The sequence below is a fragment of the Zalophus californianus genome, chromosome 17, assembly GCF_009762305.2.
Source record: "Zalophus californianus isolate mZalCal1 chromosome 17, mZalCal1.pri.v2, whole genome shotgun sequence".
NCBI classification, from domain to species: Eukaryota; Metazoa; Chordata; class Mammalia; order Carnivora; family Otariidae; genus Zalophus; species Zalophus californianus.
The window spans coordinates 1,904,912-2,186,701 of NC_045611.1; the positions used below are offsets into that span (position 1 = coordinate 1,904,912).

At 54.5% G+C, this 281,790-nt stretch overlaps 4 protein-coding genes across 15 annotated transcripts in view; 2 read left to right on the top strand and 2 right to left on the bottom strand.

Annotated features, from left to right (window-relative positions):
* Nucleotides 1–6,270: 6,270 nt before the first annotated feature.
* On the bottom strand, nt 6,271–165,364 carry JPH3 (junctophilin 3). Of its 6 annotated transcripts, XM_027618534.2 has the most exons (9): nt 164,818–165,364; nt 164,230–164,422; nt 160,771–160,881; nt 152,715–152,808; nt 97,684–97,904; nt 51,950–52,727; nt 13,379–13,503; nt 10,621–11,519; nt 6,271–8,712 (listed from the first exon to the last, which is right to left on the bottom strand). In XM_027618534.2, the coding sequence occupies exons 6-9, from the start codon at nt 52,696–52,698 to the stop codon at nt 8,632–8,634; spliced, it is 1,854 nt and encodes a 617-aa protein (XP_027474335.1). In that variant the 5' UTR covers nt 52,699–52,727; nt 97,684–97,904; nt 152,715–152,808; nt 160,771–160,881; nt 164,230–164,422; nt 164,818–165,364; the 3' UTR covers nt 6,271–8,631. The 6 variants fall into 6 exon arrangements, 4 of the variants coding, with proteins under 4 accessions (XP_027474335.1, XP_027474337.1, XP_027474336.1 ...); XM_027618536.2 differs by lacking the exon at nt 164,230–164,422; XM_027618535.2 differs by lacking the exons at nt 164,230–164,422; nt 164,818–165,364 and adding an exon at nt 161,418–162,587.
* A 728-nt stretch (nt 165,365–166,092) lies between these two features.
* Nucleotides 166,093–223,144, top strand: ZCCHC14 (zinc finger CCHC-type containing 14). 2 transcript variants are annotated; one of them, XR_004819754.1, is made up of 14 exons: nt 166,093–166,659; nt 188,098–188,221; nt 197,787–197,860; nt 205,834–205,905; nt 208,682–208,791; nt 209,527–209,621; nt 209,704–209,758; nt 210,728–211,007; nt 212,933–213,024; nt 213,689–213,816; nt 214,706–214,846; nt 214,930–216,405; nt 217,473–217,919; nt 220,557–223,144. XR_004819754.1 is itself a non-coding variant. In XM_027618531.2 (13 exons), exons 1-13 carry the CDS (start codon nt 166,096–166,098, stop codon nt 217,526–217,528), a joined length of 3,267 nt encoding a protein of 1,088 aa, XP_027474332.1. In that variant the 5' UTR covers nt 166,093–166,095; the 3' UTR covers nt 217,529–223,144. The 2 variants fall into 2 exon arrangements, 1 of the variants encoding a protein (XP_027474332.1); XM_027618531.2 differs by having other exon boundaries at nt 217,473–223,144.
* MAP1LC3B (microtubule associated protein 1 light chain 3 beta) lies at nt 217,840–236,363 on the bottom strand. 2 transcript variants are annotated; one of them, XM_027618543.2, is made up of 5 exons: nt 236,183–236,363; nt 228,618–228,673; nt 225,251–225,357; nt 224,266–224,436; nt 217,840–217,915 (listed from the first exon to the last, which is right to left on the bottom strand). In XM_027618543.2, exons 1-5 carry the CDS (start codon nt 236,220–236,222, stop codon nt 217,840–217,842), a joined length of 450 nt encoding a protein of 149 aa, XP_027474344.1. In that variant the 5' UTR covers nt 236,223–236,363. The 2 variants fall into 2 exon arrangements, with proteins under 2 accessions (XP_027474344.1, XP_027474343.1); XM_027618542.2 differs by lacking the exon at nt 217,840–217,915 and having other exon boundaries at nt 223,330–224,436; nt 236,183–236,355.
* Nucleotides 236,364–242,546: 6,183 nt separating this feature from the next.
* FBXO31 (F-box protein 31) overlaps nt 242,547–281,790 on the top strand; it is a 40,800-nt gene continuing 1,556 nt past the window's right edge. Inside the window, exons 1-9 of one of the 5 annotated variants that reach the window (XM_027620175.1) lie at nt 242,574–242,922; nt 254,720–254,791; nt 258,104–258,190; nt 264,591–264,667; nt 271,088–271,255; nt 271,913–271,987; nt 277,650–277,759; nt 278,393–278,546; nt 279,675–280,075. In XM_027620175.1, coding sequence (XP_027475976.1) covers nt 242,574–242,922; nt 254,720–254,791; nt 258,104–258,190; nt 264,591–264,667; nt 271,088–271,255; nt 271,913–271,987; nt 277,650–277,759; nt 278,393–278,546; nt 279,675–280,075 — 1,493 coding nt within the window. Of the gene's footprint in view, nt 242,923–243,216; nt 243,272–254,719; nt 254,792–258,103; nt 258,191–264,590; nt 264,668–265,538; nt 265,676–271,087; nt 271,256–271,912; nt 271,988–277,649; nt 277,760–278,392; nt 278,547–279,674; nt 280,076–281,790 lie in introns of those variants that run through there. The other 4 variants (XM_027620176.1, XM_027620177.1, XM_027620178.1 and 1 more) reach the window with 4 other exon arrangements.

Below are 281,790 nucleotides of genomic sequence, written 5' to 3' on the forward strand. Positions count from 1 at the left end.
GTGGGGGTCATCACGGTGGCAGCCTGTGGTGCGTGCACATATGGAATGGTGCCCGCTCCAGGGTGCATGGCTGGGGTCAGCATTTGGGCCTTGAAGTCACACCTGGTACCTTTCTTCATCTTAAATACCTGCTACAATGAGAATGTGGTATTTTTAGTTCTTAGCGACAGGGCCAACGTCCCCTTTGTTCCCTGGAATAGGCCATCCCCATCACTGTCTGGATGCTAATAGACAAGAGTGGCAGTGCGCACTTCTGGCAGAGCAGGGCCTGGCCCGAGAAGGTGGTCATGGAAGGACGAGGGCTGACCTGCCCCGGAAACGCCCCTCTCTCACCCAGCCTTCTCACGCTGCTCAGCCCCCACCAGCTTCGACAGTGGGCCCTCACCCATCAGACTGGCGAGCCTCTGGAATGGAGCCTGGAGGGGGTGGGCTCTCAACCGCAGACTAGAAGTAGGACCCTATCCCCTGACGGTGGCCTGTCTGCTCGTCTGCCTGCCGGAGCCCCACTCTGGGGGCCATGCGCATGGGAGCTCTGGCCGTCAGAGAGGCCAGGCCGGGGGTCAGGCGTCATGGCACCCTTTCAGTAGATGTGGGCTGGGTTTGGTAGAAAAGCTGGGTGCTCGGGCTCCAGTGGCGTTATTTGTGGCCCTTCCCTTGGATGCTGGGGCAGTCCGGGTCTTCCTCGGACACTCGGGGCAGAATCTTGCTGCAGGGTCCTCAGGCGTGGCTGATGGGATGCCGTGGTTCGTTCCCGGGACCTCTCGGGTCCTCCTGGGGCCCACTCTGCCCGCTCCCGGCACGTGGCACTCAGCCCCGGCTATGCGGCCCAGCGGTACAGCTGCTTTAGGAGGAGCTTGTTGGCTCCACCTCGGCTTTCTGTTGTCAGAGGCCAGAGTGTTACTGATTGTGTCTGTGACAGAGCAGGTTTGAGGGAAGAGGGTATTTGTTAATCAGCCAAGTTGAAAGAGAACTCACAAATCCCCTGAAGAAACTTCTTGTACAAACAAGTCTCTGTTTTGCTGTCATGTCCATAGGGTTATTGCTAAAAAACTCAGTTTGAGTGGACCAACAAGAATAAATAAACAAGTTCCAGAGAAGGAGCTGTGCCTGCTGCTTAATGCTGTGATTGAAGCACCGGGACGGGCGCACCTTGGAGGCTCAGCAGTGGGAGAGGCGGCGGCGCGCTCTATAGGATCAGGAGAGTGTGCCAGGAGCAGGACCAGCACACGCACCCTGCGGTCTGTCGGTGACTCGTGTGCCCCACTGACTCCTCTGGACACCCTGATGCCCACCACAGGCATGAGTGGCCAGTACGAAGCCCAAGGCCTCCATTCCCTGCGTTGCTGGAACCAGAACAGCTGGATACAGCTGTATTCCGAGTCAGCGAGGGCCCTGCAGTCACACGTCCTGTCTTGTCTGTCCCTTGGTTGGCTGAGTTGTTGGTAAGCCCCCGTACCACCGGCCGGGTTGTTGGGTTCTGCCCCTGTCTCTTACGGTGCCCATCTGCTGGCCGTGCCCTCTCAGGCACCAGCAGAGCCCCTTGGTGGGGGGTGGGGGGTTTTGAATGTGAAGACTTCTGTACCCTCCCTGAGTCCCCGGGGCAGCCGAGCCGCTGTCTGGGTCATGCAGGAGGAAGATGGATTCCAAAGGGCTGGTCAGCGATGGTAGATTTCTGGGGTTGGCTTGAATGGAACAAACATCCTTACCATTCAGAGTGTTTCTCCGTTTGTCTCTAAAAGATGACAAGAGTGGTATTTATTGCAGTTCGACACGTTTTGGGTTCCTTACCAAGTTGTACAGACAGGGAGTCAGTGGCTAGCTGACAGTAGAGACACACTGAGGGGCCAGAGGCTGACCAGGGCCTGCCGGTGACAGATGGTCTTCTCAGGGCTGTCCCCTGGGGCTAGAGGGGCCCTCAGGCTGCCACCCAGGAGAGTTTAGGCACAAGCTTGGGTTCAGATCGGGTGACCCAAGTGAGGTTCACACTTGGGAACCAGCCCCCCTCCACATGTGTTGGGGTGAGGAAGAGGTGACACGGTGTTGACTGGGGCCTGGGGAGGGGCAGCTGCTTCCTAGGGCGGGGGTGGGGGGAACGTGCCCCACTTCAGCTTGAGGGAGCATGAACTCCATCTACTGTCCACTGCTTACTTCCGTGAGCACTGAAGGAGCTTTCTAGTAACTACTGCTTTCCCGGGTGTTCTGAGCCAGGAAGCAGGCTGTGTGCAGGCCTTTGGTCACCAGAGACCAGTGTTGTCTTACTGGCCCATGTAGCTCCTGAGAATAGAGCAGAGGCATCTTCATTTCTGTTTTGCGAGAGAGCTTTGGCAGTGCTGGGTTCAGGCTGGGCCTGGCCATCCACCAGTGGTCTGACCGTTGGTGTCCAGCAGGAAGCTAAGGCACTGACCGGCGCAGCCAGTGGCCAAGGACGTAAGCCATTGGGGTCTGAGGAGCCTTCACGGGCACAGCCAACACTGGGCCTGGGTTCCTGGTGCCGAGCAGGCTTGGGACCCTCTGGACCAGACCTGCTTGTGGAGCTGGGCAGCCGTGTGCCCAGCCTGGCTCTGGACTGGGGAGGCTGGCCTAGAAAGGCCCAGGTGTGTCTGGGGGGCATCCCAAGATGGGAGAAACTCTCATCGGAAAGAAAGGCTGAGTAAACTCCCCCCATGAGACACTTAAACTAGGTTTAGCACAGCAATACCGTGAGGCCCCTGGGGCAGAGCCTGTGGAGGGGAGTGTGCGGGGCTGCTGGGGCCGGCTTTGGGAGGAGGGGGCGCGCTTCGGGCTGGGCTCCCAGAGCCCTCCTGCCCGGGACCTAGGCTGCAGGGCTGCTGTCGGGGGAACACAGCCTCTGCCCCAAGAAGGAATTCCATTTCTCCGTCTCAAAATTTTGGCATTAGGAGATTTTAGTGAAGACCTTGATCTGTAATGAGATGATGCAAGGGACCCAGAGTTTTCAAATGATGATGTTTATTACTAAAAGGAGCAAAATTATTTTAAATCTTGACAGTGTCTCTTGCTTTCAGATAGCGAAAGACATAATGGTGTGACTTAAAGTGTTACATTCATTAAGGAAAAGTATTTAAGTTTCACTTTGTAAGTAACCAAGCTATTTTTCCCAGCTAAAAGATAAAATGGCGAGGTAACATTTTTAGCTGCTTCATCAATAAGAAAAATCAAAACATAGTCAACATTCCTTTTTTGTCAATGCACAAACGATTGCACTGTATTAAAGTTTACATGCACCAGGGAAGAAAGTGAGAAAAGAAAATGCAGATTGAGACCAATTTATGTTAGAATTCACAAAAAGGCATCTATGTCAGGGTGAGTGGTCTCCGGTCTAGTGTGAGGGCGAGTGTGCATGTGCCGCTCACCTGAGCAGTGAGGGCCGTGTCGGTTTTATTTCAATCAGGCTACAGCAGGTGGTGTTTCTTTGGACGTGGTGAATGGTGCAAATAAGCCAAGTCCGGCTGTCGGGTTTGGCTCTGTGCACGGGAGGCTCCAGCAGCTGGGCGGTCCCTGACCACGCGTGAGCCGCAGAGTGCCGGTGCTCTGCAGCACGGGGCCCGCCCACCACCAGCGGGCGTAGGGCAGAGAGTGCAGGCCACGCTGCTCTGGTGGCGGCAGTGACAGTGCTGAGGAGGGCAGGGCCCTGTTGGGGCGGACGCCCCACCTCCTGCACCCGGACCCGTCTTCTCCCCGAAGCCAACCCCACGTGGAAGCCCCAGCTGGCTGACTGGAGGGCAGCCCTCCTCCTGACTCCTGCCCTTCGCAGGTGGGTGGTGTGGGTGCCGCTCACTGAAGAGCACTTCGCTGCGTGGTGTGGGGTGCCCTGGGGACTGACAGTGTTTAGGGAGGGAGACCCCCTCAGGCGGCGGGTGTGCTCTTGGCCTCATGGTTGAACAGTGATGGAAAGCCCTTCCTCTGTGACGTGTGTCCTCACACAGGAAGCACTGGGAGACGGTAACTCTGATCTTAAGGGACTTGAAATCTGATCTTTGTAGCAGGCGTGGGATGAATCACCGGGGCAGGTGCTACCAGCACGTGGAGGGGAGCGGGGACCCAGCCAACACCTGCCCTGCCGTCCCTTGGGGCCTCCTGCCCTTCGTGGGTTTGGGCTGTCGCTGTGCCCTCGTCACCAGGTGGTGGTGGCACGGATGGGGAGGGTGTGCGCAGACGCAGCAGTGAGGTGTGAGTCTGGGTCTTCGGCAGGTGGGAGCGGTAGGGGCCGACAGGAGTGAGGTAGGTATGAGGTGTGCTGCTCACTGCCTTCCCTGCTCTGCCATCCCCCGAAGCCCCGGGCCCGGTTCGTGCACCCGGACTGGCCCCGGCCGGGCTGCCTGCTTCTCAGAGGTCGAGAACAAGCTGGAACAACACGTGTTGACCCTTTTGTATCTCAGGCACCTCCGTGTTGGGGTTTCATGCAGAGGCAGACTGGGAAAGTGCCCGTTGTTCCTAGCTCGTGGGCTGCACTTTTGGAGAAGGCGTAGGGTCCTCAGGGGTCTCCACCGTCCAGGCACCACACGTGCTGGTGTCTCCTGTCTGTGGCTTTTCACGGAGCCCAGCGTCTTCCCCCATCCTCTCCCGCAGAGGCTCTCGGTGCCTGTGACCCTTGGTCTCCCGAGCTTTCAGACTGTAAAATACAGTGTCATCTTTCTGTTTTTGAACGAAGGTAACTGCACTTTTTCTTGCTGCTTTTAAGGCTGAGTAAGTTACACTTCTCGGGAACGGATCTCAGGGACACTTGGGGACAGATCATTTTTCCAGTCTTCCCTTACTGACAGTAGCATTGACACGTGGCCGGGCCTGGACAGGGAACGAAACTAACAAGACAGCTTGACTTTGCCGACAAGAGCGCACCTCACTCTTACGCCTTATTTTTGTCTGGAATGCTGGTCCTGTTGCTTCACATTTATGCTTAACTGATGTGAGCAAATCCTGTCCGAGGCAGGACACCGTGAAAACATGAGCCATTGTCTGCTCTACTCAGTGCTGGCCGTGGATTGTCGGGCCCGGCAGCACATGCGGCTGTGGACAGAGAGGCTTAAAATCTAGTAGGCACCTTTATGTTAAGTTTCTGAGACCAAAGGCAAGAAAAACTGGAAGACAAAACCCATAGGAGTTGAAGAAAGTGAGCCTCATCCCGAGCCAAGGTTGGCCCTCTCCTTTGTCGAGAGGTGTTTTCTTGTATCCTCCAGCAAGCACCTTCCCCTGGAGGACAGCGCTGCTGGTGTCCGAGGCGTGTCCCCCCATTGGTGCAAGTGAGACCTGCCTCAGGAGGGGACCCCAACACTGGTGCTGATTCAGGAGGGGATCAAAGAAAGGTGGCCAGAAACCCAAACTGACAAATGTGAGAAGCACCACCACTTTATTTCCTTCACTCCCCCAGATGTTCGTCCGTGTCAAGCCTGTAACGTCTTGTATCTGCACTGGGCTTTCAGTAACATCCTTTGGTTTTAAGAGGGGTGGCCATATAACGGATCGTCCAAACTGGGACTCTCTTGAAAGGGAAAGGGAGCACTTCTAGGACCGGGATGTGGGGCCGCCCTGTTGGTGTCCCCTGTTGGTGTGGGCACCAAACGGGCCCTGAGGGGTGGCTGCAGGCTGTGGGGACCCACCCGTGTTCTTCCTACTTTGCTGGGGAATCTGGGTTGGTGCAAATGGCAAGGAGCCTGTCATCCTCCAGTGTGTGTGTGTGTGTGTGTGTGTGCATGTGCACAGCCCCGTGCAGTCGTTTCAACAAAGACATGACTGTATTGGCTGGTAAATGTGGTTGTGGACTTGTGGGGAGAGCGATTTTGGCAACGGGCGTCGAACTTCTGTGGCTACCCGGAAGTTTCCTCCAGCGACGTACGCTTCCTGTCAATTACTTAGGCTTGTATATTGCACCCCTGCTCTGTGTCTTTGGGAATCCCATGTGCTAAGCTTAAAAGTGTGGATAATTTTTCACGTGCTTGAAATTATCCAAGCACTTGACAGGCACTGAGCAAATGTCAGAAAGCACAAGTAGCCCGCCGTCTTAAGTTTCCTCACGTTTCTGGTAGATGCAGCAGGTGCTCTGTGGGCACAGACGAGCTCACCTACTGACCCCAGAGGGCAGTGTCCTTCCCAGGTCTTTCAGGGTGAGGTGTGAGTGCAGGTTTCCCAGCCCAGGGAAGGCGGCAAGAGCTGGGCATGGAGCGGTGACTTGCTCGCCCCCCCAACCCCACCCCCGGGCCCGGGCTCAGGAGCTCCAGTCACTCAATTTCTCTGCCTCAGCTAGAGTGTGGAAGAAGCTGTCGGGGGAGAAAAGGACTCTCGTGAGGTTGCTCTGGGAGTAATTAGAACGTGTTCAACACTTTGTACCACGCACGCCTGGGCTTCCTGATGGTCCTGTGGGGCCTGGTCTAGCTCCGCCTACGTGCCTACCAGGAGCACGCAGAGAGAAGCAGGTTAGCTGCCCTGGCCCCACAGGAGGACTGGCACCCACTGGGGGAACCTGACGCTCTGGGCCAGTAGGAAAGCCAGCCCCGCGAGCAGAAGCACTCCCGCTGCTGAGCTGCCTGCTCCCTGATCATTGGGGAAACTAATGAACAATCAGCTTCTAGAGTCTCTCAGACCCAGGACGTTGTGGTCTTGGTGGAATCCACAGGGAATTCCCTGGGCGTGCAGGGAAAGGGCGGGCGATGTGGTGGTACAGCCGTGGGGTCAGGGCCAGGTGCGTGATGGGACACGAGCCCCTCATCACGGAACCACTCCTGCTTTCACGGGGCGGCGACTTGCGATTCTCTGCGCTAATCCCGGGGGTGTGTGTGTGTGTGTAGCCTGCAGCTCTAGGCCCCATTTTGTGTCATGCTGTTACCGGAATGTACAAAAAATCTGTCATCTTTACGAAGAGTCACGAACAGAACTCTAAAACCCAGGCCCCAGCATGGAGGACTCTGAGCTGCGAGGAGCAGGAGTCTTTATTTGGTTCACCTCAGGTCTGCAGCAAACCACTCGACAGTAAAAAAGAACGGAAAGTACGATGTACAAAAAGATGTAATTTCCCTTTAGAAAGCGACATTATTAGCAATGTATTTCTTACGGATCCTCGCTCGCCTAGGTCCCCACTCCCCCAAAAAAGACCCCCAAACTAAGACAAAATGAGAAGAAATGGGGAGTGAATGTAGAACAGAAAAAATAAAACTGGATTTAACTGGAACATGCTCTAATCTTTAGTTTATTTCTGGTTAAAAATATAGCAATCCAGTGCAGTGTAGTAAAGAAATCTGCTTGAAAGGTAGCAGAGAAACAGCTAAACATAAGCAAAGCAAGGCAGCGTCCATAGCCGGGCTGCGCCCAGGACGGCCGTGGAAGCTCACGGTCAGGACCGTCCCAGGCGTGAGCTCAGAGGCCTGTGTGTGGACGTGGCCATGCCGCACAGACACGTCCATACACACAGGCTGGGGCTGGCTCCAGGGCTAGGACCACGGGGCGCCCAAACATTCCGGAACCTGGTTCTTTCGTTTGGATGATGGAGCGACACTGGTAGAGAAGGCAGAACTGACTGAAACCAGTGACGTGGGGTGTGCGGGGCAGAGGAACAGGCTACGAGTGCTCAGGAATCTTTAAGCCCACATTCCTGTCCTGGGACCAGACCAGCTCCGGCGCGTGAACGAGGCCTCCGGAAGGAGTGTGCCTATCTGGGGGCGGGGAGTGGAGGCCGCCACAGGACCGAGATGTGAAAACCCGTGTGCTTAGTGACTGAGGGAGGAGGTCACTGAGGGCCATCTGACGGGGACAAGGGAGCCTGGACACACCTCCCGCATGCCCGGTGTAGAGGTGCCGCACTCGGAACCAGCCGTGCTGGCTAAACGAGCCTGCAAGGCTCCCTGCCCTCTGCCCCATCCGCAGCCCTCCTTCCTGGGGGTCAGGGCGGGGGTGGGGGGAGCGGAGAGGGGCCAGACTGGAGGGAACATAAAGACTTTGCTTTCAGACTCGGGGGGCAGCGAGCCTCCCCGTGAAGGCCAGAGGGGGCAGAGGGCGGGGTGTGGCGTTTGGCGGGGGGGGGGGGAAGAGACGAGGCGGAAGGTCCCTGCTTCCTCAAGTACACAGCACAGATTCAAAACAGAGGCCCAGGCTGCCGCCAGTGGGGACGGCATGGCCTCTTCCCCCTCCCGCACGCCCGTAAGCATCCCCCGCTCGCTCCTCCAGGACCCAGAGGAAGAGCAGAGGTAGCTGACTTCCCGCACTCAGCCTCCCAGCGGCTGCTTCCCCATCGGCCGGGCACAGCTGGACACGCGGGGGTCTTCCTCCGGCTGCCTCCTTTTCCAGTCCCAGGCGGGGGGTGATGGCGGCGAGGACCGTGGCCGTTTGAGTTTTTGGCCATTGATTTGCTGGGATCCCTTTCCTTCCACACCAAGCTGGAGGGTCGGCGTGCTGGCCTCCTTCTGCCATGCCACACAGCATCGTGTTATACAAGCAAAGAATTTTGGCTAAAATCCAAAAAACATTACCCAGAAAAAAAGGCAAACTGTGAGTAATACCCAATCACGTTGTTCTGTGAAGACTCGGAAGTGGTTGTCGGGCCGTCCGAGTTATGATCCTTCCCTTTCGTCGTGGGTTACGTCCCTTCTGTACACCAGCCGTTGTTTTTGCTAACGTTACATCTCATCAGATGAAAAAGTTAATAAACAAAATGGCGACTCCGATGTTGAGCAAGATCACCATGGCCACCAGGATGGGAGCCGAGCCCTGCAACGGGAGGACAGGAGAGGTGAGCCCGCTCCCGGCCTGCCCCTGCCTCCCCCTCCCCCGGCCCCCTCCCCAAACCAGGAGCGACGAGAGGGCGGCTGGGGGGGTGGCCCAAGTCCAATAGAGGGTCCTCTTGCTTCTCGGGCTGCAGTGACTGGTCCTGGAATTCCCTCCCAGCGCCAGGCCACTGTAAGTAAATGTCCTCTGCAGCTGGGACAAAATATCGTCCCTGGGATTCCTGATGTGGCCCCTCCAGAACGGCCCCAGCCTTCAGCCTGAGCCCCCAAACCTGGTGATGTCCAAGCCCTCAACACTGGCTTCCCAGCAGACCCCTCCTTCCTCCCATCAGCTGCTCAGCTCTGTGCCTAGTGCTGTCCCTGTGCAGCCTCAGGCTGCCTCCAGGCCTTTCCCGTCCCTGGAGCAGAGGCTCCAGTGACCCAGGGCACCCAGACCCTAGCCTCCCCTCCCTGGGGCTGGCTGTCCTTGGAGCCTCAGTGCTGAGGGCTGCAGAGGCCACTCTGTTGCACAAGGGGCACCAGCAGAATAAACACAGGTGTCCGCTGGAGGCCAGCCGCTTGCTCGCACCTCTCGCCCGGGAAGCTTCATCTTGCAGCACCAACATAGTTGAGGAGGCCACGTGTAGAACCCCCTCCCACACCTCCCACTGTGTCCATCATCCGGCTTCCTATCGTAACTGCACGTGCACCGTGCACACGTGTGTGCACATGGGTACACACACTGCAGAGGCATGCAAATGTTTCTGGCTGCCGGGACAGGGAATGGAGCTGTGAGTACAAGCCAGTCTTCCCCCAGCGGGCACTCACAGGGCCGAGCTCCGGTGGGGTCTGGGCACAGGGAAGCAGGAGCACTCGCTCACAGTGGTTTCAAGGGGAAGGCACCTGCCCCCAGAAAGCATCTCGTCCAAGGAGCACAGGGCCCTGATCTGCCAGACGATGCTGCCCCTCCAGGGGGCAGGCATGGACAGGCTGGCCGCACTGCTGGGTCCCAGAGGTGTCCGGGGCTCTGCGTGCCCCATGGGGCAGGTACACAGCACTCCAGCAGCAGGGGAACAGGCCCTCATGGGCTGATGCTGCAGGTTCCAGAGTGGAGCGTATGGGGGCATGAGCCCTGGGGTGGGGCAGAGAAGCTGTCTGACCAGGGGCGCAGGACATGTCTGCCCCTGGGAGGCAGCCTCCAGGTGGAGGGTCCCAGAAGGTCCGTCCTGTGCGTGAGAACCCACCCGGCCCCACACCATCCAGCCCAGGGGCCTCCGTTACCCTTCAGACTGCCTGCCGTGGGAGGCATGCTCATATGAGGACCCATGAGTGAGCCCCAGTGTCCCCCACTGGCCGTGCGGCCACAACCCACGTGTCGGATCCCGAGGTGGGTGAGCCAGGGAGGCCGCGTCCTCAGGCTACGTGGGAAGAACTAGAGCTCTGGTAGGGAGGGAAGCCTTCGCGTGGACGGCCTCCACAAAGTTTTACCCTGTCTATCTTGCCCATGAGAGCGGGCTTCGTGGGAGGACCCCAGCGCCTGCCCCCATGTAAAAGGTGTGGCCTGGACACAACAGTCCTGAGCCAGTCCCTGGCCCCGTGCCCCAGCGGCTCTGGCTGATCCTGACTCCAGGACCGTCCACCAGAGCAGGGGAGGACCCTCCTGGGCCAGGGGGAAAGACGGGCTCCTGCTACGGCCCGGTTTCTTTTGGGAGCTTCGCTGCTAGGACCGAGCCTGGGAGGAGTAACTCTCTGGGCTCTAAAGGGAGGGGGATCCCGTCGCCCACAGAGGCTTCCTATGTGGAGGGTCCCTTCTCTGGGGAGGGAACCGCTCCCCCCGTGCCCAGAGCCACCCCTCAGCTGGAGGTGGCAGGGCACTGCCTGCCCCCATCGCCAGTGGCTGGCGACCACTCACCGTGCTGGACTTGAGCTCGTCCCCATTCTCCTCGTCCGACTCCAGTGCCACGGGTGAGGACCTCTGGGGCGGGGAGAAGGCCAAGTCCCAGCGCAGCAGCCGGGGCTCAGCCCGGTCCCCCAGCCGCAGGCTCTCCAGCCTCTGTACCGCGGGCTCCACGCAGGGGGCCGGCCTGGCGCTGTCCTTGTTCTGGGCCTTGGACCGCAGTCTCTGTGCCCCAAAGCCCCGGTCGTCAGTGCGGTGGTCCTCCCCCAGGCCCCGGCAGGCTGCCCCCTTGCTGTAGCGTCTCTTCTGGGGGTGTGCCTCCTGCACGTACGCATCCATCCTCAGCAGAGGCTTCATCTCCATCTCGTAGTTGCTCAGCTTCTCCTCCTCCAGCTCTAGCAGCTTGGCGCCCCCGGAGCCAGGATTGCCTGCCCGGTGGTGGGAAGTCCAAGAGAACGTAGGGGGCGACTCCGTCCGCCGCTCCCGGGACTTGGGGTTGCTAGGCTGCTTGTGGCCTGAGCCCCGGCAGCGGAAGTCATCCGTGGGCTGACCACTCCGGAGGGCGCTGCCGCGGATGCCCCTGGGGCCGCCGGCCTTCTCCTCACCCCAGCTGTTGCGGGCATAGTCCCCTCCCCGGCCCTCCAGGAGCATCTGGATGTCCCCGCCTCGCTCCTCGCCCACCGAGACCTGCCGGGAGAAGTGGGCGACCTTGTTCCGTGAGGCAGGGGCCGGGGGCGGGGTGGCCGTGGGACTGGCGGGGAAGCTCTGCAGGGGACTGTCGTCGGGGGTCAGGTCCGAGGGGGTGGTGCCTTTGCGGTACAGCTCGGGGCTCTCCTGCTGCAGGGGCGTCCCCGTGGAGGCCACCTCGACGTCACTGCTGGAAATCGGGTGCTTCGGCCGCTGGTACTCGAGCCCTTTATGGAGGGGCAGGAAGCACAGAGGTCGGGTTACTCAGACCCTCTGCCTCGTGGGGCCTGACCTTACCAGGAGACCGCGGGAGACCAGGATTAGGGCCTGGGCCAGGTGGGGCAGCGGCCAGGGCTAGGGCATGTGCCGTTCACCAGTGGGGTGCGGGCAGAGTGGTTCCCAAAGCCCTTTGGTAGAACCCCAAGCCCCCCACCCGACAAGCATTTGGAGGGTGACCAGGTCCCGAGGGTGCAGCAATGGACAGAGGCTCTGGGCCGCACACACCTCCCCCCCCCGCCGGCTACACAAGAGCCCCAAGGCTCAACACGCAAGCACAGGGGCCGGCCTGCTCCGTGCTCTCAGGTCCCCTGTCCCCCACCCCAGGTCCCTCTGGAAGGTGGAAGAAAGCCTCTTGGCATTAGGTGGTCTTCTACAGGGGTCTCAGGACCTCCCTGGGTGCAGTGTGTGAGAACAGGAGTGGTCTCTCCCCTCTCTATTTCTCTGCTGGGGCAGGAAGGGCCGCAGGAGCCATGGCCTCCACGGGCTGGCAGGGGCTGGACCCAGCCCTCTGTTTATGGAGGAGGAGAGGTGCGCCATGCTGTTTCTGCCACACACATGGCGGCCCGAGGCTCCCGCTCTTGCCTCTGGGGATTTGGAGATGGGGTAGTGAGCAGCATGAGGCTGAGCTTTGGACACGGGAATAGTCATCATGGCTGGTCCATGGAACGGTGACCAAGGGAGGCCCCCTAGGGGCCTGCGGGGTAGGGATCTTGGACCTGTGAATGCTGGCCTAAGTGGTCAACCCCCTCCACCCCCCAAATCCATGCACACCCCATCTGGCACGTGAGGCCAGGGGGTGGGGATGGCAGTGCACCCCTTCAAGCACAGGGGGTCTGAAGCACTGGGTGCCCTGCCACAGGAGGCCAGGGATCACTGCCCTGACCTGGCCTGCTTGCGCCGGGGATGTCCTCGGGGCCAGGGGAGCCCGGACACCATGCCCCGTGGGCAGGCCAGGAGGCTGCTGATCCGGCTGCCTTGTGAACCCCGTGCACCAGGGGGAGGCCCGTGCCCTCCTGGTCGTGCTGCCCGCCACGAGCTGGTTGCAGAGCACCAGCCCTTCCTGGAGGCGTCCCTCTCACAGCCAGCGTCGATAGTGCAGCATTAGCACTTGGACTCCCTGTGCCCCATCGTGGGTCCTGGGGGCACCAAGGCCACTCAAGTCCTCCTGCCTCCCGGAAGCAGGCCTGGCCTCTCTGGGCTGCCCAGAAGGCCAGACCCCCTCCCAGCAAGGCCTAGAGCCATGGGCTCCTGGAGAGTTTGGGGTGGTCTGGGAATGCTGGCTTCTGCTCACTCCTGGGTCCTAACCTGCCGGGACTCTGGAGATTCCAGGGGTGGAGGAAGCTTCCGGGGGCAGGGGGAGCAGGAGATGGGGCAGCTAGTCCAGCCTGAGGGCTTCAGCAGCCTCTGGTCATCACTGACCCCGGCTCCAGGCCTCCTTCTGGCCCCGAGCTGCGTCGAGGCTCACTGGGCTAGACACAGCTGTGGCCCAGCTCCCCCAAGGGAAGGAGGAGGGTCACGCATCTGGCTGCCGTGCAGTGGCTTCTAGCTCCTCCCCGTGCGAGAGCTGCGCTTTCCCACCTGGCCGGCCCCCACGTGGCCCCTGCGACGGTTCACGCGGTGTAGACTGAAGCCTCGGTCCACAGCAGCTGGCCTGATAGCCCCCCGACTGGACAGAGTGGTTCCACAAGAAAGGTCTAGAACCGCAGGAGCAGGAAGGGCGGGGAGAGCGGGAGTGCGCCCGGATGTGGACTGGAAGCCGTGGGCCGCGGCCCTGCACGTGGACGCCCCTGGGGGGATGCGCACTCACCGTTTTCCCGGTGCTGGAAGGAAGGCGAGAACTCTTTGGCAGTGATCCTGGCGATGCGTGCTTCCTCCTGGGCCTTCTGTGCTGCAGTGAGGGCGGCCTCAGCCTTGGCCCGGGAGTGGGAGGTCCTGGCAGGGGGAGAGGGAGGAGGGCCGGTCAGGGCTCTGGCCGCAAGGGCGAGGGCCAGTGGCCTCCGGACCTCATGCACACATGCATTCATCCAGCCACCATACCACCCACCCATAGCAGGCTCGAGGGCCTGCCAGTGCCTCCGGGCCAGGGCACACCCCAGCGAGGCCAGGACCTGGCCTAGGACGGATGTCTGTGCCTGAAGGACGGCCCTCGGCCCCGGGCGAGCACCAGGTCCTGCTGAAGGAGCCCCCCTCCTGCCCGGGGTCGCGTCCACACGCTAGAGGACAAAGCGCACAGCCATCTTGTCTCTGAGCCTCCAGACACAAGCAGGAACTTGGTCCATACTGGTCTGTCCGGGAAGGAGGAGTTGGGGGGCAGCTGTGCCCAGCCACACGTGTGGGGTGAGCAACTGGCTGGCCGGGCTCTGGAGCAGGAACGGGCCAGGCGTGATGCCCAGACCGGTCGGCTGTCAGAAGGTCCAAGGGCATAAGGAACCAAACTCCCCGTCCCCGGGACGAGGCTTGGCTCCGGGCCCAGGGCGGGCACCGGCTGGCCGTGCTGGAGCCACACCTGCCTCCCAGGGCAGCGCCAGCCCAGCAGCTGCCGGAGGGTCTCCAAGTCCGTCTGCCCCACTGCCCCTCACATGGCACCTTCGGGGCTCCAGGAAAGGAGGCTGGGGTGCGTGGGGGCTGGTGGACTGGGGCTGGACCCTGGCCACCCGACCCTCTGGGCCATCCCCTGGACCCTCTGGAAGCTGCTCTCCACTAGCCCTGTATGTGTGGAGGAGACCAGCGCAGAGTTGGAGAGATTTCTCCAAGTCAGCATGAAGCAGGGTCTCCAGATGCTGAGAGAAATCACGTCCGTCTCCCACGGGCTCCGCCCAGGTCCCTGCGGCTCCTGGGGTGTCTGCCACATGCAGCACAGGCACGGCCTTTCCAGGGAGGTCACATGCTTCTCTGTGACTTAGCTTTCCCCCTCGGTCCCACGGACTCCGGCAGCAGTGACCTCCTGCGTGGGGCCTACAGTCCCTGAGCTCAGGCCGGAGCTGGGAGGCTCTTCCACACACACGTGCCGACAGCCCTGCCCCGAGGATGCCACACCCCAGTGAGGACGCTGCCAGCCCCCCTTCTGTGTGTGACGGGGCTAGACAGGGTGTCCGAGGCAGGACAGCCCCAGGCATCCATGCCTCTCATCGGCCTGGCATCCAGGCTCCAGGGCAGCGCATCCCACCCAACCCCAGAGAAACCAACGTGCTGTGGCCTGTCCCTGAGAGGGGCAGCCTGTCACCAATGAAACGTCACTTGACAAATGGTCACTGCTGCCTGGGGACCCCTCCCCGAGTGCCAGGGGCTGCCAGGAGCCCCGGGGGAGCCACTTCCGCCATACCCTGCCCAGCCTCTGGGCTGCAGCCCCGGCCCCTGATGTTCTGCTCCAAGTGCCCTGCATGGCGTCCTGCCCCAGCCGTGTCTATGGCCTTCACCAGACCGTGGCGCCCCGGAGCTAAGATGCGCAGCCTGAACACAGAGGGACAAATGCCCAGCCGGGCAACCTGGCCCAGGAAGGAGGGATGCTCTTTCTGACGGCACATTCTTGATGTGTGCCTGGACCAGGGCAGTGGCTGAACGTGGCTCTGGGGAAACGATACAGATTTCCCTAGAATGGTCCGTAGGTTGCCTCGGTTTGCCCTAATGACCATTTTGTCAAAGCTGTACCTTACTTGCCATACAGTTCACCCATTTAAGGTCCACACTGCAGTGGTTTTCAGGTTCTAAATGGCATGCACCCGCACGGCTCGTTTAGAATGCCTTCAGCGCCCCAAGACCCCACACCCTTTATCTCCAGTGACCCCAGTGCCCGACCCCTCCCCACGGCCCTCTCTGTCAGTGGGCCTGCTCTGACTCTGAGCGAGCACGTTCTCCAGGCTACCGGTATTTCCGTCTGGTTCCAGGACGTTCCCATCACCCCGAAGGAGGCCCGTCCCCATGAGCAGTCCCTCCTTGCCCCAGCGTGGGGGCTTCTCCGAGACCATTTGGTGCTGACGAAGCACCCGCCATGGTCATGGGCCCGACCGCACGCGGCTGCTGCTTGCAGCACTGGCACCCCCCCCCCCCCATCCTGGGACCTAGGGTACTTGGCTGGCAAACGCGTGTGGCCAGTGCCTTCCAGTAAGAGGCTGCCCCGTGGGCTTGTTCACCAGCAGACCAGATGAAGGACAGCAGCTGAGCTGAGCGTGTCACACAGTGTGCCCGAGGGCTCAAGCTCCCTGGAGACCAGGCCAAGCAGGGGAACGTCACGGATGCCATTCAGTGCACACTTGAGACACAAACCCGGGGCTCGGGAGAGGACAGCCAGCCTCTGGACCTGGAAGAACCTCCTCAGCCTCACAGGGCTCTCGGGCTTCCCGGCAAGACCCTCGATGCAGGCTGCTGGGGCCGTGCAAGGTGAATTCAAGGAAAACGACCCAAAGACCAGCATCGAGGGTCTGGTACAGGGCCCATTGCTCTTAGGCTGTGGTTCCTTCTCCAAGTTGAACTTGGATGGCTCAGGGCAGGCACACACCCCCTACCCAGACCCCGCCACAAGAACATTCCTAACAGTTAATGTTGCCGACCAGGTAAATATGGGCGAACGTGGAACCCCATCAGCTCTGGACCAAGAGACGGGACAGGCCACCCCCCCAGAGATGGGTGGAAGAGCGTGGCCCGTAGAGGAAATGCCACGGCGGGTAACGGGCAGCTACGGACGGTTGTTGAGGAGTGGCTAAAGTGTTGGGAGCGACAGCCAGCCAAGCGGACCGGATTGGACGAGGCTGCTCGCAGGATGAAGTTACAGGAAGAGATGAGGAACATTCTGTGTTGGTTAAAGCAGCGACTTTGAGGTTTCCTCATTCAGGGGAGCGACGTGAGTGCGAGTTTGTCATATAAGAGCCCACCTCGCAGGCCTCTGCTTAAATCCTCCTGTGTCGGGCTAGTGGGCATCGTGTGGAAGCATTTCTGCACACACGTGCCCCAACGGCATGCATGTCAACACGTGGGTGCCACGCCTTCCTTCGTCCCCACCAGACACATGGCTTGCCCATGGCAACCTCTCCCACGGGGGAACCTCCCTAAAAGGTCCCCATCTGTTTCTGTCCCAAATCCCTGTAAACAAAGTCACCAGGGTCCCAAACCCCTTCCCCACCCCCTCCTCCTCCAGGGGAGACAGCTGCTGCCAGGGAGGGTCCACGGGACACGGCATCTCTGGCAACATCTGCGCCTCACTGGTGTGGCCTGGGCCCCGACGGACGGCGAGAGCCTGGTCACTACCTTCACACTCCCCACGGGTGCCCGGCCTCAAGCCTGCAGACTCTGGGGCTGTCCTCCAGGCCGCATGGCGGGGTGTGCCCTCCCCCCGCCCCACACGGGACCCTTCCACGGTGGACACACTCCCGGAGAGCAGGGCGTGCCCACCCCTGGAGGGGCTGCTGTTTGGTTTCCACATCTTCGCTTAGTAAAAATAGCACAAACGTTAATTCACCAACATCGTACGTGTATTTACATACATACGTTCACACATAGAGAAAGAATGTGCTGTGCCAACCCTAAAATAAAATCGAATCAAGAAGAGCGCATTTAATAGAGAAGAAAACCTCCCGGCGCGCCACGAGGGCTGACGCTGAATGAGACTCAGGGCCGGGCCAGCAGTCAAGCTCTCCAGGTGAGCACCTGGGCCCCTGGCCCCCACAATCAGCGTGGGGACGCAGAGGAACGGGGGGGAGGAAGCAGCACTCCCCACCCCCGCTGCCCCAGGCTCCCTCCCACACGCAGAACACTCAGGACCCGGGCGCGCCACCCCAGGGGCGGCAGAGGCCCATGACAGGATGTGGGGTGACCTGCCGTGGCTGGCACCCCCCCAATTCTACCGTTGGCACCGGTACTGGACCAGTGTCCCCCTCTTGCCCCTGCCCACCCGGAACCCCGGGACCTTGGGAAATAGGGTCTGCGAGGTGCGGCACCACCGGATGTCCTGGCTGCCCCGGAAATCTGCTTCCCCAGTACTCCCAGGTGATGCTGCTGGCGGTCCAGGGACCTTGCTCTGAGAACCACTGTGCCAAAAGCTGGAGACCCTAGGCTCTAATCCCTGACCTCGGCCCACTCCCCCTGCTGCCTGCAGCTGTCCTACATCCAGCCCTTCTTCGCGGAGGGCCCCCACCTTCTGTCCCCTGTGCGTCTGATCCAGACCGCACAGCCGGCCAGCGGCCCACTCTGCACCCTGGACTGAGGGCGTCCTGCCCCCCAGCACCATCCCAGACCCAGAAAGGTGGGGGCGTGTGACCCAGGATGGGCTCCCCAGCTCGTGGGTCTCCAGCCATGCCAGACCCTCCCCACCCAAGTCAGAATGTGGTTTTCTTCAAAGTCAGCTGTTCCTTGTTACTTCTTGAGGGCAGGTCTTCCCGCAACGAGGCCCCCGTGCCCTATCTCAGGTCCTTGTAGGATTCGCCGTGGGGCACCCAGCTGTCCCCAGCGCTGGTAACTGAGGAGCGAAAGCGGGCCTCGGTGGGGCCTGGGGGTGCCCGGGGGAGGTTCATGCGGGTGCGCAGCGGTGGGCCGAGGGGGCCAGCCCTTGACCCGTTGCCTCCTGGCCGGCGCCCTGGCCAGGTCAGGTCTTCCACAGCGCAGCAGGACACCTGCCGTGTGTTCCAGAGGGCTCATTTTCATACCAGAACAGACGGGGACACCGAAGCACAGAAATCTGGGCTTCCACACACCCCAGTGATGCGGCCTGATGAGCCTCGTCCTCCTCCAGCTCAGAAAGGTGCCAGGGGTCTCCGGTAAGTGACTCAGGCCGCCGCCTTCCTAGTGCATCTGCTTTGGGAAGGGGCCTGGAGGGGGTGAACGGCATCCCCCCGCCCCCGAATTCACATCCATCCGGCACCGATGAATGTGACCTTAGGTGGAAATAAGGTCTTGGCAGATGTATTTAGCTCACACGAGGTCCTACTGGATTAGAGGGGCCCTGAGCCACAGTGAGGACAGAGGCGGAGACAGACGTATGGGGCCAGCAGATGCTGGAAGAGGCAAAAGGACCCCCCGCTTCAGCCTTCAGAGGGCGTGGCCCAGTGACTCCAGGATTCAGACTCCGGCCGCCAGAGCTGGAGAGTAAACTTAGGTTGTTTTGTCCTTGGTTAGAGCTGCCCTGGGACACTACGTCAGGCCGGGGCACGGTCCCGGGGGCGCCACTCTAGGGCTGTGGCCGGAAGCAGGGGGAAGACACGCATTTCCTGGGCCGCACATGGGCTTGTCTTTCACAAGTGGAGACATGCTTTGGGCACATTTAGGAAGGAAGACTCCAAACACGTCAGGTGTTATGAAGTCCTGAGCTGCCCAGGCCCCACAGAGTCCCAGGGCGGCCCTCGGGGACTCAGGCCTCGGTGCAGAGGACGCCTCTGTGACACCAGGGCACCTGCCCCGTGCCGTGCCTTCCCCTCCCACCCGGGACGTCCCCGCGTGGACAGAGGGGCCACCAGCCCTGACCCGGAGCTTATCCTTCCCAGCAGCCTGCCAGGTGGAGCCCAGGGTTCCCGAGAGGCGACCGCGGACAGGTCACGTCGGAGGGGGTGTCCAGACGCCGCTGCCTGTTCCCTGTCTCTCCCACCACACACCACACGGCACACAGGTCACCCTGTTACAACGTGGGGCCTTTTAGCACATCCAGAGAGCTGTGCGGCCATCACCGCGAATTCTTGAACATCTCCCTCTCCTCCGAACCCCCGCCCCCATCAGCAGTCACCCTGCCCGCTGAGCCTCCCCGGGCCCTGGCAGCCACCCCCTGCCTTCTGACTCTGGCCCCTTCCTGTGACCAGGTCCTGCGACACGCCAGCATCCGTGTCTGAGGTTCGCCGCGCTGAGGCGTGTGCTGGTGCTTCCCGGGCCACACACGCTCCCCAACCTGACGCGGGTCTGGGGGCCGCCGCCCGGGCGGGGTAGCCCCTGCCGCAGGAGACACCTTCACCCTAACTGGGTCTGTGGGGCTGTGCCTGGCATGCAGCTTGGCAGCACCGGCCCTCTGTCCCTACCCCACATGGGGCCCAGGGAAGGACGGGAGTCTTTAGGGCAGAGCCTGGAGGAAAAGCTGACACACAAAGTCGGAGTTTAGGGATAATCAAACGCCGAATGATTATTTCACATTAATGCAAAATCCTTCCTTCCCCCGGCAGCATGCTGGTGCCGTGCACCCTGTTTCTACAAACCCGCCGGAGACTAGTGGGTCTCAATAGCAGTCAACCAACGGACATGCTAAGGGCTGTCACAGGAGAGCAGCGTCTTGCTCCACAAAGTCCCGTTCCTGCACCCCCCCCCCGCACTCCCATCTGAGCCAGCGTGGCACTCGGGGGTCCCCCCGCATGTGCCAGGCGCCCCACCACCACCCGGGGTTCGGGCCCGTGGCCTCCGGCGCGCTCAGGCCCTGTGCGCTGTCGCCTGGCACCCCCCAGCTGCAAGAGGGGCCCCCACAAAGAGAAGAGAGGGCGCACTGGGCCCCGGCACGGGCAGCAGAGGCCAGGGTCCGGACAATGGGGGTGTCTGCATTTTTAAGGAGGGGCCTGACGTCGCTAAACCGGCACGCAGCCCCACGTGCCGTGTGGTCCGTCACCCAGCCTGCCAGGTGCCTCTGGTTTGAGGTCTTGCCCCCTCGCACTCGCGGCTGTGTCCCTGGCCCTGGAGGACGGTGGCAGCAGCGGGAGCAGACTGTGGTACGGAGGCACGCTCGCCGGCACCCGGAATGAAGGGGCGCGTGCCCAGTGAGGCACCTGTGGAAGCGGGGTCCGCTCTCAGACCCTGTGTGACAAAGCCGGGCTCTGGCAGCCACTGAGAGGCACGGACAACATGCAGCTTTTGTCTTCCTCGGGCCTGGGAGGCTCAGCCTCCCGGAGGACGTGTGCATAAGCTAAGGACTAAGTTGTGTCCCCAAGAGACATGCTGGGTCCTAACCCAGGTACCGGTGCATGTGACCGCGTTCGGGAGGACGTGATGGAGTGAGGACGTGGTTGTCAGGGTCCCCCCCCCCCCCCCAGGGAGCAGACACCAGGGCACAGACACACGCCGCCTGTCCGACATCCAGCCCCGGGCCCGAGGCTCCCCACGCCCTGCAACCCAGCGCCCATGCCCCTCACAGAAGAAACCAAGGCCCAGAGGAAGCCGAGCCAGCATCCGAGCCCAATATGCCCACTCCTGGCCTGCTCTGCATGTCTGCCCACAACATGCCGTCCTGCAGCCCAGGGGTGCTCAGGGCCTCCGGAGTGGGACCACCGGCCAGTGCCCCGGCCTCGCCCACCTGCCCTGCCCCTTCAGTCAATGCCAGTGAACAGAGGTTGCGGCTCTTGCAAACCCACGTGGCTTCCTCACCACCAGTCCGTGGCTCTGATAAACTGAAAGCGGGGGGATGGTTTCGGGGTTGAGCTGGAAAGGAGCAGGGTCAGGGCTGGTGCCGGGGAGAGGAGGGGAGGGAAGGGGAGAGAAGCTGGCAGGGACCCGGTACGCGCCTGAGGGTTTTCAGGTGAGAGCACAGCCACAGTACCACCCGGGAGCTGGTCGGAAATGCGGGTTCTCAGGCCCCACCAACCTGCAGAATCACAGAAGCCCAGCTCAGAAAAGGCCACGCTGAGCCTCCAGTGTACCACCTCTAAGACCAGGACTCCACCCTTTGTCCTTCGGGGGCACCAGGCAGGTGGGGCTGCCCTGGGAGGAGACCGGAGACCCGCCCAGAGAGCCCTGGAGGGGCAGTTCCAGGCCTGGGCTTGAGGCAGACAGTTGGGCTGGTCACCAGGCCCCCTGGGGACCCCAGCCTCCCTGCTGGGAACGGACAGCCATGCTGCCAGCAGCAGCCCAGCCTGCGGGAGGCCCGGGAGGACCCACAAGCTGGGCGCTCACCGCCCTGGTTGGCAGCCGCGCCCATCGTGGGGAAGGGGGCTGTAGCTGCCAGCCGGCCTGGTCCCTCCCGGGGCCCGCGGAGCTCTAGGCACAGAGCTGACCCCTACCACCAGGGCTCAGGTGCCCCCCTCCAAGGGCGGGCAGGGAGGGGGCACCAGGAAGGACAGACAGGGAGGCCCTGGTTCCGGGCTCGGCGATCCTGGGGTGCAGTCCCGGGGCCCGTCCTCTCATTTGCAACTGGAACATCCCTTCTTGGCAGAACCCCGAGGCTGCGTTCTTTCGGGAACCACATGGGCAACTGCGCTGAGGGCGGTGCTCGGGCCAGAGGCCTCTCCCACGCGGCCTCCAGCGCAGACGGCACTGAGCAACCTCGGCGTTCGTTCCAGGGGCCTCTGGCCACAGCCTGGGAGGCCTCTGTGTTTGCCGCCGCCCCAGGCAGCCGTCAGTCAGGCAGCCGACCAGCTGAGTGCCGCGAGCCGCGCCTGGTGCTGCTGCGCCTGGTGCTGCTGCGCCTGGTGCTGCTGCGCCTGGTGCTGCTGCGCCAAGTCGGACGGCCCTCAGCGTGCCGCAGACCACACACCCTCCCGTCCAAAGGGACCACTTGCCCGCCACCTGTGCCCACCCCCCCCTCCCGCCAGGATGGGACACGCCCACTGGAGGATGAGCTGTGCCTGGGGGCCCACAGAAACGCAAACTCTCAGGCCCACCAGGCCCTGCCGAGTCAGGGGTTCCCCCTGCACCCCAGCCCTGATGAGGCTACCCTGTGGGCCCCGAAGCTTATGAGGCTGGGGGGCTTCTCAGGGACAGAAAATACAAAATGCCCACGAGGAGGTGCAGTCAAGGCTCTGTCAGCTGAGCTGCATCAGCTCCTGGGACCCGCCTCTGGGGCAGGGGTACAGCAGGTGCCACAGGGGGGAAATGCGAAGGCAGGCGCCCAGCCTGGGCGGAAGGGTGGGGGTGCTCATGCTTGTGGGGGCCGCGGCTGCAACCAACACCCGGGACAGAGATAAGCCATCAGGTTACTTCAAGAGTCTCTCCTTCCCCGGACGGGACAGGGGCTGCCCAGGTAGGTCCCGCGCTTCTGCAGGTGGGCCAGGCACTCTGTCCTGTGGTGGGGGGGGGAGGGGGGAGAGACAGTCCCACAGGCTTGTCTATGCAGAGCTGGGTGCCTGACCCTGGGCCCCTGGCGTGCACCGCATGGGACGGGTCACGCCTGGCGTTCTCTGGCCGTTGTCCTGTGGACAGCCAGCCGTGAAGCCCGGCAGACAGGCCAGAGGCTCTCAGGTGTGTCCTCGGCTCCGAACCTGGCTTTCCTGCCCTCCACCAACCCCAGGAACTTCACACTGTAGCGCCAGCAGCTTGGCCAACAGCGGGTGGTCGGGGAGTGCCCAGCGGCCCCTCTCAAGGCGCCCAGCAGAACCCCCAGCATCTGCACGTGGCGATCCACGGCGTGGCCCCGTGGCTGACGGGCAGCGCCCCCAGCTCACCGTGACAGGTGGGGATGCTGAGACCAGAGACGGGAAAGGCCCCGGGTTTAAGCCACTCCCCCGAGTGCCCCACGGTGTCAGACCTGTACCCGTGTTGGAGGCACGGGAGAGAGAAAGGCCCAACTCTTGCCCCTGGAAGGCTCAGAGAGCAAGACGGGCCTTCACCACAAGGCCGCTGGTTCTAACAGCTGCTGAGAGTGCCTCCCCAGGGGCCACCACCAGGTCAGGGAGGGCTTCTTGGAGGAGGGGGACAGTGAGCTGGGATTTGAAGGACAAGGAGGAGAGCTGTATCGGTGAGTGGGGGTGGGGCCTGGGCGGCAATGGAGACCACGGAGCCCCAAGAACTTGAGCAGAGAAAGGGGCTGGGGCAGGTGCTGGAGCTCAGAGCCCTGTCTCCCCCGAGACCAGCAAGGGGCCTCTGCAGGGCCATGGGCAGGGGGGGACCAGGGCTCAGGAGCATGCTGAGCGGGCCCCAGCTGGTGTGGGAGGGCAGGCTGGGGGCAGAGGGGATGCAGGTGCCCCCGGAAAGCTACAAACCCAGACGGGCCCGTTCGGGCAGACACTGTGCACAGCCCCCAGCAGCGGAGGCAACAGCACATGCCTGCCCGAGCCCATCCACAGGAGGAAGCGGGGGGACCGGCGGGGCTTCTCAGAACTATTCAAGTCAGACAAGAACTCAAACAGGGCCAAACGGGAGGAGAGGAAAGTCCCTTGTTGCAATGATTTCAATGGGGTTTTCTACGGGGCCAGGAAATGGGGCGGGGGAGGCTTCTGTAGAGCCTGAGTCCCACCTAAGTCTCTGGAAAGCATGTGTCATTTGGTCAGAATGACAGAGACATCCGGTGCAGCGGCCTGCAGAGCCAGAGAACATTCTAGATCAAACCACAGCAGTGTCTTCTCTTTCCCCTGCCCCGTCTTTCCCTACCCCCATTTTTTTCCTATTAAAAATCCTCAAAGAAAGAAAAAAAGAAAACAACCCAGACTAATGAAGCACATGATGCCCCATGCGCCGGTGGGGTCGAGCAAGGCTGACTCACAAAAGCAGCCAGACGCCGACGGGTCATGGAGGTGCCGTCAGAGAGGGACAGCTGGCCACCAGCGTTCCGCACGCGAGCCCAGAAATGGCCTGTGCCTGATGCGGAGACCGCGCCCAGGGGGGCTGGGGGCCGTGCCAGTGTCCCGGGGCGGCAATAACGACAGACCCGTGTCCTCCCCTGGCTCTGGGGGGTCCAGAAGCTGGAATCGTGGGGCCGGGCTCCCCAGAGGGGTCCAGGGACGAGCCACCCCTGGCTGGCCCCCAGCGCTGGTGTCGCCGCCACCCTCGCGCTCCTTGGCTTGCAGACACGCCGCTCTGATCCCTGCCTCCGGCTTCCCTGTCTCTCCCTTCCTCAGGACAAGGACACTTGTCATTACATTTAGGGTAACGTCAGCTGGGATGACCTCATCTCAAGATCCTCAATTACATCGCAGTTACCTCATTCTAAAGCAGGGCAGTCTGAGGTTCCTTTCGACAGATCTGAGGTCCAGCGTCCCACCTGAGACAGGACGTGAGGGCTCCACCCTTCAGGACCCTCCGTCCCAGGCCAGGCTCACCCCAGGAGGTAGTCCTGACCGCCCCTCCACCCCGCAGCACCCCGTGCTTTGCTAGGGTCGGGTTCTAGGAGCAGGAGCTGCGGAGTGCACCATCCACCCGCTACTTCATCTGGGGCAGGTCCGGCCTCCGTGAGCCTCAGTTTACTCAGCTGTAGAGCGGGTACAGTAAGGGTCCCTGCAGGAGGGACCTCTCCAGGGCATGAGGAGGTAGGACACAGACCGCACACAGCCCGCTGCTTCTTGTTAGTGGCTATTTTGTGGGTTTTATTTTTTAGCAGCTTTATCAAGGTACAGTTCGTATACTGTAACACCCTCCTGTTCAGAGGGTACAATTCAGTGGTTTTTAGTGAACTTGGAGCTGTGCAGCCATCACCATAAGCTAATTTTATAACAGTGTCCTTACGAGAAAGCTCACGCCTGTCAGCGCTTGCTCCCGGCTCCTCCTACCCCCAGCTCCTGCACCTGCTCGTCTGCTTTGTGTTTTGGTTGCTGGTCGAAAGCACTTTTCTCAGGCAGGAGCTGAGGGCCTGAGGGCTGGGGCTGTGGTGCCAACCTGGAGAGGCCCTGCCCGCCCTCCCGCAGCACCCCGGCCGCCTCCCACCTCGCATCATGGAGCGCTCCTATGTGAGGTCAAAGGAACTCTTTGCTATAAAAACAGACAAAACTCTAGAAAACCACCCTCCTGGAACAGCACAGAAGACGGAAGTGGGCTCAAACACACACCCCAGACACAGAAGCCCCCCCTGCCACGGTACTGCATGATCACCGCAGGCTGCCAGCACCCCCGGCCCCGGGGAGAGTGGGTACTGGTGCGCTCATCGACCACCTGCTGGCAGGGGGGACTCAAAGCACGAGGCAGGTCCTGCCCTGAGGAGGTGGCATGTCTGAGGGTGGACGGCTGGTGTGCACAGAACGACAGAGCAGTGGGCACCAACAGTGGCCTGGGGAGGGACACGGGCCTCCCTGGGGTGGATACGGGCATCCTGAGCTGGAGGTGAGGAGGGGCTGGCCAGGGGAAGAGTTCCGGGATGAAGGAACAGCAAGTGCAAAGGCCCAGGGGCAGGGAAGCCAGCAACAAGAGCATGTCAGAAAACAGGGAGTGAGGTGGGGAGAGAATGGGTAACGAAACCAACCCTAAAGACGGCAGATCTAAAACCTTCCCGTCTGCCTATTATGGCTGGATATATACATTTCTAAATTTACAAAAACAATATGAATTCTTTAAAAAAGTTTTTTCAAGTGTAGAGAATGTAAATTTCCCCTTCCAACAGTTTGCACACCTATTCAATGTCCCACAGGTGACTACTGTTAATTCTGGCGGACTCTCGTTCAGCTCAGGGTCCACGTGCTCAAAGGCACGCACATCTTATTTTTGGAAATCTAAATGGCGCGGTAGTCTACGTATGTTTTGCCCTTAGTTGTTCTGCCCCTAATACGTCACGGACAGGTCTGCACACAAGCTTGCGAGGGGTCGCATTGTCTCTGGCACATAACGTCGAGCCGCTGGGCCAGGCAGCACCCCCCGCCCCCGCAATCACATGCAGCACAAACTTGGGACACAGATGCTCTCACACTGCACGCGCTCGGCTCTGCCTCTTGCCTTTTTGTTGTTGGGTTTTTTTTTTTTTTTTTAACCTAACGCCATTTCTTGGAGATTGTTCCACACCAGCAAACACAGAGCTCTCTTGTTCTTTTTAATGGATTTTTTTTTTTTTCCGAAATAAACTGAGCCTGGCCTGCTGATGGACATGGAGGCTGTTTTTGGCTGTGTGTTTATAAATCACGGTCCCGGTAGTTTGGTTCTTCACACACGCGTCTGTCTTCAAGGCTGCCTGTTTTCACACATCTGCTCTAATTTGGTGATTGTTAATTTTTTTAAGAATCCCTTCCCAAGCTGACAGGTAAAACACTGCGTGATTCCATTGTTGTTCTAATGTGCATTTTGGTTCTTAAGAGTGAGGCTGGGTTTCTCTTGGTTAACGTGGAGGAGTTTATGAAGAAAGAGGGAGGCCCTCCCCCATTTCACAGGTGGGAACACTGAGGCTCCTGCAGGGAAGTCCCCCCTCCCCGCCGGGTGCACGATGATGGTGCATTGGCCACTTGCAGCAGGACCTGCAGCCAAAAATGCCTGTGGGGCCCCAGCCTTCCTGTTGGGGGGGCCGGGGGGGGGAAACTCATCCTAGTTGCCATGGCAACCCAGAGGCGCCTCTCCCCAGGCACCCGCTTCTCTTAAGGAGCCGATTCTCCAACATCATTCTGCCCTTCTCCCCGCCGCCTCGCCGCCCCTCCCGGCCGCGGTCTATGTTTAGACCGAGCGTCCCCTCTTCTCCTCCCTCACCCCACACCCAAGCCCCCGCACACCAGGAATAGCAGGCGAACCGCCACCCTGCGAGTAGCCTACATACCCATTGAGCAAGTGGAAAGATGGCTAATTCGGGTGCTGCGCTTCCATCACAGGCGGGTACACAGGCCACCTCTGCCTGTGACTGTGCGGGGACGGGAACTGTGCAGGGGGCCGGGGGGGGCACCAGTGCGGCTGGCGGGGCTGGGGGGCAGGGGGAGGGGGCAGGGTGATGGGGGACAGGGAGATAGAGGGCGAGGGGAGGGGGGCCAGGGAATGGTGGCCAGGGGGGTGGGGGGCCGGGCATGGGCATGTCCTGAACGCATGAAGAGCTAACACACATGGTGGCGTCGTCCTTCTCGGGCACAAAAGGCTGGGCTGGGAGGGTCCGCCCCCACGGAACACATATTTACCCAAAACCCAGTTGGGGAAGCTCATACCCGGTCGTCTGTGGTTTGCCTACCTAGTGCCCTGCCCAAAACCTGCTCTTGAAACGACACTCGGGCACATTCAGTTAGTAAAGGAACCCATCTGGCCATGACGTCTGGGCGCGCTCCCCAGGAACCTCGGCGCGGCAACACCAAGGGGTGGGGGCACAGCACGGTCCGGCCTGGGGCCGCATCCAGTGGGGCCAAGTCAGCAGGGCAGCGAAGGGGATCACGCACTGAATGTGCCCACGGGGGGCCCAGTGCGAGTGACAAACGGGCCCCGCGGCTACTCTCCCCTCCCTGGGGCCTGCTGTCCTAGACTCCAGGCAAGTGGGAAGGCAAATCTCCACGCCCCGAAATGCCTCTGCCTGATGGGGAACAGGGGCCCCTGCCACGGGGCCCCCCAAACGTGCTGTGACCCCGTCCGCTCAGGGTGGCCCCCAGTGCCAGGACCCCAAGGGGGCAGTGGGCACTGGTGGAACTTGGGCTCCCTTGCCCACACGACCCTAGTCACCACTGCAGGATGCTGAAGGGGAGGCCAGGGGGCAGGAGAGGTCAGGGGCTGGTGGCCCAGCACCTGTCCCATGGGAGCTGAGGTTCCAAGACTGCGGCTTGTGGCCCCATCAGACTACATTTTTTTTTTTTTTTTAAGATTTTATTTATCCGACAGTGAGAGACACAGCAAGAGAGGGAACACAAGCAGGGGGAGTGGGAGAGGGAGAAGCAGGCTTCCCGCAGAGCAGGGAGCCCGATGCGGGGCTCGAACCCAGGACCCCGGGATCATGACCCGAGCCGAAGGCAGATGCCCAACGGCTGAGCCCCCCAGGCGCCCCCATCAGACTATATTTAAACGACGCAGCCGCCGAGGCTAGAAATTTCAAGATGGGCAGGCGGGGCACTGAACCCCAGAGCAGGGCCCCTGTGGGTGCGGGGCTGCAAGTGCACTGTCCTCACGCCCATGAAACCCACCCCGAGGACCACCTCGCTGCCCTCTGGTAATGTCATGCTGCCTCCGACTCAGAAAGGGCCAGGATTAATCCCCCTGGCCCTTCGATCTCTGACCAGGCGCTTCCCCTGGCAAGTCCTTCCTGCCTGGTCCTCTCCCCAGGCTGGGGTGGGTCCCCACCCTCTCCCCACCCTCTCCCCACCCTGCTTAGAAGCTCCCAGAGCCACGGAGGCTTTTATCTCCTACCTTGTACTCCTAGTTAGTGCACAAGCTCCAGGAGGCCGTGCATCTAACCCCGGGCACCAGGCGCCAACATGGGCACTTGTCGAACCGCTCAATCAATACACTTCTGCCGTTTTCCAGGAACATCTCCTTCCCCCAGCTCCTCGGGAGCAGCACCGTGACCATCCAGCGGCAGGCAGAGTCTGGCGCACGGTGGACACTCGAGATACCCACACATGGAGAGGAGGATGGAACAGCAGAGGCATGGATGAGGGCTCACGGGCGCTCGCGGAGGATGCCGTTCGCATGGACAGACGCTCGCCTGGGGTCCACCCACGTGGGTCCTGGTACCCGGCACAGCACTGTTCACACAGCGAATCAACACGTTTGTTCACAGGATAAGCAAGGCCAGGCCAGGCCCCAGGGGACCCCCGACAGCAGGGATGCCACGAGGCCTTGCTCTGTGCTCCCACCTGCGCCCCTGTGGGTGTCCGCCCTGGGCCTGCTCCTCCCAGGGGCTCAGTGATGGGATAAATGGGGGCAAAGGCCATTTACAGGAGGCACCAACTTCCTAGCAGCCCGCCCCTCCCCAGGCCTCCATCCCTGCTGCTGGGCACCCCGCGGCAGTCACCCACCCATGCCCCTCCAGACCCCTCCTCAGCCCCTCCCCCTTTCCGTGGGAGGGATGCCAGTCTCGGTCAGGGCCTCGGGCTTCTAGCCACCAGCTGCCCAAGGGGTGGGCCCAGCTTGCTACTGGCCCAGCACCGCAGAAAGCTCCCCATCGCCGTGGCTCCATCTGTGGAAGGGCGGCGATGTTCTGGAGGCAGGCACATGGGCTGGCCCAGCGGCAGCCCCCACGCAGCCAAGGAGGTGGCTGGCTTCCACGTGCAGCCGGACACATAAAACGGGGGATCCAGGGAGTCCGCACACACGGCCCCGCGGGAGGGCCAGGCCGCTGCTGCTGTCACGGCCAGCATGGATCCAGCCTGGCCTCCCCTCCCGCCAACCGGGGTGGCACTCAGACACTGGCCACTTGGCCCCAGCCACCCCCTGAGCCAGGCTGGAGCTTTCACCCTCAGCTGCAGACCGCCAACACCCTGCCCTTCCCACATGGCCCCCGTCCGGGCACCGGTGCTGCGGTCACAGCCCAGCCGTCGGGGCTCACTGTCCCCTTGGCCTCCACTTCCCCATCTGTAGAATGGGAAAACAATACTGCCTGCTTCCCAGGCTCACTGTGACTGTCGGGAGGGGCACCACGGGGCACGCTCTTCTGAACGTCAAACATGCACCCTAGCTTTGCCCCTGCCGTCTCTGCACCTACCCTGCAGGAGGCGAGGGGGGCACCGCCCAGCGGCCTGGGGGCAGGGGTCAACAATGCAATGCGACTTCAGAGCGGGGGATGGAGTCATGAGGACCCGCCTTCCAGCTAGGGACAGAACATTCCAGAGAGCAAAGAAGGCGCTCTGTGAGAGTGGCCTCATCAAAGGAGGGGGACGTAGCCTGCCAGGTGCCAGCAGCCGGGCTTGGTGGGAACATGGGGGAGCGGGGCCCAGGGCAGATAGGAGGAAGGGGGCAGTTTTAGGTACCAAGCGTCCCTCCCAGCTCCTGCCTCCCGGACCCTCGGGCCCCAAGCCTGTGGGGAAGGGGTGCTGAGAGCATCGGTGATGAGCAGCTGACCCCACAGTGTTGACCCCAGATGCTCACAGGAGACCATTCCTGGGGCGCATCGGCCCCACCAGTCTGCGGGCTGCTGTGTCTCATGGGCCCCACCCTGGGACTGGCCTCTCGGGGAGAAATCGAAGCCTTTGTCAGCCCCTTCTGGGTCGCCCACTGGAGCCAGCCCGAGAGAAAAGAGCAGGCTTCCCCAGGCAGCCAACCCTCGTGGGGTTCTGGCTCAAGGGTCCCGGCTTGGCGCCCTGGGTGCCCACCCTGCGGAAGAAGGTTCTAGTGGGGCACTCCTCAGAGGGCCAGGGGGGCAGGCTTGCTACCTCCCATCCCCATGTCCAGGGAACGAGGGGCTTGGGGCTGGGGAGGAACGGGCTGCTAGCGCAGGGCCTCGGTTTCCCCCCGTGTGCAGAGTGGACCATGACGCCCATCTCACTAGCATGATGGTGATAAGGGCATGTGGCCAGCCCTGGGGCTTGACATCCTGCCAGCAGCCGCCCCGGGAGCCGCTGACTCAGGGACAGCCGTGCATCGGCGAGGCAGCCCATGGGGCACAGGCAGGTCCAGCAGCAGAGACCGGGGCACCTGTGAGCCACCTGCGGGGACCAGTCTCCGCCCCGTTTTCACAGGGACGCTGGTTCGGTCCTCCTCGTGCCCTTGGGCGGCAGCACCCAGCCAGACACCTGGGGGTGGGGCGGGGGGGGGGGGAAGGAAGCCCAGGCCTTCGGCTGCACACTTGCAGGTCTGTCTCCTCATCTGAGGGCGGGGATGGTGACATCATGGGCGAGTCACACCCGTGACAACTGGGACGGGGCAAGCGCCGGCCGCGGCCAGACGACCGACAGTCAGTGGACGGCAGGAGCCACGCAGCCAGGCGGGGAGGTGGGACGTGGCCCCGGAGCAGATGCGGGGGGGCGGACGCGGGTCTGTGTGGAGTGGGTCGTGCCTGCGGATGACCCTGTGCCGGGACGCCCTCCCGTCGCCGCCCCGGAGCTGGGCCTGCACCCCGAAGAGCGGGCCAGGAAGTACCAGAAATCTAAATGTCCGTCCAAGTGTTTCATCGTTACACACATGAACTGAAACAGCGAAGTCTGGAGAAGACCAGCAATCAAGTCGGCAGAGACTACGGCTCTGAAGGCCCCCAGGGAGGTGCCAGGAGGTGTGGGGTCTCCCCGTCCAAACCCCATTTGGGGCTCTCTCCTCACCAGCTACCCGGGGAGGCCCAGCGAAGCCAGCAGCTCCGTGAAGGTAGGGGTACCGGGCGCCACAGCCCTCCCCTCGCCTCCGCCTGCCCCCACTCCCTGCTGCACCCCCAGACACCCTCAGGGCCGGAAAGCAAGTAGGGTTCAGGCCCCCGGGGAGGTAAGAGCTTTAAGCTCTAGATTCTTCAGCATTTCCTGAAATCAAGGGCATCCCCTCCCATGAACACAGTGCGGTCAGTGCTAAGACACGGCACACATGTTCCTAAAAATCACCCCGCCGCGGGGATCCCCCGACATGCTCCGCAGCGTCCGCGGGGGAACCTCAAGCACCCCATCGGTGACGCGTACGCTCGGGAGCCTGATAAGACGGCAGCCTGGCTTCACGTGCGTTCAGGGGTCAAACGCATAAGCACTGCAATAAGCACGGCCTGGCTCGCTGGGATCGCGGGGCACGCGGGCCGGGGAGGGCGGCCGCTGGGGGAGCTGGTGGTGGCGGCAGGAGGCGGCTGTCAAGCTCGGGGTGCGCCCTGTCCCTGCTCAGTGCGGCAGCTGCCTGTCCGCCCGTGTTTACGTGTTTCAACACGTAATTTATGTTATATTCACATTATTCCCTAATCTGGAGCAGACAATGCACAGAATTGCCACCCAGACCCGCCCTGCAGACTGGATCACACCTCACTTCATGGCCCCCCGCGTTCCCAGCGCACAACGTGCCAGCGAGGCCGCTGAGCGCCGCCGGGCTGGGAGGTCGGCAGTGCCAGACTGCGTGGGCCCCGGCTCGTCCCTGCGGGCAAGAGCAGAGCTGCAGCGGGTCACGGGGCTGCCGTGAGGGTGGATCTCAGAGGGAGACCCGAGGAGGCCACTGGGCCCTTGGGTGGCAGGTGATGAAGGTCAGAGCAACATTTTTATTTAGAGGCAAATGAGGAAGAACCACCAGCCAACCGTGGGAGATAACATGCTCCTCACCCCAAACCATCAGCAAGGCTTGGCGGACACGCGGCCATAACCCAGGACGGACTGCGGAGGGGCCGAGGCTCACTTTCCCCTGGTCTCCCGCTCAGAGGACCTGATAGGACCCAGACCCAAAACCAACACCCTGAACATAAGCCAGGACACCGGTGCCCAAGTCTACCAAAAACAGCCACAACCCAGGGCTGTTGGCGGATGGTCCCGGGAAATCCGACACGAATCCAGCAAAATCAGGAGGTGGGGGAAAAAAATCCAGCTGTCCTTTTGGTTTCAGGGCTGCCTCGAGTCTGCTGCCAACAGAAAAAAATGGGCCTGCTGGTTCTCGGGGGGCCCCCCAAGGTCAGTGCGGCATCTCCCAGGCCAGGCACCGCCCACAGCCGGCCTTGCCCGAGGCGCCCCTCTCACAACCGGGCCGCGCTGTCCCAGCAATGCAGGGTGGTGGGCCCAGAGACGCGGGGAGGCCCAGAGTCGGAGGACTTCCCTGTGCCCGAGGTAGGCAGGCGACGGCCCCCCTTAGGATGGTTTTCGATATGGGAGCCACAGCTCCTGCGGCCACCAAGAAGACCAATTATTTAGAAATATTTACAAATCACATCTGAGAGCCAGGCACACGCTATGCCTCTCAATGAACACATGAAACAAGCCATGTTCGTGGCCTATGTGGCCCCATGACCCAGTGGTGCTAGGCCAGTGCGACTTCATGGCCCGACACTCCCACCACCGGGGCCAGAACGCCCAGCTGGGAAAACGCCAAGTTTCGTGGAGGCTGGTGCAAGCGCAGATGGGACCCCTTCCCAGCCAAGCTGGTCGTGGGCCCTGGGCACCGACCCCGCCCTGACCCCTGGTGGGCTGGGGCACTCGGGGGCGAGGGGCACATGCCCCAGACAACAGCCCTCACCCCAGCTACCCCCAACAGCCTGACCCCCCGGAAGGCCAGTCCACGCTCGGGGCCGAGGCCTCGCTCCCTCCAACGAGGATCCACTGTCGCCCACAGACGGTGGGCCCGGAAAGTGGGTGGTCACAGCACAATCACGGCCCCAAATGTCCGCGCCCTGGAACCTGGGTGTCCCCTCACACAGCAGAAGGATCCCCGCAGGTGTGCTTTAGTTAGGGATCTGGAGGTGGGAGAATTTTCTGGACTACCAGGGGGCTCCATGTCTCCGCAAGGCCCCTGGTGGACAGAAGGCTCAGAGCGAGAGGACGGAGAGGGCCACGGAGGTCGGCGAGTGAGCCCAGTGACCAAGCTGAGCTGCTGGCCGGGAGGGCTGAGGAGGGGCCACAATCCCTGGAAGCCGGAAAAGGCAGTCAAGGGATGCTCCCGGCGCCTCTAGGAAGAACCAGCCCAGCTCACAGTTGATGTAGGCTTCAGATCCCTGGAACCACAAAATAAACATGTTTCAAGCCACCGATCTTTCCATTTGTGCGGCAGCCATAGGCCACCATAGGAGGGCCCAGAGTGTCCAGAGCTGCAGCCCCGCTGGGGGTGGGGGCACGAACACCCCCCAGTTCCCGTCCCTTGCTCCGTGCCCGGCACTGTTCTAAGCCCTGCCAGACCAGTGCTGTTGTCCCATTTAACAGATGGGAAAACTGAGGCTCAGAGAAGCGAGGATGGGTTGCACGAGATCCCACAGACGCGTCCCAGGAGGACACAGGATTCCCCGCAGACGTGTCCACCCAGCTTTATGTGGGCTCGTCATTTAGTGCCCAGGATGCCGTGTGGGGTGGGCACTCTTGTCCATCTCATAGACAAGGACAGTGTGGCTCAGGGAGGGGAAGGGGTGAGGGCTGTGTGTCCGGGAAGAGGCGGCTGGGGGGAGGCTGGAGACCCACCTGGGAGGGTGTGGCTTCCCCTCTGAGGCTGCAGGCTGCAGTGGGGATGTGCGTGTGGACGCTTCCCGCAGCATGGCCTGGGGCACCATGGGACAGCAGCTGGGGCCGCGGTGCCCGGTTCTGCCTGAGCACGAGCTGACGTCACAGACCCTTTGGGGTCCTGGGCACAAGGGGAGGGCAGACCCGATTGGCCGGGCCCCCTGGGGCACGGAGTCCTGGGCGTGAGTCTCGGGCACCCCCGGCTCTGCCTGCACCCCCGGACGTCCCACTTGGGCTCACGCGGTCTGCCCTCCCCACCGATGTCCGTCCGCCTGTGGGAGCATCACAGCCTGTGCTGGGGGAAGGCCCGCTGCCCTGAAACAGGCTCCGGGAGCCCTCTGGGAGGGCGGTCCCGCTAACAAGACACACAGCCTGGGGGCAGGCCGGTCACTGGCTCCCCTACACACAGGGAGACCGAGTCTCAGACAGGTGATGCCACTCCGCTCGCTCTCCAACCTCTGCTGCCCTTGTCCTATCTGTTGTCTTCTGTCCCCACTCTGACCCTCCTGCCTTCTCCAATAAGGACCTTGTGGGGTAGTGAATGGATGTCCAGGGCCTGAGCTTCCTCCCACCTGTGAGGCCCAGGAAGCCTTCTCCTCCAAAGCAGAGAGGGCTGGCCTAGAGTGGGGACAGGTGGGGGCCGGCACCCCAACCTCTCACCCAGCCCGCACTGGTTCACACCTATGGTGGGCGGTGGGATGGGGTGGGGTGGGGGGGACACGGCACTGCCCTTAAGAATGTTCACAGACCAGGAGGGGTCCGGAAGGAGTGGTGCCTGGGCCCCAGTTAAGGACGGCAGGTGGGGCACCCAGCCAGAGGGCATGGCTGCAGGGTGAGTGCCCCAGACGGGCAGGGTGGCGGGAGGAACGCCAGAGCTCGGGGGGTCTTGCTGGTGGGAAGCACTAAAGGTTCTAAGCTGGTCCCACAGTGAAGTCTGCCCTTTGGGAATGGATTCTGGCCACAGAGAAGGGGAGTGGGGGAGGCTCCAGAGAAGACGGGACTGGGGTAGGCGGCCGGAGGAGGGGCTCCTGCAGGGCCTGGTCAGGGTGAGCCGGGGAGGGGAGGCGCCCGGCTGCACCTGGGTTTCCCGCCCGCCCCGCTGGGTGCGTGACGGAGATTTAACACAAGCTGGACAAAGTGCTACCAGCACATGCCCATTAGGACAGCCACCATCAGAAAACCAGAGGGTGGCGAGTGTTGACAAGAATGCAGAGGAACTGGAGCCCGGCGCCCCGTCGGCAGGAACAAAGGATGGTGCAGCTGCTGTGGGAAACAGCCTCGTGGTTCCTCAAGGACCGGAGCCGAGAACCACCGTGTGGTCCAGCGGTCCTGCTTCCGGGCACGTCCCGTGAGCGTGGAGAGCAGGGTCTCCAAGAGGGAGCTGTACACACCTATCCACGGCAGCACTGTCTACAGCAGCCACGGGTGGAAGCAACCCGAGTGTCCTTCGAGGGATGGTGGCCACACGTGGCCCATCCCTATGGCATAAGGACGCCTCAGCCATAAAAAGGCCAGAAACCCTGACACCTGCTAGAGCCAGAGGGACCCTTAGGACATTGTACCCAGTGAGAGAAGCCCATCACAGCAGGACAGGCACTGTACGATCCCACGGATGTCCACATGTCCATAGATGTCCCAGGGATGTCCACAGATGTCCCACAGATGTCCGTGAATGTCCACATGTCCGCAGATGTCCACAGATGCCCCATGGATGTCCACATGTTCATGGATGTCCCATGGATGTCCCATGGATGTCCACAGATGTCTCATGGATGTCCACAGATGTTCCACGGATGCCCACGAATGTCCACATGTCCGCAGATGTCCACAGATGCCCCACGGATGTCATGTCCATGGATGTCCCATGGATGTCCACAAATGTCATGTCCGCAGATGTCCACAGATGTCCCATGGATGTCCACGGATGTCTGCGAATGTTCACATGTCCGTGGATGTCCACAGATGTCCCATGGATATCCCACAGATGTCGCACAGATGTCCATGAATGTCCACATGTCCGCAGATGTCCACAGATGCCCCATGGATGTCCACAGATGTCCCACGGATGTCCACAGATGTCCCACAGATGTCCGTGAATGTCCACATGTCCGCGGATGTCCACAGATGTCCCACAGAAGTCCACATGTCCATGGATATCCACAGATGTCCCATGGATGTCCGCAAATGTCCACATGTCCGCAGATGTCCCACGGATGTCTGCAATTGTCCACAGATGTCCACAGATGCCCCATGAATGTCCACAGATGTCTCACGGATGTCCACATGTCCACGGATGTCCACATGTCCACGGATGTCCACAGATGTCCGAGAATGTCCACAGATGTCCCATGGATGTCCTTGAATGTCCACATGTCCGTGGATGTCCACAGATGTTCCATGGATATCCACAGATGTCCCACGGATGTGAGGTCCGGCATCATCCATCTGTGAAGACAGAGCTGCTGGGGGGCAGTGGGGCCGGGGGAGGCAGGGGTCAGTTCTGCTGATGGTGGCAGGGACAGCCGCATGACCATATGAATATATGAAGCACTGCCAACCTGGTCACTTAAAAATGGTCAACGTGGTAAAACGTATGTTCTGTGATTTTCACTACGACACAGACTTTGGAAAAACCTGCCACAGGCACCAAGGGCCAGAGAGGGCAGCTCACTGGAGAGAGCTCCACCCGTGTCTGCTTCCCTGCAGTCTCCTGAGATGGCCGAGCGAGGACACATACGCATCTCTTGGGGGCCCCAGTCCGTCAGGGCCCATCCACTGAGCCCTGGCCTGGCCTCCGAGGCCTTCAGGACCCAGAGCCCTCGGCAGCCACACCTGTCGGCGGCCAGCGGCCAGCGCCCACCCAGAATGTCTCCCGATGCAGAGCAGGCTGTGATGCCCCGCGTCTCCACCAGTCTAGTGGTGACCGTGGTCTCGGCAACGGGGCCCTACTAGGGACTGCTCCCCATCCAGCCACTCCACGTCCTCTCCCACCAGCCAGGCAGCCAGCCTGCCTGCAGAGCAAGTAAGTGAGGGTGTGGGGAGCAGACGCGATGCTGCAGAGCCGCCCGCCGGCAGAGGTTCAGGCCCAGACCCCGAAGCAGGCGGTGAGAAGGACGAGGGTCAGCACGCTCCCCCACGGTGGCAGCACAACCCTGTCTTTCCCAGCCGGCCGGCTGGCCTCACACAGGAGGTGACCTGCAGCCCTCGGGCCTGTCAGAACCCACAGGTGGAGACAGACAGAATCCCTGTCCAAACGCTCCTGGGCTCTTCCCAGAAGGCAGAGAATGCCGAACTCTCCATGCAGAAGCACTGCACATGGTTTCAAATCCTGGCCGGCGCTCAGGGGCTCTGCGACCTCAGGAAGTCAGTCTCCCTGTCCGGCTCTTGCTCACCCGTGTGGTATTTGCTGAGCACATGCCCAGTGCCGGGGTCATGCCAGGCCCCGAGACACAGCCTCACGCGCAGGCAGCGCCTCGGCACCCGGAAAAGGAGCAACGTCGGGCAGGTGGGACAGACAAAGCCAGCCACATGGCCTTGTGGAGACGGGGACGAAATACAGCCCCCATGTGCTCGGGGCAGGCTGTGCACGGCGGGGACACTGAGGTCCTCAGGACCGACCACACCGTGGCCAGTAGGCACCCACCCCTCAGCGGGGCGCACGACCTCCCACAATGGGGACTGTGTGTCCCAGCCTCCCCTGCAGCCGAGTGGCCGTGTCACTGAGTTCTGGCCAATGGGGTGTGTGCACGGGGCCCGTTCACCCTCTGGGCGTTACCCGTGAGTAACAAGCGTCTGTCTTGTTCAGGCCACCATGAGCTTTCTCATTGCGGTTTATGTTCTATGCGCCACCAAATTCGCCAGGTCAACCCGCTATGTGCACAGGTCAGCAGCACTATCACGTCCACGCTGTTGTGCACCCGTGAGCCCCCTCACCGCCCCACCGCAAGCCCCGTCCCCACTAACAAGGAGCCCCCGGTCTGCAATAGCTCACGGCAGCCTGAGCCGGACAGCACAGCGGGCCAAGAGGGAAGAGATGCGCCAGGACCACAAGAGGCTCAGTAGGAGCATGGCTCCACCTCCTCAGCTGTGACACGGGCCTAACAGGTCCCACGTGGCCCCCGAGGAGGGACAGAGACCCTGGGGCGCCTGGCTCGCAGGGACCAGCTAGAGGACGGAGGTTCACGGTCACAGCACCCTGGCTAGTTCACCTTGAGGGGCCCCCCGAGACCCACCATTGAGGCCCCACTGGGGGGGGGGGCGGTGACCTCAGCACAATTTTGCAGAAGCTGCCGGGTGGGTGGGAAGGGGAGCTGGTTGGGCTGCGAGGGCAGCGAAGGGGCACCGTGATCCCCCAGCGTGTCCCTGGTGGTAGGTTCCTGTCCCGCAGACTTCGTCTGGAGCCGCCACGGAGGCGAGCACAGCAGAGTGTGGACCTAGGATGGCCACACGGGTCCCCTCTGCGGAGCCGGGATGCCAGCCGGTGCTACGCTGGGGTGGGGCGTTAAATACATCACCCCGGGAAGTTATAGAATCCAAAGAACAGCAAATGAAGATTAAAATGGAAGGGAGGGAGGCAGGGAGATGGAGGCCCAGCGGTGAAGCGCCTCTGCCCAGAGGCCCGCACGGGAGCCAGGTCTGGTGGCCTCCACATGACCAGACAGCTGCCGACCGAGGTCCCCACCCCGTGTGGAGCAACAGGATCTTCAGGGACAAGGCAGAGCAGGGCCGCCACGAGTGCCCAAGAGCGCCACGCCTCCGGCTCCCGAGGCTCACGGCTGGCAGCAGCCACGGCCAAGGTGAACAACAGCGACCCGCCAGGCACACCCTTCAGGAGCTTGCAACAAAGAGCAGCTTGTCCACGGGGACACCATTTTCCAGGCTCGGTGGGGATTTGCTGCGAGTCTCTGCCAGGAGGTTGCCAGGTGAGCAGCGCACCTGCGTGGTGATCAGAACCCAAGGAAGCAGCATCTGGGTGTGGTGAGACAGGAGGCAGAGCCCGCTGCGGGGTCATTCCGTGAGCTGGCTATAGGTCGGCACCAGCCTGGAGGATCCCAGGCTGAAGACTATTGCAATCCCGGAGGGCTTTCCGGTGGCAGGGATGTACCGAGTGTTCCATGAACATCCTCCTGTTCCATTCTGCTGCCCTGGGAGTGGTGCCCGACGTACAGATCAGGAAACTGAGGCTCTGACCCTTCAGCCCATGACGTGGACTCCTCAGATACAGTCACCTGTGTCAGCAAGACTCCCCTCCCTCCCCTCTTCCTTCCTGTACCTGCTGCAGAGAAGCAAAGCCCTGACTTCAGGGAGCTCGTGGTCCCAACAAATTAAAAAATCCTGCACCTCAAGACAGATGCCAACACAGAGGGACCACAGAAAAGGAGCAACCGACCCTCCTCCTCCGAGTCAGGGACGAGTTCAGAGAGGGGCATCCGAACTGGGTCTTGAGGATTGTGTAGGAGCTCACTGGGCTGAAGGAAGGGCATTCCAAGCAGAGGGAACAGAAGGTGCAAAGGGGAAGGCTGCCCAGAGGGTGGGGGGGCACCTGTGCAGGATGTTGGCCAGGGGGTGGGGGGATCCAAGGCCAGAATTCGAGGAGGACCGTCGTTGAGCGAGGGAGTCCGGACTGTATCCTGGAGACTCAGAAGCGCCGGAACAGAGACCAGACTCCTCTTACAGCTGCTGATGTGCCAGTCTGTTGGCTGCAGAGATGACCGGACAGGAGGCACTGAAGACATGCAGAGGTGGGCTCTCCCAGAGGAGGGTCCTCTGTCCCCCAAAATTCTCTTATTCCCAGTGCCAGCAGCAGGTGCTCAGCTCCTTCGAGAAGAGCAGGGCCCACAGACCTTGCCTCAAAGCCTGTTTGGGGACTGGCCTCGGCAGTCACAGTCTCCAGCTCAGCCAATCCCTGGGGCCTAGGAAGAGGACGGGGCACCCCCTCCAGGGGGCTCGTGAGTGCGGTTCCAGGCCCTCCATGAGCTGAGGCCTCCTGGGCCCCGCCTGTGCCATGGGGAAGGCAGAGGGGAGCAGGGCACGTGGTCCCCGCGGCAGGGACCCCTCCCGAGGCCCCGCCCTGCTTACCACACTCAGAGCCGACAGCACCATCCCGGTCACGGGGAAGGCATGGGTGAAGTTGGGGCGCTTGGGAAAGTGACAGGGACTCAGCCACAAAGCCAAAACTCGATCATCTGAATGTTCATCAACACATACATCTGTTTTCCTTTGCAAAGACAGGATCCCACTGCACATGGGGTGCTGAGTTTTAACTGTAGCCTCACATCAGAAGCCCTGGGCGTGGGGTCTCACACACCAGTATGGCCCCCTGCTCTGCCTGTTGGGGTCACGGCAAGCGGGCTCTGCGGCCACGTCTGCCGGGACGTGAACCAGCACACAGAGGGGCCTCCTCCCTCAGTGTCCTAGGGGACTGACCAGCAGCCTCGAGAGTGTCCAGCAGCCTCCCCGAGGGCTGGGCTGGCTGCGCCAGGATAGATTTCAGCTGCAGTGACCTGTGCATCCGTCAGACTGGGCCAACTGTGTAACAAACAGGCCCAGGGGGACGATGGCTCGAACGGGACAGACACAGATTTCTTGTTCACGCCAAGTCAAAACCAGGTGTTCCCGAAACAACGGACCAGGCAGTGGCCACGGCCAACCACTGACCGCACCAAGAGGGACGTGTCCTTGCGGGAACAAGCCAACAGAATCAGACTCTGATAAGGCCTCCTGGTCTAACTACCAGTTTCAGGGAATCCACGGGACCGAGCAGCAGGTTAAGACCACCCTGGATGCACTCAGCCAATCCCAGACTGTGGAAAATTTTACAGAACAGTTTGATTTGCTCAGCAAACACACCTGCCAGGGGAGGAGGCTGGGGGGCGGGGAGAGGCAAGTGCAGCTTTAACAAGACTCAAGAGACCCATGAGCCAACGACAGCAGAATGAGGGCTCGGCTGGATTCTTTTTTTTTTTTTTTTAAATGTTTTATTTATTTATTCATGAAAGTCAGAGAGAGAGAGAGAGAGAGAGAGAGGCAGAGGCAGAGGGAGAAGCAGGCTCCCCGCCTAGCAGGGAGCCTGATGCGGGACTCGATCCCAGGACCCTGGGATCATGACCTGAGCCGAAGGCAGACGCTTAACCATCTGAGCCACCCAGGCGCCCTCGGCTGGATTCTTAATAGTATTAGGTGTTGGTGCTATTTTTTCAGGTGGGAAGATGTGGAACGTATGTTTTTAATTGTTTTTATCTTTAGAGAGGAGATGGCAGGATGCCCAGAATTGGCTCCAAAAGCGACCCTGGGGTGCAGGCTGGGTCAGGGGTCAGGTGAACAAGGGGAGTGATGAGCTCCGAAGGGCTCAAGTCAGATGAGTGGCCCACGGTGTCAGAGACGCTTCTCTCCACTTTTGTATTGGAAATTTTCCCCCATACCAAGGAAAAATAAAAGGACACGCCCATGTTCACAGCAGCCAAAAGGCGGGAGCAACCTGCGCGGCCACTGCTGGGTGCACAGAGCGGGGTCAGCACGGACAGACCTGGCGAGCACCACACCCAGGGAGGTCAGCCCGTCACGACAGGACAAACACTGCAGGATTCCGCTCATACGAGGTGCCCCGCCCCGCCCCGGAGGAGTCAGATCCACAGAGACGGGGAGTAGATGCGGGTGGGGGCTGGCGGTTGCTGTTTCCCTCGGACAGCAGCTCCACTCTGGGAAGACAAGAAAGTTCTGCAGATGGAGGGTGTGGTTGCCCAACTATGAATGTACTTAATGCCGCTGAACGTCCACTTAAAAACGGTTCTGATGGTAAACTTTATGTTATACGCGTTTCACCACGATTACATTTTTTTTTAAATAAATAGGTGTTCCTAAAGGACCATGGCTCCCCTCCAGGTGGGGACGTGGGACCCCAGGGCCGGTGATCCTCAACACTGGCCCCCAAGGCTGCCATGTGTGTGAAGCCGCGGGCCTGGAGGGGAGGGTCATTTCTCCCCGGCTCCCGCTCCACTGGCCTGTGGCCACCCGGCCGCAGGGTCTGCGGTGCGCCTGGGAGGAAGGGGGACAGGTTGGTGGGCCGCGAGCCGGCCCTTACGGTCATGCCGGACCAAGTACCAGCAGAGCAGGGAGGGAAAGGGCCCCGTTTTAACTTTTCTCGTTGCCCCAGGAAAATTCCTGCTTGTGGCAGCTTTCAAAGCCTAGAGAGGAAGTGATGAATCTGCCCAAGCCAAGAAGGGCAGGGGCCAGGTGGCCGTGGGACCTGGGAGTGGGGCGTGACACCTCCCGCCACAGCAGAGACCAGGGCTGAGAGCACCAGCAGGGGGTAAAGGAGTCATGAATCCCAGCACCTGAGCCGCCCCTCTGAGGCTCTGGAGGGATGTGAATCTGGGGGCACCGTTCATCACACCGCCAGCCCCTGTGACAGACAGCACCACGGTATGCACACACACAGCCTCTCGTCTGCCGCAAAGGGCAGGTGGTATCAACTGCCAAGGGAGGCCCGGGTGGCAGAGCTGGGACGCTTCTGTCTACACACCCCCCAGGGGCCCAGGGCTGGGGGCTCCCGGGGAGAGGCTGGTGAGATGGGACAGGGGCCGACATCCTCCTGCCTCCCTGACATGCTTGTACCTGCCGGGTGCTTGGGGGGCAGCCGAGGGCAGAAAGGGGTCAGGGTGCCAAGCAGCTGCAGTCTCTGCCCTCGAGGGACCCACGCTGGGGACGCCCTGCAACGACATCTCTAGCAGATGAGCTCAGCAGGGCCTCGGGGCAGGAGGGACCGAGTCACCCTGGTGACAACTGCAGAGACTCAGGTCTGTCCCCAGGCTGGCCCACAGCTCCCAGAGGACAGCACCGTGGGGTCGAGGGCTCAGAGCCACGTAGGTCAGCGTCACGTAGCTTCATGGTCGGCTCCAAAAGGGGTCCCTCCCTCAGTGCCTCCCCAAGCCCTGGCTCAGGTCCCCCCTCCGCCCCACTGGATGCTGAGAAACAGGGCAGCACGCAGTGCGCGCCCCCGCCCCGACCGCCACCGGGAGCTCAGCCTCACGCAGGAAGCTGGACTCCAACAAACAAGCGTAGCCGACAGGGCAGAGAACACAAATATTAAAAACCCAGATTGCAGCTCCCCCAAGAAGTGGCCAACAGGTGCATTCTTACCTCACCATTGTCAGCCATCAGGGAGATGCCCCCTCGTGCCCCCGGGGGCTGTGAGAAGCCGACCAACAGTGACGAGAGCCAACGGGGACAGGAAAAAACCAGAATCCACCCGCGCTGCCGGCGGGAACCTAACACAAGGCGGCCACGGCTGCAAACAGCACGGCAGGTCCCCCAAGAGTTAAACCTAGGATCGCTGCGCGGCCCAGCAATTCCGCTCCTAGGTGGACACCCGAGAGAACTGAAAACACGTCCACACGAGATTCCATATGTGAATGTGCACGGCAGCAGAATTCGTCACGAAAGTGCGAACAACCCAAATGCCCACCCACGGGGGAGAGGGTACACGGATGCGGCGCATCCGTGCGCGGGACTACTACTCGGCCACAGAAAGGAACGACGCTCTGATACCTGCTACAACGTGGATGAACCTGAGGACGTCAGGAGAACACATCTCGGTAGGAGGAGATGGGCTGTGGCTCACCCATGTCCATCACCCACACGAGGATGTGAATTTCTGCCCTGCTCCCTACCGAAGCCGGGGCAGGGTTCGTGTGCCCGGACTGTCCCTCCCCCACTCCACGTCCACGGGGCGGCACTCAGGGCATTGGTCCTCCACCCCCTGCCTCACGCTGGAGGTACACACGTGACCCAGTCTGGCCGCTCAGAGCCTTTCCGGATCATTCTGACGTGCGTGCTGGTCAGAAGGCTCTCTTCTTCCCTCTGGATTGAGAACTACGAGGATTACGTGAGCACAGACCTGCTGGTCTTTCCTGCCCCATGCAGGGAACCTGCTGGAAAACGACATGAACACACAGAGGGAAGCAGAGCCGAGAGGGAGAAAGCTCTGACATCATCTGAACCCCTGGACCCAGCTGTGCCTGATGGCAGCCCACAGAACAAGAGCCAACCCAGCCCCTCTCGTCTTGAACTGATTTGAGTTGTGACTCTGTTGCTTGCGATGGAGTCCTGATTACCACGGCCAAGTCCCACTTTACACAGACCCAGGTTGGGAGAAAACCACAAGTGGTCCAACTGCTCTTCAAAATCCCCTGAAGCCTACGTTTAGGAGCTGCCATGCCAACTATAAGGATCCTTCCAGAGCGGAGACTCAGCTTAGCGGTGTGCTCCTGCGGGGAGGGGTCCCCACCCCCCAGCCCGTTCCTTTCATCCCTGCCCACTCCTCCCTCTGGCCTCGAGGGTGGCGGCCTGGAAGCCGTGACTCTCACGCTCAAGGGTGGCCCTTCCCTGGGTGCTAGCTGGGCTGGGCGGCTCACTGGCTGGCAGAGCCCATTGGTTGGACTTAGGAGAGGCAGGGGGACGCCCAGGTCACAGTCTGGGGGCGGCAGTGGATGGGTGGGAGGCCTGAAGCTCAAGTCGGAGGAGTGGCTGGGGTGTTTTGAGAGCCGCGGCAAGTTCCGTCAGTGACGGGATAACCCCCCTACCATCGCGCCATCGGTGAGGTCCACACACTGCATGCCTTGGGTGGATGGTGCTTCATGGAAAACTCCAGGAAAGCTGAGGCAGGGCCGTGGGACCCCAAGAACTAAAGACACTTTGCAGGGAAGGGGGACGGGGCCCTGAGTGAGTGTGTGGTGAGCTCCGATCCCAGCTCTCTGGAGAACAGGCTGACTCGCCAGACAGGAGCTGTGACCTGCAGGAGGTGAAGGAGCAGGTGCACCGGTGTTCATAAGCATGGGAAGAGCCTAGCTGTGGAGCAGCGTGCCATGGGTTGAATCAGGATGCACCTCTCCCTCCAGCCACCCCCGGATTCACATCCACCCAGAACTTCAGCGTGACCTTACTTGGGATAGGGTCTTTGCTGATCTAATTAAGAGGAGGTCAGATTGGGCTAGCGTGTTCCTCAATCCAAGGATGTGTCCTTGTAAGAAGAGGGGACAGAGACACCCGCACAGGGAGGGGGCAAGTGAGGACAGAGGCAGAGCCTCGGGGGACGTGGCCACCCGCCAAGAAATCCCCGGGACCCCAAAGCTGAGGCAGGAAGGACCCTCCCTGGGAGCCTCCACAGGGAGTGCAGCCCCACCAACACCTTGTTTTCAGACCTCTGCTCCCAGAACTGGGAGAGATTAGCTTCCTGTTGTTTCAGGGCACCCCCCCCCAGGGGCGGCACTTTGTCATGGCAGCCCCAGGACACTCACACGGGGAAGATCAGGAGTGTTGCCCCCAAAGGGTCAACAGTGCAGCATGGCTGGGGCACAGCAGAGACACTCCTTCCTTCCAGAACCACCCGTGGGATGGTGTGTATCAATCAGCTATACACCAGGTATCAATCCCCCATAAAGAAGGTGGCTTAAAGTAACCATTTATTTTTGCTGGTGCATCAGGGTCTTCCCGGGGTCTCCCATCCCCAGGTCATGCTGTCACGGTGCTGGCAGGAGCCCAAGAGGGATGAGCTGGGGGCCGGCCACCACGCCCACCCCATGCCACTGACCAAAGCACGTGGCCGAGCCTCTAACAGGAGGGACCCCAAAGTCACACGGCAAAGGGCATGGCTGGGGGTGGGGGTTGGAATCAGGAACAAACGTGAAGTTTGCTACAAGCACCCACCGGATTCCAGGCTGGACTGAAACGAGCTCCAGTGAAACCACACTGTCCAGGTCTGACTGACGTGGATGTGGACGTGGCTGTCCCCGGCACCAAGGGCGCAGTTCCCTCGGCGGGGGCGGGGTCACGGCGGCTCAGTGACCACCAGGGGGTCAAGGGCAGGGGGTTCACTCTGCTCTTTGCACCTCTCTCCCTGCCTGCTCTCACGTGCCAGGAAGGACAACCCGGCATCCCCTGCCTGTCCTTGCGACCCTATCAGGTACCTGCTGTTTTCAACCCATTTTACAGAGTGGAAGACACAGCCCAGGGAGTTCACGAGCCTTGCCGGAGGCCGGAGAGCTACACACAGCAGGACCACGTACCACGTCTCTCCAAGAGGAGGAAACGGGCTCCCGCTGCAGCAGGAGTGCTGGGGGTCCCACTGCGGGGGAGTACCCCATAGTCACTAAGTCTGGACTCAGATCATGGAGACTGATTTGAAGTCCCTCCCTCCAGGGCCCTGTAAGAAGCACCGGCTTCTCTGGAGAGGCGACGCGCTCAGGGGAGGACGGGAGATACGGCCCCCAGCCCCGCTCTGGGCCCCGGGACCCCCGGTGCAGGGCTCTCCTGGATGTGGCCAGTGTGGGGCCGGCTTCCTGTCTCCCACGCCATCCAAGGTGCCTTGTCTGAGTGCCAGGTGGGAACGCTGCCTGGGGCTGAGTCACAGGCTCTGTGCCTTCTGTCTGATGAGTGGTACACAGTGGAGCAAAGCAGGCCACGAGCCTAATCACATCCGACAGCCCGCATCCCCTGACCCCACATGCGAGGGTGAGGCACCACGGGGCGCAGCGCGGCGGCAGTGTGGGCAGGAGCCAGCCCCCGCCAGGCACCAGAGGACACAGGACACAGGCCCACGCTCAGGAGCCCCTGGACTTCTGGGGCAGGACTGAAAGTTTGGGGGTGCATGCAGTCTGGGAAGCAGGAGCCTCTCGCCCCCAGGCAAGCCCTCGGCCAGCCCCGGTCCCTTCCCAGGATCTAGCACCCCACTCCCCAGCATCTCCTCCGGTTTTCATGTCGGGAGGCCAGAGCCAGAACAGATGGCTCTCGCCCACCACAAGGCCGGTCCTCAGCAGGTGGCCGGCCCTCCCCCAGAGGCAGGAAGCTCACGTACCCTGCACAGAGAGCCCAGCTCCGCAGGGCCTGGAAGAGCTGACTGCCTGGCGGCAGGGGAAGGGGACGGGCTTGCCCCTTCTAGAGAGGGGATGGGTGGGGGGGGGGGTGACGTCCCCGCCCCCGGCCAGCGCAGGGAGTGCAGGCCCTTCCCAAGAGGCTGCGGCAAATCACCGCACACACATTGGGCTTCAGCATGCACTGACCGGCTTGTCTCTGGAGGGCAGAAGCCAGCATCTCAGCGGCCCGAATCACAGGGCGGGCGGAGCTGGTTCCTTCTAGAGGCTGGGGTGGGGGGGCTCAGTTTCCTCCCTTCTTCAAGAGGCCGCATCACCCACCTCTGCCTCCAATGTCAGGCCTTCTGACTCTGAGCCTGTGCGCACCTCCTCTAGGACACTTATAATCACACAGCCCCCCAGTCCTGCATGATCCCCTCCTCTTAAAACCCTTCACGTCTGCAAAGTCCCTTCTGCCACGGAAGGTCACATACCCACAGGGTCCAGCGATCGGGAGGACATCTCTGGGGCATTCGTCAGACTCCAACAGGGACAAACAATGACAGAGCAGTCCGTCGAGGCCACCCCACGTTGGGCTGCAGCCCTCCCTCCTCACCCCACCCCCGCCACGGTAAATCGGGCCACCTGGCAGCATCCACCAGACTTGAAACGCATGCATCCCTCAGCCAGCAAGGCCTGCTCCGGGAGGCTACGGGGCAGAACTCTGCAAGCCGGCAGCAAAGTGGGTCAGACAAACACAGCCTCTGCGGCCTCGTTCGTAAGACCGAGAGATTGGATGCATCCAAAACTCAGTCACAGAGTCAGGGTTGGACCCATATGGTGCATCCATGTCATGGAATATCGTGCAGCCAGCAGAGAAACACACAGGTCTGGATATCCCGACATAAGTGAGGAGAAAAGTGGGCCACAGACGGCACGGTCCCATCACTGCAACAGGAAACCATGAGGGGGCGAGACCCAGGTCTGCATAGACACAGAGAAAAGCCTGGCAAGAACGTACAGTCATCAGGGGCGCCTGGGCGGCTCCGTCAGTTAATTATCTGACTCTTGATCTCAGCTCAGGTATTGATCTCAGGGTCATGAGTTCAAGCCCTGCATTGGGCTCTGTGCCGGGGGCGCAGCCTACCTAAAAATTGCACAGTAGTCTCCCCTGGTCCGAGGTTTCCGCTGCCCACAGTCAGCCGAGGTCTGGAGGCAGGTGATCCTTCTGACGTGTGGTCAGAGGTGGCCTCATACTTTGTCCCACGCCCAAGTCATTCCACGTACTCCATCTCCGCACGGGGGCACGTCCCCACCCCGGCACCGAGAGGAGGGGGACGATGACCACATTCGCATAACTTCTATCACAGTATATTGTTGTCGGTGTTCCATTTTATTATTATCGTTAATCTCTTTCTGTGCCTAATCTATAAACTAAGCTTCCTCACAGGTACAATGTCTAGGAAAACACAGTGCAAGGGACTCAGTTCTGTCCACAGTTCAGGCATCCACCGGGGATCTTGGAATGGATCCCCCGAGGGTAAGGGGGAGTCACTGTAATTGCCTCTAAGGAGATGAACCAGTCTTGATGGGATTCACTTACCATACACCAATCTGTTTTATTACTTTACTATTTTTGCATGGATTTATCATTTTAATAAGAAATAAAATGTTTTTAAAAAGCAAGCCACACATGCACACACACGTTTCAGGTCCTGAAAGGTTTTGTTTCCTTTAAGGAGGAGGGGATGCCACAGGTAATCCCTGCAGGTGATCTGGCCGACTGCTTGGACGTGGCACCCCCAGCCCACGACTGCACTGAGAACAGGGCAGACGGCGACCTCACAGCAGCCCAAAGCCACCGGGCACAGCTGGAGTAAGACCGCAGGACCCCCGAGGCCCCACTGCAGAGGCACCAGCTCGGCCTGGGCATACAGCAGGCGCTTGAGATGCGGCTGGGGGGGGGGGGGTTGGTGATCGACTAGTCATGTCTGCCACGGGCCCCAGGAGGCGTGATGGAGAGGCAGCAAGCACGGAAGGGACACCTCTGACATCCCATTAAGGATGCTTCACGGAAGGGCTGGAGCGAATGACAACCGGGGGCAACTACACTGAGGTCCATCAGAATACACGCTGCTCAGAGCAGGCTCCTCGAGGGTGCCCGGGGTGTCCCCCCATCGGTGACAGGGCAGGGGGCGGCCATCAGTCACAACGGGGGAAGAGAATGCTACAGAAAGTCACAGAGAAGGACAGCAGTGCCCTCTGCTCTGATTGCGCCCCCCCCCCCCACTGACCCACCAGGCGCGCCCTCCCCCGCCCGTTTCCCATCTCCTGCAGGGCCTCTGCCCGGGGGGCGCACTGGTGGTTCTAGCATGCCAGGGGCTCCTGAGGAATGCAGGACCTAAGGCTGTACCCAGACCCGCCGAACCAACAGCTCTGGGGTGGGGCCCTGGGATGGCATGTTACTACCCCCGGTGTTGGTGACACCGGACGATGCCTGGAAAGCCGTAAGGAGCTCTGAGCCCAGGCGGCACCCCAGACAAGGAACCTAGCATCTCTGGGGGGGGGGGGGCTGGGCTCCGTGTGCCTTAGAGCCCCAGCGATTCCTGTGCACAGACTAGGGACTGGGAACCGGGCTGTGGGCACACCACCAACCCCACCACCCCTTCAGCTGTGGGCCCATGTACAGGACCCCCTCTCAGAACTCAAGCTGTGTGTGCCCCCCCACCCATGTTTTGCAGGAAAGCCCGTGTCCCCATCTGCTGGGCAGCTGTCCCCACAGAGCTGCCCCCCAGGGGAGGAAATGCCACATGGTCTCTCGTGGACTTGCCTCGGTAGCCTGTGCCCAGCCGGGACCCAAGGAGGGAGTGGGGGCCCCTCTCTGCTACCGCCTGCATGGCCTGGGTGTCTCGCGGCCGTGACCATGACCAGGGGCCAGCTGGGGTAGTCACCGGCAGCCGCCGAGGCCACTTTCACGCTCCAGTGGGCGGGGTGCCTCAGGGCGTCTGGGACACGGACCCAGCTCTCATGTGTGAGCTTTGCTGTCGAGGGCAGAGGCCCGTGCCCTCTTTCCCCCCAGCATGGCCCCCTCCCACGGCCTGGAAGGGAGGCTCATCCTTGTCCCTATTTGCAGGGACAGAGGACGCTGTCACCCCTGCCCCCGATGGGTGATCCTGGGCAGCAGAGGCCCACGCGGCTCAGAGTCTCACTGCAGGCACATCCACTCCCCCAAAGGCCTCGGGGTGGGAGGGCTGGGAGGGTGACAGGGGCCTGCGCCGGGCCCCACACCGGTGGAGGGCACCGTGCAGTGCTCCCTCCTGTCATTCCACAGGGAACCCAGCCCAGAGAGTTCACCTTCCCCAGACTGCCCAGCAGCAATAGGCCTCAGCAGGACCAGGGTCGGCAGCCCCCCTGAGCCGGCCCCAATACTCGGCGCGGTCGTCACCGGAGTCCTTGGACCTTTGCCGCGGGCCGGGGCCATCACTCCTGGTTCACAGACTGAAACCTGCCCTAAGTGGAGCTCTGCCCACGACATGACTTCGAGCCCCCGTTTCCATGGGATTTGTCAGAAAACTGCCCTGTGTCCCACGCCTTCAGTCCCAAGGACGTTCTCCTGGTCGCTGGACTTTAAGGTCACTTCTGCGGGAGACCCGGAGGCCGAGAACGGACGGGCCGCCCGGCGGGAGCTGCCGCGAGGGCCCCGGATCCTCGGCCCACGCAGTCCTCCAGCCCCGGAACGGCCTCCCGTCCATGGAGGTCAACAAACCACACCACACACAACGGGACAGCGGGAAATGCACCCAAATGCCAGGCCGTCGGACGCTGTAGCCAACCAGAGCCAACGACACCGTCGTACTCCTATGTTCTGTGTTCTATACAAGCAAGTGTCACATTTAGGATGCAAAAAATCACCATTACACCTAATTTCATCTTAAACCCCCAGGGGAGTCGTCAAAAATGCTGGTCCTGTTTGTTTCCATGCCTGGACGCGTCTGGGTGAGGACAGGGGCACGCAATGTGGGACCTCGGTGCTCAGGGAGCAGCCGCATCTTTCTCTTGGCTTCTCAGAATGGATTTCCTCTCCCTCTAAAACCTCAGACATTGGGAGCCGCGGATATTCTGCCAATAAACCCCAGCTATGGTTTCTGTTCTGCTGTGGATCAAAGGTCACGGAAAACCAGAGCCAGACGAATTAAAACTTAGTGACAAGGCTGGGCAGCCTGAGCCTTAACAGAGCCAGGAGCTCTCCTGACCCTGGCTGGGAACACAGAATCATCCAGAAAGACGCCGGGGCTGTCCTCCCAGACGCCTCCAGCCTGGGTAAGTGTGGCTTCTAAAGCTGTCCCCAGGATGCCCGCCTACCTACCCCTGCAGCTCCGGGAAGCCGGGCCCTGAGCCCCTTCTTCCAGCTCTGAGCCTGCACCCTGCACCAACACCAAAGTCCCCTTGAAAGCCAACATGGTGCCCACCAACAGCCAACTCGGGTTGCTCAGTGCCCGGCAGCCCCATGAACCCCAATTCAGGAAGGGCTGCATCTCACACCAGCTGTTGGCCCACGGCACCAAGTGTCCTGTGGGCCCCTTGCCAGGCCCCTGCCAGTCCCCGCACTTGGGGCTGTCTCCTGGGGCCCATGGACAGCCAGGGCAGCTTCCTCCCTCCCCCACATGCCCGTGGCACTGGGAGCGCAGCCGTGGCGACATCACACCTTTGTGTCGCCGGCAGAACGGTGCACCCTCTTTACCCACAGCTACGCCACGTGAAACACCGGCACATGGAACAAAGGGCACTCTGCTCTGTTGGAGGAACGGCTGCCAGGCCCAGAACCCTGTCAGGCCAACTGCTGCCCGGCCCCCACGCCCCAAGAACCTCTGGGGAGCCCCTGGGTTCCACAGGGCACAGTTTGAGAAACACCCGTGCCTCATCCTGAGGACAGCGCAGCAGAACAGACCCGCCCACCGCGCCTCCTACCTGGAGGCCGCGATCTCCGCCTTCTGCTTGGCAATGGTGGCGGCCCGCTCGGCGGCCTCCACCGCGCGGTCCACCTTCTCGCGGATCTTGCTGGCGCGCAGCGGGATGAGGTTCTTGCGCTTGCCGCTGACGAGAACGTTCTGCTTGTACTTGCCCTCCTCCTTGGTGCCGTCGGGGAAGGTCATGCAGCCGTAGCCATGCCGCCGGTTGCCGGCCCACTCGCCCTCGTACTTGAGCCCGTCTGAGCGCTGGCTGACGCCGAAGCCCGAGCGCTTGTCACTCTTCCACTCGCCCACGTAGGTCTCGGTGGTGGTGGCGTCAATGTCATCCTCGATGACTGCCAGCTCGGCCTCGCCCTCGCCCAGGCTGATGGTGGAGTGGATGTCGCTGGCCGTGGAGCTAACCGTGCTCATGCCGGCCTCGCTGCGGAACGAGCTCTGTTTGCTGCGTTGGCTGGCCAGGCTGCTCTTGGACTCGGACTTGCGCAGCTTCAGCCCGCTCAGCAGCGAGCGCCGGAACAGCCCCTTCTTCTTGCTCTTGAGGATGTCGGAGTCGCTGTGGGCCACGAGCACAAAGCCCCCGCGGGACACGGCCGGGCTGCCGGCCACGGCCGGGGAGGCGTCGGGGTGCAGCGCGGCGCCATTGGTGTGCTCGCTGCGCAGAGAGTTGATGGATGTCCTCAGGGGCGAGCGGATGACTGCCGCCATGCCGTAGGGGACGCTCTGCCGCACACCGTAGCCTTGGCGCATGCCGCCGACCCACTGGCCCTGGTAGGTCCCTGCGGAGACAAAAGGAGAGAGGGGTGAGTGCGGCGGGCGGCCGGACACAGTGGACCCAGCCTCCGTGGTTCTGTCTTCGGACAACGTGGTGTTTTCATGATTATATCCCCTATGATCTTTGGTGAAGACACTTCCACCCTGCTGCCCACGGTTGCCTCTTTCTCTTAGAGGCTGGGGAGGGGAAAGGGAGGTGTCAGAGTCTGACGCAGAGTCAGGAGTGAACTGGAGAGCTCCCCCTGCACGTGGAGGGGGAGGAGGCACACGCTGCTGGGGGGCCCGGGAGTCCAGCCATGGGGACACAGACCCGGGCTACAAACTGAGTGTGAGGAGGCTGCCCCGGGAGTAAGTTCCCAGCTGCTGGAGGCATCCAAGAAGGGTTTGGAAGAGCAGTAAGTGGGGACATCTTAAGCACTTGGGGACATGAAGGCATTGCAACCAGCAGACCTGACATCCCCAAAAGAATGAAAAGCAGAAACTCAAAGAGATATTTGCACATGTTCACAGCAGCATCATTCAGAACAGCCAACAGGTGGAAACAACCCAGGTGTCCGTCAATGGACAAATGCATAAACAAAATGGGGACCATTCATACAATGGAATATTACTCAGTCATAAAACTGACACCCACTACGGGGATGCGCCTGGAGGACCGGGTGAAAAAAGCCAGTCTCAGGATGGACGGACACCACGTGAGAACGCTGGCATGAGGCCCCTCCAACGGTCAAGTTCAGAGACAGGAGAAGGGCAGGTGCCAGGGGCTGGGGGAGGGGGGAATGGGGAGTTGTTCTCTAATGGGGTCAGTTTATTTGGGGTGACAGAGAAGTTTTGAAGGTAGATAGAGGTAATGGTTGCACGACACCATGAATATAATAATGTCAGTGAACTACGTAAAGAGTGGTTAAAATGGCAAATTCTACGATACATAGAATATCTTCCCATAACAGAATAAAAAGGAAAAATAAATAAAAAAAACCAGGCTCATATCCTTGCTCTACTTACTGGTTGAGTGATGAGAACCCTCTGACCCTCAGTCTCTTCGTCTGTAGGAGTCTGAAAGCCCTCATTCCCTAACTCACTGGGAGAAGAAAACGGCTCTCGGTGTGGAGTCCATCCTGTGTTCCTAGACTTACTGCCAGGCCTCAGCTGGGCTCCACTGAGGGGCTCCCCGCCCTGGAAGGGCTTCGCAGGGAAAATGGGGTGAATCTGTCCCACCACTCCTCCAACTCACCACCACAGGGGCTGTAAACCGGAAACTCACCAATATACAGGTTTTATTTGTCCGTGTTTTTATAAAAAATGAATTGCCAGCATTTCAAAATCAAGATGTTTCACATAAAAGTTCAGCTCTTCTTTCTCCTAAACAGTTACAGGATCTGGCAACCCTAGATCTTTGTGTTCGGATGGCAAAACGGAGTGCAGTGCAGCAGCAGGCTCCTTGAGACGGGGTGCCCCTCCAGTTTGCCCCACTCCCCACTACGCCCTACTGTCTCCCACCCAGGCCCTCTCCTTCACACGCCCGCCCCACGCCAGAGGTGAGACGCAAAGCAAGTGTGGAATCCAAAGCCTTGCAGTGTGGCCCCCAAGGACTTCAGTCAGGGATGTGTCACCCCTGTCCCTGTCACCCACAACCCCAAGTCAAAACAAGTCCTGACCTCTCACTGGCTTGCCTAAGATGTGTCCACACAGCCTGCCCTTACTCAATCCCCACCCCTGCCATTCGAATCCCACCCAATCCAACCCAGCTGGTGCCCCCTCCTCAGTAACACCTCGGGGTACCCCGGCCCATGGTGCTGACCGTGCACCCACCCAGGACCCGTGGCATCCAGGTCAACACCCAGCATTCCTCAGCAGACTCCGGGGGATGCCCGGCTTTGCAGGACGTGTCTCTCTGCTCAACCAGGTTGCAAGCTCCCCAGAGGGGGAGGGCCTTGTGTCCTGACACCTTATTCTCATGACTGGCGCCTGGCCTCAGTGGGGAGAGATGTGGCTGGGGCGAGGCCCCAGGCCAAAGGACCTGGGAACCCTATGTTCCAGGAGAGAGCAGCCTATCCATTGAAAGTGACCCATAGGCAGGTACTTTCTAGAAGCAGAGCCTGAGACCAGTGTCCTCCTGAAGGTGTCGTTGAGGGAGGGCGGGGCAGAGCCAAGCCAGTGGTGGTCTCAGCCGCATGCACCCCTCAGTGTCACCCCATAGGATTCACCCCACCCCGAGGTGAAGGCTTCTGCACCCCCACACAGTGCTCGGTCATTTGGCAACCCCAAAGCTGGGTGGGGGTACGCCCTGCCGGGGGAGGCAGTCCTAAGCCCACTGCCCCAAGTGGAAGGGCAAATGTGGAGCAGCAGGGGTGCTCCCCACCCTCTCCCCTCCTCCCACCCCTGCCTGACCACAAGCTCTTCCTACCTTGGGCTGCCTGTACCAGGCAGTGAGCACCTTCCCCCTGGGGGGGGGCACCCACCTGCCCCACGGCATCCACTGCACCCCTTCCCAGAGTCAACCTGGCTATAAGCAAGGGACAGTCATGGGGGCGGGACAAAGGTTGTGGGTGATTCTGTGCCAAACTGCATGCCCACCCTGAGACAGGGACCCTGTGCCTGGCACCAACCGGGGTTGTGAGTGGGAACCTGGGACCAGGTGCAGTGGGAGTGGGCAGGCCTGGGGGTAGCGGGCCCATTCAGGCAGGCAGACCTGCTGCCCACACAACGGCCCTCCTGTCCAAGTTGAGGCTGCGAACGGACTGCCATCGCAGGGACTCTCTCCCGGAAACCCAGGGTGCCCCTTCTACTTGTGGCGTAGGGACAGGGCTATGAGATACGGCACAGGATGCTGTTAAAGCTGAGTCTCACAGGAACAATGAGTAATTTGGGGGAATGAAATGCCTGGGACATACTTATACAAGAAGTACTTTCGGTGATGATCTGAAATTTGAGTTTAGCTGGGTCTCCCATAGGTTTATTTGCGGGATCTGGCCAGTCGGCTGCGACCTTCCATGATGACACCCCGGGTTTTGCGATGGAGGGCCCCCCAAAGCGCAGGACCTCCCATGAGGGAAGGGAGGCTCAGCCCCTGCCCCCGCACCCCTCCTTCCCCTTAGAGGAGGCCGAGGTGTCACTGATATGCAAGATGGGGTCCATGCACGCAGTAGAGTCTCACTCAGCCTTAAAAATCAGGACCTTCTCACACCTGCTACAGCACGGATGGGCCTGGAGAACACGACGCTCCGTGAAATCAGCCCGTCCCAATAGCACAAACACTGAACGGTTCCACTCACACGAGGGCCCTGGAGAAGCCAGAGCCACGGAGACGGGAAGCAGGTGGGGGGGCGCAGGGGGCCAAGGACAAGGCTGGGGAGCGGGTGTGCCATGGGGATGGAGCTCCAGGTCGGGCAGAGGATGACAAAGCTCTGAAGGAGAATGGTGAGATGGTTGCACAACACGAACGCACTTACCACCAAATTGTACACTTCAAATGGTCAAGATGGTAGATTTTATGTCTATTTTGCCAAAACTTAAAAAATGTAAACAGTGAAGGCACTCCCGAGAGCTTCATGTATAGCCTGGTGGAGGCTGTGACGGGCAGGGGCTCGGGGAGGCGTCAGGAGCGGGGCTGACCTGGGTTTGAGTCCCGGCCCCACACTTTCCGGATCTGTGACCTTGGGAAAGTCTGCTTTAACCTCGGCGTCCTTGTCTGTAAGATGGGGAAGGCAGCCGTGCAGCCGTGGAGGTGGTGGTACAGAGCATGGAAAGGTCGTCAACACTCACCCTAACTCTTCCTCATCCAAACCTCAGGGAGCTGGTAACACCTCCCTTTGCAGGTGAGGGAACGGACGCCCTCCCAGGGCAGGATCTGAACCCCGGGCTCACCACCCTTCCCTCTCTCTCCCTGAGCCCCGGAGCAGGTGCACCGCAGGTCAGGCAGCCCGAGTCCCCATCTGGCAGCCCGGGTGACAACCGTGCCCCCGCTAGGTCCGTGAGTAGCACACATGCACATCAAGAGCTGGGAGTGGCCGGAGCCCGCAGTTTGGTTGTATGTGCATGTTTGCCCCCAGTGGGAACTCATCTCTGAGGTTGTGGCCGGCGTCGGTAAGAAACTGGATCCGACGTCGCGGGAACGGCAGACCAGCTCTGCTAGGACCCGCCTGGGAGCATCACAGGAATCAAGAAAATGGACCCCAGACAGGCCTCGGGGAGGCAGCTTCTCCCAGGGAGGCTCCCGACCTCTGCCCCCTGCCCTCCCTCCCAGCCTCCTCCCTGCGCCAGTCCTTTGCCTCTCTTTCCTTGCTGGGGCTGGCGGGGTGGGGGGACAAGGGTTCAATTCAAGCCCCCCGATTCCCAATGGTTGTTTGAATCCAACTGGTTATTCGCAGAACGTTAAATCCAGTGTTTTGTTGTTTCGTTTGACACCCCAAGCAGCCTGTGTGTGAAAAGGCAGAGGCCAACACGCCCAGTTCGAGGGGAAGGCCAAGCAGGCCTGACAGGTGCTGTCCCGCAGGATGCTGGGAGGGCTCCCAGAGCAGAGTAGCTTCCCGTGTGCACTTTCACCCTGACCTCAGGCCGCCCCTCACACAAGACGCCCGGATGCAGATGGATCACTCGGGGCATCCCTGCTTCCCTCTGGATAAGCTCAGGAAGGCAGGTGACCCTCCCAGGTATTCTGCCACCCCCTCACCTGCCCATCACAACAAAGATAATGGACCAACCCCTCCATCCCATCACCTGGAACTTGGAATCAGATCTAAGGGGACCACAGGTGAGCAAGCCAACTTCCCTGAACGTCGCTCATGAAATGCCATCCAGAGCCAGCGAGACTCACACGCAGGGAAGAGCAAACCAGACAAGGCCAGTGAGGGGGGGCTCACACTTGAGCAGCATTGGCATCCCCCACATGAGGCATGCCAAACCCCCCTGACCTTCTGACTCAGGTGGTGCAGCCTGAGCTGCATTCCTAACAAGCTCCCCAGGGAGACGGACACCACGCTTGGGACCCCATGGAGATTCAACATCTGGTGTGGCCCATGCGATTCAACGCCACAGCCCAGGCTGCGCTCTCCTCTCCGGAAGCCTCCCACACACCTGGACAGGCCCACCTCCTACAGGGCCATTCCCTCCTGGGGGCACCGGGGGCAGCCCTTCCCCTCCCGTCACAGGTGACTGGACCCCAGACTGGCCAACCACCTTCTCCCTCTGGGACATCGGCCAGGAAGTGAGGAAGCTTCCTGCCAGAGGAGGAAACGGAGAAGCAGCCTGGATCTTCTTCCTCAGAGCAAGACACGGAGGTGGGAGCTTCTCCAGTGCTGGCTCCCCAGACACCCCTCACTCCTTCTAGTGAACCCACATGTGCCTTGGGCCCAAACACTCCCTAGGACACGCCAGAATCCCATCTGTCCTCTGGGTGTCTGCGTGCCCCAGGACATGTCAGACTGGCCGTGAGAGCCCCATGCTTAACTGGTGTCTCCCTGAGAGTAACAGCCGGTGTTTACAAAGCTCCAGGCTTTGTCCTCAGACGGACAGAACACCCTGCATCCCAGCCTTCATGGTGGGGGGGGACGCAGAGGCCCCCCATCCCTGCGCCCCCACCTTCATGACTGGGGGATGCACAGAGGCCCCTCCATCCCTGACCCCCCACATTCTACATCCCATGCCAGGGGGATGGGAATGCACAGAGACCCCCGCATCCCTGCACCCTGGCCAGGCCGGGCGGGCAGAGGGGCCATTGACGAGCAGGAGGACACACCCAGCAGTCAAGCTGCATCCGTGTTTACACACACAGGGCCAAGCCCAGAACCCCCAAGCCAGGCAGGACTCTAAAACAGGTGCTTCCCACATGCCCCATAACACGAAAGCCACCTGCTGCGATTTTTTTTTTTTTTTTTGAGAAAACCAGAGTTCCAGGCACGAACTCTGACCTATTGAATCAGCACAGTCAGAGCAGGTGGCGTGCCCCTGCCACCACCCCCAGGTGATTCTTCTGGTCGGAGCATCCCTGGGGTGAGGGATGTGGCAGAGGGGGACCAGGAGGTGAAGAGCCTAGTCCAAGGACACCCAGCCCATGAGCCACAGAGCCAGGGCGCCAGCATCACTGCACACGTGGGCATACTAGGTTCTAGAACCTTCTTTCACAATGTACCCTGGACCTCTTTCAACCGTGTCTCCATCATTAGTGATGGTTGCGGCTAGCCCAACACACGAATGTTCTACAACACAGAAGCTACAAGCCCATCTTCTGTGCAACATCGAGGTCATTCCTCACTTTTGGTAGCTTATCTTCGTACGCAGGTTATAGCCTCAGGATAAACTCCTAGAATGAATTTGCTCATTCAAAAGGAAGTTTTAAGGTTTTTGATACACTGCCCTTGGAAAAGACCCCAAAAGAGTGACCATCTTCCCCCTCATCACCAACACCAGGAAGTATCATTTTTAAAAATCTGTTTTAGCGGGGCTCTGAAGAGTTACGGCTGGTGGGGGGGGGGGACAGAATTCAACCCCCATGTCGCAGTCCTGCCCCCCAGTACCTTAGAACTAACTGTATTTGGCGACACGGCCTTTGCAAACAGGATTGAGGTAAACAAACAGGCACACGGGAAGATTCTCAGCATTGCTCGCCATCAAGGAAACCCACGTCAAACCACAGTGAGACCCCACCTCACACCCACCAGGACGGCCACTGTCAAAAACACGAGAAACGGTGTCAGTAAGAGCGTGGAGAAAACGGAACCCCTCTGCACTGTCGGTGGGCACGCGAAATGGTGCAGCTGTTGGGCGACAGCACGCGGCTCCTCCAGAAAATAAACCCAGAACGACCGTAGGAGCCCGCGGGCCACTTCCATGCACCCCCCACCCAAATAGGACACACAGCAGGGTCTCCGAGGCCTCCGAACACCACACTTGCAGCAGTCAGGCAGCGCAAGCAAGCCAAGGACCCAAGGACCGATACGCGGATAAAGAAAACCTGGTCTATGCACACAATGGAACGTTACTCAGCCTTAAAAGGAGGGAATCCAGACTCGTGCCAGGACACGGGTGAACACTCGGAACGCTACACTAAGAGACACAGACAGATAATTATTGCACAATTCCACTTATAGGAGATACTTAAAGAAGTGAAAATCCAAGGCAGAGAGTAGGATGGTGGGTGCCAGGGCCTGGAGCAGAGTCGCCAACGGGAGCAGGGGATTTTACGGGAAAATGGTGAAGACGGTAAATTCTATGTGGTCTTTGACCACAATAAGAAATAGGAGGCTGTTGGTCTGGGCCCTAACCCTGTAAGAAGTGGGGGGTGAAAGCAGGGGTGTGTGCACAGGGGAACACCCGTATGAAGAGGTGGCGGGGGGGGGCCCACCCAACCCGCCGGCACCTCGATCTGGAACCGCCAGCCTCCAGACTGGGACCCAGCACACGGCGATGGGTTGAGCCCCCCCAGTCTGCGATATCCAGTTATGGCAGCCCTGGTAAACCAATATAAAAACCAGGGTGCTGAGAACACATACAGAGGACGCAGAAAGAAAAGCTCCCGGAGAAGCAGAACCAGGAGATCACACCTGGGGGACCCCCGGCAGAGAGGAGCCAGACCCTGACCTCTAGGAGGAAGTCCCTGTTCTTAACAGGGACCCTGCCCGCATTCCCAGACAATCCAGGGCCGGGCAGCTGGAATCACCACGGCGGGCAGGAGGAGGGAGTTCCTCTGAAGGGGCTGAATCAGCCCAGTCAGCTGTTTGGTATCTTACTTTAATAAACCAACAGCCAAGGGGCACCTGCGTGGCCCCGTTGGCTAAGGGTCTGACTTCGGCTCAGGTCAGCATCTTGGGGTTGCGGGAGCCCCAGAGTCTGCTAGTCTCTCTCCCTCTGCCCCTCCTACTGCTTGTGCTCACGCTCAAATAAAAAAAAAACAAAAAAAAAAGCCAAGGGTCATCAGACATTTGGAGAAAGCCTCCAATAGGAAGAAAGACCCGAACATACAAAAAGTGTAGGGGGGAGGGGAGGCATTGAAGAGAATCATGAAAAATGCAGAGTATGGAAGACATCAGGAGCCCAGAAATTAAATCCGTAGAGAGAAGATCCTGTGTCCACAAAGTGCAAATAAAATGCAACAACAAAAAAAGGGAAAAGTCAGAGACAAAGAATGAGCTCCTGGAAATTAAAAGCATGATGGCTCAAATATTAATTTTGGTGAGTTGGAAGATAAATTCAAGAAAATCAGAAACTGGAACAAAAAGAAGAGGTGGGCAAAGTAGTGAGAAACAGTGAGAAGAAAATCAGAGTCGAGCATGAGTCAGCCAGGGGCCCCAAGTCTGTACAGCAGGAGTTCCGGAAAATTACCAAAGGCGTACGTCAGGAAAGCATCCCAGCACCAAAGGGTCCGGGCCGGAGGGGCTCGCGGACGCCAGCGCAATGAAGGGGAAGGACTCCCACCAACACTTGGCATAGCGGCGTTTCAGAACCCCCCCGCCAAGAGCAAAGATCCCAAACACTTCGGGGGACCAGGGGCGACCGCACTTGAAGGACAGAGAATCAGAATGGTATGGGTGTCCTCTGCAGCAGTGAAGCCGAGCCATCAGGGGCAGCTGTCCCCCGCCCCCAGGTTCTGGACGATGTCAGCCTAGAACTCTGTACACGACCAATGTATCCAGCAAAGTCATCAAAACGACCTTCCAGGCACTCTTCCTTACAAAGCTACTGCAGGACGTATGCCAGCAAAGTGAGGGAGTAAACCATGAAAACACAAGAGGTGGGGAGATTCCACATCCAGGAGAGGAGCAGAGGAGGTCCAGGAAGCAGAGGGGGAGCAGGGGACAGACAGGGGACTCCCCGGAGACAAGGGAGGGAAATCTAGAAAGTGTGTATTCCACAGAATGTGTGTGTACGTACGGATATACGGGTGGGGAATCTGGCGGGTATGTTCCCGTGAAAAGCCGCACGGAGAGGTATCTCACGGAGCCTCGGGAGGGCGGGGAAAGCTCGAGGAATTTAAAAACCACCCAGTTGAAAAGAGGCGGCAATCAGGAGGTTCAGCTGTGCGGAGGACGCGGAGAGGGGTGCGGGGAATCGGCCGCGGCCGGGCGCCCCCAAACGCGTCCGCCTTGCAGTTACGACTGAAAATTCTTCACGGAGCACAGGAGCAAGTCCACACGTGCCGGCAAGAGCGTGAACAGTAAGTGCACAGGCGGGGCGGGCGGGGGCCGTGGGTGTTTGGGGCCCCAGTGGACACCTTCAACTCTGGGCGCACGTTATCTTGATGAAGGTGACACGTTTTGGGGTGGGGAGGGGAGGAACACCGGCCAGAGGGCTCTTCAGCACTCATCATGTCCTCACCGCTCTGCTGTGGAAGCCGAGGCTCGGGCAGGATTCAGACCTCGTGGGGGTGCTGACGCGGGGCCCCGCTCCCCACAGACGATGCCGGCCTGCGGAGTGCTCGGCCCGGGGCCTGAGCAGGCTGGGGCGGGGGGAGCCGGAGAGAGGGGGCCCAGCCTCACTCAGGGCAGCGGTCTCCGTGGGGCGGCGGTGTTAGACAGGTACAGACTGGAGGCAGGAAATGGATCCAGGTGGTCACAGGCAGCGCCAACAGGGAAGAGTCATTCTGGCCGGGAGAGCGGCACTCGAGCCAAGAAGCACCCTGGGGTCCGCAGGGGGCAGAGCAAAAGCCGACCCCAGCAGGGAACAGCAGGCACAGACTCCATGTTCATCCTCCTTCCATCAGCAGAAACGGGGCCCAGGTGTGGGCAGTGCACGCAGCCTCTCAGGTGCAGGGGGCGGCACGAGGAGCCACGCGGGTGGGTGGACCGTGGAGGGGGGCACACCTGAGTGTGCTGGAGGCACGAAGGCCAGGGGACTGGGCCCGAGACAAGCATCCCCCCGTCCTCAGCATGTGGGTCCACAGCAGGTGTCCACGGTGCCCCTTATACTCCCCACACCCGTCCATCACGGGAAGAGGTTTTCTTTCTTTCTTTTTTTCTTTAATTTAAGAGCAGTTCCAGGTTTACAGAAAGACTGGGCAGTACAGGGCGCCTGGGTGGCTCAGTGGGTTGGGCGACTGCCTTCGGCTCAGGTCATGATCCTGGAGTCCTGGGATCGAGTCCCGCATCGGGCTCCCTGCTCGGCGGGGAGTCTGTTTCTCCCTCTGACCCTCTTCGCTCTAGTGCTCTCTCTCTCTCATTTTCTCTCAGATAAATAAATAAAATCTTAAAAAAAAAAAAAAAAGGACTGGGAAGCACAGAGACTTCCCGAATGTCCCCGCACACCATTTTGGTACCTTGCATTAATGCAATGCATTTGTTCCAGTCAGTGGGCCAATATCGATACGCTAATGGAAGTCCATAGTTTACAGCAGGGGTCACGCTCGGGGCTGGGCATTCCGTGGGTCTGGACAGATGTGCATGCACCCTACAGAGTCTGCCGCCGTCCTACAAGTCCTGTGTTCTGCCTGTTCCTCCCTCCCCCGAACCCCAGGCAGCCACAGACCCCTGCCCTCTCCCCAGAGTGTTGCCCTGCCTGGTGTCCCAGAGCTGGGATGGTGCACGGTGAGCCCTCCCAGCCTGGCCTCGTGCACAGGGCACCCAGCACTGGAGGCGTCCAGCTCTGCTGTGGCTGCGTCGCGTGGTCATCCACCCCCCGGGGAAGGGCAGCTTTGCTGCTTCCAAGTCTTGGCAGTTACAAATGCAGGGCATGTGCTTTTTCACAGAAGGAAACAAAAACCTCATCTCAGAATAAGGACTGTTCTTTCAAGTCAGGGATCTTGGTCATCACGAAGACCTCCCTCCATCCATTGCCCTCTTGGTGTGGATGCACCTGGAAAACGCTGCTGGGTAGCCCAGCGGTCAGGAACCACAACCACGGTATCTGAAGGACAGAGTCTACTGATGCCTGTGAAGCACTCATGATAGAGTGCCACGTGTGGTCACTCCACAACGGTCCACGGGGGTTCAGAGAGACAAGGGCACTTTTCCGAGGCCACACAGCAGGAAGAGCAGGGAGATGGGACTCCCCTCCTTGGCTATCCCCAGAGCTGGCAGGAACCTCTGACTCCTCATGGTCTCCATCCTAGGGGGAGGCCCACACTCAGTGAGGTCAGCTGGTTGGTGCAAGACCAGGGCAAGTCTGAAGTAGTGGTGGGTCTGCGGACCCCAGCCGGGGGTCCCCATGTCGTTCCTTCCAAGCCACACTCCCTAGGGAGACAGACTCCGCTCGCCTCGTCACCCTGACCTCCCAGAGCAGGGCGGAGGCTCCTTCCCCCTGCACCAGGAACAGCACTGCCCAGTGCACACAGTGTGTCCGCACCACGCCAAGGGCTTCTCCCGCTGGGTGCCCAGAGTCACTTGGCCACACTCCTGACATGGAGGACGCAGCTGATCTAGGACCCTAACCAGGTGTGCCCGATAGATACCCAGGCCCGTGTTCTGGACAATTACCTCCACTACCCGCTGAAAGATACGGGAGAAGTCAGCAACCAGGAACGCGGGCTCTAGCTCCAACCACACACGTCCCCCCAGGGCCTGCCCGTTCTCACACCCTCGTGCACAGAGCCGCTCCCACAGGGTGGCAGAGAGGACTCGTTCTGAGTGAGGGCCCGGGAATGGTTCCGACATGCAGGCTGACCAGACCTGGGTGTCCCCCCCCCCCCCCACCAGCTTCCAGATTTCAGCTCCACCTCTTGCCGGGCCTCGGTGAGCAGGGGCCACCCGTGTCCCCAACCCAGACTCCTCCATCCCCTAGGGCGGCCAGCCGGACCGAGTGCACCACAGAGAAGGTGCTACTCCGAATCCCGCCATCCGGAGAGCACCCTCCCCGGACCCACGCTCCCCCTCTGGTCACCCAGTGGGCACGGAGGCTCCGCAGCTGCCCGAGGCCCGCAAGGTTAGTCCCTCTGAGGTCAGGGGTTAGTGGAGACACTTGGGTGGGGGCAAAAGGGGGTGGGAGCGGGAAATGAGGGGTAGGCCACTCTCAAGAAAGGGTCCCCGACAGAGTGGTCAGAAGTCAGGCAGGTCTGAGTGTGGCCACACGACCCTGGGTAGATTCCCTGACCCCCGAGCCTCATTGTCCCCATCTGTGAAATGGGCATGATAACAGCCCCCCCCACCACATGCTTCTTATGGAGAATATATCAATTCATACTTGCAAAGCACTTGAGAATGGTACTGCACACATGACAATCACCGTGTTTAAGTAAAATTCATTAGGAGGCCTTGGTAGTCTGAGAAGCAAGCAAGCAGAGGGGCCACTGGAGGGCTGTCCGTGTGTTGTGGCTATTGCCACACACTCTGCCATGGGTCTCCTAGGCAGCATCTGCACCACCTGGGAACTTGCTGAAATGCAGATTCCCAGGCCCCCAGCCCCCATGGGAGGAGAGCCCCTGCAGGTGGGCCGGCACCTGCGTGACCTTCCAGGTGACCGATGCCACTCAGGGTCGAGAACACGTGTTCTCCCATGAGAAGCACCTGGAGAGCTTTGGGAACTGATCACGGACACTCCGTCTGCCCAGAGCACGGACTCGGGGGGTCTGGGAGGAAGCTGGGCAGGAGAGAATTGTAACTGCTCTGAAGGGAGTCTTGCTCCAGCAACCCCATAACTTTCTCATTTACAGAATGTCCTTTGAGAACCAACGATCTTGTTGCTGGAAAGCCACCTGCCGGTCAAGCTTCCATCCTGCCTTCAGACTGCAGCCTCCACCCTCCCTCTCCTGGGAAATCTCCGCCCTGTGTCACTCTCAGGGTCAAGGCGTCATATACACGCCAAAGGTACACCAGGACCACAGCGGAGCACCCCGCCTGGGGGCCCGGGGGCCGCACTAAGACAAGGCTCATAACATGGCTTATGGGCCACCATCCCAGACACGCACCGACACCCACACAGTGGGGCACAGGGTCCCAACCCCCTCAAGGCTGTCACTAAGCCCCCGTGAGACCTCCACAGGCCTCAGTTTCCCAAGCTCTGTGCCAGAGGACCTGGGGCAGGGGGTGTCTACATGGGGCTGCCTGTTCCAAGGGACGGACTCCCACGAGGCCACATGGGTCCAAGTCTAGCTCCACCATCAACCATGAGCCTGGACGAGTTACCTACCCTCAGTTTCCACATCCATAAAATGGTAACAATGGTACCTAATCCACAGGACTGCAGCAAGACAGCGACTGAACATGGGAACCTAGGAGGACTTGGGCAGAGAGTGAGGGATGGAACCCTGTGGGTTCTTTAATCAACTGAAGGCCCCACCTTCTGGCTACAGCCGGAGGCCGCCTGTACCTGCTACAGCCCCACAGGGGACCCTGTACCTGCTACAGCCCCACGGGGGCCCTCCCTGCCTTCTACGGCCCCACGGAGGCCCCCCTGCATGCCACAGCCCCACGGAGGCCCCATGTGTCTGCCGCAGCCCCACAGAGGCCCCCCCATGCCTGTTATCTCCTCTGGGGCGTCCCCCAGAACTCTGTCATCTTTAGCGGGTTCCCCAGAGTCTGCCATCTCAGAGAAAAACTGATCAGTGGTTGGGGCTAGCTTGTACATCAGTGTCATCTCCCTTCCCAAGACCTCTCCCGTAGAGAGCGGGATCATGGTCACCACTCAGCCACGGAGCTTCCTCTAGCCCCCTCCCCACACCCTAAGCCTCCATTTTCTGCAGCGTGGGGAGAAGACCCCTACTCTAAATGACTGTTCATTCACCTAACCAGTGTCTGCGAAGAACCTACCACGTGCTGCGGAGGAGAACCTGCGTAGAACAATGCACCCTTGGACCTGAGATTCAGAGGGACAGAGACACATGACGGGAACACCACCGGTAGGAGAAGACAAGAGCAGGGCTTCGGGTGGAGGCAGAGGGGCAGGACTGCGGGGGGCCCACCTGCAGGAGGGGACGATGAGTGCTCCCCGCCCCTGGCACGACTTCCGTCTCCACCATCTCCAGCCTTGTTAGGGTTTTCTCCAAACACAGACTTCGCCACAATCCAAGAATAAATCCATCCCCCCACCCCCACCCCAGGCGGGATGCTGGTAAGGACTTCTCAGCTTCCAGATGATTCTTTTTAAAAATAAGCCGAGTGGAAATGTACAGTGGTGCAGACACGCTGGGACGTGGTCTGGCAGTTCCTCAAACAATTAAACCCGGAGTTACCATATGACCTGGCAATTCCGTGCTTAGGTACACCCCCTAGAGAAAAGGAAACACCTGTCCCACAAACACGCACACACCAATGTTCACAGCAGCATTCTTCAGACAGCTGAAGGTGGAAACGGCCCAGAAGGCCGTCAGCAGACGACCGGATGAGCCAGATGGGGTCCGTCCGTGCCCTGGAACACCGGCAAGTCTTAGGAGGGACCGCTCTGGCACGCGTTACCGCATGGACAGACCGAGAAGATAGTAAGGGGGCTTGATGCACGTACGTGAAATGTCCAGGGTTGGCAAACCCAGCCACAGAGAGAAGATTTGGTGGGTGGCCCCCTGTCTCAAATTAATAAATCTTTTAAAAAAATAAAAAAGGCGCCTGGGTGGCTCGGTCGGTTAAGTGTCCCTTCGGCTCAGGTCATTGATCCCAGGGTCCTGGGATGGAGTCCCGTGTGGGGCTCCCTGCTCAGCAGGGAGCCTGCTTCTCCCTCTGCCACTTCCCCATTTGTGCTCTCTCTCACTCGCTCACTCTCTCTCAAATAAATAAAATCTTAAAAAAGATTTGGTGGCTGTCAAGGGGAGGTGGGAGCTACGGGGAGGACAGCTAGGTATGGGGTTTCTCTCTGAGGCCATGAGAGGCCCTAAAGTGGATGGTGGTGATGTGTGCATGACTCTGAACCCACCAGGAATCACTGAATTGCGTACCTGGAGTGGGTGTGGTGTGTGCTTGGTGAACTCTATCTCAATAAACTAAAAAATCAAGCCTTGGGTTAGTAGAGCTACGCTCTGGGGCCCCAGCGAAGATCCGGCCACGGTGAGGCGGCTGCAGCCTTCCTCGGGAGGGAGACTTCACTGCCGTTGGGAATGCACCTCCACTTCCCGGAACTGCCAAATACCAGCCCTCCTCAGTCCCCCGGGGGGCTCCCGCTCCATGGCCCAGGGGGTCCCACGGCTGGGTGTGTTTCCAGGTGGTGCCCAAAACCCCACAGGATGGCCCAGAGGCCCCCACGGCCTGTGCAGTGGAGAGTGCCCGGGTCAGGACTCCCCTCAGGACACAGAGCAGCGTGGGGAGAAGACCCCTACTCTAAATGACTGTTATTCACCTAACCAGTGTCTGCGAAGAACCTACCATGTGCTGTGGCAGAGAACATGTCCCCCTCAGGACACACAGGTGGACGGTCCGATTTCGGCTCTGAGATCTCCCAAGGGACGAGGTGGGAGCAGAGGCCCCCAGCCTGGGGTGTGCAGACTCCCAGGAGGTCCCTGGATGGAACTGGGGGTGGGGCAGAAAGGACTCCCATCCTTATTTTCACTAGCCTCTACTTGAGGTGTAGACGGGCAGCAAACCACAGTGCTCAGGCGCCAAAGCTGCGATTTTGTTGGCAATAAAACGGCACGCCCCGGGGACAGTGGCTGCAAACATCCTGGGGTAGCGTTATCCCCCAAGCCTGCCCCCCGGAGCAGGGCCCGACAGCCCGGGATGAACCTCACACCCACCCTGCTGGATGTCAGTGTGGCCGGCCAAGGGTGGCCCAGGCCAAGGCCACGCAGGGCTCCAGTCCCCCCGCACCCCCGTCTGCCCCTGCAGCCTCCATGGATGCCAGCTCCAAGTTCGTGCCGGGCCTGGGGAGGGACATCCAGCAGTGTGTCCTCGTGCCCCCAGGACACTGCTGCCCAGACCAAGGAGGGGTACGAGGGGCTCCGCGGGCGTCTCCGGACAGAGCAGCTCCGAGGGGAGACCGGGAGGGCAGAGGGAGGGACAGGAGGGGCCCAGCCAGCCGGCCAGTGCCCAGTGGCCGGCACAGACGCCTCCACCAAACCCCCGAGATGACTCCTTCCAGACGCCTGTCCCAGTCCAGGCTGACCGGCCCTTGAGATTGGGTTTTCCCAAAACTACTTCCTCAGCCATCAGCCAGAGTCCCTGAGGCTCAGAGAGGAAGAGCAGAGTGAACCCCGCTCTCAGACCCGCCCCAAGCGACCCACCCAAAGCCCCAGCCTGGCCCCCGGCCGCAGGCTCCAACAACTCCTCGCTCCAGGCTTCCCTGCAGGAATTCCTGCAACGCGGAATAAACCAGACTGTCCCACCTCAGGGCAGGCAGGCTCCTGGCTGTCTTGGCTGGAGGGCCTTGACACCCCCGAGGGAGTTCTGGATGTTTCTGCAGGAACTCCTCTCCTCTGGCTGCTGTGGGTGGAGGGGAAGGCCTGGAGCCTCAACGGAAAGGTGCGTACGAGACGCAGGACGCGCCAGTGAGCAAGAAATGGCCGCTTGAAAACAAAGAGCAATTGCCATTTGCAACGATGTGGATGGAACCGGAGGGTATTATGTTAAGCGAAGTCAGTCAGAGAAAGACAAGTGTCATATCTCAATGACACGAGGAATTTGAGAAACAAGACAGAGGATCACAGGGGAAGGGAGGGAAAAATGAAACAAGACGAAGCCAGAGAGGGAGACAAACCATAAGACACTCAATCTCAGGGAACAAACTGAGGGTTGCTGGAGGGGAGGGGGTGGGAGGGAGGGGGTGGCTGGGTGGTGGACACCGGGGAGGGTACGTGCCATGGTGAGCGCTGTGAATTGTGCAAGACTCACGAATCACAGACCTGTGCCCCTGAAACAGGTAACACATTATATGTTCATAAAAAGAAAACAAAGGGCAAGTGAGAAGTACTAAGGGATGCATCCCTCCTCCCTCTCCCCTGCCGGCGGCCCTCCCCTCCCACCCCCTGCTCCTCCCTCTGCCCATCTCTCCCTGTCTCTCCCTCTCCATCTCGGGCTCTGTCTCTATCTCTGTCTCTCCAGTTTCTGTCTCTCTCTATCTCTGTCTTTCTCCCTGTCTCTCCCTCTCCCTCTGTCTCTCCAGCTCTGTGTCTCTCCCTCTGTCTCTCCCTCTCCGTCTCCCTCCCTCTGTCTCTCCCTCTCTGTCTCTCCCTCTCGTCTCTCTCCTTCTGTCTCTCCATCTCTGTGTCTCTCCATCTCCATCTCCCTCCCTCTGTCTCTCTCTGTCTCTGTCTCTTCCTGTCTCTCTCCATCTCTCTCTCTCCATCTCTCTCTCCCTCTCTGTCTCTCCCTCCCTGGTCTCTCCGGCCTTCCCTCCCTCCCTCTCCGTCTCCCCACCATGCTCCCCTGGCCGGCACACTCCTGCGTTCCCCTCCTCCTGCTCAGGCCTCCGGCTAACAGGACACTCTGCGCTTGTGGACACTTCATGGTCACTGTCGCCAGGGCTGCCTCCAGTCCCGCAGAAACTCTGACCTCTGCTATATTTCTGCCGCATTCTCTCGGGGATCCACGATTAATTTCCTCCAGATTGGGCCGTGTACCGCAGACACAGCCCCTCAGCCCCCACGCTGTCCACATGGCATGGGGCGCCAGAGTCCAGGGAGGCTCCAGGCCGGGCTTCGGGCCGGGGCCTTTGTCCCCACTGGGTTTGCAGTCAGGTTGGTTCTGTGCAGACCCAAGGGGTCGGCCTGAGGCCTCCACAGCCAGGGACAGCCTGACTGCTCAACATGGCCCCATGAGTCTGGCAGAGACACAGCCCCGCTGGCTCCCCATGCCCCCTGGCGTGGCCCTGCTCCCTCCGCTCCTCCTAGAGCATCTGCGACCTGCCCAGCCTGCCCAGCCTCCCTCCCCATCCTCTGGGGCTCTCCCCGGCAGGCTTTCTCACACCTGCCCAGTCTCACTGTGAGCCCTGGCCCTGCCCCCTCCATCCCGTCAGCAGTCGAAGGGGAACCATGGAACAGGTGCATGGACGTGGTCCCCTCAGCTGGTGCAACAGGACCATAGCGCCCCGGGGCCCGCTCATGGCCAGGCACACAGTCGGGGCTCAACAAGTGCCTGTGTGGGTCCCACCTGCCCTGCGGACACCATGGCTGCTCTGCCCTGCTGGTAAGCAGACCCTTCAACGCCCCTGCTGCAAGGCCCAGACAGCATCCCCTGACCTCCTCGCCCATGGGCAGTGGTCCTGATTCTGTCAAGTCATCACTGCCTAAACGCCTACTGTGTGCCTGGCTCCGTGCTCGGTACTCTGCGGGCAAGAGAGAGGCATTGGGTTTATTTCAAGGAATGCACTGTCCAAAGGGGGAGGCAGCAGGCACACAGGAATCCGGGGGGCGGTCAGGGGTCAGGCGCTGGATGTCCAGTCACTGTGCTACCTACAGTGTATTTTAAAAATTTACAACTCAACAACAGAAAGACAAACAACCCAATTTTAAAGTGGGCAAGGACCCGAGCAGACAAGTCTCCAAAACCATGCGCGTGGCCCATGACACGTGGACAGACGTCCCTGGCCAGTCCTCAGGGAGATGTACGTGCAGACCACAGGGGAAACCACATTACGCCCACGAGCGTGGCTGGGGTGGAAGGGCGACAGGAGCAGGTGTTGGTGCGGACGCGGAAGGGCTGGGCCTGCAGCCCCCTTGGGGGGAGCGCGGTGGCAGAACGTGGGACCCGGCCATCGCCGCCCCACCCGGGTCTCTGCCTGTGCCTGCAAACCGCACGTCCACACTAAATCTTGGCCCAGGGGCAGTGCCCCCCCAAAGTCCCCCGACAGATGAACCGATAAGCAAAACCCGTTCTTGCCGCGCCGCGAGTCTTAAAACGGAATCGCGTCGTGGCACAGGCTACAGCCTGGGCGGGGGGGGGGGGTCCGTGGACGAGCCCCGAAAACCTCACGCTGACCGAGAGGCCAGCCACAGAGGCCACCTTGTGGGACCCCGTCCACACCAAGGGTCCAGACCCAGCCGATCCAGAGAGCAGATCGGGGGTTGTCCAGGGAGGGCCTTACCGCACGAGGGGTTTCTTTCTTGGGGGAGAAGAATGTTCTAAAATTAGGGGGTGGTGACAGTTGCAGAACCCTGGGTACATACTAAAAACCGCTGAATTGTACACTTCAAAAAGTGAACTTTACTACGATCCGTCACCTATACCTCCACAAACGTGACACCAAAACCACGTCACAGCGCGATCGTTTGTCCCCTCAGTGCAGGCGTGATACGGAACCGCCGTGTCCCTAACGGGTTTACAGTAACAACACGACGTCCTAGCGGCTCACGGAGCATCTGCGTGCAGCCGGCACACGTGCAGAAACCTCAAGACCTATGTCGTGTGATTCCCTTGCTGCTGGAACCTGAAGCTTCCGAGTCTCTCTCTCCCCCAGCTGTGGTCTCCTCGTCTGTGAAATGGCACAGCTGGGTGGACCTGGCCTCAGGGGGTGCTGGGACGATAAGGTGGCCTCATGGATGAGAAGGGGGAACACAGGGCTGAGTCCCTGTCCATCTCCGTCCCTGCGTCCTCCCCCGCCCCCCAACCCCCCAGGAGCGCCCTCCCCCTCGACCAGCCTGACTACATCCTCCACTCTGTTGTCCTCCCTCTCCTGCCCAGTTCTGAGTCCTGGGGCTTCCTCCCTTCAGTCTACTCCCTCCTGACTTCATGCCCCCTCCCAGTGGACGGTGCCCCCACCTAGATCAGATGCACCATCCCCCTGCACCCGCCACCCTCACCCTCAGAGTCCCATCTGTCTGAGACAGGAGGTCCGTCCCGCCCTGGGAGCTGGCTGTCCTGAGCTCCACCCGCCTGCTCAGCCTACCTCCAACCCTCAGGGCTCTGTGTCTCCCCGACCCACTGCCCCCACCCAGACCCAGCCCAGCACCTCCCCTCCCCTGGACACAAGCGCCCTCCCAGGGGTCCCCAGCTTCCACTCCGGTCCCCAATTCCTTCCCTGCCCAGCAGCCAGCGTGAATACCCAGACACAACCACACAGACAGCCAGGGTCCAGCAGCTACGCTCCTAGGCCTGTATCCCAGAGACAGGAAGGCTTACGTTCACCTAACAGCCTCTCTGTGAAAGTCTGCAGCGGCTGTATTCCTCGCGACCCCAGACGCCCCTCGACTGCACATGGTCACACAAGCCATGGTCTGCGCACATGCACCCCCAGGACCCTGGTCAGCAGGGTATGCCCTGGGTGGATCGCCAGAGAACCACGGGGAGTGAAGAAAGCCAGTCCCGAAAGGTTGCATCCCATAGGATCCCATGTATAGAACCTTCTGGAGATGAGAAGATGCCAGGAGGGAGAGCAGCTGGGTGGGTGTCAGCGATATAGGAGGGAGGAGGCTGTGGCCCTGAAAGGCGGCTGGGGGTCCCTGCTGATGAAACGCTTGGTGTCCCTGTGGACATCCCGGCCGCAACATTGTGCGGTCCTCACGTCAGGTGTCACCTTTGGGGAAACCGCGTGGAGGGCGCAGGGGATGATGCCTCCACTCTTCTCACAACTGCGTGTGAGTCTACAAGCGTCTTGAAATTAAAGCTTAATTACAAAAGCACAAACACCAGCCACTGCGGCTGCCCTGCTTGAATCCTTGGGCGCCCTTCCCTCCAGTGGCTGGGAAGCTGTGCTCAGATCCGCGCCCCCCCCCCCCCCCCCCCGCCCCTTGCGCTCCCCCTCTGGGTGTTTAATGAGCCACACCTGGATCTGAGCCACACCTGTTCTGGCCTCCTCGGAGCCTCTGCACGCCCTGTCTCCGGCTCTCCACACCTCTGCCACTCCTACCCTCCAGCTCTCCGCGGGTTTATCATCCACTCGTCAGGCAACCAGGATTTCTGGAGCTCTCTCTGCTGCAGGGCCCAGTGAAGAACCCGCCAGACCCAGTGTCTGCCACCCCCGACCCGGGGCTCCAGTCCACAGTGAAGGGACCTCTACAGAGCATGTGTGCACGGAGGGCCCAGAGGCGCTCTGGGGGCCTGGCGCCCCACGCCATCCTCATCGAAATGCATTCAGCGCTTGCCTTTTCTCCCTCAGAGCTACCCACAGACAGCCAGGCCTTTGACCTCACCGGGAAGCAAGCAGACAGCTGGGGGCCGGGGGAGGGCACAGAAAGGTGGTGCCCAGAAGTTGGCTACACAGGCCCCACGCGGGCAGTGGGGGGCCAGCTCACGGCCCCTCGGCTTAGCTTCTACAACCAGCCTCCGAGAAAGCCTGCACTGGTTTGCAATGCATGCCTCCCAAGGAGGCCCCCCCACCTGGGCCTCCCCTATTACCTGAAACCATCCCCACTGGAAATCCCTCCCAGGCTCCCTACAGTGAGACCACCCCTCTGCCACCTTCAGGGGTCTCCTCTTCTCCCCTTAATGGTCCTCACCCAAGGCAGAGGCTGACAGGGAGGGACAGGGGCTTCTGAGGTGTGGTCCTCAGGACCCCTGCCCCAGATGGCCCCAGATGTGTGCCCTCTGCTAGATTCCCTCCTGGGGAGCCTGTCCCGGGAGCCCAGGGTGGGAGGTCTGGAGCAGACCACTATTGAGCTGTTGAGACCCTGAGCCAGCACCCCCATTTCCTTGGCCTCCCTGGGCCTCAGTTTCCCCCTCCAGAATGGGGGAGTCATGCCTTCCACCCAGGCAGACCGAATGAGAGAAGGCACAGGCAGCTCCCAGCTCATGCAGAGATGCTTGCTGAGACTCGAGTCTCATTGAACTGGTGGGGAGGGTGCAGGATGAAGAAGTTTTGAGGGTCAAATGCTCCCTGGGGAGGCAGACCGGTGAGTCCTGCAGGAGCAGCTGAGGGCCCTGGGGCCCCGGAGTGGCGAGGGGCGTGTTCACGGGAGAGGAGGCACGGGGAAGGCCAACCCTGCCCGCTCCAGTCCTTGCTCTGGACTCGTGGGCTGTAGGAGTCCGCTGGCTCTGGACCTCTTCCTGCCCCGCCCCGGCCCCGCTGTGCACAGTGATGATGGTGTCTGGGCCCCCAAGGAGAATGGGAGGGTGTCTATCCTGGGGGGTCCATGGACACATCTCGGGGAGCCTGTGAACCTCCACCAGTACCCACAAAATGCCTCGTGTGTGCAGGGACCTTCATGTGTCCTGGAAGAGGACCCTCAGCTTCCCCACACTCTCAGAGGAGTCTGGAAGAACCCACGAGTTTATGCACTGCTGAGCGAAGAGCCACGGAAAGCCCGGCTTCAGGAGACCGGGCCCCCCTCCCCTGCCTCTGTGTTACTATTAGACAGTGGGCGCCTCCCTGATCTTCAGCTTCTTCAACTGTTGAGCAAGGGAGTGGCCATCAGACGACTGTCCCACCAAGAGGAGCCCCACCGGGTGCTGCAGACAGCGCTAGGCCCGCCCCGCTGCCCAGGGGCCCCATGGCCTCGCCAAGCCATGCCTCATATGTGGGAGCCCGTGCCTCACCTCAAAGCACGGCTTTAAGGACCAAAAGGAACAAGGTCTGTGGTAAAGCGCGCAGGCCGGTACTTGGAAAAAAGCAGACGTTTAAACGAGGTGAGTATCCTTCTTTCAAAGGACACTCCGTGGCTTTGGGATTCTAGGTGACCATGTCTGTTTGGCCCATGCCTGTAAGACATGGTAGTGTCTTCGTCCTAACCCCAGTGCCCTCACACAGACACAAGGTCCTTGTAGGTGCAATGAATTAAAGATCCTGAGAGATCGTCCTGGCTTTTGGCGGGGCCCTAAACCCAGGGACGGGCGCCCTGTAAGGAAGGAGGAGAAGAAGATGGAGGTGAGGAGGGCCCGCAGAAACACGGTAGCTCTCCTTGCTGGAGCATCGGCCCGTGCTTGAAAATCTGCAAGTCTGTTTGATTTTTATTTTAATGAAGCACAACATCTACTTCATGAGCCATTTGACCCGGCGCTTGAAGGACCGTCCAGAGCGGCGGCTCTCAGCCCTGTCGGCTTTTATCGCAGACCTGGGCCAGGAGGCCACCCTCCCAGAGCCCAGCGGGGACCCCAGCCGGGTCTTCGCTGCCGCTCTCCCGGCGATACCCTGGACGAGTAGCCTTCCACCTCAGCTGAACATTAGGATCACTCGGACCATTTTCAAAGAATCCCAATGCCCAGGGTGCACCCGGACCACCTCAGTCAGCATCTCTGGGTGGGGCCCGGGCATCAGCATTTTCCAAAGCAGCCAGATGACTCCACGTGCGGCTGAGATTGGGACTAGTGTGCTAGGTCCTACATTCGAGCCACCTAGACATCTCGTAAACATGGACTTCTGGCCCCGGAGACCTCTGGGCTGGGGGGTGGGGTGGTGTTGAGATTCTGCACTTCTTTTTTTTTTTTTTAAAGACTTTATTTATTTATGTGACAGAGAGAGACACAGTGAGAGAGGGAACACAAGCAGGGGGAGTGGCAGAGGGTGAAGCAGGCTTTCCGCGGAGCAGGGAGCCCGACGCGGGGCTCGATCCCAGGACCCCGGGATCATGACCTGAGCCGAAGGCAGACGCTTAACCACTGAGCCACCCAGGCGCCCCTGAGATTCTGCATTTCTAACGGTCTCCCCGGCAACCATCCTCAGTGGCTCTGCTGTGCAGCTGGGGTTAAGAAGCAACAGCCTATAACAGCCACTCTGGGAAACAGTATGGAGTTTCCTCAAAAAGTTAAAACTAGAGCTAAACTACGACCCAGCAATTGCACTACTGGGTATTTACCCCAAAGATACAAATGCAGTGATCTGAAGGGGCACATGCACCCCAGTGTTTACAGCAGCAACGTCCACAACAGCGAAACTATGGAAAGAGCCCAGATGTCCATCGACAGATGAATGGATAAAGAAGAGGTGGTATATATACACAATGGAATATGACTCAGCCATCAAAAGGAATGAGATCTTGCCATTTGCAACGACGTGGACAGAACTAGAGGGTTTTATGCTAAGCAAAATAAATCAATCAGAGAAAGACAAAGACCATGTGATCTCACTCAGATGTGCAATTTAAGAAACAAGACAGATGAACAGAAGGGAAGGGAGGGAAAGATAAAATAAGAGGAAATCAGAGAGGGAAACAAATCATAAGAGACTCTTAACTCTAGGAAACTAACTGAGGGTTACAGGAGAGGAGGTGGGTGGGGGGGATGGGGTAACTGGGTGATGGGCATTAAGGAGGGCATGTGATGGAATGAGCACCGGGCGTTACACGCAACTGATGAATCACTGACCTCTACCTCTGAAACTAATAACACACCGTAAGTTAATTAATTGGATTTAAAGAAAAAAGAAGCACTAGCCCAGAGCCATGCTTCTAAAGGTGGGGTCCCCAGACCAGCAGCAGCTGCACCAACTGAGACGTGTTAGAAATGCACATTATCAGGTAGGATCTCGGGCCAGAAAATCAGGGCTGGGGCCAGCAAATCTGCTTTCAGCACCTTCCAAGTGATTCTGACACTGGCCTTGAGGAGTGACAGTGGTGGGCTGGTCCCCTGCCCAACCCCTGCTCCCCCAGCAGCACAGAGGACCCCGGGTTCTTTCCGAGACCTCCAGTAGCAACAGGGAGACCCCCGGACACCTGGGAAGGTAGGAGCCGGCACACAGAAAGAGTGTCTCCTGCAGAATCAGCAACCCAGTCTTAGAGCCACAGCCCCCAAACCAGCCCTCGTTCAGCCTGAGCTCAGCTGTCCCCTCCCCTGGGACGGCTCTGCTGCTCTCAAGGACACGCAGTCCCCCTTCCCTTCTCAGAACCCTCCCCTGCAGTGGTTCCACAAGCGTCCCCAAACTCTGGAGTGAGAAACCCCGGATTATTTTACACATTTTAGTTTCACATCCAGACTTCTTGGTAGAAGTCACGTCATCCTGCATCTTATACATCGCTGCAAACTGTGTACCTCATACCTTATGCTAGAAACTGAACGTCTCTGTTCCCCAGAATCACAGGTTAGAAAGGAGATGCTGTTAGGAGGTGGGGATTTCGGGGCGGGGGGAGGGCGAGGAGGGCGATGAGGGTGGGGCCCTTAGGAATGGGATCAGTGGCTGATGAAGGAGACCCAGATGCTCCTCTGGCCGTTTCCCCACATGAGGACACAGGGAGGTCGGCAGCCTGCCCCCAGAAGCAGGCCGTCACCCAACACAAGCTGCCCACCCCTTGACCTCAAACTTCCCAGCCTCCAGAGCTGTGAGAGATACACACTGCTGTTTAGAGGCCCCCCAGTCTATGGGATTCTGGGACAGCAGCCCCAACGGATGAAGGCCCAGTCTGGCTCAGCAACTATTTCCAGGTTGACTCACTAAAGGTCGCCCTGAGCTTTTGTGTCTTTCCCCCTCGAACATGGTAGGGACTCAGGAAATGCATCTCAGTGACTGGACGAGCCAATAGCAGCAAAGAGTGTGACAAAGGGGATAGAGGAAAGGCCCCTTGTTTTTCTGCGTCTTTCCCAGCGCTTTGCCACGAACGCTGCTCACTAAACAGTGCTCCCCACCTTGTCCTGTGGCCACGACTGCACCACGCCCTTGGGACGTCAGCACACCATCACAACGGGTTCCCTTTATTCTACACCATCCGTCTCACGGGAAACAACAGCAGAGCGTCTTAGGAGCAAGGACAGAGACAGGAGCCAAAGCAAAACCCTCTAAATGAGGAACCCACAGGTGCTGACTCGAGGAGGAAGGTGGCAGAGTAGTCTCTCACTGGCTGCTACAGACAAGATCATTCCTTTGCCTGCCTCTGGTCGTGCACGTACAGCCCCCGCAAGCCCCGCGAGCACAGAGGTGCACTCAACCTGAGACGGGCGGGAACGGAAAAACTTCTCCTGGCCAAGGGTGCTGGCCAGGAGAGTCAGTTTGGCGGCCTGGCTGGAAGAGGTAGTCCGGAGAGAAAGAGAACAAAGCCAGGGCCCCGTGTGGGGGCGGCGCTCTCCATGGTGCTGAAGCGACCCGCTGCTGCTGCTGCTGCTGCTGCTGCTGCTGCTGCTGCTGCTGCTGCTGCTGCTGCTCCTCCGTCCTAAATGAAGACACAGAGGGTCCAAGAGAACCCCTGGTTGGATGCACAGAGCCTGTCTGAGGCAAAGCCAGGACCCCAGGCAGCGCTCACTTCACCCACCGAGTGCCTCGCACGAGCCAGGAGACTATAAATTGGGGGAGTGGCTGATCTAAGAGGGAGCGACCACTGTGGGAAATCCAAACACACACCGTCCCCTTCAGATCCCACGAATCCACATGCCCTGTTGTCACCGAAGGACGCTGTGCTAGGTATCCGGCTGTCAGCTCAGAGATGACAGCCACTTATCTTTCGAGTTGTGCAGGCCTGGGGAAAAGCGAGGAGGAAAGTGAGCCTCGAGGCAAAGCGGCAGAGGCTCCTGGCCGTCCCCCAGCAGCCCTCAACACCCTTAGTCTTCCCGGCCATGCTCCCTCCTCCTTGGGTCAGCTGGGCTATCTGTCACCATCAGCCAGGGCTCCTCGCTAACTCCGCGGCAGAGCGGCTATTTCCGCAGGGTGCTCACCCTCATCCCTTCACCAGCTTGCGGTGGGGTTCCTGATCTGAAGCACCCACGTCGCTCCAGGGCTGTGTTGGGTGAGGGGAGCGTGCAGTAACACTTCTTTATCAGCTATTATTGGCAACAAAGAACTAGTTATTTGCTTTTTCTTCCTCTTTTCACCTCCTGGAGCCTTTTCCCTTGCCAAAGTGGCTGAACCAGAATCTCCGAGGAGATGCTTTTATCTCTAGTGGCTGAGTGCTTGCTTTTGTTTCTGAAATGAATTCCCGTTGGCCTACATCACCCGTGTGTCCATGGACCTGCTTCCTTCCTCCCTAACCTGGGCGTTTGGATTTTTTTTTTTTTTAAGTTTGCTTTCACATATTCATAGTCTAGTATCAAAAATACGCCCCATGGTCATTTATTTTGTTTGGATGAGGGCTTCTTCCCCCCTTCAAAGGGTCATTAACTGCATAAACAGGTGTTTAAAGTGGAAGCAAAACATCGCGCGCTCCCTCTGTAATCTGAGCCCTCCTGGAAGGCGGGCACTCTCCCTTTGCTGGGACTCCTGCTTCTCAGAGCAGGAGTCGGGAGGGATTTGAAGGGTACACGTGGCTGTGTTTTGGGGGACGGGGTGGAAACGTCTCTGGGTGACAGGTGTATTGTGAGTGCATGTGCGCACAGGCGCAGAGGGCCTGGAATTTTGACTGTGGGCGTGTGTGATTTGTGTGGGCCGAGGGATCTGGGCCAGTGAACGGAATCTGCATTTGAGGGGGGAGGCCTGGTGTGTGAGATGACTCACATCTTTCAGGCTGTGGGAGGGTTTATTTGTGGGGGTAACTCTGGTCCGAGGGGTCCTGCGTACACGGCACCAGCAGGAAATATTTACCTGTGTGGCCAAGCGCAGGGGTCTGGCGCGCGGAGAAGGGGGAGTGCACCTGTGCCTCTGCCTACAACCCCAGGCTGCCGCACCCAGAGGAGAAGCGGGGTGCGGAGGTAGGGGAAGGCATGAGGAGGTAGTTCTGCACAAGGGTGCAGGGAGAACGTGTTCCACAGAAAAGCAGAGGCTCTGGAATCGCCGTCCTGAGCGCGAATCCTGGTGCTGCCTGGCACCCACCAGCCAAGTCAGCCCCCTCTGAGCCTCGGCTTCCCAGTGTGGGAAATGGGAGAAACGAGAAAACCAACCCCGCAGAGGGACAGGAATTAAGGGCTGGAATTCATGCAAACACTTGCCCCATGCCTGGCACATGGTAAGTGTTTAATATTGCCATTTACCCTCATCATGACCACGATCACACCTGGCTATCGGTTCCAGTAATGATCATCCTAAGTGGCATTCAATGTCCACGTCATGGGAGAACAGAATAGTGGTAAGTGATAAGGAAGACTTACTATAAATCTAGCATAGCCGTGCATGCGTCTCAATTAATCCCCACCTACTTTACAGATATTATCAGCCCTTCTTACGGATGAAGAGACGGAAGCTCAGAGAAGTTAAGTAACTCGCCCAAGGTCACAAAGCCGAATGGTTCCAACTCTACAGCATGTGCTCCTGCTGCACTGCGCCCCCCGGGGCCTCACCATCTCCGAGGGGACCCCTGGCACACCGACCGACCGACCGACCGTGGAACTCAGTGGGCTCACGCTGGTAGAAAGAGCCTGTCTTACTCGGGGGAGGATGAACCCAGAGCAGAAGGAGTTGGCGGAAGGGGCCCCAGTTGAAATGGAGTCCATAGCAATTCCAGCCAAATGGAGAATACATTTGCCGTTTGTGCATTATTCATGAACATCGCCGTTTCCCAAAGTCAGCACTGGGAGCTGGGCTGGAGTTCAGGAGCTGTGCGGATGCCTGCCCAATGTTCCCATCCCTCGTGCAAAGCAAAAGTCGGACTGGAGTCAGGACCATAAACTCATTAAGGCCCCGCCTGCCCTCCCCAAAGCATGAGCCGCCACGCCCACCCACTGCCTGTGGAGAAGACGTCCAGACCCACAGCTGCAACACCCCACCTAGGTTCTGCTTGCCTGATGGACTGCTGGAGGGCACACCTTCTCAACAGTCCCTTCCTTCCTGATGAGAAGCACGGACCATGTTGCCGAAAGGTGGCCCCAGATGTCTGGCCTGATTACCCCAATTTTCCGTCACGCCATGTCGCCAACCAAGAAGGAGCAGTCAGCCCTGGCGCCCTGCTACCTGGCTGGCCTACAGGTGGTGTGGTGTGGGGAGTGGGGGCTCCATTCTGGACAAATCAAGCTTTCAACCATGACTCTGCCACCGCAGGCTGGGAGCTCTGGTCTGTCCCGTGGGCTCCTGGGGCTCTCTGGCCTCATCTGTAAACTGGAGCTGACCCCCTCCTCTCCACCATGGGAGGACCCAAGCGGGGCAATGTAGAGGGAGGTGCTTTAGGGAGCAGAACCCTATGTAGCCACTTGGATGGGGGCTAGAGACCCAAGAACATCTATCCATTGAAGGAAGCGTTTCTCACATCAACGTATCAGACCCTAAACTCATGGCCAGCCACAGAATCAGGGTCTCTCTTCCCCTGGTGAGCACTAAGGAAATTACTACTCTTCCCTCTGAAATGGAAGCTCTCTGAGGACAACGACTTTTGTCTGCTTTGCTCACTGCTGGTTTCCCAGAGCCCAGAGCACCTGCTCATAGCACCTGCGGGCCACCCAAGATGTCCGGGGAAGGTAGGCAGCCTGGAGGGCTAGACCTCACTCTTAGATATTCTGGGGAGTTTCACATAGACAGGGGCCTGGCTCCTCTCCTCCCCAGGCTCCCACATGAGGCCGCAAAGCTGCTTTCCTGGCTCAGGCACAGCTGGGAGCACCTCTGGAGGGACAGATCCGCAGAGCAGCAAGGCCAGAGCCCCCAGGGCGACAACTACCCTTGGGATCCCAAAGAGCCTAGCTGGGAGCGCCAGGCTGCTGAGCCACCCACCTCAGCCACCCACATCTGCTGCCCGAGCCTCTGTGTGTGTGAGTGTGTGCGCGAGCACACACACACACACACACACACACACACACACACACACACACACGGCCTAAAACCCAGAGAGGGCTGTCTGCTCAGTCCAGCCCCTGCGCCCCAGGGTCAGGGATGCTCTCCAACCTGCTCCATGAAAACAACAAGAGCACAGAAGAGGCCGCCTGGGATGAGGCTGGGCACAGCTTTGACAGGCAGGAGCATTATATAATTAACTGCCCCCCACGCCTCCTCCCCTTTGAGTAATAATGAACCCTGCCTCTCAGTTGCATAAGCCAAAATAATAATTACTCTCCAGCCCTCCATCAGTCCTGGATGTGGCCGGGGAGCAGGTGTTTAGTGCCTGCTTCATGAGACGTGAAGGTAGCAAGCAGGCGGGGAGAAGACCACACGTACGTTCATGATTTCCACGCCCGGCAGAAGCACACAAGTCACTGCTGTGCCCCACACCTTCCCCAGGCATCCATGCCTGAGAAATTACCCAGAGGGAGGCACAGAACCACTTCTGAGGATAAGGTGTCAGATGGGGGAAGGGGGGCCTCTGGAGGGCAGGCTTGTTTGGGGTCTGGCTTCCAGGAACAGTAGATGCTCCATGCCTCTCTCTTGCACAGAGGAGTGGACACTGGAGTGCCCGGGACAAGGGGGCAGCTGCAAGCTGGCCAAGGCTCCGTGCACAGAAACCATCTTGCAGCCAGGGCAGACAGGCAGGCAGGCTCAGCCCTGAATGTCGTGGCATGCTGGAATGAAGGCACAGAGCATTCCCTAAACTACCGGTGAAAATGATTCAGCCACTGGAAGGCAAGATTCCTGGGCTCTCGCTAAACAGATGGGCCTCCTCCTCCCTCCAGCAGCCTCTCTGGCTGCGCCAGCCCGCGTCCAACCACCTAGAAGTTTATTGCTGTGTTGTGTTGCTTTGGGTTTGTGTCCCTCTCCCAATCGCTCCCTTTCCATTGGCTTGGGTTGATCAGGACTAAGGGAGGCCCTTCAGCACCGCAGGAAAACAAGGAGCTGAGCTGGGGCCTGACTCCTGGAGGCCCAGCACCAAGGGAGCTCTTCCAACAAGGGCAAGGGGCCCCCTCCCAGCTCCCCTCTGCCCTTGGTGGGTCCCAGATGAGGCCCGGGGCCCGGGGCCCAGTCTGGCCTTTCCAGCAGGTCTGTGGCCTGCGCTTGGATCATACACTGACACTCTGCTCAGCCCCGCAGCTCTGCGCCTGCCTCTGCTCCGGGAAAGCCCCCAACACCCTTCAGCTGACACAGGGGTGCTGTCCCCCACCAGGCAGTGGGGCAACCTGTAGCCAGGGCAACTGTGGCCTCCAGGAAGCCCCAGGAAATGCCCCAGGTGCACACGGCCCCACTGGAGGGAGAAGCTCAACTTCCCCAGAGGTAAACAGAAGAGGCAAGAGAGAAAGGTCCCTCCCCCGCCCAGCCCCCGGCCCGGCCACCCGAGCGGCACCTACCTCCATCTGAGTACGTCTCCGTGCCATAACCGTCCTGCAGCCCGTTGCTCCAGGTGCCTTCATACTTGGCCCCGTTGCCCGTGCACTCCCGCACCCCGTAGCGCCCCTTAAATCCGTGCGTCCACTCGCCCTTGTACACCCACTTCCCCTTGCTCTCCAGGCCGATGCCGTGGCGCTTGCCCTGCGCCCAAGTGCCCTGGTACGTGTTGCCGCTGGGCCAGGTGTAGACGCCCAGCACCTCGAAGCCGTGGCTCCACGAGCCGGTGTATTCGCCTTGGCCCTTGGGGCCGGTGCAGACGCCATGGCCGTGCGCCTTGCCGTCCTCCCAGCCTCCACAGTAGGACCCTCCATCGTCAAAATTAAACCTACCCCCACTGGACATGCATGTAACTCGGTTTGCAAATCCCGCAAACGGTGAAAAAAAAAAAAAAAAAAAAAACCAAGGCGATCAACAAACCGGATTCTTGGTTGGCTGGCTGGTTGGCTGGTTTTGTTTTGCTTTTTTTTTTTTTAAGGAAGAATGGAGAAAGCAAAAAACACAGCGAGCAGATCCCGGGCGGCGGGCGGCCGCGGCGCCGGCTTCGGCGGAATTTAAGTCAATTGGGGGCGATTATTCCTTTTCGAGCTGCGCCGCGGAGCCTGACCAGCGTCTCGCGCTCCCGCTGGAGACAGGACCGGAGGGGGAGGAGGGAGGGGGAGGGGAGGGGAGGGGGAGGGAGGGGGCAGGAGCAGGAGCGTCTGGTGCAAACGGCTCCACCTCAGCGGCAAGTGCCCCTCCGAGGCGAGCCCGCCGGGCTGGCCGCGCAGGCCGGGGCGGGGACGGCGGGCGGCTCAGGCCCGGGGCGCAGCCCCCCACCTGCGGCTGCCACGCTGCGGGCGCCCGAGGGCGGCGGCGGGGCCCGCGGGCGGCGGCGGCACGGGCGGCGGCGCGGGCGGCTGCACCATATTGGGGGCCGCGGGCCGGGCCGGGCGGCGGCGGCGGCAGCAGCAATGCGGCGGGGCGGGCGGGCGGGCGGGCGGCGGCGGCGGCGGCGGCAGCGGCGGCGTGCGCTCTGGGCCCGGCTCGCGCGCTCGGGCCGGCGCGGCGCGCGCCCGCACCCGACCCGCGCCCCCGACCCGCGCGGCCCCGACCCGCACCCGGCCCGCGCGCCCCGCACCCCACCTGCGCCCCCCTCCCCGATCCGCTCCCCGCCAGCGCCCGTGCGCCCCCGCCCCGGCCCCCGGCCTCGCGCGTACCCCTGCGCGTCCCCGACCCGACCCTCCGCTCGCGCCCCTCCCCACCTGCCCCGACCCAGTCCCCTGCCCGCGCGACTCCCACCCACACGCCCGCCCCACCCGGACCCGCGCGCGCCCGAACTGGCCCCTGCCCCGGGCGCGCGGGCAGGCTGAAGCGGGGCGCTGCCCCGCCCGGTGGAGGGCGCAGGGAGCGGGCGGGGACCCCGGGCGCCCGCCCTCCCGCACCCCCCACCCCGCGCTCCCGCCCGCCGGGCTTCTCCCTTGCCGGGGCTGGCGTGGAAATAGGGGTCCAGACAGGTCGCCCCAGCCCCCCCTTTCCCGGGACTTAGATTTAAAGGGACAGGAACTGCGTAACGGGAAGGCGCCCAGCACCCAGGGCGCTCTCCTCCCCCCTCCCGGGAGCCGCGAAGTGAAGCCTGGCAGAGCAGGCCCCGGGCGATCTGGGGCGCCCCTCGGGTTTCCTCTCTCCCACCCTGCGCCTCGCCCCTGGCGCCTGGCTCCTATCTGCGACACCTGTCCCTGGCTTGACTGGAGAGGCTCTTGGCAGACCACAGGTGGTTTTCTCTCCGACAAATAATCCATCCTTCTTCCTTACGGGCAATTTTATGTCCACATGTGGGAGGAAGGGAGGAGAAAACATGTAGGTGGTGAATGTCCCCTCCCCATAAATTAACAGAAAGTCCGGCGACACGAACATGTCTTGGAGTAAAGACGCCCAAATGCTGCTCCTTCCCTGCGCCCTGACCAACAGGTAGCCCCCAACTCCGGGAGCGGTTGTACTTTGGGGAGCAAAGTGGGATCGTCACTAGGGCGTTACTAGGTCTTTCTCCATACATACTCTCCCCCCGACACACACACCCCATCCCCCCATGTGATGGTGTCTGATTCCTGGTCTGAGTATCCTGGGACCAATTTAAAATGCATTTCCTGGACCATAAATCCGCAGGCAGGAGCCGGGTTCTCAGCTCTCCGGGAACATGTTTGGCAAATGGCAGCAGCGGAGTGCCGCTGGGGGAGAGGGGAGATTGCACAGGGTCCAGGCTAATTGCAGTGCCAGCCCGAGACTCCGCCGGCAGGGAGACAGGAATTGCAAGCCCGGCAGTAGAGCCTGAGATTTAGCCCAGGGAAGAGGTGTGATCTGAAGTCTCCCAGTCAACCAGGGGCCGAGCTCACACCTTCTCCTGCCTGCATTGTTCCCATCTTTGGCTGAACAGGCTCTCACGGGACTATCAGCCCCTTCTAGGATGCCCAGAGTTCAAGCTCAACTTTCTGTCTTGCTCTGGGCACCAAAGCCCCCTCCCTAAAGCTCCACTGGCCCGGAGAGCAGTTACCACCTTATCCACCCCACCTCTGGAGGGAATTTTCAGTTTTGCTTTGTGATTTGCAATATTCAAGGCGCCTTCTAGTTGGTGTCTGCCTCCCTGTGCTACCTGGAAGGTTTCTCTAAATGCCTAGGGGTGGAATTGTTGGGTCAAGCACATCTTGGTTTTAATAGAGATTAGAGCACTTTCCTTCTCCCCCTGCAGTGCCCCATCCTTCTGGCTCTCTGTGTTCTGGCCACCCCTTGGTATTATCAGACTTCCTAACTATGTTTCCATTTATTTTCTTTTGTTAATCTAGATGGGTAGGAAATAGTGTCTCAGGACTGTTTGGTGTAAATGAAAAATTATATATTGTGAATGTGTGCACAAACCTGCCACTCCTCACAAGATTCAGGTTCAAATCCTGCCTCCAGACCTGGCCAGCTGTGTGGTGTGGGCAGTCACTTACTACCTGTGAGCTCAGTTTTCTCATCTGCAAAATGGGCAGATACTAGTTCCCATAAATTGCCATGGGGATTCAAGGAGCTGACGTCCGGGGCATGGTAAGCACTGGAGAAGGGGAAACAGTGGTGTTATCAGGAGTCCAGCCCCTCCTCGAAGGTCGTGGATTCCTACAGGGGACGCCCGACTTTCGGCCTGCTCCCCCCAAACCTCACTGACATAAAATTGCCATTACCTTTACACTCTGCTCTTCCTTTCTTCATTTCAGTCCCTACCCAGTTTTTGCTGATTCAGCAGCCCTTCCTCACACAAGCAGTGGATCACAACCGAGATCTTGTTGGAAAATGAGGACTTGAGGTTTCCAGCAATTTCTGGTCAGCACTCTGGCTAATACACACCTTCCCCCGGCAGTTCCAAGGAACCCCACCTGTAACCTCCCCCAGCTGACCCTCTCTCCTCTCCCACACATGGTCATATGAGCTTCAGCACCGATGGACTTTATCCTCCGAAATGCAGATATTAGAGACGTTCATTTTGTGCCATTTGGAAATCATTCTCCCATCACATATGGCGGGTGGTATTGATTTCATTTTGGAGGAAATTCTGTAAGGCTACAAACACAGTACTACCCAGCAATGTCAAAACAGAAACCAGAAGAAAAAAACAGAAAGTCATACCACCATGCAGAATCTCATGGCTCTGGGCACCAGGCTCTGGGATAAGTGCCTCCCCTCAGGGACCTCACCGGCACTCCTCAGCTGACCTGGGCTTCCATACTCACCTGTCAGAAAGACCAGCTTGAGGGCTGCCTCTGTGAAGTGCCCGGCAGAAGGGAATGGAACGACGAACAAAGCAGCACTGCTGCCCAAGCCGACTGGTCTTCCAGGCTAGAAGCTTTCTGGCCTCTGCGCATGGGCACTGCCTCTCCCTTGTCTGCTCCCTCTCCCCGTGGCCCAGAAGTTTTCTGGTCTCAGCTGCAGAAAGGCTCCTGGGTTCCCCAGAGAAGGGATACCTCTACCCCACTGCTGAGTTTTGGACACTCCTCCTGCTGCTGAGTTTCGCCCAAGTGACACAATGTGACTCTGAAGGTCAGGTAAATGGCAATATGACCTCTGCTCATGCTCTCAGATGCTGGCGCTTGGAACCGAGTCACCATGCTGTGGGGAAGCCCGAGCAGCCCACAGAGAGTCACACGGGGGGAGAAACGGGGCTTCTGGCCCACATCCCCAGCTGGACCCCCAGCAGCTCAAAAGTAGATCCTCAAGCTCTGGGCGGGTCACCCCAGCTATTGCCCCATGGAGCAGAGACCCCACCCATGGAGCTTTCCTCACCATGCCTTGTCATGGTTGCAATTTTTAAAAAATGGAGGTATAATGCCATACAACAACATATTAGTTTCCGGTGTGCAACATAATGGGTTGATCTATGTGTGCATTGCAAAATGGTCAACACCGTAAGTCTAGGTAACACCCATCACCACACATAGTGACACAATGTGTTTCTTACGATGAGAACTTTTCAGATCTATTCTCTTGGCAACTTTCAGATAGGCACTGCAGTATGAGCCACTGTAGCCGCCATGCTGTTCATTAGATCTCTGTGACCTGTTTATTTTATAGCCGGAAGTTTGTACCTTTTGACCCCCTTCACTCATTCAGCCCACCCCCCACTTCACACCTGTGGCAACCACCAATCTGTTCTTTAGATCTATGAGCTTCGTTTTGTTTTCTTTAGAATCCACATGTAAGTGAGATCATATGGTATTTGTCTTTCTCTGTCTGACTTATTTCACTTAGCATAATGCCCCCAAGGTCCATCCCTCTTATTGCAAATGGTGAGATTTATTTTTTTATGGCTTAATAATATTCCACTATATATATATATATATATATATATACACACACACACACACACACACATATATAATATATGCCACATTTTATTCATCCATCCATTCATCCATCAATGGATACTGGTTTCCATCATAATTTCAATTTCTGAACAAAATAAATGACTCCTATTATGTTAAGCCAGGCAGAGCTCATGCAAACTACTCAGCCGGGGGCCAAATGCTTGTTTTTAGGGACAAAGTTTGACTGGGACAACCATGCCGCCCGTGTACACACAGCCACGGACGCTTTCACACTACAGTGTCAGGGCTGAAGAGTTTTGACAGAAACCACATGGCCCATGAAGCCTACGCTACTCACCATCTTGTCCTTTACAGAGAAAGTGTGCCAAGCCCCGTGTCTTAGTCTGCTCAGGCTACCGAAACTAAATACCAAAGACTGAGTGCCTTCCATCATGGGAATTTATTTCTCACAATACTGGAGGCTGGAAATTGAGCTCAGAGTGCCAACAAGGTCAAGTTTTGGGGAGAGCCGTGTTCTTTCTCACCGCGTCCTCGCATGGCAGGGGGCTGGGGGTGGGGTGGGGGGGGAGAGAATGAGAAAACCCTCTGGTGACTCTTCTTATAAGGACACTAATCCAGTGGGATCAGGGTCCCACCCTTATGATCTCATTTAATTTTAATTACTTCCTTACCCCAAATACAGCCACACTGGAGATTAGGGCTTTCATGTATGAACTGAAGGGCACAAACATTTAGTCCATAACACCCGTTTTAAGCCACTAGGTTTTGGGGTGGTTTGTTACAGAGCAGTAGCAACCAGAACAGACCATATGCTTCATGAGGATGGCTCTGTGTCCCTTTCTCCTCACCTGTAAAATGTCACCAACACAATTCCTACTTCCGAAGACTGGGGCAAAGGTGACTAAGGTGTTTGGGGGTCCCTAGTGCCTCACTGGTCTTCAACAACTCATAGCTGTATTTCCTTGCCCTCTCTGGGGGTGGTCATTCCCGAGAATGAAGATCACCCCGAGGGTGCCGGAGGTGTCCCCCCTGTCCCCTTCCCAACCACCACTGCTCATCCTCTGGTTTTAATGTTCCACCTGTCCATGCATGTATGGACCAGAATACCATACCATACAATATGACGATTACTGGGAGGTGCCATGAGATTGTGCTGGGACTCCTGATTCTCCCCAAACCAGAGGCAGAAAAAGATGCCAACCGTGGGTGGGAACAAATCAAGAGTAGTCAGGATCATTGGATGTTGTTGGCCAATGTCTCTGTGCCAGACCTGGAATGCCTCATTTCATCTAAGTCTTGGCATGGCCCTTTGGGGTCCAGACTGTGACCATCTCTTCCTTCTTAAAGATGGGGAAACTGAGGCTCAGGCAGGTAAAGGGGGTAGCCCAAGGCCACACACAGCTAGCAAGTGCCAACGCCAGGGCTTGACCCCAGAAAGGTCAGGTGAACTTTGACAGAAACGTCCTCCTGGGCTGCAGTCTGCTGCCAGCACCCGGCCTTCGGACAGGCAGGCCATCCCCAGGGACTGATCCAGGAGACAGACGAATCCTTTGTTCTTGATTAGCTGCTGGCCAGCTCCAGGGTCAAAAGTCTGCTAAGGAGAAAAGTTGAGAAACCTAGTTTGAGCTTTGAAATTACACCCTAAGACACCCTGCTGGGAGTGTTTTTTCCTTATGCTGGAGCTGGCTAGATCCCGTCGTAGTTCCGGGCAATGCAGGGGTAAGAGTGGCTAGCAGGAGTGCCAGTGGAGTGCCAGTGGTTAATTCATTTATTCCTCATAACAACTCCAAGAGATGTTGTTATCCCCACGTTACAGATGAAGAACCTGAGGCAGAGAACAGATAAATGAGTTGCCTAAGATAGGCAAGTAAATTCTCGAGGAATCAGATCTCCAAGCTTGCCATTCCAAGTTCATCCAAACTAACTGTCCTCTCCACCTGGAGTGCCAGAAGCCATCCTCCATAAGGATAGCCAGGGGTGCTTGCTTTGAGCTGGGCTCAGTGCCCCGAAATCCCTACCTCCCCCAAGACATATCAGCCCCTAGGGTGGGCGCCACTTTACAGATGAGGAGCCAGAGCCTAGGACAAATGAGCTAGCCTGCCAGTAAGTGGCCGTCTGGGTTCCCAGCAGGCATGTGGCCACCCGCTGGCCTGCAGCATCCCCTCCCACTGAGCCGCTAGACTCATATAATATCCGGAGCCAGCAGCAATAACAGCAGGAATTGTGCCCTGTCGCTGCTCTTACTGGGGCCCACCCCATGCAGGTACCAAGCATAGCGGTAATAGTAGCACCATGTGGTTCAAGATAGAGAGCGTCTCTCTCATGTACCTCCTACCAATACTCCGCCGCCCCCCACACCACCACAGGGAACAGCTACGTTGACTTGTATCACCATAGATTAGTTCTGCCTTATCTTTGAGACTCACGTCCATGCTCTCATACATTTGTATCTGGCTCCTTTCATTCAACATCACGTGTCAGATTCATCTGATGTGTTCATGTGTAACTGTGCTTTGTTCTTTTCGGTGCTGTATAGTATTCCATTGCATGAATATACTATGAATTATTTTTCTCTTCTCTGTTGATAAACATGTGTGTTGTTTCCAGTTGGGGGTTATTTTGAATAACCTGGTACAAGCACCCTTTTATGTGTCTTCTGGCAGACACCCATCTCTAGAGTGTATGCCTAGGAGTGAACTTCCTGGGGCCTAGGGTAGATGTATATTTAATTTTAGTATTTAGTTCTTGAAAGTGGTCCAGTCCATTTACAACCCCCACCCCCCAGCAGAGGGTGAGCATTCCAGTTGTTCCATGTCCTCACCAACACTTGGTAATATCAGTGTTTTAAATTTTAGCCAGTCTAGTGTATTATAGTGGTATCTCATTGTGATTCTAATTTGCACTCCTGAAACACTTTGTAAATAAACTAGTCTTCTTTTTCTACTTATAGATCACTACTTAATTTTTAATGTAATAGATATAAACATATCTATTTTTATTATTTATTTGTTGTATTTATTTTTACAGTCTCCTGAAAGTATCATATGCTACTAATTTTCTATTTAGATTACTAATGTAAAGTTTTCTTTATAGATAAATCCATCCAAGTTAAAAAAAAAAAAGGAGGTGGGGGGAGATCCACTTAAAGAGAAATATTATGCAACTAATAGACCAGCACAGGTGGGAATGTGGCAGTTGTTGAAGAGCTAGAGATCTCTCTGACCTTGAAGATAGAGGGGAAAGCAGGTTCTGGACAGAAGCCAAGAACCAGGAAGTCAGAACCCAAATCTGTCCCTCATCCTGGGCCCCCTGTCTCTCCTCTTGGCCCATCTGCTCTGTGTGTCTGCTCTCTGTAGTCTGCTGTACTCTGCTCTTTCCTTTAGCTCTCAGTCCAGACCCTGACAGTCAATAAACCAGACTCTATAGATCCAAATTCCTGGGAGAGAATCCCCTGGGGTCATCTTGAGTCAGGCACTGATTCCTGACCATCAGCCATGGTCAGGGAGTGGGGACCTGCCTTGTGACAGCAGGAAGAACGCATGATTGGCCTTTCCAGCACAAGTAGAGGAAGCACATCCAGAGGCAAAAATGGGGATGTTCCGTTGATGGGACAGATGATTTAAAATTGAGAATGGAAGAGCTTTGAAAAACAATAGGCATAATTATACTTCCTTATTTGTCAAGATCTAGAGCTGTCTATGACCCCAGGGGCACTGTCACTGGCCATTCAATTTCTAAGTGAAGATTATTACGAAAGAGAGGTGGAGGAAGGAAGGTAGAAATGGAAAAGGAAGATAATGTGAAGTGATTTGGATGAATTAGCAAGAAGAAAAAAAGAGAGGCTGTGGTGATGGTGGTGATGATAATGGTGATGGTGATGGTGGTGATGATGAGGATGGTGGCGATGATGACAGTGATGATGGTAGTGATGGTGGTGGTGATGAGGATGGTGGTGATGATGGTGACAGTAGTGATGATGGTGATGGTGATGATGAGGATGGTGGCGATGATGATGATGATGGTGGTGGTGATGATGGTGGTGATGGTGGTGATGGTGATGGTGATGATGAGGAAGGTGATGATGAGGATGATGGTGGTGATGATGGTGATGTTGGTGGTGATAATGGTGACAATGATGACAGTGATGGTAGTGATGATGGTGATGGTGAGGACGATGGTGATGATGGTGATGGTGAGGATGATGGTGGTGATGGTGATGGTGAGGATGATGGTGGTGGTGAAGATGATGGTAATGATAGTGATGGTGAGGATGATGGTAATGATGCTGATGACAGTTACATTTTTTTGCCTGACTCTGTGTTGAGCACTTTACATTATCACATTTCATCCTAAAACAATTTCATGAGGCTGCTACTATTGTTATCCTCATTTCACAGATGAGGAAACCTGAGGCTTAGACTGGTCAAGTCACTTGCCCAAGTGGAAATGAACCCAGGCAGCTGACAGCAGAGCATAAGCATGTAACTACCATGTTCCTCTGTCTCAAGTACTTAAATGTCCCCCCACTGGGGAAGATGAGCTGTTGTCTGTGCTCAAGCCACATATTTGTACAATTTAATGAACGGTTATATAGCAAATGTCCACGAACAATCAAGCACCAGGGCCCAGGAACTGAACATTATTCACATCCCCAAAACCCGTCGCGTGCCCCTCCCCAGTCATAACCGTCTCCTCCCTGAGACAGAACCATTTGTCTGAATTTCCGATCATCTTGTTTTCCCTTATAGCTTTACCCCCGAGAATGTGCATCCCTGCGAACTGCAGTTTAGTTCCGTCTGTCGTTGGACTTTATGTGGCTGGATTTGGACAATCCGTGTTCTTTTTTTGCCCAACATCATAACTGTGGGCATGATGTTGGGTGTTTCTAGGGTTCTTTGTCCCCTTTGCTGCACAATATTCCATGGTATGGATGCCCATTGCACTGAAACTGGACCTTTGGGTTGTTTCTAGTTAAGGGCTATTGTCTGTGTATCCTGAAATGTGTGCACAGGAACACTTACCATAAACCTCCCTCTCCAGGGATCCCCCGGCCCAGTGGGTGCCTCTTCTCTGGGCTTTGTCAGCCCCTGTGCTCCCCCCATAACCGCGTATGTCCCTCTGCCAGGTAGCTGTCTTTTAATTCATGGCCTCATCCACGCACATGGGGCGGGGGGTGCTGCCAGCTGGGACCCTGTCCGGTTCCTCTCGTCGCCACTCAGCCCCCAGCACAGTGTCTGGCGCTAGGAATGCAATCATAGAATTCTGAGTAAATGATGAATGAGCAAAGGAATAAATGAATAAACTGTCAGCATTCCCTCAACATTTGCTGAATCGAAGCGCATCACCGATGTGAATGCTGGAGTCCGGAGGTGCTGTTAGGACACTCAGGTGTGGCTTTGCCTGATCTGCATGTTGACCTTGTTTGACACCTGCTGGTATCACCGACATGGCACGCGGGGACACAGTCTACTGGCGGAAGAGTGGGCGGAGGTTACAGAGGCCAACAGAAGCAGTTGGTGCTTCGCACATCAAGACATCGAGAGACACGCTTCCCAGCTGGATTCCTTTCCTCAGCTCCCCCTCCTCCTCTGCTTCCCAGGGCTAATAAGTGTGATTAGACCTCCTCAGAAGGAGGCAGCTGGTGGTTTCCTCAGGCCTTTTCCTTACCTACCCTGTATCCGATCTGTCCCTCCCCGGGAAGATGAGCGAGCTGGGCTGCGGCAGGTGGCTCCCGGATCTGCTCCTTCATCGAAGCAGAAGATGAAACTCATGGAGGGTGAACAAGGGCTCTGGACAGGGGCCTGAGCTCCCATAGGTTGGGGGTGTATCTGAGGGTCCAAGCCGACGTGGAGAGGCTCAGAGGCGGGGGACACGAATCCAGAAGTCCCAGTGGTGGGTCAGAGCCCTGGCTGGTGTAGACCAGCTTTGTTCTACACGCAGGCCAGGCCAGGTGCGTTCACACCGTCCTATCAATGATAGGTTCCATCAGAGCCCACTGGCCTGCAGATCATGTCCAGCCTCCTTAACACAGTTTATAAGGCCTCCCTGACCGGCGCCCGCCAACCCCTCTGCTCCCCCGGGCTCCACTCCGTACATCCTGCTCCTCTGCCTCACCCTGCCCGGGCTGGTTCCGCCCTGGCAGGTCCTGCTCCCCTGCCTGCTTCACTCTTGTATGGCTCAGCTTAGTGACTGCTTCTTCCAGGGGGCCGGCCTGACCCCCACCCTGTCCAAGGCCAGGCCGGGTGCTCCCAAAACGCCTTGGACCTTCTGAATCGTAGCACCTGGCACACTCTATGGTCCAGGCTTGTTTCCTCAGCACCATTCTCTGCTGGATGATTAAGAACAGACACCAAAGCTGCTGGATTGATATTCTATCCCATCTCAGGGTCTGGACACAGCAGGTGCTCAGTAAATATGTTCTGGGTGACTGAATGAATAAGGTGATCAAGTATTTGCATAGCATCATAAGATGACTCAGAGGTAACCAGGTGTGGGGAGAGCTTCTTCCCTCTTCCAGCTCGGTCCCCCAACCTTGCCTTCCCTATAGACAAGCCAGGAGGGCCTCCCTCTCCGTCTCTCAAGTGGCTACCTCCTGAGCCAACTCAAGCCTGCAATGGTTATAGATAGGGTTGCTCAGGATCCGTTACCTCCTAGTCAGGCAAAAGCATTCAGACCGCTCCCCAATTCTCAGCCCGGGTGTTGGGCTGATGACCTGTTTTAGCCCCTGAATCAAGCAGAACCTGAATCCAACCTGTGTTTGAATTTACTCGCTTACTGATGTACAGAAGCTAACAAATTCCCTTTTTGCTTATATCACTCTGAGCTGGGTTTCCAGGCATTTGCAAAGGGATTTTTTTAAACAGCTTTATTGAGATATAATTCACATGCCATATAATACATACATTTAAAGTGTATAAATCAGTGTTTTTAGTACAAACATAAAGTTGGGAACTACCACCACAGTGTAATTTTGCCTTTTCATCACCCCAAAAAGAAACCTCGAGCTATTACCAGCCACTCCCGGTTCCTCCCTCCCCCAGCCCCTGGAAAGCATGAATCTGCTTTCTGTCTCGATGGATTTGCCAACTCTGGACATTTCATATAAATAGAATGATCCAAGAGGGGCCATTTGTGACTGTCTTCTTTCATTGAACCCAATGTCCTCACGGTTCATCCATATCATGGCAGGTGTCAGACTTCCTTTCTCTTTATACCTGAGTCATATTCCATCGTGTGGATGGACCACATTTTGTGTATCTGTTCCTCACGTGATGGACATTTGGGTTGTTTCCACTTTGGGGTCCTGTGAATGATGCTGCGGTGAACATTTGTGTTCAAGCCTTTGTGTGCATATATGTCTTCACTTCTTGTGGGTGTAAAGCTAGGGATGACGTTGCTGGGTTATGTGGCGGCTCTGTTTCACCCTCTGAGGAGTCACCGGTCCATTTTGGAGACTAGCTGCCCAGACGCTCTGGTGCTTAGTGATGAGGAGCATCTCCATGTGCGCTTACTGGCCTCTCCTATGTCTTCTGTTGGAGAGATAGGTATTTGAACCTTTTCCCCTTTTCTAAATGTGTGCTTTTAGGGGCGCCTGGGTGGCTCAGTCATTAAGAGTCTGCCTCTGGCTCAGGTCATGATCCCAGGGTCCTGGAATCGAGGCCCGCGTCGGGCTCCCCGCTCAGCGGGAAGCCTGCTTCTCCCTCTCCCAACTCCCCCTGCTTGTGTTCCCTCTCTCGCCTTGTCTCTCTCTGTCAAATAAATAAATAAAGTATTTAAAAAAATAAATGTGTGCTTTTATTGTGAGTTGTAGGAGTTCTTTATATAGTCTGGATACAAACCCCTTATCAGATAGATGATTTGCAAAAAATGCCTTCGTTTCTGCGAGTTGTCTTTATACTGTCTTCACAGAATCTTCCGTTGTAACACAAAAGCTTTTGATTTTGGTGAAGTCTGTTTTTCCTTTTGTCACTTGTGCTTTTGGTGTCATTGCTAAGAAAGAATCTTAACACGCCCACCTTCCCCGAGAGGACTGCTCCCCCTCGAGAGTCTGCCCTGCCCTCTGTCCCCCTGGCCTGGCTTCCCAGTGAGAACCTGAAGAAGGGGGTGTGTCTGAGCCCACCATGTCAGTGTCGCCTGCTCCCACAACAGTGTGTTCTCGGTGAGAGCACAACTCGGGCACCTGGGGAGACCAGGTTCTGAGCCACACACTTCTGGCCCCACGGTGGCCAGAGAAGATGGACATTTGAGGACTTCCAGAAGGAGGTAGGTGACAAGGGAGGGGGCCAATCATGGAGTGTGAGCCTGAGTCACACTCCACCCCTCTGGGGGCTGAAGACCCTGGAGTTTGCTTGAATCAGGTGGCTCTCCCAGCCCATTGCAGCAGCTGTGAGCTCCATCCACCCCAAACAACATTCAGGCCTCCAACCAGCAGGAGCCAATCTCTGCCCTTTGCTAACTGAAGAGCTGACCATGTTCGCTTCTTTCTGTGCCCTGCTCCCTCCCCACCCACCTTCCTGCCTCCAAAACATAGACCCTTCACCCTGAACAATTAACGGCTTGCTCAACATTCACTCAAGAAACCCAAGGCTAGAGCTGGGGACACACAGAGAAAGAAACAGGCATGGTCTTTGTCCATGTGGCCAGAAAGCTATCACACTGTAGAAGCTGACACATTCTACTGACAAATGGCAATTAGATTTGGGTGATAAGCAGTTATGTCACTGAAGGAATCCCCTAACCGAATGAAGAACTGCCCAAAAAAAAGGAGTTCCAGAGACCTGGAGCGGACTCAGAAGGTGTGTGCTCTGTCCTAACCTTGCCCCACACCAGCTGTGCAGCATTGGGCAGGTCACTCAGCCTCTCTGAGTCTCAGAGTCATCCCCTGTCCCAGACACAGGGGGAGGTGGTGACAATCTCTCTGTTCATGAAGAGCTATGTACCAAGATCTGGCCTAGGCATTGCCCAGGGACTGTGCACAACAGCCCCACATGGGAGGCACCCCCGGGAAAGGAGACAAACACCCCCGAGTGGGAGAGGCAGGGCGAGAGAGTGGTGGTTGTCACCCCAGCCCCACTCCCTCACCCTGCGGAGGGGCCTCGGCTCCCTGGCAGAAAGGGTTGGGGACCCCTGAACTACAGCTTTCTTCTTTGCAGAGCAGCTATTAAGAATGTGTTTCGTTCAAATCATAGCCATCACACTTACTATACACGTTCTGGGAAACGCAGAAAAACATGCACGAGAAATGAAAGTCCTCATTATGCCATTGCCCAGCGCGTACACAGTTAACGACTTATTTCCTTCAAGTTGTTTTCTTCGGGACACAGTTAACATGGATATGTTTTACAAAATCAGCATCATACTGAAAAGGCTGCTTTGTACTTACTTTTTCTTCAGTTAGCAATATGTCCCAGACATTTTCCCATCTCGTTAAAGGGTCTTCTACAGCCCAACTTCCTAGTTGCTGGTGTTCGTCTGTGGCCATTAATAACAGCAAATGCTTATACACACGCGTAGTTTATATCGTGCTTTAGAGCCTTGTCATGTCCCCCTCGCGTTCGTATGTTCTCAGTGCTCTTCATATCCGATCTCATTTAATCCTCACACCTGTGTGAACAAAGTATCCTATTAAGACCCATTTTACAGAGGAGAAGGCTGAGGTGCAGAGAAGTAAGGCCACTTGTGCCCAGGGTCACATAGCTGCTAAGTGGCGAGGCCAGGATTTGAACCCAGGAGTCTGGCCCCAGGGTCCACCTGGCCTCTGATGTGCCCTCATCGTGAGCACAGATGGGACAGGGATGGCACTGGGGGGTGAGGGCAGGCTGCCTCCTCTTCAGAGCTCTGGAAGCCTCCTGAGAGGGGGCAGGAAGACTGGCCAACTCTGTGCCCAAGCACGTAACTGATGCTGGGCTGTCGGTGCCCCCGCCGCACAGTTCCCAGAAGCCTGCGGTGGGGAAGGTGGCTGCACCTGTCTCTGTGGACCCATGTGCCCTCCTACACCTGTGAGAAGCGCTGCAAACCCACTGGACACAGAGCTCGCATCGGTTTTAGCAACAATTCGCCACCCCTTTGGTCCCAAGCATCGTGTTCTAGAACGAGGACTGCCCCGGGCTGCCTGTGGCGATGCTGGCCTACATCACTGCAGACAGGGGCTTCACTGGTCCATGGAAACCAGCGATTCCAGTAGCAGCCCCAACAGCAGGAGCCAGGTCACAGGCCTCGGCGGGCAGAACAGGCACCCCTTCCCCTGGGAAGCCACATGAGCCCCTGGGGCTCCGGGACTTTTGAGAGGGCAGGAAGAAGGGAGGAAAGCATAGGCTTCAGGCCAGTGTGGAGGGGTGTTGTTCAAGTGTCCATGAGAGTCCCCTAAACTAGGGAGCGGGACACCCAGTTCTACAGACAGACTGCATCCTACGTGGCCAGCTCCCAGGGTGGGAGATGCATCGTCCCGCCCCTCCCGAATACATAAAGTCACTCGCACATGCAGGCAGCCGGCTGCTGAGGCGGGCGGGCTACCGGTCTGCAGGCGACCGTCTGACCTTAATTCCTAACCCTGCCGTGTCCTGGCTGGGCCACTCTGGCCTCCCTAGCTTCGGGAGGCTCAGAGAGCCACACCCCAGGGTTGCTGCAAAGATGGAACAGGACATCCACGGTAAGTGCTTTGTCACCAGACCAAACATTTCCATGTATACACCCCTGATCGCTTCTGTTGAATAAATCCCAAAGTGCGCAAGGGCCAGGTCAAAGGGCACCTGTATTCTGCAAGCCTGCTGCTGCCACCTGATGGTCCCCTTTGTCACAGTGCTGCTCAACCTTCCACAGCACCAAAATCACCTGGACGCTCATGAAAAAGCAGACACTGGTTCAGCGGGCTGGGCGGGGCCTGAGCTCTGCATTTCTCCTCCCAGCGGAGGGGTCCCCATGTGTCCATGGGTTCTCTGCCACTGCCCATCCACGGGAAGCCTACTGCTCAATGGGGTCGGCAGACCCCAGCCCCGGGGGGGGGGGGGTGTTAATGGTCAGCTGCATTGGCTGTGGGGGCTGGAGAAGGCTGGTTCTTGGCATGCCGCCTGCGTCCGGCACAGCTCCTGCCCACCCCGCAGAGCCTGAACCTCTGCCTTTGGCCGCTAGCCCAGCCTGGCCGTTTCCGCAGCCAATTTCTGTGAATCTAATCCGCCCAGGGAGGATTAGAGAGTCCAGCTCTCTGCACCAAGGCCAGGCAGGGGGGGTCCAGCCCTGTGCAAGGAGGGTCTTTCCAGCAGCCTCCTGGGCCTGCAGGCTTTGGTCCCTGCAGCTAGCAAGTCCAGAGAGGATGGTGGGCCGAGGGAGACCCCGTCTGGACGGGAGTGGCCGTGCAGCAGGCTCTCTCCGCTGCAAACCCCAGCAATGGGAAACCGGAGACTGTGTACGCACGTGGGGGTTTCCGTTCTACCCCCAAGAGGCTGCTAATGCCTGTGCTTTCCTTGTGTTGGGGTTGGGGGAGGGCAGAATCAGACAAATAAATAACTTTAGTCCTGGTAAAAGTTGGGGGGAGGGCACAGAACATTTAAGAGTGTTTTGCTTTCCATGCAAACCATATGAAATTGCTGATTTGGTCCATTTTTGCCCTCCAGAAAGGCAGTTTCAGACGGTTCAATGTTAATGCTCAGAGCAAAATCGGGGTTGTTTTTATAAGCTCCCGCATTCTTGGGACATGCAAAACTGGTATATTTGCACACAATCACATTTCTCACACATATTGCTACCCACAGGTGCCATATTTCATGGAATCTGAGATGCCACCAAGTGTCAGGAGCTCTGGGTCCCTCTGTCCCTCTGACAGCTAAGGAATTCCAGGCAGTGCTCCTATTTCCTCTTTCCAGCATAACAGGGCTGCTGTGCCTCGTGGTACACTTCCCAGAGCCACATGTCTGTGAGGGATGATGAGCTAACATGGAGGAGGCCCCTCATGGGCCTGGTGTCTGTCTGTGGTTTTCTGGGACCATCTTCCTCTTTCCTCTCCCACCAAGACTCTGAGGGTCAGCCCCAGGGAAGAGCAGCAGGGTGGGTGGGGAGGGAGGCCAGACCAAGGGCTCCATGCCCTGGAGAATGCTAACCCAGAGGTGGGGCTCCCAGGAGACAAAGATGCTACTATGCTAACACATAGCCAGATTACTGTCTCACCTGGCCCCGGCCTCCCAGAATCGGGAGTTGAGAACTTCCCAGGTGTCACTGCGCTGCAACCACACTGGAGAAACAGGGAGGACCCCCACCCAAAGTTGTGTTCGGATGTCAAGAGTGATGAGACACACACAGGCTCCGAGGGTAGGAACAGGTTGTTACTCCTGTAATGAGGCTTTCTGGGGAGAGCAAGGCAGCTCCCAAATTGCTCCAAAATGGCTGGAAGGAGCAGGGGAAGGAGACTGGCCTGGGGTCTTCCTGTGGTTGGATGATGGGGCCAGGGGGAGGGTTCCTCCACTCAGAAAGGAGCTGTGGGCGGTGAACCTACTATAGCACCAAAGGACGGAGCAGCTGGGCTTTTTCCCAGCCAGCTGGGCCATACGGCCACGGGGCACAGGGAAATGGAATTAACCACTGCCCGTAGTGCGGCATCTCTGATGGAGTCAGCCGCCACCACACGTTGGCATGCCTGCTTCCCGGCTCTGAGACACTTGGGGACATGCATGGCAGGCATACGTGTGCGCAAGTGCGCACACAACGCACAGGGAGCATGATGACCCCTGTGAGTCTCCAGCATGTTAGTGTCCGTGGGGGTGTATTCACCCACCTCTCCCCGAGCATCCTCACAGCGGCTCCTTTGTCAACTCACACTCAAGATTCCAAATGACGGATAGTTCGGCATGTACCAGACGCCCATGTACCACCACCCAGATCGAACAAATGTTAATTTTTTTCATATTTGCTTTGAATGTTTCTTAAGGAGATCAAAGTTAGTGTTGACGTGCTCTCTCTTCTCCCTCTTTCTCCCTCTCCCTCTCTCCTTTTCTCAGGTTACTCACTCTGGGAAGCCAGCTGCCAGGTTGGGAGCCACCCTATGGAGAGACATAGCAAGGAGTAAAGGCCTCCGGTGAACAGCTAGCGAGGACGTGGGGCCTGTCGACAACCACAAAGTTAGCTTGGAAGTGGACACTTCTGCCCCAATTAGAGCCCCACATGACCCCCTGACCTCAACCACACAAGACATCAGGAGCCAGAAAACTCAGGCAGTTCCCAGATTCCTGACGCACCAAGACAAGGAGCTAATACATGTGTATTGTTTTAAGCCCCTGAGTTTGGGGGCATTTGTTATGCATCTGTGGATAACTAATACACCCATTGGCATCACTCAGAGGCTGGGTGCTAGGACACAGATGGACTTGGGCATCCACCTGGCCCCACCACCAACAGTCTCAAAGCGTCTGTTCCTCGTAGTATCCTGGCATTGGATGGGGTGGTGATGACACAGGAGCCACCAGTGTGGACCTTGACGCAGCACGCTGAGCTGTGCCCTGGAGGGCTGAACACCGGCAGCATGTCTGTATGAGTCCTGGGGGCAAACGCCTCCTCCTGGTCCCCCTCCGGTCCTCCAGCCCACCTTCTCAGCCAGTTCCCTTACAGTCCGACCCTCTGCCCCTCTAGGGACTAACACCACGGAATGAACTCAGACCAGCTCTGATCTGCAGCTCAATCGCCTGGCCCAGCTTCCTTCCCAGGGTCACTTCTGACACAGAACCCAGCAGTCCTTGCCACAGAACATGCTTGGAATTTTGCCCCCAAGTCAAGAGTCTGTTTGGAGTCAGACAGACTGGGTTTCCAATCTCCTCCCACCATCTCTGCCCCCGAGGCTCCTTCTGGAAAGTGGGCTCCATAATCAGGCCTATCTCCAGGACGACGGAGAGAATCGAGGCAGACGAGGAGGGCCAGTGCTTAGCGGAGGGCCCTCAGCGAATGTGCTGCGCGGGTGTCATGCCTTTATTAACACAATGACAGGAGGTGCTCGGCAGCCCAGCCCTGGGGGAGGCCTGGGACCTGTGGCTGAGCCTGGCTTCCGCAGGAGGCCTGGGGTGGGGTGTGGTGGGGTGAGGCAGGGGAGGCGCTCCCGAGCAGGGAGGGTCCCTCCCGTGTCCCACGGGGCCTTCTCTAGGCTCCATATGGAAACACGCTGCCTCCCACCCCCTGCTAACTCTATTTTTTCTTTCTTTTTTTATTGAGGTAAAATTCACACAACATAAAATTAACTGTTTAAAGTGAACAATCCAGTGGCATTTAGTACATGCACAGAGCTGTTGCAACTGTCACCACAATCTAGTTCCAGAACATTCCATCACCTCAAAGGAAACCTACCCCCTCCCCCAGCCCCTGGCAACTACAAATCTACTTTCTGTCTCTACAGATTTGTGTCTTCTGGACGTTTCCTATAAAAGAAAACAAACACTATGGGACCTTCTGAGGCAGGCTCCTTTCACGTCGGAAAACATTTTCGGGGTGCATCCACATTGCAGCCTGCGTCAGAGTGCCATCCCTCTCTATGGCTGAGGGACATGGCATCGTATGGGTAGATGCCCTTGCTTGTCCATTCCTCGATGGGTGGACATTTGTTTGTCGGCACGTTTTGACTGTCATGAATAATGGCGCTGTGAACACTCATTCACAGGTTTTCGTGTGGACCTGTGGTTTCAGTTCTCCTAGGGAGATACCTGGGTGCAGACCCCCTGGGACTGATTGCTTTTGAGAACCCCACCCCCCACCTGCCCGCTCCCACCATGCTCTTGGCGCGGTGAGAGCTCATGATTGCGCTCTCTCCAGGGGTCATTTCCACGGGACTTTGGGGAAAGATCTGCATGGGGGTCTGTGAGCCCCATGTGAGCAGGGGAGCTTGTTCACCCCGCATCCAGGCCTGGTGCAGGGAGATACTCAGGGACACCTGTTTATGTGAGAATGGACTGAGCCGACAGCCAAGCAGAGACGTTGCCGGGAAGCCCGAGAACCCAGGCACAGGTGACTCAGCAGATGCGGCGCACACTCAGGTGGGCTCAGGGTGCGCTGAGGTGCTGGGGCTTATGCGCAGGTTGTGCACAGGGGCAGCTCCTACTGAAAACGCTACTGCATCCTACACTGGCCCCAAGGACAATAGTGGGATGGCATCCTAGTGCGGTTAGAATTAACACGTCCGTGTCCCTCCTTCCACACCCCGCCCCTCAGATCTTCCTGCGTCACCTCCAGATTTACTGAACCCACTGGAATCCTGGCTCAGGGTCCATTCCCAGAACCCGGTCTAAGATGGAGGTGTGCCCTCTGGTCCGGCTGAGGACCAGCCTTGCCATTAGGAGGGATGCCTGATCATTTACAGTAAGGATTAACCAGAATCAAGGGCTTTCCCGAGGTTGCTGCATTAGGCACAGTTACACTCCGGTCCCACGGGGCTGCCCGGGGCTACACCGCCTCACCTGGAAAACACAAATCAGGTGGGACCAGGGGAGGAAAGCGAGACGCCCCCTCAGAGTCCTGCAGTGCAGGCTTACACCTATAGGGGGCAGCACCCCCTTGTCCTGGTGGCCCTGGTCCTGAGAGTGGATAACGCCCCTGTGGACAAAGGTGTGCACACGTGCGAGCATGTACATGCATATGCCTGTGTGAACACATATGTGTACATGTAAGTGTGTGTGTTTGCATGTTTTGCACGTGTGGCTGTGTGTGCACGCATATGTACATGCATGCATGTAGCGCACGTGTGTGAGCGTACATGGGTACATAAGGTGAGTGTATGTTGGTGTGTGTTGCGTGTATTTGTGTGTATGTGTGCCTGAGTGAATTGTGCGTGTGTGTGTGTTTGCACACCTCACAATAGCTACTGAGCACTTGTCGTAGGCCCAACATAATCCTCGGGGCTTTACATGTAGTAACCCATTTAATCTGCACAACCCTTTGGGGTCGGTCCTACCATTATCCCCATTTTGCAGATGGGGAAACTGAGGCTCAGAGAAGCCACACAGCTGGTAGATGTGGGACCGGGATGCAAGAGCAGACAGCCTAAGTCTGGAACCCACACTCTGAACCTCTAGGGAAGGTACTCGATGATGTAAATCTATCTTCCCCTCCGAGCTACGGATCAGTGATGCTCCTTCCTTTTGTGCTGGCTTCTTCGCAGCCGAGGAGAGCAAGAAATTCCAGAGTGTACCAGGTACGTGTGCTCACTTTACAATCAAGATGAAGGGCTCCAGGGAGAGACGTGACGCGCCCCCCCCCCCACAAGCTCACGGGGCCCTCGGTGACAGGTGTGGCTCCAGACCCGCCCAGAGCCTGGCGGTCCCAGAGGAGAGGCGGACCCTGCATGTCTGCCAGATGGCAGGACCTCCTCCAGCCCAGCCCGCACAGACTGTGTCCTTTCTCCGACGGCTGCCAGGACCCGCTCTGTCCCACTGAGGTGAGCCTCTGCCCACGGCACACCAAGCTGGGCTCACTCCCCAGGGCATCTCCTGCCCGACCCCTCGTTCTTCCGGCGGGTGGGTTCCCCTTCTCACCTCGCTGCCAGTGTTAGTGGGAAGGAAAAGGGCCAGCAGAGACCGAAGCCTGGGGGTGGTGCCTCTGGAGCATATGCTGAGCCCACGAAGAGGAGCAAGGCTGCTCCCTCCTGGCTTCAGGCCTTGTCTGCCCGAGAGGGTCGGGTCACGGGACCGGAGAAGGACGTCGCCTGTGGCGACAGCTGCCCGCACTCCCCCCCCCCCCCCCCCGCCCCGCTCTGGCCGCCAGACAGGCTGGCCTTGGCCAGAAATGCTATGTTCTGAAGCTGTTCCTGAACCAGAAACCCCAGGGCACAGGGGTTTGAATTCTCCTTGCAATCAACTTGCTTCTCCCCCCTGCTTTGATTTTTCAAAACTGTGTTTCACCATGTAATATGTATGCATTGCAGAAAAATGGGAAAATGTAAATAAGCATCAGGAGGACTTGAAAACCCCCCAAGTCCACCGCACAGTGAGGAGATGAACCGCCCTGATCTACGCACACAGCGGTGGCACTCCTGGAGGGAAGCCCGGCTCCGGGGCTCCGTGATCACCACCAAACTTCAAACGGGACTAACTAAAGTTTGCTGGCACTGGAAGCTGGGGTGGTGGCCACCGGGTGGAGGAGCGGGGCCCGGCAGGGAGGCTGCACCTTTGTGCTCCTTTGACTTACAACGTACGTTCAGCAACGTCTTGACCAAATAGACACTCGCCGTTTCTATGTCCAGGGATCGCCGCTATTCACCTTTGCAGGTCCCCTGGACCTTCTCGCATGTGTTTTTCTTGTGGGAAGATAAAACCCACCATGCCTGCCGTGTTTTCACTGGTCAGACGGCGGCGGGCGCGCTGTCCCGCTGCAAGCCCCCCGCCCCCCCCCGAAGGCCCCCTGCTGCGCCGTTGCGGGAGGGCAGCAGCGAGCAGGCGGCGACAGTACCCTCCTGCTCTTCACCTGGCTCTTTCCCCCTGGTCTCTGCAAACAGCTTCCCAATCAAGAAATCACACCTGTGCCTACATATCAGGAAGCCTCCAACCCAGGGAAATGCCCAGTAGAATCCTCCAAATTGGTTTCGGTCCAACCTGAATATAGAAATGTTCTGGATGACAAAGAAGTCGTCACAGGAATGCTATTGAAATTTAATTTGTTAGTTAAATTAGAAATGCAATTATAGATCATTAATAAGGGTCACAGAGAACATGTGGGGAGGCGCCTGGGTGACTCAGGCGGTGAACCGTCTGCCTTCGGCTCAGGTTGTGATCCCGGGCTCCTGGGACCAAGCCCCACATCAGGCTCCCTGCTCCGCGGGAGTCGGCTTCTCCCTCTCCCACTCCCCCTGTTTGTGCTTTCTCTCTCTCTGTCACACTCTCTCTCAAATAAATAAATAAATCTTAAAAAAATAAAAAAACGAAACAAAATAAGAACATGTGGTGGAGGCCGGCAAGCTGTCTACCCCACAGCTCCCCTCTTACTCCTGGGGACACACGTGCCATCCACCCCGGCAGGTAGCGCAGGTACACAGCAGTTTGCTCGGCGGGACTCTGGCGGTGACATCGTGTGCCATTTCCGGCCTGGCCTCAGAAACCTCCCGAGTCCAGCCTTCCCCAGCTTGCAGCCCACGTGTTGCCCAGACGCCGAATCCAGCCCAGGATGCTGACGCCCCGGGGACGGTGGACCCACCACATAATGGGCCCTCGCCCCCCGAAGACCACCCGCCAGACACCCAACCACGACTGAGGTGAGAAAGAAAAAAGGCACGGCTCACTGCACACGAACGTCTCAGTGTTGGGTGCGGTGCTGGACCTGCTCTAACTCAACTTGTCAGCTTAGAGGTAGAGCTTCCTCTGCATCACGTCTCCAGACTCACGGCGCGTGTCGCCAACATGAGAGCCACGCCGTGAGCCTCCACGCTCCGTTCCCCAGGCGCGGCATCTTGCTCTGTCTTCCCGTTCTGAGGTCGGGATCCACTCCGGGGCTGTTGATGATCCCTTCACCAAGACACACGTCTCCACTGACGGAATAGGAGAGCGGTGTTCTCCCAAGTCCACTGGCAGGTCTGGATGCCTGGTCTTCACCACCTCGGCGCTCACAGGATTTCTTTCGAAAGAGACCGCTAGAAGGCTTAGTCACTGCGGCCCCTACACCTGGGAGGTCCTCCCCACCGAAGATTGGCTAAACCCATGTCTGCGTCCTCTTTCATTGTTTCCCTCCCGTTACCCCCAAAAGGGCCTCAGCTGAAGTCATTTCAGAAGAAGGTTTTTTGTCCAAATAAATGTGCTGGTTCAAAATAAAATAATTGAAAGACTGACCTGTAAATATACAATTGTTAGGTGACTTTACTTTTAACCTGCTATGTTTTATTTGTATTATTATTTACTTTTTACTCTGGGGATTTCCAAACACATACAAAAGCAGGGTGGAGTGTATAATGGACACTCACGTGCCCACCACCCTTTGGACAATCTAACACTCTCTGCCCTCCAGAAGACGAGGGGGTCCTTCTCGGAGTCAGTTCAGGAAGAAGCTGTTAAGTAGCTGAGGTTCAGGAGGGAGAAGTGCCTTTCCCTCTTCCTTTATCCTGTCATAGGCAGCTCAGGGCATCGCCAACTTTTCCTAGGAAGGGCCAGGCAGTAAATATTTGCGGTTTTGCAGATAAACGGTTTCTGCGGCACCTACGGGGCTCTGGGCCCTGGGGTTGCTGTGTTCCAATAAAACTTTATTTACAAAACCTGGCAGTGGCTCGATTTGACCTGTGGGCCATCGTTTGCCAATCCTGATACAGCCCATCTCAACTTAGAGAAACACAAGTGTCCACCTCGGTTCAGCTGCTTCAACCATCAGCGACAAGACCCCACAGCCAACAGCTTGAGCACTGGGCCGTGCTGGGGTTTGAATCTGGCCTCGGAGCTTAACTAGGGGTGTGAGCCTGGGCAAGTTAGTAAGTCCTCTAGGCCTGGATGGTGAAGGGCCTTTGTAAGTGTCCCTGCCTCTGGGCAGAGTCATGGGAGTGACCAGCCGACCTGGGCGGCGGGCTTAGCCCAGCGGCTGCCATGGGCTACCTGAGGGCCACTGTCATTAAAACGGGGGCATGACAGGTAGCCGGGAACACGTGCTTCTGAGCATGAGGGAGGCGGCCCGGGAGGGAGGCAGAGGTAATTAATAAATCAGGCCCGTTGGGGGCAGCAGGGATTTGCGCTGAGAGCGGGGAGGAGGAAGCGGACAGAGGGCTGCTGGTCCTTCTCCATGCGAGCGGCTCTTTTTTCTAAGGCCGTGTTTCCCACTTGACTATGCTGTCCATGCCGCCAGGGACAAGGCGAATTTTACTCTAGCCCCCCAAGTGCAGGCTGCACCCCTGATCACTGGTGACAAACAAGCTCTGTCCAGAAACCTCCAGCTCGGCCCCTAGGGGAGGCAGCACCCACTGCATTGGGCAATCCACCAAGCCGTAGGGGTGCTGGCTAGGGTGCGTCAACCAAACAGCCCACTCTGTGCCTCCCCCTCCCCTCCCCCCACCCGTGACGGTGCCCAGCGGGAAGCCAGAGTGGGTAGAGACCACAGTGGTCACCCAAGCCAGGGTCTCCTGGGGCCACCTGTGCCCCCGGGAGCTGTGGAGAATCAGGTGGACCTGGCTTCTCAGGGCTTCTTCCCGGGAGGGGAGGCAGAGGGGAAGCCAGGGCGCAGGCCACGGGCTGGGGGAGCAGGGCCATGCCAAAGGCTAGCTGCCGCCAGGCAGAAGGCAGGGCTCTGGAACCAGGCGGCAGCGGGACGAGGCGGCCCCTCGAGCCCTCAGTGTGGTGGTTGTTAATATGACCGACGGGAGGCAGAGGAGGTCAGCAGGCAGAGGTCACGGCAAGGACTCGCAGGGGTCGGGAGGAAAACACCGGAGAGAGAGGTTCCAGAGGGCGAATCACGTGGCCTCGGGGGGGCCCGTTTTTGTGTCCCCGGCCCAGCAGCTCTCTCAGCCCCACGGTGGGTCTCACCCCAAGAACTGACCTGGACCCGGACTTCCCGGGCCATTCCCCGGCCCCGCCTCACCCAACTTCCTTTTGGGGGGCTGTCCCGCTGGTCTCCTTGGGCCGAACAAGCGCCTCATCAAGCGCTGCTTGTCCATTCAGACAGAGCAGCCCGTCGCCCTGGGAAGACGTGACCCTGTCCAGGCTGGGAACACGACTCAGGAGGGAGGCAGCCGCACTGCTCCAGCGGCAGCCAGGGCCGCCGTTCGGAAGTCTGCAGGCCAGAGCCACCCCTGCCCCGGGCTCCGCGCCCCCAGGGTCCTGCCTCCGTCCCTTGCACCCCTCGCCCCCGTGAGATGAGAGTGCTCCGTGACAGGAGGCCCTGCTTGCTTCTGTGCCACGGCCTCGTGCCACGACCTCCCCCAATGGGCGCGCTGCTCTCCACCCCCCAACGTGGGGACTCGAGTCCCAGGAGAACCAGCAGGGGTCTTCCTTTGAGGGCCTCAGCCGTGGAGGCCCCTGAGTGAGTCCAGGCTGACACTGAGAAGATGGCCATTGTCCCTTGTCAGGAAAGCTGGGGAGGCTAACGGGAGTCGGGGAGGTTGTGGGGCCCTTCCAGAGGACATGGAGCTCTCCCAATGCTGTGCCTCTCACCGCCCAGCAAGCCAAGTGTATTGCGCACCCATTCTACAGATGCTGATCAGGGTCAGGACCCGGCCCCAGGCCAACCCTGGGACCAGGACGAGGCCCCGTCAGCCCCTCGGGAGCCCCATCAGGAGCCCCATCAGGAGCCCCATCAGGAGCCCCATCAGGGACAAACGAGGTCGAGGAAGTTGGGCGTGGGGCATAAACTGGGCACCAGCAAGGGCTCCTGCTGTCGGGATCTCCACCGTCCCTGGGGCCTCACCTTGGGGTGACTCCCGGCTCACTGAGCACTCTGCTCTGGGTCTCACCCTGCATGGCAGGAAGAAGAGGCCGAGACTCTTAAGTTTCCAGATCCTTCTCTGGCCACCTCTAGTCCTTGTCCACGGAAGGGAACAGTGTAGATGGGCATGCACCCCCTGGAGTTCATGATGTCACTGTGCTCGGCTGGCTAATAGCCCTGCAGGATGTCCCCGTCCCAATCCCTGGACTCTGTGACTGTGCCACCTCACAGGGCAAATGTGACCGAGGGATTGAGGATCTGGAGGTGGGAGGGGAGCCTTGTAAATGGGAGGCCAGAGGAGGTCTGCCTGCGGGAGAGGCAGACGGCAGGGTGGTGGGGATGCAGGGAGAGGAAAGGCCGTGGGGTCCAGGGCCACGAGGCAAGGAGCATGGATGCCTCCACAGCTGGAAGAGACAGGGAAATAGACTCCTCCAGGAGCCCCCAGAAGAAGCCAGTCCTGCGGGCTCTTGGACCTCAGCCCCAGGGAGGCCACACCTAACTTCCAACCTCCAGCCCGCCAGAGAATAAGCCGTGTGGTTCTAAGCCACCAGGTCTGCGGGCTACACTGCAGCAGCCCCAGGACGCCCATACGGCCGTCACAAGCCAGCTTTGGAAGGCAGCGGAGGCCGCAGGGGGGTTGGGTTTCAAATGATGGGATTCTTCTCCAGCCCCTACATAGAAGCTCCTCGGGTCAGCGCCCTGATGCAGTCAGCAGGTCACCACCACGCCAGTGGTCGGCGGCACTGTGGTCCTCACCATCAGACTAGCTCAGTATCACTGGCCCCGAGACCTGAGTCCCCCAGCCCCATTCCATCTATGAAGCGCGGGGCTCGCAGAAGCCCAGTGTGACAACAGGCCTTTCCAAACTGAGCTCTTGGGACACCTGGGTGGCTCAGTCGTTAAGCGTCTGCCTTCGCCTCAGGCCTGATCTCAGGGTCCTGGGATCGAGTCCCGCATCAGGCTCCCTGCTCGGCAGGAAGTCTATTTCTCCCTCTCCCTCTGTGCTCTCTCTCTCTCTCTCAAGTAAATAAATAAAATATTTAAAAAATAAATAAGCCGAGCTTTGCTAAGTGCCCAGCATTTTCTCATGGCCCTGTGAGATGGGGACCACCGAAGCCCTTGTGCAGACGGCCTCACCAAGTCTCCCAGAGTTCCCTCTCCTGCACCGGGGCCCGTCTGGCTACAGAGAGGTCCAGAGAGTGGCCTGCTCTGCAGTGTCTTCCCCATACTCCTCGGGGCACAGCGGGCCCCTCACGGCCTTCCCATAGCACACAGGTGTCCCCATTACACCACCCTGCCTTGGGCGGGGATCAGAGCATGGGCAGGTGAGGATCACCTCCTGCTTGGGCCTGGGGGGTGGGCACCGTGGAGCAGAGAGGGTCCTGAGGCAGTCGGTCCTGGATCCACGGCCCTGCCCCTCCGCGCCCGGCATTCCCTCCTCCTCAAGGGGACAGAGGGACACCTGCCTCTCGAGGGCCCTGTGGAGGCCAAACTAGAGGGCGGGTGCAGACCCAGCCCAACACGGCCGCTGCAGCCTACAGATGCACCACCTTTGCGGCCAGTTTCTGACCACAGACTTCAACGTTGTCATCGAGGGAATGAGTGAGTGAATGTATCAAACAGGTACCGAGTGTAGGTCATTGAGCTAAAAGCGAAGTAAACGAAAGAAAGGAAAGAGAATCTCACCACTTTGGGCAAGTTCCTACCTTGGTTGAAATGGAAATGTCTGGGGACACCCAGGTGGCTCCGTCGGTGAAGCGTCTGCCCTCAGCTCAGGTCGTGACCCCAGGATCCTGGGGTCGAGGCCCCGCGTCTCCCTCTCCCTCTGCCCTCCCCCCACCACTCCTGCTCGCTCTCTTTCGTGCTCTCTGTCCCTCTCTCAAATAGACAAATGAAATCTTTAGGAGAAAGGAAGGCAGGGAGGGAGGGAGGGAGGGAGGGAGTGTCTGGAGCTTCCCACGAGCTGTCCCTTCTCCCTCCAGCCACTGGGAGGCCCAGGGGCGCCACGGATGCCTGGATGGGCAGTCCCTGGTGGACAGGCAGGGTCGCCAGGGCGGCCCGGCGCCAAGAAGCAGGCATTCCTCCGCTCCAGAACACAAACACATTCCATGTGGCCTCTGGGAGGGCCCCGGGCCCTGCTAGCTGCCCAGGGGGAGGAGTGCTGTCCAGGGAACTGTGTGCAGCTGGGGCCCGCTTCCTGAGCTGGGAGCGCCCAGAGCATCATCAGGTTGGCCCTGTGCTCCTGCTGATGGGCAAACTGAGACCAGGATGGCCAGTGACCTGCCCAAGGCCCCTCAGGAGTCGGGGCAGAACCCAAGCCCCTGCTACTCAGCCGAGCCCAGATTCCGCCAGACTGTGTGCATCTTGTTAGAACAAGAGGCCCAGAGCTCAGGTGAGGAGGAGGGCCTCCTCTGCCCCATAATGGTGCCCACTGACCACCAGCACCTGGTGCCTTCATGCCGAAGCTGGTGTCCCCACTGACCAGAGCCCGCTCGGACCCCTCTATGCTTCCATCCAAGCAGCAACGGCCCCCTGGGAAGGCTGACCCCTTTGCAGTCGGAAGCCAGAGCCTCTTCCTCTGTTCTGGGTGATTTCTCCACATCAAAGGCAACTTCTGGAACTTTCTGTGAGTGATAGAACCAAGGAGCTGTTTTAGTCCCACCCTCCCCAACAAGCAAAAGCTGGGCTTCGGCAAAACAGGAGCATGGGCCTGCCAGGCGGGGCTGGACAGCATTTCTGGGCAGGCCTGTGTGACATTCCCTAGAAACCACAAAATTAATCAAGCCTGGCCCCTCCAACCTGTGTGAGGAACTTGCACCGATCGTCCCCCCTGGGAGATGTCTGCCACCAGAGAAACCGCGGCCACGGGCCACAAATCCCACTGTTGACTCTAGGCCTGCCACTGCCTCGAGACACTGCATGACCACTGCGTACACGGCCGCCCCCAAGGGCAAACTGGACTTTCTCCAGATGCCGGCCGTCCCAGGCTGTCCACGCAATGGCAGCACGGCTCCCCGCCAGCGTGCACACGGAGACAGGATGCTGCCTTCCCTGAGGCTTGCCTATGCTCGGCCCCACCTGGTGGAGTGGCATGTCTTGCTGGGCACAGAGATGGCTGCTGGGGACGATGGACAGCGGTGCAGCCACTGTGGAAAACAGCTGGGCACCTCCTCCAACAGTTAAACACGGAGGGACTGCCCCAGGAATCCTGCTCCCGGGTCTCGACCCAAGGGAAATGAAAACATACGTCCACACAAAACCTTGTACCAGAATACCCACGGCAACATTATTCACAACAGCCAAAAGGTGGAACCAACCCAAGTGGCCAACACCCATTGAGCGGAAAATGGAAAGGTGAGCTATCCACACACTGGAGTATTAATCAGTCACAAACAGGACTGACGTGCTGAAGCGCGCCACCCAGCCCGGGGCCTTGAACACTATGTCAAGTTAAAAAGCAGTCATAAATGGGGTGCCTGGGTGGCTCAGTCGTTACGCGTCTGCCTTCGGCTCAGGTCATGATACCAGGGTCCTGGGACCGAGCCCCGCATCGGGCTCCCTGCTTGGTGGAGAGCCTGCTTCTCCCTCTCCCACTCCCCCTGCTTGTGCTCCCTCTCTCGCTGTCTCTCTACGTCAAATAAATAAATAAAATCTTAAAAAAAAAAAAAAGCAGTCACAAAGACCACATCCTGTATGACTGCACTTGTACAGAAACAGGGTAAATCGGAGATGGCCCAGGGCTGGATGGAATGGGGGCTGGAGGATGAGAGCTAGGGCATGCAGGGATCCTTTTCGGGGTCTTTAAAAAGTCCTAAAGTTGACCATGGCGGTGGCCATACGGCCCTGTGAGTACGCTATCCACCACTGAACCGCACACTGGACACGGATGCATTGTATGGTCTGTGAATTGTATCTCAGTAAAGCCGTAAACAAAGCTAACATTAATGGAGGGTGAGGACGCGGTATAACGGGCACTCTCAGGCACCTCCGGAGCCTTGAGTTATAGAGCTCGGTAGAGCCGACCGTGCCTACTGAGGCTGAACACGCATGCACCATGACTTCAAGTCCCACTCGCAGTCGAAGTGAATCCACGGACACGTGCTAGGACGTCCACAGCAGCGCAGCTGGTTACGGCTCTCACTCAGAGCAACCCGCTGTCCATCAACAGCGGGAGGAATAAATAAATGTGGTCTGCTCATACAACGGAGCACTGTGCCGCGATCACAGAAGCCGCACGCGGCATGGATGAGTCTCACACAGCGGTGAGCAGGAAAGGCCTGCTGTGTCAGAAGCCAATCTTCTGCGCTGAAGGTCACATCAGTGCTCACTCCCGGGGGGGCAGCCGGTGTCAAGGAGGCACAGGAACGGGGGCTACGGGGGCTGGCCATGTTCTATTTCTTACTGTTCCATGAGTGCATTCGTTCCGAAAACGCAACCCATGGCACATGCAGGATTTGCGTGCTCTTGGCTGGTATGTCATATCTCAGTAAAAAGCCTGCTAATAAAAATGTTTCCAAAGTTAGCGGAAGGAGACAAGCCAAGTGTCCATCACCTGAAGAATGGATACACACAATGCGGCGACAGTGGGGTGTTACTGGGCAGTGACAAGGCAGGAAGTGCTGACCCATGCTACACAGGGAGGAGAAAACTGGGTGCAGATCCCCCTGCCACCCGCTGTGTGGGTCCATCCACACCAGCTGTGCGTGCCGAGGAGGCAAATCCAGAGATGGAGAGCAGGCGCGTGGGTGCCAGGGGCTGGCAAGCGGAGTGGGGAGTACCTCCTGATAGGGACAGGGTTTCTATTTGGGGCAATGAAAAGTTCTGGAAGCAGGTAGTGCTGATGATTGTCCCAACTCCGAGAATGTGCTAAAAGCCACTGAATGCCCCCTTGAAACGGTGAGTTTTGTGTTTAAGGAAGGAAGTAGAAGAATCAAGGAGCTAGCTCAATCTACAAAGAGCTGGGATTTCTAATCAACACACCCCCTTTCGATGGCCACTAAGTGTGTGTTTTGAGTCCTTGCTGTGTGCCAAGTTCCAGGGTGAGCCTCTTCCCTACAATCCTGTTCCCGTTTCCAAAGCCATCCTAGGGAGTCATCACGGTCATCACCCCCACGTTCCAGATGAGGGATCTGTAATGGCCGGGGGAGGGGAGGCAGGATGGGGCTCGCCGTTCAGTGCCATCCTGCAGGTAGGTGGGCCTATTCCTCCCTGGCGGCCGGCCTTGACGCAGCCCTTAGGGGAGATGTTTGTGGGGGGGGCATGGTGGGAGAAGACGCCGACGAGCAACCGGGCAGACCACCACTGCCCCCCAGGCCTCCCTTCAGTGAGCCCGTGGCAGGGCCGAGGGAGGCTGGCCTCTGTGGACCGCACCACAGTGCTGACATCGTGGATGTCCTCCTGATCACCAGGCCTCTCAGAGCCTGTGCACATGGCCTCCTGGCCTCTCGCAACCACCCAGGGTGTTCTCTGTTCAACAGCTGAGGGAACGAGGCACGTTGCTCCCACAGCGCCCAGTGACAGAGCGTGGACTGAAAACCAGAAAGCCGTGGGCTTGACAGAACCTCCCCACAGGGAGCCTGGGCCCTGAACGCACTCCCTCGTGATGGCAAAGCTGATTTGGCACCGTAAACACTTGGTAAACATTTGGAACCCTCCTGGGGGGCAGGTTACATAACAAGGGAGGGAAGCCAAGCCTTGGGCCTCAAGGTCAATGTGTGGAGACACACAGCTCCACAATCTCCCAGAGGCGGTGGTAAATGCTCACACCTGGGACTCTTCCAATGGCACGCAGAGCTGGCGGCTGCCCCGGGGAGGCCACCACCACACCCCGCAGGGCTGGACCCCTCTGCTTCTGCAGAGCAGCGGGCAGGTACCCAGCTGGCCCCAGTCTAGACTGGTCTCCCTCCAGCAAGGGAACAAACGGGAGCCCAGGGCTGAGGCCACAGCAAGAGGTGACCAGCAGGGCAAGGGCTGGTCTAGGACATGGCGGGCTTTCCCGTGTCCGGGCCAATGCCCATCAAAGAGGATTCTGCCCTAACAGAATCGGGCCTTGCCTGGCCCCAACAGGGTGGGTTTATTTGTTCAACGAGTATCTACCCAGCACTGTGATATTTGATTTTATGTCAAGGTGGCTGGGCCACAGTGCCCGGACAGTTATTTAGTCCAACCTTATTCTTGATGTTTTTAGATGAGACTAGCCTTTAAATCGGTGGGCTGAGTAAAGAAGGTCGCCCTCCATAATGAGGGTGGGCCTCATCCAATCAGCTGAAGGCCTGGAGAGAACAAAAGATTGACCTCCTCCAAGTCAGACGGAATGCTGCCAGCACACAACAGACTGGGACCCGTGGCATCAGCTGTCCCCTCTGGGTCCCCAGCCCAGGCCAGCCCACCCTGCAGACTCTGGACTGCTAGCTGCCATAAGTGCATGAGCCAATCCCTCCGTATACATATATATATATGTATGTATGTGTGTGTGTGTACGACATAGATATATATAAACATATAACGTGTGTATATGTGTATAACGTGTATATATGTAATGTATATTGGTTACACAATATTAATTCTGTTTCTCTGACAAATACAGGTGCCTACAGTCTGACAGGGCTGGAACTCAGAGTGAGGACACAGCCCTATGGCGTCAGTCTGCCCTCCTGCTGAAGAGAAACAGCAATGGGACACCTTCGGGTCATGGAGGTCACACGGGCCAACAGGCACAGGCTTTGCAAGGCTCTGCCAGCTCCTGAGAGCGAGCGTGTCTGCCAGGATAGAGGTTCCTTCCAGACCGTGGTGTGACCCTGACCGAAGGACTTCACATCCTAGGTTTCTATTTCCTTGTCTGTGAAGTGGGCTAATGACAGTTTTATCTCATGGGTGGCAGTCCCAAGGACTGGACGAAACCTAACGCGTATAAAGGGAGTTGTGCTCAGCCTCCCATAGGCTCTCAGCAAAACTCCTCTGGATATGGTTCTCAGGTTGAGCCAGGGACCTGGATGTGTCAGAATCACCTGGGAGCTTGCCTAAAAAGGCAAGCTGCTGGACCCCTCTGACCTGCTGAATCTTCCTCTCCGGGTGGAGAAGCCCAGGATCTGCCTTTGAAGCACACCTATCTCTAGGTAGCAGATTTGGGAATCCTGGCCCATCACGGAAGGGTACCAAAGGACCCTTTGCATGCAGCAGGGCTGTGCCTTCTCTAGACAGGCAGGACCAGGCTCAGGTCTCACGTCCCTGGGCTGAGTGAGTCGGACTGGGGCTGGGCTCTCAGCCATCAACAGAAATTGCCTGATAACGAGCTACCTCATTACCTTGCAGACTGCCAGCCCCTCAGCCACCATCTGCCATCTCACCTGTCCCTGGCATATCCCCATCCTCCCGCTGCAGGAAGGGGGAAGACCATGCTGCCTTGAGCCTCCTCGATCCACATATTGCCTGCATCCTGCTCCCACGGGGGGCCGTGTGCGGAGGCCAAGGCTGTGGGACAGAGGCAAGCTGGGGGTGACGGGGGCAGGACAAGCGGCTTGCTCTCCAGCACACCCTTCAGCCGTTCTGGGGAGGGCTGTTTGCTTTAGATAGGCGATGGAGTTTCCTAGAACAAAATTCAAAAGGCACACAGGGTGCCCATCCTGCCTCCACGCCTTCCGTCTTCTTTCCTACCAGGGCTCCAATTTCGTCCAGGGCATCAAGTCCTTGCTGAAAACCCCCATGTCCCAGCCTTCCCTGAAGCCGGGTTGGGCCGCGGGACCCAGCACCGCTGATAGCACATGCATGTCAGGAACAGGCTTCTGGAAAGGCCCTTCCCACTCAGCTGGTTTCTGCGCTTTGCACGGCCCTCCTTCCTGTGTGGAGGCCACAGAGGGTGGAGGTGCAGCCGCTGTCGGGCAGCCATGACAGCAGGAGCTGGTGAGGTCACTGCTGCCCCAGCCAGGATGCCCACATCTGCTCGCCTCTGGGTCCCATGATGAAACGTGCTCCTTATGCACTATGCCCGAGCCTGGTTCTGTTCCCGGAAGTGCACACAGGCTGCTCCCAACCCACTCAGGACGAAGGTGAGAAGTCTCTTTCTCCGCCCTGCCCCACGGCCCAGCTTCCCCAGAGGCAAGCAATATAAGCAATGTGGCCGGGGTCTTGGGGTCATCCCAGAAATCTGGATGCCCATACAAGCACATAGCATCGTGGGTTGTTCTCTTTCTCCATCCGAATGGTGGCACGTGGCACACGGTTCTGTACTCTACCAGAGTGCCTAGATTCCCTCCCGCCCAGGCGCAGTTGTGGGCTCCATGTGAGACATCACCCGAAGTGACGTCAGCAGAACCTCACTGACGGACACCGGGCTGTCTCCAACCATTCCAGGCACATGCTTTCCAGGCCAAAGATTTCTAAGGTACTGTTTGGCCAGATGGCTCAGGCTAGGAGGGTAACACAGGTAGCCCGTGAAAAGCAGGCTGGGAGACAGCCAGAAGGCCTGCAACCCCCAGGCTATATGGCTGCACCCCAGGAGGCCCGGCCCCGCCCCCGAAAATATATGGCTCCACCCTCAGGATATATGGCCCCACCCCCAATATACGGCTCCCTCTCCACCTCCACCCCAATGCCTGGCCCCACCCCAAGGACACATGGCCCCACCCCCAGGAGGCCTGGCCCCTCCCCAAGAATACATGGCCACTCCCCCCAGGACATATGGCCCCCACCCTCAGGATATGTAGCCCCATTCCCCCCACCCCTGAATGCCTGGCCCCACCCCCAAGCTATATGGCCCACCCCCCAGGAGGCCCTGCCCCCCCTCCCCACACACACACTTCCTGCTCCATTAGAACCTGTTCTCCCTGTTTGCTTTCCTGCTGCCCAGCCCCTCCTCTGGCCATCACCACTGGGCCCAGTCCTCACTGCCCCATTCCTGGACGGCTGTAACTGCCTCCCACCTAGCCCCACTCCTACCCCCTTCTCACTCCCAGTGTATGGCACTCACCCCTGCTTAAGGCCCCCTAGGGGGCTTGTTGCCTCCAGGGGCAAGGACCACGCCAGAGCAGGTCTATCTGCAGCCACAGCACACTGTCAAGCTGTCCACCTCTGCTCGTGCACCCCCTTCCTTCATTTCCGATCGGGTGTCAGCCCCCTAACCCGCTCTCGGCAGCGAGCCCCGCCCCACTGGCCCCAGCCACTCGCGTTGGCTGCCCCTCCTCCCCTGCAGACTTTCACCCCGATTCTAGGAGTGGACCGCATTCTGCACACTTTGCCGGCACCTCTCACTTAATTCCCAACCCTGGAGGTCAATGACTGTCGCTCAGGTCTGACTGGAGAGGAAACTGAGGGCTGTCTGTGGTGGCATCCCCCGGGCTCCACACATGGGTTTTGTTGGTTGAGAGAAGGTATAAATGAGGTGGGCAAGGAGATGGAGAGGCAAGAAAATGCCCAGTTTCCATAGCAACGGAAAGGCTGCAGCACCGTGAACAGAGGATGGAGGGGGCTGTCCTGGGAGGAGACTCCGTCCTGGGATTTGAGGACAGAAGGGAGCTTCAGTTCCTGCTAGGTCAGGTGTTCTCAACAGGGTGCGAGTTCCCCCCGGGGGACATTTGGCGATGGCCGCAGACATTTCTGGGGGCTCATTTTGGTTGGGTGGGAGGTGCTACCGGCGTCTAGTGGACAGAGACCAGGGACACCACAAAACAGCCTGCAGCGGCACCCAGGGCCGAGCAGCAAGGCTATCCAGCCCAGAATGTCCACAGGGCAGAGATGCAGAAACCCTGATGCCGGCAGGCCCTGTTCTGGGCTCGAATGTGCTCTATGACATCTTCCCACCCGCTCCAGAGCTCGTTTCAGTCTTTGCTTAACTGCCTCCAGTGACAGAGGGCTCACTACCTATGGGAGCAGCTGGTCCAAGGTAAGGAGCTTGGCATTGGTACCAGAGCCGGTAGGACACCTGGGGAAAGCTGTTGCACGTGTGTCTCTATAGCACAAAGGCAGCACTGGGCTTGCGCTGAAGGCTTCTAGAGGAATGAAGCCAGGCAAAAGCTAAGACACCAGCTTCTGTCCTTAGACTGTCCAAGGAGGAGGGTCCTCCAGAAACTAGGGGTCTGGGAGGTGGAATTCGGAGGGTCCTGCTGGTTCCTGGCCCAGGATCTCTCAGCCTGTGGCGGCAGGGTGGGAGTGGGGACAGGCAAGAAGAAGGCAGGACATCTGTATTTCCAGGTAGGGAAATGTACCTGCCCTGAAATATATCCAAAATAGGAGGAGATGGATGAATAGGTGGGGTTAGATGGACCTGTGTTGGGATTCACAAGCTGGAGTCTTGTCTCCCTGCCGACCCTTGGCTCTCTCATCTGTAAAGTGGGGATGATCGCAGCACCTGCCTGGAAGGTTGGAGGTGAGGGTAGCATTTCTGAGATGTCTGCCCTGACACTGGCTGATATGACCATCTGAAGTCTCGTGGGAGGCAAAGTTGCCTCTTGAGCCTGTCCTTGCCCTGCCGGAGCAGTGGGGAGCCAGAGCGGCGGCGGGAATTTCCAGGCTGTTGGAGGCGATGGCCTCTGTGCCCCAGCCCATCCCACCCCGAGTCCCAGCCTGGAAACCCTTGGGGTCACAGACTGAGGTTTGCTTTCTGTTCTGCCCAGGAAGGAAACAGGGCCAGTCCTGAACAGAGGCCAGGCAGGCACTCAGACCTTGAGCCTGCAGCTGGGCGATCTTTTAGCAGCTGGGGAGAAGCTAGGCTATTTCTGTGCCCACCAGGTCCCCGGGGGCCCAGCCAGCCAGGAAGGCCCCTCAGGGCCAGGCCCGTCCAGTCACCAGCCATCACACTGGTTTTCCGGAAAGTGTAGGCAGGATGGGACAATGCTGTCTGGCTGGGAAGTGGAGATGCTACCCAGCTGTGAGAAAGTGGCCACCATGCCCGGGGAAGCTGGGTGTGAGCAGCATGGCCCAAAGCTGGTTGGCAAGTCCGAGTGTGTGGGAAGGGACGTTGCCCACGAGGCAGCACATCCCCTCCTCCCCACAGGCAGGGCGGAAAAGTGAGGGTGTTTCAGGCAAGGGAACGGGCTGGATGCAGGCAGGGCAATGGCGTTCAGCAGCAAGGACTGAACCGTGGGCCAGGGCGGACGAGCCCTTCCTGGAGGCAGCAAGCGTGGGCGAGCATGTGGCCTCGGAGTCTGGCTCTGGACTTCAAAGCCTGCTTCTGGCTGTGCGGTCTTGGGCGAGTTGCATAATTGCTCTGTTTCAACAAGATGGGGATTATCTGAGCATCTAGTCTTAAGAGCTCTTGCAGGGAGCCCATGTGACAACACTGAGGGCACAGCGAGTGAGGAAGGAGCATGAGTGCCTCTGGCCCTCGGGTTCCCCATGTGGGAACTGGGAGACCGGACTCTGTCCCATCTACGGGACCCTCTAGATCCGACGTGACCCCTTGCTCTTGTCTGGAGACAGCATCCAGCTCCCTTCCTCAAAGCTGAACCTCTCTGCCCTCTTTGAAAAGCCTGTTTGGGGGGCGCCTGGGTGGCTCAGTTGTTGAGTGTCTGCCTTCAGCTCAGGTCATGGTCCCAGGGTCCTGGGATTGAGCCCCATGTTGGGCTTCCTGCTCCGCGGGAGGCCTGCTTCTCCCTCTCCCACTCCCCCTGCTCGTGTTCCCTCTCTCGCTGTGTCTCTCTCTGTCAAATAAATAAATAAAATCTTAAAAAAAAAAAAAAGAAAAGAAAAGCCTGTTTGGTTCACTTTTTGTGCGGGATTCTTACAGAAAAGCTGAGTGCAGAGCAAGGGGGCAAAAGCAGCCCGTCAGAGGGCCACCCTGCATCTCCTGCCCAGGCAGGGTCCCCTCTGTCCACACACGCCATACACACAACAGAGCACGCGCGGGCAGCCCGCCGTCTTGTCCTGCTTCACTGCACCTCCGTTAAGTGTCTGCCCACACTGTTTTGTAATCCTGGTAAACACTGGCTTTCCCTTGCAACATTTATTTATGTATTTATTGCAAAATAGCTATTTCTCTCATTGTAAGAGCAGTACAGTACTCATTGCAAAATATCAGAAATAAAAAGTGTAATGAAGAGAGAGGAAAAAAGATTGCCTTTAACCCTCATATCCTGGGGTTGTCACTGCTAACCCTTTGGTGCCCACCAGGCCAGACTGATTTTTAAGAACCATCTCTGTAGAAAGGTACTTGTTGACTTATTTACAAACTTAAGATCATACCTACATATGTGCTTGCTGTTATATTTTTCACTTTAAATGTACGTATACACATGTGTGTGTGTGTACATATCCACACATACATATATATTCATAGGTACGTATATTCATACGTTTTACTTTGTTGCATAGTCTCATACCCCCCCCCCCCGCCCCGAGAGGTAGGAGAGCAAAGACACTAAAATAAATCACATGTAGGAGTTCTGCAGATACTCAGATCCACTGTGAAATGCCACGGCCTCTGTCCTGGGACCCTGATACTCTGCTGTGCGGGGCCCCTTCCTCCTCCACCCCGGGCGGGCAGGGGACTGCGTTCCCGGAAGGCCGGGGCTGCTGGCTCCTGCACCCTTTGTTAATGGCCTTGAGCCCCACGCGCACCTTCACAAATCGACCCTCCACTGCACTCTTTGGACTTGCCCGTCTGTTTCTGCTCTGCATCCCGTGCTCCAAGTTTGGAAGCTTATTCAACCACATCTCTGCTGGGTGTCAGCGAGGTGGAGTCCGGCTTTTCACAAGAATTGTGAAACGCTGTATTCGCTCCCTTGGGTGTGCCTGGGAGAGGGATTCTGGGAAAGTGCAATCACGGGGTCCCGAGAGCACACGTTAACATTTCTAGCCGCCCCTGCGGATGGTCCCTGGACACTGCCTGGAGACACGGCGCTGTTCACTCCGCCATCCCCTGTGCTGATCCCAATACTCTTCCCATTATAAGTAACTCTGGGGGGAACACCTTCAAGTGCAAAGTGGCTTCTGTGTCTGGGACTGCTCTCTGGCCGGCCTGGATTTCCCAAATTGGCTACAGACAAGATACCCAGGGAGCCTCCCGCCGGGGTTGGACGGTTCATTTAAAACAGCCATACCCGCCAAAGTTTGCATTGGAGTGACAAACCTGACAAGAATAACCGCTTTATTTCATGATCTATGTGTCCACTGACATTAGGAGGACAGCGCCCCATGAGACGCCCAGCATGTGAGTCCTACAGAAATATCTGACCTTAAAAAAGCCACAAAAATCGAACCTCAACCTCCCTCCCCTGGGCTCCAGCTGCCTATTCCTGCTACAGACGGAAGGAGACACTTCTGACTGCAGAGGGGCATCCAGCGGGCCAGACCATGCAGCCCCCCACGCACTGCGGAGAGCAGGAGACCTGGCACCTGGGGATACCGTCGGTGTCCCCCCCCACTGGACTCCCAGGCCCCCCCGCTCGCTCCTGCCTGGGCGCTTGCTGTTGCCCCGGAGTTTGGGGTCGGGGCCTGTACTCATGTGAACGGATTTTAAGGTCAGTCCCTGAAACTGGATCTCTGACACGCGTTGCTAGAAAATCACGTGATCCACTGTGTGCTGTTCACTCCACCCTGACTTCAGGAGCCTTCCATTTGGATTCGGTGGGTCCAAAGTGCTCATGTTCCGCTCAGGAACCTCACAGCATCTGTTCATCCATTTCCAAAGTTCCTCCAGCAGAACCTCTGTGTTCTCTTAAATACTCAGGTTTTAACCCACACAGTGTGTGGGAGCTTTATGTGTGAACCTTATCTGTGGGTACACTTTTCTTCTCTCAGCCCTCGGGCTGCCCCAGGGCCGCCCCTCCTGCCTGACCCACCGCCAGCTCGCAGGTGGGAATCCAGGAGCTGCTGTTCCGTCCCTTGGCTCATTCACCCTGGGTTCTAGGCTGCACGCCACACTCACAGTCGGGATCCACCATTTACTGAGCGCATGCTCTTGACGTGCAGGACAGCAATGTCTGGTGTCATCTTTACGACAGCCCTGTGGGCCAGCTAGGAGTAGCCCCTTACAGATGGGACAGCTGAGGCTCCGAGGGCAAGTCCCTGCCCTGTGAGTGGCAGGCACAAGACCCCTCACTGTGCCTCAGCCTGGAGCGCCACTCAGGTGTGTGCTCAGAGCATGCACGGGCCAGAGCCGGGGGACACTCAGGGACACGTGTGCGTTCAAGTGGTGGCTGAGGGGTCCACATGCAGCTGCTAGCAGAGATCTGTGCCGAGGCTGGGTAGGAGCCCCAGAGGTGCCCGCCTGGCCATGTTCAGCCACCTCTGAGCCAGGTCTCAGAGGGAAAGGGAGCAGGGGGGTGGCAGCCTGCCCCTCAGGGCTGCTGTGAGCCAGAGGCTCCTTCCCGATCCTGGGCATGCCCTCTGCACCAGCGCCCTGGGGCTGCCATAGCAAAGCACCACAGACCGCGGGCTTAGAACAACAAAAGTCTGTTCTCTTACATTCTGGAGGCCAGACGTCTGAGATCAAGGTGTCAGCAGAGGCCACACTCCTTCAAGCCTCTAGAGAGGATCCTTCCTGTCTCTCCCAGTTTCTGATGGTGGCTGGCAAACCAGGGCATCCCTCTGCCTGTAGACACGTCCTTCCAGCCCCTGTATCTCTGTTGCCACGTGGACTCTCTTGGTGTGTGTGTCTGTCTCTGTGTCTCTTTTCATAAGGACATTTGACATTGGATTTAAAGCTCACCCCACTCCATCCAACAGGACCTGAGCTTAACTTGATGACCTCTCCGAAGACCCTAATCCAAGTAAGGCCACACGCACAGGTAACAGGACTTGAACACCTTCTGAACACACCCCTTCCAATATACCAGGTCAGGGCTCGCTGAGGCGCCTGAGTGCAGTGGTCCTAGTGCCTTTGCAGGGTGTCTCATATCCATCTGTGTCCCCATTCTTGTGCACTGGGATGTGCTGCCTGTCCCCAAAACACATGGAGACAGAAGAGACCAGGGGCTAATGAGGGAGATGAGACGCACAGCCATAACCGCAATTCCCAGAGGGGGCTCGGGGTCAGCCAGCGCTGGGGTGCTCCCAGGCACAGTGTGCTGGGGACGGGATGAGGGCACTGTTCCAGGGCCAGGCACTTCCCATGGGGCACACACCTGTCCTGGCTCAGGGACACGAGCTCCAGAAGGAGCCCTGGTCTGCTCTGCTCCCCACTGTTCACAGCCCTGAGCACGGAGCAGGTCCCCATGAACACTTGGAACCTGTGGGAATGAACTCCCTGGTGTGGAAGGAAAAGCCTCTGGGGCAGGAAACTCCTGTCTCAGTTTCCCTGTCTTGCCCCCACACAGGGGGTTGGGCCCAGACCCAGACATCCTGCTGCAACTGCCCAGGCAGCGCCACCTGCTGGACAGCCAGGTAGCGCACCTGGTGGGAACATTCCCAAAGAACTGGGGGACGACACAAGGTCCTCATGCCTGGGGCCCCATCACTGTGTTCTTCCCTTAAAACAGACTCCTAAGGAGGCCAGTGACCCTGTTCCTCGGGTCCCCCCCCGGCTCTGGCTGGAAGAGTGGCCCGTGCCCAGCGATGGGAACCTCAGGGATGGCCCCCAAGTCACCAACACTGGGGGGCTGGCGCTCAGGGCTTCACACTTGTGACCCTGAGACTCAGCCTCACTTTAGCACACACTCATACACCCCCGTCACACACTGCTCACGCTATCACAACGCACACCTGGCCATACTCAGACTCACACGCTCGCTCATATGTAATCACACGCTCACACACATCACTCAACCACTGTCACACCATACACTCCTACACACCACACACTCCTATAAACCACCCACTCACACTCATCCATATATGTGCACATGTGTACACACACACTGTTCCCCACCGACGCTCACCCGCGATTGTGTACACACCCCTCCATCTCAGCAGGGCAAACAGCTCCCAGGTAAACCCTGGACCACCTTTGCTGGGCTTCCTTTCAAACTGTATGGAAGTAACGTGATGCCACACTTGCCATTCAGCTTTTTTGATTCATTATGTTGGGAGATTTACCAGCTTTTGTTCATTTATTGTAAAAGCTCCAGGATTCCATTGTACAAATTTACCATAACTGAGTGATTCATTCTCCCACTGACCGACGCTCCCAGGCAGCTTGCTATTATAAACAATACTACAGTGAACACTGGTGCGTGTGTCTCTGCACACCCGGGAGCATGCTTCCCTTTTTTTTTTTTAAAGATTTATTTATTTATTTACTTGAAAGAGAGAGAATGAGAGAGAACACATGAAGGGGGGAGGGTCAGAGGGAGAAGCAGACTCCCTGCTGAGCAGGGAGCCCGATGCGGTACTCGATCCTGGGACTCCAGGATCATGACCTGAGCAGAAGGCAGTCGCTTAACCAACTGAGCCACCCGGGCGCCCGACGGGAGCATTCTTCCAGGGCCTGTCCTCTGAAGAATAGTTACCGCCGGGCCATGGCACATGCGCGGCATCTCCTCTGCCGGGGGCTGCCCGCGGGGTCTTCCTGCAGTAAGTGCCACATGCCTACGTCCCCCATCCTGACCAAGTCCGGGGCTTTGCTGACCTGCTGGGCATGAAACAGCATCGCTCTGTGACTTGTGTGTTCCCACGGACTGCAGTGTGCAGCACACGGGGTCCAAGCACATTCTCTCTTCCACTTGCCTCGCCGGCTTGTGCCCTTTGCTCATCTTTCCATTTGGTTCCTTGTCTTTTACTCACAGGTTTTCAGAAGCTCTTCAGATGGTCTAGTTGCTACTCTTTCATCAGTTGCTTACACTGCACAGACTTTTAGTCTGTGACTGGTGTTTTCACTTTGTAAAAGAAATTTTTACATGTTTAAAAAGATTTTATTTATTTGAGAGAGAGAGCGCGCGCGCGCGCGCGCGCGCATGAGCGGGGGAGGGGCAGAGGGAGAGGGACAAGCAGACTCCCTGCTGAGCATGGAGCCTGACGTGGGGCTCGATCCTAGGACTGCGGGATCATGACCTGAGCTGAAGGCAGACACTTCACTGAAGGAGCCACCCAAGCCCCCCCCAGAAATTTTTACATTTTTAATGTCAAAGCCACCAATATTTTCTTCCACAGTTTGTACTTTGGGGATCTTGTTAAAGAATTCCTTCCCAGCCATAAAGTCAGGAAGATACGGCTTCTTTTCCCCAAAGTTGTATATATTTTGCTTTTTGCCGTCATAGGCCTCTTTGCTATTAAAGGCAGCATGCCATCAAAGAGTCAGACTGCTCCTCACCTGCATTCCCACCCAGGCCTCCTGCCCTCCTGCTGGCTCCTTTCTGCCCTCTCCGCCCTCCCTCCTCACGACCTCCTGCCGTCTGTTCTCCCACCTCCACCCCCAGTCCTCCATCTATCCTGCAGAACCGTTCCTCTCCCCCCAGGCCCTCCTCCTGCACCCAGCTCCAGGCCAGAGAGTGACTAACACACCAGCTCTGTTACGTGCCCACCGTTGTGATTTCGGCCGCATCCCCAGCCTGCCACAAACACCTGCCACAAAGCTTGATGCAAATGCCCGCGCAAACACCTGCTCAGATGGCTGCCACCAAAACCACCCTGCCCGTCCACACCCCCATCCACCATCCACCCTGGTCTCTGCCCACGGAGCTGACCTGTCCATTCTGCAGAAACAGCCATCCTTGCTCTCTGGCTTCTGGATGCCTATAGGGTGCCCTGGTGCAAAGGTGAGTGTGACAGTGCAGAAGGAGGTCCGAGTGTTTCCTTCTCTGGACCCTTCCCCAGGGTGGACATCTGTCCAGGTCCCTCAACTTAAGGGCACCACCCCCCTCAAGGCTACGGCTTCATGCCCCCCCTACATTTCAGCCCCACTCCCCTGCAAAGCCCAGGCAGGATCACTGCGTTATCCTTGTGGCCCTCTACCTGCCACGCCCCCATGAATCACACCCCGTAAGCACCTCCTTGTGCGGTCCTATGGTGGGTGTGCAATGGCCACCCGCCCGCCTTCAGAAACCCCAGCTGCTCTCAGTCGAGGCAGAAACCCCAGGAAAAGTCAGAAAGGCAATGGCAGGCAACACCAATGGGTTCCAAAGATAATTTTGCTGGTGATGACCAGTTGGGCCACTGTTCTCCTCGAAATGGGATGTCGTAAAGATGTGTGGTGACGGTCAGCATACTCCAGGGCCAGCCTGGCCACCAGAGAGTCAAGCTGTCCCCTCTGGCACTTGCTGGGCCTTGAGCTCTGATGAAAGCAGCTAGGTGGTGAAGAGGGAGAGGTCAGCAGGAGGGCATGGTGACGGGCCCGGGTTTTCCCGAGGGCTTTGTCAAGGCCAGAGGAGGAGGTGGCCTCCTCCCACCCCCCCAGCCAGCCTGCTGGAAAGTTAAATTCCATCAGAGAGCAGGGACTGCTGCCAATTAGAGATATAGAGGGGACAGCGCGAAGGGCACACACTCTGAAGTTGGGTCGGCCTCTGCCGCGTGCCCAGCCCTGACATTTTCTAGCTGCGTGGCTTGGGCAGGTCCCTCGGCCTCTCTGAGCCAGGTGTCCTGGTCCACGAAGCAAGGGCGGCATTCCTGCCCTTGTAGAGTTTTAGAGATGTGCATATGAGCCGTTCAAACTGTGGCACACTTAGTTATGGTTAGCATGCATAGCCACAGTCGGGAGCATTCCTAGGATTAACACGAAAACAGCACTGCTAACTAAACACGCTCTTTGAACTAACATGCATCTCTTTTAATGTTGAAACTACTGACCGTTGACCTTTGCTGCTTAGTCACACAAATGAGGACGCTGGGGCCCAGAGAAGGTGAGTAGCTTGTCCAAGGTCACACAGCAGTAGCAGAAATGGGTCTGGAACTAAGGCCTTCTGAAACTGTTTTCACAGTCTCATGCTGTGGCAGACACCCCAGGGTGACTGGCAATGAACCACACCCTGTTGGGGTCCCCTCCCCTCAAGTGTGGGCAAGACATGTGAGTTGCTTCTTTCTTTAAAAAAGATGTATTTATTAATTTGAGGGAGAGAGAGAGAGAGCAGGGGGAGGGGCAGAGACAGAAGGAGAGAGAGGATCTCAAGCAGACTCACACTGAGTGCAGAGCCTGATGAGGGGTTCAATCCCATGACCCCAAGATCATGACCCGAGCTAAAACCAAGAGTTAGACGCTCAATCGACTGAGCCACCCAGGCGCCCGTGACTTGCTTCTAACCAACAGAATATGGGATACCCCTACATTTCATCACATAAGGCTCTGTCTTAGCTGATGGAGGGAGATCCTCCCGAGGGTCTTGCAGAAGTAAACAGCTGTGCTAGGAAATGCCCGTGGACAGAGCCGTGAGGCGGGGCCTGAGCGTGGCCTCCAGGTGATACCCAGTGATGCAGTAAGGTCCTCGGTCCCTCAGTCACAAGGAAATAAACACGGCCAACAGTCTGAATGAACCTGGAACCAGCCTCCCCAGCTGATTCTCCGGATGAGAGCACAACCCAGCCGGCACCATGACTGCAGCCGGTGAGGCCTGGAGCAGAGACCCCGCACAGCCGAGCCTGGACTCCTGACCCACAGTAACTGGGTGTTTTCAGCCACTAAGCTTGTGGCAATTATTATGCAGCCTAGAAAACGAACACACACGGTCCTTCTGAGTGCTCCTAAACATCCTACCTTCCCTACCTGCAGCAGACAATCAGGGCTTAATCTCTCTTTTGCCGTCATTGATACTTGGGGCCCCTGGGCTCTGGGCTGCCCTGTGGTGGCGCAGGTGCCTCGATCTATCTCCCCGCCGCTCTCACACCAGAGACCCCTGGCTTCCAACAGGTGCACGTGGCTCAAGGTAAACACCACAGCACCAGCCTCCTTGCAGGGAGACACAGCCACGGGACTGAGTTCCCACCAGGGGCTTGAGCAGAGGTGATGCACACAGCTCCCGAACACCTCCTTAAAGCCTTGGGGAGCGCCCTCCCTTGCACCCCCTTCCTGCTGGCTGCAATGCAGCCCGAGGTGAGCCAGCTTGGTTAGGTGCTATGTGCCCCAGTGAATGGGGCGCTTTACCTCACTCCGCTTGCTGCTGGGAGGTGGCCCTCCGCCCTCAGCCCTCTCCAGGAACGCCCTCAGCTGAAGACGGAGGCCTTGCTCAGAGCCATAGCCCCCTGTGGTCCCTGCAGGAGATGAAGGCCCAGCCCCTCACCTGTGCTTGGGACACCTCAAAGGGCCACCCCACCCCATGAGGTTGCATCACAAGGCAGGTGCTCCCTCTGTCCGGCAGCATCTTGGGACCCGCTCCTGCATGCATATCTCCCCCTGGGGTCGGCCTGCAGTCTGGTGAACAAGTCAGCACCAGGGGACTCGGAGAGTTATAAGTGAGGAGGTGCCTGAACCCCACCAGTTTGACCTTGACATGAGAGAGACAGAAAGAAACCCCCACCTCTGCTGCTTTAGTTTTCTTTGTTAGAGTTAATGTATCAGGCTGCCTATATGGACTGAGTCCCTGTCACCGCATGCACCTGTAAGTTTCCTGCACCCAGAGGGCTGTGCTTTTTCCGATTTCCCCTAAGACATCCCACAGACTGGTCCGCGCCCCATATGACAAATGGCCTTGAAGACTTGCAGGAGAAGTCAAGGAGGGCCCCTGCCTGTGCGCGGCAGGATCTGCACGGGACTGGGAAGGCAGCGAGGCCGGTTACAGCATGACAGGCGGCCAGCAGAGTCAGAAGTCCTTATGGGAAGTTTCTTACAGAAACGCAGCTCACCCGGGAAGCGTGCGGCTTGCACAGGACCACAAAGCCCCTGCTGGCACCGGGCCTCCAGCTGCAGGATAATTTGCAGAGCATGCACGGCAGGCGGGCTGTGTGTGGGCAGCACAGGGTGATTGCAGAGGCCTCTCAGAGGCCTCGGATGATGCAGTCCATGCTAGCATGTTCAGGATCCTGGTATCTGAAAGACCTTAACCTTTACTATCAAATGTGGGGAATTGATCACCAAGTTATTACCAGTAACAGTGTATTTTACAGTGATGACACAACCAGATCAATAAAACATGGTGACCACTGGAGTGATTTCGGCACCGGGGCTCCGCGCACATCATGGCTGGCAGAGAGAGCGCCTGATCTCGAGGCACTGGCTGCAGGGTGGAGAACGGGACCAGCATGTCTGATCGCGCTCGCCTGCTGGGCACCAGGTGTCTGGAGGAAATTGACCTGTACCCGGTGGACCCCTCATACTCCCTTGTTCATGGAGGTCCCCCATAAATAAGGGTGGTCCCTGAGCTGGGGAGAGCCTCTGGGAAGCCGCCTGTCTGAATCAAATACAGCAGAACCAGTTTTGGTTCAGGGGAGAGTGTCCGGCCTTCTCCCTGGTTTGGAGGATCCATTTTTGCCATTTCTGTGAATCCAGAGTTTGGTGTGTTTACAGCTCCCACAGCCAGGGCTGTGGTGATTATGTGGAGGATGTCCTTGGCTCCTGCAGGCCCTCTGCCTTCCCCAGTGGAAATGCCTGCAGGTTTACATCACTCTAGGCAGCCCTTCACCAAGACGTGGGCATCCTGTGTGGCCTCCTTCCCCCACGCCTGTACCCACTTCTCCAGGGGACGGACACTTCTAACAGTCACCTGAAAACAAATCTTCATGTTAGGTTCTGCTTCTGGGCAGCTTGTCCTAAGAAAAAAGATCCGGGGAAGTATGCAGGACCTGCACACAGAGGGGACAGCACTGTGCGGTTTTTAAAAAACACAGCAGCTGCAGCTACTTATCTGGGGACACCTTTAAAATATACTGTTGGGGGGGCACCTGGGTGGCTCAGTTGGTTAAGTGTCTGCCTTCGGCTCAGGTCGTGATCCCAGGGTCCTGGGATCGAGCCCCACATCGGGCTCCCTGCTCAGCGGGAAGCCTGCTTCTCCCTCTTCCACTCCCCTGCCTGTGCCTCTTCTCGCTGTGTCTCTCTCTGTGAAATAAATAAATAAAATCTTTAAAAAAATAAAATAAAATAAAACATGCTATTAGGGGCACCTGGGGGGCTCAGTTGGTTAAGCGTCTGCCTTCGGCTCAGGTCACGATCCCAGGGTCCTGGGATTGAGCCCCGCATCAGGCTCCCTGCTCGGCAGGAAGCCTGCTTCTCCCTCTCCCTCTCCCCTGCTTGTGTGCCCTCTCTCTCTCTAATAAATAATCTTTAAACAAATACAAAAAATAAAATAAAATATACTGTTAAGTGAAAAAAGGAAGGAAGGTGTCTACGAGTGCATAGGGTATCCTTATGTTTTGAAAGGGGAAGTATAGAACTTACATAGTATGTGTTTGATCTTCATCCAGAAAACCGGCAGAAATTGAGACGCTAACGAAAGTGCCTAGGACAGTGAGTGGACGCAAGCGCACGTGTGTGGCATTCTGTGGGGTTAGGTCACTGAGTGCCATGGGTTTCCACCAATCCAAAAAGTAAAATACAGACTTCTGGGCCCCATCCTCCCGGGAGCCTGCTGCAGCTGGCCTGGGGTGAGGAGCCAGAATCTTGAAAGGCTCCACGGCTGGCCAATGCTCCACCAGGCTCGGGGGCCTTGTTCTGGACGATTTCATCAAGAGGCTTAACAAAACCCAACCACTAACACCCTGGTGGTGCTGCTTTCCGGGACATGTGCCAGCCCTCACTGGAAGCACAATTGAAAGCCTCCTTTCATTTCTGGTGACCCCCGATAGCGTGTGGGAGCTGGGGGCTCCCGGCTGGAGATCAGCCGCCTTCACCGGCCTCCGTGGTCCCTTCAAGCCCAAGCTTGCACCACGTCCCTGTTGCCGCAGCAACAGCAGGCACAACGGTTTCTGTGGATTTCGGGTCTATAAATAATGTCTAGATCAGTCGTTGTGGTGTGAATGGGGTGGGCTCGGCAGGGCGGTTCGTGGTGGCAGCAGGCCGGGCCACCGTCCACGGGAAATGGCCATGCTCAGGAAGCAAGGTCACAGCCCTGTCCTGTCCCGCCGGGCAGGGGCAGCCTAGGCTCATCCTGCTGCAGTTTCCGCTTCAGAGAACGTACCTGGGGTGGTTCCATCTCGTCTGTGAACCCCAGAGATGTTCACCTCCGAAGTGGCCGCGTGGTGGCAGGGACGATGTAGGTGTTCAAAACACCTTCTGGTGACTTGGGGACTAAGGAAGGCTCAAAGGAGCGCAGGTGTGGATCTCGCTGTTTCTGAGCTGGCAAGGACAGTGCCTGTTGAATGCTCTGTTGGGCCGGGGGAGCTCGGGCAGAGCCAAGGGACCGGGGTCTGCGGGTCTGGGTTCTAGTCTGCCTGGCTCCCTCGGTGCAGGAAGCAATGCTTTCCACGTTCTGAGGATGCTCTTCTCCACCGGCCCTCCTTCTTCTCCTTCTCCGTCCTCTTCTTTCTAATAGTGTCTCCAGGGAAGGACTCACATTCACAAGCCAAGGGCTGAGGAGGTGGATTTGGTGGTGAAGTCATTTGAAAATCCAGCTGACTGAACGCCTTTGCTCTCTGGTCAGAGTGAGTCCCCGGTGGGACACTGAAGGGCCCCCTGGCCCGTGGCCAGCTGCGTGGTGTGGCAGCAGGGCGTCGTGCTGACCCCCTGGGGTGGGAGCATGATGGCAGGTCCCCCGTGCAGTTCCGCCTCTGAGGTTCCTGCTGTCCATGGCACATGGCACATTCCACGAGCGTGCCGGAGCCACGTTCCATGCAGCTCTGTTGACTACAGTGAAGACCCGGAACGGCCTCATGTCTCTCCGGAGCGAGGGGGGGACACATTCCTCCTGGAGCCTGAGTATCAACAACCAGCATGCAGTCAGAGAGAAAGAAGGGGTGGGTCTGTCCGAGGTGAGGCAGAACAGTCTCCGGGATGAACAAAGGAAAAGGAACAGGGCACATGGATGCTCCCGTTTGTGTAGGAAGAGATGCATGCCATGGTGTAAACACACACCTGTGTACGTGCACACATGTTCACGGATACACATACACACATGCACGTGGATAAAGACTATTTCTGAGGAGAAACGGATGACCTTGCTTAGCTCTGGAAAGGTGGGTCTGGCACCCCGAAGGTTTGGGGTAGAAGGAGACTTACTTTTCATTGCACACCTCTCTGTAGCATTTGGGTCTTATCATTTGCATACATTAATTTTTCAATTAAAAAAAATGAATGGAAGCATGAAAAAAAAAAAAGAACGAAGGGCAGAAAACGAAAGGAGCCAGGAAGGGAGGCAGGAATCTTCATTTCTTCTGGCTTTCAGGGGGTTGTGCCTGGGAGGTCAGAGAGCAGGAGGCCCCGTGTGGAGAGCAGGAGGCCCCGTGTGGCTTCAGTCTGGGCACCCAGCACAGGCAATGAAAATGCAAATCAGATAGAAGAAGGCTTCTCTCTGCCTGCGTCAGCCCCTGGGCTGGTAGGAAATGCATTCTGGAGGGCAAAGGGCAAACTGTGAACTTGTGTTCCCCGACTGCATGGAGGCTGGGGTTTGGGCTTCGGGAGCAGCCGAGTGAACTGGGAAGCAGGCCTCAGGGCGCTGCATCCATCCTCAGCCCAGGCACAGCCCCCCGTGCCAGTGTTTTCCACATTTCTGGAATGAACACCAGTCTCAGGCAGTCGGACCTCCCGAGCGGGTGTCTCTGCTGACCGGCTGCGCTCACGGTGAGGGAGACCCGGTGTCAGCAGTGAAGGGTCCAAGGGCCAGCCTTGCCGGACACGGAGAACACGGGAGCACCCCTTTAAACAGAGGTGCTGGATGCAAGAGCATCGGTTGGCAGCGCGGGAAGAAACTATCATAATTTCCACTTCAATCCATCTCATCCTTTTACAGTTTCTCAGTTATGTTTGCTAACGTGCACAAAGCCACAGCAGCACGCAGATCCAGGCCTTCTGCACGATAACACAGTGACGGCTAGCCCCTCACGCTGCCCGCGCTACACAGCCCGGTCCCCAGCCACTCAGACGCATACTCATTCGCCCCTCACAACTCGTGAGGTGCTCTCGCTCCTGCTGTGGACAGAACTGGGCACCCCCATCCACCCGTCAAAGTCCTATCCCCCAATGTGGCTGAACTTGTGGCAAGGGTAGCAGATGAAAGGCGTTCCACAGGGGGCCCTGACCCAAGAGGCTCAGCGTCCTTACAAGAAGAGACATCAGACAGCACGCTTGCTCCCTCCATCGTGTGAGGATGCAAAGGGAGGGTGGCGGCCTGTGAGCCAGAGTCCTCCCCAGAAACCATGATCTCGGACGACTGGCCTCCAGAGCCGTGGGATGGTCCGTATGTGCTGTTTAAATCACCCAGTGTGTGGTGTTTTGTTAAGACACCCACAGGACGCGAGCAGCCCTTGTACAGGTGGGGAAACGGAGGTGTGGGGAGGTTGAGGAGTGCAGCCAGGGCAGCCGGCAGGGGGTGTGCCTGGGAGTTGGGCTGAGGAGCCGAGGCTTTTCATTACATAGAGTAGGGCATGCTCTCTTTTACTTTTTTAACCTCATATGGCAATATGTTAGAAAACATCTGGAAACTACCAGATTAGAAAGAAAGCATGTGAGAATCTGTGCTAACCACCCCAGTGATGTCCAGGTCCCAAGGCCCTGGAACCTGTGAATATTTACCTCACCTGGCAAAGGGACCCATGTAGATGTGATGGAGGGTGTGTCGAGACGAGTGGATTGTTCTGGACGATTCAGGCGAGCCCTAAATGCAAGCCCAAGTGTGCTCATGAGAGGCAGGCAGGGGGGTCAGACGGGGGTGAAGACGCTGAGCTGCCGGCTGGGAAGATGGAGGGAGGAGCCGCAGGCCAGGGAGCATAGCACCTCCAGAAACTGGGAAAAGCAGGAGAACACATTCACCTCCAGAGCCTCCAGAGGAAACGCAGAGTTGCAGACCATTTTAGACTTCCGACCTCCAGAGTGTTAATACGAGGCTTGTGGCAAATCTCTGACAACAGCTGTAGAAAATGATTCAGAGTAAAAACTGCAGATTTGGGGGGTAGATCATCATGGGGATGGTATGGTTGGAAGGAGCTGAAACACGCGGGCCTATGGACCTGCTCCTCTGCAATGAGACCTGGCAAATCTGCAAAGGGCTTTGGCCCACACAGTGTGGCAGAGTGATGTGCGACCTCTGACCTCGGTTTCAAGGGGCCCTGCAGGCCCCACTCCCACTCTCTCGGATGGCCGCAAGGAGACCCAATCTGCCGACGGAAGATGAGGCCACGTGGAGCAGAAGACAGCCAAGCAAGCTACGTGAATCACCAGGCGGGTGGCAGCAGCCACGTCTGACCACGCAGCCCCGGTGAGCCACCAAATCACTACAGCCACGTGAGTGATCCCACGCCATCCCACAGAAGAATCACCAGCTGAGCCTAACCCAAACTGCCCTGCCCAAGGATCAGGAACGTGTAAATGCTGTAACCAGATCCCACCCCTTCGGGCATGAAAGTGGGACCATCTCCCCATTATTCTCCACCTCTTCGGCCCCCAGTGCCACCCTCACTCCTGACAGGTCAGTAACAACGCCAGAGAGAAGCCCCATTCAACCTGCTCACCCTCACCACAAGCCTCGCAGGTGGCTGACCGCGGTATCACCATTTGACAGGTAGGGCACTGAGGCCGAGGGAGGTTAGTGGACCTGCCCAAGATCTAAAAGGCGGTAAGAGGAGGGAGTGGGCTTAGAACCCAGATTTATCTGACACCGGACCCGCTGTCACGGAGCCTTTTGCTAGTCCGCTCCGCTCACTCATTCATCCAAGATAAGTTTATTGAGAGTCTTTTATGTCCAGTGCTTGGAAAGATGAACAAAAGAGACGTGGTCCCTCTCTGAATATAGCTATTCAAATAGAGTCGCCATCCACGGTGATCCTGGGCTTTGTGTTCGCTTCAGTGATGAACACAGCGTGGATGTGAAAGTGGCTGTTTGTTCCGAGTATAAACTAGGATTGTGCTCGGCTGTCACAGAAAACCCACTCCCGTGGCTTGTCCAGCTAAGCTGTCATTTTCCTCAGAAGACCCTGAAGACAAGAGTCCCGGGTGGACAGCAACAGGATGGCATCATCTGTCTTTCTGCCACGCTGTCCATTCCCGAGACAGGGTTTGTGGCCGTGGGCTTGCTACCACTGCGCTGGTTGGGGTCACGGGCCCACTCCTGGCCCGATCCCTGCGGCCGGAGAGACCGTGTGTTACACTTAGCCCAGCCTGGGTCATGGGCTTCCTCTGTGGACAGAGGATGGCTCTGTCAGACAAAGGGGGAGGCCGGGAGCAGGAGAAAGGAGTTACAGGTTGTGTTTTCCCAACAATATCTCCCACCCACACGCTCTTCTTATAGTAGGATTTTTCTGCTCCTCCCAAAAGAAGTGGGGACTAGATCTCTTTCCCTTCAGTTGGAGCGGGCTTGTAACAATGGCCAAAGTAACTCTACCCTAGATCTGGTGCTGGGTCATAAAGGTGATGCACCTTCTACCCACTTCTCTTGGGATGCTTCCTCTTGGAACCCGGCTGCCACGGAGAGGTCACATGCTGGTGCCCAAGTGAGGTCCCATCAGCCCTGTGAGTGAGAGAACCTTCAGCAGATCTCAGCTCCCAGCCACTGAATCACCCTCAGACGCCGAGCTGCCCTACCTGAATCTACATAGAGCACAGACCCGCTGTCCCTGCCAAGCCCTGCTCAGATTACAGATTTGGTTGTTTTGTTTTTTTTTTTTTTTAGATTTTATTTATTTATTTGACAGAGAGAGACACAGCGAGAGAGGGAACACAAGCAGGGGGAGTGGGAGAGGGAGAAGCATGCTTCCCGCGGAGCAGAGAGCCCGATGCGGGGCTCGATCCCAGGACCCTGGCATCACGACCTGAGCCGAAGGCAGACGCTTAACGACTGAGCCACCCAGGCGCCCCCAGATTACAGATTTGTCATGATGATGCATGATTTCCTTTTTCTTCTGGTAGTTGGTTAGGCAGTAGGTTACTGCCTAACCAACAAGAGGAGGTGAGCACGGGTGAAGGACAGGCGTGCTCAACCACATCCTTTCTTCTGGGAGGTGAGGGCCAAAGGGCAGCAGGCACACAGAGATGGAAGGAGAAAGGCACAGAGATGCCAGGCTCGCTGGTAGCAGAGCAAGGGCCTGGGGCCTGGGTGTGCTGTTTCTTGCAAACATGAAAGAATCTAAGCTGACCGTTTGGTTGCAGGCTATAGCTGGATCGGAAAAAAACCAGAGACGGTATTTCTGGGAGCAGTGGAGTGTAAAACATGGGATTCGTGGGGCTAGCCCCAGAAAACGTTTGCTCCCCATCCTGCTGTGCCTCCTCTCTGACCAGGTGGAACCAGACCCACCCACATTCTTGCACCAGCTCTGGCCTTGGGCCCAACCCATCCTGGGGACCAGTGGCTCTGTGACAGACTATGCTCTCAGGCCTCCGTCTAAGTCCTGCCGTTCGCCGCTCTGTTCCCTTGGCTCTGGACATAACCTTGTTAAACTCTTATCATTCCTAATTATTTTTTTCCTGTAAATTCAAGTTTTTAATAGTCATATCATCTGAGAGTAATGATGGCTTTGTTTCTTCCCAACCCTGAGAGTTTTTATTACTTTTCTCATTCCCTTATGCTGGTAGCTGCCCCCGTACAATGTTGAACAGAAAGAAGAGCCGTCCTTGCCTTGCCCCTGATTTTAAAGACACTGCTTCAAATGGGCACTGTTAAGAATGGTATTTACCAAAGCATTCTGGTAGGTGTGCTTTATCATATTAAGAAAGGTTCATTGTGTTCTTTTTAAGAAATTAAAAAAATTTTTTTATTTTTATCTTAAGTAGGCTCCATGCCCAACGTGGGGCTTGAACTCACGACCCTGAGATTAAGAGTCATGTGCACCGCTCACTGAGCCAGCCAGATGCCCCAGGTAACATTTAATTCTGTTCTTAATTTACCAGTTTTTAAGATAAAAGGATGTTGAGTTTTAGCCACTGCTCCTTCTGCATCGGTGCAGATGATCACCTGGTTTTTCTCCTTTAATCTGCTACTGGGATAACTGACATTTATAGATTCTCAAATATTAAATCACTCTTGTAACCATGGTGTAAATTTACATTTTGTTTTGAAGCATCACCATTCTGTATGGCAAAGATTGGGTTTGCCAGTATTGTAAGACTTTTGCGTCTATGTTCACGGGTAATGTTGACATATAATTTTCCATTCTCCCACTATTGGCATCAGTATTCTTTTAGTACCAAGACTACACTGGCCTCAGAGAATGAGTTTGGAAATATTCCTCCTTTCTGTATTTGCTGGAAGAGTTTGTGTCAGACCACGACGGTAGACTTTAAACGTCTGGTAGAACTACATCTGTAAAATGCACTGGGCCCAGTGTTTTCTCTGTGGGAGGATTTGGAACGACTGTTCAGTATCATCCTTGGTTGCAGGACTGTTCAGACTTCCTCCTTTGTGAGCTGGTTTTGGCTGATATGTTTTTTCTAATACTGTTTCCATTTCCCTGCTGCTGCCTGCACTGGAAGAATCCTTATCTGGCCAGCTCTTGGGGACGGTCCAGCCTCCTGAATCTGAGCTGCCCTTGACTCTCTGGGGAAACCCAGTCTCCTTCTGCTCCTTTCTTCCTATGTTGGCATCTGAATCAGGATGATGCGGGCTGCAGGTAGCAGAGCGTTGGGCTAAAAATGGCTTAAACAGCAAAGAATTTTTACGATTTAGTGTGAGCAGCTCAGAGTCGGGCAGCTCCAGGGCTGGTTCGGGAGACTAGGGTGCCACTGAGGACCCTGCCTCTTTCTTTCTGCTCCCTCATCCCCGGCACATTCGTCTGCACATGGAACACGACAGCTGCTGTCCCTATAGGCATCACGTATGTGGACACGGAAACACCCAGGAACAGGCACAGCTCAAGCTTTGCAAGACTTATTATGGGGGAGGAAAGCATCCCCCCAAAGCAGCCCCCACACCAGGCCCTATTGGCTAGGGTCAGGTTCTGACGGAGGTCTTCACCTCTACAGTGGGGGGCAGGCCTTGTGGCCTGGAGGGGGAGGGGCGCTGGGCAGGAAACTGCGCCTGCCCCAGCACCCTCGGGCTTCACCCATGGACTGTCCCAGCTGACCCTCTCCTGACCTCTCTGGCCTGCTGCCACCCAGGCCAGCCCGACAGAAAGTACCAGCACCCATGGTGTGCCGGTAAATGTTTAACAACAGGCTCTTGGGGCGGGGGGCCTCATTTGAAGGTTTGCAGATTTCCAGGATATAAAGACTCCCACTTTGGTTGATTTCAAGCTACCAATCAAAGTCATTGACTGCAGAGTTGGGAAGAGTGCATACAAGCACACTCCAGAGCATACCTCACTAAAACCCACTGGATCCTATAAATGGGAGCTGGGTTGAAGGGGGACGCCCTGCCCTAGCCAGAGAGCAATAATTAGGCATTAAAGGGGCTGCCCTCCGGTGAATGAGACCATGTGTTGAGCACCTACTCTGGACTAGTCAGGTACAAAACACTGTCTTGATTCCTCTTGACTGTCCACTAACTCAACGAGGAGATGGAGATGCAGAGATGCTAAGGCACACGGGGCCTTGTATGGAACTGGATCCCAACTCAGGCTTGTCCCGTCCACGTCCTTCCCCAACAAACAAAGGCCCACATGCGGCATGGACTCAGCTCACTCTCGTTCAGCCCCCAGGATGTGCCGGGGGTAGTGCCGTCAAAGGGGAGTGTTATTCATAAGAGCCCAAAATGTGGGGAAAAAACAACTATCCAGCAACTAATAAACGGATCAATAGTGTGGTCTACCCAGTGGAGTATCATTCAGCCGTGAAGAGTAACGAAGTCACGACTCTGGCTGCAATGGGGATGAACCCCGGAAACATGCTGAACATGGGGATGAACTGAAACATGCAGTCAGTCATGATGGACCAGGCATGGTGTGACGCCACGTACGGGAAATGTCCAGAACACACAAATCTACAGGGACAGAAAGTAGATCAGCGGTTCCAGGGGCTGAAGGGAGGGGGAGTGGAGAGTGACTGCTACTGGATATGGGGCTTCTTTTGGGGGTGATGAAATTCTGGAAGTAGGTAGTGAGGATGTTTGTGCGACTGTCTGAATATCCTAAAAGCCACTGGATTATAAAGTGAACAAAGTGCAGGATTAATTGAAAAGGGATTCTGCACACACACACACACACACGCACACACACAAGCACACACCCAGCTGAGGCCTTCTACAAACCTCTTGTGATCACTGGGTGGGACTGGCCAAGTCGCCCGGGGTCCTGGGCTAAGGAAGCACTTCACATGCATGTTTCCCACTAAGTCCCTCAACCCCCCTTCAGGTGGGTCGGATTATTAACCCCATTCCACAGGTGAGAAAACAGAGGCTCAGAGTGAAATTAAGCAACTGGGCAGTTGACAGCAAGAGTCAGGACTTGGACCCTGGTCCACTGGACTCCAAAGTTTATGTTCCAAATGCTTCACTGTTGTAAAGTGAGCTGTGGGTTGCTGGGGGACTCCTCTTTCCTCCTCCAGGATGCTGGTTCGAGTGACTCTGCAGCTCACAAGGCTACCTAGCCTGGGAGCAGCCCCCATCTCTCAGCAGGAAGGACTGAGTGCTGGAAGAAAGGGCCCTCTGTTGCGGGAAAGAAGCCTGTGCTAAAAGGACAGGGTCTCCGCTCTGACACTCAGTGCTATGGCTACACCGCTGGGTGACCTAGGTAAGCCCCATCCCATCTCCAGCCTCATTTTGCTTACCTTAAAAAATGAGGGACCCCACACATCACTGGTCCTCAACAGGGGCACTGCTGCCCCCTAAGGAATATTCTGGAAATTTGCAGGTCTTCCATGAGTGGGACAATTCCCCAAAATGGAGAATTCTCCCAACCCCTCCACTTTCCAGTGTCCCACCAGACCTTCATGGAAATGAAAGATCTTCTTGGGATTTATGGGTCAAGAACCTAGCTCCGTTTTCTGTTTGTCTGCTTTTTTGCAGAGCTGTAATGTGCACTGGGTCATCCAGGACCACAACTACTGTGCAGTCAAGGGGAAATGGTTGCTTCTATTTGGACTTGGCAAGAGTCGGTCACCATTTTGGAAAATCACATCACCGGAACAATGCCTCCATGGGACACACCTGTGTCACCAAGCTTCTCCCTCTGGTGCAAGCGACTGACCACTGTGTTGTCTAGTAGGGTCAGCCCCAAACATTTATCTTTGAAATCCATACTGTTTAATTTTAGATGACCTCTCCTCTATGTTACAGTTAGGGCCTCATGATGGTTGTTTTTTGCAAGGGGTGTGTGTCCTATGAATTTCATTTCAGAATAAGAAAAAGAGCATTTGAAAAAGATTTTAAGGTGTTAGTTAGGGCTGAAATAGGTCTGGGGACCACTGAGCTGTTTGATTTCTTCAGATCCCTTCCAGCTTCTAAATAATGAAACCTGACCACAGAACACTTTTTCCACAATTCTAATAAAACCGAGTGTGTAGTGCCTTTTAAACAATTTCAAAACTGTCGCTGCACCACAGTGGCCCATGTGCGTCCAGAAGCTGGTCTCGACTAACTGACCCTGTGGACTCTTGAGAGGCTTCCTTCTGTGCCCGTGTAGACCACCAGCTCATCGGTAACCCACACTCACAACCAACTTCCCTTGTGTGCTTCCTTCTCACCTCAAGAAAGAAAAAAGCCAATACCCCAGACTCAAACTCTTTCTTATGCCATTTCTTTGTGCTCTAACAAGTTCAGTGCCTAACTGGAATGTTTACTGAAAGAAAAAAATAAAATAAAAATAAATAGAAGACGATTTCCGAGGAAGTCAGAAAGTTCCGATTTTTGTTCTGATTTTCCTAATTTTGCTGTGCTTGAGTGAGCTCACGCTGTGTGCCATTCCTTCCTATTAATTACTGCTCCCAGGCTTATCTTCTCTCATCTCTTCCCTAGCTTATTATATTCTAACGGCAGCTAGCAGAAGGGTTTGGGCACCGCCTTTCCCATCTGCGTGGAACAGAATGTTCAGAACGGCTGGTGTCAGGGATGCCACGCAGAACTGGCAGATGTGCCAGGGAGTGGAAAAAGGCAAAAGCGAGGAGGTGAGGAGCAGAACCCACCAAAGCCAGGCAGGGGGCAGACCAGGGGAAGGGGCACTCCGTGTTGAAGAGTGGCCCCCCCCCGCAACATTCGCATCTGCCTGAAACCTCAGAATGTAAGCTTGTTCGGAAACAGGGTGCTTGCACTGCAAGACTCTGCACCCACTTAGTCAGGCTCTGAGGAGGTCGTATGGGACTGGGGTGTGCCCTAAGATGGGCCTGCTTCTTGTAAAGGGAGGACAGGACACAGAGAGATACGGAGGGGAGGCCAGGTGGCGGCAGGGGCAGATGGTGGAGGGACACGGTCACAAGCCACGGGACGCCAGGAGCCCCCAGAAGGTGGAAGAGGCAGGCAGGACCCTCCCCTGCAGCCTCCAGAGGGAGCATGGCCCTGCCCACACCATGACTTCAGATTCTGGCCTCCAGAACTGAAAGAATACATTTCTCTTGTTTGAAGCCCTCTGGTTTGTGGTAATTTGTATGGCGGCCATAGGAAGCTCTTCCAGGGCTTATGATGGAAAACCAAGAAGGTAAGTGTTGTGGACTGAATGTTTGTGTCCCCCGCCCCTCGGCCACATTCTTATGTGGCAACCCTACCCTTGATGTGACATGACGAGGCGGGGCCTTTGGGATGTGCTATGGGTTAGGTGAGGCCATAAGGATGGAGCCCTGGGAATGGGACCCGTGCCCTTCTGAGAGTGGGGAGGGGCTTGCTGCCCCACCTCTGTCCCCCATCATGGGAGGATACAGTCAGAGGTCACCAGAGCCCCACCATGCTGCACTCTGCATCCAGAACTATGGGAAATAAATGTGTTGTTTATAAGCACCACCAACCCCCACCCCAACTTGTGGTATTTTGTTGGAGCAGCCCAAGCCGACTAAGATAATAAGTAGGCTGACCCCATCCGCTCCACCCAGCCACCAACTGCAAAGTTGATTTTGAGAACCAGAGTGGTGTGCAGGATGGAGGAAGGACCTGCTGGGCTCTTGCCTTGCTGAAAGGTTGGGGGGGGGGGTGGTTGTAGACTCACTGAGTCCTGGGTGTATGTCAGCCCAGGCTGGTTGAGCCACATCCTTCTCCCCTCTGGTCATGCTTGATACCAACAGCGGCCGGCATTTACTGAGTCCTTCCTACGATCCTGGCAGTAGCCAAGTGAAAAATACGAATACTGACAACTGCATTCTTTATAACCTACTGATAATTCTATTCATAAATAGAATGAGTTGACTCCATATTTTATCCTCAAAACAATTGTATTTCATCAAATATTAGACGCCAGGAGATGTAAGATACATCGTTATGTTCTATACTATTTAGAATCAAAGAAACTTCCAGTGAAACACGTCCTTACTTGTAAATACATTCCAATTTTAGAGATGTTAACACGTGAATCTTCAAATCGATGACACGTGGTGCTATTGTCACCCCTATTCTATGGATACGAAAATCGAAAATCAAGGCCAAGTTTACGCCACTCAAGAGCCACAATGAAAGCCACTGGAAGTTTGGCTCTGGGGCCCGAGCTCTTAGGGTACACACTGCACTTCCCACAGAGAATACTACCAACTCTACAGCTTTGAGAGTCTTAGGCCGAGTCTCCTGGTTGTCACTCAAGGGCCATTCTCCCCCTTTTTCTTTAGCATTACAAACCTCGAGTTTCAGTGAGCACACGGTCACTGGCTACAAACTACACTTCCCAGCCCCCTTTGCAGCTAGCTGGGGCCATGTGACTGGGTTCTGGCCAATGGGATGTAGGCAGAAGAAAAGAGTAAAACTCCTGGGCCTTGTCCTTACAAAGAGGAGGGGGCGCCCTTTCCCTCCTCTGGCTTCCCTCTTTGCCCTGGCTGGAACGCAGACGTGCTGGCAGGAGCTGGAGCAGCCGTCTTAGGTCTTAGGGTGGATACTACTTATTGGGGTTGGCAGCGCAACAAGACAAGATATAAAAGAGCAGCTAGGCTTGTCACGTTAGCCTGAATTGTTTAGTCTTGGGCAATTGTGAGAGAAAGAAAGAAACCTCTTCCTTGGTTAAGCCACTGTTATTTTGGCCTCTGTTTGAGCAGCCGAGATGTAATCCTAAATCATACACACCATTGTGTGCCGGATGCTGCCCGGGAGGTTCGGTCCCTGCCCTCTAAGAGCTGTGGGCTCACTGAATGAGAATGTATATAAAACACCCAATGCAGTGCTGAGTGCAGAGGAGGCCCTGGGGAGAAAAAAGTCAGTTCCTCACATAAACATGGCTAACTGAGGCATCAGTTTGCATATTGTGACGTTCTCCTGCTTTCTCCGAATCCTACCCAGATATGGCTGGAAAAGCAGCATGACTCTCATTTTGCTGGGTTCCTCTGCCCAGCGCCCTACCACATACACCTTAACAAATACGACGTTTTCTTGGTAGGCAGAGCAATTCACAACGAAGCTGTGGGGCTGCCTTTACACCCCAGAATGCTTACGCCTTCCTCGAATAGCCACACCCCTCTTCCTTCCTGAGCCGCTCGTGGCCAAGTCCCTGCAGTCCTCACCAGGCCAGAGTGGGGCTCACGACCCAGCCTGAGGGCCAGGGCTCTTCAGCCCTCTGGCCACAGCAGCCGCTTTAGATGAGACTCGTGCCCAAGCTGAATCAGCCTGCAGCTTTACTAAGAACTGATACTGGATGTTGGGGGAGGGAAGATCTGGCTCCTCACTTAAGATTTGGAGCTGCAGTGGTCATGAAATCTATTGCAGTTGCTACAGCTACGTAACAAATTACCCCAAGCCTAGTGACGGAAGACCACCATTTACTATGCTTATGGATCCTGTGAGTCAGGACAAAGCACAGCGTGGATGATCCTGCTGCTCCACAATGTCTGGGGCCTCAAAGCTAGAGTCTGGAATTTACTGAAGGCCCAGCCTTTCATATGGGGCAGTAGTTGCTGTCAGCAGGGGCCTCAGGTCCTCTCCATGTGGTCTCTTTGTGAAGGCCAGCCTGGGCTTCCTGACAGCATGGTTGCTGGTTTCCAAGGGCTAGTGTCCCCAAAGAGAGCAAGCCAGGTAGACGCTGCATGCCTTTTAAGGCCTAGCCTCGGGAATTACATGGAACTTCCACCAGTGTCTGTGGACAGAGGCAGTTCAAAGGGCATTCAAGGTCAAAAGGAGGGACCATAAACCCCAGCTCCTGATGGAAGTATGTTAAGGCCACATTTTAGAAGAGTGTGTGGGATGCGATGTGTGTAGATGTGGCCAAATTTGGAATACACAACAACATATCACAGAAGCCTAGCGCTACTACCACCCCTAACCAAATGTTGAGGCTATCTACAAAATGAGGCCAACACAGAGGAAAGCAGAGCAAAGAGAAGGAGAGCCCCCTGGATTCAGTTGTACCTGAAGCTTGACTCACCAGTAGATTGTCTTTTCCAGAGAGTGAGCCAATAAACATTATTTTTCCTTTAGAGATCTGGGTTGAATTTCTATCATTTGCAGCCAAAAATGTCCCAAGCAACATATAGACTGTAAGCACGGAAAAGCTCGGCCAAGGCAGGACTCCAGCAGTTAGCAGCATGAAGCACTTGCCTGTGCTCTGAAATGACGCTTTCCTCTGCTCTTGGCTCACCAGAGTCCCCAGGCCAGCACCCCCAGTATGAATTTGCCACTCCCTTTAGAGGGTAAGAATTGATGACAGTCAGTTTTTTGCTTGGCTTAGGCTTAAGCAACCAAAATGTTCCCTTTTGCCACGAATGCAATACAGGGTAGCATCTGGAAAGTGCGATCTAAATGACCCAGATCAAGGTGATGGTTAGCACAGGAGAGAGCAACCCTGGGGCCTGGAACATTTCTCCAGGCTCATCCTGCAGGGAGATGCCAGGCCTTGGGCAGAGAATAAGAGCACTGTAGCTGGCATCTGCTCTGTGCCAAGCATTGGTGTCTGCCCACCTTACTCCCAATCTTTACAGTAATCCTGCAAGGGAGGTCTTGTGTTACCAAGGAGGAAACAGAGGCGGAGAGAAGCCACGCAACTTGCCCAAGATCCACACCAGGAAGCTGTGAAGCCAGACGTGTGGGTTTCTGACTGCCTGAATTCTTTCATGCCAAGCTAGTGGGGCTGGGAGGAAACCGGCGCAGGGCGTTCTAGGCGAGATGGACCACATGCTTGCCTCTGCGTGGGGAGGGAGGTCACGTGGCCGGAGCAAGGAGGGGAGGGGCTCATCACGGAAGCAGATGCTGACGAGGGGGCTTGGTCAGAGAGGGTGGTCAGAGGGGCAAGGGCTGGCATCCTGCCAAGGCCATTCTTCGGTGACCTATGTGTAAATCGAGGCCTGGCCACTCTGAGCAGGGTTTCGGTTGCTGGTTGGTGGCTGTCGACCGGCTCCTGCTTGCCAGCCTCTCTGTTTGGCACTTGGCTGGGTAGACAGAAATGAGTCACACCCCGGTCCTGCCTGAGCCCCCCTCCCTCTTCCTGGGGCGCAGGCTGCCTGCCAATCTGAAATAAGCAATGCGTGGCCCGAGGGTTCAGGATCTGGGAGGGGAAGGAGCCCTGGGACAGGTGCTCCTGCTGGAGGACCTCAAGCTTTGCGGGGTGGACCCTGGCGGGGGCCCCGGACTTCAGAGACCTGGGTGGTCCCGCTGCCGTCAATGGACTGAGGTCCAGGGCTGGCTGCCCCTCTGGTGAGCCACCTGGCCCTGGGCAAGTCCCTTCCTCTCTGACTCTCAGGTGCTCGTGTATAAAATGGAGCAAACTGATACCTGCAGCACACTGACCTCCTCCACCCCAGGCCTCTTGCTGATCCTACTCCCAGATCCTGGGCGCTGTGCTGCTCCTGTCTGACCTGTAATTGGGTATCCACTTTTCCTTTCTGTTCGGTAAACTCGCCCGTCTCCACCCAGTAACCCCCACCCCTGAACCCAACATGGTTAGCAAGAGTCAACCCCAAAATCCTGGGTAACAGAGTGACCCAGGTGGGCATCGTGCCCCGCCCCACACAACTGCTAACATCCCACAGGGGACCGGCATCCTTGCCTCAAAGACTGCAAGGTGCTTTATCTGCTCCTGGTGGTGGCCAGATCCCCCCCAGTCCCCAGAGCCAGGCAGAAGGGACACATGTCGGGGAGGAGGGGGGAGGGCCCAACACAGGAAGTGTGGCCAAGGAGCACCCTTACAGTCTGAGTGGGGCACTTTCCAGAAGTGGGATGGGGCCTCATGTGTCAGAGCTGCTGGGGAAGGCAAGGCAGGATGTGATTAATGTCGGCCGTGGGTGTGACAGCCCGCCAGCCTGCCAGCCCGCAGTCTCATTGTTAGAGCAGAACAAATGCAGCCCCCCGCCTGCTCCCCTGCCTGCTGCCTGCCCAGCTCTGCCCTGCGTTGAGTCCCCCTCCTCCCTTGGGGTGTACAAACCCACAGTGCCAGGCTCTTAAAAATAGCATCCTACCCAAAACGTAGGCATGAGACGGAACTCCAGAAAAGGAGAAAGCGTCTCCTCCCTTGACTTGGAGCACGTGGACTCTGAGCGAGCTGTGCCTGGCGCTGACAAGGGGCCTCTCTCCATGCCTTCTGTTCCGTGTGGGGAAGGGAAAGCCCATGTGGTAAGCTCCCCCGCCTAAAGCCAGCACCACGCTTCAATGGGGCTGCTGCGTGGGGCATCACTCCTCGCACCCAGGGTCGCTCTGTGCCCTGGCCGTGAAGGAGGCGCTGACCCGAGGAACAGACACTGGGAGCTACTCATTTCCTACCTTCCTCCCAGAAGGTCACCACAGGCTGGCTGTGACCTTGGCCTCTCCAACCAGCCTCTCCCGTGGGGTCAGTGACCCACCTGATTGCAGTTTCTGCCATTTTTTTTTCCCTCAGCTTTGTTGATGATAGTGAAAAACCAGAAGGAGCTAAAACATCCAAAAATCAGGGTCAATCAAGGTAATTATGGTGAAGGCACCAAAGAGTACCCTGTGGTCTTCCAGAAGCCTCTTCAGAACACCCCATTTCTTTGAGTCTGAGACACTGTCATTTGTCACCCCGATCGCCCATCCCGTGACCCCCTTCGGGGGAGAGAGAGAGAGAGAAGAAGAAGCTGGTACATTTCTTTTGACAATGATTCTAAAACACATCCCTATTTCAGAAACATCAAAGTGTGGGAAAATATGCAATCTGGTGAAACGGAATGATTTGGAGAAAATGTTCTCGATACATTTTTAAGTTTAAAAGAAGTGGGTTAAGCAACATCATGCCCAGTCTTAAGAAAAACTAGCACGCACCTACAGACGTACGCTGTGCTCATTCAACAGTGATTCGAGTCTATGAGACACGCGAGCCTACAAACAGGCCCGAGGGACACGTAACAAAAGCTATAGCAGTGTGCGTCTCCAGGCACCAGGGCTACGGGTGCTGTGGGTTCTCTTCCTTGACGTTTTCTGCATTTTCCGATTTTCTGATTTCACAGTCAGGTGACTAAAATCCCAGTGGTTCCTGCTTCTGCCCACCCCCCTTGTGTCCGCGCTCACCTGTGCAGAACGCCCTGCAACGGGGACCCATTCAGGCCTCACAACCCCCTGTGGCAGCAGGAATCCTTGTTGTTGCCATTCTGCAGGTTGGAAAACTGAGACTCAGACAGACTGAGTAATTTTTCCGACGTGGTGGAGCCTGGTTTCAAGCTCCGGTCAGCACGATTCCAGAGCAGAAGCTCCTAACCGTTATGTGTGGACAGGAGCCTCACTGCAGGCCCCGCATCTTCATGCCACAGGGCATCTAAGGACAGTGCCATCTCCCTGCTGGCCAGGAAGGGAGGCCTTGATGTGGAGCCCAGAGAGGGTCCCTCACACGGCTACCGAAAGGCGGGGAGCTGGGGCTCGAGTCCCCCAGCCCCTTCGGTCCTGAGCCACTAACGTGTTTTGTGGCATAAAATGAGCATGATGAGGTTGAGAAAACCAAGACCCAGACCACTAGCCCAGCCCACCCAGCCCCTCTTGCAGGCGGACAGAGGAAACGGATATTCCCATAGCACCACATGAGGATGCTTTGGCAAACCCCCCTGCACCCCTTTTCATGGTGTATTCTTGTCCTGCTGAAAGGAGTCTCCAGCTTCCCCAAGAGATAAACATTCCTGACATCATTTCTTCTCAGCTGGGCAGCCGAGGGAGCAGCTGGGAGCCCTCCAAGCAGGGGGGTAGGGAGCATACTCGTTTGCTGGCACTTAGCTGAGAATCTTTTCTCTAGGAGACCCCAAGAAACCGCTCCAAACAAACAAAAAGGCTGCTGGGGAAACTGGTGGCCAGGAACCCCGGGGCAGCCACTGCAGGCCTAGAGAGAAGGATAGAGTCAGCAAATTCCAGTGTCGCTGGTACTGGGCATCGCCACCAACCACGGAGCTCCCCGAGGCACCGGGCTGTGCATCCATGGCAACAACCCGAGTGGGGCAGGATGGTCCCATTGTCCAGGCGAGGGAAGCTGAGGCTCCGAGAGGTGAAGGACAGCACCACGGCCAGAACGCTGCCTAAGCTCAGAACGATGCTCTCCCAACTCTGTAATGTCCCTCGGGTCTCAGACTCCTTTGGGGATGCTGTGGAAGCCATATACCCTCTGCTTAAAAAAAAATTGCGCTCAGGCTTTTCATGTAAAACATGGCAGATAAATTCAGGGAGGTCACGCTCTCCTCCAAGGTCTTTGATAAGAATCTCTGTTAACTGTCTAAACACATTCACCTCCACCCTGTGTCCCTGGGCCAGCACGGTGGTCAGGAGAAAGGGGCAGGGGTAAGGATGTTCGTCTCCACCTGCTACCATAGCCTTGGAAGGGAGAAGGACCCAGAACTGTGTTTTCCCTGTAGCGGCCCTGTGCTCATAGGACCAGGACTCTGTGCACAGTGGGAGAGCCAGATCTGGCCCCCCCTCCAACATTTCTGGCTATCAGGAGCTCCAGTCTCACCCCCGTTTCTAAACTTGTAAGACTTATGTCAGACTTCGGACCTCCAGAATGGGGAAACAGATATGTGTGCTGTCTTAAGCTCCGGAGTTTGTGGGCATTTATTACAGCCACCACAGGAAGCCAAGGCACCCCCTGAGAAACAAACCTTTGGGGCTGCTCTCCCGGTTTCCCCGCACAGAGCAAGCAGGCCCACAGACCTGGAAGCCAGTCCCCATAGGAAAATTTAAGCTCTCCTTTTGAAGAACACCAAGATGTCAAGTGACCCCTAGGAGATCGGTCTGCTTTATCTGAACCCGCCGTGGCCACCCCCCAATCGCTGTGAGAAAGCGTCACTGATCACAGGCGCCAGCCACTTGCAGGCTGCTGTACTCATGGTCCCTGAGCCACACAGCAGCCCATTACGCAGATAGTAAAAGTGAGGTGCAGGGAGACTGAGTGGCATGCCCAGGGCCACGCAGCCACAGACCCAGGTTCCCCAGGCTCTGGGCTCTTCCAGCTCGCTCTCATTTCCAACACAGCCAACTGTGAATGAACGCAGACATGATGAAGAGGGTGCTGGTATGGTCACCGCAGGGCGGAGGCGGGGCACAGGCAGTGCCGCGTGCATGCCCAGAGGCGCGGCGCCTCAGTTATCTGTGGCAATGGGCCAGTGACAGTGAGATAATCCAGGGGTGCTCCTGCCACACCAGAGACAGCCCCTCAAACCTCCCAGAGGAGCTGATGGGGGACACGGAACCAACAAGTCCCTTCCCTCACTCCGGAGAACCAGCCCCGGGGTGGATGGGAAGGCAGAAAGTGTCCCGAGAGGCCACAGAGTCCATCCCCGCTGGTAAAGAGATGAACCAGGCAGACTTGGCCTCAGACAATGCTGGAAGGTGCCCAGGGGGTCATCTGGGCTAGCTGTATCTGCCCAGCTGCGAAATGACTGATTATAGAGCACAGACATGATCAAAAGCTGGCTCTCATGGAGTATGGTGGCCCCCGCGATGATGATAAAGGGTGACAACAGCCCAGTCATGATATGAGCCCCACTCCACCCACACCTCATATTGCACGGCCACGCAGCCTCGTGGAGACAGAGCTGGGGTCAGACAGATCCAAGTTAGAAATCTGGCACGAGGGTATACCACAGCTGACTTCCTGAGCCTCACGGTCCTCCTCCGCAAATAGAACCCTCATGTTGTTCTGGCTTCCACACTCTGCACGTCCAGGACTTCAGGACAGGCAGATGGCATATCCTGATGGATCAAGGGCCATCACGATGGCTCTAGTCCTCTTGTCTGCTGTTACTTTCAACACAGATATGTGACACAACCTAACCAATGAGCAGAGGGGCTTCAGTGAAAGATTTTTTTTTCCCTTAAAATTGATACACAAAGCAAGATAATCTTTCTCCTTCTGTTGGAAGCTGTGTGTGATGCCTGGAACAGCTGCAGCCACTTGTGAGGTCAAGGCTGACACTCAGAGGATGGCACAATGTATGAACAGAAGGAGGCTGGGTCCTCGATGGTGTCTGTGAGCCAGGGCATTAACCAACTCTAGAGCCTTCCTGTCTCAGGACTTTTTGGCTTTTTGAGCTGCTAGTTAGCAGGTTACATGGATAACATCACATGCCAATGTCAGAAGCATGGATGGGTAGTGAATAGGATGTATTACTGTCAAATGTTATCATACATTTAATACAGAAAAACGTGGCCAAACACAGGTGATCAAAAATATGAAGATGTTGTGAATCATACCAACCATTTTCTACATTAGCAATCAGCTCCCAAAGGTAGGTTGATAAGTAGACTGGCTGGGTGATCCCCAATGGCCCCTTTGCCTCTTTTCTCATCTGCTAATTAAGTTAACCTCACATGACCACCAAATTCTCTTCCAGATCAAGTCTTGCCCGTCCTGGGATTCGCACTATGTTATAAGGAAATATTAACAACATTTTGGAAAAAAATTCCACTCTGCAAGCACGAGGGTAGAAACATAATTACACATAACAAATCATCTCTGATAGACAAGATACTGTACTAGTTGGAGAAATTAGCATGGTACCACAATCTTTACAAAAGAAAAGGGAGAGCTTTGGAAGAAGCACTGCAAAAACTTATTTGGCAAGTCAGAACAACCATCAGCAAACATTTAATAAGTGCCTACTGTATACAAGGCGTCCATCTAGAGCTGGAAACCCAAAGTGACAAACACGTATCGGACCTAGTCTCTGTTCTCGGGGAGCATAAAATTTAGTTAAGGCTCTAATAGATGTGTGTCAACAAGACTGACCTTCCCTTGGGATGCGCTGGCATGGCCCTCCCGCATTTCACAGCCAGGGATGGTTCTGATGGTTCCGTACCAATGTTTTTGTGGCACGCTGTCCCTGCGTGAAAGAGAGTGAGTCTCAGCACCAAGGAGCCAATGCATGAAAAGAATCACACGTATGGCATGTGGACCAGTGGTTTAAAAAAATGTCAGCTATAGAAACAACTCTTCAAACAAAATCTGAAGCTGACGTCAAACACACATGACCTATGCAAGCATGCAAACACACATATGTATCCGGGCCGCTGTGGTTAACACGTGAGGGCAAGACCTCCACTCGGTCAGGAAACCTATAACGTGATTAGGGTCACAGAGTGGCCAGGACATGGGATCTATCCTAGCCGGCTGTGTGCAGAGGGAACACAGCCTCTTTATCTGTGAAAAGAGAGCCGAGGGACACGATGCAGAGCACCGAGCCTCTGGCAGGTCCCCGGAAGGGCTGTGAGCTCTGTGACACCGGGGTCACCTGAGCCATGTGGAAGAAACACTTCATGATGACCTTCCTCATTATTCAGCCTCCATCTGCGCCATTCTGGAGGGGACAGGGCAGCGGGACTGGGGACCGGGAAACCTTTGTGCAGGCCCCGCTCTGCCAACACCCGCTCTCCTTCCCCAAGGCCTGATCGCCTCCCTTGCCAGGTGAGGATAATGATCTATTGATTTCCAAGGCATGTCACAGGGTTAAATGAGGCATGAAAGTGCTTTGTCCCCTGGCATTTCTGCCTTTCCTGCTTTTGGTGCCAAAACCTTTAGCTTGGCTGGGCTCGGCAGGAGACACAGTGAGCTCCCAGCCTTGAGGCTTAGCACTGTCACTTGCTAGCTGTCTGTCCTTTATTTATTTTTTTTTAAAGGTTTTATTTATTTATTTGAGAGAGAGAATGAGAGACAGAGAGCATGAGAGGGAGGAGGGTCAGAGGGAGAAGCAGACTCCCCGCCGAGCAGGGAGCCCGATGTGGGACTCGATCCCGGGACTCCAGGATCATGACCTGAGCCGAAGGCAGTCGCTTAACCAACTGAGCCACTCAGGCGCCCCCTGTCCTTTAAAAGTGACTTGAGACTCTGTGCTCTGTGCACCGAACCCACTGGATAAATGATGGCAAGTATGATAACATCCTGTTATTTTTGTTCTGTGACACAGAAATGACTTGGGCCAACACACACACACACACACACACACACACACACACACACATCAGGGGGACTCGTTCGGCATCAAGAACTCATTCAGAGGCCAGGTGATGTGGAAGACTTCACACACACACACACACACACACACACACACACATCAGGGGGATTCGTTCGGCATCAAGAACTCATTCAGAGGCCAGGTGATGTGGAAGACTTCACACACACACACACACACACACACACACACATCAGGGGGATTCGTTCGGCATCAAGAACTCATTCAGAGGCCAGGTGATGTGGAAGACTTCACACACACACACACACACACACACACACACACACACACATCAGGGGGACTCGTTCGGCATCAAGAACTCATTCAGAGGCCAGGTGATGTGGAAGACTTCTCACCCTGGCCCTGTTTGCACTGTTTACAGCACCAAGCCTGTTGTGGGACCCCTACCTTCATCAGAACACAGAAAGAAGATGCTTCTAGAGATGCCACCAGCCACCATTTCTTGAGCACCTGCTAAGCAGTATCTCATCTCATTCCCCAGCCACCTTTTGAAGTAGATACTTTTACCTCCATTTTGCAGGGGAAGGGGGACACGGGAGAGGAGGCGAAATGCAAGCTGGGGGTGAGAGCCAGGATTAGAATCCGCTCCCTCTGACTTCTGCAGCTCCTGCCCTTAACCTCTCTGGTCCACCAGAGGGGAGATGGGCTCAGGAAGGCTACTGTGGGCAAACCATGGTATTGGCTAGGAATGCATTCAGCAGCACATCGCAGAGAGCCCGACTAACTTGAGCAAATGTGGGTTTATTTTTCAAAAAGGAGCTTGGTGGAACAGCTGGGTGGTGCCAGGCACGAAGTCTGGGCTGAGTGTCCCTCCCGTTCATCATCACAAGGTGACAAGATGGTAGGCCATGGCCCTCCAACACGTGGCTGCACTGTGTTCAAGAGAGCTCTGGTGGGCAGGGTGAAGAGCTTTGCCTGACGCAGTTCCCCTTCTGGTAGAAAAGCAGTTTCCCAGAAACCCCTTGTCAGGCTTTTACTTGAGTCTTATTGGCCAGAACTGGATCACAAGTTTACTCCTGGATACAAGGGAAGCTGGGCATCTAGAAGTTTTGTTTTCCAACCTTCGTAGCCAGAGACGGTGAGAGAGAACGACCGGGAATGGCTTTCTGGTCGTTCACCAGCCCTGTTGAACACCTACCAAGTGGCTGTCCCCACCCTTGTCTTGGAGACTAGATGGGTGCCCTGGGGCTGTCATTACAAAACACCACGTATAGGGAGTGGGGTGGGGGGTTGCTTAGAACAGCAGAAATCTGTTCTCTCTCAGCCGTGGAGGCCACAAGCCCAGAGTCAAGGTGGAACAGGACCTCTCTCCCTCTATGGGAGCTCCTTCCTGCCTCTTCCAGCTCCCAGGGGCTTCTCATGTCCCTCTGTCTCTGCCTCTGTCCTCACATGACCTCTCCCCTGTGTGTCTCCTCTTCTAGAAAGATACTAGTCCTTGGATTAGGACCTACCCTCATGACCTCATTTCACCCTGATTACATCTGCAAAGACACTATTTCCAAACAAAGTCACATTCACAGGTACTGGGGGTTAGGACTCCAAGACATCCTTTTTGGGGGACACAACCCCTAAGAGAGACCGTGTCAGCCTTCTGTCTTTGGGAGGGAATGTAAAGGACCACACCCGTTCCCTTCAGAGGCACAAAGACGTCTTCTTACAAGATCAGACCCCACCCCCCCACCCCTGCTCCTACGGCCTCAGGTCAGCCTTGCCTGAGTAAGGGGTTTCAGATCCCCCTTTCTTCCTCACACCCCCCTTTCCACCAGAGGCCCTCCAGAGTCCTCTGCTGCAGGGGCTCATCTCTCCTCCTCCTGCCTGAGGGTCTTCTTGGACACATGAGTCCTAAAGCCTGTCAGAGACAAAATGGTTTTCAAACCCCTGAACGAACCGCTCTGCTCGACAGGGCCTTACCTCCCACCTGAAACCTGGCACTTGCCGTCCACGTGGCCCCTCAAAGTTCAGGGCTCCTGGGGTTACCTTTCCAGGGAGGGCTCAGCCCCTGCCCTGGCCCAGCACTGGTTACCTGTCCCCAGGTGACATGCCTGCGCAGCCAGAGCTGCGTGAACCCCTTCTCCAGTTCTCACCTTTGTGACGGGATGAGGAAATTGCTCTTGGAGGAACAGCCCTGGGGCATGCAGCTTCTCAACATGGGGGTGGGGTGAGGTGCAAGAAGCATTACACCGGAGAATCCTAACCCTAACTGCTAGCAGAATCCTAACCCTAACTGCTAGCGCTTATTGAGCACCTGCCACAAGCCTAGTGGTTCACGCCTACCACCTCCCAGTCGATGGGGCAGGAGCTCCTGGGAGCTGGGAAGTGACTTGCCCCCAAGCTAGGTGCACCTAGAGCAAAAAACTTTGCTGCTTGCTTCTTTTGGTAGGGGGGCAGGATGTAATTTTCTGGGCTGTCTCCCTGAAGAGGGAATTTATTATGTTAAAGGACTTTAGCATGATTCCTCCTGGTCCTAAAAACCTATAAAACATCAGGACAAAATGTGGTTAGACCCTCTCGGCTCCCTCGTCTTCAGTAACTGCTCAAAGCACAAGAAGAGGGGATGTGTGTCTGATTTCCATCAACCTCTGAAGCCACCGAGGACACCCCACGCTGAGTTCATGTGGTGCCTCTGTGTCTTTGCAGGGGCCAGAAGTTCCCATGGGCGAGTGGCTGAACGCACGCAGGGGCTGGGGGAGGCAGAATGTGGGGTTGTCCGACCCCACACCTTCATTCCCCCTCATCATTCTCAGCATCCTCACCCCCAGACCTTCGCCAGGAGCAGAGCTATGTTAGTATGTGCGACCACAGAACCCACACACTCGAGAGGCCTGAAAGAGCACCCATGTATCATCTAGCAGCTGCACACACCAGAAATTGGAATAGACTCATCTAGGATCTCTGCGCAGGGTCTCCTGGGCAGAGATCAAGGTGTTTGTGGCTGGGTCCTTGCCAGTGGGAGAATCTGCTTACAGGCACAGGCAGGTTGTGGCAATCCACTTCCTGGAGGCTGCAGGTCTGAGGACCCCTGTCTTTGCTGGCTGTTGGTCAGGCCCACCCTTTGCTTCCTTCCCACGTGGCCTGGTCTGTTTTATAAGCAGCAATGACATCTCCTGTGCCTCCTGACCCTTCTAACATCGCTGACACCCCATCCAAATATCCAGTCTCCGGGGCTGGGGGAGGATACATTTCTGTGGCTTTAAGCCACGAAGTTTGCGATAATTTATCTATGGCAGCCCTAGGAAACTAATATACCCACTGTGTGTGTGCGTTATTTATATATTTATTTATTAATGTTTTGTTTCTTTATTAGAGAGCGAGCACAAGCAGGGGGAGCGGCAGGGAGAGGCAGAGGGAGAAGCAGACTCCCTGCTGAGCAGGGAGCCCAACGTGGGGCTTGACCCCAGGACCCTGGGATTAGGACCTGAGCCGAAGGCAGACACTTAACCTACTGAGCCACCCAGGCGCCCTAGTGTGTGCGTGTTTTTTTTTGTTTTTGTATTTTTTTAAGATTTCATTCCTTTATTTGACAGAGAGAGACACAGCGAGAGAGGGAACACAAGCAGGGGGAGCGGGAGAGGGAGAAGCAGGCTTCCCGCCCGCCGAGCAGGGAGCCCGATGCGGGGCTCGATCCCAGGACCCTGGGACCATGACCTGAGCCGAAGGCAGACGCTTAATGACTGAGCCACCCAGGCACGCCTGTGTGTGTGTTTTTTTAATGTAATCCTGACTGGCTACAACCCTCACCCTATTTTATTATTCCATCCATCTTCAGTCACTTACTTTTTGCCGGCCTCTTTAAAGCATTTTAATTTGCAACCCCTGGTGTAATTAAATATAACACTGGGTTTCAAAAGCAAATACCTCATATTACACATAAGAATAAACTCCAGAGGCACCTGGGTGGCTCAGTCTGTTAAGCATCCCACTCTTGATTTCAGCTCAGGTCATGGTTTCAGGGTCATGAGGTCGAGCCCTGCATTGGGCTCTGTGCTGAGCATGAGGCCTGCTTAAGATTCTCCCTCTCCCTCTGCCCCTCCCCTCCTGCTTGTGCATGCACACACACGCACTCTCTCTAAAATAAATAAATAATAAACTCCAAATGGGTCAGGGATCTAAAAATGAAAAAAATGAAACCATATACAGAATATACGAAAACCCGTAAACCCATAAATTTCTTTATAACCTGGTTGTAGGGAATGGTTTTTCTAACCACAACTAAAAATCCAGATGTAATAAGCGATCATAAAAATAAACTTTTTCAAGGTAAAAACACCATAAGTGAAGTCAAAGGCAACTGACAAACTGGGACAGAATATTTTCAACATAAATCACAGATAAAGGGCTATTAACTCTAATATAAAGAACTCTTAAAAAATTGATGGAGGGGTGCCTGGGTGGCTCAGTGTGTTAAGTATCCAACACTTGGTTTCCGCGCATGGGTTGTGGGATAGAGCCCCATGTTGGGCTCCTTACTCAGCTTGAAAGAGTCTCTCCCTCTGCCCCTCTCCCCGCTCATGCCGCCCCCCTCCAACTCTCTAAAAATAAATAAATCTATCTTTAAATAAAATAAATAAATAAAAATTGATGGAAACAAGGACGCAAAACCTGATAGAAAAATGGGCAAAAAACATGAACAGGCAACTCATTAAAAAAAAAAAAAAGATACAAAAATGGCATCCACATCTGGTTCTCCAACCCTACCAAAAACTCTGAGTCCCCTGTTGTAACTTAATAAACCTGTTTCTGCTCAAACCACACATAGTAGACTCTGCTGTTTGCAGTTTATTTCATAAGCACAGGCTGTTTCCAGATATCAATCCACCTCAAAGCACAAAGACTTCCCAGCCTACAGTGTCTCCAAAAATTACTTATACAGACTGTGGAGACAGCTGCATGAAAGAGGAGTTCATGGATATATTTTCAAGCAATCACAGTTTTACCACAACAGGAGCACTGCCTTCTGGGGTGAGCACCTTGAAGGAGGGAGTGTTACTGGGTTTGGTGAGCGCTGGTGTGTTTGCTTAAAAAGAATCCTCCCATCTTTTAGAGTTACACCTTGTCACCCAGACATATGTTATCTGCCTTTGGAATGTATTTTTCACCCAGATTTGAGTCTGGGTGTGTCCTGTGTCTTGAGCCGTCACGCCAGGGGGTGCAGCCTTGACTGGGATGGCACTGGGAGGCAGTCCAGTTCCTCCACGTTGGCTCTGCTTGTGCTTCTCAGAAACACCCAGGGGATCTAGAGGAGGCAGATCAGGTTTCAGCCTGGTGCAAGGTCCAGGGTAAGCAGAACTGCCTTCCGAAACTCAATCAGCAAAGCATAGAAACAACCTGAATGTCCAGCAATAGGGGATTAGTAGAAAATATCGTGGCATATCCAAACAGGATTCTGGGCTGCCCTTGAAAACCAGGAATTACAAGAGAGTCCGTGACATGGGAAGACATCTGCGATATGTTGTTAAATGGAAAAAAGAGATCGCAAAATGTGGAGAAGAGCCCTATTTTTATGGAGGATACCACTTCTGTAAAAATAGGTGTGCATATAAATATGTGTGAGCATCTAGGAGGATGTGTTTTAAAATGTTAATGTTGTTACGACTAAGAAGTGAGATTATGTGTGACTTTTACGTCGTCTTTTAGTGAGATATAACCTCTGTACAAGGAGTATGTATTACCCCATAATCAGGCAAAAGAACACTAATATATATGTATATGTATATTACTACTTCTGTATGTATAAAACCCCTAATTTATTTGCTTTAAAATAATCCATTAGAAAAATGTGCGTCTGCCAGGGTGGGGTGGGGGCAATAGATGAGCCATTACCGTGGAAGCTGGGCGACAGGGACACAGGGAATCACCATACCATACCAGTCAAATGACTTTTGGGTATGTTTGAGAATTTCCATAGTAGAAAGATAAGCAAAACACACAAAACCAAAAGCAGCAGTGAGGGGTGCCTGGGTGGCTCAGTCGTTAACATCTGCCTTTGGCTCAGGTCATGATCCCAGAGTCCTGGGATGGAGCCCCGCATTGGGCTCCCTGCTCGGTGGGAAGCCTGCTTCTCCCTCTCCCACTCCCCCTGCTTGTGTTCCTGCTCTCACTCTCTCTCTCTGTCAAATAAATAAATATAAAAAAAAAAAAAAACCCAAAGCAGCAGTGAATTAATTGCTGGCTTTCAGAGATATAACTGTGGTGTGAGAAAGGCAGAAATGTGAAAAATGAACAAACATTCAGAAGAAATAAGGCTCAGGACTTAACGAGAACCCATGAGCCACTGAGGGTGTGACCTCTTTAAGCCTCAGCTTCCCTGGCTGTATAAGAGGGAGGATCCTTGTCTACTGGCAGGCCTGTGATATGGACGTAAGTGATTATTTTCGTGGTTGCTCTTGGTCCAGAGAAGGAGGCCAGATGCCTGAAAGCAAAACCTCCACTGCCCAAAGCAGTTTTCAAATGTCGGTGTGCATTGGGGTCACCCGAGTGCTAGCATAAAGCAGAATCCAAGACCCCAGCCCCTGGGAGTCTGACTCCACACCTGGGGTCAGGCTTAGGAAATGTCCATCTTAAATAAGAGCCCAGACAATTCTCTGCTGTGGAAATGCCGCACCTAGCCAAAGGCCAAAGACACCCAGGAAAGCAGGTCTGCCCTGAAGGAAAACGTGCAGCACTGCAGAAATGGCGCCGGGCACCATGGGGACATTTGCCCGTTTATGACTCCAGGTGGACTCCGTCAGCAAAGTCCAGGCTGGGAAAAACTGGCATATGCAACAAACACGACCAGAGTCTCTGGTTTGCAGAAATAATGAATAAATGACATGTCACCTTTGTACTTTCCTCCGGGAGGGACAGAGTCTGGGCCACTGATTTATGTCAGGATGTGGTTCCAACATGCACAAGCTGCACGGCCCTGGGCTCATGGTGACCGGTCCACATCTGTAAAATGGAACAACAGCAGTAGCTCTCAGAACCAGGCACATAGAGTTGTGGCAATCACACAAGGTGATCAGGAGCTGTGGCACCAAGCAAGGATCCCGTCGGTAAGAGTAGGGACACACTTCTTAAGGCCTGCTTGTAAGGGGTTTTGGGTCCCTTTGTTTTCTGTCTCAGAAAGACGGGGCCTTGGACAAAGGAAAAACGAAACTCAGTAGGTATCTCCAACTAGACACATGCATACCCCTCAATGAACCCTCAGGGAAAGGTAAGTGGGGGGTTCCCGGCATAGTGCCTGTGTGTGCACCTGCGCCCTGACTGCTCGAGGAGCTCTTGTCTTAACCAGACTCTCAACCTTAGCCTTCTATTTTCATTTTCCTATCCCAACGTGGCCTCTAGGCTCCTCCTCTAGGGTTGGGTTGTAAACGAGAAGGGAGAAGTGGGGCGACAGGGCGGAGTGGGGTGCGGGCATTGGACTTGGGAGTCCAGGTGGCCGAGCTCTGGCCTCAGCCCTGGCCCTGCCACCGCAGCAAAGTTACCAGTATCGCTACTCCAGACACAGGAAGTCATCCAGGCACACCGCGTCTTCATTACAAAAGTGTTTCTTTAGGGCATTTGGGGTGAACTCCCAGTCTTTCCCTCGCTCTCTTTCTCAAAAATAGTATTAATTTATACTCCGTTCCAGCTCTATGGAAAACATAGACAGACATACTGTTCTGCCCTAGACCTACGCCGTGAGCTCCCAAGGGCAGGGCCCACAGCACCATTGGCGCCTGGCCTGTTAGGCACGTGGCAGGTATGTTCACTCCTGGGAGTGAACTTGGTGCCTCACCAGGCATCTCTCCGTCTGAACACACGGCCTGCTTCCCTTTTACCTGCAACCCCTTTGATTGTGGGGAGGAAGGCCCCACCATCTGACTTACCCTGCGCCCCACCACCCCAGCCTCCTCCCACGGATCCTCAGGCCCTCCACTTTGTAGGCGGTGGAGAAATGTTCAAATCCCACTTGAAGCCAGGGATCACCTTTTGCAGAGAGAGGGAACAGGACCAGCTCCAGATAGCCCGGAGCTGGAGGCTGCTTTAGGGAAGGAGCCCTAGGTGGGAGGGAGAACAGCAGCTGGCTAAGAGAACCACAGCCTCATGGCCAGGCCTGAGGGACAATGTTGGGAGGGACTGGCAGGTCATCGTCCACTCTCCCCTCCAGGAGGATCCTGGCTGCTTCCTGGGAAAGGGAACAGTATGCGAAGAGAAAGCTCCCGCAGATGGGTGGCCATCTGCTGTGGAGACGGGAGTCCAGGCCGTCTGTGCCTTAAAGTGGACGAGCTGGGTCTCATTCCTCTTGGAGGCCCCCAAGTCCTTAGTGGGGTCTGGTCCTGCAGGGCAATGATTCACTATCCGCGGAGCTGAATTAAATTGCGCTGGGGTGAGGGGAAATCACAATGTAAGAGTGTCCAGGGGCAGCCATGACAAATGACCGCAAACCGGGGGCTTCACGTGACAGAAATATTCTTCTGCAGTCAGATGTCCAAAGGCAAGAGGTCGCAGGGCTGCGCTCCCTCCACAGGCTCTAGGGGAGGGTCCTTTCTACCTCTTTCAGCTCCTGGTGGCTCCAGGCATGCCCTGGCTCCAAACCTCTGCCTCTGTTTTCAATGGCGTCCCCCATCCCCCGAGTCTCTGCTTCTTCTTTCCTGTTAACAAGGGATGCCCTCACTTTGATTCTTACCTAAAGTATATCTGCAAAGACCCTATTTCCAAAAAAACTCACATCCTGAGGTTCTGGGTGGACATGACCTTTTGGGGGACACCACCATTCAGGCCAGTACACACATTCCATTGCAAATAGCACAGCAAAAAGTGGCAAGAAGGCAGTCAAGAGCTGGGAGGCCTTGATCCTGGTACTTAGGGCTCCGTTGTCCCAGCTGTCTGGGCCCTGTTAGCACCTCTGACCTCCACTGCCAGCTGGGAGTGGGGTCCTGGCTTCCTTTTACACGTGGAGGCTTGAGTGAGTGGCCAAGGCCACAGAGCTGGCTGGACCTGGGACTGGAACACAGGTAGCGTGACACCATCACTTGGGGGCTTCACAGCCTGGCTGGGCTGGATTGGAGGAACCCTCAGTGCTGGAGGGCCCTGAGATCTTTCTGCTCTGAGGAACCTAATTAACCAAGAGAAGGCAAAGGTGTTGACTCACCTTAATTTTCACATTGCTTTACTTCCACATATCATAAATTTTGGAATGTGGCTACTTTCCTGAAATCACTTGAAAAGGTGAGGTCAAAGAGAACAAGGATTAATTTAATTATTTATAGAAATTAGTCTGTAATGGGGAAATGAGGTAGGGAGACCCAATGGAGCCAGACTTTCCCCTGCTGCCTATGCAGATTTTACACTGCCTAGGATTGTCACCCAGATGCTGGGATGTCTGGGAGTGTCACCTGGTTGTCGGGGTGTCTGGGGCTGTCACCTGGATGCCAGGATGTCTAGGACTGTCTCCCGGTTGCTGGGATGTATGGGAGTTTCATCCAGTTGCTGGGATGTCTGGGGCTGTAGACCAGACGCTGGGATGTCCGTGACTGTCACCCGGTTGCCGGGGTGTCTGGGGCTGTCACCTGGATGCCAGGATGTCTAGGACTGTCTCCCGGTTGCTGGGATGTATGGGAGTTTCACCCAGTTGCTGGGATGTCTGGGGCTGTAGACCAGACGCTGGGATGTCCGTGACTGTCACCCGGTTGCTGGGGTGTCTGGGGCTGTCACCTGGATGCCAGGATGTCTAGGACTGTCTCCCGGTTGCTGGGATGTATGGGAGTTTCATCCAGTTGCTGGGATGTCTGGGGCTGTAGACCAGACGCTGGGATGTCCGTGACTGTCACCCGGTTGCCGGGGTGTCTGGGGCTGTCACCTGGATGCCGGGATGTCTAGGACTGTCACCGGTTGCTGGGATGTATGGGAGTTTCACCCAGTTGCTGGGATGTCTGGGGCTGTAGACCAGACGCTGGGATGTCCGCGACTGTCACCCGGTTGCCGGGGTGTCTGGGGCTGTCACCTGGATGCCGGGATGTCTGGGGCTGTCACCGGTTGCTAGGATGTCTGGGAGTGTCACCCAATTGCTGGGATGTCTGGGACGGTCACCTAGATGCCAGGATGTCTGGGACTGTCACCTGGTTCCTGAAATGTCTGGGAGTGTCACCTGGTTGCTGGGATGTCTGGGACTGTCACCTGGATGCTTTCTCCTTTCACTGGCCAAGGGCCCCAGAGTAGCTCTGGAAAATTTTACCCGAGGAGTGGAGAGGGGTCAAGGAGTGGGAAGCAGATTTTCTTTTTCTCCCTCATGTGACTCTACAAAATCTGTCTAACCTTGAAGTCCCAAGGCTGGAGAAGGTCTTGTTAGAAAGTTTACAGCACCTCGGACCTGTCCCGAAGAAATCCGCGCCTGGGTCCAGTCCTTCCTCTCGTGCACTGCTGAGAACCAGGGTGTGAGCTCCGCAAGGCAGCGAGGGCAGGGCAGTGCGCACCCCTGGCCCCGGGCCTCAGAACCTGGCACACACAGCTGCGGAACCAATGAACCCGCACATGAGTCACAAGACACCCGCAGCCGAGACCTAGCGGCAGGGCGGGGAGAATGGGTGACTGCTCCGGAGGGCGGCTGTTTCCACACCCCCGGCCTGCAACTGTAGCATGCCCAGGGGATGGGGCACACCGGCCTCGGCTCAGCCTGCAGCCTGGCGCCACACACAGGCCGGGGCAGGCGGGCGCATTTGCGCTCTCTCCACTCCCCGCTCGCGGACACGAGCCTAGCTTAACAATGGCTCCATCCGGGCGAGGGCTGCCGAGAACGGGGTTCCCTGCTCACCCCAAGGCGGGCGGGTCGGCTCGCACGGGCGGGCGCCGGCCCTCTGTAAGCTCACGACCTTCTCGCGAGCCCCCCGGGGCGGTAAGAATTACCCTCAGGTTCCGCGGAGGCGCCCAGGGCTCAGAGAGGCCAAGAGACTCGGCCAAGGTCACACAGCTTCGCTGACGGAGCACCGGGTCGCGCAGCTCGGGTCTCCGGAGCCGCGCTCCAGCAGCTTTCCGGAGACACTCGCCGCCTCCCTACGGTGACGCCCGGGAGTCACAGGGGAAGGCCGGATGCCCGACTTTCACCTCAAACAATGCTCGGCGCAAATCTGCGGGAACAAAAGCGAGCAGGAATCCGCCCCGGGTTTTCCGCCGCTCCGGCCCCGCGGGCCGCCGAGGGGCGGGACGGGGCGGCTCCGACGTGATCGACAGCCCCGGGGAGGCGTGGCCGCAGCGGGGGCGAATCGGATTGGGGACTCGGAACAATCACGGGCCGAGAAGGGGCAGCCAGAGCCAATCAGCGATGGGGGCGGGCCTGGCCGGCACTGCTGTCGCGAGAGGCGGCCACCCCGCCCACTTGCGCCTCGTCCCGGCGCCCGTCAGCAGCGAACGCGGCCGCGCTCGGCCCGGATCCGTCCGCGGCGCGGGGAGAGGCCGCAGCGCGAGCCCGCGCGAGTGCCGGCACAGATCCCTCCGCCGCCGCTGCCGCCGCCGCCGCTGCCGCCGCCGCCGCCGCGCCCGCCAGTCCCTGCGCGCCCCGCGCCCGCCCGCCGCCCCTGACGCGCCCGCCCGCCGCCCGCGGCCTCCGACCCGGCAACGGCCGGCCGGCCCAGGCGCGGCGGCGGCGGCGGCGGCGGCGGCGGAGAACGAGGAGGAGGGGCAGCCGCAGCCGCAGCAGGAGGAGGAGGAGGAGGCATGGCCCGGGCGGCTCCGGCGGGGGGCGGCCCGCAGTGACAGACCCTGCGGCGCGGGGGGAGATGGGGGCGGCCGCCTCCCGGACGACGACGACGACGACGACGAGGAGCGGCCGCCGCCGCCGCCGCGCACCGGCCGCCGCTGGGGACGGGCGCGGGCCAGGAGCCCGCCCGTGAGCGGGGGGCCCGCGGCCGCTCGCCGCCCCCGGCCGCCCCGGCCGCCCCGGGCCCCCCCAGCGCCCCGCGCGCGCCCGCCCGCCGGCCCCTGGCGGGGGTCCCGCCCGCGCCGCGCGCCCCCGGCCCCGGCGCGGCCCGCGGCGCCCGCCCGCCCTCGCCCGGCCCCGGCCCGCGCGCCCCCGGCCCCGGCGCGCCCCGGCCCCCCGCGCCCCCCGCCCGCGCCCGCGCCCGCCCGCGCCCCCGGCCCCGGCCGGCGGCCCCCGGCCCCGGGGCGCGGCGCGGCGCGGGCGGCAGCATGGTGGAGAAGCGCTGCCCGCTGCAGAGGGACGGCGTGTACCGTTGGTTCTCGGAGCTGCCGTCGCCGCAGCGCGTGGAGTTCCTGTGCGGCCTGCTGGACCTGTGCATCCCGCTCGAGCTGCGCTTCCTCGGCTCGTGCCTCGAGGACCTGGCCCGCAAGGACTACCACTCGCTGCGCGACTCGGAGATCAAGGCCAACAACCCGGCTGACCTGGGCAGCCTCACCAACCTGACGGACGAGGTGGTGCGCAGCAAGCTGCTCGTGTCGCTGGCGCTGCTGGGCTCGGAGCAGCGCGAGGCGGCGGGCGTGCTCTACCGCACGCTCACGCACATCGACTCCATCATCCACAACTACGGGCTGCAGCTCAACGAGGGCCGCACAGGCGATGAGTTCCTGCTGCTCTTCACCATGGCCTCCAACCACCCGGCCTTCAGCTTCCACCAGAAGCAGGTGCTGCGCCAGGAGCTCACGCAGATCCAGAGCAGCCTGAGCGGCGGCGGCGGCGGCGGCGGAGGCCACGGCGGCAAAAGCGCGCTGCCCACCTGCCCCGCCTGCCACAAGGTGCGTCCCCCCGCACCCCCGAGCCCCTCGTGGGCAGTCGCGGAGGTTGCGGGGCGCCGGGGCCCCGGGGAGGCCTACCCGGTCAGAGTTCGCTGCCCGTGTGTGCCTTTCTTTCACGCCTGTGGCCACAAGCGCGATAAGGCCTTTGTCCCTTAATCGGGCCCTTGGGCGACAGATCAGTTACGCTTGGTGTCGTCCCGATTTCTCCAAACCTGGTGTTTCTTAGCAGGAAGGGAAGCCGCTGGCGAGGTGGAGATGGGAGCCTTAGTGGACGGCGCGGGGGCTGTGCGGCGTCGCCCACGGCCTGCGTCTTCCCTTGGTGGGGCGGGTGTCGCCGCGGGGCAGGTGCGGAGCCTGGCTCCCGTGACAGGCACAGAAATACGTCTGCAGCCTCGGACGCAGGCGGGACGCCTGCCTTTGTGGGAGCAGATCCTGGGTCTGCCGGGAGGCCCAGGGTGTTGGTCTCCAAACTAAACAGGAAGGGCATTGTGGTCATCCACTTGGAAATGTGAACTTTTGTCTAAATGTTTCAAAACTATGTAAACACCAAATGTTCGGGGCTCAAACTCGTTTTTCACAGCCCCGTGGGACCCAGTGCCAAAATGGTGCTCCAAGGAAAAGGGTTTTTCTTTGACCCAGTGTGGCGTGTGTTCAGATGACACTGGGACCCTTGGGGAAGAGACTGCAGTCAGGACCATAGTGCTGCGTGCCTTTTTCCGTGTCTGAGCTGTTTTCAGGGAACACTTGGGTCCTCTCTGGTTTGCTGCTGGTGGTTTTCAAGCTGTCTCTCAACTCTGGGTTGTGGCTTTTCTTCTTTAATGTTTTTCTCTAAGATGTGGTTGTGGTACTTCCACGGGTTTTAATCTGTGTCTTATCTTTTTTTGGTGATGTGGAGCTCCGAGACTGGTTTTCTTTTTACGTGTGTGTTTAGCTGCCACTGTAAATCTCATGTTGTGCACTGGACAGAAAAATAGTATTCCAGCTATAACAAAGGGAAAGCAGTGTCCTAGCCAGTGTGGTTGTCTGTGGGGGACTCAGTCGGCTTTGGGGTGTCAGTGCCACATCACCTGTTCATGGGATCTCAGTCCCTGATGGTTAGTTTCATGTGCTGCTAGCCTTCTGTTTAGATGCCGTGCACTAATGTGTGGGGTTCTTCCTCCACTCCTGTTCAGCTCTCGAAGGCAGTTCTTTTGTGTGTACAGATTCATCCCTTTATAAAAGGGGAAGATGGCGATTATTATTTTGGTGGGGCAGGAGCTAGCTCTCGAACCAAAATATGCTTTAGAAGAGAGCCTTTCTGTCAAGTGAGAAATCCCTCTGATGACGCAAAGGGCCAGTCTCCGCCTCACCCCTGCCCACACACTCGGAACTGGCCAGCTGTGTGACCTTGGCCAGAATCCTGCCTCCTCTTGGTGTTTTCCTGTGAAGTAGATGGCAGGTTACCTGCCTCCTGGGCTTGTTGGAGGGCTACATGAGGTCATGCGTGCTGTAGCCAGCAGATGTGCAGGGACTGCTCCCTTCTCTGCCAGGTCCATCCTCTCTGGGTTTTTATGGAGGAGTGCTGACTTCGGCAAGGCACATTGTTACAGAGTGAAATATTTATGTCTCAGAGGGTTCCTGTTTTCTAAAATTGATTTTTGAGTAGTTGCTTGGAGCTGACAATTTTTTCTGTTTATCCGTGGGAAATTGGAGAATTCTGCCTGACCCTTAATAATGACGTTATGGTGAGTAACCTTAGGGCTATTGCTTCCATATTTAAGAGCAACCGTGATGTCTAGTTTTCCCCACATTCCCTCTGTCACTGCTAAACTAATTTCAGTGTCATTCATGTAACTTTCTGTTACTGTTACGGCCTGATGCATCCTTTGCTGCTTTTGGAGGCGGTCCCTCCGGTGAGTGTTTTCCCTTTTTAGTGTCTCTGGATCTAATGTTTACTGTCTTCTTGGGAAAACAGCCCCATTAAAGCTCTGCTTGCATTTCTTTTGTAAGCTGTTTTTATTCCGTTTTGAACTCTTTGAGCTTAGAGGCTTTGTGTTTATCCTTTAGGGATAAAGACAAGGGCTTGATTTTTTTCTTTGTTTAAAGTGACAGTTCTTATAACGATATTTTCTGATACAGTCATGATTTGCAGTTGCATCTTCAAACCCTCACTGTGTTATGTGATAATCCTTCCCACTCAGAGGACGAGCAGAAGGTGTTTAAGAGTGTGAATGAGGTAAAATAGACGTTTTCACGTCTGAAAAGGAAAGCAGTTGGCACGGCAAAGCTGATGATAGACCGCGGTAGTGTGGCCGCGCTCAGTAGCTGACAGGTGCCTTCGGGGTTCTGTGTGAGCTACTGATAAGGTGCGGGGGACTCTCACTCTCTTCATAGTTAAGTAAAAAGCAGTAATTTTGGAAGAAGTTTAACTTTACCCTTTGTAGTCTCTTCTTTATGTAAACAGTAATGTGTTATAGGTATATGCTTGGTTTTTAAAGTTTTTGAGATTTAATTTTTTAAAAAATCGTAAAATTAACCCTTTCAAAGTGTACACTTAAGTAGTTTTTAACATACTGACAGAGTTGTGTAACCATTACCACTGTCTCCTTCCAGAACATTTTCATCACCCCCCAAAGAAACCCCATGCCTGTTTGTGGTCCCTCCCCATTCCCTCTTCCCAGCCCCTGACAGCCAGTTGTCTGTGTTGTGCATTTGCTTGTCCTGGACATTTCATGGAAGCGGAATCGTACAGTGTGTGGCCTTCCGTGTCTGGCCTCTCTCACTCAGCGTCATCTTTTCACAGTTTATTCCTGTGGTAGTATGTGTCAGTGCTTCTCTGCTTTTTTTAGGGCTGACTGATATTCACTGTGTGGATAGACCCTGTTTTGTTTATCTCCTCGTCTGTGGATGGACACTTGGGTTGTTGCATGTGCTTATTTTTAGACTTTTTTTTCCTCGTGGTTACCAGGCTCTTGTTTTAATCTCTTACACCTAACACTTAACCAATCGTCTTTGGAGCACCGTCCACGTGTGGCTGTCTGAGGGACCTCCCAGTGGTGATGAGAGCCCGCCTGGGGGATGCGGGGTGCTGTGCGTGGGACCGCTTTCCAGAGCTGTGGCTGAAGGTGGCAGAGAACGCGCTGCTCTGACAGTCGTGGCCGGGTGCTGTGGGCTCCGTGTCGTGATAGGGAGCCGGGTGGCAGTGGCAGCTCTGGCCGGGCAGGGTAGCGGGAAGCTGCCCCCACCCTGGCATTTCAGAATCCTCATGACGAGGATCACAACAGAACAACTTCATGAGGTTGACCTCAGTGGGAGCTGCTGAGCCTTTTTAAGGGGCTGGCTGTGGGAGCGCGGCGGCAGCGTCACCCTCACCATGAGTGCTCTAGGGTAAGCACCGTGCGGCCGGTGGGGGGCGGGGAGGGGCAGATTCTGTGAGTAAGCTGCTAACAAGGGCTTGCCCAGGGCAGGCAACAGCTGGCTCTGTCGCATTGTTTCCTGCGAGCTGCTGAAAATCATTGCAGTTCAAGGGTGGAAGCTTGGTAGTTTGTGCGCTGGTTGTCACGTGAGGGTTGAATGGCCCCTTCTGGTCTCTCCTTTCCCCAGAAACTCTGCCTGGTGCCACTGAGAGTGATGCGGCACCCCATGGGAAGGGACTTTGTCCAGGGCTGCTGTCCTCATCGCTAATGGTTGCAGGAGGAGCCGTGACCTCAAGGCACAGCGGTGGCTCCACCTTTGGCACTGGGGCTCCGGGCAGCTAAGGATGGCCTGGCCCATGGACTCAGGCCTGCGGTCTGAGCTCAATCTGGCTGCCTTTGCCTCCACTGCTTTGTTTATGATGCTGCAGGAGCTAATGTCCTAACGCATTCTGGATTCTTCGTTTTGGGCCAGCTTTTATAGGCCCACAGACTGCCCTCTTTTTATGGTGAGGTGCATGATCGTTGAGACTGGGTGCTGGGATGCAGGTTTGCTTGGTGGTGGTGCAGCCCCTCGCTGCTGCTGGTGCCCCACTGGAGGGTGAGCTGCCTGCCCAGGTCCTGCCCTTCGCCCTCGTGTGGGCTGGTGCTGCTGTGTCCGACCCCACTTCCACCCCAGCTCTGGCTCCCATTGTTCTGGAGCGCAGCTGTGGAAACCGCAGGTCTCCTGGAGCTTCTCCGGAGTGCTGTGGCGGGGTTACTTAACACAGAACGTAATTACAGACAAACATCCGCGTTCGCCTTGTTTCTGCGGTGCTCGATGTTCACCAGCTTCAGTTTATCCATTTTCCCCCTCAGCCCTGCATACTTCATTTACCTTCGTTTCGGACTGAGGACATTTGGGATTGATACATTTTTTTCCCCCACAAGTCAACATAGGCATCTTACGACCTCAGAGGCAAGCTAGCAAAAGGGACGTTTTTGTTTGTTTAGTTGGTGGCTGCCCTCCCAGAGACTGTTAGTAACAAAAAATTTCTGTTACATCTAGGGAAAAATAGTTTTTGTATAAGTGTGCTTTTTTTTTCCTGCCTTAGATAGATTACATTTCAGAAAAAAAGATCCTTTTGTTGTTTCTTTTTAATTTTAATTTTTTTGAGAAACCACCATTTCGGACACCAGTTCTCTTTTGAGAACAGTTGCCACAAGCTCTCCAGTGAGTTTACAAATCACAGGGATTCTGATTTTGGACTCTAGCCCTGACGTGTGCAGTGCAGAGATGAATGTCCACGAGGTGGCTCCTCCCCAGGCCCCACAGAGGTTTTGTATGTGCAGAGACCTAACGTGTTATAGAGTTGCTTCCTGTCACGGTGAAAAGCCATAATCAAGAACTTCATAAAATAGGTTAATTCTTTTTTCTTTTTTTGTTAATACAGCCAGAATTTATTCAGTCACTCTTACACTGAATGGATGGGCATAAAATAGGTTCATTCTTATGCAGTTTGTTTTGTTCTGAGTTACAAGGCCTGAGGTTTCAGAGTGAAGACAAAGGCAAGACTGAATATGTTTCCCATAATTGATACTCTAGCAGCTACTTGTAATCTGTGATCAGGGTGTAATGAAGTGGGCCTGGACTCGCTGTGTCGTCCCCAAGGACTGGCGCAGACTTGTGGTCCTGTCTCTAAAGCAGCAAGGAGCACTCTGGTCTTGAGGATGCTTTTCACTGAGTCTTGCTTCTAAGCAGTGTTTGGGATTTTAGGTGGGTGTTTCTCAGGTCCATAGAAAAATCACAAGCCCCTGGAAGGTCTTGTGTGTACCTTTCATGTTGGTGAGTTTCTCTGTGGACTAGAAACCTGGAAGTGGGGTTGGTGGTGGACCAAAGGGTGTGTGCCTCTGGGATGACTTTAGATACTGTGGTGGCCCTCCTCTGTGCCCCCACATCCGTGCATGTGAGTGCCTGTTTGTACGCCTCTGAGTGGTGTGCGAGCTCGCTGTGTGCCCGCCGGTGGCTGCCCCTGGCTGGTGGGAGGCGCCTCTCAGGGTGCTGCAGTCCCCTGGTGAGTGAGCTTGAGCATTTCTTCAAGCAAGCTTTTTATTTTTGGCAAGCTCTCCATATTCTATGCCCCTTTCTGTTGAGTTGTTGGTCTTTTCTTTATTAGAACCTCTTTAAATTTCAAGGAAATTGTCCTTTTGTCTTTAGTAGAAATGGCAGGGATTTGTTTTCCTGGGTTTTTTCCTGCCTGTTGACTTTACCATGCAGGTCCTTTTTAGTGTCCTTTTTATCAATCTTGTACGGCTTCTGGGTTTTGTGTCATAATTAGAAATGTATTATACCTCATGCATCGCAGAGATCATGATGTGCGTGATAGACTATGGTCAGGCGCACGTTATGCAATGTACGTTGTGAAAGCGTTCCCCGTGGCATCCTCTGGTACACATCTTACATTTCACAGATCCATCTGGAATTTATTGGGCGTAAGGTACGGAGCTAGTTTTATCTTTCCCGAATGAAAACCCAGTCTCTCCTGTGCCATTTGTTGAATAACCCATCTTTTCCCTTTGCTCGCGTGCTGCCCTCCCCTTGGAGATGTGGGTTCCCTTCTAGACGGTGTGTACTGGATTACACTGATGTCTTTATCTGGATGGCCTCTGATTTGCCTGGTTCCTTGCATGCTTTTCAGTCCTTATCTTTCTTACCTCTCATTGGTTCTGTGGGCTCCCCACACAGTGGAATACCCAGGGGAGGGTGCTTTTTTCTTCTTTTTAAGCAAGTGTGGTTGTGGAGGTGCCTCCCCCAGATGCTGGCTTTCAGGAGCCTGGGCGTGGCCTGATTGTCCTGAGTGTCTCCATCCCCATTCATTCCCAGCACTGCTGATTTTCCTCTCGCTTCTCTGAGTGTTCTCAGTTTCTCTCAGCTCTCCTGCCCTTTATGTGATGGTGTTCTCACTGATGAATCCAAAATCTGCATGCCCACCTAGATCCGAGCTCCAGCTGGAGGTTCCAGGTAGCTCAGTATGCTTGACTGCTCTCCCCCTGTCCCCCAGCCAGAAGCCCATGCCTCTCCTATTGTTGCCTTCTCTCCTGGGCCCCCAGTCAGTTAACAGGCCCTCAGCGGCTTTGCAGGTTTCTTCTCTGCTGACACCAGCACAGCCCCTGTCTACCCCTCTCTCTCTGTCTCTCTTTCTCCCCATCACACTTGACATGATGGCCCATATACGGCACACTTCTGTGGAGGTGGACTTAAATTGGGAGCCATTTGCCAGAGAGCCAGGACGTAGATTAAAATGGTATTCAGGGAACAAGCACACCCCCAGCCTCATGTAACTTCATTCCTTCCCCTGAGTCAAGAACGCATGCTGGCATGCAAGTGAGTGATCACCTTTTAGAATTGAGCTGATGTCATTGTTTAAAGTCTACAAGAAATAACTTGTAGCTGCTCTGTTTGATTTTTTAATTAAATTATCCAGAAACTGTAGTACCTTAATTCTTCTTAGAAATAGCAGTGACATGTCCAACTTCTCATCTTGACCAAGGTCTAGTCTGCTATGACAGCCAGTCCCCTGGCCTAAGTCTAGTATACTGTGACAGCCTGTCCCCCTTGGACTGTGTCAGGAGGATGAAAACCCATTCTCCTGGCCTGGTTCTAATCTACTGTGACAACCTGTTCCCCCGGTTTGGGTCTAGTCTGTTAGGACAGCCTGTCCCTGGCCTAGGTCTAGTCTACTGTGACAGCCCATCCCCCCGGCCTGGGTCTAGTCTACTGTGACAGCCCATCCCCCCGGCCTGGGTCTAGTCTACTGTGACAGCCCATCCCCCCGGCCTGGGTCTAGTCTACTGTGACAGCCCATCCCCCCGGCCTGGGTCTAGTCTACTGTGACAGCCCATCCCCCCGGCCTGGGTCTAGTCTACTGTGACAGCCCATCCCCCTGGCCCCACTCAGCCTCTTAACAACAGGTCTCATGGTGTCCCTGGAATGGTCTTTGTAAGATGCCTATAGGATTGTTACTCTCCAACATGCAGGTCTTAGCAGGGCATGCTGTGGCCTTTGTGATCTGTCCACTGTTTGTCTGTACTCACCTCTGTCTATACTTGAGGTTCTTTATGTTTACTGCAATCCCTCTTTCCCCTGAGCCTCTATAGATCCTGTTCTCTCAGATGGGACACCCGGTACCTGGGGCTCCCTAGCCCCCAGTTCTTGGCTCACACTTACAAGCCTTCTGTGGCCTTCTTCTGTCCTAGACCTTATGATACTCTACTGAAGTGGGTTTCATTACATTTCCATCACCAGACTTGACTTGTTGGAGGGCAGAGACTGTCTCTTTCAGTCCAGAGCCTCATGGTCCTTGCCACCCAGCAGGGGTTGTGTCTTGAGCATCTGTGAAAGCCAAGTGGGAGGGAGGTGTTGGATGTTTATGAAAGGCCACTCTAGTGAAAACAGTTTTTTCCTTCATGCTTTGCTTTTTCTATGGTCCTGTCAGTAACACCTGTTACCAAATCACACTCTTCCTTAATGGGCTTTTGTGGCTATTTCTCTTATGCATTACATAGCTGTGGATTCCAGGGAATTTTTAACATCAGTATTTTACTTTATTAATTTTCAAAAGCTGGTATTAAAAGCTTCCTGTGGGATCAACTCTCTGTGATTGATAGTTCAAACTCTCTGTGACTGATGGTATTACCCCATGACAGAGTAAAGTGTACGGACCATCCACTGGGCGCTGGAAGGGCGTGAGCTCTCTGGTGCTCTGTGGACCTGCCTCCCGTGACTTTGCTGTTGGAGTGGTGCTGGCAGCCCTAGCAGTAAGGCTCTTGTGATTATGGTCCTCACATATTTACAGAAGTACAGATCACGGTAAGCCTTGGTGTTAGAGTTTCCTACAGAATGGCAGTAAACCAAACGAGTATTCATCATGCCAATTAAAGTGTGGTTTATATTCTTCTAGACTTTCAACAGGGACACCAGATTAATTAGAAGGGAGCATTACAGAGTCATGTCCTAATTATTTGGGACTTTTATGTTAACACTTCAGTGGAATTACTAGAAAGAAATTATATCCTCAGGTTTCTTACTGAGTCACAGTGAATCTAATTAAAACATGTATATGTAGGAACGACTTCTGGAAATATAGTCTAGACTAGAAAAAATAACTTTGTGGAAGGAGGAGAATTACTTTATGGGGAAGAGGATCCCTTCTCCCATCTCGTTTGGGCATTTCAACAAAATAAAAAAGCTTGGGACTAATGCTACCAACCTAGCCCTAATACCGTGAATAAAATCAGTGAGACACTTCGAAAGTACCGGGTCCAGGGGTTGTGTGGTGGCGGTGCGTGGTGTGCGTGCCGGACCTGGACACCGTTCGTCCCCTGCTGCGATCGGGGCCTGCTCACTTTCCTCCTGACCGCGGCTTCTGGGCCCATGAGTTTTCTTGTGTGGGCGCTTTTGCAAGGTGTGGGACTTCTGGGAACACTTGTTGTGCAGTGGTTTTTTTTATTTTTAAAAATGAGGTATGAAGCTTGTGAGCTGGTGTCCTACTAATATTTGTATTGACGAGGGTAATTGACCAGTCAAAATGATATTTCTCTTCCAGAATGATCAATAAAGAGAGGAAGGAGAGGACAGGCAGTGAGAGGGAATGATGCCGGTGCTAACAGTTCCGTTTGCTGTGCTCATGCGCTGCTCTGCGAGCTTCCCATGTATTTATTTAGTCCTCAGAACAGCTCCATAGTTCCCATCTGTCTTTGTGCCCATTTTAGCAGTGAGCATTAAGTGTAAGTAATTTGCCAAAGGTGACATTAGTAAGTGGCTATTTTTATTATGTGAAGCCAAAAGTATATTTAACAATGTTTTCACTTCATCATTAAAAGTTAGAGGGAAATGCGAAGATCGTGACATGAGAACAGGGGCCTCTGGGGCTCGCGGGCGCTGGAGCGTGGCGGCCCTGGTGGCCCGCAAGCCCCTGTGCTGTGGTAGGTGTGGACTCCACGGTGTTGTCATTGTCGTGAGAGCACGATGGCTGCCCACGGTGTTCATTCCCGTAGCCCCTCACATATGTGCGCTTCAAAAAGTGCGCACGTTTATGTGTATCGTTTCAGGTGGCTTTCAGTCTTTTGAGTTTCGGTAAATGTGTGATGCTCTGTAACCGAGCCCCTGTGGAGATCTAGAACGTTCCTGTCACTGCTTTTTCCTGGTCAGTTCAGGCCTCCCCCTTCCTCCCACCTTTATGTTTGTTTTTTTTTTTTTCCAGTATTGATTAGTGTCCTAGAACTTCATTCAAGTGGAATCATTTTAGCCCTTGGCTCTCGGCGTGCCACGTTGCATTCTTTTCCCTGGTTTGTCTAGGGATCACGAACCCAGATTAACTTTCCACAGCCCGCCTCAGCCCACCTGGATGGGGTGAGTGCTGCCCGGCTTGGCGTGAAGTGTTAAGACTCTTGCACTTGTACTGCGGCCATTTATCCTCTCTGTCCTTCATGCTGTGGTCACCATACCTATTATTTCTACGTGTGCTGGACACCCCAGTGATACCAGAGTACCTTTTGCTTTAATACGAATGTATTTTTAAAAATTAAGAAGAAAATATGGTCTTATTTACCCACATATTTGTTATTCTCAGTGCTTTCCATTCCTCACTGAAGAGCCAGTTCGTTACTATGTCCCTTTAGTCAGGAAAACTTTCCTTAAGCATTTTTTGGAGTCTGGGTCTGTGGGTTAGAAATTCCCTTAGTTTTCTTTCATCCAAGAATGTTTGACTTCTACCTGTGTTGTGACAGGGCATTAACCTGGACGTAGGAGTCTTTGTTGACAGCCTTCCCTCTGCATGGAAGGGAGGGGAGGCCGTGGCCCTCCGGTGGCCGCTGGCCCACGCTGGCTCCTCCCGCCGCCCCGGCGTGCGCCCTCGCCATTGGTGTGGGGCTGCCTGGCTGTGAAGCGCCCAGTGCTGTTTGCTTGAATCTGTCTTGTTTGCTCTTCTCTGAACTTATTGGATCTGTAAGTTTATGTCTTTTACTAAATCTGAGAAATTTTCACTCATAATTTTCCATAGTTTTTCCTGTCTCATTTCCTTCCTTTTGGGACTCCCCTGTGGGGATGTTAAGGCTTCTGATATCATTCCACAGGTCCCAGATGCTTTTTCTTTTCTTACCCAGTTTTTTTCTTCTCTCTTTTTTTTTGGGACTGGACACTTTCAGTTGATCTGTCTTGAAATTTTGCAGGTCTTCTATTAATTCCAAACTGCTGTTAAGCTCATCCAGTGGATTTTTTAGTTCAGAAATAGCATTTGTTTCATTTTAGAATTTCTATTTGAATTCTTTTTTATGACTCTAAGGGTTTATTTATTTTTTTTAGAGCAGCTCTAAGTTCACAGACAAATTGAATGTCATAATCATCCAAAGTCTGTGGTTTACGTCAGGGTTCACTCTTGGTGTTGTACAGGTTATGGGTTCGGACAAATGTATAATGACGGGTGTCTACCACCGTGGTACCTCCCAGCGTATTTTCACTGTCTTAAAGTCCTCTGGGCTCTCTGCCTTTTCACCACCCCCCTTTAGCCCCTGACCTTTCACCATCTCCATAGTTCTGCCTTTTTCAGAGTGTCATCCAGGTGGGGTCACACTGGATGTAGACTTTTCAGGTACGCATTTCATTTTCCTCCATGCCTTTTCATGACTTGACAGCTCCTTTTTTATTGCTGAATAATATTCCTTTGTGTGGATGGACACACATATCCATGTGTTCATTTATGTATTCCCCTACTGTGGGACATCTTGATTGCTTCTTGAATTTTCATATTTTAAGAGTTTCCATTTCTCTCTTGAGATGTTCCTTTGGTTCTTACATCACAAATGTTTGCTTTTCTTTTGTTGAGCTTTGTTTTAACAGCCACTTCATGCTGCTTGCCTCTGATTCCAGCATATGACTCGTCTTGTGCTCGGCCCCGTTTCTCTTTGTATGGTCACGTTCTTGTTTCTTTACGTGTCTAGTAATTATAGATTGCTTCTTGGATTTTGTGAATGAGACACTGTAGAAACCCTGGATTTTGTTTGGTCCTCCTGCAGAGTATCAGGTGGTGGCTTAGTTTGTTTGAGCAGGCAGTAAACTTGGCCTGACTCAAACTCTGGAATGCTCTTCCTCTGTTGAGTGGCATTCGCAGTCTCCGGTGGTTTGGTGTTAGCCTGGCTTCTTGGGTCCTGCCCCACGTGTGCCTATTTCAGGGGCTCACCCAGAGGTGCAGGCAGAATTTATATGCAGAATTAGACATGTTCCCCATCTTTTTTTTTTTTAAGATTTGATTTATTTGACAGAGAGCAAGAGCGCACGTGGACGCACAGGTAGAGGGAGGGGCAAAGGGAGAGGGAGAAGCAGGCTCTCCGTGGGGAGCCTGACATGGGGCTCCATCCCAGGACCCCGGGACCGTGACCTGAGCCGAAGGCAGACGCTTCACCGACTGAGCCACCTGGGCGCCCCTAGGCGTGTTTTCCCTTCTAAGGCACTATTCTGTCAGGGACTTCTCCCTCACTTTGCTGCCATTATATTTTACCAGAATTCTGATCTTGGGCTCCTCAAATCAGCAGGACTGTGGAATTCAAGCTGAGCTTCAACTGCTACTTTTTCTGATGTGCCTGCAGCACATCAAACCCACCCAGTACAAATCTCTTTTTCCGAGTGTAGAGCTTCCTTTAGTTTCTGCCTGCTTTTGGTCATGTTCAGTTTCTTGTTCTTTTAATACTTTGTCCAGAGCTTACGGTTATCTGTAGGAAGGTTGGTCAGCCATTATTTTTTTTTTTAAAGATTTTATTTATTTATTTGCCAGAGAGAGAGAGAGGGAGAGTACAAGCAGGGGGAGTGGCAGGCAGAGGGAGAAGCAGGCTCCTTGCTAAGCAAGGAGCCCGATGTGGGACTCAATCCCAGGACCCTGAGATCATGACCTGAGCTGAAGGCAGACTCTTAACGATCTGAGCCACCCAGGCGCCCCAGTACTCAGCCATTATTGAAAGTAGAACCACCTGCTTTTTATAATCCACATGTTGTAAAATACGGGCCATGTGTTGTAGGAAGGATTAATTCTCTCTAAGCAAGTGTAGCTGTGAAGGAGGGTTTTATAGTAACTGTGACATTTGTCCTTACAAAGAATGAGGCTCAGTGTGGAGGAGAAACGAGCTGGCCTGGTGCCTTGAAATCAGAGTGTTGTTGGAGAATGTCAGTGGGGTGATTATTAGGCGTTCTGGTCCTGAGTAGGTAGGTGCTGGGGAGCTGGAAGTGAGCTGGTGGGGAAGTGTGGAAGGGCGGTGTGGGCTCTGGTCTCCCTGCTATTGTGGGGCTCCTGTGAGCAAATACTGTTTCCCTGTTGGATGCAGGGTCTGGTTGTATCTGCTGTGGGAGGTCAGTCTTGAATTTCTTGACCTCAGTGTCTTTTCTGTTCAGTCCAGTTGAGCCCTTTCTGGCCTGACCTTCCCTTCATGGCTAACCATAGGGGCCTGGTCTCTGACTCTCTGAGCGGCTTTGCCTTGCTCCTAATAGGTGTCCAGTCAAGACTCATTAAGTGCAACTTGTGGCTTCTGTCGAAATAAAACCCAAGGGCATGTTTTACTGACACTTGGTGCACCTTTGATATGCTCTTGTTCTCATCCAGATGCTTCCTGGTCATTTCTAGCTTGTTTTAGTGCTTGTCCTTTCCCATCCTGGATGTCTAAATGCTCTGTGACTGAACTCCTGTCATGGCCAGTATCTCACGGGGGTCATAAAACAACCATCTTAATGTGCTAACAGCTCTGAATGGTTCATCTCAGTAGTTGCATATTATATTGGGAACCAAAATGGTCATTATAGCAGAGTTTATTTATTAGTATTAGACACTGAGCCAGTTTCTCAAAGAAATCCCCAATATTTAAACTACTTGTGACCAAAATAGGCATAACAGTGCTGGGTGCATATGCCCTTAACGTCAGAAGTCTTGAAGGTGGCGCGTGCAGATTGAGGCCCTGCCTTAGCGGGCTCCGTGCCGTGGGGGAGGGGCTGCGGCCCTGCACCCGAAGCTCTGGCTACTCTTCACCATTTTCCATAGCACACTGGTCACATGATGTAAGCATTTCTGGAAGGGAAAGGAAAGAGCTTCCTGGATGCATTGTTCTACATTCACATGCAGTGTTGTCCTCGAGTTTATTAAGATTGGGTTGTTCCCATATGGCTGTGCCTTTTTAAATTCTTGTCAGTTGTCGCTCCTTCCTGCTAACGTTGTACCTTCCTCTAGCAACCATTGGTTTCTTTTACTCCCCTCTCCTCACCTGAAATTTGCGTCTGTTCTCTGGAGAACACACCAAGCCTGTTGGCACTGTGTTTAAAGTGACCGTCTGAGATGCTGGTTGTGTGGCTGTTCCGAGGGAAGAGCCTTCCTTCCACACCTCCTCCTCCTCTGACCTGGGCCATGGTGGCTGTTTGTGGAGCACCTGCTATGTGACTGGCTCCACAAGAGCCACTTTCTGGGTACTAGCTGCTCTAATCCTGCACAAGCCAAGGAAGTGGATTAGGGTGCTACTTGAACCCCTTTCTGTAGGTTTGCGTAGCTGGAAGTGTCATCTTTAGCCACCTAGGGCCCTTGACTTTGAATGCATGCTGAGTCTGCCCTGCAAGTCTCTGGGCAGGGATCCTGGGCACTCGCAGAGCTGTTTGTAACTGACCCCGCCCCCCAGGTTCTAGTTTAATTGGTCTGTTGGGGCTGCCCTGCAGTCTGAATTTGTAAGAGCTTCTCGGTGTGCACGTGAGTGTGCACGGGTGTGCACACTGAGGCCTGGGAACTCCTGGGAGAGGCTGCTCTGCTCTGAAGGCTGCTGGTGGAAGGACTTGGTTTTGTAGTCGTTTTGCTGGAACTCATCTAGCAAAGTACTTGGTACCTTTTGCCGAGATTTTGAGCAGTAATCTTTCTCTTTTTTAATGACTACAGCTCTAGGGTAAGAAATTTTAAAAGGAATGTTTTTTCGTGGAGAACGGTTTCTGGTTAGCATTGGCTTTCACTTGGCCTAAGTCAGCAAATAGCTTTCACTACTAAACTATCTATTTTCCTTTTCTGGTTTTGAGAGACACGTAATTACTATTTTAGTGAAATGCTTACAAATCACTTTTCTTTTTGATTTTATGTATTTTTTTTCCCACTGAGTTAAAAGTGTTTAACAGATGATACTCTTTCCTGTATGGAGGTGGGTTGCTTGGAAAACAAACTGAAAATAAATGAGTCTGTTTGTCGACACTCCGGAACTCGTGTCTGTGCTTGAGGGCCCCGGCCCCCGCTGCCCCTTGATATTCATAAGCTTCAGGCAGGAAGGCCTCCTGCCTCAGGGTTCCACACTTTCCGTTTCTGGGCCTGAGAGGCCCCTCCTTGCTGGGCCGGCTCCCCCAGTTTGGCCTCACCCGAGCGGTCCCTGCACCACAGAGTCCGTACCCTGCCCCTTGGAGTTGCCTTAGTTGTTGCCGGGTCTGCCCCCCACGTCCGGTCCCCCGGCAGCATCTGCCCCACCTGTCTGGGCCATTCAGCACCTCAGAGTGAACCATCGGTTTTATTTTATTTTTTTAATTTTAAAGATTTTTATTTATTTATTTAACAGAGATAGAGAGCACAAGTAGGCAGAGCGGCAGGCAGAGGCAGAGGGAGAAGCAGGCTTCCCGCTGAGCAGGGAGCCCGACGCGGGGCTCGATCCCAGGACCCTGGGATCATGACCTGAGCCGAAGGCAGCTGCTTAACAACTGAGCCACCCAGGTGCCTGGTGCCATTTGGTTTTAGAAGCTGCTTCTGTTTTCCTGTGTTGTGTTCCTGTCTTGTAGGAAGTTACTTAATGCTGAGACTTAGTAGCTTCTAACTTTTGTTTCTGGTTCTAATAGTAACCGTTCCTTGCAGAAGAATTGGAAAATAGAAAAATACTTTTAGAAAATCACCCAAAGATACTAAACGTTATTAGTATTGTGGTGTTTTCTTCTGTCTTCAGTGCCTGTGTGCATGCACTGGTGACATGTTCCGCTTCATCCCCAGGATCTGAGTGTGAGCATCCCCAAGCCTTTTGTTTTTTAAAATTATCTTTTAAAGGCTGCATAATATTTAATCATATGGGTGTGAATTTATTTACATGTTTAGATTATTATTAGTCTTACTGGGTGTTTCTGTCATTTGCAGATACGTATATATTTTGCTGTTTTAAAGCTAAGTTGAACCTCCTTGTACACAAACCTATGACTGTATCACTGATTGTGTTCTTAGGATAGATTATTCCCAGACAGATTAGTAGATCCAGAGCTCCTGTATTGGCATAATAAAAGATTGCTACATACGCCTAGTTTTTGTGAAGACAGTTGACCCATTTTGCACTTGCTCTTTGGGGCTGAGATTGCTCCCATTGTAACGGTAGGAACATTGACTCTTAAGAATGTTTTGTCGAACTGTACTTCAAATGATAAATGATCTTTCTAGCTGCTCCGTGCTGTTTTTAGAATAGGTGATCACTGGTCTTGGTGGAGTCCGTGTTTCAGTGGCTTGTCTGTTGAGAGAAGGTAGCCCCCAGCTTCCGGTGAGGGGCCACGGAGAGTGGTGGCGTGTGGAGCTCTTCCCAGGTGGGCGTGGCCACAGACCGTTGAGTTGATGTGCGCTCAGGACGAATCAGCCTCGTGGAAGCGGTTCTCTGCCAGGACATCAGAGGTGTGTGTCTCTTCCAGGTGTCCTCACGGAGCCGGTGTCCCCCGGGGCACTTCTGCCTCTCCCATGTCCCAGCCAGACTGGTGGCCAAAGGAACAAGAGCAGCTGACGTTCTGTTGAATATTGACTGCCCAGCACTCTTACTTTAAGTGCATTTTTTATATGAAGTGGGCACCGTTATCCCCACTTTGCACTGGGGGAGACTGGACCTGAGCGACGTGGATCCTGGCTGCCCGTCACAGCCAGCAGGGGCTGCTGGAACAAGTGCTGTGGCCTCTGTAAGGGGCTCTGCTCTCCCTGGATTTGACCCACACCGACCAACTCGAGAAGCTTGATAGCTGCAGGACTGCCCCCTACTGGTCGGGTGACCTTGGGGGGAATCTCCTGCTGTTCCAACTGGAGAGAGTTACAAGGGTTGAGTAGGTTGGCGTGGTTACAAGCAGATTGCATCCATGATAAGAAAGGTATAAAGTGTGCTCATAATTCTAGTCGCTCTCGTTTTTTATTCTCCATGGCCTCTTCCCATATGTTCACATCTCGGGCATTCCGTGCACAGCAGTTTTAAGCTGAACTGCTGTCTTTTTTTTTTTTTTTTTAAGATTTTATTTATTTATTTGAGAGAGAGAATGAGAGACAGAGAGCACTAGAGGGAAGAGGGTCAGAGGGAGAAGCAGACCCCCGCTGAGCAGGGAGCCTGATGTGGGACTCGATCCCAGGACTCCAGGATCATGACCTGAGCCAAAGGCAGTTGCCCAACCAACTGAGCCACCCAGGTGCCCAAGCTGAACTGCTGTCTTAACTGCCTCTTGGTGGCACAGCCTAGCTCGCCATCTCGTTCCCAGCCCTGCGCACAGCCGTCGTCTTATTTACAGCCCTCAGGAACAGCACTTCATTGTTACTGTGTGCATCACTGCAGGGGAGAAACCTCACTGCAGGAGAGATGCCATGTTGAATGTGTCTGGGTGTATCTGAGGGTAGAATCTGGAACTAACTTCATGGTAGGGGAAAGGCTGGCCATCGTCTTTTTGTAGGAGTTCCCCTAAGAGATTCTTCGGGGGGCCTCACCATTGAGAACCATCACCTTGGGAATAAATACACGGGGCTCTCCTGTTGCCTGCTGCAGCACCTTCAGTTTCTTAACCTTGATTACTGAAGATTTGTTTATATTACAGCACAACTGGGATACTGAGACTTTGGTTTTCCAGCATATTCACTATTGCTTTGCCAGATTTTTCTTAAAAACTCCCTGCCATCGCTCAGATGTTGAACGTTTGCACGCTTGCTGCATGCCTTGCACTCTGCCTGCCTCTGTCCCATCCAATGACTTTGAAAGATCTTTAATGAAATCGATTTTCAAAAATGAAACCTCTCTTCTAACAGTTGTGGTTCTGGTCCCTGAGTATTAAAGTGAGTTTTCCACACAAAGCCTCAGGCAGCCTGTGTTCTTCTGGTCTCTCTGGTCAGAGGCCAGCACTGAGGGAACCTTTGAGGAAAGCATCTATTTGAGGGAGCGGACGGACGGGCAGGAGCCTCGCTGCTGGCCCACCTCGCATCTCCAGGCTGATGTGCTACGCTTTGGCATCTTTGTCCCTTACCCTTGGAAGGGGCCTCGGAGTTCGTCTGACCTCATTTTCTGTGCAGAGCTGGGGTTCCGTTTCACATCCCACCTGAGGAGAGGTGGTTTGGCCTTTGGACGTTCTGACCACGGTGAGCTGCTTCATCTTGAAACAGTCTTGCAGCGCCTGAGAGGAATGCAGAGTCTCAGGCCCCTCCTGACCTTCTCAGTCAGAACCTGCACTTTAGAAACTGTGGAAGCCTTGTGCACGTGGAAGTTGGGAGACCAAGTCATGCCAGTGAGAGGGCTAGCGCTCAGAGCTGGGGCATCAGCTGCTTGCATCCCAGGCTGGCACTGTCTCCCCGCGTGTGCAGCCCCTGTCGGACCACATCACTTTCCTGGAGGCACCCCAGACTGGAGCATGTGCCTCATGCCTAGGAACGTGCTCCAGAGTCCGATTTCATTCATGCTCACGGCTCGGTCAATCCTGTGTTAGATCCGGTGAAATATTGTGCTGGTTGTGTAGTGTGTCACTGAGAACACAGACATTTTACTTTGAAGTAGGGGTGCTGTTTTTGTCCAGTTAATCCTGATTTCACTAAAACTTGGTGAAATGGTCAGATTTTTCAGACACCCATTAGGTGCCTGTGTCATATAAGGTGCTGTTCGAAGTCCAGAGGGTACAGCAGCGAACAAAACAGACAAAAAGTCCCTACTTTATTGAGCTTTGAGGGGGCCTAAGAAGGTCACACAAGCGTAGACGTGACATCTGTGAGGGGTCCGTGCAGATGCGTATGGGGTCTGGGGGGCCCTCCAGGCAGATCCTGGCTGCCAGGCGCACCCCGGTGGCCACAGTGGGTTGAGTGGAGGGGAGAAGTGAGAGGTGACAGGTCCCCTGTAGGTCGTGGCAGAGGCTGTCTGGAGGTGGGACGGTGATCAGCTGGTCCCGGGTCACAGGAAGTGTCCATTGAGTGAGAAAGCGAGGTGCTCACAGGACAGAAGACTTGGAACTTCATGGAAGCGGCTGAGTCGGGCTGGTTGTTGGAGAGCATCTTCTTGTTGCCCTTCCAGCCATAGCAGGAGGCGACATTTGGAACTGATCAAGTCTTTTATTCGCGTGTCCATCAGGCTCATGACTGGAGCGCCGCTTGTGAGCGTGAGTCAGAGAGCATCTGAGTTGAACTGCGGAGGTCACATGGGGCAAATTAACTTAACCAAAAATAACCCCAAACACAGCATTTCTGGGAAATGCAGGGGAAGAGAGCTTTCAATGTAAACAAAGGAGCAAAGTCAAGATAAAGGCTTGGTTGGAAAAAGTGAGCATTTGGAAAACTAGGAAGAGACACTCTGGTAAAACACAGTGAGGCAAACAAGTATTTCTTTTCTGCTGATTATAATTTTAAAGAGTTTTCTTTTCCATGTTTGTGTTGTCGGCATGGCATGTGCTTCCGTAGTGTGACTCTTAGGCTTTCCCCTTCTCCTGGGAACGGTGGTGCATGGACCTACACCCTTACCCATCCTGTCAGCCCATGGAAGGAGCTTCCTGTCCCCCCGGGTGACACCTGGTCCTCACAGGGGCTGACCAGACAACAGGCCTCCTGTGCTTTGCACTCTGGCTGAGGGGCCCAGTGCACAGGACAAAAGAACACCATGACCAGTGTCCAGGCCCCACTCCAGAAATTCTGATTGGGTGGGGGTGGGAGACACACGTTCTTGCCGGGCCTCGGGAGTTCCCCACGCCTCGAGGTTGAGAACCACCCATCCAGTGCAGTTGTCTGTACCTACCAGGCTGTGCTCGAGGCAAGCATCCTGGCTGGGCTGTGTTCTCTCCCTGCCCCTGCTTCGACCCTTCCAGAGGCAAGAGTCCGGAGGCTGGTTTTCTGTTTAGGGGGCTTTCGGGTGGGCATGGGTGTGCACATCTGCGTGTGCGGGTTCATCACTAGCAAGGTTGGCACTTCTGTGGTTGGTTGTCCGGACAACTCAGCCTCACCCTTTTGCAGTTGAGGACTTAGACATACTTCCCAAGGGAGCCCGGAGGACATGGAGGCTCGTGTGAGCCAGGCCAGAGCCGATGGCATCTGCTGTGGTTAGGTTTATTACAAGAGTTAAAAATGTTAATCTCCTAAGTTGTTTCCCAAAGTGATATTTACTGTTTGGAACTAAAAGTCTTGCCCTTTCATTAATTACTTGTAAGTGTTGGTTCTGTTATCTTATTTAATAGGAAAGAAGTTCGTTCCTGGAATACTCTGATCATTGGATGACACTTGGCTGAGTCTGAGGGAAATAATCCATTTTTGTTAAATGACGAATATAAGTAATTTAAATTTTAACTGTCTTGATAATATCTTGGTAGTGTTATCCAAAAAACTGACTTTTTAGAGGAGTCTTGGTGGCTAGGATTTATTTCCTTGGGCTCTGTGAACTTCCACATTCTGCTACACTGTGCTGGGGGCATATGCGGAGGCCTCCCTGCAGTGGCTTTGACGTGCGTGGGTGGGAGGGGAGAGGGCTTGCTGGGTACCCGGCGTGTGCAGTCTGTCCGGAACATAGTGGCTGTCGCCGTGCTGCAGGCGTGGGGGCATCTCTGGCCTCTCCTGCTGGCCCTCTGCCTGCTCTGGGCTCCCAGGCTCCTCCGATGGGCCCCGCCCCCTGCCTTCCAGCAAGTGACGCTGACTAATGAAAACCAAGGGCCAGCCAGGCGTGCGTCTGGTCGACTCCACATCAGGATGGAGACCAGTGGTCACAACCTTGCCCCTTCTTTGTATGTGTAGCATAGTGTTTCTCACCCTTTAAAACTCACACGTGTCTTGATAAACTTTAAAATCTTGACTCTCCTTTGAAATTTTGCTATATATTAAATTGTGACTCTGAGGAAGTCAAATCATCGGTCACTTTCATTCTTCTCAAGCCTACAAGTACTCAATAAATTTTGGCTGTAAACTTTTTAGGTACTGGTCCTTGATAAGGGGGAAAAATGAAAGTGCTTGCCCCCACCGCAGGGGCCCCGGGGGCTCTCCTCTCTTCTGCGATGTCACTGCGGCTCACCATGTGCCGTCTCCTCCCGGCTCTCCTTCCCGCCTCTGGCCGTGTGTTTGCACAGACACGCTGGCGGCAGGCAGAGAGCAGGAGGACGGGAAGCCCGCGTGAACTTGGTGGGGTTCTGAAGGGCTGCTGTCGCAGGGGCCGGGCACCCGCCGACCTTGGTCTGGTCGGGGCTGTATGCTCAGCTGTTTCGGAGGCTGTCCGCTTTGCACTCTTACAGAAGCTGCTGCTGTGAGCGCCATCCCCCCCCCCTTTTCTCACGTGTAACTTTGTGTGACGAATTCCTAGAAGTGAGATTGTAGGGTAACGTTAGCCTGTGTACCCCATGTAGATCCAGTTGTAGTCTCTTCTTGACTGTTCTTTTTAGAGCATTTGTGACTTCTTCAAGATTTATAGGACAGCGTCAGGTCCAGCTGTGTAATTAATTTTATAGGGAACTCTATGATTTGAACAAACAAAATACAAAGTTTTACCGCAGAGGGGGGTATGTAGCTCGCGGAAGCTCGGCTGAGCCCGTGCAGGCGCACGAAGCAGCGGCACAGCCGAGCTCCCACGTGCATGCACACTTAACCTGGCTGGTTTTAAGTTTCAGCGGTGAGGAGGAAATGGGTGCAGGAAGTGCTCATTGTTACGGTATTGTATAAGTAGTGTTTTATATAAAATTTTTACATGAAAATTGAAACTACAATAAATATCAGTGGCTTTAAGGTAACAGTGAAAATCATTCCACATGGACCAGATGGAAGAAAATAAGATGATTTTTTTTTTGTCCTCCCAGGTGACTCCAAGAACTGAGGCCCCCGTCAGCAGCGTGAGTAATAGTTTGGAGAACGCACTACATACATCGGCACATTCCACGGAGGAGTTGCTACCCAAGAGGACTGTGGGGAAACACTCCAAAGGTGAGTCCATCTGTGGGAGGGCTCCAAGGGAAAGAGGTGCACCAGGGTGTGGAAAGCAGATCTTCGTGATGCTCTGTGGTTAATTACTTTGAGATCTTTCATCAGCTGTGGTCTTTTGTATGGTATGCTATTTTTCTAAATTGTACAAGTAATATATGAACATATCTTGGCTGTAAAAGTCTTAAATACTGATGTTTATTAAGGGAAAAAATGAAAGTTGTTGCACTCTCCTCCCTGCCCCATACCAAATAAGTCCTAAATTCTAGAGAAGGACTATCCTGTAGAACTTTCTGCAGAGATAATGGAATGTTCTCTCTCTGCACTAACTCAGGTGCCATCAGCCACATGTACCTTCTGAGCACTTGAAATGAGCCTCATGCAACCAAGGACCTGAAATTTTATTTTTATTTCCTTTGCATTGGAACTGCGATAGGTCCGCGTGGATAGGGGCCACCATATTGGACAGCACCGCTCTGGAGATGGCAGAGGGTACGTCTCCGATGAAGTTGAGTCTTCTTGGTTCTTGGCTCAGCTGGACAGTCAGAGTGTCTCACTTAACCATACAGTTGTAGTCTGAGTGGCGGTGTGGGGACTTCCCAGGAGGCGAGTGCAGGTGACATGTGGGACTCGTGAGGGCCAGGACGGGCCCAACTTGGCCCTGTGACCAAGCGGCCCAGGGCACTCAAGGCCACCCACCTCCTCCTTCACTGGCCTCTGTTCCCCTTTTGTTCATGTCTCAGGCACAGTGTACCTCACGGATGCTTCATAAATACTTCGTTTTTAAAATAAAGCCCCATTCTGAGAATCACAGAGCCAGCTGTCCCTGACTTAGGTCATAGGCTGGAAGTAGCCAAATTCTAACTGCTGCCCTGTGTTCATGTGCATAAACGCGTACTGGTACTAAAACTGTGAATCCTCGTAGGTCCGCTCCTAGATGGGGCCGTTGTTGAGAAGATGCAGCAGGGCTTCACCTCCCTGGGTGAATAGTTGTCACTCAGGCATAGGGACTTTTCTACCCTGACACTGCCCTTGTCCTTTTTCCTTAGACGTGTCACCCTGGGAGAAGTGCCTTCCAGTGAGGTGTTGTGTCCTTTGTCCCTCGACTGTCCAGCAGGGGCCTCTGCCCTGCACCCTCCTCGTGTGGGGGGGCGGCCTCCTCTTTTCTTCCCCATAGTGCTTTTTCCTTGAGACATAATTATCAAGATCCTCATTCCTATCTTTTAAATATAATTGCAAGATACGTGACTGTTCTCTCTCCGTCCCTTGTCCGTGTGTGGTGGTGCTGAGAGTCCCAGGGGAGCCGGCTTTGGTTGGTATCAGGTGCAGCACACGAAGCATAGTGAGCCAGGTGTTGTCAGTCGTCCACTGTGTTCTCCATTCAGTGGTTCTAAGTAAGCAGTTTCTTCTGCCCAGAATTTGGCAAGCAAGCGAAGTTGGTTTTCTTCGTCACGCTTCTCGTGATGCTCTGCTGGGCCTGGGCGGTTGCTCTTGGCAAAGCCTAAAGTCACTGCAAGTGTTATTACTATAGAGTTTTCTCGCTGTCTTTTCTGTATTCTACTTGTATCTTGATTTTTCTCTGCTTCCTTGGAAGTCCTCAGCGATAAAAGAGGTCAGACTTCCATTTGTTTTGTATAAAAGTTCAGGCGATAACACGGAGGACAGCCAGAAACTGACTGCTCTCGTCAGATGGCGTTCAAGGTGGTGGTCGTATTTCCCTGTGCTCTTTCTTGTGAGGATTTTCAAGTATGGGAGTAGAGGGACGGGGGCAGCCGTTCCTGGCGTCTGGCTTCAGTGGCAGGTATGGGCTGTGCACTCCTCAGGACCGCCACGTGACACTGCCGGACTCGCCTGGAGAGAGCTCAGAGCCCACGTGTTCCGGCTTGCCGTACTGATGCGTAGGGAAGCATCTGTGACATGCAGAGTGAGGTTGAAATTACTTGTAGTGATGTGCTCGGTGAGAGTTCTATAACTTGGTTTTCTGGGTTGGAGGAGTTAGTTTTTAGAATTGTCCTCGTGTGAGACTGGGAGTCTCCGCAAGCTTAATGATACCACAGACTGCTTAGCTGCAGTCCTAAAACCTGGTCTCCAGACTGCTTTGCATTCTTAAAACTTACGGATTCTAAAGAACTTTTGTTTATGTAGGTTATACCTATAGATATTTATCATATTAGAAGTTAAAACTGGGATTTTTTTTTTTTTCTTGAATAAATGCTTTTTGTCGTGTACCACTGTGGTTTTTGTGTTTGTTGTGCGGCAGCTTTATGACACAGGGTAATGTCAAAGTCAAGCTCCAAAAGTCTTGTCCTGTTGGTGACACAGAAGATTAGAGTAGGAGTTCTGATAAGAAGCATGACCGTAAAACCCGGCTTCTGGAAGACCCGGTAGCAGGCTGCCTTGCTCGTGCCGCACTGGGGATCGAAGGTGCGTTTGGAATTGAGGTGTTTGTATCATTTTAATTTGTCTGTTGGCTCTTTCAACATTTTATTAAGACTTTGAAACATACAATAAAGTTCAGAGAATTTTACAGTGAACGCCTACCATCCAGATTCCATAATTTCATTTTATTTTACCTGCTTCTTCCCTTATCTATCTCTCCATCCATGAAGACATTGCATTTTTTGGTGCATTTCAGAGTAAGTTGTTCTGTTGACTTTTTTGCTATGTTTTTGTGCATTATTATTATTTGTTGAAACTGGTTGTTTGCAACCTTCCTCAGCCAACGAGTCTCATTTGAAGCACAGAACAGAGTTGTCTGAGTGATGGTTTCTCATCCCCTAAAGAAAGAGTGACCTGGACACATAGTCAAGCTGACCGTCCCACAGGGCTTCTTTCAGACAGCAGGGCTCAGCTCTGTTTGAGTCCCCGTCGAGGGAAGCTACAGGGATCACAGCACACATCTGTCACTTTTCAGGCCTTGCCTTGAATTCATAGCCAACCACTGGATGCAGAGCATGAGAACCGTGCAGCGTGCCCAGTGGTGAACTGAAGCCCGGCGTGCCGGCCCACGGGGGTCCACTGTTCAAAGTGCAGGAAGGTTTTTGGCCTCTTGATGTCCTGTTGATGGCAGAGAATCGGCCGTGGTGGAAGTATTTACACCTTGGAAGCGGGTACAGGCCGCAGAGGAGGGGCTGTCCCGCAGCCAGCCATGACACCTTCTACAGAGGTCCGCTGCAGTAGCCCCCCCACCCCCAGCCTGTCCTGTCTGCTGTGGTTGTGTCCGCCCCGTGCACGCGTGCTGTGCACCCACAGCCCAGCTCTGGGAAGAGCAGGTGGTTCCCTGTGACCCGTGAGCCCTGGCACCCTGACTTCAGCACCCTCCTCTCTCAAGCTGTCATGAGAGGTCACGACAGGTCAGCTCTTATCTTCGCTTGGCATATCTGATCCACCCCGCCCACCACCACCACTCTGTCCTTTCTTGTTTCTTTCCGTTTTTAAACCGTGGACCATCCTACATCCGGAGGCGTTGGGGTGACGTACTCCGTTGGTCTCCTGGTAACACACGTCCTGGTTCTCCTTTTGCCTCTCTGTCTGCTCGTTCCCTGTGAAACCCCCCTTCTGTCTGCCCCTGAGATGCTGGTGCTGTCTGGCCTCCTCTCTGGTGTCCACTCACGCTCCGTTTGTCTTCTGTTCACCTGTTGATGACTTTGAGATCTGAGTGCTCAGCTGAGACCCCTGCCGGGAACCCCGAATTGCTGTGGATATTTCCATTGAGGTGGCCTGCTGGCGCCTCTGCTGTGTGCCCGGGATGGACCCATCACTCCCATTGCCGCCCCTAAAAGGGGTTTCCAGTATACGCGATGGGTGCCGACCTTCCGGCGTTTGGAGCCACACCTTCAGGCCCACCCCAGCTCCCTGCCCCCCACGAGCGGGCTCAGCCTCACAGCCCTGGCGGGTGTGGCTCTGCGGGGCCATCACTGTGGCCGCCATCCTGGTTCAGGCCTCCAGCCCCTCTGCCACCTGTGGGTTCTCCTGTCTGGTCCATCCCCAAGCAGGGACCCGCCCTGCAGCTGGACCACAGTGCCCCTACTTAGGAAGCTTGTCACGGGGCTTGCACTAGGTGCCCCCTCAGTGTGTGTGTGTGCACCTCATTGATGTCACAGGCCTGTGAAGTAGGGGCCAGTCTTCCTTTTGTTCAGGGACTCAGTAACTACCCAGGGTCACTGAGCTGGAAAGTGTCACATTTCTAACGGAACTGGTCTGACAGCAGAGCCTACAGGCTTACCTTGACCTGCCTGGAGGAGGCCTGCTGTGGGGTTCGTGGGGTGTGTGGGGTTTGTGGGTCGGCCTCATCTTGTCCTCGTATGCCCACTCTGGTCTCCTGTCACTCCTCTGGGTTGCTGGCTCTAGCCGTGAGCACACTTCCTCAGACGCCCTGCCCTGTCCTGCCTGGGCCTTGATCACCACGTCCCTCTGCTCAGATGGGCTCTTCCCTTTGAAGCCCACCTCTCATGTCACTGCTGTGAACTTTGTAATTTTTGTGTCACTTATGGTTAGTGCTATGCCTGGAACATACTAATGCTGAATAAAATGTTTGCCTTAATATTTAAATAAGTGAAAAACCCTTGGACCCTTAGATTCAAGTGCCATATCACTAACCATTCAAATAGAATATATATGTTTTCATTTGCTACTTTTGCTACTTGAGAAGTACCTTTTATCAGCTTTATATTTTCTAGATCGTGCCATGTACTACTCTTGTTTCTATTTATATTTCTAGAGAATTAACAAATTAAATTAATGCAAGGTAGCTAGATGATTAAAAAAATCAAAGAAAAACAAATAAGGGAATTCTTATATATAACATGATATGTCCCAGAAAGATGTCAGAGAGGAGGCTCAGGTTAATCAGTGAAGTAGTGAATGCTCAGATTTTAACAATAGCTGAAAAACGGCTTCTAAAAATGATCCTCACTAACACGGACAACCACACGGAAGGGAGAAGGTCTGTCGATACATGAGGAATATTATTATCCAGCTGAGACCTTTAAGAATATAGTTTTTCAATTTTTAGATGAAAACTAGATTTCAGTAATAAAAATTTAAGCAGGAAGCATCTTTTTTTTTTTTAAAGATTTTATTTATTTATTAGAGAGAGAGAGTGCGCACAAGCAGGGGGAGCGGAAGCCATAGGCAGAGGGAGAAGCAGGCTCCCCGAGAGCAAGGAGCCCGATGCGGGGCTCCATCCCAGGACCCTGAGATCATGACCTGAGCCGAAGGCAGACGCTTAACTGACTGAGCCACCCAGGCGCTCTTAAGCAGGAAGCATTTCAAATGTTATTCTGGTTCAGTTTCTTTATTTTAAGTAGGAGGACATTGAGTTATTCTGTATAGGACTCGGGAGAAGGAGGTGTTTGTGAGGGGTAGAGGGGGTGGATGATCATGCATCTTTCCTCACAGTCATAAATGATACACTTCTGACTTTGAAAGCTTGTAGTGTAGTTTTGGTAAGTTTTGAAGTGGTTTCCTATGTGGGGCACATAGAAATTAAACTGACCAAAGATACATGGAAATCAAGTAAAGGATCTATGGAAGAAAAGTACCAACTACTCAGTTTTTTCCAGAAGAGTTTAGGGTACAAAGGGAAGTTTCAGAAGAGTGACTCATTCTTGGAACACATTAAAGCTATTACCTATAGGTGTCTGAGATCTACGTGTGATGTGACAGTCAGCTCTCGTAAATCACTTGAAGATGCTTGGCAGTGAGGGTGACCCTTAGAACATGGCCGTTTGAACTGGGAACTCCCAGGGCTGCAATGGCGAGAATGTGTTCCTGGTCCTGGGCTTGTCGCTGCCGGCTGAGAGGCCTTTGGGTCTGGCTCAGCCCTAAACCGTCTGTGACTTTTTGTCACCCCTGCCCCCATTCAGATGCCCAGTCCTGCTTCAGGATGTTTGGAACCCCTCCCTGGACTGCTTGAGCAGTGCCTTTGTATTTCTCTCCCACACAAATTCCCTCCCACATTTTCCAGTTACATTAGCGTACTGGTTTTTGAAATTAGGTATCGATTCAATGATAGAAGTGGTAGTTCAGTGCAATTAGATGTTTTATTGAAGGCCATGTGGTCTGACTTGTAGGACTGGAGGCAGATTCCTCCTGTGCATCTTGAATGAGAAAAGAAGGAAAGTTAAAACAAACCATCTTAAAAGGAGAACGCACATCCCACTTTGCTTTCTCAGTTCAGCATGAGCGAGCCAGCTGGCCTAGACTCGGGTACCTTTGCCTGGACCCCGTCAGTCCTCGACAGATGTGCCTGCATATGCCAGTCCAGACCCCAGCCCGTTTCTCCCCACATAGGAGCCCTCCTGCCTGGTCCACCTTCCAAGTGTGCCTCTGTGGCCTTTCTGTCTGGGAGTCGTGGGTGATGCGAATCTCATCCCTACATGATGGATTGATTTCTAGCTCCTCAGACCTAGCCATGATTGCTTGCACTCTTCAGAAAACCGTTGAGACTTGTACATGCCAGTTAGATGACCATCTGTAGGACTGACCAGGGCAGTGTGAGGAACAGGGATCTCACTATATCTACCAGGAGAGAAGTGGATCGTAAACAGATGTTTGTGTACATATGGGAATGAATACCCTTTAAAATCATGAAACTACATTATGGAAGTTTGGGATAAATACTCATAATTCCACCACCAAACCCAGTGATCCTTGTCAGCTTTGATAACTTATTTTTCATCTTTCTTTTACATTTTAAACAGCTATAGCCATGTTACACATACAATTTGTAATTTTTTAGTTAATATTACAAGCTCTTTTCATGTTTTTGTTCTTGAAATCATGGTCTTTAACGTGAGCTCCAAAATTGAGAACATGTTTGACCATCTTTGAAGCGTAATGGAAGACCCCTAGCCCCCACCCCGCATCAGCCACTATTGCCCCCACACCCACTGCAGATGTCTCCACAGGGACAAGTCCACTGTCGGTGAAATAGCAGAGCTCCCCTGCGGTGCCTGGTGCCCGCACATGCTGCCCGTGGGTGGTGTAGTGGCGCCGCTCGCTCCGATCGCCGTCCTGGACAGGCCTCCCAGGATGCAGCCACAGAGTTCCAGGTGCCTCTGTTCCTTGCAGACAGCTGGAACAGCGTTCATCTGTTTTCCACATTCTCCTGTCCAAAGATGAGTCACTTCCGCCTTCAGTCCAGTTGGGATTTTCTCTCTTGACTTTTTTTCATAAATCCTAATATTATTCAGTCCTGGGACATTTAGGTGCGCTTTGCTGTCCTGTGGCCAGGGAAAATGCTGACTATATTTTTCTGTGTTCATTGACTTCGTATGTTCTATTGTTTAAAAAGGGGGAAGATCTAGGTTAGAGTGATGTCATTGTGGGTCAGTTTTTAAAAAATGCCTATTGGGAAAACATAAAAGCTGTTTATTTGCTGACAGTCTGATGGAGGAGGCCAGACAGGAACAGCGAGTGGTTTCACTGAGTGAAAATAGGGAGGTATGCAACCTCGAAATGTGTGTTCTTTGTTTTGCCAGAAAGGAAACTTTTTTTTTTAAGTAATTCCTTCCTGTAAGGTGCTATTTTAAGCTTAAAATACTTCAAACCGAATGGCTTCTCGTATCTCCCGAGATGCATATCGACCCTGAGGCCACTTTACAAAATTAGGGAGGCCTCAGAGAGAACCGTTTAGCAGGTAAAGGGTCTTCTCTGAAACAGCCAGTAACCTCTGCGAGTGAGGACCCATCTGTCACGTTTGCTGCCCTGTTCGCAGCCCCTAGAATTTGACCTTGTGCCCAGTAGGAATCTGATAGGACATGTTGGTGAGTGAACAATTGTTGGTTTTAGAGCAAGGATCGCACATTTTTCTGCACAGATCCAGATAGTAAATATTTTTGGCTTCGGGAGGCATAGGGTCTCTGGCACAATGGCTGGGCTCTGCTGTCGTGGGGTGGAGGGCAGCCACTGACAGTATGTAAACAAAAGGCGTGGCTGCATGCCAACGAAGCTGTTTACACAAGCAGGCCCAGGGCAGCCTCCAGTTGGCCAGCCCCGCTTAGACCCGTGCTGTCCAGTGGAAGTCTCTGTGATGACCGAATGTTCTGTGTACTGCACAGCATGGCAGCCACTAGCCCCACCTGGCTGTGGAGCACTTAGGATGGGATTACTGCAACCAAAGAAGTGGATTTTTGATTCTGTTCGGTTGTAATTAATACAAATGTAAATAGTCACATGTGGTTAGTTGCTGCGGTGTTGGGCGTTGCAAGGTTAGAACCTTTCCCGAAGCACGTTGCACAGAGTGGTTTGTTGTTCTCTGGGAGACCTGTACACGGGAGGGGAAGAAAGAGTTCTGTAGCCCCCCAAACTGGGGAATTGTTAATAAGAATAGATTTGTTCATTTCAGGACTGCTCAGAGCCTTTAATATTCTAATGTACAAGACAGTCTACCAGAAAGTCTTAGATTTTTTCCTCTGAGCTTTTTGACCGTGAAGCTTTCTGCGGGTGCCCTTGAACATCTTAGAGCACCGGTGTTCTTGGAGAAGACCTTGGGAGATGCCGGTGTGGCAGGCCAGGATACTGGGCGTCTGCAGGACATGGAGCTTAATAGTTTCAGAGGTTCTGTTAAGTGTTTCCCCTTGGACAGTTAGGTTTGAAAGGTCTGTGGAAGTCCCCGTAGTCCATGGCCATGGGCTCTCTGGGACCATGAAAACTGACATGGAGGAAGACGTGTGTAACACGCACTGAAGCCCCTCGTCTGTCGTGGACTCTACTTGTTCACTGCATAGGGGGGTGACTAGATTGTCCATGTCTGCAGACAACATAGACACTCCAGGAATCCATCCCGTTAGCACTTGAGAAACATTCTCATTTGAATTGGAAATAGGACGTGCACACCTCCGTGTGGTTTGGGAGTTTGGAACCTGCATCACGTTTGTAAGTGGCTGTTTTATCTTGAGCAAATGTTTGTGCTCCAGATACTTGCATTTTCAAACTAGTTTGTGCGTAAGAACTTAACTGTACCCTTTTGGTTCTGAGGAGACACAGGATGCAGCCCTGTGAGTTCGAGGGCAGAGTGGGACGGCCGCGCGGGGGCGGGGCCGTGCTTTGTCCCCTGCGGCGCTGGGGCTGGGCCGCTGCAGCCCCGGACTCCCCGTTCTGCTCGTCAGAGGCAGCACTAGGAGCCTTCCGCCAGCCGGGCCCTGTCACAGGACCGTGACACCGTCACAGCTGACAATGTGGAATTTTTCCGAAGTCGGAGCAGATCCTACCGCATCTGCCCTCATAATTGGGGTCTGTACCCTTGTGCATTCCCATCAACTCCTGTTCTCTTTCCAAGGACCGTTCTCTTCCTTTTCTATGATTTGTTTTCATGTTTGGCCTTTTTTTTTTTTCTGTTCCGCTTTTTAAATTCCCCTCTATTCCCGAGTGTGACAGCGTTCTGCTTTCCTCTTCAGCCCTTCCTCCCAGGCGAGCACTCAGCAGAGGAGAGCACGCGGCGCTGGCGTCCAAAGCCTCGTTTTGAAAATTGCTAAAATATCAAATGCTAACTAATATGTGCCCCAAGGTTTTATTTCATTTTTATAATTTTGTTTGTTGTTGTTGTTGTTTTTTGCTTTTACAGTGAGTGTTGAAAAGATAGACCTGAAGGGATTATCTCACAAAAAAAGTGAAAGAAATGTTGAATGTTCCTTTGAGGTAAGATGCCAAGTTTTTTTTCCCTTTTCTCCCCTAAGGGGTAGGAAGGAAACATTTGCCATGCGTAGATACTTAGCTTGATCTAAATGGAAGATGGGCTGTACCAATGCTGTGGGAGGCAGAAAGCCGGGCCTGGGCCACGGGCGGGCAGTCTCCTGAGAGCCTGTGTGCTGAGCGTTGTCTAGACTGGCGTGCTCGGCTACTGCTGCTTGGTCACCAAAGTTGGCTGACACAGGGACACCGTGTGAAAATTGAGACACACTGCATATTAGGATTGGAGGCCCGCAGGAACTGTGGCCCAGTGGCCTCACAGTGTGCTGGGAGCTGTGCCCCATGAGGTCCTTCGGGGCCTGGGCTCCCCCCAGTTGACTGCCTTGATATCCCTGGGGTGTGCGCCCTCAGCCTCATGGTCCAGGGTAGTAGCCAGGGCGCTAGTCCTCACGTTTTCATTCCAGGTAGCAAGACATAGGATGAAGAGGAGGGAAAACTTTACTTCTCTCTCTCTTTTAAGGAAAATTCTGAAAGCGGCCACTAGACATTTCCACTTATGTTTTGTTGACTCAAACTTAGTTTCTTGGTCCTGCTTAGCTGCAGAGGAGGCTGGGAAATGTGTTCTGGCTGGCCATATCCCCAGGGTTCTGTTACTTGGCTGTCATGTTGTGTGAGGTTCTCCTTTGACCCTGTGCCTGAACACTGATTACTAGGGAGTATTCTCAGGAATAAAAGCTTCTCGTTCGTATCTAGTTTGTATGCTCTGATGCTGTGTGTGGTTCACTAACTTTTCAGAGGGTATAGATGCATCGAAATACTTTAAATAGTCTCACCACTAAAAGGGTAACATCTTCATTTGATTCAGAGGGTGTACTACATTGTGAGAATCCCTTGTTTGGCTACGCATTTGTCTTCAGAATGTTCGGGAAAGACTCACCTAAGGTTTTGGAGGCTGTTGAAACTTGTGACCAGCACCCAGGTTTCAGTACCCAGAGAACCTTGGAATCCCAGCATCTTCAAGGCCTCGTAGAGGTGGGAGCCTAGCAGGTCCCTAGAGCCCTGAGCATGTTGTTTTCCCTCCACCATGCTCTGTGTCTCATGGCTGGACCTCCCCTCGAGATCATCCGCCTCCACACGGCTGAGCCTTTCTGGGGGGGTGGGCCCCACTTAGCCCGTCCTCGGGCCCACAGCCTGGGCTTGTACAGTGTGAGATGTGACTATGGCTGGTGTGACTGCCTGCAGCTTCTCTCTGAAGACGTGAGCTTTGGCAAAATACACACTTGGCCTGTCGTGGCCTTTGGGAGGAGATGGGAGTTCTGTTAGGAGTGGGGAGGCAACAGGCTGGTGAGGACGGGGCACGGGGGCCTGAGTCCTCTGCAGGCAAGCTGCACAGCTCCAAGAGGAGCCGGGAGCCCTGAGCTTGCGGCCCTGGACTCTGGAGTGTCCCTGGTGTCGCTGCTGTCACACAGGGTGAGGTGTGTAGTTGAAGGTGTTTCTACGCCGGTGGGTGAGTGTTCTAAGACTTAAAGCAAAAGCTTTGGTTATCTGCGATTCTTACTTTTCCTGAAGTGATAACTGACAGAAGTATTCTTGTGTTTAGGAAAGTGAGAATTCCTTTCTGATGCGGAAGTCCAAACTAGTTTTTCTTTTGGGGTATTTTTTTTTTTTTTTTACGATTTTATTTACTTGAGAGAGTGAATGAGTGGGAGGAGGGGCAGAGGGAGAGAGATCGAACTTCAAGCCGACTGGTGCCCAGCACGGAGCCCGACGCGGGCTCAGTCCCCGAGAGCATGACCTCAGCTGAAATCAAGAGTCAAGACGCTTACCTGACTGAGCAGCCCAGGCGCCCCTTGGGGGTACTAACTCGATATGCCCTGAGGGACTTCCAGCCCAGCCCAAACGGTGCTGGTTGAATGGTAACTCGAGGCACAAAGGAAAGATAGGATCCACGTCAAAAAAAATTTTTTTTTGACCTTGTTACTCCAAAACACTGTTCATTTGCACAGCTTCAGCTATGTGCTCGTTTTGCGCGGGGCTGGTAGGGTGCTGCTGCCGGCTGTCATTCACGTGTCAGGCTGGAGACTTGTGTCACGCAAGGGAGGCTGTGCACCTTCGGGAGTGTGAGCACAGGGGCTCCCGCCAGCGCCGCGCTCCGGAGAGAGGAGAGCGCAGGGCAGGCGGCCCGAGGACAGCGGCGAGCCTACCTAACTACTCACCTGCTATCACTGCAAATGACTAGCCTCAAAAATAAGCTCCAGCAGGATTTTTCTGTCTTAGAAATCAACAAGCTAGCCCTAAAACGTATATGGAAAGAATAACAAGAGTAGTCAAACAGTTTTGAGAAGAAGAATAAAGTTGGAAGCTGCACACTGCCTGTCTTGGAGACTTGCCGTTAGACTACAGGGACACTGGCGCGTGGGGTCGCCGTGAGCATGGGGCGCTGGTCAGCAGGTCGGAGCACAGAGTCCAGAGTTAGACTCACAGGTCAGTGGCCGATTGACAGGCCAGCAGTTCCCGTGAAGAAAGGGCAGTCATTTCAACAAATGGCTCCAGAACCCTTGACCAAACCTCTCACCTCACATAGAAAACTAAGTCAAAACTGTTCATAGCCCTGTGTACAACCTAAACCAGTAAAAGTTCTGGAAGAGAGCCTACCTACAAGACTGTGTGGCTAGGCAAAGATTTCTTTGCTACGGCACCAAGAACATGATCCGTGAAAGACAAAATGAATACGAGAGACTTGATCAGAGTGTCGAACTTGCTCCTGGAAAGGCACCCTGAGGGTGAGGAGATGGCTGAACAGGATGCAGACTAGGAGATATTTGCACATTACATATTCAATAGATAGTTTTCATCCCAAATAGATAAAGGACTCTCAACACTCAGCAATAAGAGAGCACCCCAATAAAAAATGAGCCAAAGATTTGAACTGACGTTCGGAGGGCGAATATCCCATGTGAGCAGATGTCCGGCCCCACCAGTCATTAGGGCAATGACCATTAGAGCCACAGGGAGGTGGCTCTGCGTGCCTGCAGCACAGCTGCAACTGGAGACGAGCGCGCAGCAGAGCTGGGACTCTCCCCAGCAGCCGGAGCATGTGCTCAGGGCTATGGCCTCTTTGCAAGGCTCTCTGGCAGTTTTATAAAGAGCTACACATTTCCCTAAAGTATGACCCATCAGTTCTACCACTAGGTATTAATCCACGGGAAAGGAAAGCATTTGATAACAGATTTGTACGTGAGTGTTCACGCCAGCCTGATATGGCAGACCACCCTGAGTGTCCGTCCGCAGGAGAATGGATGAACCCATGGTGGTTTTGGAAACACTGTGGAAGACCACCCATAGTGGAAAGGACTGAGCTATTGTTAACACTAGCAACGTGGAGAAAACTCAGATAATTACGCTGTGTGGAAAAAGACAGACCCTTTGCTACAAAGGATATATGGTGTGAGCCCATTTACATAAAATTGTAGGAAATACCAGCTGTCTACAGTGAGAGAAGGCACACAGTGGCTTCCTGAGGAGAGGAGGAGGGAACGTTTGGGGGTGATGGACATGTTCGTGGTATTGATGGGAGTGATGGTTTCCTGGATGTAAACATATGCCCAGACTTAGCACATTATGCCCTTTTGATAGGCGTGGCTTATCATCCTTTAGCACTCGGTACAATTTAAAAAAAAAAAAAAAAGGTCACCTGAGGATTAAGCCTTTCCTTTTGTCCACAGAACCCTAACTAATGAAGATTAAATAAATTGTCCTTTAAATAAGGTGTTTCTTGTATGTGGAAGTAAACAGCTACCGTACTGGGACCAGAGCCATCGAGCACCTTCTAGAAGCGCCGGCCGTCCTGGGCCGCGATGGGACGGCTATGCTGGCCAGAGAGGGAGACGCAGAGAAACCTCTCTCCTGCTGGCCTCCCTGGCTCCGGAGGGGCAAGGTGGCCTCTGCCCACCGTTTCCTCGGTCCTGTTTATCTCTAGTTTCACTTTTTATGGATCAGTGTTTTCCAGGGGTACAAATGAAAGGCTTCTTTTATAGGAAAGCCTACGTAGCTGAAGTGAGATGCTTCTAGTATGTAAACATGTACTGCAAATAGGAGTCTGCGCTTCCTGTTCTTTTCCATGGGGTTGGTTGTGTTTTTACGGAGTCGGAGCTGCTCCGAACTGGTTCCTGAGGAGCCACATCAGGGCACAGGAAGCCAGAGGCTGCACACAGAGTCAGCGTGCAAGTACACGCATGTGGAGTGTCCAGATGTTACCAGTTTTCCCAGATTCACTGTTGAAAAACTGGAATGAGTAAAATTTTTTTTAGTAAAATGATTTCCTGTATCAAAGTGAAGGATAGAGAGGGAAAATACCAGAGGATGTCCCAAACCCTTGAAGCACCTCCTAGACTGTAGAATTTCAGCAACTTAGAAAGAACTGGGGAACAGTGCTAATCAAAACCATTCTTTCTGAAGGACCCAGGCATTGCATTTACTTTAGTGCTCTATCTTTTCCTTGAAAGTTTTATTTTTTCATTTCAAAATAAACTGCTTTGAATATCTTATTGTCATATTAGCAAAGATGAGTCTTGACAACTATTCTTTTAATTTAGTTTTTGTTTTCATCAGCTGTTCTTGCGGAATTGAGAGTCCAGTAATCCTGCGAACATTGCCAAGAGAGCAGGAAACTGTTTGTTTCGACGTGCATGTTCGTGTGACTGCGTGAGGGTTGCTGATCCTGGAGCCACATGGTGCATGCTCAGGGCTTTCCCTCGAGTTGTCTCTTTGTGTTTGCTGGTTTGTTTTTTGCTTAGGGACAAGTTCTTAGAAATGACTTCACTCCAAAAGTCCTGTGATTGTCTGAAAGTCCCCCCGTTGTGCTCAGGCCCAGCGCCTTGTGGTTCTGCTGCCACGTGGACCCGATAGCCCTTGGTGGGCCCCAGCTCTCCCCTTCATCCCCACCCGCACGGCCCCTCCCTCCTTACAGGCGCCATCCCCTGTTCTCGGGTCTTGTATCACTCTCTGTCTGGTGGCTTCTTAGAAAGGGCACTTGGGAGGTCCTGCTTCTGGGGCCTTCCATGTCTGGACCTGCCTCCCCCCCGCCCCCGACGTGTGACTGAGAACACAGGCGGAGGCTGGGCGTTGCTCTTCCTCAGGGATCCGCTGCTCTGCTGACTTCCTGCCTCCTGGTCCTGAGCTCTGGCACTTTGGACGGTTTCCTCAGTCCTGGGTGTTTGCACACCGCTCACCCATGCTTAGCTGTGCGTCTGTTCTCATCAGTGTGCTGGCACTCAGTGGGCCCTTTTAACTTGAAAACTCACATCCATAATCTGGGGGCCCTGTCCTGAATCTTACCTTTTGGTTTCCTCTGCTCTGTGTTTCTCTGTTTGCTTGCTTTGGAACTCCAGCTGTCTGCATATTGGACCTCATATTGGCCTGGTCCTTTGTTTGATTTTTTTTCTCTGTTTTCTCTCCTTTTGGTATTTCGATCTACTCGAGTGAGGACTGTGTCATCTCTCCCCTTCATCAGTGGGGTTTTTCACTCCTGTCCTGGTTTTAATTTCAAAGAATACTTGTTCTCTGACAATTCTTTTTTCATAGCATCCTGTTCTTGGCTGTGCTTTTCTTAGATCACTGAGAATATTAATGATAGTTTTTAGTTTTTTAAAACTATGGCCTGTGTTTCAGCCTGGCTGCCTTGAGCTCTTCGAGGCCGGTGCTGGATGTTCTGGTGCTGGGCCGCCGGCTCACGTCTGTGGTGCGGCGGGAGCCGTGGGCAGGGCCTCTGCGCTGGGCTGCTCCCTGGGCAGAGAGAACACTCTGCTCCACGTGCTCCAGAGTAGACTGCTGTGGGTGACCCGGGGACATTGGGGATGGAGCCGACAAGTGAGTCAGAGGACTGAGATGCAGTGTGACGTAGTCCTAAGTATCTGTTTTGTGCATGTTTTGCTTTTTGTGTATGCTTAGGGTATTTTACGGTATGGCTTAGTGAGGCTGTGTAACAGGTGCAAGTGACAGGAAACCACACTGCCATCATTTATTTGGCAACTTTTTCTTGGTGGTACGTAACATAACGGGGTAGCTTACAGTTGGTGCCGCCTTGGGTTTGACGGGACACGTGTGTAGCATGTAGTGCGCTGTGAGGCTCTTCTGTGTCCAGGCTCCTCCTGGGGCCTGTCCCCTCCTCTGGTGCAGGTGCCTGGCCTGGTGGGTGAGGCCGAGGGTGAGTGTGAGGAAGCCTGTGCCCGCTGCAGAGAGTGGTGCTGCTGAGGGCATCCCGGGAGTGAGCCCTTGCTTTCTGTCTGCTTAGACTGAAGGTTGGAAGGAAAAGTAAAGCATCGGGAGCTGACGGCCTGTAGTGATGGTGCCTGTTGAAAGCACATCGTTGTTGGGGAAGCAGATTGTCTCTTTCAACATAGCATGATATGTCTGTGCTGCACGTGTAGCTTGGGCGTTGGAGTTCATGTTTTTGTGGGCTTTAAGATGTGTTCATGCCATGTGGATGTGGACGGGAAGAGAATCGGGTTTTGATCTTGGTTTAAGAGTCACGGGGAAAACAAAAATCCTCCACCACGTGCTGCACTGTGACCAGCACAAGATGTCAGCAGTGCTTGGGGTCCAGCATCTAAAGACCAGAAAGTTTCTGCCTTTAATCCTAGATGGTTGCTGGGGTTTCCTTGGGTAGCATCTTGCCCCAAACTTGTGTTCAGTGCTGTCAGTGAGATTTGTCTCCAACAAAAGCAGGTTGGGGTCTGCAACTTGGTGCGGGTCCATTTGGGCAGCGAGGCATGTTCATTCAAGGAGCACCAGCACCTGCTGCATCAGTGAGCCCCAGGCGCCCCGAACTCAAAAATTGGGGAGGATCTCCTTTCCTCCGCTGGCTTGTGTTTCCCGGGAGCTCAAGGAGACGGCCACCTTGGTAGTTGTTTCGTGGTGCGGCCACTGTGGGGACAGAAGGGACGCGTGTGGGGTTCAGCAGAGGAAAGGGGACGTGGGGTCCATCGGCAGCCACAGTAGGCTGTTTCTCAGAAGGCGCGGACGGGTGGCGGGAGCAGAGGGGTCTTCCAAACTGCCACGCTCCGTCTGCTCCATCGCTGCGAATACAGCGCTTTCTTTTTGGTCGTTTTACTCCGTGACTTGAGGCCCTCTGGTGGCTTCTTCTGGATCTGAGGGCCAAGTTCCTGCTTCCCGGTCTCACCCTTCTGGTGGCCCTCCCGCCTCACGCCTCCCTGCTCGCCTCTTGCTGCAGTGGATTCCCTATTTCCCCGCCCTACTCCCGTGTCTGAATGCGGCGCGCCCCCCACCAGTCCTCAGTGCCCCCAGGGGGTCAGGAAACACTGGAGAAGCAGCGGGAGGATGGAGGGAGGAGACCTTCCCCCAGGACGTCTGCAGGCTGTCATCTAGGGGGACTGCCTGGGACGCGGTGATGACACGGGGCCGCCCACCCGCCACACGCAGCGCGGAAACGCAGCCGTGTGCTCAGGTCTCGGGCACGCCCAGCGCTGTAGGGCTGCTTGCAGAGAGCCCTTCCTGCTGCTCTCTCCAAAAGGTTTCCACCCCAGCCTGCACCCCAGCCACTCCCTGGGTGCTGACTGCCCCGGCCCCCGTTCTGTCAGGTTCCTGAGGGTGGGGGCCTTGTCTCATTTTCAGCAGCAAGGAGGTCCCCTTGAGGATGGTGTGCCCTGGCACACACAAGCAGTCGTGATTGTCAGTGACTGCATACAAGTTTGTGGAGCAAGCCTCAGACTCCATGCTTGAGTAATTTGGTGATATTTGAATAATTGCATAAAACAGGAAGCAAAGCCTTAAAGGACTTGAGTTATGTGAACTTTTCTCTCATGAGTCGGGGGATGTGTAACTACCCCATTTAGCAGGTGCACCACACTTAGGGCTCAGCACACTCACTGCACCTGTGCCCGTGAAGACTCCCTGGACAGGTGTGTTGTGAGGGACGTACGTGGCGTCTGTTTTTAAGGTTTGTTTGTTTGTTTGTTTTTAAGGTCTTGTGGTCTGATTCTTCAGTAACATCAGTAACCAAATCTTCCTCTGAAGTGACTGAATTTATTTCAAAGGTAAGGTGATTAAGGGCTCTTATAAAAATTAAAAGGCTCTCGATAATATTGCAGAGTGATTTCAGTGGATTGCTTCCTTCAGCTGGCAGAGCAGGTAATTCGTGCATGACCATAAAAACATGGTCCTCAATGCCACGATCCACGCTCCTTGCAGTTGTTGAGAATGAGAAGAGGCAGGACGCTGTGACCTGCACAGGCGGCTGAAGGGTGTTTGCTTCGGTTACTCTGCAGAGAGACTGAGAGAGAGTCCAGTCCCAGCTCGATCTGTTGGACATACTGGGTTTTCCTCTTCATTTTCTGATTGCTTCAACAAATGTCATCTAAACAAAAGGTTCCACTACTAACTAAATACCACTTTGCCTACATAGACATGTGTCCATACACACACACACCTCCATGGTTACAGTGTGTTTGCAGTCCACTGGCCTGGGCCACTGCAGTGAACCGCTGTCGCTAGCCAAAGCATCTTAATTAGTCCCCTTTGTCTCATGGAGTGTGACATATCAAAAGTGTCTCCAAAGCGAGTCTTAACGTTTTCACTATAAAATAAAGGATGTGACCCTGCAGGAGAAAATGCAGTGCATGGATCCTGTTGACAAGCCTGGACAGAAGTTGTCTGCTCACGCCTGTCCTCTGGGCCTGTCAGCCACGCTTTCTGGGGTTACCGGCCCCCCTGGAATTCACATTTTCATCCGTGACCCTGAGAACGCTACATTTCCTCTCCTGCGTGCCTAGCCTCTCATTTGTAGAACACCTGTTGCTCGGGACTGCGCTAACGCTGGCGCAAACTTTAACCCCACTGGGTGCTGACAGTGCTTCATGTTCACCTGGCTGTGTGTTCTCTGACCTTCCTGGATACCTGGTTTATTGTCTCTTGTTAATTTTGGGAGAATTCTTTCCCCTTATCTCTTCAGATATTTCTTCTGCCCCCCTCTCTCTCTGCCTTTGGACTTGAACTCTGTGCACCTTTGACGTTGTCCACAGCTCTTGGGTGCCGTTTTTGTTTTTCTTGCTCTTTTCGTTGTGTGTCTCGGGTCACACGATCTCCCTTGCCCTGTTCCCAGGCTCCCGGACGTCCAGTCCACAGCTCTGCCCAGGCTGCTGCTGAGCCTGTTTTATGTGCCGAGTTCTTCATCTCTGGGACCATGGTTTTCTATTGTTCTGATTTCTTGTTTTTCCTAGCTTTTCCATTTGACAACATCTTTTAGTAAAGTTTCCATCTCTCTGCTGAGATTTCCCATTTGTTGTCATGCATGTTGTCCATTTTTTCACTAAATCTTTCAGTATGTTAATCATAGTTGTTTTATAATCCCTAATAGTTCCCACATCTAGTTATCTCTGAGTTTGGCTCTGATGTTTATCTTCACAATAGTTTTCATTCCCTTACTATTTTTTTTCGTGTGTCTTGTAATTTTTTGATTGAATATTAGACATCATGTTTAGAAAATGTAGAGACTGAGGGAAACAGTGTATCTGCCCTGAAATGGGCATGCTGCCGTTTCTCTCAGGCCCTCAGTGGGGTCCTCGATTTGGTCTGATCAGGAGTTGAGCTGGGTTTGGGTTTTGTTGCTGCTAGAGTTACCTCCAGTACCCCCGTGGGCTTCAGGTTCTTCCGGTGGAGGGTGGTTGTCACCTTGAGCCTGGGGAGAAGTGTCAGAAGTTCCTCTCAGTGGTCTGGCTTCACCCGTGGCCCTCAGCAGTCCTGTGTGTCTGTGGCCCGGAGGGGCTCTCCCTGATCTGTTGACACACACCCTGCCCCACCCCCACCCCTGCCCCGGGGGAGACTGCGGTTACTTGTTGCCTGGTGACAGACTTGTGGGGGCGGTGAGGTGTTCTCTGTGCTGCTGGTCCAAACTCAGTCCCAGGCACATGGCCCTTGGGGGCTTTCTCGGCACCCCTGCCCCTTTCCTCCCCAGCAGCAGCTGACCTCCTCTTTGTACTGGTACAGTACCCTCAGCCCAAGAGGGCTTTTGCCCCTTCCTCAGGGCCAGCGGGCTGTGCCTGCACCTTCCCCCAGAAGCAGGGCATCTTTGCTCGGGGCCGGGTGCCGGGAGGACTCCCTCCCCTCCCGCGGAGGCAGGACAGTAGTGCTCCTGCCTCATCCCCAGAAACGGAGAGTCTGCCTGGGCTCTGGGAGCAGGAGCAGAGTCTTGTCCCTCCCCCAGGGGCTTAGGGCTTTCTCTTTGGATTTAGAGAAGGCTCCAGAGAAGTCCTAGGGTTCCTGTCGGGCCCCCAGGGGCAGCCAGCCCCCACCTCTGCTGCCTCGGAGGCTCCCTCCAGTCTCCTGTGGAAGCAAGCTTGGGAAGGAGGGCACACTCCCCTTGTGTCTGGGGCTCTTGGCTGACCACTGTCTGGCCCACACTCGGCCCACGGGAAGTGTCCATCTTCTGACTCTTCTGCCGGCTGGCATGGCGGCTACCTCTTCCTCGTGTTCTGCCACAGCAGAGACGGATCACGTGTCTTGTCTCTCCTTGGAGGGGCAGGCCCCTCTTGAAATTCAGTTCACGTGGTGACCTTGCAACTGAGTTCCCTATGGGCTCACGGATAGGTATGATCGTGTTGGTTATGGAGGTTTTTACTGATGTCGTGGTGGGAGTGATGTTTTTTTTGTGGCTTTCCACATTCTAAGTGGAAGTAGAGCCCCAGAGAGCTGAGAGCAAGGTGGGTTGTAGTGTCCTGCAGGCGTCAGCGTCTAGTGCCTGCCCATCTCTCAACCGGAAGAGGCCCGTGTCAGGTGAATTTTGACAGACGTCCAATGCTTTTCCATCTCTTTCAGTTACCCCAGCTGTACCCTGAAGAAAATCTGGAGAAGTTCATTCCTTGCTTAGCTGGCCCAGATTCCTTTTACGTAGAGCGAAACCACATGGATCTGGAAGCGGACCTGAGGTAAGGCTGCCCCGCACCTGCAGGCTGGGGACGCAGCCCCAGCAGTGGCCCTGTGGGGCCCGTCCGTGTGGCCATGTGTGGCGTGGCCAGAGCAGGGTGGGTACACGCCTGAGCTGCCTGGTCACCCCAGTGGTCTGGGTGTCTGTGTCGTCCCTGGGACTTTCATCAGCAATGGAGAATTTGGTGGAGTTAGTAACAGAGGCATGATTTTGAGGATATGAGTAAAGGAGTTTCACAGTACGTGCCACCACTTCATGTGATGTTGACGGTCTGAGGAAATGAAATCCAGTTACTGTTTCTGTCCCGTAGTGGAAAGTTGAGACTGTTGCAGGACAAAACTAGGGCCCGGTCAAGTCCCGTCAGCTAGTGTCTCCTGGCCGTTGAGCACACCCTGGGTGGGCCAGCGAGCAGGCCGGCTTCCTGGAACCAATGACTCGGGTGTAGCCCAGCTGCCGCGTGCTGCAGGAGACTGCGACGGGCCCGACTGTGCTCTCGTGCTAGCCCGCTGCGCCCACCGTGGTGGGAGGCGGTGGGTGTGGGGAAGGGGCTCAGGGAAACGATAGGACTCAGACAAGAATGGAGTCGAAGCAGGGGGAATATGGGTGTTGTGGTGCTTCTGTTTACTTTTTTCCTCTCATGGGTATTTCTCTTAACTGAAAAGTAAAATTTCACTCTGAGTTAGTTTTTGGTAATAACCATTTTAATGCTGATAAAACCACTTTGTTTAATTTTTAGGTATTTGGCTTCATTACCTTCTCACGTGTTAAAAAATGACCACGTCAAGAAATTTTTCAGCACTTCATCTCCCACCCAACAGCTTCAAAGTCCAAGTGAGTTTGTGAAATGTGATTATGTAAAGATAAAAACAACTTGATTGTCTGCCACCTTTCTGACATTTGTCTTACCTTGCAGGTCCTGGCACCCCTTCCCTCTCTAAAGTGGGTACCATGATGGGCGCGTCTGGAAGGTGAGGCATCTGGAACCAGCACGTTTCACATCCGCATAGAGGTTACTTCTGCCTGTGTATAAATGTTTGTAGAGTGAAGTCATTTTTGGTCTTAGTCTTGAATAATATTGTGAGGGGATTTGGATAGAGATACTCCAGTCTACGATTTCTCCATGTAAAAAAAGAAGTGGTCCTCTGGGCCACTAGAGTTGGAATTTCCAAGGACCCTCATTGCAAACGCTGATTTCCGGGCCCTGTGCACCCTAGGACAGCAGAATTTCAGAGAATCTTCATTTTTATAAGCTCCCAGGGAGCGATTGTGCCCATGAGGTGGCAGAGCCACTGCTCCCAGGGTCCTCCATCAGCAGGAGGCCTGATGGTGGTTGTGTGACAGACAGGTGGGCCAGCGTCACAGACAGTGACACACACGCACGGACGCTTGTGTGAAGAGGCAGTCAGGCGGTAAGGGCTTCCAAAGTGCTCACTTTCCCCTTTACCCCCTGCCTGCTACATACTGAGTACACCGTGAACATGCGGGTTTGTGGTCTGGGGTGGAAGGGTCAAGGGCAGAAAGCAGAATGTGGAGTGTTCCTTCCAGCCTGCTGCTGGGACTCCCTCTCACAGAAAGTTCATTCAAACGTTAAAGATTGAGGAGTCAGTTGTAATGTATGATTTTCAGTATCATGCTATGATTGAACAACAGAGACTGGGCAGCTCAGCCACACATGCGCATGCACAGCTGTGCCTCCTCAAGCCCGTCCACGCGGACGCACCTGTATGCACGGGTGCATGTCCATGTACATGTGCATACCCAAAGAGGCCTCCGGGGGGCGGGGGGGTGGCAGTGGCAGGAAAGGGCTCTGATGCTGGCAGTAGGCGTGGCCTCGGATGCAGCCCAGCACGTGGGAGCCGGCTTCTGCCCACTGTCCACCGTGTGTCCGGGAAGGAGGCCGTGGTCCCGGGAAGACCACCTGTCTGCTGTCCCCACAGGCCTGTGTGTGGCGTGGCCGGCATCCCCTCCTCTCAAAGCAGTGCCCAGCACCACATGCAGCACTCGGCCAGCGCGGCCACCTTGCCCCACTGCTCCCACGCGGGGGGTGCAGGCTCGGCGTTGGCCTACCGGGCCCAGATGGACAGCTCGCCAGCCATCCTGATGCCCTCCAGTCTGCAGACCCCTCAGACCCAGGAGCAGAACGGGATCTTAGACTGGCTTAGGAAGCTGCGCTTGCACAAGTACTACCCTGTCTTCAAACAGCTCACCATGGAGAAGGTATGTGGATGACCGGGCAGGCAACATAGTCCTCCTCTGACGTCGTTCCTAGGGGCCTTGAGGTGGGTGTCTAGACTGTCCATGATGTGGAAATCCCGTGGCCTGCTATTCGATGCCTATATGTGTGCCTGGAGTCCTGCATGCCCACGGGGAGTGGCGGTGGATGTGGATTGGAAGGCTCCCTGCAGCCAAAGCAAAAATTCGAACAGGACTGGTTGTAAACAAACAGCTTTTTTTTTTTTTTTTAAGATAGTCTGGGGTTTTCACGTGTTAGATACTCTACATGATATGAAGGACATTGTATCCCCAGCAGCCATTTTGGAAGAAATGGTGAATTCTGGTGCACTCGCGCCCTTTGTTAGATGCCCTTCAGCCTGGGCTGTGCGTGTGCGGGAACTCAGTGCCAGAAGGGCCTGTTTTACAAGGTGCCCAAATACTTGCATCCGAGGGAGCAGCCCATTGATGATCTGGCTCGATTGAGGGTCATACAGTTGAAAGTAATAGATGGATTTTATGTCTTTCAAGCAGTCCTACGAAGTTTCGGGGTTTTTTTTTTTTTTTTTTTTTTTTGAAGAGAGAGAGGAGGGGCAGAGGGAGAGAGAATCTCAAACTCCCCGCTGAACGCAGAGCCCACCCTAGGGCTGATCTCACAACTTTGAGATCACCACCTGAGCTGAAATCAGCAGTCGGACGCTTAACCAACTGAGCAACCCAGGCGCCCTGGAAATTATTTTTTACAACAGAGGAGTTTTGATGAGCACTTTTTTGTTGTTAAAGAAAATTCTGGAATTTCTGAAGTCTTGGTGTCACTGAGAAAACTAAATTTGACCGATGGTGGTGTTTGAGCTCTGATGCCCCTTGCTGGATACAATCACTTGGTGCTTTTATGTATATAAATATCTTATTTGTCCAAAAATCTGCAGTTGAATCTAGAAATCAAGCTTTTAGTACATAATAAACCGCTTTTAAGTATATTTGTAAGACTCTTGTCTTAGGATGCATAAATTCTAAAAAACAATAGATATTGCCAACTTTGTCTCATGATCAGTTTAAAAAAGTTTTAATGTAATGTAGGAGTTGAATTTTAGCCATAAAATCACAATCCTGTTATGAAGTGTCGTGCGAACCACAGTGTTGTGTCTGCTTGGTATAAGACCCACGGGTTAATTAGCCATTCAGTTCAGGTGGCATCTGCTTTTCTGGGTCACTTGCTTCCCAACAAAGTTGCTTTGCCCCTAAAATGATGGTGATTGTGAGACAAAAGAGCTGTTAAAGAGTTCTCCTTTCTGGAGGAGGATAAACGGCTTGCATTTACCCCAGGGGGTGGGCCCCTGGACAGGAGGGGGACATGTCCACAGACCCAGTCTCTGTAGAAGTGGAAACTGCAGGACATGTTCTTTAGTCCCCTGCCCGCATAGTGCGGACCTTCCAGGTGCCCCATCTTCTCCAGGCCGTGTGCGGAAGGCCCAGTGGACGTGGCCGGTGAGCCTCATATGGAAAGTGAGCATTTCATGTTTTGAATGAGGGACACCACATTATTTAGCAATGGACTGTTTTGGTGTTCCCAGGGCTTCTTTTTCTTTTCTCTTTTTTTAAGATTTTATTTATGTATTTGACAGAGTGAGTGAGAGAGAGCGAACACAAGCAGGGGGAATGGGAGAGGGAGAGGCAGGCTCCTCTCTGAGCAGGGAGCCCAATGCTGGGCTCAGTCCCAGGACCCTGGGATCATGACCTGAGCCGAAGGCAGGTGCCTAATGACCGAGCCACCCAGGCGCCCCTGTTCCCAAGGCTTTTATTATCCAGTTAGGTTTGATCTGTTTGTGTATGCTACTGGTAGAATACATTTATTAAGTTATACTGCAAGTTCTTTGTTTTCAGAGTCCTATGATTCTCAATAACTTTGTAATGTGTTTCTTCTGTGCAAGTTTCTGAGCCTTACTGAGGAAGATCTAAATAAATTTGAATCCCTCACAATGGGAGCAAAGAAAAAACTCAAGACTCAGCTAGAGCTGGAGAAGTAAGTGTGAAACTGCGAAATGTCTGTTTCTTTTCATTCCTAATGTACTGAATGTGGTATCTAAATGGGGTTTCTCGATTGGATGGAGGCCCCCAAATGTAGGGTGACTATTGGGTGGCCTGGGAGGTGAAAGAGTTCACCTGAAGCGGAACAAAGGAGAGGTCATTGAGGAGAGGCTTTCAGCGAGGAGGCAGTGTGTGGGGCTTTATTTAAAGAGGGAAGGTGAGGACGTGTGGCATCTTCCCCCTTTTTGGTAACTGTGCTGGTTGGAAGTATCCCAGTGGTCGTACGGGGCCTAGGGATATTCTGAGGTGGGTCATCTCAGGGGCCTGTGTTCAGCCAGGGGGTCGCTCTTAGAGCGCCTCTGCACTGAACAGGTGCTAGCTAGCACTTAGCTAAATGCCCTTGATTGGATTACTTTGATTGCTTATCAGAGCTTCATTAATGCTTTCACAGTTCTAGGATGTGGTTTGGGTGTGCTGGGAAGGGCCGTTTGCGGCAAATCCGACAAGTCAGAATGCATTGCTTTCCACCTCTGAGGGTATTTGGGGGCGGTCACCTTAGAATGGAATCTGTGCAAGAGAGCAGAGCTTGGGCAACAGGAAACGGTTCTCTAGCAGAAGACCTGAACGCTCACTCGTTCACGTGCTCTCTTGTGGCACAGGGAGAAGTCAGAGAAACGGTGCCTGAACCCTGCAGCCCCACCCCCAGTCACCAGCAGCGGAGTGGCCCGCGTCCCCCCCACCAGCCACGTCGGGCCCGTGCAGACCGTGCGAGGCCCCCACGCTGCAGGTGGGTGAGGGCGGGGTGGCCTTGAGGGGGGCATCGCGGGCTCCTCCTTTGGAGGATAGTTATTAGACTCCAGACCACACACAGCCTTTTGCCATTTGCCCATTTTTAGAATTTACAGTGACTGCTCATTATTTTAGCTTTCATCATTTCCACCATTAGAAAACAGAAGGGACATTTGGTTTAGAACCTAGAGACCGGTGACTCACGTGAAGTTGTTTGGGCAAAAGAATTAGATCCAGCAGCTGCACGGCCAGAGGGAAGGAGAAGGAGGTACCCCAAACAGATGAAGATACGCTTCTTCCCCAGGAGGGTGCAGACAGGTCCTTGTAGGTCCCTGCCTCGAAGGGCTGTCTTGAAACTCCCCAGAGTGCGAGAGCGCAGCTTCCCCGTCGTGCAGCGCCTGGGAGCCGTGGGCCCTGGGCTCTGAGCCGCCCCCTCCCCCGGAGGCTCCCTGCCCTTGCCTCTGCAGTCGGGGTGCTGGATGCCGGCGACGGCTGGCCCGTGGTTTCCTTTACACTGTGGGAGTAGCAAGAGTGGCAGGACGCCAGGGAGAAAAACATGCCAGTCTATCCTTTCAGTGGCTATTTGACTAAAAGGGTCTTCCATCCCTTGGCCTCGTAAAATGGGGTGTCCCTCAGTGTTGGGAGATGACTTCGGTAGCACCGTGGTGGCTGGGCGCCCCTTGTCGCTTCTTCTCCAAGGTTGTGAGTGGGGCCTCGGCCAGCTTTGTTTTCTCCGAGTCCTCGGGTCCTGTCTGAAGCAGGAGTGACAGCAGCCGCCTCCCCGGGGCTGGTGCACGGGTCAGCGGGATGGGCGTGCGCCGAGGCGGGTGGGGAGGGCGCGGTCGACACTGGCCGGCGCGACCCCTGTCGGTGCCCCTTTTCCGCAGCGCTGCGGGTAGAAGTGGAGCAGCCCCCTCACCAGACGGCCCGGGAGGGCAGCTCCTCGGAATGCTCCAGCTCCTCACCCAGCCCGATGGGGGTGCAGGCCCGGGAAGAGAGCTCGGACAGCGCCGAGGAGAACGACAGACGTAAGGACGCCCGGCCTGGGAGCGCGCTGCTGCCCCTGCCCTGGCCCGGGGCGCTGTGCTGACCGCTGTGTTTCCATCTCTAGGTGTGGAGATGCACTTGGAGGGCTCGGAGAAGGAGAAGCCTGTCATGCTACTGAACCATTTTGCTTCAAGTTCCGCCAGACCCACGGCCCAGGTTCTCCCGGTGCAGAACGAGGCAGGCTCCAGTCCAGCGGGCCACCACCCCCTCCCCCCCCAGATGATGGCCGCGGCCTCGCACCTGGCACCCATCCGGATGCTGAATTCTGTGCACAAGTCCGAAAGGGGGGGCGCGGACATGAAGCTCCTCCCGCCGTCCGTGCACTCACTGCTGTCTCTAGAAGAAAGGAGTAAACTCTCGGGACCAAGAGGCGGCATCAAAGTGGACAAGAACTTCGGCCACGCCGTGATCGACGCAGCACCCACGCCCACCCCCCAGCAGCCCCTGCAGGTGCTCTCCGCACTGGCCGAGAGCAGCTCCGTGTCACCCACCGTCTCCTTCGGTCCCCGCGCCAAAGTCGTGCACACGGCTGCGCTGGACAGGGTGATGAAGCCGGCCCCGCAGCCGGCCCTGGCGGGGGAGGCGAGCACCGCTGCCCCGGGGACGTCCAGCGCCGTCTTCCACGTGGCTCGGCCGCCCATCAAACTTCTGGTGTCTTCATCTGTCCCTGCGGATTCTGCCATTTCTGGGCAAACTCCCTGTTCGAATAATGTGCAAATAAGCGTGCCCCCTGCAATAATAAACCCCCGGACTGCTCTGTACACCAACACCAAAGCTGCCTTCTCTGCGATGAGCAGTGTGCCCGTGGGGCCCCTGCAGGGCAGCTTCTGCGCCAGCAGCAACACTGCCTCCTCCAGCAGCCACCCGCCCACGTCCTTCGCCAGCATGGCCTCTGTGCCCAGCTGCCCGGCCCCCAGCTCCAGCCCCGCGCTCTCCTCGGCCCCTGAAAGCAGCTTCTACAGCGGCGGGGGCGGCGGGGGCGGGGGCGGCGGCTCCCCGGGGAGCCTCCCCGCCCCCACCCAGAACCACCACCACCACCACCACCATCAGCAGCAGCAGGCGGCGGCGCCCCAGCAGCCCACGCCCGCCCCGCCGCCCGGCTGCGTCGTGTGCACGTCGTGCGGGTGCAGCGGCAGCTGCGGCTCCAGCGGCCTGACCGTCAGCTACGCCAACTACTTCCAGCACCCGTTCTCGGGGCCGTCCGTGTTCCCCTTCCCCTTCCTGCCCTTCAGCCCCGTGTGCGGCAGCGGCTACGTGGGCGCCCAGCAGTACGGCGGCGGCGCCTTCCCCGTGGTGCACTCGCCCTACGGCGGCAGCGTGCCTCCCGAGCCCGTCCTGGGCGGCCAGTCGGCCTTCGCCGTGCCGCCCATGCAGAGCTTCATGGCGGGCGCGGCGGGCGTGTACCAGGCCCCGGGGCTGGTGGGCAGCAGCAACGGCTCCGGCCACAAGAAGAGCGGCAATCTGTCGTGTTACAACTGCGGGGCCACCGGGCACCGCGCTCAGGACTGCAAGCAGCCGTCCATGGACTTCAATCGGCAAGGTAAAGGTGGGCGGCCGCAGAGCGGGCCGCGCCGGGTGGCGGTGCGGCGGCGCGCCCAGGAGAGAGGCGCGCGGAGCTCCCCTCTGTACGAAAACAGTAGTGAACTCGCTGCTCTTTAAAGCAAAAACTAATGTTTTGAATGCTGTTGGGAAAAGTGTGTAGTTCTGGGTGGGCTGTGAAGCCCTCCGAGAGGGTCACTTTGTCTCGAAGCTGTCCGTGGACTGCAGCCTGCTCCTCCTCGCAGAGGGCACCGGCCGGCTGGGGAGAGGGCCTGTGTGGCCCCCGCGTTAGCCGGGGCAGCGCGTGCGGCTGAAAGCCGAGGGCCTGGCGCGGGCGTGCGGATGCTGCGGCTGGCTGTCCTGCGCCCGCTCTCTGCCTCCGTGGCGGTCAGGCTGGTGGAGCGTGGCCGCGCGATGTCGCTGTTGGCTGTGCTGCCACGTGCCACCTCCCCCCCCCACTTCCACGTGCTCTCTTTTGTCTCTAGTCCAGTTCAAGTGTGTATCTGCTGTGGCGGTGACACAAGTTCGTTCTTGCTGGTGGCTTTGGAAGGGAGATTACACTAGGCAGGAGGAGCGTCTCTCCCAGCTCTGTGATACGGTGCAGCCTGGACAAGTGCCCTGGTCTCTGTAGATGCCTGACGGTTGCCCCAGACCTGGGATTCCTACACCCGCCTGTGCATCTTGGCCACCCAGAGAGCGTTAGAGACGACTCTGGTGGCAGGTGGGGGTGGCTGTGGGCTGTTCCCACCCTGAGGCTATGTCCTGAAGCAGCGGACCCAGGCCCGTGGTGAGGTTCAGGCGTCCCCAGCCCCCAGCCTGGCCGAGCCCCCGAAGAATAGAGAACCGGACTGGTGACCGGCCGTGTCACCCCTTGCGTTGATCCACTTGTAGTGTCTAGTTTTGGGGGTGGAAGTGAGGAGCTGGGAGTGGGTACAACAGGTAGAGTCCAGATTTCCAGCACCCGCCTCTTGACCAGTGACTCTGGAAAGAACTTTGGACAGCTCAGTTGTTGGTAGTAATTGCACAGTGATTCAAATTTGATCTCTTTCTCCCCCCCCCTCTCTCTAGGTACTTTTAGGTTGAAATATGCCCCTCCAGCAGAAAGTCTGGACTCCACAGACTGATATTTTTCTCTGGCAGCAGAACACTATTAAGCCATGGAGACATAAGGAAAATTAAATACAAAACTGAGAAGTCTAGTTGCTGTTGAGCTTAATATTTTTAATCCAAAGGTGCTTTACTTTACTAGACTGGATAGAAAACCTAGCGTAGGAGTGCATCAAACTCAGTTTTATTGCCAAAATCCTAGATTGGAGCTTGACGTCAGGACTCGCCTGGTTGGCGCCTCCACCGTGGTTGTGATGTAGAGACCTCCGTCTCCCGAGGAGCATTGCCGTCATCGGTCCTTCCAGGCTCACACGTAATTCCCGGGCAGCTACGCAAGATCGGAATCGAGAACTGCAGGTTGGAGTTCTCCACGTGGAGTTCCACCAGTCGGACTCTTGATACCCCTGGGTGAGGGAAAATGTCGCCTTTTGTTTTGTTTTGTTTTGTTTTTTGTTTTTTGTTCCTCAAGTGGTTAGACACTAATCTCTCTGGGCTTTTTAAGGATTGCACTCCAGAAGAATGTAAACTGATGTCAGTCTCTGCCGCTCGGGGAGACAGACTCCCTGAGACCAGTCAGTGCAGACACTCAGAGAACCCGTTTTTAAGGAGCTGGCACCAGCAGGCTACGTGACTTGGTACACAACAGAGATTTTAGCATTTCTTTCCCTCCTTAAAACACTTGTAGCAGTTTGAAGTTTTTAATTTTTTTTTCTGCGAATAAATTTAAACTACGTTATTAAATAGACATAGTTACTCGCAACAACTTAATATCTAAGGGTCCAAGTCCCAGAGAATCCCTAGTTGTCAAAGCTTTGAGAATCCCTTCCTTCCCGGCCCTTCAGTAGCTTGAAGTCCTGTCATCTTCCACCGCGACAGAGCTCTCACCGAGACATGGTGACCACATGGCCTTCGTGACTGGCTCTGACGGATGCTACACATCCTTAGCAAAGTTGGCAAGTTCTTTTCTCTCTCACGGATCTCCCAAGGACCCCAAGGCTTACTGCTAATGGATTCACACTTGAGACAGACGTTTCAACAATAATACAGTCCTATAATTTATGAGCAAAAGATTTGAAACGTTCTCCTGTCAGCTTCTTTTGTATTAGGCTGTGTATTAGTGGTTAGTTCTGCTAAAAATTACCTGAAAACTACAATAGAAAGTGGTAAGACTCTGAAAGAGCCCACACCAACAGGACAGAGCTACAAGATCTGCAGAAGTCTAGTTTTATCCAAAGTGGGAAGTAAGTCCTCACTATACAGCTCTGTTTCACCCCATTACAATGAAAGCTGCTTGGTCTGAAATTTAGGGACTTAAACCTTTAAAGCCAAAAGGGAATTTTCTGCTCAGATATTATTAACACTAAAGCCTTCAGTATTAAAATGTTGATTGGTAAGGCCTTGCCCAGGGATTCTGCAGTTGAATATTTATTTAAAAAAAAAAATATTCAGAGCTTTCTTAAAATGGGACAATCAGCCTCATGCCGAATTGGTGTAAATCAAAAAGAATACCCTAGAATTTGAGGCACTGTGATGTGAGGCTTCAAATTTTATGATCAGTTTCCTAGCGGAAACTAAGGCAGAGTTACTTTTTTTTTTATGACAGGCTTTTAGTAGAGTTTTTTAGAGTTTTATTTTAGTAGAGTTTCATTTCTATGCAATGCAGAATTGACAGACCTCTGTATGCTTCTCTCTCTTCCTGGTACACAGTATTATATACAGTTTTGAAGTGATGGTGATGCTTACAACAACTTTTTGGGGGAATGTTACATTGATCTCTTAATTATAAACACTACAAAATGTCAAAATAATGAGAACTGACACAACTTTGCCTTAAAGAGTACGAGCCTGGAACTTGTCATATGATGTTAAAGGAAGACTTGGGAGTGTCCACTGATGTTTACGATTTTAATATTTCTGAAGGCCGTTACGGTGGCCTGGACATGTGCTGAAAGCCAAACTTTTAAATTTTTTGGTTTTTTAAACAAAGAAATATTTTAAATAAATCCTATTTCAACACAGTGAAATTGTTGAAAACTGTCTCATAACAAAAGAAAAAAAATCATATTTAGGGTTTTTGTTTTAGTGGTCAGTATTGGGGAATGAAAGTGTCTGTTGTTACCCTTATGACTATTTTGATAAATATTAGAGGTTAGTGTGTTCCAGTCAACAAAAAATTAAAATAGGAGCTTCGATTTGAAGTAGGACATTCAGATTGAGGTAAATAAGTCCAGACATTGTGTGGCTGTGTTCCAGTCATCAAAGGTCTTAGAAAAATTCCCACTTGTCTTTGAAAGTGCATGTGCGGTGTGGTGTCTCCAGTGAGGCCATTCCAAGGTGAGAATTGTAAAACGTAAACGTGAGGTACACGGGACACAGAGCATCCAGCTGCCGATCTGTGAGACTCTTCCCAAGTGAATACTGGGACTTGGGAGTGTTTGCTGGCAGTGTAATCTCTGATAAATTTCTCTCCAAAAGCAACCAAAGTCAGTAAGCCTGAAGAGCATTTTGCATTTCTTCAGATGGCCTCATCTTCTTAGAAACACAGATCTGACTGACCCTTTCAACCATGTAGTCATTTTCCTGAAATCATGGGCTCGGTTTGCAAATGCTGTAGCAACCAGGTAGGTGTGGCACAGCCACTTTGCTCTGTGTAGTCTGTCGTATTTCAAAGTTTCTATGACCATTTTCTGTCTCCCAAGAATGGGGGAAGTGGAATGTACAGATTGAAGTAGAATACAGTGTTGGGATAAAACAACTATTTAATTTTTTTTTTTAAGCAAACAATTTTCTACCTTCTTTTCTTGGTAATATTGAAAATTGGAAAAGTGTTTAAATGTTAAAACTCGTAATTGCTAGTGAGCACTGAGGAAATGGGAGCTAGCACTTAACAACAAAATTATTTTCTTCAAAGCAGGTATGTGTGATTGGGTATTAAAAAACAAACAAAAGAAAAAGCCAACCAGCATCACCTATAATCTCCAGATTACGGGAGCCGGCTTGTGAATATAGTAGTTAGTAGGGTCCGTGTTCTAATTCCCTCTTTAGAAGTCACTGTAGCTGGTTTGCACTACACCGTGTGGAGGTGCGGAGCAGCGGCAGCGACTCTGCGCAGCGTCCCACAGCAACCGCAGCTCGTCCCAGGCGGAGCGCCAGCCGATCGGATCTGCCCGCTGCCCGGGGCCGCCCTGGCCTCGCTCCAGTGGCGCTGGGGAGCGCTGGCCCAGCGCGGTCAGGTTGCACCCTCCCCACTCCCTGTCATTTTGTACTCTTCTTGCTTCTGTGATGGGTTATTTGATGCCTTGCTAGTTTTACATACTGGTTACTGGTGGCGTATATATTGAGTCTTAAGGATGGTAAGGGAAACCGTGTCCTTCCCAGAGGATGGGCCTGTGGAACCTGAGCAGGCGGGCGTCCTTTCCAAAGTGCAGGTGACGTTGAAAGCCGTGGGTTCTGGAGAGGCTCAGTTTGCAAAGTCCTGAGGTTCTGAATGAAGAAATTCTTTTAATCAGCACTCGCAAAACCACATACTTGCTGGTTGAGGCCAAAGGTCAACTTGACTACACTGTTCTGGGGGGAGGGGAGCTCAGTGTGGCTCATCAGTCAGTCCCGGGGATTGTAACAAGCCCCTCACATACATTAAGTTCTTACATGCACAATGAAGGCTTTGGTACTGAAACCAGAGACCTCGTGTATTCGAGAATCTTCACAGCTTATATTGGACAGATTTTCTTTTTAGGAATGAAGGAAAATTCTCCCATTTTTGAGCCATTCTTTTATGTCAATTCTACAAAATTGCATGTAACTTTATAAATATTTTTAAAAGATATAGTTTTGTAAATATTTAATATTCTGCTAATTTGATTTTGAATTGTAAATGTTAAGTATTGTTTTTGAAGTTTTTATGTTTTATTATACTTTGTTAAAAAGGAAAAATTGTACATTTTTAGAATGTTTTTATGAGTAAATTTAATGTACTGAAAATAAAAATTAAAAAAATCTGTTTCATTTTATTAGGTCTTTGTCTCATAGAATATGAAGCACACATCTTTTCAAATAAATTGCAATTCTTGATCTGCAAACTAGGGAGTCAACCCTTTCTGCCTTCTCCACTTGACAAAAGAGATACATGGTTTTAAATCCATTTTCTATCCAGTTTCCCGGGTTTTAAAAAATATCCTTGCTATGACCAGAAACATTAACCCTTGGTTTGGGATGTTCCAGCTCTAGGTTCCCTAAGAAATCAAGACTGGCATGAATTGATGTCAAGTTTCTTTGGAACGTCTCTATAAACAACGTGGTACGACATGGTATGAACGTGCCCTGGCATTTCTGGATTCGGAATGGCGGTGGTCCGATGAGCACAAGCTGGCCCAGGACTGTGGTGTTCTCATGAGCAGCGCCAGGCACCAGAAGGAGAAACCTGGTGCCTTTTCCCCACCAGAGGTCCCCAGGGCCTCTTGGTCTTGTCAGGCCTGTGGCCACCCCGAGGAAACTGTTCATGCACACACAGTTCCAGCCATTAGGGCTCCTGTCAGGAGACACGCAACTGGCCCATACTTGGGGCCAACGGCAGCCCCTCTGACTTGCCGTTCGGTCAGGCCAGGCTTACGCCAGAGCAACAGACGCGGGGAAGCAGAACATGTCCTCATCTTGCTCCCTGGATTCTTCCACAAAAACATTTTAAGTGCCTGCTTAAATTTGGAACGGGCGCAGTTTCTCAAATGAGTAATGCTGGCCACTACTCGGCCGACGTTTGTACCGTGTCTTTCCCTGATGCAGCACGAGGTACCACAAACCACATAATGCCTCCTTGACCACTCAACACACTCTCAAAACACCTGCTGTGTTTTACTTTTTCATTCGTAGTGGCAGGTTTTCAAGTGTTGATTCCCACAAACACCCAGGTCTCATGTCCATCCATCCTCTTTGTGCCTTTTACTTCTCAGGAGAGTTTACTTGTGCAGAGACAAGACCAGCTGGCGGAACCTTGACCGAGGTGAGGAAGGTGCCTGGGACAAGGCAGAGACCTTCCGAGGTGGGTGCCCCTCCGCCCCCCACCCCCACTGCCACCACCCCCGGGGCTTGGGAGAGTAGACCGTAGACAGCATTGTCAAGTATCAAATACCGATCCATTAAATTGAGCTTCATGAGTTTTTAGTTGTGCCTTTATTCACCTTAGTTCATTAGAAATGTACTTGGTTTAGAGATCCTAGTGACCACCCACTCATGTGGGATCAGAAGTCACCCCTCTCTGCATGGTACTTTTTTTAAAAAGCAGAATTTCTTCTAGGAATCTTACTGATCACACAGTAGTTACAAGAATGTCAGATATAATGATGTATACAATCTAAACAAGACAGGCCGATTAAGAATTTACATTATGTAAAAACACATATTAAAAGTTAGCCGTGTGGACAGATGCATGCAGCGGGAAGAGCAGCTGAAGGTCAGGGGTCAAGTGCCCATATGCGGTACTATTGCTTCCCCCCCTCCGTTAATAAGTAACTTCCACTAACAGGTACAACAGGTATACCACACACACCTAACTACACAAAGGTGAATCATGACCTGCTACAGTACAGTCTAAAGTGGTCTGTGATCTTTCTGTGCTATTCCCACAAAAACAGTAAAGAGTAAACCCCATGCAGGTAGTAGGAAGCGTTGGTTATTCTAGTTGAACTCGGAAAATGTTTAACTTCTGACATGAGTATCTGTGAAGAGCACTAGGTCTCCTTTTGCTACTGTTTTCTTCACAACTGACATGCACTCGGGAGTGGAGGAACTTTGATGGTTGGTTTACCTACAAAGACAACTGAAATATTCTTAAAAATGTAACTTTTTAATAAGAGTCACACATTTAACATAAAACATGGATCATCTACAGCTTTAGGCCAAAAGGTAGAGGGAGTGCATCTGAATTTTAATGCTTTAGTTTCCGTGTTCTGTAGTTTCTAGCACTGTAGTTAAGGAATGAAACGGATAGAACAGCTTGTTTCTTTACCAAAGCGGACAGCAGTTTGACTTCTTAGAGAATATACAAACCAGGAGAAACGTCACATGTTCTTTCTCTGGGCCCTCTGAGAAACTAGACCAAAATTTTAAATTATTCAAGGTTCTTACTGAGTAGTGGTGCTTTTCTGTTATCGTTGAGAGAAGCAAACAAGAACTCGCCAGCTCTCAGGCTCACAGGACGCGTACACGAGCGGGAACCTTGAGCAGCAGTTCAGAGTTTTCCTAACCCCCATTTTCCCAGCTTTTTGCCAATGATTATAGCACATGGGAGGGGCGGGGGACCACTATGCTTGACAACTTAAAAGATCCTCTTACAGGTATTTCCCCAGTTGAATAGAAACCCTTCTACAAAAAGTTGGCTGGTTCAGTGAACCTCGTAAAGAATGTCTCTCTGAATGCTTAAATTGCAGGTTCCTAATAGGGAAGGAGCATTAAAATAATGTAAAGGTCTATTTTATTGGCAACTTAGAATGCAAAGTATTTTATTTTTAAACTTCTAAATTTGAAAACAAAACAGCCTAGGTTAAATCATGTAGTTTTCCAAAGCTGAATGTGCTCACTTGGAGCTCAGTTTTTCTGCTTACAGTACAAAACAACTTCCTAAAACTCCTAGGCAGGAACACTACTGTTTTGATGATCTGTGATTGGATGAACTCATCAATTTCAGTTGGTAATATCCCTTTTTTTCTCCTTGGTAAGGGTTTAAAAAAATTCAAGGACAGATGCATTTTTCTAGTCTTACACAGACAGTTTCACTCCAAATGTCTCCTGAGAAGCGTACACCATATACAGGAATCCGTCTTCGTCCTTCTCACTTTCATACACTTCAGAAATCGGTGTGGACACACTCACCATGCTGTGTCCATTCACTAGCAGGAAGAAGGCTTGGTTAGCGTTGAGCTGTAAGCGTCTCCTATTGAAAGAGGACACATCAATATGCAGGGGACATGGAAAAATATCACCCACCCCCATTGATAGAAAAGTATAAAGCTTTTGTGAATGCTGCTTCTGGCAAAATAATGTGTGTGCCTACTGATGATGACTCTCCTAACTAAAAACTTTTCATAAAGCACAGGACATTTCCTAGGATTACATTCATGACTGGTATTAGTGGTAATTCTTAGTAGATTATTCTTACTGTATTATCTCCTACTGTATTCCCCGGGCCAGTTTTAAATTAGTATGCTCTCTGAACAGCCATTAGTGTCTAATGAGAGAAACGGCTCAAACTATAATTTACAAACTATTTATTACCATTTCACCAAGTCTACATTATCTTTTACTAATTTTGCCATACAAAACTTGTAAACTTTTCTGATTAAGAGACATCTGGGGGCGCCTGGGTGGCTCAGTTAAGCATCTGCCTTCGGCTCGGGTCATGGTCCCAGGGTCCCAGGATCGAGCCCCGCATCGGGCTCTCTGCTCAGCAGGGAGCCTGCTTCTCCCTCTCTTTGCCTGCCACTCTGCCTACTTGTGTGCGCTCTCTCTCTCTGTCAAATAAATACAATCGTTAAGAGAGAGACGACGTCTACACTAGATGTTATGATGAAAGAATCAGAGGAACAGGAAATCCAGCAGATAAGAAAGAAAACTCAGGAAGGATGGAAACATCTTTAGGTTTTATTAAGCTTGCAAAGATGTTAATCAGAACTAAAGATTTATCTGTAAGTCTGATACAGAATGAGCAGTTACCCAAAGAAATAGAAAAAAAAAAGGTGATTAAATACCTAATGATCTTGATGAGCTCACTCATGTTGACATGATCAGGTACAAGGAATTTGGTTTTGTCCAGGACAGGAAGTTGCTTCTCACCCTTGTACCGTTCTATTATCACCTAGAAAAGCAGCCAGACGAGAGAGATTTTAAAATGACCGTTGACAACGAAGAGATGAAATACTTCCTATGTTGTAACTGGCACATACCAAAACGGGGTTTGAAATAGAAACAGCACATTTGTTAGTTTCCCCACAGATCTCCTGTGAATAGTGATCATTTATTAGCTTAGACTCTATCCCTTACAGAATATAGTACACAAGACAAATCGACTGCCTCCAGGGAGGTGAGCAGGGTGGTGAAAGAATTTTGCTATATATTCTTTTTGTTATTTGGAACCATGAAAATATACCAACTAGTCAGAAAAGAGCAGATGCTAGGTACCAGCTTAGAGCGTAAGCTCTGAATCTATGTCAATTGCAATACCACGATTTCCTCTGAAATGTGTGAGATCTTAATTACAGTAATATACTCAAATGTCTGTTTCACACTAGACTGGTTTCTCTACTTGATGTGGAAAAAGTCCTAAGTAAATAGCTGATAAGTAGAGACAATGATCAGCTGGCTCTGGAGACAAATTTTGCGCAGAAAGACCTGAAGATGCTTTCATTTTGACAAAATACTCCTATTTCTTCAATGAGTTTTAAGAGTCAGGAATCTTGTACTATGCAGGGAACAAAAATAGTTCCACATCATGAACCGAAATAAATTCATTAGCTCCTTGCCATACTTCCTTTCCACAGAGGACAAACAATTTCTCCCCTAGTTCTAAGCCACCACAAAAGGTGGCCAGAGTGCTGACTGCCTGTGCCTCATCATCTTCTGAGTACCACAGACACTCTTCTCCAGGTAAAGCAACTCTCTACCCTGCCACAACAACGAGAAGCTGAGAGACAGAAATGGAGAGAGAGGAATGGAAATCTCTGCATAATGTTTCCCTAGAAAGGGGGAAGATACTTGTCTGTACATTGTTCCACTATATATGGGACTCATGGGTTCTGTGTAGGGCCAAATCAAACTGCTATTCCCTTCCTTGTTAAGATCAAGAACTTTTATCCATGGGGTGTGTTCAGAACACGGTAGCCACAAGGGAGAATCAGTAGGTTAAGACTACTTTTGCCTGGGTTTGACTAGCAGCAGAGATCAGAGGCAATGCAGAAATCTTTTATTTTTTCCCCAAAGATTTATTTATTTGACAGAGAGCCAGCGAGCGAGAGTAGGAACACAAGCAGCGGGAGTGGGAGAGGGAGAAGCAGGCTTCCTGCTGAGCAGGGAGCCCAATGTGGGACTCGATCCCAGGACCCTGGGATCATGACCTGAGCCGAAGGCAGACGCTTAACGACTGAGCCACCCAGGCGCTCGGCAATACAGAACTCTTAACTTTGGGGCACCTGGGTGGCTCAGATGGTTAAGCATGTACCTTTGGCTCAGTTCATGATCTCCAGGGCCTGGGATCGAGTCCCACGACGGGCTCCCAGCTCAGTGGGGAGCCTGCTTCTCCCTCTGCCTCTCCCCCTGCTTGTGCTCTCTCTGTCTCTCTCCCTTTCAAATGAATAAATAACATCTTAAAAAAAAAAAAATCTTAAATTCCTGGTTCAGGAAGAGGCAGAAGCAGTCAGATGAGAAGAAAAATCACCCAACCTTAGACCCTCTTCATTAAAGGAAGATGCAACAGCAGCCTGGGGACACAGGACAGTATGGCCTTGAACTCCCTCCTCCTTCCAGGTGTCCCTGACTCTCCAGTGCTCGTGATATTCATGAACGCAATCCCCTATGAATGACGGGTTGACTTTTCAGTTCTTATTTTTTTCTTTTTCCTGTACTTTTTTTAATTTGGGAGAGAAGACGCGTAAGTCATGAGTAAGGCATTTGGCTAGACCTGAAAAGTGCCTTCTAGAGTGTTGCATCTAGACAGCAGTGTTATGGACAGGAGCGAAGGAAGAAAAAGCCGTCCTTGGGGAGTGAGAACGGGGACCAGAGAGCCAGCAAGCTGCCCGTCCGTCCATGCGACCCCCAATAAGGAGTGCCTGTAAACTTGTTCAGGAGCCACAAGCACATACATGGAAGTACGAGTATGTGATTTCTGCAAAAACCCTGGAACTGCTAGCAGAAAAGAGGACTGCTAATGTACGCAGATATTCATGTTTTCAAACGGAGGCTGCAGAACAAATCCTGGCAGACTGCTGGGCTATTCGTTTCCAACAGCTAGCACCAAAAAGTGAAGAAAACCTTAAAATTAAGGAAATTCCCCGGGCCATATGTTGACCCCAAATATAAGGACAGACTGAAATTTCTAAGCAGTCCGAGGAAAACCGAGACTGTGTCTTTTACTGTAGAATCCTATAGTTGGGAAACTCCTGGGCAGACACATCTCATCTTTTCTGTGTACCTTACAGCCCCAACCCCCTGGACCTTTTCTCTTTCCGCTCAGTTTAGTCTGAGGGGACACATCAGAAAGCCAAACATGAAAGCTTCTACAGAATTTTTAACAGTGGAGTGTATGGTCTGTAGCATTCGAAGGAGATAACAACCTACATTGTACACAGAACTAGGCAAATCTTTCCAACTACTACATGGGATGGGATTCTCCTCCCATTTTACAGATAAGAATGTGGCAGCCCCTTTCAGAATTTTAGTAACTAGCTCAACATCACTCAGTAACCTTGAACCTAAGGCCTGGACTCAGCCTCTATCTAAAACCAGAAGTTCCTCCTAACCACTTCTCCCTAGACCTGGTGCCTCAGCAGAAACCTTTTCAGGGTCTGCCAGCAAAGGATTCGGGGTAGAGGGTATTGCTGCCTGGGCACAGCAAAAAGCATCTGAGGCACTTACACGTGACAAGAAAGAACAATGTCTTTCCTCCATCTCCTGCAGAGCAGCCAAATACAACAGACTTCCCTGAGGCATCAAAAAAAGCCTGGAATGTACAGTCACATTTCAATCCTGAGAGCTGATTCTCCTACTGCGGTACTCCTTCCTTTAGCAGAGAGTGGACACTTCCTTCCACTGTAAAATACCAACAGTTCCAGCCCCTCTAGCCCTTTCCCCCCAAGTAAATATATTTGACTTGTGAAGTGTGTAACATTAAGACAGCAAACTCAGACTCAGGAGGAAACAATGTGATGAGATGAAAGAACTGTATATTAAGATACCTCAATTCTAAGTCATGAAATTGACACTGGGGTTACTTGTCTGAGGAGCTCTGTAGAAACCTGTCACATAGGCAGGCACACATAGCAGCCTCGTACTAAAGTACTTAAGCAGCGCTCTCTTCTGCGTACATTGTTAACGACTGAAACAAAGGTGCCGGAGACTACCTACTGGGATTTTGGTAGGATGCTGCTCTCGGATAAGTCGGACATCTTCTACTCTTTGTTCTGCAACGAAAAGGAAGAGACATAGGCATTATTAAGGGCCAAAATGCAGCTTTTTTCCTGAATTTTTACTGGTGGTTTCCGTATCTAAAGTCACCTATCCCTAGCTGTGACAGAGCAGAGCAGTAAGGTCATCTACCCTAGAACTGAGAGGAGCCACACCCGGCACAAGTTGATATGTAACGTCAAACACAATATCCAAGTACACCAACATGCAATTACACGGCTCTCGCAGGTACTGACACAAGACCAAGAGTACAAAATTCCTTGTTTCAAGGGTTTGGGACCCCAGGCTTACAGTCAAATGTAAACAGCAGATTAACTGCATGGCATTACCAATCTTTCCTCCAATGACTCCCACAACCAGTCAATTTTTGTGAATATTCCAAAGTTTAAGCTGGTACAGGAATCTAAGATAAGCCATAGGCTCTTCAATGCAATTTTCTCTTATTACTTCCTGCTTTTCAACCATACAGTGCTTAATGGAAAAGAAACTGCCCAAAAGAGATATGGGGCAGGGAGAATGCCCTATTTGACTTTTAAAAAGTTTTGCTCAGGGACGCCTGGGTGGCTCAGTCCTTTAAGCGGCTGCCTTCAGGTTGGGTCACGATCCCAGGACCCTGGGATTGAGTCCCGCAGCAGGCTCCTTGCTTAGCTCTCTCTCTCTCTGATTTAAAAAAAAAAAAAAAGTTTTAAACAAGTAATACATTATATGTTCAAAAAAAAAAAGAAGATAACAGGAGGGGAAGAATGAAGGGGGTAAACTGAGGGGGAGATGAACCATGAGAAACAATGGACTCTGAAAAACAAACTGAGGGTTCTAGAGGGGAGGGGGGGGATGGGTTAGCCTGGTGATGGGTATTAAAGAGGGCACGTTCTGCGTGGAGCACTGGATGTTATACGCAAACAATGAATTATGGAACACTACATCAAAAACTAATGATGTAATGTATGGTGATTAACATAATAATAAAAAATAAATTAAAAAAATATACACACTGTCAAAGTTAAAAAAAAAAAAAGGTTTTGCTCAGTGCCCATCTCCTCCCACTCCCCATCCAAAAAGTTTAAAGCACAAAGTCTACCGTTGAATACTTTTTTTGGAGAATATCTCTGTATTCCTCTCCCTTAATATAATCACTTATATGAATGATCAATGTCATGGACTTCCTGGGAAGTCCTGGTGGCTTCAGAAAAAAGATGCTATGATCTATGTAAATATATTCTACCATTGCCTATTTTTTTGGATCTAAAAAAAATCATCCAGTATCATTCCTCATAAAAATGACTAATTCCCATGTTCAAATATGAACATATAGGTTCTATTTCTATTTTCCCACCCAACATTTCTAAATCAGCTTCTAAGATAAAATTACTAACATATCTGCTATAGAAGAAGACTGCAAGCTCAGGGATTCCTAGCAACGCGCATTCCTATTCAGTACGAGAAAATAGAGATAAAATTTAGTTGTTGTTAATAATAAGCTTAGCCTAGTGATCTATGATATAGTGATTAATAACAAAAAATATGTACTTGGTCCTGGCAGAGCTTCCAAAACCACTGGAATTTCCTACATGATAAGAGTGGTACTGATAAGGGCCATCTCTTGTTATTCATAGCAAACCCCAATCAACCATATCTGAGTTTATGTTAATGCAGTAACTTTTGGAAAGCTCCTAAGGATGGGGGACTGGTTGCCAGGGAGAAAGAACAGTGATTTGGGGTTTGAAATGTTCAGACCCACCCCAATCACCAGGGAGGGAAAAGGGGCTTGGAGGACGACCTAATCACTGATGGCCAATGATTTAACCAGTCATGCCCATGTAATGAAAACTCCACCAAAAGGAGGGGGTTTAGGGCTTCCACGTGCTGGGAGAGTGGCACATACCAAACTCCACAGGGACTGAAGCTCCTGTGCTCAGGACTCTTCCCAACCTTACCCTATGTGCTTTTCATCAGGCTGTTCATTACAAATGAACAAATGCTTGAATATTCTTTGTAATAAGCCAGTAATCTAGCAAATAAACAGTTTTCCTGTGAGCCACTCTAGCAATTTTATTAAACATGAGGGGGTCATAGGAACCTTGGATCTACAGCCAGTTGGTCAAAAGCACAATTAACAAACTGCACTTGCAGTTAGTGTTTGGAATGGTGAGTGACGAGGGGCAATATTGTGGGGCTGAACTCAACCTGTTGGATCTGAGGCTATCACCAGATAAACAGAATTAGAATTGAGTTAAACTGTAGGAGAGGCATCAGTTGGCTGAGCATTCAGCTCGATCTCAGGGTCGTGAGTTCAAGCCCCACTTCGGGTGTAGAGATTACTCAAAAAATAAATAAAATTAAAATTTTTTAAAAATTCGACGACAGTGAGCTAAATTGCTTGGTATGTGGAAACCCACACACCTAGGGTCCAGAGTGAAGCAGTTAATTAGTAGAATACGGAGAGTAAAGGAAACACAGGAGGACGACGATTTCCCCTGGCATCATCCTCCAAATCCCTCTCTATTTCTGCGGGTGTCACTGATTCCCCTTCAGCGTTTCTCTCGGCTTTGAGACCTGTCCCTATGTCTGTCCTACCCCAGGAAAAGGTGCTCTACCATCTAGACCTACCTCTCCACCCTCTTCACAACAAAAACCTCCATTTTGTCAGGGAAGATTATTTCAGAGGTTAGAGGAAATCACAATTAATTCACTCTAGCAAATGAATGATAATTCTCTAATATATCCTGGAATATGCTTCACATTTAAAAGCGTATCCTAACTGGGGGTGCCTGGGCGGCTAGTCGGTTAAGCATCTGGACTCTTGATTTCCAGTCTGGTCGCCATCTCAGGGTGGTGAAATCGAGCCCTGTGTCAGGCTCTGTGCTCAGCGCAGAGTCTGCTTAACATGCTCTCTCAAATTAAAAAAAAAAAAAAAAGCTTATCCTAATAAATCTGAAAGTTAAGTGGAAACATTCAGACAGAAGGGGGAGTTTTTTTAATATAAGGAAAGAGGTTTGTTTTGGCAAGTGGAAAATGAAAAAAACAAAATAGGCTTAAATGTGAGGCTTCAAATCTGAAACTATAATTTCTATACTATGGTATCAAAAGTTTATCTTGATTTATCCCCAAAAGATGGCCCAAAAGAGACAAAAATCATTATTTTTATTAAAGGTGGAAAAACAGGTACGAAACAAGTTACTTCCTTAAGGTAAAAACAAGTAATACCAAAGTCTCAAAGGAAAGTCATGACTAGAGGCGCCTGGGTGGCTCAGTTGGTTAAGCGACTGCCTTCGGCTCAGGTCATGATCCTGGAGTCCCGGGATCGAGTCCCGCATCGGGCTCCCTGCTCGGCGGGGAGTCTGCTTCTCCCTCTAACCCTCCCCCCTCTCATGTGCTCTCTCTCTCTCTCATTCTCACTCTCTCAAAATAAATAAATAAATCTTTAAAAAAAAAAAAAAAGGAATGCCATGACTATCTTGGCCAGTTGCAGTGAAAACCCAGTGGTAAGCCTGGAGTTACTGAGCAAATATGCTATATGCCTGTGCCTCACTCCTTCGAGTATACAGCTATTTTTGGAGACTAACAGTATATTTAACAAAAACATTACTAACAACACAAATCAAAGGCACATATGAGCAATTGTTTTACTTAAGTATTTTTTTTTAAATGTTGTAATGACCTGTTTATTATTTGTCTTCTTCAAAGGAGTGCCCCTGGCAGCCAGGGACCTGCTTCTATCATCTTTGTATTTACCAAGGGCTCAGCCTTGCACACAGAAGATAGTTAATAAACAAATTAAAGTTGTAAAATGGAAATAAAACACTCTTCCAAGTGCATATCAAGATATACTTCCCAGATTCCTTTTCTCCTGTCTCTAAGAACCCTTATAAGACTTACAAACAAAAGAATAAAGGAAAGGAGTTAAGGTCTCTTAATTTTACCAACATATCATTTGCAAAGTTGCTTCGAGATTCCCAGGGGTATTTAAAGTATAACTCTATTTAACTGAGTGAAATGGAAGCATAATATTGCCCCCATCTGTCTATAAATCATAAAAATAATATCCAATTCATCAATGAGTAATAACACAGCTTCAGTTCATGGAATGCTACCGACGTTTTGGCATAAACCTTGCTCTACAGTCTACCTATTAGAGTAGGTGGAGCTATTTATCCTAGACCAACACACAAACTTCCCCCAAGACATGCTAACTTTTTTGATATTAATGGAGAAGCTTAAACCTGCTCACCACTAAATCACAGCAGAAGAGCGTCATTAAATAAACTGGGGCAATCCCAGAAGCTGAAGCAAAATTATTACATTTGAGCATACCAAATCCAGAATTATTTGCTCAAACACAACTCTGGAAGTTCATAAAATTTTTCCACAGACCTGCAAAGACACACTATGCCTTTTGACTTAGTGTTAGCTCATCTCACGTATTGAAAATGATGGCTACCTACCGGAGGCTGGGAAAATACACGGCAGGGAGAAGATAAAGTGCAAGTCTAGACTCTACCACTAGGTGGACCATGATCTTCACCTCTCTGGGCCCCACCCAGTTTCTTCAGCTACAAAAAGGGGCTGTTTTGGGTGAGCCCCACGGTCCACTTCAACCCTCTCAATCTTATTAGAAGATATAAGCAGAGCTATATTCAATTCTGAATTAAGCTAAACTCATTCACTTGGAAAGAGAGAACTGCTCAAGCTAAGTGGGGCTGCTCTTAGGTTCTACAGAAGAGGTTCTTTCCAAAGAATTGATTTCCCTCATTTACTGGGCTACCAATCAGTGTAAATTGTCAGCAGTGGAGCAAGGAAAGGCAGTAGCCATTAAATGATATTTGATCTTTTTCTGCAAAATGACTATTAAAGAGATCTTTTTAAAGGGGGTAAGGGGGGCACCTGGGTGGCTCAGTTGGTTAAGCATCTGCCTTCAGCTCAGATCATGATCCCAGGGTCCTGGGACGGAGCCCTGCATTAGGCTCCCTGCTCAGCGGGGAGCCTGCTTCTCCCTCTCCCTCCACTGCTCCCCCTGCTTGTGCTCTCTCACTGTCAAACAAATAAATAAAATCTTTAAAAAAAAAGGGGAGGGGGGGGCCCTGGATGGCTCAGTCGTTAAGCATCCGCCTTCGGCTCAGGTCATGGTCCCAGGGTCCTGGGATCGAGCCCGCATCGGGCTCCCTGCTCTGCGGGAGGCCTGCTTCTCCCTCTCCCACTTACCCTGCTGTGTTCTCTCTCTGGCTGTCTCTCTCTGGCAAATAAATAAATAAAATCTTTTAAAAAAAAAGGTGGGGAGGGGAGTAAAGGTGAGCTATGGGGCAAGCCCACAAACAGTATTTGTAGATGTACTAACGGGGGGAAAAAAATGGGGGCATTCCTGGTTTACCCCCTGGTTCACCCTCAGGGCCACAGGCTCCAGGCGAATTAGAATACGTTAATCTCATCACTTTTCCTACTCTTACCACCTACTCCTCAGGGATTTTTCTAGAATAACCTAAAAATACTCTAAGCAAAAGGAAAATAACTATAGCTTCAGTCATGAGAAAATAAGCATCTTTCCCACACAAATGTCCCCAGTTAACTTCTATTGTGTGTGTTTTTTTTAAAGTAAGCTCTACGTTCAAAGTTGGGCTTGAACTCACAATCCCAAGATCGAGCTTGAACTCATACGCTCCATCCACTAAGCCAGCCAGGCGCCCCTCAGTTAACTTTAAATGCAAGAGTCAGGGAGGACAGAAGCCAGATACAAGGGGAAATCTGCTTCAGATGCTGCTCTCAGGGCTACATGAAAGCTTAAACATGGAGAGTTCAAAGAGGTCATTAAAGAGAAAATTTCCAACAAAACGCACAACCAAGTTTTGCTAAATAACAAACTGCCCCAAGAGACCGAAAAGGTATGCTTGGCAGCTTCTCAGGACCAAGCAATCGAGTAATTACTAGTAACGAGATCTACAACACCACGTCCAAGCTGTATGAACGCTCAACTCTTTGTAGACTTCAGGCCAGGAAACAAAAGGAGTGCACCGTGTTGCTGCCAGAGACCCTAAAGCGGACGACCTCAGGGAACTCCCCTGAGCTGCTACAAACACCCCCCCACACTGCCCGGGGGGCCACGTTGTCCGTGCAGGTTCTCTTGCTTCAAGGAACACCAGTCACTTCCTTATCTTCATTTTTCTGGTGGTGTAAATATTGTGATAATGTTACTTTCAGTTTCACCAAATGCTAGGAAACCCAAGTCGGGTTTCTGGCCTGAACTGGGAAAGAAGTGATTTACTGCTGGTGGAAAGGTATGAATGCAAATGGCAAAGCCAAAAAGAGAAGCCACTGACCCTAGCTCTCCTGCCGCAACAGGGTCCAGACGCGCCGCCACACCCGGGCTACACTGGAGGGCGCAGGGATGTGCACCGAGCCGCACCTCCGGGCTCCTCCACACTCCTCTCGAGCAAGGGACGGACGTTTGTAAGCGGCCACGTGTGACCAAGGCGACTCACCTGGAGATGAGTCACTTGCACGCAAGTGTCATCACTTCAAAGACCTGTCACAGCCTGGCCGGCCGGCCTCCCCCACCCGCACGCCTCTTACGCGGGTCTGCGCCTCCGGAGGGGCGGCGACCCCCAGGACTGCAGGGCCGACGCGAGAACCCAGCACACAAGCCACGGCTACGGGGACGAAGAGGTGATTCAGCAGCTGCGCCGCGGCGCGCCCTGGACGGACAGGCGCCCTCGACGGCGACCCGGCCGCGGTGGCGGTGGCGGGCCTTCCTGGTCGGACCGCGCACAGGCCCTGGCCCCGACCCCCTCGGCGGATTACCGCCCTCGCCCGCGACACAGCCGGGGGGGTTGAGGGGGGCTCCCAGGGTCCCACCCCGCTCAGGCCCCGGCCCCCGGCCCCACGTTGGCCCCCGGCCCCGACCCGGAGCGCACGGACGGCCGCCCTCGCCCGAGACCCGGCCCGGGGGTCGGGGGGGGACTCCCTGGGTCCGACCGCTCAGGCCCCGGCCCCCGGCCCCACGTCGGCCCCCGGCCCCGACCCGGAGCGCACGGACGGCCGCCCTCGCCCGAGACCCAGCCCGGGGGTGGGGGGGGCTCCCTGGGTCCGACCGCTCAGGCCCCGGCCCCCGGCCCCACGTCGGCCCCCGGCCCCGACCCGGAGCGCACGGACGGCCGCCCTCGCCCGAGACCCGGCCCGGGGGTCGGGGGGGGCTCCCTGGGTCCGACCGCTCAGGCCCCGGCCCCGATCCCTTCAGCCCTCGGCCAACCCCGACCCTCCCCACCCCCCGGCTGCACAACGCCGCGGCCCCCGGCCGCTCAGCCCTGCCCCCGGTCCGCCGTCGCCATCCCCGGCCACCTTAGGTCCCCGCCTCCGCCCCTCGTGGGTCCCACCCCGTTCAGCCCTACACGAAACCCCGTTCCCCCCTCAGCCCGCCGTCGGCCCTCGCCCCGGCCGTCGCCGACCCTAGCCGCCCTGGGTCGCCGCTGCAGCCCCTCCTCCGGCGCGCGCACCACCCCCCACGCCGCGGCACCCACCGAAGGTGCGGCGCTGCTTGAAGGTCTTCTCAGACGGCATGGCGCGGGCGGCGAAGCGGAGGCGGTGAGACGGAGGATCCCGGCTGCTGCAGGCGGTGGCGGCGGCAGCAGAAGCTCCTCGACTGTGGCGACAGCGATTTCCCTTGTGTCTCTTCAGTCCGCAGCTGCGTCAGGTGACCGGCGCGGCGTCCCGGGGGGCGGGGCCAAGGCCGTCTGCCGCCGCCGCCGCCGCCATGGCGGGCGTGGCGGAAGCGGGGCCGCGCGCGTGCGCAGAGGAGACTCCGCGGTGCGCAGGCGCGCGGGTCGGGCCTGACCGGGCGCGGCGGCGGGAGGGTCGGTGCGCCTCCGGTGCCGACCTCCCGCGTGGCCCAGCTCCTCTTGCTGACCCCGCGTCGCGTGTGTGCCGCCTCCGTGTGCCGACGGCCGAGAAAGCTCCGGCCCGAAAATACACTCGTTGCGTGCTCCCGCCGCAGCGCCACGGGTCTGGGGGCTGCCGGTTGCTCGTCCAGAGCCGGTACCTGTCGCTGGTGTGTGTTTAGGGAACTGCGCCCATGTGGCTCCGGGGCGTTGGGGCCCGGCGGCCTCCCGCTCACACCCCTCGGGCTCCCCGCCGCCGGGCATCCTCCCGAGCCGCAGAGTTCTCTGTGAAGGGGCAGTAACATTGGAGGGTGCCAGGTGCTTGGAGAGGAGCCTGCAGCCTGCAGACCGTTCGTTCACCGCACGTCCCCACGTCCTACTGGACGTGCACCTGGGTGGACAGCGCTGCAGTCCTAGGCTGGGCTGCTTTGTAATACCTAGTACTTTGAAACATTACTATAGCTCCCGACCTCTTTCCCCTCTGTTTGTGGAAGCCTTTCTTACAGGATCGTTTGATAGAGTGATTGGATTGTGCTGTATACATTATTAGGCAAACATACAAAACATGCTAAAATATATTCCTCAAAGTGGTTTCATGTAGCTGGGATTTCTTTCCTTATAGAGAAGCCAGACATGTTGCAGACCCTTGTGTAATTATTCTTCCAGACCAGAGCAACGATGGTACTTCATTCTGCTGTACTGGACAACAGTGCACTGTGCATGTGTCACCTGTCAGAAGGTGTCATACATACGTGTATGTATGTGTGCATACATAAACCTATGTATGTGCACACATACGAAGGTGTGCACCTCTTTGTAACCGTTATTTACCTTGAAAAACCTCTGAATCAACAGCACTTAAACATTCTATCTGGTTTCCAAAGTTCCAAAGGAAAGCAAGCTCCAAGTGTACCATCTTGGTTGCTTTGTATTTATTCTGTGAAAATTGGAAAAGAATTTTTTCATTCAGTGCTTGTTATGTACCTACCTTCTGCCAAACAAAATAATCAGGGTTGAAGTCTTAAAAGAGAGTGCGGGGGCACCTGGGTGGTTCAGTCGGTTGGCCAGGGGACTCGATTTTGTTTCAGGTCATGATCTTCTGGTTGTGAGATCCAGTGTCAGACTCCCTAAGCGGGAAGTCTGCTTGAGATTCTCTGATTCTCTCTCCCTCTGCCCCAGCTCCCTCTGCTCCAGCAACCCCTGCTCTTTCTTTCTTTCTCTAAAATATATCAATAAACCTAAAAAAAAAAAAAAAAGTGTGGACTGCTTGCTGCTTTCTTTTCTGGAGGTTTTTTTTTTTTTTTGATAATTAAGTATTGATTGGTGAGCTGCGTTCTTGGCTTAATTGCTGTTTGGTAAGAAATGGACTTTATGTTCTCTTGCTGGACAACTGTTCCAAATGCAAGAGAGAAAAAAATCAATTATCTGGCATATGGAGGTTGGGGGAAGGGGAGGAGAGTTTCATATTTCCCTAGTCCCTTAGGCATCCATAAAGCTTTACGGAATTACCCCAGGCCTTGGGTTCACAGCCACAGAGGAATAGGCTTCAAGGGCTGTGCTAGTGATGGGACAGGGTCACTGTGATTTTCAAGTACTGAAGTCCACATTAACAGTGACTGCCAAAATCTTCCCCTAACCTTGAATTCCTACTTGCATCTAAAACCACATCTCCCTATGTGTTTCTCAGGAAATCATCCAAGGCTGTGGGCATGTAAAGGTGTCTCATAAGGATAATCTCCATGTAAGAACACCATATTCATAATATATAAATTATAACTTATATTAACATACAGATAAAGAAGTAACTTAGAAAAATTTCACATGCCCTCAGATGGCAGTTTAATAGAAGTCTGAGGTAGTGAACAATTTTCAGAGTGGCAAATTAATATTATTCATGAATTATTTTAAGCTAGTTAATATAAGCATAGTATGATTTATTTTTAAGTGAATAACAAATACTACTGTTCCTTAAAATAACCCATATAAAGTAGAAAAGCAAGAACACATCTTTCAAATTTATTAAATGTTTTCTCCAAGAATCTCATGGTGCCTTTAAACTATCAAACTATTACTCTAGAAAGCCAGATGGTGTTTTAAATAACTCGACCCTCTTCCCTTTTCCATAATATGAAATGACCATAATTGTGAAGAAAATAAGGTAACCACTAAAAATTGAACACGATGCCTCCAGCATTAGTGACGCAACATGGTTGTAAATCATACTGTCTAGCTATTTCTAAGAATCTGTTAAATGAGGCCTGAAACATTAACCCGCAGTGCAGGACGTATTCTTTTTGCCACACACAACAGGGAGGACAAGTCAAACCAGGAAGTTGTTCAGGTCCCCAGGCCTGCCTGGCCTGTCCCACCTCTCGTCTTTCTGATTGGAAGAGACATTCCAGCCCCGAGGATGTCTGGGCAACTATTGGCTTGCTGTCCTATCATTCCTGTGTCATCTCGTTGCTCTTTAGAACAGGTAAACAAACAAGTATTGCTCAAGAGCGGCCGCAGGAGCTATTCTCAGAAAGGATTTAGTCAGGAGGATTTGAAGTTGACCCTCAGTAGGTTGCAGTGCTGAGGAGTGTCTTCGCTTGCTCCTCGGAAAGTGCTATTGGCAGCTGGGAGTGGCATTGTTTTTCAGCGCTCCCTCTCGCCATGAGGCTGTGTCTGATGGACAACTTCAGAAATCTGCAAGCGAGCGCTCGCAGGAAAGCCATCACAGATCACTCACGTAATCTAACATCATTTCTGAAATGAGCATGAGCTGCTATTTCAGTGTTCCACAGGTGTTTTGGTTCGTTTAATTCTAAGCAAATTCTCAAGGATTGCTTTTTTTTCCTTTTTCTTTTTTCTTTTTTTTTGCCCATATATGGGACTGTTAAGGGAGGCATCTCTTGAGAGTCTATGGGCCCTCTTGTTTGGCCTTTGAATATTTTTCTTTCTTTCCATTACCTTGGCTGTTTCTTCTGAGCATTGGGTAAGATGCCACTTTTCACATCTGGACTGTGAGAACCAGAATGGGTAACGTTAACAGTTTACTCAGGTCCAAGAAATACTAGTTTCTGGGACTTCTGGGGAACCAACATAAAAATATCCTGCCCTATAATTTGCTTATCTCCTTAGATGTTATCAATTCTCCATAACAAAGAGTTCATTATTATAGTCCCATCTAGCATTAAAACAAATGATCTCTTTTATTGACCATATCCTCCTTAGTGTTCTTTGTATGGGATACATTATATATAACGGACTATAAAAGTGTTCAGGACACACAAAGCTTTCAGGATTCACTGTGTAATAATTATCTGCTACCTGAGACCTTTCCCCTTGGGTCCCTTCCTGACAACAGGGGTTACCCACGCTCCCACAGGTATGTTTCTTTCTATTCTGGTTAGCACTAATTCAATCCTTCCACATCCTGGGGTGGGTTATTTTACACAGCCTTCTGTTATTCCTGCCCTCAAGGATATACAGATATAGATAGGTCTTCCTAACTGCTGGATACTTGCATAATCCAAACTATAAACAGAATAGTTTAACCATTTTGGGAAGTCTGGGTGGTGGTTAAGCACCTGCCTTCAGCTCAGGTTGTGATCCTGATCCCAGGGTCCTGGGGTCAAGCCCTGAGTCCAGCTCCCTGCTTGCCTGGGGAGCCTGCTTCTCCTTCTCCCTCTGCCCCTCCCCCTACTTGTGCTCTCTCTCTCGCTCTCTCTCTCTCTCTCTCCCTCTCATGAATAAATAGAAACTTAAAAAAAGAAAAGAATAGTTTAACCATTCTTCTGACAAAAATTTAACCAAATTATTTTGTACATGAATACAAGTCTAAGCTCCTCTGGGAGAAAATTGCCTCCTGGGGGTAGACCGATTTAGAAACAAAACAAAACAAAACAAAAATGTAACAGAGGCAAGGATTGTACTTTAGAACCTATGGATCCATGCAGAACATAGCACATAGGCTAGTTGGGCATTCTGCAAAAATTTATCACATTAGTTCAGGCAATTTTGCTTGCTGAAATACTTCCCAGCTTGGATTACAATGCTAATCCACCAGGCTTCTCTAAATTTGTTTGGTTCATGTTTCTCACTTTTTAGTCTTTTAGCCAGTTTTTTTTTTTCATTCAACATTGAGTCAGTAAACACTCATTGACTGCATGATGTGTGTTAGCATATCTGTCACATGACAAGAGATACATCTAGGGAGATTGGTACAAAGGCAGCAAGTGTTAATAAAACAATGTGATGGTGCTGTGAAAAGGGAAACATCCTTCCTTGGAGATGCTATTTGGGGACAAGGAGGAAGGGGTTGGCTCTTTAATGGCACAGAGTGAGGAGATGGGTCTTCCTGGCAGAGGAGACCACTTGAGCAAAATCAGAGATGTGACTAGGCTGATGGATGACCTTTGGATTATCAGGTGGCTCCTCTGGAGAGATGGCCAGGAGGCTACACTGGGCAATTATGTGTGATGTGATAAGGAGTCAGTGGGGCTATTAAATAACTTTAAATAGGTGAGTGCCACAATGAGTCTGATTTTGCTTAGGTGTTACTATCTGCAGGAGAGTTGTGAAACCAGCATGGAGGCTGGACTGAAAAGCTGGCTAGGGGCAGCGAGGTCAGTTAGCTGTTGTTTTCCAATTGTGTGGACCTAAGTGGGTCAAGATTTAATTTAGGACATACCGTTTTGTTAGAAGATTCGCTTCCCGCATTACCGGATTCCCTCTCTCCCGCCTTGAGACCTCCCTACAGAGGCGGTGGTGAATAGTGAAGAATTTGTGGGAACTGGCAGGGTCATTAAGCAGGGTCATTAATTTTCTATCTGATTAGCAAGATCACCCTTGCCCAGAAACACTGAGCCGGCCAGGGCATTCTAGGCTTCCCTTTAGACTCTGGGCAATTCCTCCAGCGCTTCAGGACTGTGTCCTAGAGCGGTTCCTGTAACCACGCCCACAGCCAGGGGCCTGACTCTCTGGAAACAACTAATAACTAGTTTCTTGTTGTTGTGAGTTATTTAAGGTAAGCCACGGTCACGAGGTGGCTTTACACAGTTCTCCAGTTGGGCCCCACCTTCTAGAACACACGTGCCCCGGGACACAGTAAACAAGGTAACGAGGGCAGAACCACAACACTAGTATGGACGAGGAGGTGGGAGCTGGTGTTTTGATCCGTCAGCTGGCATGCTTTTCCCTTTCATTGCAGTAAGGGTGGAACTGAGTGAATGTCAGATTTTAGATAAAAGAAAGGGGTCTGATATGCATACGTCAGGGTTCTATTTGGCTTCCGTGGTTCGGAATGCTAGAGAAGTTTGCATCGCTAACTTCTAGGCCCTAATCACGCCTTACGTGGTCCTGGGCGCCATCCTGGGGTAGTCCTTGGAGCCGTGGTGGTAGTATTGGGACATTCTCCGGAGGGGTGTTGGGGATTCTGGGGAGGGACTTTGGGGAGGGGGCTCCTTGGGACTGTTCTGGGAGGGAACCTCCAGGGGGTCCTCTGGGGGGGGGTCCTCTGGCCGTCCTGGGGGTGTGAAGGAGGGGAGTACTTCCTGTGGGACCCTCGGGCCGTCCTGGGGGGGGTTCTCGGGGGACAACCTCCGGGGCTCCTCGGGCCGTCCTGGCAGCGGCGGTCACCCCGGCCGGCGTCCCACGGCGCGGCGACCTCGGTTAGCGCAGTGGGGAGGGCGTCAGTCCATACTCTGGAGGGGGAGAATTGGTCCCTTGCGCACGTCCACGGTCGGGAAGGGGCTGCCGTCGTGCGATTTTAAGCAGCATTCTTTTCCCGTGCTCCGTCCAGGCGCGGGACCCCGGGCCTGAGACCCGAAGGCGTCAGGTGGTGGCTGGGCCGCGGGAAGCCCACGGGCTCACCCCGCGGCGGGCCGGTCCTGGTCCCTCGTGGTGGGCGGGGCCGAGCGGCGCGGGGGCGTGGCCTGAGGCGACCGGGCGGGCCCGGCGCTCCCTGCCCGGCTCCCGGGGGCGGGGCTCGGCTCTCCGGCGGCGCGTGCGCATGGGCGGCGGCGGCGCGGCGGCCGTCCCTCGCGCCGGCATGGCGGTGTGCGCTCGGCTCTGCGGTGTGGGCCCGTCGCGGGGATGCCGGCGCCGCCAGCAGCGCCGGGGCCCGGCCGAGACTGCGGCGGCCGACAGCGAGCCGGACACGGACCCGGAGGAGGAGCGCATCGAGGCGGGCGCGGCGGCTCTGTCCGGGGCGCTGGGCGGCCGGGGCGCGGGCCCCCAGTCGCCCCCGCGCTGCTCGCTGCTGGAGCTGCCGCCGGAGCTCCTGGTGGAAATCTTCGCCTCGCTACCCGGCACCGACCTGCCCAGCCTGGCCCAGGTCTGCACCAAGTTCCGGCGCATCCTGCACACCGACACCATCTGGAGGCGGCGCTGCCGGGAGGGTGAGCGCGCAGGGGCGGGGGTCCGGGCGGGCGGGGGTGCCCCAGGGCTCCGGACGGGGCCCGGCCTCAGATCGGGGGCCTCAGGGGGACGGTCCCGGCCGGGCGGGCGGCGGTGATTCCGGGGGCCTCTCCCACAAGTCCGGGGCGCGGGGTCTGGGAGAGCTGGCGTCCCGGCTGCGCCGCGGAGTCGCGCGCTCTACCAGCTCTGGGGGAGCTCTGAGAGGGGTGGGGGTTCCCCAGCCGCGGAGACTGGGCTGTGACTGCCCTGGGGCTGGGGCTGGGTTGAGGCCGGGGAGTGAGCTGACGCATGTGGGCATCCTCGTCTGTCCCCAGGCTTCGGGAGGCGGAGGTGAGAAGAGCGGAACGGTTAGGGAAGTGGAATGGTTAGGGAGCCCAGGATTGTGGAGGGTCTCCTGAGGGGCGGGTCTGTGGAAGGGCAGGTGGAGCCGGGCACTGCCGGAGAGGGTTGAGTTCCCTGTCAGGGATGCTAATGGCAGTAGTGAGGGCGGTGAATAGTTTTGTAACAAATCGCAGGAGGAAAGGTTTACTTAATCCAGAGTTCGAGGCTCTCTGCGTTTAAACGTTGATAGATGCCAGGTGTTCCATGAAGTCTCCTATTTTGGTAAAAAGAATAGCTGGGAAACAAATCCAAACAATGCAGAACAGCCGCAGGAGGAAAGTAAAAACCATCAGAGACCCCTGCAATCAAAGATAACCCACTCTTAAAATTTTGGAACACGTCTCCATATGCGCATGTAGAGTCCTGTACACATTTTTACTTAAACGGGATCATACCATATATATTCTTCCCCAGACAGTTTAGTATGAAAAAGCTTTGTGGGATTCCACTGCGTACATCTGCCACCAGACCAGTTAGGCCCTTACCGACTGACTTTTGAGTTTGCGGTTTTTTCTTGTCACCAACAATGCTGTCAAGGCTGCTTTTGTGCAGTTTTGTAGAAATTTGTGCTGTTTACTTGTGCTTTCTAGGACTTCTGAGATTGTCTTCTAAGGGTGCACTTCCTCTCAGAGCAGGGTTGTTGGTAATAGGGTATGCACACTGATGGTGTAGATGCCCATTGCCCAGCTGTTGGAAATTGCATCCCCAGAGAGGGTGCGTGAGAAGGCATCTTTCCTCAGATGCTCCCCAAAAAGGGCATCAGTCATCTTATCTCTGCAGTGAAGCTCAATGGTCAAGAGTCCGGAGTTTTTAGTCAGCAGGCCAGGCTAAGTTTATGTGCTTTGAGATCTTGGACATGCTTCACCTTCCCAAGTATTTTGGGGAAGTGCTGCTCCTGTAGGGTCACTTTGGGGGTTAAATAAGATCATGCACATGAAGCTCTCACCCCCTAAATGGTATTGTTCTATTGTGAGGCTTTTTGGCCATTTTATTTCATCTCTTGTGATTCCTTATTTGTGCGTTTTTGTTTATGTCTCTTAAAGCATCTGTTTTTGTCTTACAAATTTGTGAGACCTCTTTGAATGTTAGCAGTATTAACCTTTTGTCATATATGTGGCAAGTGCATTTCTTTTGACATTTTAAAATAGAGATAAAGAAAGTTCCAGGTTCTCTGTGAACTCTACCTTTTCATTTGTTTTGTTTTGCTTTTTGTATACCTGTAAGACCCAGATTCGTCACAGGTGTTCCATTGTGCTTTGAGAAGTTTCTCCATCGGTCAGCCGGACCTGTGTGGTGGTTTCTGGTGGGTTTGTCTCTGGGGAACTGGAACTCATCTAGTTCAACTGTAGAAACAGAGTAAGGACATTTATGTAATCAGAAAAACTCCATTTATGTAATAAAAAAAACCTCGAAGGTATGGTATGGATTAAAACTCACTGGGGTTAGAGTTCAGGGTGAATTCTTAGAGTTGCTGATGGAAGTGCAGGAAGCCCTGATGAAGATGTAGAAGGAAGTTGGGGACGGACGGACGCAGGACTGCAGTCCTTGCCTGCTGGGGCACTTCTCAGTTTCACTTTCCTGGGGCAAGAGACAATGTGACATTAGAAGCAAGGCATCTTGTCCACCAAGGCAGGCAGACATGATAGGAAAGAAGTTAAAAAAAAGAAAGACAAAAATGGTAAAGCAGGCATTTTCCTAGTCACCCCCAATAAATAACTGCTAATTCTTTTGTTATGTTTGCTTTTGATTCCTTTACCTTTTTAAATTTTTAATGTTTAGGTTTTTTATGTTTTTAAATATTTATATGAGAGAGAGAGAGAGAGCATGAGCAGGGGTAGAGGCAGAGGGAGAAGCAGACAGCCACTGAGTGAGGAGCCTCATGTGGGGCTCCATCCCAGGACCCCAAGATCATGACCTGAGCCAAAGGCAGACGCTTAACTGACTGAGCCACCCGGGCACCCCTCTACCTTTTTTAAAGGAAAGCGTCTCAGCTGATACTCACTTCTGATCAGCACTGTCCTTCTTATTCTAAGAAGCAGCCTCTGTCGTGGGTTTAATTTACTTGTGTATACATATGCTCGTGTGTGTCCCCAAATAAAACATTTTGTGATGGTTTAATTTTTAGAAATATATCATACTGTAAGTCTTGTGCATCTGCTTTTTCCCCTTTTGAACTTGTGTTTTTAAGTTCTATCTGTGTGAATACATTTAAGTCTGGTTCAGTCTTTTTAAATGCTGTGTGGTGGTTCATAATTTGAAGAGACCATGCTTTGTTCCTTCTCTTATTTTTATTTATGTATTTGGTTATATACAGTGTACAGTGAACAATCTCCATGTCTGTTGAATGCAGATATAGAACACATGCAGAAGTAGTGCTGCTGGGGTGGGGTGCGGTGGGCCGTGAGCCCTGCAGTTTCACTCGGTACTGCCCAGTTACTACGGCCGTGAATTTTAGCTGCTTAACTTCCTGACACCAAAGCATGAGCAGGTAAGTCACAAAAGGTGACATGCAGATGTTCAGTGTGCACCGTCTCACCACAAAGCAGTTGTCATTTCTGGCCCGGCTGCTCCGAGTTACCCCATTTAATCCAGTATCTGCCAAATTCTCTCTACTCTGAATGATTCACCTTTAATTATTTTAATTTGCATGCGTTCGATAACTGGTGAGGATGCATACTTGGAAAATTACATTATTGGTGGTTTGGATTTTTCTTATTTGCTTATCCTTACTCCTTGCCAACTTTCTACCCTATTTTTTTTTTTTCTTACTGATTTGTGGATTTTATTTATTTAGTCTGGATAGATTTCTGTTTAATACATTTCAAGACATTTCTTTTTTTTTTTTTTTAAGGTTTTATTTATTTATTTGACAGAGAGAGACACAGCGAGAGAGGGAACACAAGCAGGGGGAGTGGGAGAGGGAGAAGCAGGCTTCCTGCAGAGCAGAGAGCCCGATGTGGGGTTCGATCCCAGAACCCTGGGATCATGACCTGAGCTGAAGGCAGACGCTTAATGACTGAGCCACCCAGGCGCCCAAGACATTTCTTTAATAGTCTATAGTGATATGCTATTTAACTTCATTTATAATGACTTTTGTGAAAGTTACAGTGTTAATTGAACCTAGGTATTTTGGGCATAAGTAATGATTTTCATCTGAAGGTCAGGAAGATGGTCGCTAGGTCTTCAGTTTCACTAGTTCGTTCTGGTAGCTTTAATTTCTAGCTTATCTATGTCAAACATTGGATGGCTGGTAATCCCATATGGTGTTCATAGATGTCTCAGAGTTAGTCTCATTATATATCTAAGAACAGTCAGGTATGGGATGGGTCTGATCTGAGTTCTCTTAGCTCTTAAAGTTCATCTTTCCTGAACTAGACATTTGGTTAAGGTGAGTGTTGATACTGCCAAAGCCCCAAGTCCATTTAGGTAAAAACCAAAGCCCTCCCAGCCTTGGTGGGCAGGAGGCCGGATCTCAGGCTGGTTGAGGAGGTGAGTTGTCTTAGCCCCTCAAGTGTCCTGGAATGGAACCTCTGGGTCTGGTCCAGCCCTGATGGTTGTAATGGTGGCTCCATTTTTTAGTGTCTTGGGAGGTTGAGTGAGACTAATAAGTGAATTTGCATGTTTATATGTTTGCTTTCTGTCTGTTGATGATTGGATTTTCCAGAACAGAAAACAAGCCACAAAAATGGGAGTCGGAAAGAGAATAGCACACACCTGTGTTTTATTCCTTCAAAGAATTTGGGGCCATGATTGACTTTCAGGGGGCAGACAATGCATGTGTGCTTAAGAGCCCTTCCTAAAATGATAGGATGAGTTTGTGGGGGTGGGCGGTAGCCCTAGAAACTTAAAAACGAGGTAGCTATATTTATAATGTTTGGTGAGAAGCTCACAATTTCCAGTGTCCTAACAATAAATCGGTTATTTTTATAGAACTTTGGTCTTTCTAGCCTGCTGCATACTGGAGCTGTTGGGTTAAATATTTTCTAGTGGTATTTCTCTAGGCAGGTGGGAGAAGGTTGCTAGTGAGAAGCCAGGTCTGTGCTCCTGATTTTGGGGCAAGCACAAAACAACTAGGTGATATTTATCCTTTTACAGGAAACAAACCGAACCAAGCCCAGCTCCCAGGGCAGGCGCAGGCCAGGGTGAGGGTAAACACTTTTTTTGATGCATCACTCCTTTGGCTGTGGGCCTCCTGCAGTTACTTGCATGTGGGGCTATAAATAAGTCATCATTTCTCAAGACTTCTGAGGGTAGAAGCCAAGTGCGTTATTTTGCCTTTGACCCTGACAAGGCTTTTCTTCGTTAATACTTAACCATTTACTCGGTGAATTTTTAAGTGTACATTCAGACTGTAGTTCTAAATCAAAATATTCAAATAATAACAAAAGAAAATTAGAAACAAAGGAAATGCTCATATATGTATTTTCCCTTTCCACACTGAGCTTTAAATACTCAGACACAAAGATTTCATATTATTCAGCTCAGTACCTGTCGGTGTCTGGTTTTGAATTTATAATATATAATTTGCCCATTTCTTCCCTTGATGGTATTTTTTTTTGACACATAGAATGATATTTGTATAATATTTTGATTTTTTTAAGTCTAAAACGGGTTTAAATTCCATCATAATTAGGAATAATCCTTTTCCAATAATGTATGATTTTTATGACAGAAATGGGGAATTAAAAACCAGTATTTAATTCTGTTTTTGCAAGCAGAAGAAAATGCTGTGCAAAAAATGAGAAATGTGGCTTTTGTTAAATACGACTAAAATTGGAGGGTTGTCTTGGGAAGAGGTGAATTGGGCAAGTTGTTCGTTTTAAGGTTGGCTTCAGGGATTTTTATGATTCTGGTAAAGCAGATCCTTGCTGAGCCCACTGGTTTTGATGGTAGGATGGGCATGTTGGCAGGTAGATAGATAAACTGTTCAGGTGGTAACACGTCTTAACCACGAGAAGGGGAAACCAGCCCTCCTCCTGGACATGCAGCAGGATCTCAGAACTTGGAGGAAAACTGTATCTTTTTCTTCTGCTTTGCCACTTGAAGGGACTGCAGTTCTCTCTCTTTTTTCAAGTTGAATCTCCTGTGCTGCCTTATGGAGAAACCTTCCTTTCCCTCAGCAAAGCAGGAAAGGGAAAAGGGCAGTGGTGCCTCGTAGGGGAGCATTTTTCAGACTTCCCTTATTTCAACCTTAAAAAAGTAAGCTAGAAAGTGAACCTGGTACCCAGAGAGCATCGAGTAAAGATTTCCCCCTGGCCATATTTAATTGGACAGACAATGGTACCTCGCCAAAAAGAATTGATTGGTTGTTAGAGGACCAGGCACTGCCATTGGCACTGTTTTCCTGTGTTTATAAAGTGATTACGTAATGAACTTGAGGCTCTGGGTTTGTCTTTCTGGCTGGAAAGGGCATGCAAACACAAGGGTGTCGTTGCGTCTTTGCAGAGGAACAGGTCTCCTCTCGAAAACGAAGGCCCTTTCCCGAGATGGGCAGGGTTTGGAACACATGAGTCAGCATCCTTTGCCACCGATACCATCGCTGTCCACCCGGTGGCGATGGAGAGGCTGGTTAACCCGAGCCGGCCGGGCCTGCTGTGGGGTATTATTGGAGGAGCCGGGAAGTGTCGGAAATACTAGACAACGTCCAGGGCGAGATGATGGCAGAGTCAGGCTCACAGGCTTCTGTCCTGGTCTCCTACATGGGCGGCGGGACAGTGGGACACTCAGGAAGGGTGGGCGTCTCAGGGTGACAGATGGGCCTTAGCGGGAATGGGTTTCCCTTGGCCAGCAAGTGCCTGTCATGGGAGCTGGACTGGGGTCAGAGTCCTCTTGCTGGAAGAGTGCGCTTCTCACGGTGTCCATTGGCATGGAGACTGTTTCTCTTCACGTGGCCCGAATTTGTTGAGAACAAGTCACATTAATCTTGTAGGTGGTTTCAGCCATCCTGGGGAACTGTTAAGCCTCCCAAATAGTCCAGGTATTTAGTAGGAGACACCTGTGGGCTGTGTCCAGGTTCTGAGTTATACATTCTTCCATCCTAAGATGATAATGGCCGCCTCCATTCTTCCATCCTAAGATGAGGTGGCTGCAGAGTGTTTTTCCAGATTTGCTACATTATTTAAAAAAAAAAAAAGGCATTTCGTGCAGTCAGGAATAGCTAAGTAGAGCAGTGTGCTGGAGAAGCCCGGGAGTTTAAGTCAGTGCTCTGTTGTTGGAGGGCATTCTCGGGTTTTGGCACCCAGTGGCTGTGCCGGGAAGCCTGGGGACTGGTTGCCTGACCCCTCCATCCTGCCTGGTGGAGGACCCCTCCCCCACCCACCCCCACCCCTGCCTTTGGCTTCTTTTTTAGCCTCAGAAGTAAAAGTGTGAACCCTTTTTTTATTAAGGAGTATAATTATCCCCTAATTTAGTGCAAACAAAAAATCTTTCTGATCAAACTGCCTTTTAGTTTTATTTAGAGAACTGTGTGTGTGCACAACAGGTAGGAAAGAAGCCTCTGGCACACTCCAGCCCTTCTTCTCTCTGGCTCCCTCCTGCTTGCCTGGTACCACGTCTGGGTCACACTCTCCTTTCCTCCTGCCTCTGACTTACCTAGTGGTACAGTGGCCTCCTTGGACCCCCCCACCTGCACTTCCAGGTACGTCTCTGCTGGCGCCCCCACAAGTTAATAGTCTGCGCTGGAGCCTCTCTCCATACCTAAAACTCTTGTAGACTCCCTTCTCTGCCACCTAACTGCCTTCAGGGCTGGGAGAGAACCTCCCTTTCCAGATGGATCTTGTCTGCCCCCATGTCTGCCCCCAGACGCGCTGCAGGTGGCGTCTTAGTGGCGTGCCTGTCCATCCTGGCAGAGCTCCCTCCTCAGTGGCATTGACTGGGAGAATGAGACGAGGTCCCCGCTGTGGCAGCCTCCTGGTATCGACACAGTGCCCTGAAGAATGGCGCTCACTTTCTTTGTCACATTCTGCTCTGACGTGTGTACACATCTCAGCCCCGACTGCCACGGCTACCATGTCCCTGAATCTCCACCTTCTCCTCCGGGGAAGGGGCCTCGAGAAGCAGAGCTGTGTCTCCTGGGTTCTCCTGCAGCGTGGGCGGGGGTGGGGGGGGTGGGGAGAGAAAATCTCTAACCTCCTACTCTAGAGACTGACCAGAGTTAGTGCATGTTCAGAAATGTGCTGTGGGGACAGGGCGTTTTTGGTAAAGCCCATAGTGCAACCCTGAGCCCGTCGCACAGGAAAGAGTGTAGAGTGCTTGGCAGCCCTGGGCAGTTAGGTCACAGGAGGCTGCCGCTTACGTGTTGACTTGACTCTGCCAAAGTACTAGGCTGTTCTTCCCTCCTGGCAAAACATTTTTCAAATAGCTTTTTGGAAATTTTCCGATTGGAGTATTTGAAGTGGCAATTTAATTTTTTTATTATGGTAACATATACATACAACAAAAATTGCCATTTGGACTATTTTTAATTGTGCAGCTCTGTGGCGTTCAGTAGTTCAGTACATTCACGTTGTTGTGCAAATCCCCCGCCCCTGGCCGCCTCCAGCCGTTGTTCATCTTTCGCACCTGCAGCTCTGTCCCTTTACACACCAGCCGCCCTCCCTCCATCCAGCAGCCACCATCCTGTCTGTCTCTGGGAGTCTGACTATCCAGGTACCTCATGGAAGTGCAATCATACAGTATATTTGTTTTTTTGGGGACTGGCTTATTTCCCTGAGCATGATGTCTCCAAGGATCATCCATACTGCAGCAGGTGACAGTTTACTTCCTTTTGAAGGCTGAATACCATTCCAGCGAGTGGATGGACCATGTGGTGTTGATGCGCTCATCTGCCCGCGGACACTTGGGTTGCTTCCATCTCTTGGGTATTGTGAGGAGTGTGCTGCAGTGAGCCCGGGTGGAGAAGGATCTGAGCCCTCGCTTTCGGTGCTTTGGGGGCTACACCCAGAAGCAGAATGACAGCTGGGTCATAGGGTGATTCTGTGTCCCCATATACTGGTCTCCACAGCATGACCATTTCATATCATAAATTCCCTCAAGTCCATGTTTCTCCCTTCCCAGCTTTTTGTTTTGTTTTTGCTATCTTTGGAGTAAATACTTTCAAAAAAGAATTGCTTAAGCTCCTTTATTTAATAGATTAGCAAGGACATTTTTTTTTTGAAGTTTTTATTACTTGATCTCTACATGGGGCCTGAACTCATGACCCTGAGATCAGGAGTCACATGCTCCCCCACATGAGCCAGCCGGTCGCCCCATCAAGGAAATTCTTTGAATCGACAGCCTGTACCACCAAATCCAGTGTTGGATTGAGAAGCATCTGTAGGCAGCATGGGTGGTGTGCTCACTTGCTTGCAGTCAGCAGGGGCAGGACCTGTGCCAAAGGGTGGAGTTCACACTTGGTGGTTTTTCTGGAAGGAAGGATACACGGTGCTTGTGAGTACACAGGCCTTCGAGCTATTTTAAGGGCAGTTTCCCTTGATGACTTACGGAACGTTTGTAGAACAATCAGAGGATGTCGCATTGTTCTTAGCTCCTCTTTTAAAAAAGATTTTCCCATCAGGTGGAAAATACCAGACAATTCTTGTAGGAATGGTTGGGTCAGAATGACATTATTCTGCTTTGGTGGATTTATTATGACCTTCTGGGAACATTAAGAAAAACCCACCAAGGATTGCTCTGTTTATTAGCACTACATTCTAATTTTGCTTTTCTCCTGATTGTTCATAGTGTTTTTGTGGATGCTTTATCTGCTTGTGCAACTTCATACCCTGTGCCATATGCACAATACCATTTCTTGACACAATATGCAGAAATTTATTTATTTGAGAGAGAGAAAGAATGAGAGAGATCACGAACAGTGGGGAGGGGCAGACGGAGAGGGAGAAGCAGACTCCCCACTGAGCAGGGAGCCGGATGTGGGACTCGATCCTAGGACCCCGGGATCATGACCTGAGCCGAAGGCAGACGCTTCACCGACTGAGCCACCCAGGCACCCAATGTGCAGAAATTTATGATGAGGTGGCTATCCTGGCTAAAACCCTTGGAGCCGTTCAGAAGCATTGTTTCTGTCAGGTTGGAGTGTGCGTTGGACTCTAATTCAAAAATCATAAGCCAGGTCACCAACCTTCACAGCCTGGGCCCAGAGAAACGCCTAAGCAGCCATGCCAATGCCTCACAAAGGCCTGGCTGTGGACCTCAGGGGCTGTCAGCCACAGGAACATACCTGAATGCATTTTCAGGGCTGTGCCCCGAGTCTAACCATTGGCACCGAGAGTCACAGTGTCTTGCCCGCAGCACTACACACATTACAAAAGAGAAGACCCCTGCCCCCTGCAGTCACCCCACTTTGTCTCCGAGGCAGTAAGAGACTCGTCCTTGTCTGTTATTGTAAGCACCAGTAGCATGCTGGAACCGAGAAATGTGAAACAAGAAACGGAGCTGTCCTTTCAAAACCACCCAGGAAACAAACCAACACACCAATCCTGTTAACGCTGTAACAATTTTGAAGTGCATTGTTTGCACAAGAGAAAGCCAAAGTGTGTGTACGGAGAGCCAAAGTAGTGACCGCTGACAGGGTTTTCAGGAGGAGCCCCTTGGCCATCATGGGCATCACGGAGCCAGCAGGAGATAGTGAAGAGAGTTTTATATAGCGTTTATATTGAGAGTGGGGTAGACTGGTTGTTCCAGTGTGTTCTGCCCATCAGGGCGAGGGTGGCCCATTCAGCTCGTTCACGGGGAGAGCAGGGGTTTGGATAAGCTGTGGTCTGAGATGCTGGGGACCCCGTTGCATGTGGGTGTTGCTATGTCCCTGCCCTAGATGCATGGACAGCATATTTCATCTGTCTGTCCTCATAGGCTCCTAAGACTTGAATTATCCTCCAGAATGGAGTCCACATTCTTCTTGGCAGCAGGATAAAACATATGCTTTTTATTTTTTTGCCTGATAGTGAGCGAGGCCGTGACTTACATCTTAGGAGTCTTTAACTTCACGTCTGTTCATCAGCAGAGGAGGTAGGGAAAAGCAGGGTTCCCCTGGGCAGGCCCCATCGGGAGGGACATTGCCGAGTAGCTGCCTTGCCCTAAATACCTTCTCCCCTCTGTGCATCTGGACCTTTGCTTTGTGTACTGTTGGAATCCTATCAGTTCGTAGAAGCGTTTGGGCTGATATCATCCATTCTTTTGAAAAGACCGGACCAGACCTTGGGAGGATTTAGGCACCATCAGGAGTGACATGATGAGCGGACGGCACTTGGCCAGTACTGGCCACACTGCATGAATCCACGTTTTAGACAGACCGCTGAGCTGCCAACCTTGCCCAGCCTTGGCGTCCCTTCCTGTGATGGGGGCATAGTGCTGGTCACAGAGGTGGCTGTCCGTGATGCCCCAGCTGATTGACTGCACCCGGGATGACACAGAGAGTCCTGGTGGGGACTCTGTGTGGACGTGGGCAGCGGGGGTGCTGAGCACGCTTCTTCCTGCCTGGGCTCTGCTCACCACTGTGAGGCGCCCCATCCAGGCTTCGGCTCTGGGTCCTGCACCACCAGCTCCGCTCTTCTGTGCAGGCCCCGGGCCTCTCTGTGCGTGTTTTCTCTTCCATGAAATAGATGAGACAGTAGCAGCTCTCTCAGGCCTGCCAGCAGGGCTGAATACAGTGGTGCCCGGCCCGCACACAGGTACCAGGTACTAGGCAGGCTCTTGCCTCCCAGCAGTTCTGGATTCGTGGTGATTAGTTCCGTGCGGTGCTTTCCTTGCACAGCCTTGCCCGGACCTGACCTGAAAGACCCAAGGTTTCAGCTGGGAAGCTGGGGTGGGTGACTTGGAAACGTGGGGTGACAGGGAGGAGGAAGCAGGAGGGTGCCGTCAGCCAGGCGAGGACGGGGAGCAGGGAGGGCATCCAGGGTCTCCATCGCTGGCTGGGGTCTGGGGGCCTGGTGCCAAAGGGATGTGGCACAGCTCCTCCTTCCAGGCCCTCGTCCAGGCTCTCACTGGCGTCTCCCCTCATGGGCCGTGGCTTTGTTTAATAGAACTGGTGGTATGGTGAGCCACAGTGCGGGTTCAGGGGGTCTTCGTGGGACCCTGACACCAAGGACGATCTCATTTCCATGGGAACGTGCTGTTTCCAGGCCACTGGGGATTGTCTAATTTGGGGTTTGTGCAATTAGGCTTCTAGAGTTTAGCAGGATAGATAGCGCGGATTGTTGCTTTGTCAAGTGTGGTCTAAGCAGAATAATGGCTTCACCGGTGAGTGCGGGTGCTGACCAAGTGTGGAACAGCGAGGGTCGGACTCTGCCTTGGAAGACAGGGTCAAGGCTTTGGCACACACTTTCCTTCCCTGCGCTCAGTCTGTTTCTGCGGCCTTGTGACTTCTTGACTGTGATCTCCAGCAAATGTTTCTTGTTGCAGAGTATGGCGTTTGCGAGAACCTGCGGAAGCTGGACATCACGGGCGTGTCTTGTAGAGACGTCTATGCCAAGCGTAAGTGAACCTGTTGCCGCCCACGGTCCCCTTCGTTCCAGATGCAGATGCAGAGTGAGCACCCTTGATAGCAGTGCGAAGAGTGTGACCCACAGCCCACAGTCCCCTCTCGGACACCCTCTGAGAGTCGTAGCTGGTGCTCCACGGATGGTGCTGGGAGTGGCGACCCTGACCTGGGTGGTCTTTTCTCCATCTTTGGGGGTGTCATCCTTATTTTTCAGCCTGTCACAGATAATGGTGTCTTCCATTAGGCGTGGAGAACCCCTAGATCTGAGAAACGTGGCTGCGCTGGGAACAACCCTGGGCTGCTTCCAGAGGTGTCCCTTTCCCTGGATCTGGGCCCACAGCCCAAGGGGCACGTGGACAGCAGCTTCACTGGGAAGTGTGGCCGCTCCCCGGGCTTCCTAGGCATCCTGCCGGCAGCCCCACATCAGGCTCCCCCTTCTGGGGCTCCGTCTACCCCGTAGCGTCACGTTCCCGTGTTGAGCCCCCCAGCCCCCATTTCCTGTTCTCCCCTCCTTTGCTTTCCAGAGTCACCAGTGACACGCCCTGTCTGAGTGCTCCGAGTCCCCCCAGCCCCAGATGTCTTTCCTCGGTGCCCCTTAGCGTGAGGCTGTGAAGATCTCTGTTCACACTGACACCAGCCAGGAGCTGTGGGCCAGCACCGACCCACAGGGAGCAGCCCGTGGGTTCACCCCTGGGTGGCCGTCTCGTGCAGTATTAGCGCCCCAGGGCTGGGATCAAAGACCAGAGTAAGAGACGACGGTGACCAGTTCTCTCTGGCCTAAAGTTGACTGCTCACTGCTTTTAAAAGGACCTTAAGCGGACGCCTGGGGGGCTCAGTCAGTTAAGCGTCTGCCTTCGGCTCAGGTCATGATCTCAGGGTCCTGGGATCGAGTCCCGCATCGGGCTCCCTGCTCAGTGGGGAGTCTGCTTCTCCCTCTGCTCATGCTTGCTCTCTCTAAATAAATAAATAAACAAACAAACAAATAAAATCTTAAAAAAAAATAAAAAGACTGTAAGGTTTCATCTTAAAACCATCTTGGTAGATTTTGGTTTTCACATTCTTTTGAAATGTTCTCCATTGAAAGCAGAGCAGGTGGTGCTCCTTCCTAAATGGCTCACCCGGGAGCGGCGGCTGCGGTCTGCACGGGAACACCTCCTACTCAGGACTGAGACGGAAGCAGGTCTCTGAGAACCAGCCGAAGCCCTGGCAGCCCCTCCAGGGTAGGGGGCGTGCCGGCCGCTGCCTCTCTCCGCGTCCCTCTTCTTAGTGGGTCTGTCACTCAGGTTCTCCCTCTGAGATGCCCCTCCTTCACGTGGCCGCAGGGGAACATGGGGTTTCCATGTAGGGCTGGCTCTCTGGGAGACATGAGCAGTGCTCCCTCCATGGAGGCGGCTGATTTTGCCATCCTGTCGGTTCCTTGCTCCGTCAGAGGCTTCTCCCCACACTGAGATCCATGGCAGCTTGGGATTGTGCGGTGGTTGGTGTTCCGAGTTAGGATTCGCTCACATCGGGGAGCTCTCCTGTCAGCAGGCTGGAGGTTCTTCATGGACCTTCCTCTGGGAAGCCAGCCTGCTCACAACTTGCACAGCTCATGGGGGCTCAGCCATGCCCTCTGACCTACCACCTGCCTCTGGGAGCCCTCTGCCCTGCCATGCCCAGCTCCCCGCTTTTCCCTGCCCTCCTGAGGCCTTGGGCTTCATCGTTGCCCCAGCCACCATGCCCAGCTCGGCACTTGCCTCCTGAGTCCTGTGCTTGGGACCCCAGTGCAAGGCTGGCTGCTCAGGACCTAACAGGTCCTCCTTCCCTGTGCGTGCTCGGACTTGCTTTCTTCTCTTGGCTCCGCTCCACCTTCCACCGTCCCAGGGGACGCGGGTCTAGGGGGCTCTGGTGGCCGCATGTCCAGAAAGCCTGACCCCTTCCTGTCTTCTCCTCTCCGCAGCCAGAACAGTGCTGCTCTGAACCCTGCAAAGCCCAGATTCCAGAGGCAGAACGCCGGTCCTGCCCCCTGCCTCCCACCCTTCATTCTGTGGGTGCCCACATGGCCCTGGCTCCACCCTTGGTTCCTCGTGCTTGCCCAGAGCTCAGGATCTTAAGTCCAACCAGAGCTTGGAATTGGAGGGACTTAGGCTGGCTCTCAGCATTGGTGTTCCATCCACAGCAATCTCCGTGCATGTGCACATAAAACACAGTGTCCTGACTTTTCTGGACGGTCAGCTGGTTTCTAGGAGTATCCACCATGTCAAGTTTTTATCAACGGACTGCTTGAGTTTGTTAGGTCTTTGGACAGTATCACCTGAAAGCCACTTGAAGGCAGAGTTCTTTAGGAGTTTAGGAGTAAGCATTCCAAACAGCACCTGGAGGAAGGCAGGTGCTGACACCTGCCGGGTGTGGGGGCAGATGTGGGAATAAGGCCCCCACGGAGCTCCGCTCAGTTACGCTGTCCTGTGGAGCACAGGTGGGCAGGCAGGTGGGCAGTAACCGTGAGCAGCAGATGGCGTGGCCGGGGGTAAGCTGCGGGTGGGCGAGGGAGAAGGGACGGGGCCAGGGTGAGGTGAACGTGCTCGCCTGCGCGTCTGGAATGCTGGGGACATGGGCAGGTGCAGGAGGACATCTGGAGATTCCTTTTCACCGCTGAATCTTGACCCCCTAAAAATGGTTGCAAAAACCGGGGAATGATTACCTTATTCAGTGTCCAGAAGTGTTGCATCTGACCCAGTCAGAGCCAGCTTCAGTTTTCACGTTCACGATGCAGGAGCAGTGTTTTTGTGAGTTTGCTCTGAAGACCTTATTGAGGAGAAAATTACTTAGCTTCTGGAATGGGTTGTGGACGAAAATCAAGGTTGGTTCCTGGCATAGATGGGTTCAGGAGGGAGGAGGCCTGAATTAGGAGGCAGGCCAACATCGCCCTTAATCAGAAACAAAACACACATGCCGCAGAGATCGAGGAGAACGCCAGGTGTGCACCAGGCAAAGGAGAGATCGGACTCGGGCACAGGGGTTCTCCAAGTGATCCCCGAAATGTGCCCCAGCCACAGCCTCGGCTCTCCCACCTCCGTGTGCTCCCTTAATCTGTGGCCATCAAGAGAGGAGGGTCCCGAGCTTGCCCGCCTTCATGAGTTTCTGGTGTGGCTCCATTGGTTAAAGGAAGACCGGTCACCCCTGGCAAATGCTTGCACCCTGAGTTTTCTGGGGGCTGTAATGGGAAGTGTCCGTTGTCAGGGAGGGAGGGTGTTGAGTCCTGGGAACTGTTCATACTGTCCTGGAAGCAGAGCCATCTTTATCCTTTCCCTGCTGTGTCTGTTCAGGTATAAACCCTCGCGTGAAGTCGGGACGTTTCATGAAAATTCTTCCCGATTACGAGCACATGGAGTACAGAGATGTTTACACCTGCCGTACGTACCTCCTGCTGGCTTTGGCATTTGCGGGCGAGCACGGCCGAGAAGCTGCATGGAGAGGGACCTCTAACTCCGGGCACGAGGACTGCTTGGGTGTTAAATCGAGCTGCCCTCCTTGGCTTTTGCTGTTTCTTACCTTGGCTGTTTTCTGTGGCTCAGCCACAGCCGAGGCCACAGCTGAGCCGTGGCCCTGGGTCGGCTGCACACGTGGGCCGGGATTCCTCAGCAGCTTTGGGGTTCTTGGGTAGTACCAACAAGGCCACGTTTTTTTTTTTTCTATTAAAGATTTTATTTATTTGATAGACAGCCAGAGAGGGAACACAAGCAGGGGGAGTGGCAGAGGGAGAGCAGGCTTCCCGTGAAGCAGGGAGCCCGATGCGGGGTTCGATCCCAGGACCCTGGGATCATGGCCTGAGCCAGAGGCAGATGCTCAGCAACTGAGCCACTCAGGCGCCCCTGTTGGTACACATTTTAATATTTGCCGTCTATTGAGGCTGAGGGGAGAGGACAGGGTAGAAGTCTTAAAACACTTCTCCAAAATTAAATGTGTTTTGTTTCTAGATTTCATTAGTCACATCGTTACAGCATATGTGAATTAAAAAAAAAAAATCATACAGTGGACCCACACTGGGCAGAAGTGAGTAGAAGCACTTGATTATTTAGAACCGGATTCCCCTCCCAATTGGCATTACTTGGGTCTAGAAATTTCCCTGAGCCGTGTTGCACACATCTCCGCTCTCTGTTAGGTTGAGCTGAGGTGGAAAGTGAATGTTTGTTGTCAAGAAGACATCACACATACCTGCTTGCACTAAAAGGCGTTTTTACATTCCTGGGAGCACACGGCACTACTCCCTCGTTACTCCCATCCCTCTGAACCCTCCAAGTGTCTGTGTCGCCTGCCTAGAGCAGACCCGCTCCTGAGTCTCGTAGATGCACAATTTCTAACAAAACCTGTGGGAGCAGAGGAAATAGAGGCGCTTAGGGGATCATTCCTAACCCCCGTCAGACTGTGGACAAGCAGCCGGAGTGTGTTTGCTGGTCCCGTGGAGACCATCCTGGCGTCAGTGCAGAGATTCGTGGACGAAGTTAGCCTGCTTCTGGGTGTGTGCAAGGACTGGGCACAGCTCCTGACAATGCCCACCTTGTTCGTGTCATCAGGCCCAGAGCTGAACTGCTGGAGTAGAGACTGGTGACCGCGGGGCTCGTCGGGAGGGTGAACGAGCAGGCGTGAGGAGCTCGCTGAGCTGTCAAGGGGGTCGGGTGGGTCAGGGGGAGTCAGAAGGCATGAATTGGGTTCTTCCTGAACCCTCTTGGAAGTTACCTCTAGCACATTTTGTCCTAGATTGACCCGCCCTCCCGGTTAGTAGTCAGTGAGCAAAGGGGCCTCATCCCGCCCAACCTTCCAGAAATGTCCACCGTGATGACTGGCGTGTGAGGACCTTGGGACCTGGCACTGTTTCTGTCTCCCTTATCCACTTGCCCTATTCCTGGAGCTCTTGAGACCCCGTGTTCCCTGGTTCCCTGGTCTCTCTGGTCTCAGGCTCAGCAGCCTCAAGCCAAAGACACTGTCCCAGGGAGAGGCAGGTCAGCCCATCTAAAGCTAACCTTTGAGGAGCTTTGTGGCCCCACATGAGCTGCTTCGGCTGTGTCACTTTTGCTCATTTTTTTTTTTTTTTAATCAGGCTGCATGTTGTTGCCTGATAGTAGTCCGTGTCTTTAAGGCGTTGGGAGTATCTCGGGAGAATGTGTTGTGTTAACGACGTAGCTAACACATGTCCTTGTGTGTGAATTGATAGTAACTGTCTGTGACCACAGGGCTCTGGGTTTTGAGGTTCCCATCTAGAATTCTGGTGGTGCTCCAGATAGCTCTAGTAGATACAGGGAGTTTGGTGGAACATTGCGCACCACTGGTGAGGAGATGGGTAGGCCACTTTTAATGCTTGGGCATAGGTGACGGGGTGTTTGGCTGCACAGGTAGAGTCTAATGGGAAGGCTCCTCCAGAGTCCAGTCTGCCAGGTGGGGCCAAGAACACACAAGGTGTCCTGAGGAAGGGGGAGACCACTGGGAAGTCTAGAAACAGGTGGGTGCTCCTAGAGAGGTCAGAGGGCACCGGCGGGAAGTGCATCTGGGAGAGGGAGACCACCTGCCAATTACCTGGCCAAATTCCTGGAGCCTGTGGGATGGTGTTCCTGATCCTGTTCTGGATGTTGATTCTGTATCCTGCAACTTGACGCAAGGTGGGCATCCTGCCTTGTTCTGACCTTAGAGGGGAAGCTCTCAGCTTTTCCCCATTGAGTATGATGTTAGCGGGGCTTTCTCATGTATGGCCTTTATTATGTTGCAGAATGTTCCTTCTAGACCTTTGTTGAGAGTTTTTTATTATAAGTAGTTACTGAATTGTATCAAATGCTCTTTCTGCATCTATTGAGGACATACAATTTTTTTTTTTTTAAAGATTTCATTTATCCATTTGTCAGAGAGAGAGGGAGAGAGTGCAACAGGCAGAGGGAGATGCAGGCTCCCCGCTGAGCAGAGAGCCTGATGCGGGACTTGATCCCAGGACCCTAGGACCATGACCCGAGCCAAAGGCAGACACTTGACCGACTGAGCCACCCAGGCGTCCCTAGGACATATGATTTTTATCCTTCATTATGTTAAGGTGCTGTTACTACATTGATTTGTGGATGTTGAACCATTTATCCCTAGGATAAATCCCATTTGATTGTGGTCAGTGATCCTTTTAATGTGCTGTTGAGTGGGATCTGCTTGTATTTTGTTAAGGATTTTTTGCATCCGCATTCATCAGGGATACTGGCCTGTAGTTCTCTGTCCTTCTGGCCTCCTTGTTTTGGTATTGGGGTCATTGTGGCCTGGTGAAATGAGTTTGGACATGTCTCCTCCTCTGATTTTGTTTTCATTTACCAGAAGCTACTAGCAAGTGGCAGGAGATATATTAGTTGCCTTTACGATAATCTTTTGGACAAGAGTCACGGGTGGGAACACCCATCACCCGAAACCCCTGCCCTGCAGCCTCAGATGTGTCAGTTCAGGAACGACTGAGGGCCGTGCTAGTGGAGGGCCGGCTGTCCTGCGTGAGGACCACAGCAGCTGCCTGCGGACTGCTGGGGAAGAGAGCCAGCTCCCAGCCCACGCTGTGCCGAGGACAGTCGGATCTTTTGGGTTTGCTCTTTGTTGTCTAATGTGCCAGGAGTTTCCCGCTTGCCTTCTTAAGTGGCCTTCCTGTTGGCAGATGGGAATTCACTGGCACTGACTAGGATGGGGCGTTTTCCCGCTAGCACTTGAGCTGAGAGGTCCCTTAGCCAGCTCAGATGATTTCCCCCATTTTGGGGAACAGGGGTGTCTTGAGCTGAGAATGTTTTTCTGAATACGGCCACACTGACCTTGGGGACCAGTGGTTGGAGCAGCCTGCGAGCTGCCTTGTTTGGAATAAATACGAATTATTCTGAAAGGTCTGCGTCCTGCCTTGTATGGCTAAAGTAGTGGTGTTTTCTCGATTGTCATGGATTCTCTCTTGTTGAGGCTCTGCCCGTGAACTGAAGTTCTGCAATGTCCTAAAGCCCATGACAGTAAAGCACCTGAGGGGTCTAACACAGTTGCCTCCATGTTTCAGGTCCCCTGCCCAGTCTCTGTAACCTGATCCTGTTCTCCTCTCCTGACCGTGTTCAGCGGCTGTTTGGAAACATTGTGGGGAGGGCTCTTTGAGCTGGGGGTCTTCTGCAGGTGAGAAGCCCCTTTGGGTCTGTGAGTGCCTTGCTCCAGGACGTCTCAGCCAGGCCCTTCCTCTACCTGTGCAGGGTCAGGCAGAAGGTCCAGTGGGAGCATGAGGGAAAATGCGTGAACATGTGCACACACCTTGTATTGTTCAGGGGCTGGCCTTCCCAGCAGGGCCCCGGGCATTAGAAGGTAACTCTGAACATGGCCCCCCTCCTGGTATGGACACCCAGTTTTTGTGTGACTCAGGTGGACACTTTCAGTCTGGAGGCACCCTGGGCTCATGCTGGACTCTCTTCTGGATGCTTGTAGTTTTTAAAGTGTCTGTCCTAAAACACAGACCTTACATTTGCATGAGGAAATGGCTTGTCCCTCCCAGGGGTTAGCTCAGAGGTTACCTGCTTGCAGGCCGGCGGGCGATGCTGGTCTCCGACTCTTTCTTGGACTGTTATGAGGGTGGTCCCAGGCTGAGCGAGTCAGTGTTGTGTTAGCAAAAGCCATGAAGGGCACAATGATTTTTCTAACACGTGCAGAGCTTATACATCCAGAGAGTGCTACCCCTCCAAGCAGACAGATGGGAGGCAGCGTTTTTAATTCAAAGGCTGTACCCTTTATTTTTTTTATTTTTATTTTTTAAGATTTATTTATTTTTATTAGAGAGAGAGAGCGAGAGAGAGCACAAGTAGGCAGAGAGGCAGGCAGAGGGAGAGGGAGAAGCAGGCTCCCTGCTGAGAAGGGAGCCTGACGTGGGGCTCGATCCCAGGACCCTGGGATCATGACCTGAGCCGAAGGCAGCCGCTCAACCAACTGAGCCACCCAGGCACCCCAGGCTGTACCCTTTAAAGCAGAACAGGGAACTCTCCTTTCAAAATTTCCAAGAGTCTCGTATGTTCTTTGAGCAGTCCAGGGGGCCTGAGATCGTAAGACTGATTTGGAAAGAACCAGACCATCGCTAGCAGGCAAGCTGGGAGCTAGGGGGCAGAGGGAGATAAGAGGGGATGGTCATGCTGAATGGGCCCATTTATTTTATTCTCCAGTATTTTAGCATGAAAATTTAAAAATCTATCAAAAAAAAAAATGGAGGGGATTATGGAGCAAACACCCACTTACCATCACCAGATCCTACAACCCTCAGCAACACTTTATTATCACATAGCTGTTCATCTGCCATCTCTCCATCATTCCACCTTATTTTTTGATACATTTTAAAGTAAGTGCCAGATACTATCACATTTTACCCCTAAACCCTTGAGTGTACATGTCACTGTTTGGAGTTCATTATTTGCTTAGAGTTCCTGGTCCTGCTTATTATTGCTTGGTTATTAAATGCAAAACCTATCAGGGTATGACCATAAGATAACCAGACTGAATTTACTTTGCATCTTGTAAACCAACTCAGAACATTGCACACAGGATGAATGGCAGGTGTCTGGGAGACAGTACACGCTTGTTAGAAGCCTGTGTTCCTAGGCTGTGTGCCCTAGGTTCCTCGGGTATCAGTGGTTGCCGGCACACTTGAGAGGCCTGAGCTGCTTCTGGCCTCACTTTCCTCGTCCCTGTACCCCGGACCAAGGTGGAGACCTGATAGCTGCCATCCCATCTTTGTCTCTGGGTCCCACTTGGCCCTGCTGGCTGGGGCTCCCTTCCCGCGGAATGGTGTGATCCTGCAGCACCGGTGCTCCAGCCCATCCCTGGCTTCCACTGTGTATTCGCCAGGGTTCACCAGACAAATAGAACCAGTTTCTTTAGATGAATTTATCATAAAGAATTGGGTCCCACAGTTAATATAGGCTGAAAAGGTCCAAGATCTGCCATCAGTAAGCTGGAGACCCAGGGGAGCCAAGGGTGTAGCTGGGGTCTGAAATCTGGCAGGCTCGACACGTTGGAAGAATCCCTGTTTCCATTTCAAGTCCTAAGTTAGAAAAGACTGATGTCCCAGCTCACATAGGCAGGCACTCCCTGCTTGTGGAAAAGCCTTTTTTTTCCAGCTATCAACTGATTGGACAAGGCCCACCACACCAGGGAGGGCAATCAGCTTTACTCAGTGCATTGATTTAAATGCTAATCTTATCTGGAAACACCCTCACAGGTACACCCAGAATAGTGTGGGACCAGATGTGTTGTCATGGGTCACGGGTGGCACCTGTTGCCGGGACAGGGCTGTTGGGCCTGTGTGCCCAGCAGAGTGAGCAGTTCACTCTAGTGACAATTTTTAGTCTAATTGCTTTATAGACACACCGCATGAACAGATGCCAGTGTCCCAGCGTTATAAAAATCTAGTCCCCGTCTGCCTTAGTCCCTAGGAAAGCGGTGTCCCTGTGTCTGACTCCCTCACTGATGGGAGGCTCACCACTTTACAAGGGTGCTCACTCTGTGTCTTTCAAGGCAGTGTCATTGGCACTGGCCACTTAGAGCCTGGGTTTCAAAGTGGCCCTGTTGTCTCTTTTATTATGGTTTTGAAAGACATTTTCCTTCTTAGAATTCTTTGGAAACTCTTTAAGCAGTCTGCTGAAATCCGTATTTATGTCCAAGGCTCTGCTCCCAGCCGCCACGAGTGGTTTGTCTGCAGTTCCCGGTTCCTGGCCTCGCCCTTCCCCTGTGTCCCTGTGGAGTGCAGGCTGGCCGGCTGCAGCGTGAAGACCTGCTCTCTTTCTCTCCCTGTAGTGCTCCATCGGTACAGACACATTCTGGGGCTGTGGCAGCCAGACATCGGGCCCTACGGAGGACTGCTGAACGTGGTGGTAAGTCCAAGAGCGCGGTGCGTGGGCCTTCACCCGCTTCAACCAGAGGGGCAAGCCCGCTGTCGCCTGCGTGACGGCATGGCCATTGGGAGGGGCCGGAGGCTCTTCGGTAATTGGTTCTCAGCCTTCTCGCTGCGTCCCTGGACTTCGTAGTGATGAGCCACTGGTTGCCTCGAGGGCATCTTCCCTCCCGTAGCCTGGTCCCTGCCTCCTGGACACCTTGGGCCCTTGCGCTCACGCCTGTGGGACACTCTAGTTTTGGGTCGTGCACTAGTTTGTTCTAAATGAGGACTCCTGGGAGCCTTGGGCGCTCACCCTCTGGCCCTCGGGGTCACATGGAATCGTCGCAGGTGCCCCATCGCTGAGCCCTAGGCGCACCCCAGCTGTGACTCTCCCTGTGCGCCTTCTGTTGTTCCGCTGACGTGTGTGAGCGCTTGCCCTGTGAGGAAGACGCAGTTCAGCGGCCTGGGAGGCACGCCGGGGTGCCGTGTCAGAGTGAGTCACCCAGCAGCCATGGCGGCCTTGGGACCAGGCTGGGCCTCAGAGCGAAGTCTGAAAGTGGGGCTATGAGGCCCTGGTTTTAAATCTTTTCTCACCCACCATAGTAATACTGGGGTCAGGCCAGCGTCCTTGATGGGTGGGAGCACCAACGGTGGGCACTTTTTGGGGAAACCGTATTTCCACCATCTGAGAGCATCTCCCCACAGATCCCTTATCACTTACTGTTGTAGCTTCCAGGGGCCGCCATACCAGTGACCACAAACCGGGTGGCATAAAACAACAGAAATGTATTCTTTCGCTCGTAGGGAAGCCTGACATCTTCAGTGTGCCCGACGTCCTCATTGTGCCCGGTGTCCTCAGTCAGTGTTCCCGACACCTCAGGCAGCGTGCCCGATGTCCCGTCAGTGTTCCCGACCTCCTCAGTCCATATTTTCCTGACGTCCTCCGTCAGTGTGCCCGACGTCCTCAGGCAGCGTGCCTGACGTCCTCAGTGTGCCTGACGTCCCAGTACGTATTCCTGGGCTGAGATCAAGGGTCACCATGCTTCCTTGAAGACTCCAGAGAAGGGTCCTCCTGCCTCTTCCAGCTGCAGGGCCCAGGCAGCCCTTGGCTGTGGCCAAACCCCCTCCTACCTCTGCCTCCATCCTCAGCGTGGCCTCTCCCCTCTGTGTGTCTCAGACCTCTGTCTGCCTCCCTCTTAGAGGGGTACAAGTGATGGTTTTTAGGGCCCGCCTGGATGAGCCAGAATCCTCTGAAGATCCTCAACTTCACATCTGTAAAATCCTTTTTTTGCCGTGTAAGGTGATGATGTGCACAGGTTCTAGGGTTTAGGACGTGGACTTCTTTGGGGGCCGTTATTTGGCAATCAAGATTACAGGGCGGAAGAGGGCCCTTACTGGGGAGAGATGTGGCCAACAGCACCCATCCCAGTGGTCCATGTTAACTAACCAGCAGTAGGACTCTGACCTCAGGCCCCTCCTGGTTTCATGTGAAGCACACAGCCCCACTTCTCTGGATCTCCTGCCAAAGTACCTGACCCGAATCTACTCACGGGCACCTCATCACACAGACCGCAGGGGTCAGGCCCCAGAAGCACTGCTCTCCGCCTTCCGAGTGTCGGGCTCACCGAAGGCCGGAAGGGCTGATGAGCTGAGCGCCATGGTCCCAGTAACCGTCACCAGTGTGGGGAACATGGGGGCCAGGGCCAGCAGAAGAGGACCAGAGGGGACAGCCTGCCTGGCGGGAGTGGGGGCTGCCTTGGAGGCAGGCGCTCTGTCCTGCCATCAGCCTGACTGAGGTCCCGTGAGGGGCTCTCCTGGCCAGGCTGCTGCTGAGAGACCACAGTATTTCTGGTTTCAGCTGCCTTGTCTTCCTGACTCTGGCTATCTGCCCTTTTCCTGTCCCCTGCATGCCTGCTCTTTTCCCTCTGATGGTGGACATTGTTGTTAAGGAGTTATGAGCTGGATGGGTCCCTTCCCTCAAATGGTGTCGGGCTGATCAGCTGGATAGGGTGTTCGTTGAAGACCACTGGGTCTCTTAGGGATGTGCTGTAGCTCTTTGTCTAAGGTCCTAGTGCTGGGGGTTCTCCCTCCATGCCCTGGGGGTTCCTTTTGAAGACTCCCGTCCCTGGCTGCTTGGAGCTGGATGGTCCAGCACGCTGCCCAGCCTGTACTGGGCTCGGTGAGTGGTTGGAACCCGGGCCCCTTGGCAGATCCTTGGGCTCTGTCTCTGCATGGCTCCCTCCTTTCTACTCCAACCCCGCCAGCCTCCTTGAACTCTGATCTCTGTTCGCTCAAGTTAGAACACTGCCTGGTTCTGCCTGGCCCCCTCTGAGCCCCGGGGTCTGGAAGGTGCCTCTGGCAGGAATCCAGGGGATGGCAGGGGTGACCTCTTATTTCTCTTCTCTGGGTTGACAGCCCTGTGTGGCCTGTTGTCCGGGATCACCTTGGGGCTCACAGCAGTCCCATTACTCTACTATGGCCAGGATATAAGTCTGGCCTCATTTTTTTTTTTTTTTTTTTGGTGACCTTTGTTTTCCTTCTTATTGTGTCTTCTTGAATATATCAGTCAAAGTTCCTTTAAAATATGTGATCTCCGGTTCAGCTTACAGTCTCTCTTTTTCCTCGGGATTTTCGGGCGTGGCAGTTGGCTGCTGGCGTGCCCGCACACGTGGCCGTGGATGCCGCTGCCCCCACGAGGGTGCCTGGCCTCTGGCCTGGGGTCACAGCCAGCAGAGCGCCTTGCCCTGACCGGGTGTGGTGAGCGCCGATCTCGTCCCTGGTGGCCCCGTCCACAGAGTGTCCCCTGAGGGCTGGGCACCTCCTGCTCTCCAGGGCCTGCATTTCCCCTAGCGAGCCAGGGATACCGCTGATCCCTCTCCTGGCTGGTTGGCCTCTTAGCAGCCACCTTCTGCTTGGCTTCTCCATCCCCTGCCCCTCATGGGTTGGGATCCAGAAGGTGCCTCAAGGGCAGAGCTGTATACACTCTGGGGCCTGCTTCTTTGGGATCCTGCCCTAGCGCTCTGGCCTCTGCGGCAGCCCTGGGGGTTCCAGCGCCCAGCCACCCCTCTGTCCAGCCACCAGCGGTCAGGGACCTGGGGCAAAGGGGTGGGAGGCCCTGCCCCCTTCAGGCCTGTCCCTTGATTTTAGGCTCTCGGTTCTCGTCTTGGGGCCACTGTGCATGTTCCCTGATGTCTTCAGGCAGCATTTAAACTGTGGTGTGTGCAGACAGCTGGTGTCAGCAGGTGGGGCTGGTTGGCCTAAGCCCCTGGGTTCTAGGCAGGAGAAAAGTCTTGCGGTCTCATTTTTAGATGCTGTTCAGTCCCTTGCCTGTCATGTTTTCAAAGGTAGCTGCTCAGTTTTAGTGCTTTACGGGCATCTGTATCGTGGGATGTGGCACTTTACTGAGGCTCTGCAGTGTGCCCGTCCTCCTCGAGCTTGCTGTGCGCTCTCTTCACAGAAGCCCCGGGGCTGGGGGGTGTCTCGGTGCCTGGCCCCCATGTCGTTGCCGCTGATGCTTCACTGGGAATGAAGTCTGGTGCCCTTTGGGGAGCGCTGGTTTTCTGATCTTGCTTCCCCCCCTGGTTGCACACACCCTCGGAGGACCGGAATCCCTAGACCACGGGACCGGCCGTGAGCCCGTCTCTTAGACGGCACGTCGGGGCCTTGGTGTGGGCCGTTCTGAGCTCGCCTCGTGTGGGCCCCGCGGGGACTCTGGGTGCTCTTTTACTCTGTATTTTGCTCACCAGGTGGGGTTTTGGGCAGGGATAAATATTGCTTCATGTTCTGTGTGGAGAAAGTGTTAAATACTTTGTTTATGTTTAACATCCCTGGGGAAAGCCTTGGATTTCGAATGTTCCTCACAGGACCAGCCAGACTGCTCCCCGCGTGGGCAGGCTGCCTTCCATGCTTTAGGCAGGGAGGGTGATAATTGTTTTTCTTACTGGTAGTGATTAATAGAGTTAAAAAAAAATTGCAGCTTCTGAAAGCAGGGGTTAATTAGGGGAAAATGGAGCCATGACAGAACAGGGCCAGCTCGCCCTCGTTGGATCAGGTCGGATTGGATCGGATCGCCACAGAAATGGATGAGCCAGAGCCGGCCACTGGGCACCCAGTCTCCCCTGACTACAGGCTGGCCTTCCGGCCTTGGGGAATGTGTGGCGTGCTGTGCCTGGGGACCACTCCCCACTCTGACCCCGTCTCTGCCACGGCCACCTCGTGCTCTGACCCCGTCTCCGCCACGGCCACCTCGTGCTCTGACCCCGTGTCCGCCACGGCCACCTTGTGCTCTGACCCCGTCTCCGCCACAGCCATCACGTCGCTCTGACCCCGTTGCTCTGACCCCGTCTCCGCTGCGGCCACCTCATGCTCTGACCCCGTCTCCGCCACGGTCACTTCGTGCTCTGACCCCGTCTCCGTCGCGGCCACCTCGTGCTCTGACCCCGTCTCCGCCACGGCCATCACGTCGCTCCGACCCTGTTGCTCTGACCCCGTCTCCGCCGCGGCCATCACGTTGCTCTGACTCCGTCGCTCTGACCCCGTCTCCGCCGCGGCCATCACGTTGCTCTGACTCCGTCGCTCTGACCCCGTCTCCGCCGCGGCCATCTCGTCGCTCTGACCTCATTGCTCTGACCCTGTCTCTGCCGCGGCCACCTCATCGCTCTGACCTTGTTGCTCTGACCCTGCCTCCGCCGCGGCCACCATGTTGCGTGCACTGGAAGAGTGATGGCAGCGTAGTCGCCCTCTGTTGTCGAGGGCGGCAAGCCCACAGCACCTGCCTCCTCCCTTTGCTTCTGATTTTCAGGCATTTCAAAGCAGATGCCAGGCCCATGCCATTTCGTCTGTTCATACTTCCATGTGGATCTTTAAAGAACGTGGGTGTTTCTCTGCACGTGGGCCTTGTCCCTCCCCCGCCGTACAGACGTGGTGGGGACGCCACGCCCGACGCGGCCTGAAGCCTGGTCCACATCCGTCTCCCCGAGGGCTGCAGAGCTGCTTTGCACGAGGCTTGCTTGGAACCGAGTCTGCAGCAGCCCTCACGTGGCATCTGTGTGTGTGCCTCGCAGGTCTCTGCTGCCGGGGAGCAGCCCCCCGTTTCTGGTGGGCCAGGGGCCGACTGGGGGCCTGCTGCTTCTTTCTGGTCTTTCATCTGGTCTTTCCCTTCGCTTTCAGAGCTGGCCCTTCTCTTCAAAAGGCTTGCCTTTATGTTTAGGTTGAACTACCTTTTTTTTCCTTTCTGTTTTTAAACAAAATCTACTTATTTTTTCTTTCAGAATTTATTTTTTACTAAAGCGTAGCTGACACGATGCTGCGTGAGTTTCAGCTGCGTGACACAGTCTGGACGCTGTGCTCACAAGCGCCTCTGACTTATTCCTGTGACCTCTTCATCGCGCAACTGGGAGCCTGTCCGTCCCCCTCCCCTTCGCCCCTGTGGCCCGTACCCCGCACCCCGGCACTCATCTCTTGTTCCCTGTATTTATCCTTCTGTTTCTGCTGCTTTTGTTGGTTTTGTTTCTTAAGTTCCATGTATGAGTGAAATCCTATGTATTTGTCTTTGATTTATTCTACTTAGCATAATACTCTCTAGCTCCATCCATGTCGTTGCAAATGGCACGGTTTCATCCTTTCTGATGATCGAGTAGTATTTCATGGTACATACACACCACGTCTTCTTTATCCATTTACCTGTCGATGGGCACTTCGGCTGTTTCCGTATCTTGCTTTTGTAAATAATGGTGTAGGCATGTATCCCTTTATTTTCAGGTTTATTGAGGAATGGTGCACAGGTAAAATTGTAAGGTGCGTGACAAGTACGTCTCGGTGATTGGTATTTGTACACTTTGTGCAAGGGTTCCTGCTGTCTAGGATCAGCATGTCTACCACTTCACATTTTTATTCTCTCTTTTGGTGAAAACATTTAAGTTCAACTCTCTTAGAAGATCTCAGTGTTGGAGTGCCTGGGTGGCTCAGTCGTTAAGTGTCTGCCTTTGGCTCAGGTCATGGTCCCAGGGTCCTGGGATCGAGCCCTCTGTCTGGCTCCCTGCTCCTCAGGAAGCCTGCTTCTCCCTCTCCCACTCCCCCTGCTTGTGTTCCCTCTTTCACTGTGTCTCTCTCCGTCAAATAAGTAAATAGAATCTTAAAAAAAAAAAAAAGATCTCAGTGTTGATGCCGTGTTATCAACAACAGTCACCCTGTTTACAGTCGATAACTATTTTTAATTAACACGCACTTGGTAGATGGGCCATGCTTGTTGTGGTGTGCTAGATGAGGGCACCACAGTGTTCCCTGGCCCCGAGAGTCTCAGTGGGGCTGCCGTGTGGGGACAAGGGTGGTTCTTGCGGACAGGTTAGGGTGGGGACCTTCTCCCTTGGCACCTCATCCTGAGCCTTCTGTGGACTTGTGCCCTTTCTCCTCCCCGCAGGTGGATGGCTTGTTCATCATTGGCTGGATGTACCTGCCTCCCCATGACCCTCATGTGGACGACCCAATGCGATTCAAGCCCCTGTTCAGAGTCCACCTGATGGAGAGAAAGTCTGCCACGGTGGAGTGCATGTATGGCCACAGAGGGCCCCACAACGGCCACATTCAGGTGAGTGCTCGGGGCTCCCTGAGGCGTGGCAGCCATGTGCAGGCAAGGGGCTAGGGCTCCTTTGTCCTCCCCGGACCCGGTGGCAGCCTGGGTGGGTGCCTGAGTGGCTGTGGTGTCCCAGCTGCAGACCTGTGTCCACACCAAGCAGTGAACATGGGAGGAAGTGGGGGCTCAGCCCCACTCCGGGGTGCGTTAGCGACATGCGGCTGTTGTGATGCAGCCCTTCAGAGACTCACTCGCTGAGCCCCCCCCCCACCCAGGGATTCTGCGTTCGGGTGAAACTGATTGTTGTTTTTGTCCTGATTCCTCACTGCTCCCTGGTTTCCTCTTTGCAAGAGTATAAACTTGGAATAAGACACTCTGCTCTCTGATAATGGTTCAGCAGACAGCCATCCCAATCAGCATGTGTGTTCCCTAACACACGACGAAAGCACCAGCCCTTTTCCTGCTGTAAGATGTCCTCCTGGGAAGACGCACATGCCTCTTCCCCTGAGAAGGAAGTGCGTGCTCAGGGTGGCTGAGTTCCCTTCTTGGACTGGCTGAGGTTCGGTGGCGTCTTGGGCTTCTGTACACATATGGGGTCTGTCGGTGCGGGACAGGTTGGTCGTGCCGCCCATGACTGACTCGCTCCCCTCTCCTTTGTGGTGAACGCTCAAGATTGTGAAGAAGGACGAGTTCTCCACCAAGTGCAACCAGACTGACCACCACAGGATGTCTGGCGGGAGGCAGGAGGTGAGCCTGTCCCCCTTCTGTTCACATGGCGCAGCTGTGAGGTTGAATGGTTTGACATCTCCAGTGTGCCCCCAATGAAGGGCCGTCTCCCCTGGTTCATCCCAGTGTGTGTGTCTGACCTTTGCGTCAGGACATCCTGTGTACGTGTCCATGCACACAGGCTTTCATTCCCTGCCGCCCCTCGGAACAAACGAGCCCCAGAGAAATCGTTCCCTCTGATCGCCTCTCTTTCGCCCCTTTGGTGAGAGTGTCCGTGTGCTGCTGGAGATTTCTTCTTGGGTGCGAGTTTGCATGGAGACCAGGGGGCTTTTTTGGAGCCTCTGTGTTCTCCCCACAGACGGGCCTGGTGGCTGAGATTTCCAGGTCTTGGCAGTGCAGCACGGAGGCCTGCCTCGGAGCCACACCCGCAAGCTTCTTAGGACTTCCTTTTATTTGCACGGATACTTTCACATTGCCTTTGAGTTTTCCTTTTCTGAGGAGCCAAGTCATACTGCTGTTTCAAAACATTCTTAAGAAAAACTTGAACTTTTAAAATGTAGGATGCTCATTGAACTTACATTTATTTAATAGCTGTGTATTTCTCAAGTTCTGAGTCCGACAGCTTCCCTGTTAGCCAGAGAATTGCAGGGAGGTGTAAGGTAAATTCATACGCACGCATGTCTGCGTCTGAAGAGTGCACACAGGTGCTCACTGGAATCCTCTGGAGGTAGATGAGGCCCTGTTTTCTCACATACACGGCCTGTGAAGGTGACGGTGCATTTTTCATTCACAACACTGTTGTTGAAGCCTGCACGTACAGTCACACACATGACATACAGGTGAGTGCTCTAGTCCGCGTTTCAGTGAAAAAGGTCAACGTGTTTTCTGAGAATAGACACTCCTCAGCTGTGGACCTCAAAAAGGCCAGATAGTGTACTTCTGGAAATACATATGCTGGGATCAGAAAAAGGTCTTGTAAGCCGCGTCTTTGTGATTTTGAAGTGGAATGGTATTTTTTCTGATTATAAAAGTACTAACCCAAGTCCTTTGGGGAAACTCTTAAGAACACGTGCATGCTGGGTGGGAGCAACGCTTTGCTGGTCTCGGGACTGTGGCGTCAGTTTGCGTTTCTGCGACCACGACCGTGCCCGAGGCTGAGGTTAGGGGCCTGGCTAAGGGTTTCTCGAGGTTGCTCTCTCTGGTGCTGGTATGTTTCTAGTTGATTTGTAGGAGCTTTTTTTTCATATTAGAAAACCAATCTTTCAGGTGTAAGTTGCAAGTATTCTTCCTCATGTTTTTGTCTTTTAGTTTAATTTATGGTATATTGTTTTCCAGGAGTTTTCTTGTTTTTAATTTTTATGTGGTCAGAGGTGTCTGTCTTCCCTGCCGAGCCCGTTGGGGAGACGCCGTGCCACCGGGCAGAGCAGAGGGAGAACTTGCTGTGTGGCCCTGCGGTCACTTCGTCCCTCAGCTGCCCGCGGTCACTCGCCGGCTTTTCTCTCTGCCCCTCCCCCTGTCTCTCCCCTCAGCCATGTGGGGACAGGGTCTCCTGCCCGTTCAGGAGTCAGCCAGAAATGTCTTCACTTTCTTGTGGAGTCTTTCAGACCCAGGGGAATGGCTTCAGGCCCCAGGGAGAGAAGACAGGCCGTGGTGGGATATCGCCATGTTCCTGATAGCTCTGCACACCGAGGTGAACGGCTGGGCTGTGCGCTCTGGCTGTCCTGTGCTCTGGTGGCTCACGGGCATGTAAAATCCTGGGGCCACAGGGGATGGAGGGCTCCTGGCGGCCAACAGGGCTAGCAGGGGAACAGGGCGGCACGCGGTCTCCTGGGCGGGATGGGGGCGGCGGATACTCTCATGCCCCCAGGGGCTGGCCTGGTGCTGCACTGTCCTCCACCCTGAGTGGAACTGTGAGAGCTTGTGGGGGATGCCCTGGCGGTCCCCCTCTGCCGGCTGTGCTGTCTGAGAAGTGCTGCCCGTGAAGGAACCAGTGAGTCTCCCGCTGTTCCCCTGTGAAGGCCACAGCCGCCCTGCAGCTCTCTGGCTGATGCACCGCGTCTTGCTCACCAGCCCTCCCACTGCTCACACCCAGCTCCCGTCCCGAGGTTTCTGCTGCCACGTCCACCTTTGAATGCCAAGTCCGGACTGCCGTGGTGTGATCTGATGTCTCAGGCTGCAGTGCCCTTGGCCTGCCCCTCACGATGCCTCCGGGTGACCTGTGTGCTTTGCACACTGCAGCCCCTCTCCTGGGTTCCTGTGAGCAGGGCAGGCCCTCAGGCCTACCCAGGCTCGTCCTCCCTGGTCTCCTTCACAGATGATGGCAAGGCCCAGCTGCCATCTTCCCTGCCCACCCTGTGCCTGCCCAGCCCCCCAGCCTGAGGCTTTTGCAGAACTGGGGCCCGCGAGGAGGAGCAGAGACAGGGAAGAGAGGAAGGAGTGAGGACGGCCAGGACCCACCCCTGCGATGCTGTGGGCGTCCCTTGTCCCTCCTGACCAGGCTGCGGGCTTCTGCCGGCCCCACTCATGGTGCGCTCTGCACTTGGTCACGCAGACTCCTTGACTGGACACAAGTTGCTTTTGTTTCTTTGTCTCATGTACTGAAATGATACCTTCTCACCATCAAACACGCAGTTGTGGGAGCCCCACCCGGGAGCAGCCCCCACACCCGTCCTCTGTCATCCCTTCTTGTTCTCCGAATTTTGTTTATGTAACTGGGATCTAACTCCATCTAATTCGGGTCTTTTTTTTTTCTTTTAAGCTTTTTAGCTCTTCCAGAAATATTTTCCAGGCTCATTAGAATTCTTTATAGTCTTTATTTTTAAAGCACTGTTCCGTCCGTCATCCGTAGGGTGATTGCGTGAGTATAACTGCTCTCCTGCGGTCAGACACGGGGTTTGTGCTCCCCGCTCCTGACCTTCTGCTTGGGTGACTTGCTCTCTGAGAGTCTCAGTCCTCATCTGTGAAATGTGGAGCCCTGCGGCGGCTGGAGGACTGAGTAGGGCAGGGTGTGTGAGTGCCTTAGCGCCAGGCTGAGAGCCTCCAGGTGTTACTGCTGGAACTCTGTGCAAAAACCTTCCCTGGTTTTTGGATCATACAGAAATGGGATGGCCGGGTAAAAGGCCCTGAAGATGTTCCAGATTCTTGCTATGTGTTGTTAGTTTGCTGGTCCTCGTTTACCACCCACCAGGGCGGCTGAGCCCCCGCCTCCTCTGCTCCTGCTGGCCTTCCTCTTGGCCCTGGTGGAAACAAGGCCCCTTAGCACGTGGGCTCGGGAGTAGCTCTGATTCTGCTGCTTACTAGCTGGGTGACTTGGGGAGGGTTTCTCAAACTCTGTGACCCCATACCTCTGTAGAACAGGAAAGGTGTGAGCACCCATCTCCTGGACTGGTATGCAGATGGAGGAGATGATTATGTAGTGCCAGCACCTGGTGAGCAAGCTCTGGGTAAATATTATTCTTGTGTATGTTCTGGGCCCCTGTGTTTCTCCTTGTGCATGCATAGCTCATGAGATAATTTCATAATGAACATATCTCAAAGGTCTTTGCTCTGAGTAATTGGGTCTGGTTGGTATTTCTAATGACTGACCTTTTCTTGCGAAGTAAATAAGATTATGACTCCCTACAAGCCAGCCTCATGGTATTTAGCTCAAGTCTGATTACTCACCGTGGTAACATAAAATCCCTACTTGTTGTATTAGCTCACTTCCATTTTTATCTTTTTGTTATCTGTTTGATTTTTTTAGGGCCTTACTCCATTTGAGTGGAAGGTTTTGAGGTGAAGTCTAATTTGTCAAGTTTTTTCTTTTATGATTATTGTTTTTGGTGTCTTAAAAGAGTTTGCCTATCCCTAAGCTGCAGAGTCTTCTCTTCAGAAGTTTGGTAGCTTCATGTTGTGTTTGGGTCTGTGGCCCATCTCGGATTATTTCTTGTGTGTGGTGTGAGGCAGGGATTGTGGTCCTTTTTTCCGTATGGATGTCCAGTCATTGGAGCATCATTTGTGGAAGAGACTTTCCACTTCCCATTGGGTGGATTGGATGTATTTGTCGGAAAGCAGCTGACAAGATGGATGGGTCTGTTTCTGGGCTCTCTGTTTCATTCCGTTGGTGTATTTGTTGACCCTGATGTTTGTACTACTGTCTTGATCACTACAGCTTTATAGTAAGTCATACCATGAACTGGGGCGGTTCCTCCAGCTTTGTTCTTTTGCAAGATTGCCTTGGACGTTGTAGTTTCTTTTCAGTTCCATGTGAATTTCAGAATCGGCTTATCTGTTTGTACAGAGGCCCTGGTGGGACTGGGACTCTGCCATGGCATTGAATCCACAGATGCCTTTGGAGAGAATTCCTGGCTTGGTACTCGGTCCTCTGGTCCGTGGGCACCCGTATCGTGGAGGTGTCTCCGTTTTCTTCCGGCAGTCCTGCGGCTGTCAGAGTAGGGGTCCTGCACATACTTTCTAATATGTATTCCCAAGTCACATGTTGTCTGAGGCTGCTGGAGATGGACTTAAAATTTTTCATTTTCCAACTTCGTGCTGCTGGTATAGAAACTTTCAGTTGATTTGTGCATAATGAGCTTGTGGCCCTGTAACTGTGTGCTTCAGTCACTGCAGTGAGGGGTTTCTGTGTGTGGCCAGAGTTTGGGCAGGAACAGAGGAAAGCAACTGAAAGATTATAGCTCTCTTGCTTTGTTGTGGTTAAATCGCTTTTGTTTCTGTTTGTAGAACTAACTCTGGATGGTCATTAGAAACAGTATATTGAGCTAGGAACTTGGAGTGATGGATTAGTTTGGTTAAATGTGCAGAATCAAGCTATTAAGCACTAACTATCCTTCACATTGTTTGATCCCATAATGAATGAGCTTTGAGGATGCAGTGTTTATAAAAGCTCCCTTTTCACAAATGAACTTTCTGAACGTGTAACGTAACTATGAAGGCACCTCCCCATCACCACCCCCTGCCCCGCTGTACACCTGTCTTGTTCTTCATTGGCAGTAGCAGAAGGCAGTTCTGGCCAGTGTGACCAGCACAGGAGTTAGCCACAAGAGTCCTGCTGTGCTCCCGCTTTCCTAGAAGCCCCAGAACCAGGCTCGGTGTAGACACCACATGTCCTGTTGGTGGCCACAGAAGTGAGGCTCGTGTGGCTGCTACCTAGGAGCTCTGGACACGGGCTGAAGGGACCCCATGGTCCCTGTTGCCTGTTGAAGTCTGGGTCTGTGTGCTCTGGGAAAGTGGGGACCAGAGCCCTTTACTTTCCTTTGGTGGCTGAGCTTCACAGGAAGGAGGTCAGGGACTCGGGGACCAAAGTGTGGCAGCCCCCTCCTCTTGACCAGAGTCTTCTCCATCTTGTCCGCCCTGCTGGGACCCCGGTGATGCTATGCCCAGGGCATCACCCCAGCTGTAAGAGTGCTGCTTTTTTTTTTTTTTTTAATTTTATTTTTTTGATGGAGAGAGAGCACAAGTAGGCAGAGAGGCAGGCAGAGGGGGAGAGAGAGAAGCAGACTCACTGCTGAGCAGGGAGCCCCACGCGATCCCAGGACCCTGGGACCGTGACCTGAGCCGAGGGCAGACGCTCAACTACTGAGCTGCCCAGGTGCCCCAGGAGTACTGCTTTTACCCACTTAGTGCCACAGCGAGCAGTCCTCCATGCGCATCGTGGTGGTTTTCATGACCTGTGCTCTCTTGGAAGGAATTCCGAACGTGGCTGAGGGAAGAATGGGGGCGGACACTGGAGGACATTTTCCACGAGCACATGCAGGAGCTCATCCTGATGAAGTTTATCTACACCAGTCAGTACGAGTAAGTGCAGTCCCCTCTGTGGGTACTGTGAGCACAGTCTCTGTCCCCCCTCTGCCCCCGGCCCCCCCCCCCCCCGCTGCCCTACTTTGGTGTCTGTTTTCTGTCTGATTTATCATCATGAGCCTGGCCTGTGTGCCGGAGCCTCAGGGTGGTTTCCCCATGTCTGCCGGGGGACACCTCCTCTCTTAGCTGCGCTTCCTGCCTTGGCCTCTGCCCCATGCCCTGTCCCCATGACCCATTTAAATAGTCCCTTGTGCAGTGAACATCCCTTTCTCGGTCTCCGGGGTTCCTGTGCCAGGGTGACGGAGCAGGGGTGACATCCCCTTCTCTTTGGAGAGTGCTACCTGCCCCAGTTCCCTTGTGGTGCTGGTAGAGCGAATGTGCGCCCCTGTTCAGCCCTGTTGGAATTCCAGACAAGATGTGAGATGTGCCCTGCAAGTGTTTTGAGGACAGGTGATTGTGGCTCAGGAATGTGGGGTGCCCCCACTCCCCCCTGGCCTGGCAGGAAGCTCAGCCTGGCTGTTCTAGGCTACCCTGCCCTGTCTGCCGTTCCTCACGCTGCAGGGAGGTGAGCGAGCTCTGTACTTTTGCCTGCCCGCCGAGCTGCTCTCATGCCTCCCCTTCCCCCCACAGCAACTGCCTGACCTACCGCCGCATCTACCTCCCGCCCAGCCACCCGGATGACCTCATCAGACCCGGCCTCTTCAAAGGCACCTACGGCAGCCACGGCCTGGAGATCGTCATGCTCAGCTTCCATGGGAAGCGTGCCAGGGGCACGAAGATCACGGTGAGTCCGGGTGCTACCCTGGCGGGCCCCGCTCTATAAACTCAGTCTGATTGGCTGTGCGGTAGCCTGACTCGGGCTGCACCCCAGCTACTCACAGTGGGCTCTGGACCCGTGGCACCCTGCGCTGGGGAGTTTGCTGGGAATGCAGATTGTCAGGTCCCACCCAGACCCATTGAAGTAGGATTTGTATTTCACAAGACCTCCAGGGGATTTGGAGCATTTCCAAGGTGGCTTTTCCCATGGCTCTCAGTCCTGGCCACACACTGAACCCCTGGGGCTGTTGAAGAAACCCTGATGCTGGGCCCTGGAGATTCTGATTCAGTGGGGGAGGGGCCTGGGACTGTGGTTCTGTGAGGTCCTCTGATGGGTGTAAGGTGCAGAGACCTCCTGCATTATTACACAGGCTCCCGATGCCATCCTGGCCTCAGCAGCTGAGGAACACAGTCAGAGGGGTTGTTGAGCTGAATGGGGGTCTCGAACCAGTTGGCCATTAGGCCTGCTCCACGGGCACCGTCCACACTGTGCTCACCTGTCATTTGCATAGCTGGGGTGTGTTTCTGCCAGATGCACTAACGTGTCCTGGGGAGCAATGCCTGTTCTTTGTGCTCACGGAGCTATGCTCTTGGACCTCGATTGGCCAGGGTCCCTGTGCTCTGGGAAGGCTCCTTGTGTGCAGAGCCCAGCACTGGGGCCCCTGCTGGAGCTGCAGGGCCTGGAGGGTCTCCCAGGTTCAGGGTCAGGAGCGTTTGTGTTCTAGGCAGACAGGTTCAGGTCTGGCCCTGCTGCCTGGCCCTGGGAGGGTCTGTGCCCTTCCCTAAGCCCCAGTGTTCTAGAATGGGGAGGTTTTTATACCTGGAGGGCTCAAGTGCACATGAGCCACTATGCTGGGTGTCTGTGCATCTCTTGAGGTCACTCAGGTTCTGTTAGCCCCTATTTTCAAAGATCCCTTCACAGATGGGGGTGCCTGCTGTGGGCACATATTTTTTAAGGGCTTCTAAAATATTCTTCAGAAGGGATGCTGCGAAGTCAGTGGGAACGCTAGAGTGAGCTGATTGGGCCAGAGGTGTGATCTAGGCAGGAAACCACACACAGTGTGTCTCTGCTGATGGCCGCATGTTCGCTCCTCAGGGTGACCCCAACATCCCTGCCGGGCAGCAGACTGTCGAGATCGACCTCATGCACCGCATCCAGCTGCCTGATGTGGAGAGCCTCCGCAACTTCAATGAGCTCTCCCGCATTGTCCTGGAGGTTCGGGAGCAGGTGCGCCAGGAACAACAGCAGCAGGAGAACGGGCTCGAGGACGGTGAGGGCCGTGGCCGGCAGAGCCCCCGGGAGCCCCAGCGGGGCCCTGCCCAGCCCATTGTGGAGCCACCTGCCGAGAAGGTCGGGGCGCCTGGGGACGGAGAGGCCGCGGCTGCGGCTGCGCCTGCTCCTGAGCAGCCCGCCCACTCCGGGCAGGGGCAGCCGTTTGTGTTGCCCGTGGGCGTGAGCTCGAGGAACGAGGACTATCCCCGCACCTGCAGGATGTGGTAAGAATGCCAGGGTGGGCCGTGACAGGCCTGCCGGGGAGTCCTGCCTCCCCACCCCCGTGGAGACGGGCTGTGGGGGCCGGGCTCAGCACCGGCCAGCGTGGGGGCTCCCTGCACCCAGCGGGGAGGCCCTGACAATTCCGTCTGAGTCCCAGCTCAGGCCCGTGCGGACAGCACCCTTCCCTGGCCTGCACGGAGTTTGGAAGCTTCCGACCCCTCACCCCCGGGGAGCCTCCGAGGGGGCTTATTGGAACTGCCAGGCACGAGGCCTCCTTCCTAGTGCCTTCTGTCGCCTCGTCAGTCAGGTGCAGGGTAGACAGGTGAGTCTGCAGGTGGCATTGAAAGCAGCCGGTGAGGAGGGGGCTCTTCTGCCCCTGTCCCCCTAGAAGCCAGCTCGAGTCCACCTGGTTGTCCTTGTAGGTAAGGCCTGTTGGGGGTCTCCCTCTGGCCCCTGCTGTGCACCATCCAGTGTCAGCCGTCTGTGTCTTCCTGTGGTTTCTCTGCTGGCTCAGAAAGTGTGCGCAGAGGGCTGGCAGCACACTCCTGCCCCAGGGCTGGCTTGCTCTTTGCTTGACGGCTGTCCTTACGGTTTTGTCTTGGGCCACTGCCCTCAGCCACTCAGGCCCCCCCTCCCCAGCCTGCTACACTTCAGGGCTTCCTAGGTGTCGATGAGCTAGAATGAATGAAACCACAGACTTGGGTCCTCCGTCCCACTGGCCACATTTCCGATGCCAGCAGCCGCACGTGTATTGCACAGTGTGGGCCTAGAACATTCTGTCAGTGCAGTTAGTTCTCCTGCACAGTTGCCCTAGGGGACCTTTGAGGGGATGACCTGTCCGTCTCTTGGCATCACAGCTGCCTGGCCTGAATGTCCAGTTACGTGGAAAGGTCGGTTTCCTTGACTTCTGGGCTGACTGCCGTCTTGGGCTGGTGGTGGCTGTCTGATTGGCGCGTCACACGTAGAAGAAGCTCCGGAGGGAGGCTTTAGGTGTCTTTGTGGGCTTGGTGGGTAAATTGGTTCTGAGCACCGAGTGCCCGTTGGGGTGGTGCCCCCCACAGCAGCATGCAGTTCACGACACCGGCTTGGTGTCTGGCCACTGGACTCAGTTCTGACACCACCCCCCCAGAGATGGCGTCAGACCCAGCAAGACTGCCTCTGTTCTCTCAGACACCAGTCCCAACCGTACTTCTGACCAACCAGCTATAGGTCGGGGGTTCCCGCGACCTCCTCCTCAGGTTCGATTAATGGGCTGGGGTGGCTCCCAGAACTTAGGGACACACTACGTTTACCATTTTGTTGAAGGAGTGAGAAAGGACGCAGGTGGGCAGCCACATGAAGAAACGTGTAGGGTCCTGAGTGCACTAGCTTCCAGCCCCGTGGAACTGGAGTGTGTACATAGGTGTCCCCCACCTGGGAGCTCCCTGAACCCCATACTTTGGGATATTATGGAGGCTTCCTCACAGAGGCATGGTCCCTCATTAGCTCCATTTCCAGCCCCTCTCTTGTCTGGAGAATGACGGGGACGCTCAAGATTCCAAGCTTCTGTTCCTGGCTGGCCACCTGCTGGTGTAAATTGCCCCTGAGGAATGTACCGGGATTTCAGGAGCCCTGTGCCAGGCACTGGGGCAGAGAGATCAATGCATGTATTCTTTTTATCTCACGTAGTGGAAATCCATTTCATTTTCCTTTACGGTACACAATTATCACAAAAGTG

Excerpts from the sequence above, each read along its gene's own strand:
- JPH3 (XM_027618533.2), bottom strand. The coding sequence starts at position 83,811 with ATGTCCAGTGGGGGTAGGTTTAATTTTGACGATGGAGGGTCCTACTGT. Across the intron at positions 13,504-51,949 it reads GCGGAGATCGCGGCCTCCAG|GACCTCCCACTCCCGGGCCA; the intron begins GTAGGAGGCGCG and ends TCCCCCTGCCAG. Across the intron at positions 8,713-10,620 it reads ACGAGCTCAAGTCCAGCACG|GGCTCGGCTCCCATCCTGGT; the intron begins GTGAGTGGTCGC and ends CTCCCGTTGCAG.
- MAP1LC3B (XM_027618543.2), bottom strand. The coding sequence starts at position 236,222 with ATGCCGTCTGAGAAGACCTTCAAGCAGCGCCGCACCTTCG. Across the intron at positions 224,437-225,250 it reads GAGCTCATCAAGATCATTAG|GAGACGCTTACAGCTCAACG; the intron begins GTATTTAATCAC and ends CTCTTTCAATAG. Across the intron at positions 217,916-224,265 it reads TTTGGAGTGAAACTGTCTGT|GGGTATCAAGAGTCCGACTG; the intron begins GTAAGACTAGAA and ends TCCCTCACCCAG.
- ZCCHC14 (XM_027618531.2), top strand. The coding sequence starts at position 166,096 with ATGGTGGAGAAGCGCTGCCCGCTGCAGAGGGACGGCGTGTACCGTTGG. Across the intron at positions 166,660-188,097 it reads CCTGCCCCGCCTGCCACAAG|GTGACTCCAAGAACTGAGGC; the intron begins GTGCGTCCCCCC and ends TTGTCCTCCCAG. Across the intron at positions 209,622-209,703 it reads CCAACAGCTTCAAAGTCCAA|GTCCTGGCACCCCTTCCCTC; the intron begins GTGAGTTTGTGA and ends CTTACCTTGCAG.